Source organism: Lagenorhynchus albirostris, chromosome 6 (assembly GCF_949774975.1).
Source record: "Lagenorhynchus albirostris chromosome 6, mLagAlb1.1, whole genome shotgun sequence".
NCBI lineage: Eukaryota > Metazoa > Chordata > Mammalia > Artiodactyla > Delphinidae > Lagenorhynchus > Lagenorhynchus albirostris.
This window is the reverse complement of record NC_083100.1, coordinates 14,221,339-14,509,696: the sequence shown is the minus strand read 5'-3', so window position 1 is coordinate 14,509,696 and position 288,358 is coordinate 14,221,339. Positions and strand designations below refer to the sequence as shown.

The window sequence follows — 288,358 nt, the reverse complement described above, 5'->3', positions numbered from 1 at the left end:
AGCACATTCTTGGCCAATCTAGGAATAGGCAGGAGTCCATTTTTAAAAACACTGCGAGCCAGGAATTTGACCTTTCACTCAGCTGTTTCTTTGGCAAAGTTCCTCAACACATTTATCATCTACCCACTCACCAGCATCCTGGACCAATTTACTTTCTGACTGCAGTGTGGCTGTCTCAGAAGAATGTCTGTCACTGCAACAGCTGAATTCCACTCATTCAAGTACCCATAACTAGGTTTAGCTGACGTTTATTGAGGACTTTCTGATTGTTAGGCATTGAACCAAGATCTTACAAGCTTTACTTCATTTAATTCCCACAACAACCTTAAACAAAAAGGGGATATTTTCCCCCTCAGTTTCACTGATGAAAAAATTGAGAAGTTAGGCAAAACACAAGGTCCCACAGAGAATAAGTGGCAGAGCTGGGATTCAAACCCAGCTCCAGCTTGAATATTAAATATGTTAACTATGACATCGAATAAGGAATTCTAGTCTAAACATGGCATTGAATAAGGAATTCTGGTCTAACTTCAGCACTAAACAAAAAATCTGGAGATGTGGGTTCCAGCTCCAACTCTGCAATTCGCTATCCAATAGGAAAGTCACTTGCTGAAAATAAATTTATTTTAAACTTATTCAAAAGTTTTTCAATTATAATAAAGACATGGGGTATGGGAAAGTGTTATGGGTGAGAGAGCTAGATTGCAACTGAACTGGAGTGATCAACAAAGAACTCTCTGAGGAGGTGACATGTAGGTAGTAAGTTCCAAACATGCAACATTTCAGAAGAAAGCAAGAGCTTATCACATGTTGGAGGTGCAGTTACATGGGGCGTACTGTGATCACTGAGGTAGAGAGACTGGGACAAGACCTCGTTCCACTCCAAGGAGTTTGGACATTATATTACTGGCACCAGGGGACCACGGCAGGGTTTAGAGTAACAAAGGGAAAAGTATCTTAGCTGTGCGTTGCTCAGTCCCAAAGAAATCACTGGCACAGGACCTGAGTTAGAAAATTCCTCTCAAATTCTTCATTGGAAAGACTAAAACAATCAATGTCTCTTTCCCTGAAAAACGGCAAACATTGTGAACTATATCTGATGTTTTTCAACAGAACAAAAATGTGACCATGATTATATTCCTGGTCAAGGCTGTGAAGACAGACTTTTACAGAAATAACCACAAAAGCCACAGGAAATGAGATACATGTAACAAACCTTACAGTATCTGGTTTCAGAAAGACATAAATCAATTAAAGAGCATAAGAATCCCACGCACCCACAGCATACTCTGTGGAAACGTGGAGGAAGGGGTCCTGAGAGATGCTGGGAAAAGGAGAAGCTTCTTTAAGAGAAAATGAAGAATAGAGTGTCCTGAGCTTGAACACCTCTCCAAGTAAACTGTGCAACCCTGGTCACCTCCTTGTTACAAGGGTCCTAAAAGCCAGAACACAGGTATCAGGAGCTGTCAGGTCTATTCCTTAAGTTCAAGGCAGAACATCCTCACATTTTTAAATGTGCAGTTTATCCGACATCTGCGTTGAGCACTTAGGAGTGAGAAGACGTGGGTGAGCCATGGCAATCCATCGAGCCTTCCTAAGACAGACAAAATTCACAATCCCAGACCCGTGGCCCTCACTAGCCATCACTTAATTGGTGGTAAAACACCCTCATGTGAATTACTTAATCGTCACATAACTATCCCTCTATCCTAGGACCAACAGATCTAAATCTATCCATTTAGATTGGTCCTAATCTTTTCAACTATTGCAAAACTATTGCACAGATCATCCTTGTTCAAGTACATGCTCCGTATTTTGGATGATTCCTTAAGTAAGATCTGGAATAGGCAAATTTACGGTGGAAAGGGCCAGACAGCAAAAATGTTAGGCTTTGTGGGGCATGCAGTCTTCCTCCTCCTTTTTTTTCTCTTTCCTCTTTTAATATTTCTTTAAAACTGCACATCCCTCCTTACCTGGCTGGTCATACAAAAAGAGTCCTTGGGTTGGATTTGGCCCATGGACCAGTTTGCCAACCCCTGCATTACATTCTCAAAATTCCTGGGTTAAAAGATATGATCAGGGCTTCCCTGGTGGCGCAGTGGTTGAGAGTCCGCCTGCCGATGCAGGGGACACGGGTTCGTGCCCCGGTCCGGGAAGATCCCACATGCCGCGGAGCGGTTGGGCCCGTGAGCCATGGCCGCTGAGCCTGCGCGTCCGGAGCCTGTGCTCCGCAACGGGAGAGGCCACAACAGTGAGAGGCCCGCGTACCACAAAAAAAAAAAAAAAAAGATATGATCATTAAAATGTTATTTACATGCATTAACATTGCTTCTTCAGCAACGTATGCTGTTCACCTGCGGCATCCAACGTTGGGTGTCATGTTTAATTTTCATTCTTTTTTTGCTAAATATCACTTGAATTTTCATTAAAGAAATTTTGCCAGAAATTCTTATCATTTCAATTTTACTAAAACTTTTTTAAGAGTTTGGAAATGGAGCCCATGGCCCCAGAAAAATAAAATGCCTCCTTATACCTTTCTTTTAACTGTACCGTGGGGAGGCAGCCTAACCATATCATAGAAGGTACCGTTTCACATCAGGCCCTCAACACACTGAGGATATTATGCTCCAAGGCTAGCCTGTGGCCTTTCCAAGCTATGTAAAAATTAGCTTTTCATTTGGGAATTATCCTGAATATGTCAAAGGAAGAGACTATTTTAAACCTAGAGTTTGCCTATGATTAAAGCTCGTCTTGTGTCAAATTTGTCCTCTTGGCCTCAGGGGTGATATTAGTCTCACACTTGCTTTGTCCAGTGAAACAAGAAATTCGTCCTGGCCCCCATCACAGCTGCAGACAGGAGCCCAGGAAGGACCCCACGGGGAGAGGGGGAGAAGGAAGACCACCATGTTTGCCTTAAAGGAATCCTCTTCTTTGAATTCAATATGTAAGAACTGGTATTCAAGTGCAATTTCTGTAATCTCTAATTTCTGTAAACTCACAGGATGCTCTAGTTTTCTTCCATGAAGCTATTTTAGGCAAAACAAACCATCTCCCCAACATCAGAGTTGGGATAGCTCTTCTGCCGCTTATCAGATTGATCTCAGATGGCCTGGACTGGCAGTAGCTTGAAGCAGCATCTCAGTTCCCTGACCAGAGATTGAAGCCAGGCCACAGCAGTGAGAGCACTGAATCCTAACCACTAGACCATGAGGGCCAGTGGCTAGTGACAAGGCCCTGGCTTGTCTGCTTTGTAGAAATGTATTTCAACAAAGAGATGGGAAGTAGTGAAGCAAGTAATGTGCTTCATAGGAGGAAAAAGAGTATAGTACTTGTGGATAGACACACAGGCGGGTTCAGAGAGAGAGTCACACCTCCATAGTAGTTTGTATCACTTCCGGGTTTCCTCTGGCCAATTATCTTGCTTTGCCTGGCTCTGAGTCCGCATTTGGTTTATCTCAAGGTCCTCCTCGTGTGCGTGTGCATCTCTTAGCCAAGATGGATTCCAGCCCAGAGAGAGGCCTGTGGGAAGGTTGACACCACCTATTATAGGGTGGTTCCCCCTCCCTTTTTGGCCCCCCGAGGAACCTTTCTGCACAAGTATAGTCAGGAAGTTCTCCTTGACCTCAAGAATGAGAAATATGTGCTCTGTTTATCTCTTATCTGGGCAGGACTCAGCTCCTCCTTCCCCCCACCCCACCATTGTCTTTATCTTGGAGTGTCTGTCTACAGAGGACAGACTTCACTGCTCAGCCTGGGGCCTATCTACCTCCTGCCTCGAGATGATCCAGAAGAGAAACCAACACCAGCATTGACTAAGCACTTTCGAAGTCACACAGCTGGTGTGTGCCTGAATGCTGAAGTTCCAGGTCCAAAGCCCACCTTACTAATCAATTCAGAGGTTCTAGGTACTGATTTCAAGAGTTTATGAAATGCAATACGTAAAGAGATTCCCCGGTCTTAGAAGGTGAGACAGACCCACCTCTCCCCTTGCTCCCATGCAGGTCTGCCTTTCCTGATCCTCAGAAGGACCAGTCCCAGCAAGGCTGATGGACAACCTTCCCCGGGCAGAGTTAGAACCCCAAGTCTGCAAAATTGTCAGTTCTACATATTACCTTTTCTTCACCTCATCTTTTTCCCTTGGGAACATGGAGATGCATCCAGTGTCAGAAGAAATAGAGCTAAGAGTCTTTCCCCAGCCAGTTCAACTCTGGCTCTAACTAGGTAATCCCGGTAAAGAGGAGAGACCCAAACTCCTCACAGGACCCACTACACTCTGCCCCCAGAACACCTTCCCTGGCTTTCCCCTTATTGGTCTCCATAATTATTTGTTTTCAATACCATACTTCTAAGTAATAGCATCTGACTAAGGTTGTTGTCGGGGGTCCGCAAGACCAACCTCAGGCTCGATAATTCGCTAGGACTCACAAGTCTCAGAAGCTATGAGGCACAGTTACAGTTTATGGCAGTAAAATTATAGAAAATAGAATCAGCAAAGGGAAAAGGGATGTGGGGCAAAGTCCAAGAGAAACCAGGCACAAGCTTCCATGTGTCCCCTCTTGGTGGTGTTGAAACAGGAGGGAAAGGGGCAGGGCACAACTTTTAAAAGAATGACTTGGCCCAAGGACACGACATAAACTGATTAGAACAAAACAGGTCCAAGATGGCAGACGAGTCGATTTCCACTAGACCTTGAACCTCAGTATATGCTCGCTGTAACACATCAAGAAATTAAATGACACACCCACCCACTCCATGACAGTTCCAAGGCTGGCCATAAAGGTCAAAAAGTGGGCAGTGGGGCTTCCGGGAAGATGGCGGAAGAGTAAGATGCTGAGATCACCTTCCTCCCCACAGATACACCAGAAATACATCTACACGTGGAACAACTCCTACAGAACACCTACTGAATGCTGGCAGAAGACCTCAGACCTCCCAAAAGGCAGAAACCCCCCCACGTACCTGAGTAGGGCAAAAGAAAAAAGAATAAACAGAGACAGAAGAATAGGGACGGGACCTGCACAAGTGGGAGGAAGCCGTGAAGGAGGAAAAGTTTCCACACACTAGAAGCCCCTTCGCGGGCGGAGACTGCGGGTGGCAGAGGGGGGAAGCTTCGGGGCCGCAGAGGAGAGCACAGCAACAGGGGTGCGGAGGGCAAAGCGGAGAGATTCCCGCACAGAGGATCAGGGCCGACCGGCACTCACCAGCCCGAGAGGCTTGTCTGCTCACCCGCCGGGGCGGGCGGGGCTGGGAGCTGAGGCTCGGGCTTCGGTCGGAGCGCCGGGAGAGGACTGGGGTTGGCGGCGTGAACACAGCCTGCAGGGGGTTAGTGCGCCACGGCTGGCCGGGAGGGAGTCCGGGGATAAGTCTGGACCTGCCGAAGAGGCCAGAGACTTTTTCTTACCTCTTTGTTTCCTGGTGCGCGAGGAGATGGGATTAAGAGCGCTGCTTAAAGGAGCTCCAGAGACGGGCGCGAGCCGTGGCTAAAAGCGCGGACCCCAGAGACGGGCATGAGACGCTAAGGCTGCTGCTGCCGCCACCAAGAAGCCTGTGTGCGAGCACAGGTCACTAGCCACACACCCCTTCCGGGGAGCCTGTGCAGCCCGCCACTGCCAGGGTCCCGGGATCCAGGAAAAACTACCCCGGAAGAACGCACTGCACGCCTCAGGCTGGTGCAGCGTCACGCCGGCCTCTGCCGCCGCAGGTCCGCCCCGCACTCCGTGCCCCTCCCTCCCCCCGGCCTCAGTGAGCCGGAGCCCCCGAATCAGCGGCTCCTTAACCCCGTCCTGTCTGAGCGAAGAACAGACGCCCTCCGGCGACCTACACGCAGAGGCGGGGCCAAATCCAAAGCTGAGCCCCTGTGAGCTGTGAGAACAAAGAAGAGAAAGGGAAATCTCTCCCAGCAGCCTCAGAAGCAGCGGATTAAAGCTCCACAATCAACTTGATGTACCTGCATCTGTGGAATACATGAATAGACAACGAGTCATCCCAAATTAAGGAGGTGGGCTTTGAGAGCAAGATTTATGAGTTTTTCCCCTTTTCCTCTTTTTGTGAGTGTGTATGTTTCTGTGTGAGATTTTGTCCGTATAGCGTAGCTTCCACCATTTGTCCTAGGGTTCTATCCGTCCGTTTTTTTGTTGTTTGTTTTTAATTTTTTTCTCTTAATATTTTTTTATTTCATTAACTTTATTATATTATCTTTAATTTATTTTACTTTATCTTCTTTCTTTCTTTTTTTCCTTCCTTCCCTCCTTCCTTCCTTCCTTCCTCCCTCCCTCGCTCCCTCCCTCTCTCCTTTCTTTCTTACTTTCTACTTCTACTAATTGTTTCTTTCTACTTTTTCTCCCTTTTATTCTGAGCCGTGTGGATGAAAGGCTCTTGGTGCTGCAGCCAGGAGTCAGTGCTCTGCCTCTGAGGTGGGAGAGCCAACGTCAGGACACTGGTCCACAAGAGACCTCCCAGCTCCACATAATATCAAATGGCGAAAATCTCCCAGAGATCTCCATCTCAACACTAACACCCAGCTTCACTCAACGACCAGCAAGCTACAATGCTGGACATCCTATGCCAAACAACTAGCAAGACAGGAACACAACCCCACCCATTAGCAGAGAGGCTGCCTAAAATCATAATAAGTCCACAGGCACCCCAAAACACACCACCAGAAGTGGACCTGCCCACCAGAAAGACAAGATCCAGCCTCATCCACCAGAACACAGGCACTCTTACCCTCCACCAGGAAGCCTACACAACCCACTGAACGAACCTTAGCCACTGGGAACAGACACCAAAAACAACGGGAACTACGGACCTGCAGCCTGAAAAAAGGAGACCCCAAACACAGTAAGATAAGCAAAATGAGAAGACAGAAAAACACACAGCAGATGAAGGAGCAAGATAAAAACACACCAGACCTAACAAATGAAGAGGAAATAGGCAGTCTACCTGAAAAAGAATTCAGAATAATGATAGTAAAGATGATCCAAAATCTTGGAAATAGAATAGACAAAATGCAAGAAACATTTAACAAGGACCTAGAAGAACTAAAGATGAAACAAACAATGATGAACAACACAATAAATGAAATGAAAAATACTCTAGATGGGATCAATAGCAGAATAACTGAGGCAGAAGAATGGATAAGTGACCTGGAAGATAAAATAGTGGAAATAACTACTGCAGAGCAGAATAAAGAAAAAAGAATGAAAAGAACTGAGGACAGTCTCAGAGACCTCTGGGATAACATTAAATGCACCAACATTCGAATTATAGGGGTTCCAGAAGAAGAAGAGAAAAAGAAAGGGACTGAGAAAATATTTGAAGAGATTATAGTTGAAAACTTCCCTAATATGGGAAAGGAAATAGTTAATCCACTCCAGGAAGCACAGAGTCCCATACAGGATAAATCCAAGAAGAAAGACAATATTAATCAAACTGTCAAAAATTAAATACAAAGAAAACATATTAAAAGCAGCAAGGGATAAACAATAAATAACACACAAGGGATCCCCATAAGGTTAACAGCTGATCTTTCAGCAGAAACTCTGCAAGCCAGAAGGGAGTGACAGGACATATTTAAAGTGATGAAGGGGAAAAACCTGCAACCAAGATTACTCTACCCAGCAAGGATCTCATTCAGATTTGATGGAGAAATGAAAAGCTTTACAGACAAGCAAAGCTGAGAGAGTTCAGCACCACCAAACCAGCATTACAACAACTGCTAAAGGAACTTCTCTAGGCAGAAATACCAGAGAAGGAAAGGACCTACAATAATGAACCCAAAACAATTAAGAAAATGGGAATAGGAACATACATATCGATAATTACCTTAAATGTAAATGGACTAAATGCTCCCACCAAAAGACACAGATTGGCTGAATGGATACAAAAACAAGACCCATATATATGCTGTCTACAAGAGACACACTTCAGACCTAGAGACACATACAGACTGAGAGTAAGGGGATGGAAAAAGGTATTTCATGCAAATGGAAACCAAAAGAAAGCTGGAGTAGCAATTCTCATATCAGACAAAATAGACTTTAAAATAAAGACTACTAGAAGAGACAAAGAAGGACACTACATAATGATCAAGGGATCAATCCAAGAAGAAGATATAAATTGTAAATATTTATGCACCCAACATAGGAGCACCTCAATACATAAGGCAAATACTAACAGCCATAAAAGGGGAAATCGACAGTAATACATTCATAGTAGGGGATTTTAACACCCCACTTTCACCAATGGACAGATCATCCAAAACGAAAATAAATAAGGAAACACAAGCTTTAAATGATACATTAAACAAGATGGACTTAATTGATATTTATAGGACATTCCATCCAAAAACAACAGAATACACATTTTTCTCAAGTGCTCATGGAACATTCTCCAGGATAGATCATACCTTGAGTCACAAATCAAGCCTTGGTAAATTTAAGAAAATTGAAATTGTATCAAGTATCTTTTCCGGCCACAACGCTATGAGACTAGATATCAATTACAGGAAAAGATCTGTAAAAAATACAAACACATGGAGGCTAAACAATACACTACTTAATAACGAAGTGATCACTGAAGAAATCAAAGAGGAAATCTAAAAATACCTAGAAACAAATGACAATGGAGACACGACAACCCAAAACCTATGGGATGCAGCAAAAGCAGTTCTAAGAGGGAAGTTTATAGCAATACAATCCTACCTTAAGAAACAGGAAACACCTCGAATAAACAACCTAACCTTGCACCTAAAGCAATTAGAGAAAGAAGAACAAAAAAACCCCAAAGTTAGCAGAAGGAAAGAAGTCATAAAACTCAGATCAGAAATAAATGAAATAGAAATGAAGGAAACGATAGCAAAGATCAATAAAACTAAAAGCTGTTTCTTTGAGAAGATAAACAAAATTGATAAACCATTAGCCAGACTCATCAAGAAAAAAAGGGAGAAGACTCAAATCAATAGAATTAGAAATGAAAAAGGAGAAATAACAACTGACACTGCAGAAATACAAAAGATCATGAGAGATTACTACAAGCAACTCTATGCCATTAAAATGGACAACCTGGAAGAAATGGACAAATTCTTAGAAATGCACAACATGCCAAGACTAAATCAGGAAGAAATAGAAAATATGAATAGACCAATCACAAGCACTGAAATTGAAACTCTGATTAAAAATCTTCCAACAAGCAAAAGCCCAGGACCAGATGACGTCACAGGTGAATTCTATCAAACATTTAGAGAAGAGCTAACACCTATCATTCTCAAACTCTTCCAAAATATAGCACAGGGAGGAACATTCCCAAACTCATTCTATGAGGCCACCATCACCCTGATACCAAAACCAAACAAGGGTGTCACAAAGAAAGAAAACTACAGGCCAATATCACTGATGAACATAGATGCAAAAATCCTCAACAAAATACTAGCAAACAGAATCCAACAGCACATTAAACAGATCATACACCATGATCAAGTGGGGTTTATTCCAGGAATGCAAGGTTTCTTCAATATATGCAAATCAATCAATGTGATACACCATATTAACAAATTGAAGGAGAAAAACCATATGATCATCTCAATAGATGCAGAGAAAGCTTTCAACAAAATTCAAATCCATTTATGATAAAAACCCTGCAGAATGTAGGCATAGAGGGAACTTTCCTCAACATAATAAAGGCCATATATGACAAACCCACAGCCAACATCGTCCTCAATGGTAAAAAACTGAAAGCATTTCCACTAAGATCAGGAACAAGACAAGGTTGCCCACTCTCACCACTCTTATTCAACATAGTTTTGGAAGTTTTAGCCACAGCAATCAGAGAAGAAAAGGAAATAAAAGGAATCCAAATCGGAAAAGAAGAAGTAAAGCTGTCACTCTTTGCAGATGACATGATACTATACATAGAGAATCCTAAAGATGCTACCAGAAAACTACTAGAGCTTATCAATGAATTTGGTAAAGTAGCAGGATACAAAATTAATGCACAGAAATCTCTGGCATTCCTATAGACTAAGGATGAAAAATCTGAAAGTGAAATCAAGAAAACATTCCCATTTACCATTGCAACAAAAAGATTAAAATATCTAGGAATATAAACCTACCTAAGGAGACAGAAGACCTATATGCAGAAAATTATAAGACACTGATGAAAGAAATTAAAGATGATACAAACAGACGGAGAGATATACCATGTTCTTGGATTGGAAGAATGAACATTGTGAAAATGACTCTACTACCCAAAGCAATCTACAGATTCAATGCAATCCCTATCAAACTACCACTGGCATTTTTCACAGAACTAGAACAAAAAATTTCACAATTTGTATGGAAACACAAAAGACCCCGAATAGCCAAAGCAATCTTGAGAACGAAAAATGGAGCTGGAGGAATCAGGCTCCCAGACTTCAGACTATACTCCAAAGCTACAGTAATCAAGACAGTATGGTACTGGTGCAAAAACAGAAATATAGATCAATGGAACAGGATAGAAAGCCCAGAGGTAAACCCATGCACATATGGTCACCTTATCTTTGATAAAGGAGGCAGGAATGTACAGTGGAGAAAAGACAGCCTCTTCAATAATTGGTGCTGGGAAAACTGGACAGGTATATGTATAAGTATGAGATTACATCACTCCCTAACACCATACACAAAAATAAGCTCAAAATGGATTAAAGACCTATATGTAAGGCCAGAAACTATCAAACTCTTAGAGGAAAATATAGGCAGAACCCTCTATGACATACATCACAGCAAGATCCTTTTTGACCCACCTCCAAGAGAAATGGAAATAAAAGCAAAAATAAACAAATGGGACCTAATGAAACTTAAAACCTTTTGCACAGCAAAGGAAACCATAAACAAGACCAAAAGACAAGCCTCAGAATGGGAGAAAATATTTGCAAATGAAGCAGCTGACAAAGGATTTATCTCCAAAGTTTATAAGCAGCTCATGCAGCTCAATAACAAAAAAAATAAACAACCCAATCCAAAAATGGGCAGAAGACCTAAATAGACATTTCTCCAAAGAAGATATACAGACTGCCAACAAACACATGAAAGAATGCTCAACTTCATTAATCATTAGAGAAATGCAAATCAAAACTACAGTGAGATATCATCTCACACCATTCAGAATGGCCATCATCAAAAAGTCTAGAAACAATAAATGCTGCAGAGGGTGTGGAGAAAAGGGAACCCTCTTGCACTCTTGGTGGGAATGTAAATTGATACACCCACTGTGGAGAACAGTATGGAGGTTCCTTAAAAAATTACCAATAGAATTACCATATGACCCTGCAATCCCACTATTGGGCATATACCCTGAGAAAACCATAATTCAAAAAGAGTCATGTACCAAAATGTTCATTGCAGCTCTATTTACAATAGCCCGGAGATGGAAACAACCTAAGTGTCCATCATCCGATGAATGGATAAAGAAGATGTGGCACATATATACAATGGAATATTACTCAGCCATAAAAAGAAACGAAATTGATCTATTTGTAATGAGGTGGATAGACCTAGAGTCTGTCATACAGAGTGAAGTAAGTCAGAAAGAGAAAGACAAATACCATATGCTAACACATATATATGGAATTTAAGAAAAAAAAATGTCATGAAGAACCTAGGGGTTAGACAGGAATAAAGACACAGACCTACTAGAGAATGGACTTGAGGATATGGGGAGGGGGAAGGGTATGCTGTGACAAAGTGAGAGAGAGGCATGGACATATATACACTACCAAACGTAAGGTAGATAGCTAGTGGGAAGCAGCCCCATAGCACAGGGGGATCAGCTCAGTGCTTTGTGACCACCTAGAGGGGTGGGATAGGGAGGGTGGGAGGGAGGGAGACGCAAGAGAGAAGAGACATGGGAACATATGTATGTGTATAACTGATTCACTTTGTTATAAAGCAGAAACTAACACACCATTTTAAAGCAATTATACTCCAATAAAGATGTAAAAAAAAAAAAAAGTGGGCAGTGGCCCAATTCCTGGAAATCCCCACCCCTTCCCCAAAATAGCTGGAATACTCCTCCCACTCATTAGCCTATGAAATGACCCACCCCTATATAAGCTGACTACCCCATACCCTGGTGCCTTTCTCACCTTCTGAGATGGCCCACACTCTGTCTGCGGAGTGTGTTTCTCTCTAAATAAATCCACTTCTTACCTATCACTTTGTCTCTCACTGAATTCTTTTTCTTCAATATGTAGTGTAATACTTTATTGAGGTATAATTGATATATAACATTATATTAGTTTTGCGTACAACATATTGATTCAATATTTGTATGTATTGAACAATGATTATCACGATAACTCTAGTTAATATCTCTCTCACTGAATTCTTTCTGTGATGAAATATCAAGAACTTGAGCTTCATTAAGTCCTGTTACCAGGTGTGTGATCTCAGTTAGAGAACCATTGGTTCAAGACCCAATCTGAGTTGCACGGTTTCAGTGTCACATGGGAATATGCTTAATTCTCCCAGCAGCCACATGCACAAAACATGCTAAGTGCTGCCAACTGGGGATGCTCACCGGGCCTTGGTATCCAGGAGTTCTACCGCGGATCAGTCCTGAAGGTGGGTAGAGCCCATGTGACTGATCTCAGGTACTCAGACTTCAGCCCCAACCCAGAGTTAAAAAAAAAAAATAGGTGTTTACCATCAATCACATTGTCAGGATAAACTGTCACACTGCAGTAGCATGGCCCATCCCTCAGGCAAAAAAACACTCTTATCAGGCAGAACATTCCAAGGGCTCAGAGGTTATCTCCCTAGAGCCAGCCAGCTGGAGGCAGGTTTTTATTTAGAATGTGCCGGGTCTGAGCAACCCAGACCTGCTGAATTAACCCTTTCCTGTACTAGTTGTGATCTGAGAAAAAGATGGATCCCCTCAAATGCTTTTTTGGAATAAAAAAGGACAATGGGACCAATCCAATCCTCATGGATTCAGTGGAAACCCCATGACCAAGGTTTTAACCTTAACTTCCACCTGAAGTTCAAAAGTATTTATTTATGTAACAAACATTAAGTAGATATCTTGATAGCAATGTGAAGCTCACAGCTTCTGCCCTGAAGACACTCGCAATCTTGAGGGAGAGGCACCCTGTTGTCAACCTATTATCATGTATCTCTGAGCCACAATGTTCTCTGCTCCTGTAGCATCTGATATCATCTATTAATGCTGGGGAAGAGGTAATGGGGGAAGTTTCACAGGAGCTGACACCTGAACTGAGGCCCAGGTGGTGGCCAAGAATTGCCAGGTCAACAGTGAGCAGGGTACCCTCAAGGCAGGAAAGGAAAAGGTAGGATTTTCAAACCAAGGGTACAGCACTTGTATTAGAGACAGAGAGCTCAGTGTATTGGGGGTTTTGGACTATCATATAAAAGAGGACTTTTCTAAGTTCTCTCTCTAAGGTCAACTTTGTAAGGCTAGTTTTTACTGGGTAGTTTATGGCAGTTTGCCAACATTTTTTACATCATAGCACTCATAAAAAATAATCCAACTTGGCTCTCAGGCCTCCTTGACAATTTTTGCTCATTCTAAATTCTTATGCTACTATTTTTCATCTATTAACAGGAGCATGAGATGAGAGAATCAATACATGGAGAACCTTTACATTTACCAACACAAAATAACTTATTCTCTTTTATGCTGCCTGTCCTTCCTTACCTGCTCATCTGTTCTAAATTTTTAAAAGAAACTACCTTTCTTGTCCCTTATAAGTAATATCTTAGCTAGGTCTAGTGTGAATTGTAATTTATTGGTGGTTCCCATTCCCATGGCAAATACCACCTTCTGCTATAGTAAGCTTCTTTGAAAGGTGTTTTTCCATTTCTGTTTACCAATGTGCCTTCATACCTTTGTTTTCACATCACTTGCATTTGTACAGATCTCACATGGTATCTAAAAAGCAATTCAACTCATTTTTGGAGCAGAGGGCAAAGGAAGGCTGAAGAGACAGAGAGGAATTAGCACATCACTACTTTCTACTCCATGAGTTACAAAAACAATAATCAGAAAGGGAAGCTGCATTCTAACAAAAAGCCAACCCCTGTAATAATCACGTAGAAGAGTCATACAGTGTCCATGTGACACAGTTAAAAACACAAAAGAGTGTACACCTTTGGGTAGAAGCGAACCATATATGTATATTTTTAGGAGGCTGTTCTTCTTTGTACAACCACATCAACAAAACCCTCGGGTTCTCTCACCTTGCTGGTAAGAGCTGGTTTGCCACCCAGATGAATGGCTTCAACATAAAAGCTCAGTGTCACTCACATAAAAGATACTGAATTAAGGCTGACCTGGAAATGTGATAGCTTAACTTCTGGTCCCAACTCACTTGCGTTCTTTTCTTGTTTCTTCTTTCTCAAGAAAATAAATATATCTTTATGGTACCACCACTAAGTGCTCAGTTTTAAACTTGGTCGCTTTACTATCACAGGAACAACTGCAGCCAATTAGGTGCCATATTGAATTTAGTTTTTTGTCATCCAGTTTCATTTGGCAAACATTTATTGATATTTTACTGAGTGTCAGGCACTGATACGATTTCTGGGGACCCAGCTGCAGATAGAAGTGCAGCAGTGTCACCTGAAGTTTTGGGAGCCTGTCGTGCTTAAGAAATAAAGATTTTTATGCTATTTCTTATTTATTTGTTTGTCTGTTTGTTTATTTAGGCTGCGCTGGGTCTTAGTTGAGGCACGTGGGATCTTCGTTGTGGCATGTGGGCTCTTAGTTGCAGCAAGCACATGGGATCTAGTTCCCTGTTGGACCACCAGGGAAGTCCCTAATTTCTGAACTCAAGACAAGAGATAGTATATCTTGATCAAAAATAAACTATACTGGTGATCCTCTAGAAATGAGCAGACTGCTTGCTGGTCTAATGAATTTCTTTCTTTCTTTTTTTTTTAATGAATTTCTTAAAGTACTTCAAAAACATTCCAATCCGGGAGTGTTAAGGAAAATATACCTTTTTGATTTTTTTTTTTTTTTTAGCCACACCATGCGGGTTGTGGGATCTTAGTTCCCCGACCAGGGTTTGAACCCAGGCCCACGGCAGTGAAAGCCCCGAGTCCTAACCACTGGACCACCAGGGAATCGCCAAAAAGCATACCTTTTTTTTTGGGGGGGGGTTCAGATTCTGGTTTGATATCTATAGGTTTCCTCCATTATCCGAAAGCAGGGTGTCCTATGAAACATTTCGTAAGCCAAAATGGTATGAAAGCAGATAAAGCACAGAGGCTTATAGACACAGTTCAAAGCTATGGCGGCTTGAGGCTGAGATGCTGACTGTAGCTCCTGCGGAAGGAGCTTGGTAGCGCCAGTCTTCTGTTCAGGGTGCCCGCTGCCTTTATAATGGCTCCCCGCAAAACACAAACTGAACCCTATTTCATTTTCTGCTTTTTTGTAAAATCAAAAATCCTCTTCAGATTTCTTTTGGTTATAGAAAACAGGTACTAATACAGGTCTTTTGTAAAAGCCAAGGGGCGTAAAGAGAACTTCCGAAAAGTAAGGAATAACTATAAGAGAAATTGTGTCAGTGAATATAAGACTTTAACAGGCCCTTTAGGAGATTCAGAAAAGCAATCTTTCTCTGTCTCTCACTCACACACATATACACATAAACACATACACACACACACACACACCTGGCTCTCAAGGATTGTTCATGTCAGCAAGAGATAGGGCATGTATATAAATATTTATAATACTAAAAATAATAAGTACCCTGGGAGGTACTAATGTAAAACAAAGGGGTTTTAGAGGGGGAAGGAAGGCTGGAATAAGAGAGGAGTCATGAAAGTGACACTTGAGCTGGGTATTAAAGAATCTGGACATAGGGAGGGGGTAAATAACATTTCAGGTAAAAGGAAAAAGTAGAACAAGCAAAAGCCAAGAAGAGTAATACATCGACCTGTGAAAGGATGGGATATGTGACTTAGAATTCAGATGATGGAAGGTCTCAAAAGCCAGACTAAGAAGCTGCATCAGCAACCACAAAAGCAAGGTAAACATTTAGTACAGGGTGACAAGTGTGCAAATCTGTGAGGTGGGCAGGTATAGTGGTGGAGACTGCAGAAGTCAGCAGTGCACACCCTCCAGCTTCAGTTGATTATTACATGCAGATGTGCAGGCCCTAAGTGGCCAATTCTTACAATTTTTCAAGAGAAGGGGGAAAAAAATCTAAGTTTTATATAAAATCACAAAATTGATTCCATTTTTCATACAGTGAGGGCCAAACAAAATTTGTATGCAGGCTCAGGGTAGCTTGTGGTACCCAATTTGTACCTCTACAAAACGGACTTCTTGTGTGGATAATAACATTATCTTTCTACTTCTCAGCAGCCTCAATTCTTTTTTTTTTTAATAAATTTATTTAGTTTTTTTTTTTAATTTTAATTTTTGGCTGTGTTGGGTCTTCGTTGCTGTGAATGGGCTTTCTCTAGTTGCAGCGAGTGGGGTCTACTCTTCATTGCAGTGCACAAGCTTCTCATTGCGGTGGCTTCTCTTGCTGTGGAGCACGAGCTTTAGGCATGCGGGCTTCGGTAGTTGTGGCATGTGGGCTCAGTAGTTGTGGCTCGTGGGCCCTAGAGCACAGGCTCATTAATTGTGGCGCACGAGCTTAGTTGCTCTGCAGCATGTGGGATCTTCCCAGACCAGGACTTGAACCCGTGTCCCCTGCATTGGCAGGTGGATTCTTAACTGCTGTGCCACCAGGGAAGTCCCTCAGCAGCCTCAATTCTCTCAATCAGATTTATTATCTGATTACCTCTTCTACATAATTAGTGTGTATTAACTCTAAAGGGTGCTATGGTTTTCCATTCTCTGAAGAAAATCTTGATTAAACATATCCTGATCCCACTGATGTTAGCCCATGATTGTTTCACGTGTCAGGGTAGGTTCACTGCTGTAACCAACAAATCCAGGAGCTCAGGGTCTTAACGTCATAGAAGTTTTCTGCTGTCACACATGTTTACTTCTGTCCAGTGTGACTATTCCTGCTTGGTTGGCTTTCCTGACAGCCGTTTTTAGGTTCCTTCCATCTCATGGCTCTCTGCCTTCTCTGGATCCTAGAGTATTTTCCTTTGGCTATAAACCGGGAAAGACAGAATGGAGGGTCACACGTGGGAGTGTTTTAAGAGTCAGACCTGCAGTTGGGCATATGTTACTTGGACCCACATGCCACTGGTTATGATTCCATTATGGATAAACCGAACTTCAAGAAGGGTGGGAAGTTAAGTCTAGCTGTAAACCCAGGAGGAAACAGGAAAGGGCCTGGTAAGCAAACATCTGGTCTCTATCATATTTTCCAAGCAGTGCTCTGGTTTCATCCAGCACTGGCTCCTTGACTCAGAACTACATGTGAAGGTCTTACTTCATAGTTAGGTATAAACAAGGTTGAAATGACAAGCTTTAGCTGAATGCAAGAAATGTCACATAATTCAATGACTTTTCTAGATCATTAGTCCCTTTTATTCACATTAGCCAAAAAATGTATTGCCCTTCTGTTCTCTCCTTTCACCTAAAACACGTAAGATATTCTACCTCCAAAAATCAACAATGCAACCTTGGTGATTCACTCTTTATCTGTATTCCAAGAGCAGCTCTTCTTTCTACTCCTATAATGGCACCTTTCATCTAAAGTGCACTCAATATACTTCACTTGTATCATTTAAAAGGGTGAAAAACATGCTTGAATGTCATTAGGCTTTTATTTCATACCAGGAAACAAGCTCATCAAATACTTTCATGAGGTAACACCTTTGATCAAGGCAAGATTTAATTAAGCAAATGATCAGCACTGGGACCTGATTAAAACATAAATGTCAATGTAATGATTATTCTTTCCTCTTCTGTATAATGCGTGGTTCAGGCTAGCTCACTTCCATGATCCCATCTGATTCTGACATTCCATCCATTCCAAAGAGCAAGTTCATGAACCTTGTCAGTGGTACATTCAGGACAAGCGTGAAGGCTCCCAATCCCTAGTCCATTTTGATGCTCTAAACATCATCATGACACTTAGTCTTATGCCTCAGAACATCCCTACCAGAGAGAAAACCCACTTGCTTGCTCTGAGACTGATGGATGAAAATCATATATAGAAGTTTAAAAAATGATAAGCAATTATTTCTCATCGATTCAAAAGTTCACAAGAGTTGAACTTATATTTGAATAGCATTTGGATGGCTGCCTCAGAAAAATTCCTAAATTCAGTAATTATGCTCATACGATTTTGAATACAGAAAGCACAGAGAACTGATAGGACGTAAATAAAATATACACACATGTAACACTTCCAGATGAGTTAGTCTGATTTTTACTTTATGATTTATCATTCTTGAGCTTCTTTGTGTGTAGGTAAAAAATTTAAATTTTCTTCCAACTTAATTTGCTCTCTGCTCTTACATTTTTAACGAAGTGTTCAACTAATAGCGGAAGTATGTACACATCATTTTCTTTACAACTATTACTATCATAAGATTAGACATTTTAAGTAGAACATAATTTATTTTGTCCATTTTTCTTATTATGTGCCTTCGTTTATTCACTCATCCATCCATCGTTTCAGTTTTAGCTTTTAATATAATTAGCCAAATTCTGACCCAATAAAAGAGCATTAAAATTTGGCTTCAAGAAATAAAAAGGCTTATTTCTAAAAACAGGAAAATATAATCAATCCTTTAAATACAGATTCTCCAAAATTATTTAATCCTACATAAATGAAAGTAATGTTTATAATTTAAGACATTTTTAGACATTTATTAAAGGGAAATTAATATTTTAATACTTCCAACACTGACTGCCTTCATTTTCAAAATTATATTTTTATAATTTTAAAATTTATTTTTGTACCATTCTTAAAAACAAATTATTTTTTAAACAATTTTCGACCATAAACCCCTTACAAGTCCATTAGTTTTTTTTCTTCACATTTATATAGTCTCAAATTTTAGATATTTTTCCACTGTAGAGGAAAAATTTTATTAAAACTGGAGCCTTCACAAATTCAACAGATTTCGCTCCCTCCAAAAAACAGTATAAAAGAGAGTTTGAAATCACTATTAAAGCAGTATGAGGATTATCTCACATTTGGAACCAAGTGTTCTCAGAATTTTTCCTCTTCTTCAGTTTAAATGTCTTATTTACTTCAAAATATTATCAAGTAAACTATGCTGGCGTCTTTCTACTAAACAACCACTTTACACAAGATTAACATTTTAAACATGCACAAGTGTAAAATAAGAAGCAAAGTTCTCTTATAAATTATAGCAATATCAGGTGTAGCTCAGTTATAAGATCATGCTAACAACAGCAAAAGCCCACATTAACTCACACAATTGCATAAATGCTCTCTTTACCACCCTCCATGGAAACACTCACTATTTTCCGAAGGAATGAGTAAAAATTACCACTTTGGAATAATACTATTAGTTAAACAAAGGACATGTCAACCACATGAAAACAACTCTATCTAATCTAGAAGACGGTTAAGTCTACCCTTGTTAGGAACTATGCTGTTAAGCCCTGAAGGGAAATGCTTAGAACATTCAATAAGGATTAAAAAAAAAAAAATTTAATGACCCTCCCTTCACAAATTATTGAAAGAGTCATTGGCTTGCTTACTCACATTCCAGAGCATCTACTGAACTTAATTTAAAATTGCAGGGACCATGTGAAAAAAATATATTAACACTTACCAATAAAGTTTATTGATTAAAACTTAGAAAAGTAAAGTTAAAGACAGTTCTGAGTGATATTTCATGGGTATTATAATACAAATCCTAAAGAAGAATTACTAGCTGTAGAAGAACATCTGTTGTATGTTTGATGAAAATGCTTTATACTATTTCAGAAGACTTGATACGGGAAAAAGTTTGAATTAACAATTCACTTGGGCTTCGCTGGTAGTGCAGTGGTTAAGAATCCTCCCGCCAATGCAGGAGACACAGGTTCGAGCCCTGGTCCGGGAAGATCCCACATGCCGTGGAGCAACTAAGCCCGTGTGCCACAATTAATGAGCCTGCACTCTACAGCCCGCAAACCACAATTATTGAGCCTGCATGCCACAGCTACTTAAGCCCACACGCCTAGAGCCTGTGCTCAGAAACAAGAGAAGCCACCGCAGTGAGAAGCCCACGCACCGCAACAAAGAGTAGCCCCCACTCTCCACAACTAGAGAAAGCCTGAGCGCAGCAACGAAGATCCAATGCAGCCAAAAATAAATAAAATAAATAAATTTTTTAAAAATTCACTTGAGTTATCATAAGAAATGTCAACTTTACATTTGTTAATGAACGAAAAGGAGTTAGTAGATTTAAAGGGTGGTTGAGTCATTAACTACATGTAAAGAGATCAGATTATCAAAATGTGGGTGAATGGTGAGAAAAAAGCCAATAGGAGCAAAACAATAAATTCTCTTCTCTCATTTGCTGTCACCTGCTTATGAAGTTCCACCTTGATAGGTAATTGTCTAGAAAATGAACAGGTTATATTAGAAGGACTTCACCAAGAATTATGGGTAGCAATTTCAAGCATAAAATCTGATTTAAAAAAATATATATATATATTCATAAAAACATGCTCAAGTTCCTCAATAAAAAACTAAAAAAATGAAGAGGTTATATTAGAAGGACGTCAACAAGAATTATGGATAGCAATTTCAAGCATAAAATCTGATTTAAAAAAATTATATTCATAAAAACACGCTGAAGTTCCTCAATAAAAAACTTAAAAAAATTTTATTTGCAAGTTTTTATACAAGTTTAATATTTATTATCTTTCCCTTGGTGGTTTTATTACAATTATATGATATAAAGAAAACATAATGACAATTATATGATATAAAGAAAACATAATGATTATTTTCACCAAAGTCCATGTAAGATGTCCCCCAAATCCCTCAAATTTACCCCAGAGTGCCATATCATTATGTTCACACCATATGTGCGCTGCTGACATAAAGTCTGAGGAGCCCCCGCTATAACTAGACAGTGTCTAATATGGAATTCCCCAGAATATGTGTAGTACATTTGAATGAGATTCAATCAATACCTTCATCCAAAAATGGTGGAGAGCTTCAAAAGAACCAGAAAAACTTACATCAATTTACATAAAGTTTATCTTTATACAATGTTTTTTAAAATAAAGCGTTCTGCCATATTAAAAAAAAAAGGCTAAAGCACAAAATCAAAGATCTAAAGTAAACAAAGTGATAAAAATGACAAACTTCAACCTGATGCCCTAATTGTAAATACATGATTAATCTGAGGAAATATTAGATATTAAAAGCCCCATAATTACTTCATATACTAACCTGAAGTTTTTCTTTTTAATAATGGTTATATTTGGGAGTTGGTCAATTTTTCCTCATGTTCTTCCACTCTTGTCTTGCCATCTTTCCCTAAATATGTCTGGCACAATGAATCAAAGAGGACATTTTCCCCTCATGTTGGATTCCCCAACAGCAAGCACACTCTTCTCTTAGGAAGAATACTAGAAGGTCCCTAACCACTGCAACATGATGACATTTGACCTCAAAACTAACATTGAAAATGCACAGGTAAGACATCAAAAGCAGGGCACCAGACAGAACAGTACAAGCTATTTCCCTAGAATGTCTGATCACTTCTACCACCTGGTTATATAGAACTTTCCAGGAAGCATGAATGCGACATAGTCACAATAGTGACAGTCAGCAGCAAATATTTTCTTTGGGAGATGAGGAAAGAAAAAGGAGGCAAGGCACCTACTATATAGGTTGCAATAATATTAAATGCTCCAAGTAAGCCTAATAGACAATGTCTTCAAATATATTAGATATACATGAAAACATACTGGAAACAAAAATCTCTCAAGCAACTAAGGGTGCTTGTAACATAGAAGATTATTAAAATAGTAGTATTAATAAGTATTATTGCTACTGTTATTCATCTTTATTATACTATTTTTATAGTAAGGGAAGTTATAGACACTTTTTCAGATGTCTCAAAACCTTAATAAATACATAGAGTTTGTACAAAACACAACCTTATTGGAATGCCCCTTATATTCAATTAAAAGGTAAAATTAAAACCTCAGCCTAGATAGCAGCTTCCAAGGCATCAAAAACACTTAAGGCCTATACTATCTTTGGTTGTTGTCCTTAATTCCAGCCCTGAAAAATTAATGAATTCAGGACATTAAAATCAGATACACTGTATCTGGACTGAAATTACAGTATTAAGTGTATTTAAAATGTCTAACATCATGTATGAACTCTGAACTATTAACATAATTTTGAATCATTATACAATTTAAAAAGCTAAACATTTAGAAAAAGTATTATTGATATAAGATATACTTTACATTCAAAATCATGGATTATGACAATATAGTTTACACCCTGTCAGTAGAGGACCAAATGCAACAAAACACATTGCAATAAATTTATTTAAATTAGCTCAAAAATATGACATGGAGTTAAAACACTGCAAACAAACATTCAGCCTATTGAGCAATGAAGCAGTTGTTTTAACATCCAAGTAGTCATATACAGTATAATACAGACATGAATAATGATAAATATATTATGTTAAACAATAATTTTTGCTAATTAACAGAAAAATCCCTTTTAAGTTATTTTTGGCATGGTGCCAGAGGCTCTGTCAAATAACTGGATGCAAGGCACTGCTTATTTACAGGTTCGCAACATGTAGCACTTGGAGTCTTCAAGTAGATGCATGGTTAAAACGTAGGCTTGTTCATGTATTCTTCCATTGTCTGAAAGAGAATCATATATAAGAGCAATTTTCCCTTAAACCACATCCTTTAGCAGACTGTGAAAATTCTTCATTCTCTTACTCATTTATTTTGCCATTAGAAGAAAGAAGTTTTTGTTTTTGTTTTTGTTTTTGTTTTGGCTGCACCACACAGCTCGTGGGATCTTAGTTCTCTGACCAGGGATTGAACCCAGGCCCACAGCAGTAAAAGTCCAGAGTCCTAACCACTGGACCACCAGGGAATTCCCGAAAAGAAGTTTTTGAAGTGTACATGGTCATAAATCTTTGCATTCTAATCAAGAAAGGTGGTTCAAAGTTCGAGTATAATTTGTATACACATCCATATGGCTGGAATTAAATAACTTTCAACAGAGAAATGGCTAAACTTGACCATAAAAGGAATGTCTGATAAGAGAAATGCTAAAGCAACAGCTGCGAAGCTATCGCTGTTGACTTCAGAAAAATGTGCCTGCTAAAATAACCATGAGGACTACCTCCAGACACAGGTATTAGAGAAATCTGTATAACGTATGTATCGTTACATACATACTTAACATATGTATCATTACAGATACAGAACATCTTATTGCCAAGACATAAGGGATAAACAGACCATAATTCTTAAGAATTTCTTTCATGTAGTTTGAAAAGGCTTTCCTCCAAAGTACATAAATTATGTTTCTTCATCCGCCTCATAACTTACCAAGTTTGCTAACATGCCACAAGGCCCTAATTTTTTCCCAGTACTTTAAAAAAATGTTTAAATGGATTCACAACCACAGGCAGAGTTCAAAGTTACAGTCATGATGCAAGCCCTTTATTATGCATGATGGATGGACTTCCTCTTCTACCCTCTCCTGTTATAAACATATGTTTGTGTAACAAGGCCCCTGGGTTGAATCAATCAGGGAGCTCAAGGGGCCAGCCTTTGGTAACACCCCTACCTCTTACATGGAAGGCACAGCGCAACCAGCAATGCTTAACCTGTTCTGAAGCTTGAACCCCAGGAGATGTGATTCACGTGCACCTGCCAGGGAAGACATCGACCAGCGTTGCCCAAAGAGACCGAGATCATGGCTAAGCAAGACTGCTCAGAAGATACTAGGGTTAGAAATCAGGTTTTCTGACTGTGTTCACCAGCTCTACTTCAAACTCCAGTCTTCCTCTGCTGAAAATACTTGTGGTCCATTATCCACACTTTCTTATAAAGCTCTTACACCTCCTGGATGAGCACTGGCCAAGAGAAGCCCACACCTTAAGACCTCTGCCCTGTCTCTCCTCTTACAGATACTGCCCATGTCTGTCAACTTGGCAGGGGTATCACATTGGCCAAGGGCCCACGACTATTTCTTGGTACCTAGACTTTAGCCCATTTAAAAGACTATACAAAATTACAAATATAAAATTGGGTATGAATTTACTTAGAATGAGAAAAAAATGAGAGTAGATTACAAATTTTTTTTTTAAATTACAAATATCGGGGCTTCCCTGGTGGTGCAGTGGTTGAGAGTCCACCTGCCGATGCAAGGGACACGGGTTCGTGCCCCGGTCCGGGAAGATCCCACGTGCTGCGGAGCGGCTGGGCCCGTGAGCCATGGCCGCTGGGCCTGCGCATCCGGAGCCTGTGCTCCGCAACAGGAGAGGCCACAACAGTGAGAGGCCCACGTACCGCAAAAAAAAAAATTACAAATATCACAAAATCCAGACCAATAGCAGAATGGTTTCATTCACTAAGTGCCTGACACACTTCTATAATATCTTACATATTGATTAGATGGCCACAAATTCTTTGCAGCTGAGCTATCTTACCTTTGCAAATTTGACCATATGAGCCTGCAGCCTTAGAAGGGATCTGGGCCAGGAAAGGTCCTGGAGTTGTCACTTCACTGGCTTCACAGTTCATTGGTCTCTAGCTATTGGCACTGCCTCACACCACCGGATAAGTCAATCTGCCTGAGACTGCGCTGGCTGCCCTTTCTGAGCTGTGCTGTTACGTAGAGTTACATGAGCCAATGACATATGAGGTTGGTACTTTCTTGGGCTTGCCCCTTTAAAGGCTGGAACAGACATTTAAGGCTGGCATAAACTTAAAGATCTCTGCCCTAGCCTTTCACAAGAGGACTAGGGTATCTTGGGACCCCAGTTATCTATCCAGCACAGCAGTGTTTCTTGTGCATTCAACACTATGCATGCTACGAGTTTTTATTGCATTATGGTTTAACCTGGTTAAACCACAATGCAATAGCTGTTTAACATGGTTTGTGCTTTTAAGGGTGACAGTATTGGGGTGCACCTAGCCGGTTCTCAGGAATCCGCACATACACATATGAGGTAACCTATTGCTTGATCTAATGAGGTACCATTTGACCCTCCCTTCTTAACTTGCTTTCTTATTCTGTGGTCGGAACATCTTCTGTTTGTCGCCCCCACTGGTGATCCCAAGAATTGCAACCTCTGTGTTTAAGGATCACTACCTTATTTCAGAGTTTCTTTTTCCTTCTAATCATTTTTGCACCATTGTCCACAGGTACCTTCAAAATAAGGTACCTCTTAAAGTCATCCCCAGCCAATTAAACTGTTCCTTTCTTTCCATATTATCAGCATCTAGCCCCAGTACACTCAGAATAAGCTCTGAGCATTTAGGGCTTTAAGACTACGTATCTTCTTACTAAAAATGTAGAGACAGTTTTTTTATTCTAAAAAACTTTTATTGGGTAGAGGTCAGGGAAGAGTTCAGGGCCTACTCTGAGATTTTCAGTTGTGCTAAAAGTAAAAGCAATATTACAAAGGCCTCCCTTAAACGTAAGCAACTAAGTTTGTATTCAATACAAATACATGCTCAGGTCCAAAGGACAGGGAAAAAAGAAAGCAATAATTTTTTCTCTTTATGCAATTATATTACTTGTGCCTATTCATACGCTCAACTGCTCTGACCAGATACACAAAGCAAACCATATAAACAAAGTCAATTTTTCAACCAGCTCCCCAGATGTTCATTGACTTAGCTGAAGTACCAGATCCCTAGAGAACACTGGTAACACTGTTTCTATTTGGCAGGTGTTGTGAATTCAGTGAAAGATTAGAGGGCAGTCATGATACTGCCTGCTCACTATGGGGACACGGCAGCTAAATGGAGGGTCCCCCGAGACCCACCTATCAAGACCTTCCACTCAATCACCAGGGACACCAGGGAATGACCAATTAATGTTTAATTGTGAAAGGCCTCTCTCTTGAAATAGCAGGCAATACCTGCTTCCCAGATTTAAATGGAACTAGAAGCACCAGATAACCCGCAAGCCCTTTAAAATTCTACTTCCTGCAGAGGGGAAATTCAAAATAACCCAGGTGTATCTTGGCCCTAATTCAAGGAGCTTTAATTACTGAAGTGCCCAAGACCCTGTTCAATGTCTGTTTCTCCTATAACGTGATTCCACAGTAAGGACCCTGAGGATAGAATTATAAATAACCCGCTGGCATATTTTAAGAAAGGTAATGTAGAATTTCCAAACCACTGATTTCTCAAGTACCTTGTAAAATTCCCTTCCTGTGTCATTTGGAGACAGCCAAGTGAACACCAGAAAGTTTAAATGCGTTTTTTTGAGGTGATAACGCATCTAGAAATAAATGCATCAGCTTCCTAACAGGCAAGCACAGAGGCTCAGGGGTACCCTGTATCCTTCTCAGTATCCATTCACCTGAGGACTGGTTCCCTAGATGGGCAGGAGCTAGTAATCAGCTCAAAGATGTGCCAAAACTGTTGCTCGGAAGTCATGTCTAATGTTTTAGTCACTGAAGCAGGCTCTTATTTCCAAACAGCAGCAAGAATGGCTTTAATGCCAATTTTTAAAAGACACTTGATAATGCTCTGGAATCTTCTGACCAGCTATCATGAAAATAGAAAGATAGATTCAATGATGCTGTGAGAAGAAGAACCTAGAGGTGGCAGAGCTGGGGTAGAAACCAGGTCGGCAAAGGCATGCTTGAGCAGGGGCTGGTCAGATCATCTCATTTGGGAGGGCAAAGTTCAGTGGGGTGAAGCACCTTTTCTCACAGTGCCCACGGGAGGACTGAAGGGGTTAATGTAGGTACGTTCCGATATTAGGGACAATGCAAATCTGGACTGTATCTACAAGAAAAGCCCCAGTGTATTTTATATACGTATCACAGAGTCAGGAACATGACCAAATGGCTGCTGCAGGGCCCATTTATCCCTTGACAAGCAAGCCACAGAATTCCCAATTTATTTATGCAAATAAGAGCACACATACAGCCTCCCAGGAAGGTAGGAAATTTTAATTAATATGATGATCGCCATCTTCAATAATAAAGCTCTAGTATCCCTGGCAAGTAAAATAATGATGCATTGCTATTCTCCTTTCCCAGGGCAGCACAGATATTTTAATGAAAGGCTTTTTATACCTCCCATAAAATTATTCTTGAAAAGAATAGCACCAAGTATGTAATCCCTTTTCGATAGTGTGGTATCCTCACTGAAAAGCTCAGACATGAAGAGCAAAGACTCTGGAGCCCAATTACCTGGGTTCAAATCTCTATTCCATGCTTACTAGCTGTGTGACGTTGAGCAGTCATTAAACCTCTCTGTGTCTTAGTTTACTCATCTTTAAAATGAGGGTAACAATATACCTACCTCTTAGAGTTGCTGTGATAATTAAATAAGTTAATACACGTAACTTACTTAGAAACTGCACCCTGGGACTTCCCCGGTGGTCCAGTGGTAAAGAATCCTTCCAATGCAGGGGACTCGGGTTCGATCCCTGGTCGAGGAACTAAGATCCCACACGCCATGCGGCAACTAAGCCTGTGCGCCACAACTACCGAGGCTGCGCGTCTCAACTAGAGCCCGCGTGCTGCAAACTACAGAGCCCATGCGCTCTGGAGCGCACATGCCACAACGAAAGATCCCGCATGCTGCAACTAAGATCCAATGCAGCCGAAAATTTTAAAAATAAAATAAAAATTAAAAAATAAAGAATTTACCTTAAAAATAAAAACTGTACCCAGCACAGAGTAAACACCCAGTAAGTGTCAGTCAGTCTATCACCACTACCACCATCGCCATCACAGCACCACCATCATCTTTTCCCAGGGCATGAGAAACTGTGTACTGACCTCCTGTAACATATCAGAATCCTCAATGGCTTTAACAGCAGATTTCTTGGATGTTTCCTGAATTTCTCCACCGATTATAAACTCATCCAGGATAAAATAAGCCTTTTCAAAATTAAAGATAATATCTAGCTCGCAGACCTGGTAAGACAAAAATGAATATTTTGATAAACTTGCAGTAGTATCAGGGGAAACATGGGCCAGTGATTCAAGCTTTTCAACAGTGACACCCATGTGGCACACCAAAGATAAAAATATCAGATGGTATTTTAAAGCCAGAAAAGTAGAACTATGGAAATCCAGGCCCTGAATAAAAGTAAAACCACATTCTATTAAAGCTGAGCATGTCCTTAGATAATACTGTTTAATGTCACAACGGGAAATTTGAGACTCAGTCCAGGAGTGAAGCTGCCCAGCTCACCTCTCCATCCGCACAGATAAAAGCTGAGCCGCCACTGCGTTTCAGACACGAGGGCAGTGCTTCGTTGCTCCGGCCCTCTGGTCTGTAAATTTGGCTCCTAGCTTTAGAACTCTCAGAAGCTCATTCTTCAGAGGCAAATTAGCTCAATTGTGTTATTTTTTCTCAAAATTATGTCCCAGGCCGGTGCTTCTCAAACTACAGAGTATATCCCAATCACCCAGAAAGCTCATTGAAACACACACTACTGGGCCCTACCCTGGAGTTTCCGATTCAGTAGGTCTGGGTAAAGCCCGACAGTTTGAACTTCTCATGGGTTCCCAGGTGATGCTAATGATGTTGGTGTGGGGACCACACGTCGAGAACGCTACCACTGTCACAGACCAAAGCAGAGTCTGATGGATTTGGTTAAATGTAGCAAGTAGCAAGACCACTCCCCATAATGCAAATAAGGCTCAATTCCAATGTTTCAACCAGACAGCCACTCAGGCACCATCCCGGCTGTTTCCCTTCTCACATATTCCTCAACTCTCGCTTTCCATACCTTACGGAAGGTCTGCTCACTGAAAGTTTTCAGTCCTCTCCCACCTTGATGGCTCAGCGGCATCTGATACACTTCACCCAACCCTTGCTTGAAAATCTGCTCTTGCTTACGCCCTGATGTTGGCAATACCACTCAGTGCCCGTTTTCCTCCTCCATCTCTGATGGTCCTTCTCAGGTTCCTTGGATGATTTATCTCCCCCCCCAGAAACTTGCATTCATTTAAGAAGTATTTACAAAATGCTTGGGACACATCAATCGGCAAAACAAACATCTCTGCAGCAGGTTGCTTACATTCTAGGGACCCACCTTCTTCCTAAAGACTGGTGCTTCCCAAGAGAGCCTCTTCTCTTTGCAACACATACATTCTCCTAGATGATCTCATTGACGCTCTACAGCTGGGTCTTCCATGCAGGTGGCTTAACAAAGTGAGATCTTTATCTAGGGCTGATCTCTCTCTGCAGCGCTAATCCAATATTTTCATCCACTGACCAGAAATTTCTGCCTGGATATTCCTCAGTCTACATCCCCGTATTCCAAACTGAATCAAGCATATTCTTATCCCTTTAGTCCCTGTTTTGCTTAGTAGCTGCAAGCTCTATCTCGTGGCTCAATCTAATTCATTCTACAGTTCAGCTTAAGTTCCCCTCCCTCTCATTCCTCTCTCCCCCTTGATCTCATGCCTCTCAAATTTGATCACCAATTTCTATGGATTCCATCTTGTAAATAAACCCCTAACCTCTTGTCCATTTTCGCCGCTACTCAGGTCTGCAACGTCTCTCGCTTGGGGTGCTGCAGTGACTTTCTAGGTGGTGTCTACCCACGTGAGGCCAATGACCACTAGCACTTTGCTAAAATGCTGATCTGGGTCCTTTCCTGGGTGAGGTCTTCTGTTCAGGACAGTTTTGATTCCTCAGCATGGCATATAGGAATCTTTACAGCCCAGCTCTCTGGCTTCCTGTGCTGGTACCCACACCATGCTAAAGCTACACATTCCACAAACTCACCCCGTTCTTTCATGCCTTTACCCTTCGCACATTCCAGAAATTCCTGGAATGTTCCAAATGTCTTTTCCTTTATTCTGCTGGCAAAATCAGACTCATTTTTCAAGGCCAAATTCAAAAGGTATGAGCACAATGATTCCCCCAAATGCTCTTTTCTCACATAGAGATTCTGCATCTCTTCCTTCGTGTTCTCTGACATCTTGTGTAAGTGATAGCTTACTTATCGATCACTTCCCCTTGTAGTGTGAGCTCAGGTACAGAAATTGTCTTAGTCATCCATATACCTCTGGAACCTGGCACATAGCAGATGCAATAAATGTTCTCAGGATAAATGAATGAGTCGGCCACCATACAGGCCTTATTTTTATGATGCTGGGGACGAATGGCTTCCCAGATCGACAATCCTATGACTTTACATACAATGGATGTCAATATTTTAACAAATTGCTCCATATATTTAGGATTTAGGTCAATAGACTTGCAGACTCTCCAAGGGAAATGGTTTATATTGACAGATCCAACGGAATCTAGAAGCATAAGAACAAATAAGTACAAAACCACTGTGATAAATGGCCACCTAAGAAGAACTAATCTAATGAATCTGCAAAGGGCATGGTCTCTTCATTCATTAGAAAACAGCATCAAATCAACAAGTGTGTGTGTGTTGTGTGTGTGTGTATACACACACACACAGCTAATTTCCCCCTCCCTACAGGGTCTGTCTCTTTCTCTCTCTCTCTCTCTACACATACACATACACACACATATATGTGTAAAACCAGTTGAAAATAAGAGTCTATTCACTGGGACATGATACTATAATCCAGGACTTCCCCAGAACTTTAGGGTTCCCTCTGGAGAACAACCATCAGAAAAAGGATGGCATCATAAAAGGAAATATTCTCAGCTTATAAACCCTTTTATTTCTAGAACACTCACTCCAGAAATTTGAATGAGACTAGAAGTGAGCTTCCCCGGCAAAAAGGTAGAGATCAGAGTACAGGTTAAAAGTACAACAATGGATTGGGAATAATATTTGCAACGTATATAACAGAAAGGAAAGCATAGTATCCGTGATATAGAAAGGCTTCTCACGAATCCCTGAGACAAACACCACAACATAAAAAATCAAAGAAAGGCTGTCAAGAAGCAATTAATAGACAAGGCAAGAAATGGAAAAGGCCAATGCACACCTAATAATATATACAGCCTCACTAGTAATCAGAAAAATGCAAATTGAATTAATGACCATCTGACTATTAAGAAGAGATAATATCCATTCCTGGTTAAGCGTATGGATAAATAGGTACTCGCACTCACTGTTGGTGGAATTTGTAAATTTTACAAGCATTTTGAAGGCTCAAACTGTAGTGTCCATCAGTTTTAAATGTACAAATCCTTTGAGCCAATAATTCCGCAAGGAATTTATTCCTATGCTATACCCAAACCAGGGCATAATAATATATATTAATAACAAGGATGATGGCAGCATCATTTATAATAAAAATTGGAAACAACTCAAAAATCCAGCCATAATGGAATTGCTTAAATAAAGTATGGTCTACCCCTATTGTGTATCGTATTATATACCATGGGAATTCTATGCATAAAGTTGGAAAGAATGAAGTAGATTTCCATGGATAGACATGGAAATAGCTCTAAGATAGACTGGTAAGGGGAACAAAAGAAAGTTGCAGAATAATATGTATAATACAATACCATTTTTTTATTTAAAAAACTGTATATGTCTAGAAGGATATGTAAAAATATGTATTATTTTGCAATTTTAAACAATATAGATAAACAGAAAGAAAGCACAGTAGATTAGACATTCATGCACATTAAAGAAGGTACAAGAAGTAAGCAGTTACCAGAGATCAGAAGAGGTGGGAAGTCAGGATTTATAGTAGCAAGAGCTGGGGAACCCCAGAGTTCAAGGCAGGTGTAGACCAGGAATCCAGGACAGACAGGAACCTCATGAGAAGAAACGAGCAACCAGAATCCTGCAAAGTGAACTTCACAGATACTAATGCAAGTTCTCTGGGAACTTCTCATACCCCACTCTCCACTCTCCTAGCAGCAAGCCATCCCCAAGGCTGTAGGGCTCGCCAATGGCCACGGGGCAATTAATTTACTGCACCTAGTTTCAAGGGGTAGGGATAAGGGATAAGGTTAGGTAATATGCAAAGCCAGATACACACACACACACACACACACACACACACACACACACACCCCTTGATTATACAGTTACTATCTCCAGATCATAAGGGAAATGGCTACACAAGTTCTACTGGCCGAACAGAGAATGTTACAAACAAGCAAGTCATTCATATACAGCAACTTCAAAATACTATTCTATTTGCTATTGAGTCTAACTCCGAGGGGTTATTGTAACTGAGAGTAAGAAGAGAAAACACCTCAGAACCTGAGACATAATGTAGATTTCTTCAGCTACTGTCTAATTACTCAAATACTACTTCTATTTCTACCTTCAGGGCGCTGCCCCAGTATATCAGAAATGTACCCTTGATGCTCAGATGACTGCACTCCATCTAATTACGCAAAAGCACATGGTTTCTGTGTTAATAAACACATGAGCCTCTTTCCTTATTTTTTCTCATTTTCTCATGTCTCTCTATTCTGGAAGAAAGCTTATAAAAGGAAAAAAACAGTGGTAATTTAATGTTACCTTTGATCTCCTAGCCTTGTGTTTACTACAATTTTACTATAATTTGGCTTGAGGGACTTCTGTTATAGCATAATACATGGTGTAGTGAGATTATTTCTGGCATTTAAATAACTAAATCTTTTTGGATAGAATTTAAGAAGGACCTTCCCTTACTGAATTCTGTTCTAAAGTAAGTACAAAAAGTTCAAGTTATGTACAGCAAGTGCATAAAAGGATGTATAAAATAATAATGCAAAGTACAGTTACATAGCGATTGACAGTTTATAAGTATTGTTAATTATACTGTCTTTGATCCTCATAATAGCCCCCATGACATTAGCAGAGTAAATATTTCTATTCAACTTTTTGAATATCATTTTTCTTATCTGTGAAATAGAGATCTATGATGAGTCCAATCATGGGTTTGTTGAGAAAGCCAGCTGACACCAGGATCCAGCAGGACATAGAGCACCCCTCCCCTGACAACAAGAAAACTCCCTGAATCAAGACAGAAGCTCTCAGGCTTCCCTGGTGGTGCAGTGGCTGACAGTCTGCCTGCCAATGCAGGGGACACGGGTTCGTGCCCCGGTCCAGGAGCCCACATGCCGCAGAGCGGCTGGGCCCCGTGAGCCATGGCCGCTGAGCCTGCGCGTCTGGAGCCTGTGCTCCGCAATGGGATAGGCCACAGCAGTGAGAGGCCCGCATACTGCAAAAAAAAAAACAAAAAAAAAGACAGAACCTCTCCAGCACAGCAACCTCTGCACCATCCGGGTGCATCAGTAAAACCTCACATAACAGCCTGTAATGGGAAAATATGGCAGGTGTCGAAGTCCTCAAACTGACCCTTATCTACTCTGAGACTCTGAGGCATTGCCTCTTAGCCTCTATAAACTGGGCTCCATGCTACTTACTGAAGACCGAAAGATTAACTAGTTAATCCTTGTAAATCTCCTGGGAATTGAAAAGTGCTAAAAATAAATAAATTAGTAGCCAGAGATTTTGATTTATCTGTCATAGGAAGGTAATATTTTCTAGTCTTATGAGAAACTCAGTACAGAGTTTTTTCCTGGGATAACATAAGGGCAAAATTCAAGGAAACCTTCAGGATTAACACAAGAGGAAAAGAAAACCAAAGAGAAATATATCATTCCTGAGACAATGAGAATTGTCATAAGAATGTCATAAGAATCAGTATTGTTGGGCTTACTCATCACAGTTAATTAATAAGAATTGAACATGTACTGGGCACAGAGGCTTGAACTGCTCTTAGCTGCTCTTAGCTTAATGAAAGATTCACTGAACTTTTTTAGTGAATTAAATTTTGGTCCATGACAAAGACAGAGCTACTAAAGGTATGCCAAAACAGGATGAAAAATTAATAATATTAGAGAAATAGGAATGCATCCTGATTCTGCTGACACTTTAACTGGGCTTAGAATTAGGGAAGTTGATTCAGATTCTCTTGAGAAAGCAATGTGTTCTGAAATATCTGATATTTGGTCAGATAAGATTGAGATAAAATTCAATCCCAATTCACATGATCACAGTTGGATAAATCTAAGAAAACACAACAGGTCAAACCAGAGTGCGGAAATGAGGGGGGAAAGGCAGGCTATGGGAATCTCTGGGCCTCAGGAGAACTCTTTCAGGGCTTTGCTAAAGGCTAAGTCTGCGGTTTATTTCAAAAGAAAGTACTGCAATGTCAGAATTCCTCTGAAAAAATGAAAGTATAAAATTAATCTCAGGTTTGAAAACTTGCCACTATATATTTGCAAATCTCTCTTTAAAAAAATGAAAATAAACTTGGTGAACCAGGAGAGAGCAAAAGAAAAATGGTCTTTTTTTTTTTTTGGCGGTACGCGAGCCTCTCACTGCTGTGGCCTCTCCCGTTGCGGAGCACAGGCTCCAGACGCGCAGGCTCAGCGGCCATGGCTCACGGGCCCAGTCGCTCCGCGGCATGTGGGATCCTCCCGGACCGGGGCACAAACCCGCGTCCCCTGCATCCGCAGGCGGACTCTCAACCACTGCGCCACCAGGGAAGCCCTGTCTTATTATTTCTATACGCTGACCAACAAACTGAAATCCCTGAAGCAATATTTAGGTCTTACAACATAACTTACAAAGACAAAAAAAAAAGAAGAATCAAAGAGAGGGAGGGAAAATTATTTCAGAAACCTTTCAGGTACTCATCCTTGTGAAAACTGTTGCAACAAACCTGACAAAACCTTAACCAATACTTCAACTGCTGTTCATTCCATTATATAGAATACAGTACAGAAAACTCTTCGGAAAGCAAATTCTCTTAACAGCATTTAATAAAAAACTTCAGAGGGCTTCCCTGGTGGTTCAGTGATTGAGAGTCCACCTGCCGATGCAGGGGACACGGGTTCATGCCCTGGTCCAGGAAGATCCCACATGCCGCGAAGTGGCTGGGCCCGTGAGCCATGGCCGCTGAGCCTGCGCGTCCGGAGCCTGTGCTCCGCAATGGGAGAAGCCACAACAGTGAGAGCCCCGCGTACCGCAAAAAAAAAAAAAAATCATCAGTGAGCCAGGAAATAGGGAAGAGAGTATTACTGAGAAGAAAACATTTTCCTTATCCACTGAATCATTTCTTGAGACGGTGAACTAGATAAAATATTTCTGGAACATTCTCTAAAATCTGGCCCAGAGCTGGTTCCAAGGGCTGAAAAAACGAACGAATAAGTCCCAGGTCATGATCTCGAGATACTCGCAATTTGGTGGTCAGGCAAATCCTGTACAAATTGAGGATAATACAAGGCTGCTCCATGTTGCTGGAGCACTGGATATGTCAGGGATAAAAAGACAGAGAAGTGAGAAGGCTGGAGCAGTGGTCTGGGACCAATGTTTACAATGAGTAAATGCCAAGCTAAGAAATTTGAATTGTATTCATTAAAGATGGAGGAGAGTGACCGAATGTCACCAGAGATCTGTGCATTGGAAGGACAATGCTAACAAACAGGCCAGGAAAGGCAAGCAGAGATGAGCCCAGAGGCAGAAAGGGGGAGAGATGAGGTTTAAAGGAAAAGCAAAACTGTAATCCCAAGTAAAACTATACTAGTGAGAGTGAAAGGAGATGAATTTTCGTCCAATTTGAATAGACAGAGGCAGACTTAAGTAAAGGGTGGAGAAATATGTAAGGAACACTGTCCTTCTGCGTTGAGAGATCCTAGGACGTCATAATTTCAAGCGCAAGACTGAACAGGTTTTCAGGAGCTAATTTTCAGCTCGTGTCACGTTAAGACTGAGGTGAGCGTGAGAAGCCCAGTGAACAGCATCATCAGCAAAGTGAAGAAGAGTCATCTGGTGATGGATTTCCAGGAGACAGAGTCTAGTAGACACACAGGAGAGAAGAAAGAAGGAGCAGGAGGGCATTTAGGGGGCAGGGGGAGGGAGGGAGCTGGGGAAGAGACCAAGTTGGGGCCTTCAAAAACACAGGATGGGGCTTCCCTGGTGGGCCAGTGGTTGGGAGTCTGTCTGCCGAGGCAGGGCACACGGGTTCGTGCCCCAGTCCGGGAAGATCCCACGTGCCGTGGAGCGGCTGGGCCCGTGAGCCATGGCCGCTGAGCCTGCGCGTCCGGAGCCTGTGCTCCACAGCGGGAGAGGCCGCAGTAGTAAGAGGCCCGCGTACCGCAAAACAAAAAACAAAAAAACAAACAGGATGAGAATTAGCAGAACTCAGTGTCAGGGCAAAATAAAGAGGAGAGGATTTAAAGAAAGCATTGCACTGAGCAAGGGTCCAGTGCTGCAGAGAGGTTAGGCAGGTGAAGATTAAAGCAGCATCACTGGTGTTGACCATTATGATTTCCTTGGAGGAGTAAAGGTGAAGCCAAGCCGTAAGCTGCCGCAGAGTGAATGTGTTCTGGGGACCAGGGCACCTTGTAGAGTGTATTGCTTGGCAGTAAATGCATGGAGATTGAATAGCAATGTGAAGGAAAAGGATTTTGGTTTTGTTTGTCTGGTGTTGTTTTTTTTTCTTATGTATAAATAATATTAAAGAACCCTTGGAGCTTAGTAAAAGAAACCAGAGAGAGGATAAAAAGGCACAACAGAAAAGAGAAGACAGTCAGTGGGGAGTAAAGGACAAAATATCAAGGAATCTTTCACAATTAAATTCTAGTGTCTAGTGTGGCTGTGGTCTGGACATACACACACCACCTGCCTCTGGAAAGCTCTGGATCTTCCATTTACTAAGAATTACAGGAAAGGGGGAAAGCGTTGCATTCTGATTCTCGGCGCAAATGCAGTTCATATTTTAGACTTGAGAGAGAAAAGGAATGTGAAAACAGACAGAACTGAAGTCGGAGCTGGGGTGGAGACTGACTCATTCTACAGACCAGGACACCACTTACATTTCCAAAGTATTTGTCCAGCAACTCCACATAACGATGCACAGTCTCTAGTGTCAAGAGCTCATTGTCCTGATTTTCTACTGCACAGCAAAAATATAAACTAGCATACCTTGAAAAGAAAAGAAGATAACATAAAATATAATGACACATTACACAACCTGAAGATGGTTTTTTCCATGAATATGCAGTTACCGCTTCCTCTCCAGGGATTCTTCCTGTCCACATCCAAGAGGGAAATCATTATTCATCATATCCAATAGCCTCCCAAAATGTAAAATAGAATATGTAAAAAAGATGGTGGGGATTGGGTTATTTCTGTTAATTATGTGAAAGGTCCTCAAAACTTTACCTTAAGGAGCTGTGATCAGGGGACACAGAGTCCTTTGACCCATGGGAATCAGGGTGCCTGTTCATGCCCCTCCCTGGATGGTGAATTGTCCTTTCTAAACTCCAGAGCCCTGACCAAGGGGCCCAGGGGCCCACGTGCCCACCCTCTTACTTCATACTGTAGTGTGTCTCTTCATACTGTACTGTACTATAGTGTGTCTTACTTCATACTGTACTGTAGTGTGCCTCCCATCCTCAGCTTATCAAGTCCTCCCCCCGTCATGTGTGTTTCTTCTGCCTAATACCCTCCTCACCCCATACATGTGGCTCACTCCTCCTTCTCCTGTAGCTCGGAGCTTGGATGTCCTTTCCTCCAGGAAATCTCTGTCCTCTCTGACTGCACTGGAGGCCCCTGCTATGCATTCCTGTGCCTCCCTCACAGAGCATCCAGAGCTCTTCATTCCGTATTTCATGGCCTGTCTCCCCCCCACTAAATCAATGGCTTCCCAAAGGCAGGTACTGAGTCTGCGTTGTTTACCCAGTAGTCATAGATAGCTGTTGAGAGAACTGCTGAAGCCTATTCTTCAGGTAATGGTTTAAATCACAATTGAGCCCCAAGTTGTAGAAACCAGGCAGAGAGTAGGGACAAGCCTTTTGTCGGCAAGGATTTCCTGGGACTCTGTCTTTCTATCCCTGGGATGCTTATTACTATAAGGGCCTTTGCTGACGTCTCCCACGATGCTAGTACGAAAAGTTTTGACCTTGGGCCCAGCAAGAGAAGCTTGGTCCAGGCACTTCCTGGTAATTTACTCCATTGAATACAGCCTTTGATGTTACCTCTGTCTTTCCCCTTCCAGTTTTATAAACACACCTTGTGAGAGCCTTTCTAATGTGTGTTTTCCCTCTGAAAGTTGCAGTATGATGTTGGATGCAGGGCCAGATCGGCTGTGTTCTGGTCCTGGTTTAGGCATCAGTTATCTGGGTCTTTATGAGCAAAATGACTTTACCTCTCAGGGCCTTAGTTTCCTCACCTAGAAATTGAGGTCCCTTTCTAGTATGGTCTTGCCATGGCAAGTAGGTACAGTAAAGAGAGGATATACAGTCTTTAAAGTCAGAAAAATCTGGATTTGAATCCTGGCTCTGCTGATTACCACTCAATTACTGTGACTGGGGACTAATTACTTAAACTCTCTGCAGCTTCAGTTTCCTCATCTGCAAACGTGAATAATAAAGAGCTGCCCATCTCTCTACCATGTTAACCTTTTTTCTATAGCATTTGTTACTAACTGAAACTGTTTTGTTTGCTTAACAGATGAATAAGTTCCAAGAGAGCAGGAATGTTCTGTGTCTTGTTGCTACCGTACGCACAGTCATTAGAACAGTGCTGGAAATATAATAGATGCTCATAATTTCCTGAATGCATGTGTACATTATCAACACATAAATTAAGTATCTAGAATCCGTCCTGGCATACGGAAAGCCTTTCAATAAATGAGAGTTCTCTTCTATTTAGTCTACTGGTACAAACGTTTGGCCTCCAGCCTTCAAAGATTTCAGTAAATGATAGAATTGGTGTTGCAATCTAAAATGCTCGGGACTCAACAAACCAAAGAGTAATAAGAAATTCAGTTCTCATGAAGTTACTCACACCTTTTATAAACAAGTTTTAGCTCCTTCCAGTCAACAAAACTGCTTGTCCTCTGACCACGAGAGAGAATAATCTGAACAATTTCCCGGGTAATCTTTTTCCTTTCCTTGTCAGGGAGAGTAGTGTACCATTTCTGCAGCCGTAATTTCCCTTGTCGACTGAAGAGCAATATGAAATGAATCTAGAACAAATAAAGGGAGAGAAAAAAAAACAGAATTTGGTCAGCCAAATCATTCTACCATAGATATTAAAATACAGCAGCAGGGTTTACAAAGGATTATTCTGAACCGAGGAAAAAAATAATTACCAGCATGAAAACTATCCCCTCTGACAATTACATTTAACCCCAAAAGAACAAAGAAATGCACACACCACAAACATAGCTTATTTATACTATAGAAGAGAGGTAAGTTTTCTTTTACGAGTCACAAAATCATAGTGAGAAAAAATATATCAAGGCAGAATAGAACTCTTTTGAGAAAATATTAAATTCTTCCTTCACAAGCCAAAAAAAAGTTAAAAACAGTAGAAGGGTTTACTTTAAAAATTATACTCTTGCTTCATATCACAAGTATAGAAACCAAATGATAATATAGACATAAAGAAGAGAAGTAAGGGAAGGAAATAAGGATGAAGCAAGGGGGGAAAGTGAGAAAACTAGAAGGGGACCATATTCTAATTTTTAAATAAAAATTATATATATATTTCAGGTGTACAACATGATGACTTGGTATACACATACATGGTGAAGTGATTACTATAGTCAAGCTAATTAACATATTATCTCCTCACACAGTTCTCAGTTTTTGTGTATGATGACAGCACCTGCAAATTTCCTGCATTCAATATAGTATCATAAACTATAGTCAGCATGCTGTACACCAGATCTCTAGATTTAGTCATCTTACATAACTGCAACTTTGTTCCCACTGACCAACATCTCCCCATTTCTCCCACCTCCCCATCCCTTGTAACCACTGTTCTACTCTCTGCTTCTGTGAGTTTGATGCTTTTAGATTCCACATATAAGTAAGATCATGTAGTATCTGTCTTTCTGTGCCTGTCTTATTTCATTTAGCATGATGTCTTCTAGGTTCATCCACATTGTTACAAATTACAGGATTTCCTTCTTTCTAAGGCTGAATAATATTCCATTGTATGTGTACGTACGTATGTATACACATACACACAGCATACTTTCTTTATCCATTCATCTGTTGATTACATGTCTTAGCTATTGTGGACACTCAGGTTGATTACATGTCTTAGCTATTGTGAATAACACTGCAATGAACATGGGAGCGCAGATATCTCTTTGAGAAACTGATTTCATTTCCTTTGGAAATATACCCAGAAGTAAGATTTCCCTTGGAAATGCACCCAAAAGTACTATCATATGGTATTGCTATTTTTTTTTTTTTTTTTTTTTTTGCGGTACGCGGGCCTCTCACTGTTGTGGCCTCTCCCATTGCGGAGCACAGCCTCCGGACGCTCAGGCTCAGCGGCCATGGCTCACGGGCCCAGATGCTCTGCGGCATGTGGGATCTTCCCGGACCGGGGCACGAACCCGTGTCCCCTGCATCGGCAGGCGGACTCTCAACCACTGCGCCACCAGGGAAGCCCGGTTTTGCTATTTTTTAATTGTGTGAGGGACCTCCATACTATTTTCCATAATGGCTGTCCCAATTTACATTCCCACAAACAGTGTGCAAGGGTTCCCTTTTCTTCACACCTTCACCAACACTTATCTCCTATCTTTTTGATAATAGCCATTCTAGCAGGTATAAGATGATGTTTCATTGTGGTTTTGATTGGCATTTCCCTGATGATTAGTGATATTGAGCATATTTTCATATACCTGTTGGTCATTGGTATGTCTTCTTTGGAGATATGTCTATCCAGGTCTTTTGCCCATTTTTTTTTAAATTGGATAATTTGTTTTCTTGCTATTGACTTGTTTGAATTCCTTACACATTTTGGGTATTAACCCCTTAACAGATGTATGGTTTGCAAAAATTTTCTTCTATTCCATAAGTTGTCTCTTTACTTTGTTGTCTCCTTTGCTGTGCAGAGGCTTTTTAGTTTGATGCAATCCCATTTGTCTATTTTTGCTTTTGTTGCTTGTGCTTCTAGAGTCGTATCCAAAATATCATTGCCCAGATCAACGTCAATGTCAATATCAATGTCAAGAAGTGTTTTCCGTAGGTTTTCTTCTAATAGTTTTACAGTTTCAGGCCTTACATTTACGTCTTTAATCATTCTAAGTTGATTTTTGTATGTGAAGTGAGATAATGGCCCAATTTCATTCTTCTGTGTGTGGATGTTAGTTTTCCCAACATCATGTATTAAAGAGACTGTCCTTGTCCCACTGGGCATTCTTGGCACCTTTCTCAAAGTTCAAACTAAGTCTCAAATGTAAGCTCTTTACTCCACCTTGTGGGATACTTGGCTGAGAGTTTTAGAGTCAACCATCTCAGGATACAGTTTGGCATCACAATAAATGTTTACAATTTAAATAATGTGTTGACCACATTAGGAAGAAACCTGATTTTATTTTCAATTAAGCATCAAAGTGTGTATTTGAAATGCACATTCCTATTTCAATGAATTCTGAAAGCTTTACATGAAGAGAAGACGCTGTAGAAATTTACTGTGGAGCCTGGGAGGTACGGAAGATTTGTTTTTCAGAAATTGTCAGATGGTCTGATCTTTATTTTATGAGATTAAGTTTTCTCAATCCACAGTATAAGAAGATCAAGTTTAGAATCATAATTTATTCTGTTGCGTGTTTGTTTTGTTTTAAAAAAAATAAAATTCATTATTGAGGTTAATTGTATCATGGAGGGAACAATATATACTAGGAGCCAAAATAATTACAATTTTAAAACTTTCTACAAATAAAATATTCAACTCTTTTTATTAAAGAGAGTTGGCTCTGAATGTCACAGCACAAATCATACAAACTCATCCAAAGACCAACAGAAACCAGGCTCTTTCCTCAGAGCATCCCCTACCCCAACCTATAGAATTTGAGGTCTTCTTAATAAACTACATTCTTTCTTAGAAAGGAAATATCTGTTAATAAGGACTTGAAAACCAAGACATGGCAAGTGAAAAGAAAGCAAGTTAAAAAGCCCTGCTCAACTAGCAGCTTTAAGAAAAATCACCCTCAGTCCAGAATTGTAAGCATCTGCTTAGTACAGAGCATTTTCTTAAATACACATTTCACTATCAGCACAGGTATAGATAATTCAATAATGAAACACAGCTACCGCTTTCTAAGAATCATATTGAGAAAGGTATTTTTTGCTTCCAAGAAGAGATCATCATAAAAGTGACATTCTATGGACTTGAGGATATGGGGAGGGGGAAGGGTGAGCTGTGACAGGGCGAAAGAGAGGCACGGACATATATACACTAACAAACGTAAGGTAGATAGCTAGTGGGAAGCAGCCGCATAGCACAGGGAGATCAGCTCGGTGCTTTGTGACCACCTGGAGGGGTGGGATGGGGAGGGTGGGAGGGAGGGAGACGGAAGAGGGAAGAGATAGGGGAACATATGTATATGTGTAACTGATTCACTTTGTTATAAAGCAGAAACTAACACACCATTGTAAAGCAATTATACCCCAGTAAAGATGTTTAAAAAAAAAGTGACATTCTAAAAGTACACAATTGAATGGGAATATAATAATAATAATAAAACCTCAGGATCTTGAGAACAAGGTTCAGCTTTGGATTATCACCAGTGGCTAAGACTATTCGATCCCATTTCTAGTGACTGGTCAGACCTTTGCTAGAGAAATGAAATCCACAGATTTTCTTGGTGTTTACTTTGCATTTCCTGTCAGAAAATTTTCTTCTTCACATCTAACCTAAATCTTTTCTGTTACAATTTAAACCGATTTTCCCTGATTTTATCCACAGAGCAGATTAAAAGACAATATATCACTACCCTCGAAATAATAAGAAACTCTTCAAATACTTGAAGACAGACTTTAAAGTGTACCTGGAGTCCTTTCCTTCCAGAAGAAATTACCCTGGTTTCATGCCTTCTTCTTATTGGTTCTATTATCAGATTTCAAAACCATCATTGTTACAATTCCTCCAGGATTACTTCATAGATAAATGTCACTTTTAATTTATGGAGCTCAGATCAAGGAGCTCCAGTGAGTGGCTGGAACTATTGCTGAGTTTAATTATGGATTACTTTCTATTCCTTCTACTGCAACTTTCCCTCAAGATCAAGTGTCTGCCTTCTTAAACGGCTCAACAAGGTAGAAAATAAACAAATAACCCTTTTTCATTCTAACAATGAATTCAAAGAGAAAGGATGATCAGGAACATAATACACACATCCATGAAGCGATTTAAAATATAAAAATGTGTTTCAAATTCAAAAGAAGTAACAAATAGGTTCAAGTTTATCCAATAATTGCATTGCATAAGACAGTGTTGACAGATTTTATCCTCTCAAGTTCTGCTCTGAGGGAGAAGAAGTGTAGCTCACTCCTGTGTGTCTGGTGTCTGTTGCCTCTCCAGAGTTAACAGTGTAGCATGAGAAAACTGGCGGAATGAATTGTAGTGATTCACAGGAGTTCATCACCTCGAGCAATTAATTGTATCCAATTTATCAGTTTAGTCATTCAAGGCATATTTGGATAATATGTTTCAAGAGGTTAATCAAATACCATTTTTGATTAGCATTAGCTTGAGAGTATGAGAAACAGGCAATTGGGAGGGTTTGGATTTTTTTCCCAATATTTACAAAGAGCCAACTTCAACTCAAGTTGATGTCATAAACAAACTTCAACTGACTTCAGAACACCCAGGCATTTTGTTTCAATAACAGTGCTGGCAAGAAAGGAATAATGGAGAGGCTGATTGGTAATCCTCTTATGGGAAATGCCAACTCCAGAAACAACCATAACATCCAACGAAGTGTGATGGGCAAGCCTGAATTCTTACATTTGGCCCAAATGCTCTGGCCTTAGGTAGGCATCTGATTTCACCGAGCTCTCCCCTCCCTCATTCAAGGTTAACCTGAGACAATAGCAGAGGAAACAATCACATTGGCAGCTGAATTAATTGTATTTTAGAGACCTTAGAGCACAGATCATTTGTTCACGCAACGCCTATTTACTGAGTGCCTACTCTGTGCACTATGAACCTACAATGTAAAACTTGGTTCTTTACCTTGAAGCGCTTTTAATCGTGATAAAGAATACAAAAAAAAAAAAACCCAAAGTAAACATATTGAATTAAAACAGGGCTTTATCTCCTCTACCTCCCAAAATGCCACTAAAATGACAATAGTAGAATTTTCTTAAATGCATTAACCCTCAAAGACTAGGAGAATGACAGGGGTTGTGATAGCAGCCAAGAGATTTCAACAAATCTTTGGAAGATGGAAGGAGACAGAAGAGTGATAACTAACTTAGCAAAATAAGGAAAATCGTAGCTTAAGAGGCAGATTACAAAGACAAACCAGCCACGCTCCCAGAGAAAGCCTGAGGGCGGCACTTGTGGGTACCATGGCTCCACAAAGTTCTAAAAACAGGGACACTGGCTAAAGGTCTACCTACAGAGTGGCTGGCATGGACCACCTGTGGCATTTCCAGGGGATTACAGCTAAGTGAGAACACTGACGCGTGTGTACACACATAGCACACATGCACATACACACACTCCTCGGTGAGTTCCCAGCTGCTTTATTCAAGGGCACAGAAATGTAGTGGAGGTCATGCAGTTGAAGCATCTCTTCGCTCGGCTTCCTCTGGCCCCCAGTCAGTAATGGACAGCAAGCAGCTGTCAATGATGATCCAAACAAGGCACGGTTTACTCAACCTGAGAAGCTCAAATTTGTGCAATGCCATATGTCTTCTCTACTTAAGGCTCTCAGAGACCTTACCGTAAGAAGAAATATTTAGAGACACCTGCAACCCTCCTGGATCTTAAACGTAATTCAGAGCCTGCAAAGCTATCTATGTATCTTCACTAAGAAAGAAACATGTTCCTGCACCTCTACCACCAAATTTGTTGTATAAAAAAACCCATCTCCTAATCAGGAAATGGAATGATTCCTCTCTGGAGACACTGAATGGCAGAGAAAAGACCTCTAGGTACTAACAGTGGAGCTTTCCAGCCACCTGACTATGCCCTCAGAACTGCCTATTAGCATCTTAGCACCCACTTTTAAATCTGAGCAGAGGCCAAGGATTACCAGACATTTGAGAATAGTCTCGAATGTCAAAGAAAGAGACTGAAAAAAACAAATAGAAAAAAAGTAAGCAGTGGATACAGTAAGAAAGCATGCAGCAGGACAAACTGTTACACACACACACACACACACACACACACGAACATGAATATGCTCAGAGTTCAAAGAAGATGGAGTTCCTATATCAATAAAACAAAAACAGCATTCTACTGGGGGAAAAAGAGAGAAAACTCTTGCAAATTACAAAGTATGGTAACCAAAATAAAGTCAGAGGATTCTCCAAGAGATCGGAACAAACAGAAAAACAGATGGAAAATTAGAGGAAAAAATAAAACTATTAAGGGGTCAACCCAGAGGGTGCAAAATCCAGAGAGTTACAACAGAGATAACGGAGAGGAAGAACTAAGGGTTTGCATGCCACAACTAAGGAGCCCACCTGCCGCAACTAAGACCCAGCACAACCAAATAAATAAAGAAATAAAAATTTTAAAAAACAAAGCAAAACAAAAGAGCATTGGACTCCTCACCTGCATTTGTTAGAAGACTACACGCCTACACCCAACCAAATTATCAATCGAGTGAAAGAGGGGAAGTGACCTTTGAATTTTCATACCTGCAAAGACTAAAAATAAAGAGAGAAAGATAAAGAAATTTGCACTCAGTATATCTTTCTTAGGAAGCCGCTGTAAGACGTCTCTGAGCAAAGAGTAGAAAAGAGTTAGATATGGTTACCTAGGGCACAGGGAACCCAAAGCAAAATGATGCTGAAAGGAAAGGCCAGAGTCAGTATAAAAAATAAATTTATTTAAAAAAAAAACATATTCTGAGATATTTTCCCTTCTCCCTCCTAATATTAAACTCTGAAATTTAGAGGAAAAAATCCTTAAATACGTTAACTATTCTAAACTATCAGTTTTGAGCTCTCATTTGATTTTATCTGAGGCAGTTTTAGTTTTCAACCTGTAGCAGTTCATGAATAAGAGTGCCATTTGTTTACTAGCTTCCAGGTGGAATAATACATTTTATGTCCTGATTTTACTTCAAGCACATAACATTTGACCAGAATTTTACTGTTCCTAATATAATTTTTAAAAAGAGAGGATGGATTAAAAAGTTTTTGCAGATTCTGTACCTATCCTTCATGTACTAACAATTCACTATACATCCCCCTTAGCTATCACCTGTGCAGCAAAGACGTTCACCTCTGAAACTTCTTTTCATACCATGGGTTTCTCAATTCTCTTATCATTTTGCATGTTTCTTCCTGGATCATGTCTAACTCCACTTTTTGCTCATAACAGGGACTTAGTAAATATTGGTGGAAGTGTTGAATTTTGAGAAACGGCAACTAGCCCTGCATTAATATTCTGAGTAGAGAACTGGGTTTTCTATAAGGGTTAGAGAACACTGTGGTTTGGGGTTTTATTGGGATCATATGCTTGTAACTGGGATTACTTTTCTCCAGATGCAATAAACTCAACTCTCCCTTGTTGTATTTGCCAGACCTTCTGGCAGCTTATCCTGTCCGGCTTAACAGTTCTCTGGCCAGAAGAGCTTAATAGCATTTAAAAACCAAGAGCTCCAGCTGCCCTATTCTCTCTGCTAGATCAGTTGTAAAAAAATGTTACCCACAACTGGTCTGGGCACTCATTCCTTCGGGGTCCCACAGTTTATACTTGCACGTAGGAATGATCCCTTTAACAATTAGCCTGATTTCCTTCCTCTAAGCCTGCTCAGAAAGCGACAAGACCAACCCTCCAAGGCTGCTGCCTCTCGTGCATCTCCCGTTGGTCGGAACCCCAATCAGAGGGGTTTCCAGAATGTAGAGAGAAGGGATATCCGCTGCTTCTTCACCAGCCTCACGTATTCACCTTCGCATTGGGCTCCAGTTCCCTCTTCCACAGCCAAGTTTCCTTCTCTCTAAAAAGGTCATTTGCTTAAGCTTCTAGTGATCTACCTTTATTATAGATGTTACCAGCATGCCCCAGGTGGAAATAAGAAGATGATGTCAGACCACAAAGTTTCCCAGAAGTCATTTACTCGTGTTCTTTGGACAAAGGTTCATTGACAACTGGCTAGACCTCTAACTTAGTGACCCTTTGAAACAAACTAGTTGCGTGCTGGAAATTTTTTTTTTTTTTGGCCATACCACACGGCTTACAGGATCTTAGTTCCCCAACCAGGGATTGAAACCAGGCCCCTGGCAGTGAAAGCACTGAATCCTAACCACTGGATCACCAGGGAGTTCCCTGGAAATTTAAATTTTAGTTTTTCCAAACTTGTTATATGCCACCCAGTCTAAATGGTGTACCTCCACCACTGTTTCAGATTTGATCCAGGACAAGCTGTGCATTTACCAGTAGGTCAACCCAAATTGGATTCAGGACATGAAGGGCATTTATCACTAGGCCAGGCCTTGGCCAGGGCTGGGGGGCAGTAGAGCAGGTTGGTTGTTATGTGGGAAGACTCTGGTGATAGGCAGCTTTTGAGAGTTTGCATTTGAATCCTGGTTCTGTCATTTGTGAGCTAAGTGGACTTGGAAAAGTTACCTGACCTCTCTGGTCCTCAGTCTCATCGTCTATAAAATAGGGATGACAACAGTCATGACATCAGTAATGTAGAGGATACGATGATATCACACGTCTACCTTTTAGTGCGGAGCCTAGCACAGAGTGAGCTCTCAATAAATACTTGCTATGGCTAATGAATCATCCAGGAGTCAGCCCAGCCCATTTACAATCCCATTTATCTTCACCAAGGCAAGCAAAAAATTCCCTGCTTCCACCTTCGGAATCACTCCATGTCTACCCCATCACTCTTCCACTAATTGGTCCCCACATTCTGATGGAAAGTGTCTGTGACAGCCATTTCATAGGTACCCAGAAAGGCATTCTGCTGTTTCTTTGGATAATAAACCATCCAGTTTCTAGCTGATTTGCTACCTTGCCTTCTCAGTCACTCTGTCTCATCAACCACCTTCTCAATGCTTAAATAAGGAGTTCAGTCCAGGGATAGCCTAAACGTGCAGGTAGCCCTTTAGGGTTCCTTTCTTTCTTTGGACGGCTGACCAGTGGTATTCTGATCATGTATTTGTTAATTCTCTCCAAGTTCCCTGTAAGGTGTTTACTTGGGGGTTCCTCATCTTTTCACTTGTATGTCTGTGTATGGCTCTAGTTTCTTTTTCTATATTGAGTAACAACAGGTGTTCAGGTTTTTCACCTTCCCTCCTGACTCTTTGTTTAAACTGCATCACACTTCTGTGGTGGGTCACGCTCACACTTTCCCCACCAGTTTCTCTTTCACGGGCTAACAGGGCTCAGTGGGAATTCCAGGGCAGGTGTGGCACTGAATCAGCTGTCAACTCCCCTCTCTGGGCCTCATCTCCTCCTCTAAGAAACAGGAGAGCAGGGTCACGTATTCAAATACCTTTCACAGGCTGGCAGCGGCAGGCAACATTTTCAATGAGGGTGAGGGTTCCGTATGCAAAGGGGGTGGAAGACACAAAGTCAAACTGTAAATCACAAGTTCCAACTGAAGGGACAGCCTCAACTCAGCCATAGGAAGGTACTGCCAAGAAAAACATTCAGCCAGTATTGCCAGGCCTTCAGATTTTTTTTTTTTTCCCCAGAAGAAGCCTGAAACCTGGATGATTATGTGAAATACTGGGATTGTTTTAATATTCGCAATCAATAGGAATAATGATAACAAAACCTTGTGCAAGCCAAACAAGGCGCATTGTGAGTGGCTGTGGTCTGTGAGCTGCATTCGGGCTGCAGGCCTCATTTGAAACTGCTGAATTAAATGACAGCTGAAGCACCTTATTTCACGAATGCCTTACTACAGCTTTATTGCGCTCAACAGATTTCCCCATTTTTTTGTGGTTTCTGAATCTACCTGTTTGAGGAAGTGGCCCTCAGACCCCAGAAACTTGCTTCCACCTCTCAGCCTAATATTACTGTTGAAACTATTCTCAGATCAGGGTCTCCTGTTAACTCTTATTCATCAAAATTTTTAACTTTTTTTTTTCCTCAAGATTTCCAGCTCAGGGTTCTGCTTGCACAGTACAGGAAGAGAAAATGTATAGAGAGAAGTAAAAGCTACACACTCTCAGGATCTCATTTTGGGCTTATTATGTCAACTTTCTTCCTGAGATAAAATGTTGAAAAGCTGCCACATCGGCCAGCGTGTTTCCAATCCTTTCCCAGTCCTTGCACACCATCTGGTGGCAGAACTATCTATTTATAACAAGTGAAATGCTCAGTGAAGAAGGAAAAGTAGGTGAATTGGGTGAAGAAGAAAGAGTTAGGAAGAGGCCAGTAAGAGGGGCAGCAAGAGAAAAAAAAAAAAGGAAATGAGATGGAAAAAAAAGTCATGAGTAAGTCACAAATTAAAAAGTCAACTGCTGAGAATTAGCTCGAGGCCATTTATGTAAAGCTTTAAAGATGTTTCTAAAATTGTCTGTTATCAATCTGCTTGTATTGCACAGTAATGTTTATTGGAAGAAAGGAAGGAAGGTAAGAAAGAAGGATGGAGAGATGATAGCTATACAAAAAGGACAGAATAAGCAGCCTGTTAGGGGTTCAATTGCATCACCCAAAGATTCATATGTTGACATGTGTCCTAACTCCAGCACCTCAGAATGTGACCTTGGTCACTGCAGATGTAATAAGTTAAGATGAGCTCATACTACAGTAGGGTGGGCCCCTAATTCAATATGACGCATGTCATTATAAAAAACGGAAATTTGGACAAGACATGCACACAGAAAGAACACCACGTGAAGATAAAAGCAGATCGAAGTGATGCAGCAGAAGTCAAGGAACACCAAAGACTGGCAGCAAAGCACCAGAAGCTAGAAGAGAAGCATGGAACAGACTGTCTCTCAGAATCCTCAGAAGGAATCAGCCCTGCTGAAACCTTGATTTTGGACTTCCAGCCTCCACAACTGTGAAACTATACATTTCTATTGTTTAAGCCGCTCAGTGTGTGGTACTTTGTTACAACAGCCCTGATATACAGCTTGTCTCTGGCTTTTCATTTTGTCTTTTTTTTTTTTTAAATCTCAAAATCACCACCATTGTTTTCTGTCATTACAATTCAATATCATAAAACTAAATCATCGGGACATCCCTGGTGGCGCAGTGGTTAAGAATCCACCTGCCAATGCCGGGTACACAGGTTCGAGCCCTGGCCTGGGAAGACCCCACATGCTGCGGAGTAACTAAGCCCGTGCGCCACAACTACTGAGCCTGCGCTCTAGAGCCCGCGAGCCACAACTACTGAAGCCCGCACGCCTAGAGCCCGTGCTCCGCAACAAGAGAAGCGACCGCAATGAGAAGTCCGCGCACCGCAACGAAGAGTAGCCCCCGCTTGCCGCAACTAGAGAAAGCCTGCATGCAGCAACAACACCCAACGCAGCCAAAAATAAATAAATAAATTTATTAAAAAAAAAAAGATCATCTCAATAGATGCAGAAAAAGCTTTTTAAAAGAATCATCTACATTCCAGAGATAAAGTCAGCAGATTCCATTCAGCTTAGCAAATATTTATTCAGTGTCTACCCTAGTGAGGTATTTGAAATGAAATAACCACTCATTCCTGGACTCACAAAAGGCTAATAACATTAGAAAGGACAGCAGAGCTGATTTGGTGTAAACCTCATCTTGAGACAGAGAGCTGGTGACTTGACCCTCGGTTGGGTACTTAGCAAGTGGCAGAGTTAAGACGATCTCCCCGCTCCCAGCCCCAGGCTCTTTGCACTTGGCACCTTAAACCAGTTTTTTCCGGCAAAGCTAATTAACTACTACTTTTTTTCCCATTTATGCAAATAATTACAATAGGCAAGTCTTATGCTAATCCCAGAGACCTAGTTACAACGACTGGCATGTGTTGAACACGTGCCAACACCATGCTAAGCACATTACATACAGTACCTCATTTAACCCTCATTAAAACTGTAAGATGTAGATACTATTATTGCCCTCATTTGATTGGTAAGGAAACTGGGTCCCAGGAAAGTTAAGTACCTTGCTCTGAGTTAACCAGCAAGAAGAAGGTTCCAGAGGTGGGCTTTGGTTCTGGAGCCCACTTTTTAAATTGCTCTGCAACATCACCTCGTGGGGAGACGGCACAGATACAGACCGGCACCAATGAGGCTGGATTCACCCACTTCTAAAGTCAGTATGATATTGACCATCTTTATAACTAGAAGGTAGTCCTTGAAGCTCTCCCTGCCTTATCCAACACCAAGAGCTTCTGTAACAATTTTAAAAATGAGCAGGAAGGGCCAAAAGGTCTGTACTTATAGAAATCAAAATAAGAGAAATAAATATTCAACTGAAGATAATAATGACATTAGCACTGAATCACTCTGAGTCACTACTATTAAACATACCGCAGCAGTGACATCAAGATGGGTAGAGGAAGTATTAAGCGAACTTTATTGGACTGGAAACTTTTTTGCTAGCAGAGAAAGATCATCTAAAGCCATCTATGCAGTTTAGCTAGATCCAACATGGGCCTGTATCGCTTCTCATAGAAATGGGACCAATGAGGAACTTGAACTTGGGAAAAATTTGCATGGATAGCTCTACTCAGGGTCTGTAACATTATTGAGAGGGAAGGCCATTACTTCCTTTGAGGTGATAACTAAAACAGGGCCTGTATTGGTAGGGAAGTCCCTGTACCTAACAGAAATGGGGTAGGAGGTAGGGAGGATGATGGCAAGAAAAGAGAGGAAGAAGGTACAGCTGCTGCCTGCTAGGCTTGCTTTCTTATTGCAAATTCACAGAATTTTACCTTTCTTCCTCTCTTTCCTTCTTTCACGTATTCATTCAGCAAGTATTTACTGAATATCTACTATATGCCAAGTACTGTGTCAAGAGATGAGGATACCACCAAGAGCAGAACAGAAAAGTTCATACCCTCATGGGGCACACATTCTAACAGAGGGAGATGGACAACTAAACAGTGTGAATTCTATCCGAGCCCGATGCGTTAAAGCACAAGTAGCACAAAGAACTATGGGAAAATAAAATAACCTTGTCTAACGGTCAGGGAACCCTTGGGGAAGTGATCTTCAAGATAGGATCTGAAAGATGAAGAGGATCAGGCAAATGGAAACAGGGAAAGGAAAGGGTAGAGCTAAGTAAGAATGACCAGGCAGAGGGAACAGTGGACAGGAAAGCCACAGGAAGGAAAGGCAATGGCATCTTCTGCAAACTGAGGACAGCACATGTGGCTGGTTGACTGGAGAGGAAGAGTGGGGAGAAATGGCACAGGAGAGATGGCAGAGGCAAACAGAAGGAGGGTCTTGTAAGCCAGGGTAAGGCACTTGGACTTTAGTCTAAGGGAAAGGGGAATAAAGAAGCCCACGAATGGAGTAAGACATGCAATAGATGACAACAGTGGCCTCCATCACTGTAGCAGTGAGGATGGAGAGAAGTTAAAGGAGTCGAAGCTATTTAAGTAGTAGAACCAGTGGGACTTGGTTAGCTGTGGGTGTGAGAGGGAGAGAAGGGTCAAGGATAATTCCCAAGAGTGGTAGCAAATTTTCTGAGCCAGGGAACCCAGGAAGAGTAGGAGATAAACCACCAAACAGGAGGGGGCAGTCATGGCGGTGGCAACAGGCTTGGAGACTCAACCAGGCCATGCTTCAAGATCCTCTGGAATGTAGAGACTGTTCTCCAGCAGAGGCTTAGAACAGAGCTAAGTGAGAAGAACCTTTTAAAATCACTGGCTCTAATCCCATGCTTTTAAATAAAGAAACTGAGGCACAGAGATGGGAAATGATTCACCAAGACCACAAAGGAAGTGAGTAAAATCAGATGTAGTATCCAGCCCATGTCCACCACCCTACAGTGCTTCTCCTGAAGTAAGAGTCAAACTTTTTACCGCTTCCCATCACCTCCCTAGAGCCAATCTGTACAACCTGGAGAGAAAGACAGCATTAGTTATATCCTGTGTTGCTTATCTATTTCTTTTTAAATTTTGGATTCACTAAAGAAGAACATTTCAAAATGTCTCAGGAAGAAAGAAATAATACTATGTCGATTGGGAGTGTCTCAGTACTTCACAATAATGAACCACTTTCCAATAATAAACCATGTAATCAGCAATGCTTCTATGCAGGGTCCCAATCAATGTTATTTTAACATGTAAAAAAAATTCATAGTGATTTTTGCTAGATTGTTATAGCCATTTCAAAGGTTTTCAAAATAAGGACAAATAAAAGTATTTTCTTATAAAACACAATGTAAAAATTACTTACGGTCTTTTGCCTTTTTGATTCCCAGTAATGAATCCCATTTTTAAAAAATAATTTCCAAAATCATAAATTACATTCTTAAGCAATAATGTGAACTATGTTAAAGAACAGTAGCTCTTACACAATTTGAACCAAAAAACCACACAAATCCCAAATGCAGCAAAGACAAACTGTTTTCCTCTATTGAACCTCAGTGTCAAGTAAATTAAGAGTTTCATCAATGGTTTCAAAAAGGAGCATTTTAAGTGTTTAGTCCTCTCCACCACCCACAGTTCTCAAAAGAAATATCTTTCTGCAACATAGATAATCCAGAAATATTTTGGAACAATTAAGCATTTTTTATAGATGAAACTGCAATAAATAAGCACCTACATCCTTGGCTATATAAACCAGTATATGCTAGAACCAAAGTAAGATGGTTTCCCAGTTATGGCAATCTACTTAATTGTGTTAAAGTCTGAACATTTCCATCAATCAAAATTTCTGTATTGGTTGACGGTTCAGACCAACCTTTTTCTATGACTACTTGAACCCTGTTTAGGGTAACTTGAAACTGCAAAGATGTTATCAAATGCAAATAAACACATCAGCAGTCAAGTTTTTTCTTCGTGTAAATCATTGGTACTCACTGAAGACAAACCAGCCCAACTCCAAGATCTATCCTCAAACAATGCACTTATCAGTCTTCCTCTTTTAGAAAGCTAAAGCTTTATTCAAAGTTGAATGCAACCAGTTAATTTTTAAAATTTATATCCAAAGTGATCAAGAGGCACCAAAATGGCATGCAAAAATGAGAGACTGTTAATAAGGTTTATAATGCCCCCATTTCATGGTGCAAGTTTAGTGTCACTAAATGTTACTGCTCGGCATTCCATACGTAAGTGCTTTCATTTCATGCAGTAATTAATTGGTTTTACCCTAATAGCATGGCACCTAGCACGAGGGTACAAGTGACAGGTCAGACTCAAAGAAAATTGTTCTTAAGAAGTCCCAGGATGGCAGGTCACTGATTATCTGGTTTGAAAATTAGGTATCCAAAAAATACTTAATAATGAGTACAATTTTCCTGACCTTTGAAAGGTGGAATGGATAGCACAAATGTGGAGTGTAAGGATGTCTATTCAAACTTAAGTAGAATGTTGATTTTGACCCAACCTACCCTGCATCTCCCCTTTTCCATAGGCTGAATAATGGCCCTTTAACAAAAAAAACAATGTGTGATGAGAGTCAGGTAAAGCTAGACGTGGAGAACCTCCCAATGGACGCCTAGGTTCATGCCCCTAAATTTAGGTCCCACCCATGACTCTAGCATGACACAGCAGCCAGTGGCTGAGCACACATCCCAAACCCAAATTAGTGGCTGCAAATCTACACTGCCAACACAGAGGTGGAACCACTAATTATCTCCACAATGTACTCTCAAGTAAGCATGCGTGCTTTGCCAATGCCATAATCACCTTTCTTCCAGTTTTCCAGGTCCCTGATTCCAAACTAGGGGAGGTTGGAAAAGACAAGACTCTTCTGGATCAAATGAAAGGAAGGGGAGTTTCTAAAGTAAGGATATTAATGGTAAAATTTACAAATTGCGTTTGTATGTACATCCATCTTGAATACTGAATCTTAGGTAAAGTCTTAATTTTGCAGCAGTGTTGTAGGGAATGGGCACTTTGTTTCTAGTTAGTTGAAAACCACCTTCAACTAACAGCTAAAATTACACAGGCATTAAGCTCATATGTGTACAAGTCAAGTAAAATGAACCTGTGAGAAAACATTCCTGGAGAAACAAGTGAAGTAAGAATCTGCCTCTGAATGGCCGGCAAAGAAAAAGCCAATGTTGAACAGAAGCCTTTAAAGCCGTCAGTGGGCATAGGAAGTAGGAAATAGTGACCATTACAGCTTTAACATATGTTGATGTACAATTTTCCAAAATACTTCTGAAGACTGTGCCTTTATATTTACAATATATGGTGCTACACTTCTGGTGTCAAGACAAAATTATTTAGTCTCAGAGTTCATTCCGCTCGGATACTTTAGATGTGTATTTAATACCATTCCAAATTACTTTAACAAATATATGCTTAATACCTCGTTGTCATTCAGAGCCACATCTAACTTCCTATACTTCTAAAAAAAAGTATTTTGGTTTCTCACAGGTTGCTCCTCGACCTATTTTGCTTTGAAGTCTCAGAGAGGGTTTTCTTTTCCCCTTTTGCTTTACTTGTTTCACCCAAGTAATACACATAATTGAGTTACAATTTTTTTCAGAACTTTTGCAAACGATGGCGAATCGGAGGTTAAATTTGAATATTTTCTGTGCCTTCACTAGTTTGAGTATACCAGAAACCTCCATTTCTAACACTGATCAAGTACAGAATCAAATGTTACAGGAGAGTTGGTGGTACTAAGTAAAGGTTTTAACAAATGAGAGACAGAGAAAGAATGTCAAACTTTTAACTTCTAGAAAAACAAAAATAAAGACAAACTTGAGTACAGACACTAGAAACACTGCATAGCTCTCTAGCAGGTATGCTTGCCAAGTTAAAAAGAAACCAGACAGGTTCCAACTGAGTGGATGCTTTCACTTTTCAAAGTGCCAAACCCAAATAATCCCTCCTCGTAATCACGCCAGTAAATGCAAAATGCACGTCTTGTGAAATTCATGGTCATATTTCAGTTTTTGGTATAAGGGAAGAATTATTTTTATATCATTTTAGCTGTATATATTTTCATATCATTTAGCTGATTGTTTTTATATAATTTTATGTCCTTTAGCTGTATTTTATATCATTTTAGCTGCATATCATTTTATATCATTTTAGATTCCCCTTTTTTCTTTTCTTATTTTTGGAAGTAAACTTTATACTTTCACTATTCAGAATATATGTAAATACTTATATATAGATATATAATATATATATGCTCAGATATTGTTCATGTTTACTTTTTATAGTATTTGAAGAAAAAAGTAATAGTATAAACAACATTGCAGTGGTTCTCCCAAGGCATCATTTCAGGTGGTTTTTATTTTCTTCTTCACATTTCTGGTGTTTTCTCCAAGTTTTCTATAATAATTATGTATTAGTCACAATTTTTAAAAAATTTAAGTTACAATTCCTAGGGAAATATAGAATATAGTAGCTAATCCAACACAGGAAGGGAAGAACTGGGCTTTCCGGAATGCTGGATAGCTAGAGGCAGTGGTATTACTCAGGGACACCGGAGCAAGGACTCTGCCACACACCCCAGCCCAGGCCCCAACACACTCCAGCCAAGAAAATATGGCTTTGTGGATGTTTGGCTTACGTCAAGAAAGAGACTAATACTTGTAAGAATTTCCTTAATCAGAAATGAAAAAATCAGTAACATAAATTCTTCCCAATGGCAAGATAAGGCCTGAGAACACAAGAAGGTGACATAGGTAGCAAGGGCTTCAAGGATTTGGAGAAGCCCATCTTGTCACCCTGTCATCACCAGCAGCTGCTAACCAACATCATCCCTGAGGGCCCCGGGAAGCCAGGCTGAGGAGTACTGCTTCTTGTCCTCCCTGTGTAGCCCCATCCCTTTGGATGAGTTTTAAATTCTAGGTTAATTAATGGGGATTTACTGCTACATGGAAGGGGGATTTTTTTTTTTTTTTTTTTTTTTGGTGATTCCATAGGCTGCTGGAAGCATTACAGAAGGAAGGACTCTTTCCAATCACTTTTCATTTGAAAGTTGTATGATGTATAAGTTCTCATTTTAAATGACATCTTTTCATTAATGCAGACCTAAATAGGCCCCTACATTTTGATTCTTTGATGGCAAATCAACTAGAATGCACTAGAATCATGAACTAGAAAACAATGCAGCTAAATTTCCTTGGAAATATTCAACATTTTCTTTTCAATAAATGTTGACAGGCTGCTGAAGTTTTAGGAGAGCTCATTAGGAAGAGCATAACAATTACTCCCACCATTGCTCCCTTACCATCTGTTCTTAATTCCGCGGCCAGATCGACTGTAGGTCAGAGCAGGTCATTCCCCTGCTCAAACCCTTCTCTCCAAGCAAGCGCCAAGTCCTTACCATGACCTGCACGAGGCCTTACTCCACATGCCCCTCTCTACCCCTGAGGTCACATCTACTCCTGCCCTCTGCGCAATGCTCCCTTCCCCCAAATATCTGCTTGCCTCACTCCCTCACCTCCATCAAGTCTATTAAAAAATCTGCTTCTCAGTAAGGCCTACCCTGAACACTCTGTATAAAATGCGCCACTCTCACTACGCCACCTCAACACTCCTACTACTGAAAGCCGCTCCATTACTTTTCACAGTATTTTTTTTGTTTGTTTTTGCAGTACGCGGGCCTCTCACTGCTGTGGCCTCTCCCGTAGCGGAGCACAGGCTCCAGACGCGCAGGCTCAGCGGCCATGGCTCACGGGCCCAGCCGCTCCGCGGCATGTGGGATCTTCCCGGCCCAGGGCACGAACCCATGTCCCCTGCATCGGCAGGCGGACTCCCAACCACTGCGCCACCAGGGAAGCCCCACAGTATTTTTGACCTACTGTTTTACTTATTATGTTGCTGCTACTCCACACCCTACAATGTAAGCTCCAGAGCCAATGATTTTGCCTTTTGTTCATTGTTGTTTCCCACTCTTCCAGAACAGTGACCAGCACATAGTAGGTCCTCAAGAAATACCTTCTGAATGAATGGATGAAGTTCTATGGCAGATCAACTCTTGTGTGAAGATGATAAAGCAACAATTTAATAGTAGTTCCATAATACAAAAAAGAAAATATGTGTAAAATGTAATTACTTAATTAACTTACAATAGAACTGTGAGAATTCAGAAGATTAATGTTTAGAATATTGATGGGTTTCAAATTATGTCTAAATCCATTGCTGCCTCACATTTTAATGTCAGATTTCACCTGTGGGAGAGGAGATAAATTAATTTTTTCTGGAAATTGTTGATGTACTATCAGCATACAAGTATATTTGGTGTCAATCTCTGATGGATAATTCTAGGACAACATACTAAAAGCAACAAGAAAACACTATGAATTTTCCTTCCTGTAAATGTCATTGTAAAAAACAAAAGATGCAATGATCCATCATAGCAAAGTCAAAAAAAGTCTCCCTTAGCCCATTTATTGGTAAGACTAACAATCAAAGTAACTGCCATGGGGACTGAACATTTACTTGAACTCAAAACGAAGAAATGAGCATTTAACTTTTCCAACTGGCTACCAAATATCTGTTTTTCCAATACATTCAACATTATCCCCTCCCAGAAAATGAGACAGAGACAATAAACAATCAGAAAACAAATAATGGCCAAAAGAAAAGTCTTGACAACACAAAACTAGACTAGGCTGCGCATCTGGGATGCACCTAGATTATGAGAATTCCCACTGTACCAAAGCAGAAGACAAGCCTCTACCTAAGGACACTTGAAACTGTAGGTAAGTATGAACTGAAATTTAAGAGTTTCCTTAAAGACATTATTAGAGGTAGCCATTTTATTTTTGTTTTTCTGGAAAAACTTAAGTTTTAATTTCCAAGCCACCGAATTCAGAATGGGGATCCAAGCCTTTGTCATCATCCATCCCCTTCTCTTCTCCTTATGATTTTTCTAGGTGTCCTTCAAGTCACAGAACAGCAGCAATGTCCACCAGCTGCAGAACGCTAGAATGAGTGAATAACTAATTCCATCAGCGCTAGCATCAAGGGCTTCATAACAGTTTTCCCAATAATGCTTCTATCAGTAATACTGAGAACAATGTAATAGAACACCTTCTAAAATCAAGAGGCCTTTACATCTTTGACCATGGCCCTTCTCAAGTCAGGGCTATTGACTGAGTCCACTAGGCTTCCTATAGTTCACTCAAAATCAATGTTGGAGTTTTTTTGGTTTAGAAATTAGAAAAGAGCTATATGGATCAAAAGCAGAGAGCAAAATTTGTGTGAGCGATTTTTCTATGACTTTCAAAGTCTGTCGTTTAGAATTGATACCTAGAGATGGAGTACAGCATCTCCATGCGGTATATTCATGGGCCTTCATCTCCTACCTGAGCCCAAGAGCAAGAGAACAAATAGATTAAAATCTTGGGGAGAAGAATAAATAGTACAACAAATAACAGTAATTTATTACCATTATACATTATTTGGAATATCATTTGCTACCAGTCAGTTTCCATTTCTTAAGTTGGGGCAACTGAGGGACAGAGACGTTAAGTAACTTGTCCAAGGTCACACAGCTATAGTTGATAGAATTAAGTAACTTGTCCAAGGTCACACAGCTATAGTTGATAGAATTGGGCTTGGAAGCCAGGAAGGTTGGCAGCAGATCCCCAACTCTGAATAACTTTTACCAACTATAGCCCTGTTTGGAGGACACAGCCTGGCTAAGCCCACTCTGACACAGCCCCTGCATGCCTCTTGTAAGCCATTTTCCAAAATATGGACACTATGAGTGCTAATGTGTGGGACAGCAAAGACAGACAAATCAGCCTGGGAATCGGAGGTAACCCCACTGAATGAAATTTAGAATCATGCATTACTCAGACCGTCACAGAAAAAACCCAATGGGTCTGAAAGAGGCATTCTTTATGTGGCTATAATCTTGTATCCCACTACCAGTTCAAGATCCTGGCATACACAGTGAATCAATAAAGTTTTATAAATCCTTAAAGTATTTTGCAAAAGGCAAAACGGAAGTGCACAGAATTTTATGAACACTGCATATATTATCTTGTTAGGCATAAGGTTTGAAAAGGTGCCATAATACTTATAGCCTTGTTTGGCCACTTCTTTGTTTTGTCACATGTTTAGACTATGGAAGTGGCCTGGGCTTTGTGCCCTCTCTGCCTCCCAGCCTCTAACCCCCTGTGGCTCTCATTGCCAGGAAGACTGCGCTGACCAAGTCAGAGAAAAATCACAGGGAAGAGACCGCGGTGGACACAGCTGGCATTATTGAGTATCCCACCCTCTGTTCTTTGTTTCGTCCGTTAACAATGGTAAGCAGCTGTTTTCTGCCTTTCATTTTCTGTTCTGCTCTGTTTAATTCACAGCCTAGGAGCAGAGACCATGCCCATCAGTACTGAGCTTAACAAAGAGGCAGAAACGACAAAGGGCTGGCCTTTCTGCTTCTCAGACATCACCTAATTCTGAAACTGAATACGCTTGGAAGCTAACATTTAAACCATCCCTGGCCGCCCTCTAGGCCACAATAATCAGGGGCATGTGGCCAAGACAGGTTTTCCAATGACCCTACCAAATAGCACAAATAAAATTCTCACTGATCATGTAAACAGCCACCATTTGCGAATATGTAGTCTCACGTTTCAAATATAGTTGTACTTCAATCAAAACGAGGCTTGTACATTAAACAAAAAAATACTAAGACTGTATAGGAGATTTCAGGCTGATAGTAATAACAAAGACCCAATCTTTATTTTAAATGAATGTGATTTCGTTTTTGATTTGGACTTTTGGACTTTTAATTCATTCTACCAATAGGATAGATAAAGTTAGGAAAACAATACCATTGATTCTGAAAGTAAATATCAACGTTCTATAAACCACATTGGAAAACCTTTGAGAATCTTTTGCTATAAAACTAGGACATTCATTGGTTCTCCTTGGTTGGTAAATTTCAGTTGTGGCCTCCAGTGTAGGACACATTTTCTTTGAGAGGAAGAGTCTGAAGGAACTCATTCTGGAAGAAACCATCCAGGGTTGATTTTGGATGTAATTCAAGGAAAACAGAGACTGGGTTAAATTCTAGACAGACCCAAGTAATGATTCTTCAGGGTCTGACTCGACTCTCAGATAACAATCACTTTCCCTCCTAAGTTTATGAACTAACTTCAAATTCCTAAGGACTGTGGTAGAAACAAGCCTAAAATGAATATTGCATAGATTTGTGAAACCAACCTAACGTGAACCTTGTAAGAAAAACTAAGGCAACGGGTCCTAGTTGACTAAAATCGAAAATTTTTTACATTCCACAGCAAATAGTCCAAGCGCATAAACCATTCTTATTTATACATTATTCTGCATTCCATAGAACACAATACTACTAGAGTGAACTTTGTCATCAGCTAGGTTAATTGGTTAAATTAGGAATCTAAGTAATATATTCAATGATAAATCTCCAGGACAGATAGTAGATGATTATTTTTTCCATCCTCATGCATTTGAAAAAACTACTTCAACTGGTCACTTGTCAAAAGCAAATCAACAGATCAGATGGCCCTTTTTGCACAAAGCCAGGGTTCCAGGCATGAACACGCAGCATTGCTAAAAGAAGCAGGAAATGTAAGTAGTCACAAGCCGTCACCATCAAGACAACCACCAGCGAGGAACAGATAGTGAGTGTCCATTTGAGGGCATGGATAGATGCACCATAATACCTACATTAATGACTGAGCTGTAAGGCTAGTAAATGGCAGAGAGGGATTCCAACACAGATCTGACTGTAAAGCCTGAGGTCTTCCCATTATCCACACATCAGTCCTTCCCACAATCAAAGGCAGTCTTCAGGGCTTCCCTGGTGGCGCAGTGGTTGAGAGTCCGCCTGCCGATGCAGGGGACACGGGTTCGTGCCCTGGTCCGGGAGGATCCCACGTGCCACGGAGCGGCTGGGCCCGTGAGCCATGACCGCTGGGCCTGCGCATCCGGAGCCTGTGCTCCACAACGGGAGAGGCCACAACAGTGAGAGGCCCGCGTACCACAAAAAAAAAAAAAAAAAAAAAAAAACTACGCTGTTCATATGTGCACAGTGTAGACGGGACTGCTTTCCACTACATGAGTCTTTTGAGTCTGTGTTGCATAACACTAGGCTCAACAATACTGCAGACTGTTGACAAATGACTGCATGCAATCCCCAGAACTTGGCAATTAAAATAAAATAGTCCATAGGCAGCGTGATTAGCCCTCTGCAGAAGACATGTTCCAATCAACACAACCACGGTGTGGTCAGAGGACGACATGGCTGGAATGACAACCAGAGGTGGTTCCAGGATCTGCTCCACAGGAGCCTGTCTGAAGAAAGGACAGCAGTGGTCTGCTTAGAGTCCTTGAAAAAGAAGACAGTTTGGAAGAATTTGTGAACACATCTCCAGGGGCAAAGGTGCCCTCATCTGGCCTCTGTGATTATCTGCGGTTGACTTCTTTACCTCAAGTGAAGACAGATGCAACAGCTAGGAGTTATATGACACTAGAGACATTGTCACCGGCCCACCAACTCTCACTACTCGGGTCCTAAGCCCCCCAAAACTCTTCTGGTCATCATCTAACTGCTCAGGGGGCCTTTCCTCCAGGAAGATGCAAATCTGCTGACCAACTAAAATGAACGCAGTGTTCCACACGACAATTATATTAATCAGTAGAAATGGCCCGCTGCATGGCAGGCACAATGTTGGTATGTTTATATGCATTATATTGTTTAAGCCACATATCGAGGCAATGTACCAACATTAAAGACAATAATAATAAATTAAGTTTCTGACACTTAAAAGACATTCCCGGAATCATCAAGCTAGAGATGGCAGGGCTAAGTGTTGAATTCAGGTAGCGTTCTATAGCTTTACAAGAAATGTCCAAGGTCTAAGGATAATCTGGAAGAGAAAGGTAGACTTGTTGGTAGACTTCCTAAAAGTATATTTTGGATTTATAAGCATTGCTCTAAGGACAAAGTGCAGAAATTTTAGCAGATTTCCAAAAGGATTCTTATCCCAGAAAACTTTAAGAATCACCAGCTGCTTTGAAGAGGACATTATTTAAGAGATATGGGAACATATGTATATGTATAACTGATTCACTTTGTTATAAAGCAGAAGCTAACACACCATTGTAAAGCAATTATACTCCAATAAAGATGTAAAAAAAAAAAGATAAAGGATATTAAAAAAAATAGTCACAGATTTAAGCTTCAGTCATGGAGAAATAGTTTAAATATATTTTAATTGCCAACAAAGTAATTTCAGGGCAGTTACATGATAGTGAGTCTGGCCTTCTGCTCAAATCTCATTATATAACCCCTTTCTGGGCTCTCTATTCTTATAGCATGATGAGACTAAGGCTGGGCAGTAAATAAACGCGCACCGGCTAGAGTGCACGCGTTCTCTACCTGGCAGTCTCCGGCTCCCTACACAGCTCAGGGAACACCAGACAACACCCAGCACTGGCCTGGCCCATCTTGGGTTCATGGCAATCAGCCATGTGCAGGCTGAAGATGGTTGACATCTTCAAGTCTGAAAACTTGTTTCTTTTTTCATTAGACCTGACAAATAGTATGATTTTTTTAAGGGGAGGATGTGACAGATATTTTGGGGTCACTTTTGTGGGAAATAATCATTCTTTACGTCATCCAGCAGAGAAAAAACAGGCAATGAAAGAAAAGCACTCTATTTTTCTCAGTTCTTTCCCTTGCCTAACATTTTAAATGCTTATTTAAAATTCAGAAATCTAACCTAATTTTAGCAATGTATAACTATAATATAAACTGTAAAGTCATCAGCACCCATAAATAAATATGGCAGTTGGCAGTAAAACTGATGTTTAATTATAAATCTTTCAAGGATATTACCAAAAAAATACCACTCCAAAATGCTTTGGTCTATTCTATCTCAATAAAACTGGGAAGAAAAAAGAAGCTTTGGAAAGAAAAGTTCTATTCTGGTTGTGATTATTTCACAGTTAATTAAAAAAGGATTTGTGCCTTATTTTTTTTTGGGTCACTTTTTCAAGGTCCAAAATTTTTAGCTTCCATGTCTAAGACTGTAGTACAGAATATAATTCTAAATTGGAAGTATATTATGGAAGCATTCATGTTGTAAATATTTGCTAAAAATATAATGATTATTGCAGTTAGTTATCTTAAATATTCTGTTCTTGAGCTCTTACTGATAAAACACAATTGTCCTCACTGGTTATAAAAAGGAGCTCAGAAAAATGAGATTTAAAAGCTGACTTTGTTTAAAAGTCTTGACATAATTCTTTTTAGAAAGATTTAGTGGGGTCTTTAAAATATCAATGTTTTGATCCCAAAACTGACTTACGTGCAGCAGAGATGGCGCTAACGCAAATTTTATTGGCATAATGTTTGCTAAGCAGCTGCTCCAAAAATTACATCCTATCATGATTTAAAAGGCTTTTTTTTTTTTTTCTTTTTCAGTACGCGGGCCTCTCACTGTTGTGGCCTCTCCCGTTGCGGAGCACAGGCTCCGGACGCACAGGCTCAGCGGCCATGGCTCACGGGCCAAGCCGCTCCGCGGCATGTGGGATCTTCCCGGACCGGGGCACGAACCCGCGTCCCCTGCATCGGCAGGTGGACTCTCAACCACTGCGCCACCAGGGAAGCCATAAAAGGCATTTTTGATATTGATTTTACTAATAAATATGGATCAACATCAGTTAATCAGACAAGCCCATTATTACAAAGCAAGTCACTTTAAAAAGGTTTTTTCTCAGACCAAAAGTTATTTGTCTTACAATTGACACAGGATAAGTCTTTTACCAAATGCTTTACACAGGAGCAAGAGTGGAAGTTTTCACATTGGTCCATTATGTTTTAAAATATTTTATTCTTCAATAAGTTTAATGGTTTGAATTTTAACAAGCAATGACATATAGCTGCTCAATAAATAAATATATTGGGCCTGAATTTCCTTAAAAAAATGACTATGGGTGTTAACTGGACTTATTGCAGTGATCATTTCACAATATATACATATACTGAATCGTTATATTAGTTACACCTGAAACTAATATAATGTTATATGTCAGTTATATCTCAAAAAAACCTTTTTTTATAGCAATTTGGCATTGCCCCAACACCCAAGCTCATGATCAGGAGGTTCGTCTCAATAAAGAGGAAATAAAAAAGAAAAAATTATGAAAGATAGATTCAAGTGTTTCTGAGATATGGGTGTGGTTGTTCAACTTACCTATTATAAAAGAAAATGAACATAAAACTTTAAAGTTCACTTTAAAATCTTTCTGAACAGAAAACAAAAAAGCCAGACCTTCCCAAACTGTCCTCCCAACAAATGACAGGGAGAAAATCTCCTCTGTCATTCAACAGCCTCCACCAATGACTCCACTTTTTCTCGGGAACTAGGTTTCTGCGTGTGTATGTTTCCCAAACTGATTCCCAGATGCAGCCACGCCAATCTGCTTGCAGGCCCTGAAACTCGCCTTGTTAGAGCGCATCTCACACCCCATTCCTCATCCCTCTCCCATGCCCAAAATATACTCCTCACCCAACCAAGTCTATAACATCCTTTCAGAATCTCTCATAAAATGTACACGTCCCCATGTACCCTATCCCATCCCAGCTACAGCTCTATTTTCGACATTCTTGAAAGAAACGTGCAAGTTGTACTGTTTCTGTTTTCCCTCCCTGTGGGATAAGAAGCATACTCATTTCTGTCTCCTTTATATCTCTTAATAATCTCCAATTCCGGGTACAGACCACACAGTGGGTATTCAGTAAATGTGTACCTACAGCAAAATAATAATGCTGTTCTTCTTTTACACCTGACTTGATTGAAGCCAAAAGTGCACTTAAACCTCTGCCTAAACACACACACAAATAGATGTGTGAGCAATGCAATGATTCGATGTAAAGTTCCATGAGCTCTGTTGGTATGGCCTTCCTGGTACGTGACAACCCCACCTGCAAGCTGCACTTACGAGGAGCCCAGCTCCTGATCAACAGCAACACAAGGACATATGGCTCAACAGTTCAGCGTCAGGCTTGCCCTGCTTCTGGATCTGACACGTGCAGAAAATAAGGTACATTGGGTTTGGAGAGGCATACGACTTTCTTGTAGCTGATTACAAACTGTGAGAGCCAGAAAGGATTTTTAAGGTTCTCTCTCACCTCAAGTGACAGCTGAGGACTGGCCCCGGGAAGTTAGGTAACATGGTAAATAAAGGTCATGGTTACTGGCATAGCTGGGTACAGGACCCGGATCCCCTTATCTTCCAGTCTAGCCATCCTTCCAAGCATCATGCTCCTCTTTCTAGTGATGTCTGTCTTCGGCTGCTATTAAAATAAGCTTTCCTTTTCAAAACATTCATTAGAGTGATGGAGGAAGGTAACAGCAATTGTTTCTTAGAGCTACACAAGGAAACTAGCCCACTCAGAGACAAACACACGCACACATCCCTAAACACACCTGCAACTTCAGTAACATTGTTTCTTGGCTGCTAAGAAGGCAACCCATCTCCAAAACTATGCAGCTGAGTGAAGTGAGGCTCCTCCGGACTCTGGACAAGCCTCAAGCTACTTTTGACCCATTTCCCCAAATGCTTAAGTAAGATATTCATTTTTTTTAACTCTAAAATAAAAAGTTTGTCCTTTTTCGTTATCTGTAAAGTCAGTGAGAAATGTCATTCCTGATAATACTGGATAAAGAATTTCTTAGTGGGGTTGACTGGAGGGCAGAGTTAGAGATGGGGGAATCAATAAGAAACCAGTTTGGACTTCCCTGATGGCGCAGTGCTTAAGAATCCACCTTCCAATACAGGGGACACGGGTTTGATCCCCCGTCTGTGCGCCACGCTACTGAGCCCACATGCCACAATGACTGAAGCCCATGCGCCTAGAGCCCGTGCTCTGCAACAAGAGAAGCCACCGCAATGAGAAGCCCACGCACTGCAACAAAGAGTAGCCCCCCCACCCGCTCGCCACAACTAGAGAAAGCCCGTGTGCAGCAGTGAAGACCCAACACAGCCAAAAATATAAATAAATAAATAAATAAATATAAATGGAATAAAACTAATTAAGAAAAAAGGTACATCTTTAAAAACAAAAAAGAAAGAAACCAGTTTGTCATGGTAGACCTTCAGCAGGCCCTCCTTCAGGACTTACATTTTCTTAATACCACCTTTCCGTGTTGTCTACTTATTAACCCCTTCCCACTCACATACATACCAGACACACACACCCTTTTCTGAAAAGCTGGAGGCAGGGTCACCTGCTCTTCTGGGGCTCAGCCCCACGATTGTCTCTTCCATGAGCCCCTCCCATGTCCTCCTGCATGGAATTCCTGCAGCAATTATGTAATCTGAACGACATACTTCACAGCTTAATTATGTACTCCCATACTCATCTAGGTTTGCTATGCATGTGAGAAATTTCTTCCCAACAACACAAGTTTCTTGTAATCAAGAAACAGATCTCATACTTGTGGGGTTTTCTTTTCTAATAACCTCCTTGGTTAAGAACACAAGGATTAACAAATGAAGAAGAAAAAAAAACCCTGAAAAGTGATTCATGTACTATTTCTCCATTTATCATTTCATCTGGACAAGGTAATCAACGTAGGGTATATCAACAATAGCTGTTGGTGGTTTAATTTTGTCTTATAGTCAAGATGTCCCTAATTAGGTTTTCTCCTGGAGTCTTTTGAGAGGCAGACTGGCCTTTGGTTCTGTTTCAAATCATTCGAGGAGGAAAAGGTCCTAGAAATAGGGAGCAGAAATTCCAAGCAATTTTCAATTCGCCTTTGAAGTCGAATGAAACCTTAATAACTTGGGACCCCATTCATATTTCATAGTGATGCTTATTTGATCTTTCTTAATGTGAATTTTTTTGTGGCCAGGAACAACTTGCTATGATTACTATGCTAAACTCAGCGCCCTGCATCGTAACGATCACTTAAACGTTTATTAAGAACCTTCCTTTTTCTTCCTATTGCAGCCTATACTCCACACTCATTAAAAATCTGTCCCTAGGGCCTTTATACCTTGACAACCATGCCAATGGTTGTGCACAAAATTTAAGAGGTGGGAGATGGCCCATCCATCACACTCTTTGAAAATTCAGGTTCAATCTGACAGACAGACCTGCCTTGTTATATAGTCAAGCCTCCTCTTTTCCCCGTAATTTTTTACAAAGATTGTCAACGTAGATTAGATTTTCTGAATTCTTAAAGTATCCAAATCGTGAGGCCAAACAGACTTAGAAAGGTAGGACTCATACACAGGACACTTTGAATTGAGAACCTGACTTCTCACAAAGAAACTGGAGGCAAGCAGTTGTTTCAGAAATAAAAGGAAAACGTTCTATACACACTCTGACTTTAGAATCACATTTTCTTAAATGTGATATTACAATAACCCTTATCTTCTCCCACCTCCCCAATATCTGCAGTCTGTGATATTTTGTTTCTTTGTTTCATCCGTTCAAATAAATTTCTCATTAAAAAAAGAAAAAAATTTAAGAACTATTTTTAAGTTTTTCATTAGCTTTTTCCTATCTCCCTTAAAAATGTCCTGGCTAACATTTATGGAATGTATGCCAGGTGCCAGCCCCCGAGCTAAGGGTTGAACTGGATTGGCTCATTCAATCTTCAGGGAAATTTAGGAAGTGGGCCTGGTTACGAGAGCAAAGAGCAGAGCCTCCCAGATCACAGAGCCTGCACCCAGGAGCCCAGGGCCCTCTGCCTCACCACCACGTCACACCTGTATCCCACATCTGCCTTTAGAAATGAGCACAGGCAGGCTTCCTGAAACGCTGTAGGCATGTCACCTCCACAGGCAACGTGTATCTCAACATTACCCAACAGAGATGTCTCCTCCAACAGCACTTCTGCCTCCCGAGGAAGTTTTGACACTTAAAAGAAACAGTCATCTTTTTCAGGCCTCTTGTAGCCTCACCTGCATAATGAAAAGTTGCTGCCCTGATTGCTTTTTTTCAGGGAAGCCAAGAGAAGCTGGAGGTGGGCAGCAGACACTGAAACTGGGGGCTGAACTATTCAGTCACAATCTGAATCTGGTACCGGGCTTGACTGGTCCTCCCTGACTCTTTCAGGGACAGGACTTCTCAATCTTGCTAGAATGTTCTGCTGTCTACTGAATACAGTGAGGCCAATTCTAGTTCATCTGACAAGCACCTCTGTGCTTTCATGGGTCCCTCCTGTGAAGTGACTAGCAATATTATTTTACATTTTTACCAAAAGTTTTCAGAGTTGCTGAAGTGAGAAAGATGGATCACATTTTTTTCCCCCTCAGCTAGTCTCGATTCTCATTCAAAAGGTACAGGGCTTTCCTGGTGGCACAGTGGTTGAGAGCCCGCCTGCCAATGCAGGGGACACAGGTTCGAGCCCTGGTCCGGGAAGATCCCACATGCCGCGGAGCGGCTGGGCCCGTGCGCCACAACTACTGAGCCTGCGCTCTGGAGCCTGCAAGCCGCAACTACTGAGCCCACGTGCTACAACTACTAAAGCCCGCACGCCTAGATCCCGTGCTCCGCAACGAGAAGCCACCGCAATGAGAAGCCCGCGCACAGTAACGAAGAGTAGCCCCCACTCACCGCAACTAGAGAAAGCCCGTGCACAGCAATGAAGACCCAGTGCAGCCAAAATAAATAAAATAAATAAATTTATTTTTTAAAAAAAGCAAGGTACAAACAGGAGTCCTGGAAGCCTGACCAAGAGCCCAAGTTAAAGAGAATAGAAGAGAGAAAGTGTCTGTGTGTACATGTATGTGCACATGTATGTATGTGTACATGCATGTGTCTGTGGACGTATTGTAAGGAAACTTCTGTTTCCATCCCAATTCCAGACACATCCAGGCTTAAGAAGTTACAAAACATAGGGAAAAACAAAGCAGAGTTTTGCTGGAGAAGTAATATAAATGGGAACATTTTTTAAGTCATTTTTCATATAATTTAAAAGGTGCTATGTTCAAATACAAAAAAAACCTGAGATGTCTAATAGAACACACAATAAAAAGTGACTCTTTTTACAACACCAGATGCGTAGAGCCCTTCCCAGAAACAATCACTGTCTCTAGCATACCCTTCTACAAGTTTTCTGTTTATTTGCAGGTTTACCTGTGTCATCATTTTACACAAATTTGTCTAAGCTGACAAATTATACCACACCTGACAATCAGGGCAGACCCAGGAAGAGCTGGGGAAGCCATGGCATCCCGTGCCCAGGGCTCCATTGGGATGTGGACAGAGGCAATGAGAGCAGCGGAAGCACTGACCTAAGGATCTAACCTACAGCAAATGCGGGGAGCGGATACGGCTGAGAACTCCCCATCCAGTCAGAACTGGTTCAGGAAATGACCAAGTACAGTCCAAGCCAGCCGGACGAACGGCCCACGACCTCAGGACAAGAAGGGAAGGGATGGCAGGGCCTGACGTAGCTACCAGGATCGGCACTGCTCGGGTCCCCATGCCACCTGCCTGGGAATCATCTTGGGTCCCCATGCCACCTGCCTGGGAATCAACTTCCATGAAGTAAGAATGAGATGATGACTAACCACTACTTTATAGTATAATCCTCTTCTGTATGCTTGATACAAAATACATATTAAGAAAGTTTAGAGAACTTCCCGCCAAGAACGTGGGCTCCAGGAGAGCCGGAGAGCTTCTGGCTTCTTCAGTACAACCTCTGGGGCCTAGATCCAGGGCTGGCTTTTGTGGACACCAGAGCCCTGGGTTCACAGAGGGAGCACCCCTGATTTAATGCTCTGCTGCCATTGGCTTGAAATTCCCAATAAATTCTGAACGAGGGATCCTACATTTTCATTTTGCACTGGGCACCACAAATGATACAGCCAGTCCTGCCTGGAACACTGCTTGTCATAGGGCAGGTGTCCAATTTATTTGTCAAATGTACACATGAGTGAATTAATGGAAGTTGCCTGAAAACATGGGTCTACAGAACAAACTCAGCCTCCAGGCCAATTCTGGCCCTCCACCTGTTTTGGTAAATAAAGTTTTATTAAAACACAGTCACAGCCATTTGCATCTTGTCCACGGCTGCTTTCACTCTACAGCAGAGGGGTTGAGTAATAGTGACAGAGACTGTAAGGCCCAGAAAGCCTAAAATATTTACAGTCCGGCCCTTCACAGAAAAATGTTTCGGACACCTGCCTTAGAACACTGTCTCAAATTTCTCTTCCCAAATAATTAGAACTGCAGAAAAGGCAGGTAGACTTGTGAGACCTGGAGGGCCAGCCTTAAGCAACTAGCCATAAACGAACTATATCTTAGGTGTTTATCTTTAAAGTTTCTGGGAGGTTTGCCTCTTGGACCCAAATACATTGATGTTTTAATTCAAAAAAAAATTTTTTTTTTTTAGTCTATAATGAGCTGGATGAGTCGTTTTTACCCCTGAAGGTCCCCCCTCGACAAGGGCGAGTATACAAAGGGCAGAAGCACCACAGTTTGTACTGTGGCCTTAGTTCCTCCTCTTAATAGACCCAGTGTAGAAGGAAGGCTCCTGTAGCATTTAAGTGGCCACTGAACCTTGCCACACACCCATCGTTTCTTACCGGCCCAGAAGCCCTGCTACAGAAGGTCCAACAAGGACATTAAAACTGGAATCCTGCACGCCTATGTTCTTGACTGAGTGTAATATAGGTCTACGCCCCATCGCACTGCGGGACTAACAAGTGGTTATATTATTTTTCCCCAGGCAGTTTTCAGAAACTATTTAGAGAGCTATTTCAGAACCCAGCTCTACCTGTTGGGAAGTGTTCAGACTTGGGACTTCGTGGGAGATTTTTTGAAGGCCAGCTTCCTCATAATGGTCAGTGGCATTTCATTTCTAAATGAAACAGTGTGCAGTACCCCCTTTCCACTGTAAAAATTCTTAATTTATCCCATGTTAGCAGCCATGCAAGAAGTACATTTTCTCTTGCTAGTCAGAGTGCTGGAGAGACAGTTTAGTACACCCCTGAGAGGATTTCAGGGGTGTTTGCCTCTGATCTCTGCATACATTCTTTTACATCACAGGATCTGGAAAGGGAGCTTCTCCTGGGTAAAGAGCTAGAAAACAATGAATTCCATCAGAGAAAAACAAGATACGTGAGAAAGGGAGGCTGTAAGAGAGGCAAGGGGACTTTCCCTGGTGGCGTAGTGGATAAGACTCCACGCTCCCGGTGCAGAGGGCCCAGGTTCAATCCCTGGCCAGGGAACTAGATCCCACATGCATGCCACAACTAAGAGTTCGCATACCACAACCAAGGAACCCACGTGCTGCAACTAAGGAGCCCGTGAGCTGCAACTAAGGAGCCCGTGAGCTGCAACTAAGGGCCCACGTGCCGCAACTAAGACCCGGTGCAAACAAATAAATAAATAAATAAATAAATAATTTAAATAAAATGGTGTAGCTGCTGTGGAAAACATTAAAAAAAAAGAGAGAGAGAGAGGCAAGGACAGGCCCCAGGAAAGAAGGAACACCAGTGAAATCTCAGCTCACTCGGAGAATCTCTGTACAGTAACAAGAAAATAAAATTGAAAGAATGATTCATAGAGATGTCAAGGAATGCTAATCTTTGGGGACTCATACAGGAACTTTCTTTATTTGTGTTAGGGGAAGGGGTGACTTTATCCATTATGTCTTCATCCGTAATAAAATAATTCATGGGACCCAAAAGGACAGACATTGGAAACAGTGGGGCAAATACACAATCTGCTGACCATTTCCTGCCAGCTGTTGTCAATAAAATACCACACAAAAATTGTAAGCTGCTGACAGTATTTGTCACAGAAACCAGTAATGGGAACTCAGAAGTAACAACCCTGGGGAGGGGTAAACACAAGTCTCACTGGTGCTGTTGGGAGGCCTGTGGGAAAGGTCTGTTGTGGGTGAACCCTCTTGGGAGAACTGAACACTGCACAGGGTCTCTTCCCAACCCCTCAACCCCACAGTAAGTGCTGGCCAGCAGGCCAGACCACGTCTCCATGGAGGACGGCGCTCGCTACTGCTGCCATAATAGGCTTCCTCACTCAAGCTGGAATTTAAACCACCAAAATAACAATACACACGAATCACAATTTACTTAAGCGTCAGACAATAAAACTGATATACTGGGTGCTGGAGAGGGGTTCCCAGCAGGATCTCCAGGTTCAGAGTTAGATATCTCCACCCTCACCCTCTCGGCTTCTCACTGTTCCTATTTCTCTGTAATACAGTGAGATTATGATGGACATGGGAAACTTGGAATTACCCTATTTAGGAAAAGGAAGCATTCATGCTGTTTCTAACATCAATTCAGATAAAGAAATAACTTCACAGTTCAGCTTGGGAAGGTGAATTTACTGTATGGTATTGTAAATTTAAATAGAGAAACATTTCAGATACTTGTTGATTCACTTAAAAATTATAATCAACCTATTACACATTATCAGAAACAACTCTTTGATGAAAGTAACAATATTTTCCAAAGCAAAAAAAAAAAAATATTAGTGAGAAGAGTGGCACTGTTTTACTTTTTGGCAAATTCCCTTAATGTCTGGCTCAATAGAAGACAGCTGGACTCTACTACCACTTTTGCATTCACTCTGTTGCACTCTCGCAGGTCACGTTAGCCTTGAGAAAACTTCATGTACAGTCATGTAGGAATGAACGTGTAAAGGGCAAATAATATCTCTACGCTATTATTAAAATCGTTTTGGCCTTGTGGACCTCTAAAAAGTCTTGGGGGGCTTCCCTGGTGGCGCAGTGGTTGAGAGTCTGCCTGCCGATGCAGGGGACACGGGTTCGTGCCCCAGTCCGGGAGGATCCCACATGCCGCGGAGCGGCTGGGCCCGTGAGCCATGGCCGCTGAGCCTGCGCGTCCGGAGCCTGTGCTCCACAACGGGAGAGGCCACAGCAGTGAGAGGCCCGCATACCAAAAAAAAAAAAAAAAGTCTTGGGGACTCCTAAGTGTACCCAGCCCACACTTTGAGAACCACTGCCTTATGAGTTGGGAACAGTTATTATCTCCATTTTACAAATGAGCAAACTGGCATAGAGAGGTCAAGTCATGGTCCAAGGACACATTGTTGGGACAGGTCAGAGCAGATAAAATACAAAGGGCATGATACCCTCATTTGGTTGTTTGTTGCAAGAACTGACTGAGATCATGAAGGTAAAGCGTTGAGCATCCTCCTATCACAGGCACTCAATAACATCAATATTTCCCATTGGGCTAGATCTAGGAGAAAAGCCAGGGAAACTGCACATTTCTGATCAGCTCATCACTTGACACCAGGAAGAAAACATAAAATTCCACTGCAGGTGTTGTCCAGAGCATGGACCCTACACAAGCTCTCGGGTTGGAAGATTTTTGCTACTCAGAAACTCCAGGGCCTTACTCTACCTTCCATTAGGCAAAAAATGTGGCGGGCTGCACACATGTCACCTTCTCCCTTGGGAAACTTGAGCAAGCCAGGAGAGCTGCTCCATTATTTACAGCCTCCTTTTTTCATCACGCTATATTTACAAGGAACCCTCAACACACAACAATGGCGCCTCCAGTCTGTGCAGCCTAACCTCTCCTTGGAAAGCGTCTGTGGTCTTCCCATCCAGGGGCTCGGCACTCCACTTCTCTCCTTGTCCATCAACTTTCGTAACCCACATGGCCCTCCTCCTCCTGCCTGTGGAGGGTACTCAAGCCCAGAGTGCAGGTCACTTCTGTTCCTCCTCCGATTGGGAAGTGAGCTCAGCTGGGAAAGTGAAACTCGTGCAGTTCAGGCCACCGCACTTTCAAAACACTACCCTAAGCAGAAGGCAAGAACAAGAGGTGCCTGAAGCTATTGCTTCCATCCAAGTGCAGGCAACCAGGATCTCACACCTGGAGCACTGCAAACTGGTCTCCCTGTCTCCACTTCCACACCTCCTCACACACGTATCCCAGGCTGCTCTCCACCAACGGCCAAAGCGATCTTTTAAAAGTATAGAAGGGATAAAGTCAGTTCTCACGCTTAAACCGCTCCCAAGGCTCCCCCACTCAGTGGAAATAAAATCCAAACTCCTTAACTTGGTTTATTAGGACCTGCCTCGTCTGGCCCCTGCCTACCTTTCTCGCTACAAGCAAGGGTTCCTTCTCTCTGGCCTTTGCTCTCTCTGCTCCCACTACCTGCAGAGCTCCCCTAGGACTTCCAACAGCTCAGAGGTCACCTCCTCAAGGAGGCCTTCACTGCCTGCCCGCTCTGCAGCTGCCGCCTCTCCATCCCTCCATCCGGTTGTACTTGAGACTTTAGAGCACTTACTCTCGGAAGTTATCTTCATTTTACTGGTATATTACTCATCTCCCTCCTTCCACATCGTCCTCCTAGAAGGTAAGCCGCCAATAGCAAGGACTCCACCTGGTCCCCGCGACATCTCCAACCGCCTGGCACCGCGCCTGGCACAGACTAAGCGCTCAGCAAACGGTGTAATGAATGAAGCGGCAGTGCCCGAGAGTCCCAAGCTGGCGTCCCTAGCGCCCCGGGCGCATCCGCACCGTCCGGGCGCCGGGACTACAGGCGCGGGCGGGCCGGGGGGCTGGGGGACCGGCGGGGCGGGACGGGGCTGCTCGCCCACCCGGCCGCGCGCCCGGCTCGGCGCAGCAGGTGCCTCCCGGGAGCGCGCACACACACGTCCGCCCTGGTCCGCGCCGCCGCCCCGCTCTCCAGCACTAACCATGGTGGCCGGGCCGCCGCCGCCGTCCCCGCGGGCGAGAGACGAGCGCGGTGGACTCGAGGGCGAGAGGCGAGCGAAGGAGCCGGTGTGGCTGACAGGTGAGGTGCCCGCCTCAGACCATGGCTGCTTCCCACAATGCCCTGGAAGCGAAAGTTTGCAGACTCCTCCCCGCGCCTCTGCCCTCCCTCCCCTCCGGCTCCTACCAGCTCCCTCCCTGCCCCCTCCTCCCGCTCCTCCCCCTCCTCCTCCTACCTCCTCCTCCCGCCCCGCCCCACCCCGCCCCGCCGCAGCTGGCCCCGCCCCGCGCCACGTGGGCTGCACTAGGTGCGAATACACCTGGGCGCGCGCCTCCCCCTCCAGCCTCTGAGGCCCAGGCGCCGGGAACCAGAGCCCGCGGGATCCGCACTGAGCAGCCCCGCGCGGTGAGCGCCGAGGGGGCTGCTTTCCTGACTCTGCGAGCGAGTGTGTCATTCATTCATCCCACAAACGTTGATCAGACCTGGCTAAGAGATCTCCCGAGACACTTGCGGGAAGTGTCACTGGTTGTCTTGTCCTAAACCGTGTAAGGCGGGGAGCGTTTGGCAAATCTGGAACTCTGCTGGCCAGAAGCGATTTCTTGCCTCGGATTTCTTTCTTTTCATATATATATATACATATACACACATATTCATGCATTTTTTATATATATATATATATATATCTGCAATCCAAGGGCATAGGTCATTTTAAACTGGCCCGGTTTTAAGAGGTCTCTCCTAAGACTGGCGTGGAGCCTCTAATCTCTCTCCTTCTCCCCTTGGTTTTTCTTAAGTCTGGAGTTTCCACCTGGGCCGTTAGGAGTCTCCAAACCCCCAAGTTGTAAGCAGAGTTATGAGTGTATTTTTATGTTCGTTTGGGAGAGTCGTTTTTATCAAATACCTAAAGAGATCTGTGACCCTAAAAAGGTTAAAAACCTTTGCCTGAGTGGTTTCTGGAAGCCAAAATTGGTGAAAATCCTCAGATCTGCCTTCTGCGGTGTGGTCCAGCCCAGGTGACCTGGAAATAAGGGACGCTCCATCCATCTGTGCGTTGATGCCACGTTAATCAGTGCTTTCTCTGTGCAGAGTCCTACAGAAGGAGGGTGGGAGATCCAGCTGGGAACAAACAAGCGCTTTCTTCTGAAGCTTATAATCTCTTGTGGCTCAACAAATAATAAACAAATAAATAGATCATTAGAAAGTAATGAGTGCTAAGTAGATGAGAAGATTTCCAAGAAGATGAGTACAGGTTTCTGGGACAGGCACAAGGGAAGCTACATTTATTTAGCTGGGGTGTCAGGGAGAGCCTCCCTCTGAGAAGGTGACATGAGATGTGGAGGTGAGATACCAGTGCACTGAAGGAAAAAAAAAAAAAAAAAAGAGTTGTCCTTCTCAAAAGACCCCAAAGAGAGCCTCTGTGTCTGGAGTTAAGTGAGAGGAGGTCAGAGGGTGGGCAAGAGGGAATGGGTCTTCCCTACCTTAAGGCAACCCATGCACTAAAAGCCACCAAGACAACCCCAGTCTCCAACCTGGAAATTCTCAACTAGAAGAGGATTATTTAAGCAATAATTAAACCCCAGACAATGGGATGATCTGCCATTTACTGTAAATTTAGGAGAGCTGCTTTCTAAACTAATTCTACCCTCAGGGTACATTTTCTTCCTTTCTTGGGCATTTTGGCTTGGGTCTAAACTTTGTGCCTCCTCCTTTCTATCTGACTTCAGGGCAGGGCCCAGCCCTGTCCCACCCACCTTGCCCATTCTGTGAAGCTTCTGCTTGAAGGATTTTGTTGCTAGTGGAAAGAGATGGGAATGCTAAAGGTGAGACTTTAAGCTATAGAAATCTCAATGCTCTTGTCATGACAGTTAAGTAAAAGATAAAAGCAGAAGAAAGTTCCCTTACTGTATGGCCCAGGGTAGGAAAAGCTTGGTTCAAGAATAGGACCATCCTTTGCCTTCCCTCACGACCTTGCTGCGATGGGCAGAGGACACCCTCCTGAGCTTCTGCCCCCTAATGTTCTTCCCTCCAAATTCCCACATCACAGCCAAAATCACCCTCAGGGCAGGACACTTCACATAGGTGGTCTTATCTGGCCTTCAAGCAACCTGTAAAAGAGGGGGTGCTGTGCCCACTGTACAGATGAGAGCCTGAGTCTCAGAGGCGGTGAGACCAAGGCAACCATAGACCAGGCTAATGAGGCTGAGCTGAGCCTACAATCAAGGCACCGAGGTGACACAGGAGGAAAGGAGGCAGGGCACAACCTTTGAAAGAATGACATAGCCCGAGGACATGACATAAACTGATTGGAACCAAATGGGTCCAAGATGGGAGACAAGTCGACTTCCACTAGACCTTGAGCCTAAGTATATGCTCACTGTAACACATCAGCAAGCTAAATGACATGCCCACAGGCTCCATGACAGTTCCAAGACCGACCCTAAGGATCAAAGAGTGGGCGGTGGCCCAATTCCTGGAAATCCCCGCCCCTTCCTGAAATAGCTGGAATACTCCTCGCACTCATTAGCCTATGAAATTACCCACCCCTATAAAAACTGACAACCCCATACCCTGGTGCCTTTCTTACCTTCTGAAATGGCCCACACCCTGTCTGTGCAGTGTGTTTCTCTCTAAATAAATCCACTTCTTACCTGTCACTTTGTCTTTCACTGAATTCTTTCTGTGAGAACCCGAGCTTCATTAAGTCCTGAGACCAGGCGTGTGATCTCAGTTGGAAGACTGTGGGTTTTGGCTGGGTTCCAGTCCCAGCCACGTGGGTCTAGTCCCAGTCTGAGTTTTGGCTGGGTTTGAGTCCCGGCACATGGGTTCAAGTGCCAATCTGAGGTGCACGGTTTCAGCTGGCAACCACGAAGGGATAGTGATTACGTAAGAAAATGTTGAGAGTTTGGTCTTGGTTCTAAAGAGGCCCATGGGACGCCACGAGCCAGGCACACTGGGGAGGACGCTCTGTCGATTGTCTGCTCGTCTTTGACTGGTAGGTCAACCCCATATACTTATGCACATCCAACAGCAGATCCACGACACAACTGTCAATTCCTATACTCTTCTCCTTGACTCTGAGGTTTTTCTCCTACATTCTTGCATTCTTGTTCATTCCTGCTCTATTTCTTTCTTCTATTAACCCCAGAAGACCTGTGAGACCACCACGGTGTACTTTTTATTACTTTTACTCCCCTCCCTCTGACCCTTACAAGTGCTGACCCTTCATTCCCAACTTATAGCTAGACCAACTCCCACTCATCGTCAACACCACTGGGGACATCTTCTGTGCCATTTCTTTGCAACTTTTGGGGCCCTAACCTGGTTGGGAGACTACCTTGGAAAGGATAGCATCTAAAATCGTAAGTGCAAATCTTGACCAAATTGTGCAGTGGATTTTGACTTAAGAGTGGAATTTGGATAGCTCATGAGTTAGGCTCAGGCTTGTCTGAAATGGGCCAGGCTGCACCAATCTCAACCAATACCCCCTGGACCATATACTCCGGGACTGGGAAAGATTTGGACAACAGTAATTAAAAGGAAAAACTTAGTAGGTTATGTAATCAGGTTTGGCCACAATATGAGTCAGGAAATTTATAATGAAGTACCCTATGTTCAGATTTTCATGGCCTTGTATCTAGGCAAAGAAACCCAAAAGAAATCTAAGGCGTGTGTAGCTCAGAGGGGTAACTCTAGGAAGGACACAGGACTTTTTAACTGACCTACCCTACAGGGCCATGGATCCCGAACGAACGTGGATCCCTCCTCCCCTGAGGTACAGGCCCTTTTGGTTATGCATTTCATAGCCCAGTCTGCCCCAGACATCGGGTGCAAAATTCAGAAAGCACCTGCTGGTCCTCAGACTCCAATGAATGGTTTGTTCCAATTGGTTTATTTGGTTTTCAGTAATAGGCATGTGCCAAAAAGGCTGAACACACCCAGAGAAATATGCAAAAGGCCCAAGTGATGGCAGTAGCTTTGTCTGCTCAGAGACCACCAAAGGGGAAGCTGGCTTTTCTGGGCCAATCTGGCCCTGACAGACCCCAAGGCCCACGGGTACCCGTACAAGGCCAGTGTTACCCTGTGTGGACAAAAGGCACTGGAGGGAGGATTGGGATTGATGTGCCCTTTGCAAACAGCCAAGGCACTGGAAGAGAGAATGCCCGAGACGCCAGAGAGTGACGGGGGGGGGCCCCCCTCCTCTATTGATGGTTTTGCAATCAAAAGACTAAAGGGGCCCAAGGCCGAAAGTGGCTCTGCCTAGAGGTACCATCTACATAATTAATGTCAAGCCTCAGGTGGTCATTGATGTGGTGGGCCACTTGATAAATTTTTTTTTTTTTTTTTTTTTGGGAGGGTACACGGGCCTCTCACTGTTGTGGCCTCTCCCGTTGCGGAGCACGTGCAGGCTCAGTGGCCATGGCTCACAGGCCCAGCCGCTCCGCAGCATGTGGGATCTTCCTGGACCGGGGCACGAACCTGTGTCCCCTGAATCGGCAGGCGGACTCTCAACCACTGCGCCACCAGGGAAGCCCGATGAAAATTTTTTATAGACACTGGTGCAACCTTCTCGGTCTTAACCCAAAGGACTGGAAACCTTAGCAATCATAAGGAATACGTAATGGGGTTGTCAGGGAAGAGACAGGGACACACTTTCCTGGAACCCCTTTTGTGCAAGATCAATGTCCAACTGTTTTTACATTCCTTTCTGTTCATGCCTGACTGTCCCATCCCTTTAATGGCAAGAGATTTATGCACTAAGTTAGGGGCCACTCTGTTTCTCGAGGGGCAAGGGAACCACCCTCATCACCAAATGGTTCTAACAAAAAGCAAAAAGGAACAGATAAAATCTGAAGCTAATACAGAAGCCTTAGTAGACCCTGGAATGTGGAATATCGAGGTTCCGGGCTTGGCCAAAGATATCCAGCCAGTGATTATTAAGTAAAAGGTGTTATATAGTGTCTGAATATAAGGTACAAATTTCTTAAACCTAGGGAAGATCCTCAAAAATGTTTGTAAGTAGATTACCAAAACAGGAGGCCACTGGTCTGACTAAGTGACCATAGCTGATACTCAGAGCCTGATGGGAATTTTGGAAGAGGCCTTCTCCCCTAAGCTAAATGAGGAAAAGTAAAACTTAGGTGAAGGGGTATGTCAGTCCTTCAGTATCATTGAGGTAACCACCCAATTCTTTGAAGAAGAACACAAAACTGTCCCTGTTTGACAAATTGTAGTCTTTACAGGACCAGAGGTGTGGCTCCAAAAATAATCCAAAACCCACCAATCCTTTGACCACTCCCAAAACCTTCCCTATTTATTTTAAGAGGCTTGTAAGTATTAAACAAAGGGGAAACAAAGTCATCCTAGGAGGAATTTGCCTGTACCTTTGAGATGAAAATGTCCTATCTGGTCTTCTCCGAAAGTCTTATCTCTGCCATCTTTTTAAATGCAAATTTTAAAAAAGAGGGTAAAGTAATTTAGAGCTTGACTTGTCAAGGATAAATAGAAGTCTTAAGTGTCTTTTCTGTAAACACTAGTAAATAGGGTTTAGCCATCTAGGTAGGTGACCTTGATTTTCCATCTGCTAGAAGCCCAGTTTGAATCCAACCCCTTGTTACTGATGGTTTTATGCTGTACCTGACTCAGGGCTGAAATTCTGGAGCGGGAACTACGAGGTCTCCGGGTTGGTGTGTTCATATGTATCTATGTGTGTGTTGTAGGTGTATGATATTGCCAAAAATGAATTCGTAAAAGAGCTCTACTTAATTGGCTTAAAAAAAATAAGCAATTATATAAATACTCAGAAATAGAAAATAATCTGGCCAGAATGAATTTCAGGTTCATGTCATCTGGAAAATATTCAGTACTAAACTGATATCTGGTATTGAAGGTGGCTTAAGCCTGTTGGTTTGATTAATACCGGCAAGTTAGAGTCATCAGTGTTCAGTATAATATTTGTGTTGTACCTAGGTTTATTAGAGGTCAAATACGACCTTATTCTGTTACAAATTTGTCAACAAGAAAAGTATCTCAATGTGAAAAAACTTCTAAGAAAAGTAAGATATGCGTTTTTAGTAAACGAAGGTGTGAAGAATGAAAAATACTGAAAAGAGTTATGCATGATCAGGATTTTCTAAGACTGGATTGAATTTAGTTGAGTAAATGGATTTTGTTAGGAATGGGCTGGAACAAGACTGGATTTGGCTTCTCCCTCCAAAGTATTCTTGAAATTCTGCTTTTTTTTTTTTTTTGCCGTACGCGGGCCTCTCACTGTTGTGGCCTCTCCCGTTGCGGAGCACAGGCTCCGGACGCGCAGGCTCAGCGGCCATGGCTTACGGGCCCAGCCGCTCCGCGGCATGTGGGATCCTTCCGGACCAGGGCACGAATCCGTGTTCCCTGCATCGGCAGGCGGACTCTCAACCACTGCGCCACCAGGGAAGCCCGAAATTCTGCTTTTGACAACACAGATTGTGTGAGTCTCTTTGCCTTTAAGTGACTTGAATTTGCTTTTGAGATCTTTTGTAACTTTGGTTAAGGAATAAGTATTGTCTCACAGTGACCTATGATCCTATTTGACCAAGTGTTTTAAAATTTTTGACAAACTTCCCAAGTATCAAATTTTAATTGTTTCTTTTGATTTCCAGCTAACTTTGGGGTACTTTCTCTTAAAGAGAAATATTTAACTAGGATTATTTGGTATGTTACGTTAAATGCAATCAGTCAGAATTCTGGTTATTGTAACCAAGTTTCCTTATTGATTACACTATAATCAGGTGTTTAACCATGACTTTTAAGTCTTTTGTCATTTATAGGTATTCTTGTAGTCTGATGCTGTTACAAAAAGTGCCTCATCATCAAGGAGATTCATAGAAAAGCTATGGAAGCAGTTACAACAGTTCCACACCAAGATGATGGCTATGCGAGGATTACAGCCCATACTGATTTAAAACAAGGAGCTGCCCTGCCCCTGGGGCCCCTAGATCAGGCATCCAGAGATTTTTACTCCCTGACAGGCAGGGTCCACACCCCCACTCAGCCCTGAAGCAGTTACATAAGCGGGACCACGCCCTTCTGCTTCTCATAAGAATATGGGAGTAAAATCTCTGAGGGGGGAATGAAACAGGAGGGAAGGAGGCAGGGCACAACCTTTGAAAGAATGACAGCCCGAGGACATGACATAAACTGATTAGAACCAAATGGATCCAAGATGGCGGACAAGTCGACTTCCACTAGACCTTGAGCCTAAGTATACGCTCACTGTAACACATCAGCAAGCTAAATGACATGCCCACAGGCTCCATGACAGTTCCAAGACCGACCATAAGGATCAAAGAGTGGGCAGTGGCCCAATTCCTGGAAATCCCCGCCCCTTCCTGAAATAGCTGGAATACTCCTCGCACTCATTAGCCTATGAAATGACCCACCCCTATAAAAACTGACAACCCCATACCCTGGTGCCTTTCTCACCTTCTGAAATGGCCCACGCTCTGTCTGTGGAGTGTGTTTCTCTCTCAATAAATCTGCTTCTTACCTATCACTTTGTCTCTCACTGAATTCTTTCTGCAATGAGACATCAAGAACCCGAGCTTCATTAAGTCCTGAAACCAGGCGTGTGATCTCAGTTGGAAGACCGTGGGTTTTGGCTGTGTTCAAGTCCCAATCTCAGGCGCACGGTTTCAAAGGCTCAAGTTGATTCCTGCTGAAGCCTCACACCTGGCAGAGCCACTCAGGACACTCAGTGGGGGATAAGCCGTGTTTATTCAGAATACTCATGGATCTTAGTGGAATTACTTGCATTTTTGAATCTTGACTTCCCTATAGCATCTTTGCTCCCTTTTGAACTCCACAGCAGGTCCACCAATAATGAGGCCAACCCCGGGGAGGACCCAGAGGCCCTGTATATCACGATGCTCCACCGGGAAGACGGTCCAATCCTGAAGGTGCCTTTGATTCCAAATCTACTGCCATAAGCAGAAGCCAGGGAGCACAGTGAGGGATGTGGTTCAGATCAGGGGGATCTCTGAGCAGATTGGTGTGATTCTGTGCACAGAGCCCTGGTATGAGGTCAACTCGATTTATGAGTTTCACTTCTCAGATCACTCTATAACTACATAGTAACAGAAAGTACAGAGGATTCAGTAAAAGCCACCGTGGAGTCCATAGAGGGGAAGTGGGGTGGGTGAGGTTACAAATCAGGGACATGGGAATAAAGCAAAATGACGACAGTCCATAAACCAGAATATCTAGAAACTGATATTCTAGAAATTGAGGAAAGTAAAGCTACAAGTTTAATAAAATAAAAGAAGCAAAGGCGAAGCCAACTTCAAAGCCAGCCTGTGCAATTCCTCCATGGCAGCACACGTTTGATTGAAGCCCGGCCCTGCTGTTCTTCAGTGCCTTCCTATTAGTGTCTTAAGCAATCAACATCTCCAGTAATCCCCTCTGCAGTGTTCAGGAATTCACCTCGTCATGAGGAAACTTGTGGTTTGAGGACTTATGTTTTTAGAAAACTTCTTTTCTTTTCAAAACTGGACATTTTTATTCCAAATAAAAGAACCCTATCCAATATGTTTCTAAAGAATATTTTTAGAAAATTTTCAGTTACAAAATATTATAGGTTCACTGTAGAGTTGGAAAATACAGAAAAGTGTTGTTTAAAGCCCCACTCTTAATCTTACCCTGAAGAAATAACCACTGTTACATTTGGTATATTTCCTTTCAGATTTTCATTCTACAGCACAGAGGAGAGGAGGAAGATTTAGTTTTTAAAACAAAAACTGGAATCCTACCATATGTACTGTTTTATATCCTACTGATTGTTTTTTTGGGGGGGGCTTTTTTTTTTGGTAACTGAACAAATATTAATTGAGCATCTGCTTTGTGCCAAGAACTGTGTTGGCTACTGGGCATAGAACAATGAGAAAAAAAAAAAAAAGCATGGTTCCTCTCAAGATGAGTATGCAGTGCTATAGGGAAGATAATTTTTTCTGTAACTAACATACATAAATGTGTAATTATCACAAAGGAGAAAGTGCTATGCAAACATGTAGTAAAAAATTCCTAGCAAACATCTGTTGTCTGCCTCTCCAGGATCCAGTCTCCCTGCCTCCTGAAATCCCAGTTTAGGTTTGGGGACCCAACACACACATAACGCTTAGCCTTAGGAGTAGCACATGGCCTGACAGTGTCCTGGTGGATCAAAGCATTGCTTTCCCATGGTGACGATGATTGGTTCTAAAATAGGCATATGCTTGGAGTCAAGTAACCTAAGCCAACAAGACTAAATTCTGGGACACTTATTGGAATCTCCTTGGAGAGATTCCACTCTTCCTCTTAGGTTTGAAGGTGAAGAGGGAAGCTGGAGCTACTGCAGCCATCTTAGCATGAAAGATGAGCTTCTCTTTGGAACCAGCACCAAAGAAATGTGGCCAAGAGACGAGAAGATAATCAGGTCCTGGTGACACTCTTTGAGTCCTGGATCAAGCCAGAAACTAACTCTGGATTTTGCAGTGACCTGAACTAATTTGGTTGTCACAGTTTGGGTGATTAAGATGATTTGAGGCATAAATGAGTCAGGTAAGGTTTCCCTGAGAAAGGGAGGTATAAGGTGAGATCTGAGGAATGAGTAGGAGTTAAGCGGGCCTGAAGCGGGAGGGAGGTGAGGAGACCAGTTGAAGGCAAGAAACAGCATGCTCGTGCTCAGGAGCCTGGAGCAGATGAAGCTGCAGAACATGGGTCCCAAAACACTTGAGCGCAGGGACGGGGCAAATCACGCGGGGCCCTGGAGGTTGGATTAAGCATTCAGAATATGAAATCAAGAAGTGGGACACCATTTAAGGCTTACAAGTAAAGAAGTGTCAAATTTGTGTTTTAAAGGTGTTTATTAACAATTTGCTGTGGTGCGGAGAATAGAACTGGTGGCAGACAGGAGAGGATACAGGGCGTCTAAGTGGTCTTTGCAATATTTCAAGTGAAAGATGATACAGTGACTTTGACCAGGATTCTTGTAATGGATTTTTAAAAAATATGTTTATTTATTTATTTGGCTGCATTGGGTTTTAGTTGCGGGATCTTTGTTGCGGCATGCGGAATCTTTCGTTGCAGCGCTCGGACTCCTCTCTAGTTGTGGTGCACAGGCTTAGTTGCCCCGTGGCATGTGGGATCTTAGTTCCCCTGACCAGTATTGAACCTGTGTCCCCTGCATTGGAAGGCAAATTCTTAACCACTGGTTCACCAGGGAAGTCCCTGGATTTTTTTACTTAATGCTATTTTGTGAGAATCTCTCAGTATCAATTTCTAGTTAAAAACAACAACAACAACAACACAGGGACTTCCCTGGTGGCGCAGTGGTTAAGAATCAGCCTGCCAAGGCAGGGGACACGGGTTCGAGCCCTGGTCTGGGAAGATCCCACGAGCCACGGAGCAACTAAGCCCATACACCACAACTACTGAGCCTGCGCTCTAGAGATGTGGGAATCAATACGAAACCAGTTTGGGCTTCCCTAGTGGCGCAGTAGTTGAGAGTCCACCTGCCAATTCAGGGGACGCGGGTTCGTGCCCCGGTCTGGGAAGATCCCACATGCTGTGGAGCGGCTGGGCCCGTGAGCCATGGCCGCTGAGCCTGCACGTCCGGAGCCTGTGCTGCAGCGGGAGAGGCCACAATAGTGAGAGGCCTGCGTACCACAAAAATAAATAAATAAATAAGAAACCAGTTTGGACTTTCCTGGTGGCGCAGTGCTTAAGGATCCACCTGCCAATACAGGGGACACGGGTTCGATCCCTGGTCCGTGCGCCACAACTACTGAGCCCGTGTGCCACAACTACTGAAGCCCACGTGCCTAGAGCCCGTGCTCCTCAACAAGAGAAGCCACTGCTCGCCACAACTAGAGAAAGACCGTGCACAGCAGCGAAGACCCAACGCAGCCAAAAAACAACAACAACAACACAATACTTAAAGGACATATAAATAGCCTATTCTTGGGCTATGCACATTCTACTTCCTTATAACTGATGTATAATGAAATTCCAGGAATCTAAGTCCTTATGACTAAATACTAAGATTGTTTCCACTTGTTATTTTATGAATATTATTCAATACAATGGAAATCTTGTACATAAAATTTTTCTCCAAACTTCTGGTTACATCAGGATAAATTCATAAAATTCAAATTACTAGTTGAAAGAATAAACCTTTTTGAAAAATCTCTATATATATATATCCAGTTTACACTGGTCTATATTCCCACCAGTAATAAACAACCCACGTAACTCTTGAATTAAGAATAAATTTCGGTATAAACAAAGTTCCAGCTGAATTCAGTTGGAGAAAACTCACAACTCTGCTGGCCTGTCTCAGTTTAAATTCCTGCCCACACATTTAAATAGCCTTTAGGGCCAACTGGCAGTCTCACCACATCCCCCAGCCAACTTGCTCCCCTCTGCTGAAGGACTGTTGAAGACCTTCTCTTCGCTCCTCATACTTCAGCACCTCCTCCCCTTTCCTCCCTCTCAGCTTTTTATTCCACTGAGAAAATAGAGGCAATCAAAAGACACACTGCTATATTTAAAATAGATAACCAACAAGGACTTGCTGTATAACACAGGGAACTCTCCTCAATATAATAACCTAAATGGGAAAAGAATTTGAAAAAGAAGAGATATATGTATATCTATAACTGAATCAGTTTGCTGTACACCTGAAATTAACACAAAATTGTTAATCAACTATATTCCCATATAAAATAAAAATTTAAAAAACAAAAAAGATCACTTCCCCAGCCTTAAAACACCAGTGTTCCAGCCTTCCCGAATTCGCTTATGTCTCCCCCTTGCTCGTCCCTCCATTACTACCACGGATGGCCTGTCTGGACCTGTCCACTTGGACACGAAGTACCCCCTACCCCTCACAGAGGCAAGGAGCCTGTTCTGGAACTGCCACACGTTTTTTCATCATCACTTCCTCCCATTCTACAAGCCCATCCCCATGCAACATTTAAACAATGCGGTAATATCCTCCATCCTTTAAAAACAAGACAAAATTTCCTTTGGCCTCGTGTTCCCTTCTAGCTGCCACCCTATAGCTCTTCTCTGCTTTATAATAATGTTAGGGGAACCACTGACTGAAACCGCGCACCCGGGCCAGGCACCATGGTAACCATTTGCATGAGTTATCTTGCGGCAGGAGGTCCTGGTAAGGAACGCAGAAGTAACAAGCCACCACCAACCAGAAGAATTCAGAAAAGGTCAAAAGGAGAGAGGAGATCCCATCCAAATGTCCTACCAACTTCCCAGAATCCTTCTCGCAGGAATCCATCTTGGCTGAGTGATGCGTACGCCACCAGGAAGGACCCAGAGTCAAAGCGATTGGTCAGAGACAACCCGGAAACTAACCCCATCACCATAAAACCCGAGACTGCGAGCCGCATGGCAGAGCAGTTCTCCTGGGTTCCCTCACCCTCCTGCTCTCCGCCCTGGCGCCCCTTCCCAGTAAAGTCTCTTGCTTTGTCAGCACGTGTGTCTCCTCGGACAATTCGTTTCAGAGTGTTAAACAAGAGCCCACTCTCGGGCCCTGGAGGGAGTCCCCCTTCCTACAACAATAAAGACTCAGTTAGCTGTTACTCCCTGTCTTTGCATCCTCTGATCCCACATTCTTTTGAACCCACTCCCATTAGGCTTCTGCCTCCACCACACTGCTTTTATCTAGATCGCCAATGAGCTCACGTTGCCCAACCCCGTGGGTAGCACTCAATCTTCATCTCAGTCCACCCATCAGCCAGGTCTGACCAAACTGCAGGCAACCTCCTCCGGGAAACACTGTCTCCTTGGCCTCCAGGACACCACTCTCTCGGCTCTCCTTCTGCTTCACTGGCCCCGTCCTTTTGCCTTTGCTAACCCCCCCTCATCTTCCAATCCTCTAAGCATTGGCCTACCCAGACTCAGTGTTTGGACCTCTGTCATCTTCACTCTCACTCCCTAGTTTAGCTGAGATGTGGCATGAGTTAAGATAGTGTTTCAAAGCCACTACTGTGTATTTGGACCAATTTTTTTTTTTTTTTTTTTGCGGTACGCGGGCCTCTCACTGCTGTGGCCTCTCCCTCCGCGGAGCACAGGCTCCGGACGCGCAGGCTCAGCGGCCATGGCTCACGGGCCCAGCTGCTCCGCGGCATGTGGGATCCTCCCAGATCGGGGCACGAACCCGCGTCCCCTGCATAAGCAGGCGGACTCTCAACCACTGCGCCACCAGGAAGCCCTAAATGTACTTTTTGAGATTTGAGGAGAAACTAGTAACCTGGCCAAGAAATTCAGTGTGTGTATGTGACTTAATTCACTGACATGCATGTATGCACATGCACACATGTGCGCGCGCACACACACACACACACACACACATCCCCAATAAAGGCAAAATTTCCACAAGAATTCAGTTCCTTTGTGTTATGGCTTTCATTGATTATTGAAACCAATCACCAGGGAAGGCAATCCACAAACTCTCAAGCTGTTTCCATTTCTATATAAGCTTGTTTCCAACATGATTTTCATGCAGTAGGAATTCATGGAAAGAGGGGTGCAAGCCCTAGAGCCAGAGTTGGGGGGGGCTGGGAAACATCCTTGAGGAAGGTGGGAAAGCCAGATGCTGCAGGTTTACTGTTGAAACCAAGCGGGGCCCTGTGGGGTTCCCAGGCACAGAGGCACTTTTGTTCCCTCTTCCTTGTAGGCAAGACTCCAGCCTCCAAGACCTTCCCTGAGTTCCAGAGTTGAACATTTGCTAATCAAGGGAGAAGCAGCTGAGAAACCACCTGAGGCAAGACTAAAGGGAACAGAGAAGCTCATCAAGATTAGGAGACCAACCACCTGAGATGAGATAAAGGGAGTGCAAGCCTGCTCATGCCCTAATCTTGCCGGAGACCCCACCTTTGAACCATTGTTATAAAAGCCCTCATCAAATCCTCCCGGGTTGCTACGCAGTTTTTCGAGGCAGAAGTCCAGTGTGTCCCCCTTTGCCCAGCAAAGTAATAAAGCTATCCTTTTCTACTTCACCCAAAACTCTGTCTCTGAGATTTGATTCAGCCCCGGTGTTACCAAAAGAGAGGCCAAGCTTTTGGTAACACTGTCACCCCTACAAGTTCTCAGTGGCGGATACTTTGAGTGGGCTCCTCCCTCTTAGGGGAAAGTCCTAGACTGCCAGGCCCCACTGGTGCCTCCACAAGTTAAGTATGCCCATTATCTCTAGAGACCGCAAATTGGCTTTAAAAACATAGCTACATGCATATCACCAAGAATGGGCTGGTCTAACGTCTCTTCTTGACATACTGAAGGATTTGTGCAGACATTGCAAATCCCTGAGAAGGTGAAATTATTAAAGCATGAGACAAATATCCCTGCAGTTACCTGCATTTCTGCCTTAGAGGTTTAATGGTATCTAACCAGATGTATGTACTAATTAATACTATTCAAATGTTAATTTATCACACTGTAAATGCCAGATTGTCTTTAGAAAAGAAAAAAGGTACAAAGTGTGCCTTTGTGTGTGTGGAGGGTGGGGGGGGGAGTGATTATGCAAAACACTTCCTGATTGAATTCTTAACAGTAATCTTTGGAATCTGCAAATAAATGAGACTTACTGATGTCATCAAACAAGATTTGTCAGGAAATGTACAAGGTCATTCTTTTTTCCTAATCATAATGGTAATCTGGTTAAAGGCTAACTAAAATAAAAATAAATGGAAGGGGAGGAGTAGTCCCTGGGTTTCTCATTTTGTTAATCTGGTCAAATACAAGATACTTCCACAAAGCAGGCGATTGTTATCACTGCCACACCAAAGGAGAAAAGAAAATGGAATGCAGATACACCTTGATATTGGCTGGCAGCTACAATTACCATTAACAATGCAGAATATGTCAGAATAATGGATGCCATGGAAACTGGAGAGCCTTAGAAACAGTTTATTGTGTGAGAGCTGGCCTTTGATTTGATCCTCAGTCATGTTCAGAGACTTGCCTTCCCCATTCTGGGTCTTGGTTTCAAAGGACTGGCATCAGTCCCGCGTGCTGCGCTTTTGTCTGACTTCTGCCACCATTTTCTCACTACTTATATCCACCCCACTTTGAATTCTGAATGCCCAAACAATCACCATGGTCCGGGAAGTTCTTGTGGCCACTCACAGTACCCAGTGGGGACGCTGATGAGTTACCCAAGACATAGATGTGATGTTTGGGGCCAGATTTATAGCTGGGTAGGAGGGGGCTTCCGTTTGTTCTGAAGCTTCATGCCACTTCGGTTTCATACATTGGCAGTCTCCTGTGAAATATACTGAGCTCCATGGTTGATATTCAAATTTCACATCAACCAGAGAATCCTTTGCCTTGGTGTTCCTGAGAAGCAACAACTTTTGGTTTTGTAGCATTTAGTCGAACTCCCCATGTAATCCTATGGTCATGTGTAGGCTAAGCACGTGTACAGAGTCACTAGATAAATGTATATGTTGGGCAAGAAACTGAACGTCAAAGCCAGTGATTTCAAAATCCAGGGCAGGGAGTGGGGAGGGCAATGGAAAACAACCAGAATCACCTAGTCCTCAAGTGAGTTGGGACAGGGAAAGAGTGGAGAGCTAACATCGCCCCAAGGTAATGTGTTGGGATTGTCTTATGGGAGGAGAGGAGCTTCTGCAATCAGATGCCCTGAGTGCAAGTCTGGTCTCTCTTCTTACCCGCCATATGAATTTGGGCACCATGTTTAACCTCACTGTGCCTCAATTTCCTTATCTCATTCTTATGCTTCCTAAAGATGTTAGCAGTATTAAAAAGTCCACACTCAATAATTATAGCTGTTACTACCACTAGTAGTAAATTTGATAAGTATTAACTTTATTTGAAAGCTGCCTCACTGGGCTTCCCTGGTGGCGCAGTGGTTGAGAGTCCGCCTGCCGATGCAGGGGACACGGGTTCGTGCCCTGGTCCAGGAAGATCCCACGTGCCGCGGAGCGGCTGGGCCCGTGAGCCATGGCCGCTGAGCCTGCGCGTCCGGAGCCTGTGCTCCGCAACGGGAGGGGCCACAACAGTGAGAGGCCCACGTTCCTCAAAAAAAAAAAAAAAAAAAAAAAGCTGCCTCACTGACCAAAACACCTTTTCCAAAGCATGATGTGCCTTCTTAAAAGCATGTTTCAAAGCACTGGAGAGAGCTAAGGGGGACGGCATGGTAGCTCCGTGGGTCCAGCAGCCAGCTCGTCCCCAGCAGTGCAAACCACACTTGACTTTCACATGAAACTCAGGTAATAAGCAGAATAATGATCTGCACACACAAGCAAGTCTTGGGCGATCACATGGTCTCAAGGATCTTTAGGGTAAGTGATGTGAATGCCTAGGGGAGATGGCCACCTAAGAAAATGTCAGCTCACTGCCTCCTACATTCAGGAATTTATGAGAGAGTATTTTTCCTCCTTCTGTTGCAAGAGATCAGGTTATCTGCCTTCTAATTTCCATCCTTATAATATTATGCCATCATAAATACCTGATTACATGTTGGCTTTTTTCTTTTTCTTTTTTTAAAATAATAATAATGAACATTTATTAACTGCTTACTGTGATTCCAGTAGAGAGTTTTAAATGTATTACCTTATTTAATACAATTTTCTATTGATATAGGTTGTATGTACTATTTGCATTTTTTTTAATTGAAGTATAGTTGATTTACAATGTTGTGTTAGTTTCTGGTGTACAGAAAAGTGATTCAGTTGTATATATATCTACATAGATATATTCTTTTTCATATTCTTTTCCATTATGGTTTGTTACAGGATAGTGAGTATAGTTCCCTGTGCTCTACAGTAGGACCTTTTTGTTTATCTATTTTATATAGAGTAGTGTGTATCTGTTAATTCCAAACTCCTAATTTATCTCTCCCCCCCTTTCCCCTTTGGTAACTGTAAGTTTGTTTTCTATGTCTGTGAGTCTATTTCTGTTCTATAAATAAGTTCATTTGCATCATATTTTACATTCCACATATAAGTGATATCGTGTGATACTTGTCTTTGTCTGACTTACTTCACTTAGTATGATAATCTCTAGGTCCATCCCTGTTGCTGCAAATGGCATTATTTCATTCTTTTTTATGGCTGAGTAGTATTCCATTGTATATGTGTACCACATCTTCTTTATCCATTCATCTGTCAGTGGACATTTAGGTTGCTTCCATGTCTTGGCTATTGTAAGGAGTGCTTACAATAGGGGTGCATACATCTTTTCGATTTAGAGTTTTCTCCAGATATACGCCCAGCTGTGGGATTGTAGGATCATATGGCAACTCTCTTTTTAGTTTTTTAAGGAACCTCCATTCTCTTTTCCATAGTGGCTGCACCAATTTACATTCCCACCAACAATATAGGAGGGTTCCTTTTTCTCCACACCTTCTCCAACATTTATTATTTGTAGACTTTTTTTAAAAATAAATTTATTTATTTATTTGTTTTTGGCTGCGGTGGGTCTCCATTGCTGCGCATGGGCTTTCCCTAGTTGCAGCGAGCAGGGGCTACTCTTCATTGCAGTGCACAGGCTTCTCACTGCAGTGGCTTCTCTTGTTATGGAGCACAGGCTCTGGGCAAGTGGGCTCAGTAGTTGTGGCACATGGGCTTAGTTGCTCCACGGCATGTGGGATCTTCCCAGACCAGGGATCGAACCCGTGTCCCCTGCATTGGCAGGCAGATTCTTAACCACTGTGCCACCAGGGAAGTCCCTATTTGTAGACTTTTTAATGATCACCATTCTGACTGGTATGAGGTGATACCTCATTGTAGTTTCGATTTGCATTTCTCTAATAATTAGCAAAGTTGAGCATCTTTTCATGTGCCTATTGGCCAACTGTATATCTTCTTTGGAGAAGTGTCTATTTAGGTCTTTTGCCTATTTTTTGATTGGGAGGTTTTGCTGTTGTTATTATTGAGTTTTATGAGCTGTTTGTATATTTGTAAATTAAGCCTTTGTCAGTTGCTTGGCTTTTTTCTAGTATGGGTCAGTATTCTAAAAACAGTGTTAGGAGGTAACAGATACTGGCTGTTAATTTTATCTTTATTTCAAATATTCTGCCCTTTTGATATAGCATTTTAAGACTTCGGTGAAGCAAATAATTAGCAGGAATTCATTCAACCGTGAGGTTTTCTATGCAGGCTCAGCCTCCTCTTTATCTATTTTCTTAAACCACAGACTTTTCCTCTCTGGCTACTCCTTTCCTCTCTTGTCACACTTTTTCCCCTCTTGTTTCCTCCCTAGTCACACATTTTGGAAAGTACTGAGATTGTTCCAGATATTCTGTGTAAGTTATTATCTCTCTTTTGTAGATAAGAAAACTGAGGCTCAGAATGGTGAAAAACTTAAGATCACCTCACTAGTAAAGCGCAGAGCTGGGGTTCAAATTGGGCAACCTTGGCTCCAAAGTCTAGTATCTTTCCACTAAGTAATCTTTCAGCCCCCAGCCTGTGTTTTATCCAGACCTTGAGCTTTCCTTTATTCTTGTCCTCTTTATTCCCAACTCCAAAACTTCCAGCATTTTCGAGCACGATCCTGAAGAAGGTTTCCTGTTCTGCACACACCGTTCACATCTCCTTCTCAAGCCTGATGTATGGGAGTCCCCACCCTGGACACAGGTCAGGGTCCCACGGATGGGAAGGGCGAACTCAAACACCCATGAGAAAATTCCCGCCATGGGAAGCCATGAGAACTCTGGCCCCGCTCACTAGAGCCAGTGGACCCCAAACGTTGGTGTGCACAGACATACTGAGGAGGGAACGTGCTAAAGATATATATGCCAGCCCCTCCTGAGAAATGCAGACTCAGGAGATCTGTTCCAGGGCACAGAGTGAGGTAGTTATGGGCTCACATTCTACTACAAGGTTTTGATTTTAGTCCTGGCCTCACCACTTACTAGCTCTGCCACCTTGGACTGACTGCCTAGCTTCTCTGTGCCTCAGTTTCCTCATCTGTAAATGGAGATAACACCAGCATACAATTCAGTTTTGTTGTGAGAATGAAGCACAATAATAATACCTGAAAAGGGTCTAGCGTGGTACCCGGTACATAGTAAGTGCTTAATAAAAGTTAACTGTTCTTGTTGATACTAAATTTTTGTGAATTTTTTCTTAGGCCAAAACAAAGATCTCACTCGGACTGTGCGCCCCCAAGGCTAGTAGAGGAGCTGGAGTTCTGAGCTTGCCCTCCCTGCCCCTGACACCCACAAGCATTCTTCATCCCCACAGGCAGTTCTTTTTCAGTTCAGTTCTGTCTGGAACGCTCCGTCATAAGACATTCTCCCGGAGAGCTGCCTGGGTGGAGAAGCCGGAAGTCAAGGCAGAGACTACCCCGCACTTTCCAGCATAAATGATTAGAGGACTCACAACTTGTGAAGACCCCATAGCCACTTTCCTTATTCACAAGCACTGCTCCATTCACCACCATTTCTTTCTTTCCCTTGGCTATGGGGGTATTTGCTTACCTGAGCTCCCCTAAACAGCACAGGAAATCATTTTTCTTGGAATGTGGTGATTGGGAGTGATCCACATTTTTCACTGCTCCCAATTAGTAATCATTGAGCATTTGCCTAGATAGTTCTCTTGCATTAAACCTACACTCCCAGGCAAAAGGAGAGTGTGAATATTAGCTCAGAGTTTGACTTCTGGTAAAATGAAGTTCCCAGAGCAATCAATAACTTTTTCTGTTCCTGCTGGATTTAAAGACTAGATTCTAACAGTCTTATGAGAGTTAGGTGTTAGTACAGCTTTCAAGGAAGACCAGAAGAGTGAGCTAATTTCAAGCCAAGACATGGCAGTAGAGACCCCCTGTGTTCATTTTGAGTAATAGCTGCTACATGAACCTGTTTTTCTCCTGACTTAAGAAAATTAGAGGAGGGAGGGATAAATCAGGAACTTGGGATGAACACACACACACTGCTATATATAAGGTAGATGAACGACGGGGACCTACTGTATAGCACAGGGAATTATACCCAATATTCCGTGTTAAACTATATGAGAAAAGAATCTAAAAAAGAATGAATATATGTATATGTATAACTGAATCACTTTGCTGTACACCTGAAACTAACACAACATAAATGAAATTAATTTTTTTAAAAAAATTGAATGGATTCCAATTGCATGCCTTACAGACAGTAAGAATGTAATCAATGTTTACTAAATTGAAATGAATTGATTTGAATACTTGGATAATAAAAAAAAAATCACAAAAAAAACCCAAAGAGATTTCTCCCTAAATTGTATTAATAAAAATAAGTGGCATTTCACATAAAAAAAGAGAAAATTAGAGGAGTTAAGTGGAAAAATATCCTTTATGTACCAGGGCCATTCTTAGGAACTTTATTTTTTCTATAATTCGTTGCCACCTTTCCAAATAAACAAGTCAGCTCAGATTCAATGGCACTAAGAAGTAGGGCCAGTAATAAATTGTCTTTCAGCCATACTGAGCCTTAAGCGTTACCATCTGTGAAAATAGTAAGTTTGGTCCATGTACTGTGCAGCGGCCGTTTCAACTCTAAACTCCCGTACGTATATATTGTATGTGATGGGGATTGGAGTCTTGCCTTTGGATTCTAGTCTTGCCTTTGCCTTGGGATGGTCAAGTCCCTGAGCCTCACCAGGTCTCAGGGTCACGGAGGAACTGGGGGATTGCATCAGTGCTCTCCTAGGCACTTCTCAGCTACTTTAAACTTGTAACCTTCAAAAGTTCCACGCAACTTCCAAGGCTTAAAAGAGTCACCATTGCAACTTGTCCAAATCTATGGCATTCCCCAAGCTTGACTCTCAGACTGGGCGGCTCCCATTACACTGTGGTCTCTGTCCCCAAACGAGAGGACATGATTACAAAAGGCCAGTCAGGAACCAGAGAAGAAAGACGCAGACGTGAAACCCTGGGATGCAACTTGGGCTTTTCAAACACACCCTCATCAAGCAGGGCTGGGAACTGGGTCTGGGATCTGCCCGACACTGTCTTCACCTTGATGATAGTACCCAGCCTCCACCTGCCAGGCAGGAGGGCCCTCTAAGTGCCTAGCAGGCCTCTGAGATGCATTAGTATTCTTTGAATTTCTAATCTTCTGGCCCACTCTGGTGCATCAAAGAAGTTCAAATTGGGCTTCCCTGGTGGCGCAGTGGTTGAGAGTCCACCTGCCGATGCAGGGGACGCGGGTTCGTGCCCTGGTCCGGGAGGATCCCACATGCCACGGAGCGGCTGGGCCCGTGAGCCATGGCCGCTGAGCCTGTGCATCCGGAGCCTGTGCTCTGCAGTGGGAGAGGCCACAGCGGTGAGGGGCCCGCCTACCACAAAAAAAAAAAAAAAAAAAAAAAAAAAGTTCAAATTTATATCTATAGAATGGAATACTACTCAGCAATAAAATAAGTAAACGAAAGGTTCACTCACTCAGCAGCATAGGTGAATCTCCAAGTCATTATGCTGAGTAAAAGAAGGCATACAGAAAACAGTACACATGGTACAATTCCATTCATATAAAATTCTAGAAAATGAAAACTAATGTATAGTGATGACAGAAAGCAGATCAGCGTTTGGAGACGGAGATGCAAGGGGGATGGATAACAGAGGGGCATGAGGAAGATTTGAGGGTGAGGGCAAGATCCATTACCTTGCCTGTGGTGATACTTTCATGGGTGTGTACACATGTCAAAACTCACCAAACTGTACACTTCAAAGATGGGCAATTTATTGTATGCCAGTCGTACATCAATTAAGTTGTAAAAAAAAATGCATTTATTATATAATTTAAAAGCTACTGAAAAATATAATAAAAAAACAAAAAAAGTTCAGGTTTACTGAGCATTGAATATGTGGCAGGCAGTGTGCAAAACACGTTGTATATATTAGCTAATTTAATCTTTGCTACTAGACTCTCTGCAGGTAATTACTCTCCCCCACCTTATAGATAAGGAAATCTTAAGCCAGAGGTTAAATAACTGGTCTGAGACCACACAGCTCCTAAGGGAACTTCCAGTCCAGGCATTCGACTCCACAGCCCATGGTCATGGCCACCCCCCTAACCAAACCCTAACAGCTTTGCAGAGTGGGTGCTCAATGAATACATGTTGAATAAATCAATTTTTTAATTTATAACTCTAAATTCTCTATATTTATTTATTTAAATATTTATTTATTTGGTTGCACTGGGGGCAGGCGGGCTCATTAGTTGAATGAATCAATGTTGAATGACTGTTTGAATGAATCAAAATGGAACTCACTTCAAGATTCAAGATCCCACTGAGGAGTGTTCCTGGACTCCAGATTCTCCTAGTCCCTTCCCTTCCTTTCTGGCCCCTAAGGGACTCTTGGCCAGCAGGTCTATTCCGGGCCCATGGAGAATGTTTCCCCTCCATGAGTACAGAGCACTCTTTGTTACCCTTGGAGAGGCGGCCTCACTCATATCTCTCAATCCTGCTCAATCAGATGTTATGGGTTTTTTTCTTTGATTGGTAATAAGCACCCCTGGGGCTGGGTCAGGGAACAGTTGTGTGCACTGCCCAGTATTGGCATTTTGTTAAAGCACGCTGTGTTCTTTTTAGGCCATGAACCAGGAACTCAGGATGCAATCAGACCACACACCTCAACTGTCCAACCCAAAGTAGGTTTTGCCTCAAAGGGCATATCCCACGCACCACTCTCCTCTTCTCCATCGACTTCCCCAAAATATATTCAATCTCCACTTCAACACCATCATTTCTAATGAAAGGGAGGGAGAGGAAAGAAACTAACATCTATTATGGATACTAAGCTAGCTACTTTAAACACCTTGTGCTTTACATACGCCATATTATTGTACTCATTCTACAGGTAATGAAAGCAATGAGTGGCCAGGATGTTTGCGTAACTTGTCAGTGTTAACATATCCAATGAGCAACAGCGCTGGAACTCAACCTCAGATAAATCTGGGAGCAAAGTCCATGCACTTTCTACCCCATGCTGTCTTGAAATTCTTTATTAGCACTTCCTGTAGGCTTCCTCTAGGAAGTCAGAATCAACGCTTGGGCAGAAAAACCAGAATTTGAGGAGCATTTCTTCATCTGTAAAATAGGAGTAAAAATAGTTCCTACCACAGAGGGTTTTAAAAAGGATTAAATCAAATAACTCAGATGAAGAATTTAGCACCACATTTGAAAAAGAATAAGCACCACCACTCCACCTCCACCTCCTCTGGACCGCAGGGAACCCACACTGGGCCTCACACAGGAGAAGCAGTAATGTCAGGCCATTTGGAAGATGAAGCAGCAGCATGGTCGTAAAAAATAAAAGGGGGGCAGGGGAGGGGGGGAGTAGAGATGTAACTTTACATCCAGACAGGCTTGGCCTCGAATGAACACAATTTAAAATCAAATGCTGGCAGCAAATATGTTTTGAATAGAGAAATTAGTTAAGCTCTAATTCAGATTTTTAAATGAACTGCCGAAAATCCAACAGAGAAAATGTACAAATGCAAAGAGAAAGCAATGAATAACAAGAACACAGCGTACTGAAGATGTTATGTGCCGTAGGAATTGGGCCTGACCCCGGTGCTAAAATGTAAGCATTGGATTCAAGAACAAAATGCAATACAATATATATTCTGTGCCTTTTTTTTCCAGCATGGAAGAGGCTATTCTTTGAAGGTGGACATTTTCAATTTTATTTATTTATTTATTTTTTGCGGTACGCGGGCCTTTCACTGTTGTGGCCTCTTCTGTTGCGAAGCAACAGGCTCCAGACGCGCAGGCTCAGCGGCCATGGCTCATGGGCCCAGACGCTCTGCGGCATGTAGGATCTTCTTGGACCGGGGCACGAACCCGTGTCCCCTGAATCGGCAGGCAGATTCTCAACCACTGTGCCACCAGGGAAGCCCTCAATTTTATTTTTATAAAAATATGGTAAATGGAAAGAAACAGGCTTATTACATTTTTTTTAAGATTACAGTTAGGGACTTCCCTGGCGGTGCAGTGGTTAAGAATCCACTTGCCAATGCAGGGGACACGGGTTCTATCCCCGGACCGGGTGCCACAACTACTGAGCCCCTGCACCACAACTACTGAGCCTGTTCCCTAGAACCCGTGAGCCACAACTGCTGAAGCCTGCACGCCTAGAGCCCGTGCTCCACAACAACAGAAGCCATCACAATGAGAAGCCCGCGCACCGCAATGAAGAGTAGCCCCAGCTCGCCGCAACTAGAGAAAGCCCACGTGCAGCAATGAAGACCCAACGGAGCCAAAAATAAATAAATAAATAAATTTATAAGATTGCAGTTAGAGGGAACCAGTGTGGGAAAAGCTGTAAATTAAAGCTAAAGAGGTGAGACTACATGGACCTATGCATGTTTTAAAAATCTTTAGTATGCAGTAGCTTCTGCATAACTTCCTACTCACAGTTTTCCCTCTTTTCCCCAGGGAAACACTTTAATAAAGTTGTATATCTAGATCTGTATCTATATGTCTATCACCTAGGGATTCTTCACCAACCAATATAACTATTCCTTCACTAACCATCTTCACGTCCTACTCAATGCTCCCCTCTCAACACAACTAAGGAGTCATCTCCAATTAATTGAAGCTTCCCAGGAAGATGGACTTTTCCTTCTTATTAAACTCTGTGTATCGCCCAAAAGACCCTGGAATTTTAATTAAGGTCCAGATAGATTATAAATAGTCCCTGGACACCAAAATTTCAGCTAACCCTTTCTGTTTTATTCCATCATCGTGTAATATAAAATCCAGCACTCAGAGATTCATGTGTTTTATTTATTGCTATATCCCTAGTGTTTTGCTTCAACCGGTGCCAGAAACCAAATATGTGAAGAGGATATTTGAATGAATGAATAAATAAATAAATACATGAATCAATATTTACCCTCTTTGAAACATTGGTTCTTCGATGCTCTACTTTTTAATTTGACTTTGTTGAAATCACCAGTCGGCTGTAAGTAATAACCCAATATTCTTTCATTTCACCAGATATATCTAGAAGAATATATTGGACATATTTTTTGTCATTGAATTAACTCTGAGCCCTGTGATGTCAGAAAAAAAAAGGCAGCTAGGTTTCAAGACTTAAAGCACACACACTTCCTTTTATGTTCCTTTGAATATTTGCTTTCTAGACACTAAGCACAAACACTGAGGCCAATTCTGTAATGGTATTTTATTTTCCGAGCTGTAAATGCTCCTCTGGATCCTGCTGTGACTTGGTTTTGAGACTTAGGCAATAGGTGGAAATAAATCCAGCACTCTGCATTTAATTAGAAGCTTTCACTGCATTCATTAGAACGCAGATAAATAGTTTAAATAGGGAGATTAAAGAACAATCGAAGGGCTTCCCTGGTGGCCCAGTGGTTGAGAGTCTGCTTGCCGATGCAGGGGACACGGGTTCGTACCCCGGTCCGGGAAGATCCCACGTGCCGCAGAGCGGCTGGGCCCGTGAGCCATGGCCGCTGAGCCTAAGAGGCCCGCGTACCGCAAAAAAAAAAAAAAAAAAAAAGCAATTGAAATGATTATAGGAGTACAGAAACAACTTTGCTACTAGGGAGAATTTTCCTAAATGTGCAATTGCATTTTCAACACCATTCGGTACTTAATTGTGTACTATCCTTAATTAATACATTTTAACACATAAGCCATTAGATTGAAAAGCAAAAACTACCCTTGTCTACTGCCTGCTGGAAATCTGAAATCTGAAAACTATTTGGAGGTTTCTCCCTATCCTTTACCCAATAAGTTTTGAAAGGTTCAAATTCACATAAGTATAACCTGCTTAATATTTGTAAACAAGGCTTAAAGTTTTTCTAAAGAATTTGTAAAGAATAAAATAGATAAACAACAACAAGGACCTACTATATGGCACACGGAGCCATATTCAGTATCTTGTAATAACTTATAATGGAAAAGAATCTGAAAAAGAATACGTAAATATATATGTATATATACATATATATATATATACATATAGATAGATAAAACCAAATGACTTTGCTGTACACCAGAAACTAACACAACATTGTAAATCAACTATACTTTAATAAAAAGTTGTCTGTTTTGAAAAATAAACTTCATATAATATTCAAAAATAAATAAATAAAAAGAATTTCTAAGGAGCCATGTGAAAGAAATATATATCACATTCCCAGACACCAGCTACAATTTTAACTCTGTTGTATAATTAGGACTTTGACATTTTTTACCTTAATTAAATATGAAGGTTTGAGATAATACTATATTAAAATGTACATTTCTTAATTTTCATTTTACTACTTTTACAAGTTGTGGTTGAAATGAAAAAAAAATCTTCAAGTAATTCATTATAACTCTATCACTGATGTCCAGGTTTTATGAAGACTAACAGGTTTTTTTTGGTGTGAGGAGAGGGAAACATAAAATTGTTTAAAAACCCTCAGCACTCAACCAATAAAAGAATTCATTCAAGAAGCAGGAGATATATATATATATATATATATATATATATATATATATATAAAGGTTCCGAAGAACCTAGGGGCAGGACAGGAATAAAGACGCAGATGTAGAGAATGGACTTGAGGACACGGGGAGAGGGAAGGGTAAGCTGGGACGAAGTGAGAGAGTGACATGGACATATATACACTACCAAATATAAAATAGAGAGCTAGTGGGAAGCAGCCGCATAGCACAGGGAGATCAGCTCGGTGCTTTGTGACCACGTGGGGGTGGGGTGGGGGGGTGGGATAGGGAGGGTGGGAGGGAGATGCAAGAGGGAGAGGATATGGGGATATATGTATATGTATAGCTGATTCACTTTGTTATACAGCAGAAACTAACACAACATTGTAAAGCAATTTTACTCCAATAAAGATGTTAAAAAAAGAAAGAAGCAGGATATAATTTCAAAAGACAAAAACAAATCAATAACCTTCATATACACAATTACCAGTTAGAGGATACAATCGCTGAGAAACCTGCATTTACCCTATCAACAAAAATGAAAGGAAAAAAAAAAAACACTTGGAAATAAATTTAACACAAAATGTGCAAAACTTAGAGGAGACCAAAATTTTCCTGAAAGACACAAAGTAGATTTGAACACAAGGAACACATTCTCTTTTGCACAAGATGACTCAACATCATAAAGATGTCAGTTCTCCCTAACTTAATTCATAAATAACTTATCCCAATAAAAGTACCAAGGCATTGTTTACAGAGCTAGACAAGTAGAAATAAAGTTTATATGGAAAAATAAACATTCAAGAGCAATCAGGAAACATTTTAAAGGAGCTACAAAATAGACTAGCTCTGCTAGACACTAACACATACTACGAAGCCTTCAGAGCTAAAGCAGTATAGCACTTTGTGACAGGAGCAAATAGACCAGTGGAATGGCTTAAAAAGTCGAGAGAGAGACCCAAGTCTATTCGGAACTTTATGACAAAGCTTATCTCGAATCACTGACACAAAGATGGATTTTTTAATAAATGGTACTGGTACACTGATTTACCATTTGGAAAAAAACAAAGTCAGGTCCATATGTCACGCCACATGAGAGGAAACTCCACAGGAACAAGGAATCTAACTGTAAAAACAAAAGAAAGGGAGAAAGAGATAGAAAGAGAGAGAGAAAGAGGGAGGAGGGATGGAGGGAGGAAGGAAGGGGAAGAGAGAGAGCAAGAGATAAAGGAAGAATGAAAAAGAAAGGAAATCACACAGGACTAAAGAAAACATATAAATTCCTCTTTAACCTGTGTATATGGAAGAGTTTTTCTAACAAGAGACAAAATCAATAAAAGATTGATAACTTTGGCTACATAAAATTTTTTTTAAATTTTATGGCAGGAAAAAAACACCATAAGTCAAAAGACACATGAAAAACTGTGGAGGGACTTCCCTGGGGGTCCAGTGACTGAGTTAGGACTCCATACTTCCACTGCAGGGGCCACAGGTTCGATCCCTAATTGGGGAACTAAGATCCAGCAGGCCACGTACAGGGCCAAAAAAGACAAAAAAAGAAAAACTGGGGAAACATTTCTTGCAACATAGCCACAGATAAAGGGCTACTTCCCTAACATAGAAAGAACTTCTCAGAATTGAGAACAAAATGATCAAAATACCTGACTGAAAAATCTCTCTCTCTCTCTGTCTCTCTCTCTGTCTCTGTCTCTGTGTCTCTCTCTCTCTCTGTGTCTCTCTCTGTCTCTCTCTCTCTCTCTCTCTCATACACACACACACACACACACACACACGCACAAGTTGTTTTTGTTTGCTTTTTGTTTTTTATTGAGGTATAATTGACATCACATAATGTTTTAAATGACCATTAAACATATGTAAAGATGTTCAACTTGAGAAATGCAAATTAAAACTGGAGATTCCTCAACTTTTTGGTTAAGGATCGATCATTAAACAGTATGACAACAAACTCTGTTGGCAGGCTGTGGGGAACAGGCTCTCTCATCCATTGTTGTGGGAATGCAAACTGGTTCAACCCTTATGCAGGGTAACTTGGCAACACCTAACAAAACTATATATGTGTTTACCTTTTGATCCAGCAATTCCACTTCTAAGAACTCACATGAAGATACACCTCCAACAATACAAAAATACTGTGCACAAAAAAAATCTCTGTGACATTACTGGTAATTGCAACATATTGGAAACCACATGTAATCCGTGCATAGGAGGCATCTAGATAAACTATGGTACAGCTATACTCTGCAGCAGCACAAATGAATGAGAAGAACTTCCGTGAACTGATGTGGGTGGTTCCCAGGATATATTGTTAAATGAAGAAAGCAAAGTGCAAGGGTATGTATAGTACTCTACTTTCATACAACAAAAAAGAGCAAACAAAACACACGTGCATCTGCCTATCGTGCAGAAGGAGCCTAAACCAGGCACTGTGCGATTATTTGCCCAGAGACAGTGGGTGGGATGGGAGTGGAGAAGATAGGAAGGGGCTAGGGGAATGTTGCTTCTCTACGTATAGCTCTGGGCACAGTTCTAACATTTGGATCCAGGTTAATGTTTCATATCTGTATTAGTCAGGGTTTCCTAGAGAAACAGAACCAATAGGATGTGTATATATAGATGGCCCCCAACCTATGATGGTTCGACTTATGATTTTTCAACCTTACCATGCTGTGAAAGTGATACGCATTCAGTAGAAACCATACTTCAAATTTTGAATTTCACTCTTTTCCAGGGCTAGCGATACTCAGTTCCATATTCTCTTGTGATGCTGGACAGTGGCAGTGAGATGCAACTCCCAGTCAGGCGATCATGAGAGTGAACAACTCATACATTTAGAACCATTCTGAATCCAACAACCATTCTGTTCTTTTTTTATAATTCTTTTTTTTTTTTTTTTTCTCAGTACGCAGGCCTCTCACTGTTGTGGCCTCTCCCGTTGCAGAGCACAGGCTCTGAATGCGCAGGCTCAGCGGCCATGGCTCACGGGCCTAGTCGCTCCACGGCATGTGGGATCTTCCCGGACCGGGGCACGAACCCGTGTCCCCTGCATCGGCAGGCGGACTCTCAACCACCGCGCCACCAGGGAAGCCCCCCATTCTGTTCTTCATTGTCAGTACAGTATTCAATAAATTACAGGAGATATTCAACACTTTATTATAAAATAGGCTTTGTGTTAGATAATTTTGCCCAACTGTAGGCTAAGGTAAGTGATCTGAGCACGTTTAAGGTAGGCTAGGCTAAGCTACGATGTTTGGTAGGTTAGGTGTATCAAACGCGTTTTTGACTTAAGATTTTTTTTTTTTTTGCGGTATGCGGGCCTCTCACTGTTGTGGCCTCTTCCGTTGCGGAGCACAGGCTCCGGACGCGCAGGCTCAGCGGCCATGGCTCACGGGCCCAGCCGCTCCGTGGCATGTGGGATCTTCCAGGACTGGGGCACGAACCCGCATCCCCTGTATCGGCAGGCAGACTCTCAACCACTGCGCCACCAGGGAAGCCCGACTTAAGATATTCTTAAGATGGGTTGATTGGGTTGTAACACCATTAAGAGTTGAGGGAGGTCTATAGAGAGAGAGACATTTATTTTAATAAATTGGCACATGCAGTTATGCAGGCTGACAAGTCCCAAACCTCCAGGGTACAGTTTTTGGACTCTATCCCCTCTGGTTAAAGATAAAGAACTGTTAAATACTGGACCAGAATTTAGGAAACAAATTCTTCCTCTTCTCTCTCCTCCCCCCAAGTCCTCCTCCTTTCCCTTCTTCTTTGGAGATATAGATTAGGAATTCTAAAACTATTTCCTGTATGTTCTAGGATTCAACAAGTAAGTAAATATATTATGGGTCATGGGAGACAGGTTTCTCACTGTTGTAGAAGGGAGTCGTAAATGCAGAAAGAGTGGGTGGTAGAATGAACCCTGTAGTGTTGGCTTGAAGTTGGAATTATCATTAAGAATGCATGATAGGGAATCCCCTGGTGGACCAGTGATTAGGACTCCATCCTTCTACTGCAGGGAGCATAGGTTCGATCCCTGATTGGGGACCTCAGATCCCGCATGCTGCGTGGCACGGCCAAAAAAAAAAAGCAAAGAAAAAGAATGCACGATAGAGGTATAGAATAGATATAGGTGTGTGTAGGTATATATGTATATGTATGTGTGTGTGTGTGTGTGTGTGTGTGTGTGTGTGTGTGGAGACATATATCTATTTCCTAAACTCTCTCCTTTGAAAAGGCCTAAAATCGGTGATACCCCAGAAGCAGTGAGCCCACCTAAAACCCAGATCTTGCTTCTATATACCATGAGATAAAACAAACTTTGAAGACATGACAGGCACCAGGGCTGACACAGGGAAAGTGTAAGAAAAGCCTGGCACGTCTTGTGCCACAAAGTAAGCAAAGAATGACAGTGACATGTTAGGAGGACACAAGAGCCAGCTTGAAAGGACTCCCACGGGAAAAATTAAACGAATTCAAGCAATAAAATAATAATAGTAAAGGATTATAACCTATTGGATAAAATAAGAATCCACTAGTCTACATGGATTGATTGATTTATAAACAAACAAGCAAACAGATGACGGGAAAGGTAAAGCTTTTTTTAAAAATTTAATTAATTTATTTTTTATACAGCAGGTTCTTATTAGTTATCTATTTTATACATATTACTGTATACATGTCAATCCCAATCTCCCAATTCATCCCACCACCACCACCACCACCCCTGCCACTTTCCCCCCTTGGTGTCCACACGTTTGTTCTCTACATCTGTGTCTCTATTTCTGCCTTGCAAACCGGTTCATCTGTACCGTTTTTCTAGATTCCACATATATGCGTTAATATATGATATTTGGTTTTTTTCTTTCTGACTTACTTCACTCTATATGACAGTCTCTAGGTCCATCCACATCTCTACAAATGACCCAATTTCATTCCTTTTTATGGCTGAGTAATACTCTATTGTACAGATGTACCACATCATCTTCTTTATCCATTCATCTGTTGATGGGCATTTAGGTTGCTTCCATGACCTGGTTATCGTAAACAGTGCTGCAATGAACATAGGGGTGCATGTGTCTTTTTGAATTATGGTTTTCTCTGGGTAGATGCCCAGTAGTGGGATTGCTGGGTCAAGGCAAAGCTTTTCTTAGTAGAAAGCAACTAATAAATGTAGAATAAATGCTGGAATTAAAAAAATCATCAAGCAGTCTTGGTGAGTACCAAGAAAATCATCAAGCAAGAATCACCAATGGATGCTAAACTAGTGGGTGAAAATTTGAAGAGTAATAGGGTGTTCATAGAGTCTCAAAGTATTCATTACATGTGTTACTGAACCAGGTTGGTTTGCCCAAAGTGCCCCAAGCCAAACACTGAGATGCGAGGGTTGTAGCAGAGAAGGGGTTTCTTCACAAGGCAGCCAAGTGAGGAGATGGGAGAACAATTCGCAAATCGGCCTCGCTGAAGGCGAGGGGCTTGGGACATTTATGGGTAGAGTATAGGGTGGTGGGAGGTGCAGGGGAAGGTGATTTGAGGCAGGAAATAGGTGAGGTAATTGCTGCTCTGCACAGACGTATCTGAGTTACGTGCTCTTCATGGGACGCATGTTCAGAAAATGGTGGCATTAGCTTGATCTGAGGGTGGAGATTTTGACCCTCTGACGTCAAGAGATCAGACTGGACAGCTGCACAGGCCCAGTTTGAGGGTCGGTGGTCCCAACCAGTCTTAGCCAGCTCCAACTGTTACGATAGCAACCCATAGGTCAGAGGTATTATCTATGGCGGTGGGGGGAGTTAGAAGGTCTTGTGATATATTACCAAGACTGTGTGAAGCTTGGAGGGTATACAACTTGCAAAAATAATTAAAGCGAGCTTAGTCAGTGAAGGCAGTTTACAGGATATTATTTATTAAGTGAATTATAGTTTAAGGGATCTAACCGATGACTGCCTTCAGTTTCACATATAGTAAAATATTAAAATTTGGAGAATTTGGGAGGGTCCATGGGAATTCTTGCAACTTTTTGTAAGTCTGAAGTTGTGTCAAAATAAAAAGTTAAGAAAAAAGCAGTTGACAGCATTCTCAATTATTGATAATTGAGGACCAAGATAAATTCAACAGTCTTATGCACGTCCTAGATGATTGGAATTTTTAAAAATAATGTTTAAATGCTCACAAATACACCAAGACCATTTGCCTTCTAAAAAAAATTTTATTGAACTATAGTTGATTTGCAATGTTGTGTTAGTTTCAGGACTACAGGAAAGTGAATCTTTTTTAGACTCTTTTCCATTATAGGTTATTACAAGATATTGAACTTGGAACTAGGAGCTACTGTATGGTTCCCTGTGCTATACAGTAGGTCATTGTTGGCCATTGGTTTTGAAGGACTTATTTCTGTAATATATTTTCTATTTTTTAAAAAGATGATTATTGTAAAGACAAAAGGCCATTGAAATCTTTTTTACCTGGGGTGAAAGTCACTGTGAAACCACTGAAAACTAGAATTACGTTGCTCTTTTCTCTAGTAATCAATTAGCAATACTGTGTCAAAGTAAAGAAAGCTGGGTGTTTTGGGGGGCGGGGGGCAGTGGTCAGTGGGAAGGAAGGAAGGAAGCTTTCATATCTTGAGAGAGGTGGTGGTTATGCTTTAGCTTTTAATTCATGAAATTAAAATGGAAGCTTTAAACATTTTAGATTAAAATTACATTTTGAGTAAAATGATGTCATAATAGTTTTAAGTCTTGGAGGTAAACTGGAAACCTAATTAAAATCAACATATATATCACTCATAATTATGACTATTAAACACTGTGAATTAATTTCAAAATCAAAATAGAAATTAAAAATGGAAAAATGCATCAAACATACTCTGTAGACATAATAATTCAAAATCTTCTTTTCAAAATTTAATTCTAATGAAAATTGATCCTGTTTTAACTGGGTCTCTTGTAGAGTCTGATAGAAACTTTGACCTTGACTAATTTGGGGGAATATAACAAAGAAACAGAAGGAATTTGAGTATGACAACGTTTATATTTTATGAGAACTTGCAAGAGTGTTGGTATTAATCTAAAATTTGCCTCCTGAGTAATATAAATCCTGTCTGTTTATAGACAGAGAGGTGTTTATTTTATTTGTTTTTTTTTTGTTTTGCGGTATGCAGGCCTCTCACTGTTGTGGCCTCTCCCGTTGCAGAGCACAGGCTCCGGACAAGCAGGCTCAGCGGCCATGGCTCACGGGCCCAGCCGCTCCGCGGCATGTGGGATCCTCCCGGACCGGGGCACGAACCCGTGTCCCCTGCATCGGCAGGCGGACTCTCAACCACTGCGCCACCAGGGAAGCCCGGTGTTTATTTTAATTTACTAAGGCTTAATAAGCTGAATTTTGAATCTGCATAACATATTCTGAGCACACGTCCTATGTGCCAGGAACCATTCTAAACACTTTTACATGGATTAATTGATTTGGCCATAACAACCTCCCAATGATGTAGGCACCATCACAACCTTCTCTTTAGAGATAAGGAAACTAAGGCACAGAGAGGCTAAGTAACTCACCCAAGATCACACAGCCAGTAAGTGATAGCTGGGATTCAAGCCCAGGCATGAAGTCATCATGGGATGCACTCCTAACCATTATTCCACACTGCCTCCCCTTCCCAAACAAAGTTAGATGCTTGTAAAAGAAAGGGCTATCACCATTAACAATAAAAACTAAATTTTTTGAATTTATCAACGGTATTTATCATCAGTCCCGAAGAGGTTATTCTGTATACTCTTTGAAATAAACTATGTGAATTTTCTACTACTGGGACTTGAAATATGAAACGCTGTGATCCACTTAACCTTTGCGCATGGTGCCCTAGAGTTCACTGAGATTCACCAATGTTTCCCGACATGTATAAATAAAGTGTTTAAATTAAAACTTGGGGAACTTATGAAGAGAAGACACTAGGCAACTTTTTAGATAAATGAAAGGCCAGCGAAGGGAGAATAACCATTTTTCACCAAAAGCAAAAAAACAAAAAAACTTCCATTTCAGCAAGAATGCTGAAGAATGCTGGGCTGGGCTGTTAAGAATGTCCTCACATTCTTTGTAAATCACACAGACAGGTGGTTTTGTAGAGTCCATATGGGAGCGTGTATGGATTAGAGAGTCCTTGGGCATTTGTTTCAATCTAGATTAAAACTAGAAATGAGAAGCAATAGTTCTTAGAAATGGAAGACTCCAGGGACAAAACTCTTTGTTCAATATCTCCTGACTCGACTCCAAATCTCTATTTTGGTTGAATGCTCCCTTCACTAACTCATTCTCATGACAGAGATTTCCTGAGCACCTGCCATGTGCCAGACACAGTCCCAGGTGCTGTGACCAGGGCTGCGTTATGACTTCTGTGGGCCCCAGGCCACTCTTGCCATCATGGCCCCCCGTCCCCATAAAAATATCTTAAATAGTATATTTTATGACTACGTTGGTATAAAGACAAATATAATCCAGGCTAGACTCGTTATTATATATTCATTCTTCTTATCTTCATTTTCTCTTCTGATTTGAGAAGGAATTAAAATAAAACTGCTTTTGTGAGCCTGTAGGCATGATGCTTCCTAAACCTACTGGACAAGCAGGCTGTTTGTGACAAAGAGTTTATATTTTCATTGAGCTTATAGTCTAAGGAGGGAGAGAAATATTAGTCACATTATTCACATTAGTGAATGAACGAAGAGGACAGCTTCACATGATGATAATTCCTAAGAAGATGAGGGTAATGTGACTCAGGTCAGGACTAGGGCGCAGCATGTGAGGCTCCCGGGGCATAACATTTAAGGAGTCAAAGCCACACAAGTTATTAATCCTGGGCTTGTAGGACCCTGAGGGTGAGGGTGATTATGCACCATTCAATGGAACCAGAAAGCGAATGAAGGTGAACAAGCTTCCATTTAATTTCACTTGTAAATAAAAGTAAGAAACCAAGATTTAAAAGCCCTGAGGCAGTCTGGAGCGGTTGTTGTTCTGCACGCGCCCTGCATACCAGATCGCGTGCCACCGTCTATCAATGATAAAGGTATCAGTGGACACTTCACCCTTTTAAAATGGTATATATAAAATAATTAACTACAATGGAAAAGAAAACAAATAAAATGGTATAACTGCAATGACTATTCCACGCTGGGATAATAAGATGTCTGCAGATCCCCTTCTCAAATGGACAAGCTAGGCATCTAACAAAAAGTATCCTGGACTAGTTCCCCACACCCACACCTCCTGAGGAGCTGACTAGTCCAGCAGGCATGGCATTTATGCAGCAGTAATTCCCCTGCAAGCATTGCCACCGTTCATCAATTCCCTCCTATTAAATATCTCCAAGGAATTACCCGGCGGTCCAGTGGTTAGGACTCTGTGCTTCCACTGCAGGGCGCACGGGTTCCATCCCTGTTCCGGGAACCAAGATCCCACATGCCGCCTGGCACGGCCCCAAAATACCCAAACCAAACAAAAAACCATCTCCAAATAACAGAAGTCTAGAAAGATGTAAAAATGTAGTTTATCAGGCATTCCTAATTCACAGATCGTCTGGCACCACAGTGAATCTAGATGTCAAAAATAAAATGGTGCCAAAGTCAGCATAGCAAAGACACAGAAACTACAGGTAGCTCATATACCTTCTCTTAGAAACCTTACATACTTAGATACCTATGATTAGGAATTATGTGTTTATTATGAGAAAACTATAGGTAGGACCCAGAGCAACCTGGCTTCAACAGTCTTTGGCAGCAACGTGCTCAAGCGATATGAGACAATAAACAGTAAGGACAGAAGCCATTCAAGTTGAATAAATGGGTAAATCGAGTGGATTTGTAGATATAAAGATACTGGAGGATCTACTGATTCAGGAGAGGGGAGATTTAGGAGGCAGTGACACTTTTTAATCAGTAATTAATTTTGCCTTACGCACCTGGACAGTTGAGTAACATATTATGAGAAACAAATAGTGAAAATGCCAGCTGCTGAGGTCCAGTGAGGAAGAGGGTCCCCGAGGCTGCAGCAGAATCTACAGGCTGTAGAGTCAAAATGGAATTGAATCCCGGCCCTTCCGCGTAGTAGGCTGGGCAAGGTCACTGAACTGTAGTCTCTGAACCTTTCAGAACTTTAGTTTCCTTCTCTGTAAAATGGTTATTCGTTCTCATTCATGGATGTTGCGTGAAATAAAGAAAAAACGCACACGGAATATTGGCTTGGCATCTGGTCAGTTCTGAATATGCTGGGTTCTTTTTGTGGTACAAGTTCGGATCAGGGTTCCCCAGCATCTATTTTTCAGCTCGACAACTGATCGTAATTCTGAGCTATATGGCAGCCCCACCCTTCCCAATGCTCAGGGGAAAACTTGGAGCGTTTTCTGAATGAGCCGCCATCATTTCTCTCCTGGATTACTTCCCAGCCTCTTCAGCGACCTGCCTGCCTGCATCACTACAGGGTATGGGCAAAGGAGCAGCCAGTGACCCTCCTAATATGCGAGTCAGCTCATGTCACTCCTGTACTCAAAGCCTTCAGGTGGTTCCTACCTCACTCCGGAAAAGAGAGCATCCTTGCAGTGGCCTCCGTGATCCAGCCCCCACTGAGCTCTCACTTTCTCTGCTAAAACTCTCCCCTTCACTCATTCCACTGCAGCCACTCTGGTCTCCTTGCTCTTCCCCTGACACATCAAGCTCACCCCTGGCTTGGAACCTCTGATCCAGCTATCTTCCCTGGGAAGTCCTTCCTTGATTTCCTCTTAGCTATCTTCCTCACCTCCTTCAAATCCTTTGAACACGTATCACCCTGATCACTCTATTTGGCAAAGTACCCCTACCCACCACCTGCATGCTCCGTTTGTGGCAACCTGTTTGCCTTTTCTCCATAGCACTATTACCTTCTAGTATACTGTGTAACTTCTAGTATACTGTGTAACTTATTAGGCTTACTGTGTATTGTCTGTCTCCCTCTGTAGGAATGTAAACTCCACAAGGGCAGGATCTTTGTTTTGTTCATTTTCTTTTTTTCTCAAGGATCTAGAATAGTACCTATACATGGTAGAAACTCAGTATTTTTTCAATGAATGGTGTTGTGTTGATAAAAACACAATATATATGATGTAATACACATCACATATAGTAACGTTTCGGTGCTTAGAAAACTGGGAATTCCATAATTCAGAACTTTCCATGCCCTAATCATGGTACATAACTTGCATTTACATAATGGGCAAAAAACATTGAGAAAATTAGAGCACCCTTAAATATGACCAATATAAAATCTGAATATGCTTAGTACAGACGGGGTTAATTCAAAACCAAATTCATGTGGCAGCCTGGATGGGAGGGGAGTTTGCAGGAGAATGGATACATGCTGTGTACCTGAAATTATCACATTGTTTTTTGTTTGTTGGTTTTAATTTATTTTATTTATTTTTGGCTGCGTTGGGTCTTTGTTGCTGCACGTGGGCTTTCTCTAGTTGCAGTTAGCAGGGGCTTCTCTTCGTTGCGGTGCGCAGGCTTCTCATTGCGGTGGCTTCTCTTGTTGTGGAGCACTGGCTCTAGGTGCACGGGCTTCAGTAGTTGCGGCATGCAGGCTCAGTAGCTGTGGTGCACGGGCTTAGTTTCTCCATGGCGTGTGGGATCTTCCCAGACCAGGGCTCGAACCCGTGTCCCCTGCATTGGCAGGCGGACTCTTAACCACTGAACCAGCAGGGAAGCCCTATCACAACATTGTTAATTGGCTAGACTCCAACATTAAATAAAAAGTTAAAAAAAAAAAGTTTAATGTGGCCAAAAGGGAAATCTCAAAGGAAAATTTGGAGTGGAGGTAGGGCGATGGGCTTGGTGGGTAGGAATGCGGAGGAAATCTGAAGAAAGATAATGAGGATTATGACCCATTAGCTATAGGTCCCTAGAGTACTCTTACGAAGAAGAATCCCAATTGTTTCTGAAGAAGCTCGTTGGTACTGTGTTGCCTTGGGTCCACTTCTCTTGCTTGGGTTGGCGGGTGCGTAGGGACGGTGCTCCGTCCTATGGCTCCCAGATGAGGAATTAATGGCTTGTTGTTTGGGTTACTACTGCTGTGTAACAAATCACTCCACAACTTAACAGCTTAAAACAAGCATTTTATTTTGTTCAGTTTGGTGGGTCACGAACTGGGGAAGGGCTCACCTCAGCAGCCCTCACTGGCTCCTCTCCTGCGTGGCAGTTGTCAGCTGGATCTGCAGACATCTGAGAGCTCAGATAGGCTGCCTCCAAGATGCCGCACCCGCATGGCTCGCAGATAATGCTGGCTGTCAGACGGAGCTCAGCTCTGCCACCGACCACAACACCTGGCGGTCTCAGGTGGCTGCTTTCCCGCAGAGAACCAGGTGGAAGCCGTGTGGCATTTCCTTATCTAGCCTCAGACACTGCACGGTGTCACTTCTGCCATAATCTAGTGGTGAGTCACTAAGGTTGGCCCAGATTCAAGGGGAGGGGACCTAAATCCCACCGCTCAATAGGAGGAGGGTCTAAGCGTTTGCAGAAATACTTTTAAACCATCATACCCATCAAACATGAAGCTGCAGGGCTTCCCCGCTGGCGCAGTGGTTGGGAGTCCGCCTGCCGATGCAGGGGACGCGGGTTCGTGCCCCGGTCCGGGAAGATCCCACATGCCGCGGAACGGCTGGGCCCGTGAGCCCATGGCCGCTGAGCCTGCGCGTCCGGAGCCTGTGCTCCGCAACGGGAGAGGCCGCAACAGTGAGAGGCCGGCGTACCGCAAAACAAAACAAAACAAAACAAAACATGAAGCTGCAGAGTGTTGTCTTCTGATTAGGTCTTAATGATGATCAGACTCCCAGAACTAGTGCTTGATGTTTTAGAAACATCTCATGTCCCCCGTGTACTTACCTTCTATAACTTCTCTACACCTTTCTCTAACTGCTCCTTCCAGCCTCTGGAAACTGTAAGAGTAGCTTGGAAGGTGAGATAGGATGGGTAGGAATGATGGTGGTGGAGGAACAGGAATTTCACACTACGGACTCACTCCCTAAGAAAATTCACCTAAGTTCCTTGGCACTTATGCACACAGCACGCAAACTGTACACATACAGGCGTCATCATTTAAGTGTCTGTGACGTGCCTGATCCTCTGCTCCATGCTGTGTTTGCACAAATTCTCTGTCCCATAGAAGTTAGAGAGAGGAAAACAAGAACTGCATGGTTAGACAGGAACAAGCAACGAGAACACCGAAGTCAGGGAGATAATGACGGGACAGGTTAGAACTTGGGCTTCTACTGTGAGTGGAGTCGTCAGGGTTTTGTGTACAGGAATGACATGATCCGAGCCGTGTTTTTTGTTTTTTTGCAGTACGCGGGCCTCTCACTGTTGTGGCCTCTCCCGTCGTGGAGCACAGGCTCCAGACACGCAGGCCCAGCGGCCACGGCCCACGGGCCCAGCCTCTCTGCAGCACGTGGGATCCTCCCGGACCGGGGCATGAACCCGTGGTCCCCTGCATCGGCAGGCGGACTCTCAGCAACTGCGCCACCAGGGAAGCCCCCGAGCCGTGTTTTAACAGGTGTGTTGAGAAAAGGCTGTTAGGGTCAGGAGGTGGGAGACTGGTTAGGAGGCCACTGGAACAATGCAGATGACAGGGAACTGGATCACGGTAATAGCAGCTGAATGGTGAAGAGTGGCCGTACTGGGATACGTTTTGAAGGTAGAGCCAATAGGCTTGTACTGAGGTTTGTGCCTGCAAGCTTGCCTGTATTTTCAGCACACATTTGCAACTTGGGATTCATCTGATAGATTACAGCTGACATGACTCCTGCAGCAAAAGACGTTTGATGCCATGTCAATAAAATACAAGAAATAGGAAAGTACAATAATAATGCAGAAATAAAGTCCCAAGTCACTTGAGCAAAGAATTATTTTTACACAAGTAAATCCAGAAATAAAACAAATTTCTGTTTGACCGTATGCTTTCTCCTCTCCCTTCCTCTTTTTGACACTACACTGGGTTAATTCAACCAGATGTTCCTACTTAATTTTAGAAGTTGCTCTTCAGTTAGTTCCTCTAACTACAGGTAACAGCTCAAGGAAGAGCACATAAACCCTTCAACGTATTCAGCCTAATGTGGCATTTTCAAAGGATGAAAAGAAACAAATGTATGACGGGCAATGAGGATACAGATAGAAAGGCTGGCCCCTGCCTTTCAGAGGCTCTCAGGCAAGAACCAGGGCACATGTTAGCAGGCCATCACAATGTATGTATCAAGTCTCCCGTCATGAGTTAAAGCATGTGGTGGGTCCGGAAGAAGAGTTTAACTAAGCCTGCAATTGTTCGAAGATAATTTTCCTTCCTGTGACTTCAGGTATCTTGAATTCAACAAATTGTGCAATCATGCAAATTTTGATATCACAGCATTAACTGGAACAATCTACAGCTATTGAAATATCTGGTTACCATTAACTTGTCAAAAGAATATCATATTTATTTAATAAGGGAATGATACTTTGAATTCTGAAATAGTAAAGTCATGTAACCGTTTTGTGACTTTATTAGTTGGGTTTGATTTTGGTGGAGTCTATGGGCTATTGGCTATTCTTAAATGTTGCGGGAATAGATGAAAATCCCCGTTACGAGAGCAGGTTTAAATAAAAGTCCCTTACCAGTGTCCCAGGCTTAACAGCCATACTTTAGAAGAGTGATTCCCAAGTTCTTTCAAATTTATTAGCTTGATCTGGGGACACTGCTACATTCTTTGCTGTGCATTAATGTTAATCTATTTCAGATAAAAATACAATTTACTTTCTGGAAGGAATTCTTTTTAACAGTTTCAAAATGATGTATAAATAGTAGAGGATCATAAATATCATAAAACACAGATTAAGAATCACTGCTCTTTGGAGTACATGGGAAATGATTGGTTTGTAAGACACTTGGTGTTATAAATGTCACCACAGAAGCCACCTATCAGTGACACCACTGATTCATGAGTCCAGGGTGAAGGTGAGGGGGTGACAAATAGAATTCTAATGCCCCCTTGACCTTAAACTCTAGGGTGTGGGAAAACATACCACACATCCCTTGCTAATGGTGTAACGAAATTTCTATTATTTTATCTTTCTCCAGGATCTAAAATTTCTTCAAATATGAAAGACCCAGATGGGGTACTAGAAAAGGAAGCATGAGTTTTGAGGTCAGACGGACCAGAGCTTGAATCTTCAGTTTTCCACGTGGGTTTGACCTGGGAAGCTATCTCACAGACTCCATTTCTGTACCACAGATGACAAGACTAAAGTCAAGAAGGTGGTCTCATAGTGTGTTACTCAACTTTTGTGGGAAACTATATGTATCAATATGTAATAAACTCCCTAAGGGATGGTTTGTGTGTGCAGTGAAAAGATTTAGAAAGAGATCTAACTATAGTCAAGGAAACTTAGGGACTAAAGAGTGATGGATGGGAAAGGAAGCTATAACTCAAGTACCAGCATTAGCCTCCCGAGAATGTTTTTATAAGTGAGGCAGGTGAAAGCTAAAAAGGGAAGGCAGGAAACAACTTGCTGGTCTGTTTCCACTTTCCGAGTGAAAAGCGACCAGCTGACTCTCCAGCACCCTCGGCAACAAGCACATCAGGCTGTCGTAACAGCACTGAGGTCATCCAGCCAACCTTTTATCCCCCGCATCCTTGTCCACTGCACAGTCTGCCAGAGGTGACCTGGGTTCTATCTAGACTGTCTTACAGAAACCCGTAAGTCAACAAGCTGGAATTCCATAGATTAAGACACTAAGCTACGCCTGTTTATTGTCTATTCAAAGGAACAAATTCAAGTGTTGAAGTAAGTCACGTGGACTTACGTAACCTCACAGAGTTGGAGACTGGCAGTCCCAGTACACGTTCAGACAGCACAGAGCTAGTGTCCACTGCAACTTTGCAGCAACTAATGATGCTAACAGCGTGCACAATTTTTTGACATGGGCTAACTATCCGTACTACGTCAGGTGGGGAAAAAAGGTAGTCATCCATTAACACTATAAGTGTGTGTTCTATATGTACATGTGCATTTAAAAAAAAACCCTGGAAAGATACACAGCATAAGTTTAACAGTGGTTTCTCTGGGTGGTTGGACTAAGGGGTTTTTAAAAAATCTTTTAAATATTTTTTGGTATTATCTTTTTATTTCCCTTTTCTTTTTATTATAATAAACATATTATTATTATTATTTTTTCTTTGGCCATGCTACGCACCTTTTGGGATCTTAGTTCCCCAACTAGGAATCGGACCTGGGCCCCTGGCAGTGACAGCACCGAGTCTTAACCACTGGACCGCTAGGGAATTCCCAATAAACATATTATCTTGATGATGCGAGAAAATAAAGCTTTAGTGCTTAAAAAATAAATAAATAAACTGCCATTCTGATCTATAAACCAACCCCTTATCAGTTAAGCTGAGGACTCAGTTGTCCTGGGTCTGAACCACCCTGTGTTTCTTCATAAGACTGAGCTGTTGGCAAGGGGACCTAGCGCAGGGATCATGGTGTTTCCACGTGGCTCAGGGCACTCAGGGGGCCTGTATATCCTGAGTGATCCGACTCCAGGGCTTCACAAACTTCAAAACAGATCATACCTACTTCCTTTATATAAAACTCTCATTACACGCTAGCACATTAAGGCAGGCGGTATGAAGAAGGCACGTGCTTTCAAGTCAGACAGACAGTATCTCCTTGGTTTTCTCATTTGTAAGACGGGGAAAACAATGCCTTGCAGAAGTGTTGCCGGGACTGAATAATGCAAAGTCCGCAGAACACCCAGCACACAGACAGTGCTAAACCACGGTAGCTACTACTGCTGCCCTACGTCCAGATCAAACATAACAAAAGCCAAATTAAGCAACAGAGTAACAAGCAAGGAACACTTTATTGTACGCACATTCTCAAAAAAACCACAAAAACAGAACCCGCAAATAGAAGCAAAGAACAAAGTTTTCTAGCTGTCTGGGACACGCAGGGCACCCTATCTTATAGAAACATAGCTAGTACGAGACAAAATGTACTAATCAACATTGCCCTTTGCTTCCCCAGTCAAAAAAGCCTCTAGAGAAAAACACTTTAAATTGTATTCTAATATAAATTTGTTGCACAATTAAACTTCAGCTTACTCAAAGAGTCACTGTATAGTAAATAGCAGAAAATAGAGTAGGCATTCAATAATCTGCTCACGATTAACAATTAAGCAATAGACACTTGAATAAATATAGCATGTATTACTTGTTAAACGTCACATTTATAATGAGGAGATGGTTTATCATTAATAGTAACGGGTTTCTTACATTTAAGGAGATACCAGGTCCAGTAACGGAAGTAGGACGCAATGTAATGAAAACTGATTTTAGGGCTGCCCTGGTGGCGCAGTGGTTGAGAGTCCGCCTGCCGATGCAGGGGACACGGGTTCGTGCCCCGGTCCGGGAAGATCCCACATGCCGCGGAGCGGCTAGGCCCGTGAGCCATGGCCGCTGAGCCTGCGTATCCGGAGCCTGTGCTCCGCAACGGGAGAGGCCACACAGTGCGAGGCCCGCGTACCGCAAAAAAAAAAAAAAAGAAAACTGATTTTAGAAAATATCTCCTTGGGTCTGAGCCACTATGGTATTTATTCCATACTTAGGCCTGTTTCAACAGTTTAAAAAGGTAGGTATTAACAAACTGAATGCTTCAGGGGGAGAACAAAGTGACACCATCTTCTAGAGCAATATGTTTTGTTTATATCCTCTAGGCAGCAGGATAGAACTAGGGCATAGTAAACAGAGACTTACAATGTAATGAATAATCTGTTTCCATCTCATGCTATAAGGGCATATTCCTATCACCTGCCCTAATAAAGAGTAATTTTAGAACATGTTTAGAATGAAGAATTGGCAAGTCCTGATCACAAACATACTAGATCTAAACAGAAGGATATTCTCTAACGTTCTGTACTTTGTGATCCCTAATTGCAACTCAGCGTGAGTGTTCAGGAATGGAAAAGCCGGTAAACCCTTACTCAAAGAACTATGTTAAGTGACCCGTTTAAAGAGTAACGCAGTCAAAATAAGGCAATAACTAGAAGTCTAGCTGTACTCTATGTGCCCAGTCGCTAAAATTGTGAAAATAATTGTCACCCACCTTTATAAAAAATATTACCCCATTTGCTACCTAGTGTGTGATAGAGACAAGGCAAGCCTGCCACGTGCGTTTCAAAAAAAAAAAAACTGGTAATAAGCTCTGGTGCAGAAAAAATACATTGAAACATTCTCCTTTCCCTTTCTGGATACCCTGCTCCAATTCTTCCTCACACAGACCTTTCCTCCTTGACTTAGGTTAACCCCTTAGGAAGCGCTGTATCAGCCTTATATTCTCTATGAAACACTGAGTTTCTCATTAACGATTTTTTAAAATAAAAAAAGTCTCAAAGCTAAGGCATATTCTCAGCAGCTGCGAAACTCTGCTCAGTCTACCACAGGCATCATAAAATCACATTTTACAGAGGTTAAAGGAAAGCAAAACCGCAGTTCGGCACCCTTCAACATGGCAAGGGATCGATCATATTCTATTTTCCTTGCAGGACTTCATAAAATCCCCAGGATGGCACCTTTGAATGAGCTGAACCATTGACTAAACCAAGCTAACATTCAACACTGCCATTCAAGTTACCATCACTCAAACTTTCTTCTGGATTATGTTAGTAACAGACATTAGGCAAAGGGCCTAGGAAAAAGTTTTAAAGAAAACATCCTTTTCAGGTGATATAACACAAAGATTACAAGGAGCAACAAAGTCGACTTCTACTGCAGATCATTCTAGAACATGATGTGCCTGACCCCCTCTCCTTATTTGTGCCACTTGGCCATTAAGACATCTTAGTTTAACTGCCTGTCTTAAACTATTATTAAAAAAAAACTCATACAGAGTGAAGTAAGTCAGAAAGAGAAACACAAATACCATATGCTAACACATATATATGGAGGAATCTAAAAAAAAAAAAATGGTTCTGATGAACCTAGGGGCAGGACAGGAATAAAGACGCAGACGTAGAGAATGGACTTGAGGACACGGGGAGGGGGAAGGGTAAGCTGGGACAAAGTGAGAGTCGCACTGACATATATACACTATCAAATGTAAAACAGATAGCTAGTGGGAAGCAGCCTCATAGCACAGGGAGATCAGCTCGGTGCTTTGTGACCACCTAGAGGGGTGGGATAAGGAGGGTGGGAGGGAGGCTCAAGAGGGAGGGGACACATGTATATGTACAGCTGATTCACTTTATTATACAGCAGAAACTAACACACCATTGTAAAGCAATTATACTCCAATAAAGATGTTAAAAAAACCATTTTAATTAACAGCTGTTATTTTAAAATATTTAGTCCCTTAGTTATATCATACACAATGATGTTGTCTTGATATGATCCCCCAAAAGCGATGCAGTAGTTTTTTTCAATATCCATTAGTAAGACTAACAAAAATACTTTTGCTATCTATTTTAAAATCTGTCCTTAAAAAAAGTTGACTTCTCTCCACTCACTTCCATAGCCCTAAAGTAACAGATACATGTTTTGCTGTTAAAAACAAATAGATATTTGAATATTAAAAGACAGGCTCCCCATTCCCTACCTCTGCCCCATCCTGGTACTAAGTCGCCAAAAACTTTTAAAATGCCGTTTGAGACAACAGATTTTGCTAATTGTTATGAAAGTAATTTACAAGTTAGGGATTACTGTGCAGGACCTGGTTAAGAGTTACTGCTCTGGATTACCGATTTCCTTCTATGAAATAAGTTATAACTAAAAGTCAACCTAGTTTAAAAAGCTTTGGAGTCCTTTTCTGAGGTGTCTGTTAAATTGCCACAGTATCACAGGGGCTCATCTTGGAACTGCAAATAGATTGTGTCTTTTAGGAGGACTGGGCTGTTCCATGGAATGGGCTGATCACATCCCACCACAGTCATGCTGGTAGCTGGGTTTTCCATTAGTCATCACTGACTGCAATCAGAAAAAGTCAGGCGGCTTGTGTGAGTCCCGTGTTAACAGCACCATAGAAACGTCTCGTCCTCAGAGCACATTTGGGGGAAAGGGAAGAGTGCGGACTGCCTTGGTTAGTATAGAAACTGTACAGCTCACTTAGTGACAATCTGAGAGTTCGCCCACGGCATGCTGGCTGGGACGAGAAACAACTGAAGTGGGCCACACACTAAGAGCAGACGTGGCACTACCTGGAGAGGACAGATATTGTTAAGAGGTTTCTCAGTGACGAGGCGTAGAGAATATTCACAGACTGCCAGCAGATGAGGAGAATCTCTGGGCTCCTAAGTCCCACTGCAGCCCCCAAGGGAGAGAACAAGCCCTCCTCCCCTGACCCCTGCTCTGCCTGCAGAGAAGCATGGGAGCCCCTGCGGGCCCAGCAGGTCTGGGGGGAAGTGTGTTTGTAGTTGGAACTGCCTGAAGAAAGTTCTAGGCTTTAACTCTTCCGTTCAGTATTTTTCCTCCGAAACTCTCGCGTGCTAAATTACTGCCTCAGCACACGTCAGCTCACCACGCCCGAGGACGTCTCGCTGGAGTAACTCCATTCCTTGGGGACCCGCTACATCCCACGGGTAGTTCCACAAAGGCCCCAAAACACACCTTTACATTTTATTTTTCTTTTTAAAAACGTTGATTTGGTTTTTAGTGGCTGCTGTCCATCCACGTGACAGTGACTGTGGAGCTACAGGGAAGCATCCTGTTTGGTGAAGGCTGCTGCTGGGAAGGTGCAGACCCCGCCCGGCTCCTGGATCAATGTGGAGAAAACCCAGTCGCCAGGCTGCAGCCCACCACGGGCGTCATGTCCCAAATCTGCAAGAGAAGGGGGAGGCCTGGAGACGCGGCACCGGTCACGTGGCCCCCCAGGAGGCGCTGTTGGCGCTGAGAACAGACAGCTGTTACACTCTCAAAGGGGCCAACATAACTCATGCTCTTCTTTCCCTACAAAACCTTCTCGAGATTTACACAGCGACGAAACAATGTGGTCAGCTAAAATGTGAAAAAAGCTTATAAGCAGTATCTCTCTCGACACCTGCAAATTACATCATAATGATGTTTTACTATAAATTTACTTTTATTTTTAATAAAAAGCCCACTGGGGAAAAGCCCTTTTTTTTTAAATTATGAAATAAACTATGTCATAGTTTTACAACTCAAGAGTGGTACTAAGGATAAAACACTTACTTTCAGTTTCTGCGTTAGCCACCCAGGGATTTAATTAAAAAAGCGTGTGGTTATTTCTTATACGTGGGAAGCCTTCTGCCCAGGATGAAGGGATCAACAGCCAGGGAAGGAGTGATCAGAGAAAGGGGTCAGCTAAGGCCAGGCAGTGGGAGGGAGGACCCTGGGGCTGGCTCAGTGCAGACAGTGACAGAGGTGTGCCAGGCCCTCACTGGCTCACCTGGAGAGACCGACGTGGCCGAGGGAGACACCACCAAGGGCGTGGAAACTCACAAACATGCAGTTCGTTTCCAGGTTTCCACGTGGCTACAGGTTGTTCATCAAAAGGCAAGGCGAGCTTGCCAATCAGAAGTGCCTTACGCACATGCATAGCATGACGGTGGAGCAATCTACACTGAGGTGCTAATTGGCAGGTTACCTTCACCACGCGATCGGTCCCACAGGTCACCATCAGGCCCCTAGCAACATCCATGGACATGTGGGAGATGTTATGCTTTCCTTCGTGAAAGGTTGCTAGAGAAGTCCGACTAACAGAGAGAAAAGAGACCGTTTAAACTCACCCCACTGTTTCTAGAGCCAAGGGATGAATTTTCTTAGCAACAGAGAGGAAATACGATAACAGCGTCAAAATTCGCTCCTAAAAAAGTGGCTGCAGTTTTGAAAACTATAATTAAAGGATGATGGAAAGCATGATAAGTTGCAAGACTGTTCTATAAAAGATTTTCTAAAACTCCCAAAATAACAATTTTTTTTTCTTCCTTTTTTTTTTTTAGCGGAGAGGCTGGTACCTTCCTAGACATAAGGACAAGACTACACTGCATGAGATCCCAGGCTGCAGGCTCCCCCGGAACCCTGGTGTGAGAAGCAGCGCTCCTGTGCACGCTGGCCCTCACTCTGCTCCAAAGCCCGCAGCAGCCCAGGCCCCACCTCCAGCTCCCTGACCGACACCAGTGGTGCCGCACTAGCTTTCCTACTTGGGCTTCCCCCAAGGTGTGTCCGTCTGCTACTTTCAAAGATGATTCACCGGATTCCCCGGTGGCACAGTGGTTAAGAATCCGCCTGCCGATGCAGGGGACACGGGTTCGAGCCCTGGTCCGGGAAGATTCCACATGCCACGGAGCAACTAAGCCCGTGCGTCACAACTACTGAGCTGCGTGCTGCAACTACTGAAGCCCGCGCACCTAGAGCCTGTGCTCCGCAACAAGAGAAGCCATCGCAATGAGAAGCCTGCCCACCGCAACAAACAGTAGCCCCCGCTAGCCACAACTAGCGAAAGCCCGCGCGCAGCAACGAAGACCCAATGCGGCCAAAAATTAATAAAAATAAAAGAAAGGAGCAAAATAAAATGCTGGTTCTGTCCAAATGGATCTGCCTGAGTCAGGAGAGAATGGAGGACAGACAGATATGTCTTACACACAAATAGTTATTTAAGAACAGATTGCTAGGTCAGATTGTTGTGGAAGAGAGAACAGGGGTCTCCGGAGTTTTCCCACAAATAAAATTTCCATGCGTGTGTGCGCACAGGTGGAAGCCAGGGTGCTTCTGTAGGGTACCAGTTCAGCCACCCATCAGTGTGCACACGGCCTTGACCCTCACAGCATCCCGAGTGGTGCGGGGGCTCCCGGCCAGACTGGTCTTAGCAGCATCATTTCTCACAGTGTTTGGGAGAAACTTGTCTTAAGTCATAAAGCTAGGGCAGAATCCTGTCTTTAGAAACTGTTTATGAAAGGGATAAACGAGTGGGCAGGAATACAGGTGATCCTGAACAACACGCTTTCAACGGCGTGGGTCCGCTTATACCCAGAGTTTTTTCAATGGTAAATACCACAGCACTACGTGATCCGCAGAACCGTGGACAGGACGGGCCAACTCTTTTTATACCCAAGTTACCCACTACGCGGAGGGCTGCACCTCTGACCCTCGCGTTGTTCAAGGGTCAACCATGTATCTGTATCATTTCTCGGGCTCTCCCACTGCAGATGGACACACAAAAAGATAAAGATAAGCGAACACTCACTCCTCGTCCTTGATGGAGTCATAGCAGGAATCGCAGACGCGGACCTGGAACTCAAAGCCCATGACAGGGTAGCTGGAGCGCTTGGTGCTGCACTTCCCACAGACAGCCTGCCCACACTTCCTGCAGTGATGCTTCGGGGACCAGGAGGAGGAAAAGGAGGAGTTTACCTTTTGCTTTAATGCCCGTGGCCTCACTTCAGAGTAGGGGATATGGGATTGGGACAATGTGCCTCGAATTATAATCACCCCCAATTCAATGTATCAATAAACACGCCAAAGGCAGACAATATCAACAGCCGTTGAGGATTTCCAAATATCTTTGCTTTGTTATTGGTTAAATACTAGTTTTTATTCATTCATATTATCTGCCTAGATGACCATAAACAACATTGCCAAGACCAAGTTCAAGTTCATTCAGGAACCCAAATGGCTAGAGACTTCAGGAGGGAAAAATTTATTCCTATTACAGAGAAAAGTTTTACATGTAATTTGCCCTCATTAAGAAACAGATAACCATAATCATGTTGTACTATTTCTTTTAATCTTTCAAATTGTGGTTCTAGAAATAAGCACCAAGAACATTCCAAAATAGCCCAGTTATTATTACTAATTTTAACATATATATATTTTTAAACCACTAAAAGCCTTGCGATCCACACCTTTCCTCTCTCTACCACTAGTTGTTAACTCATAAGATTAAAATTAATTCTTCATGTTTCCTTTGAAGTAGAGACTACTTCACACATCAGTTACCACCAGACATGCGTCGCGAAAACTAGGCCAAGGCTGCAATGTGGGTGCTACTCCCGAGCATTAGAATGTTATGAATGCTAAAACAATTCCTGCACTGCCTGCCAGTCTCATACCTGACCTTGCTGTAGAATAGCTTCATAAGCAAAGTCAAAGAAAGTTTATTAACACACACAAACTTTCCGTCAATCCCTTAGAGAGGTGCAACCAGTAATAAAAGGAATAAAATTGGCATTCTTTTTTACTTCACCTGCACAAATTCATATTCAATCTGAATGAGCGGCTACCTTCAAGGCTACTGTAGAACTATGTTTTTTGTAGAACTTTAGTGTTACGTGACTACCCAGTGGCAAGCGCTTCCTTGAAATCTGTAGGCTATTTGGGACATGTATCGTCGACAAATTAAAAAAGATAAAAAACAGTACATACTTGAAACATGCTTAATAGAAATGCTCCAGGTACACTTACGTGGAACAATTTATGAATAATCTAAAATTCCTGGTGTCAGAGTGTTCCAGTGAGGGCTAATCTGTTACTTGTTGTCTGTTTGTGCAAGCATTAGGCTTAGACGCCCTAGTTCATTCTGATTTTGTGCTGGGCTAGTACAAACACTGACTTTAACAAGTAATAGTCCTAAACTCAAAACTCTTTCATCTGTTGACGAATGGGCTCCCAGGGTTTTCTGTGTGTCCCGGCTTTTCCAGTGCAGGACAAGCAGTGGCATAGTCTGCTGACAGTCTCACTATTACCCGGGAAAAGCCCTGCTCATGGTCAGTCACACAATGTTGGTGACACCACAAGGGTAGGTATCAACAGCATTTACAGGGAAAAGTGCGATTCCAAACAAAATGACAGATTAATCATATAAATAACAAAACACATAATTAACCCAGTGATGACTCGATGTTGGCTACTCACCTGTCTCAACCCCAGTGTCTTCGTGTCCCACATCTGCTTTATATTCCAGAAAAAGGGCTGCTCACATTTCTGACAAGAATCACTTTCTAACCACTGAGGAGCCTGGGGGAGGAGAAAGTGAAACCCAACATGTGAGCATCTGCCTGTTTACCCTGAGTTGTCAGAAATTAATACAACAGTTCCAGACCTTGGTGGGGTTATCCTTTTTTCAAACTCTTCAATATATTATAGCTGTTGCCATATTCAGTATTATGTTTGTGTTTTGAATCATCTTTATCATTTTTGTCATGTTTTCAGGATTGTTCATTTTTAATCTGTCGATAGGAGGGAGTAGTTCATTTTGCATTATGAACTCTTAAGAGTTGTCTTCATACACTTCTGTTTTATGCCCAAAGTTTTTAAAGTTGTTTGATAACTATATCCACTTGAGCAAAAACCTTTCTTGCAGAACCTGACGAACTACCACTTGGGAAGGCTTGTGGGGTCACAAGGTGACCAACAGGAGGCCTTCAGGGCGCGGCATCGTGTCAGACAGATGAGCTGCCCCGCCCCCATTCCCAGCTCCCGGGAGTGGTGCCCGCACAGCCAGCCTGCGGACCCCCATTCGAGCAGTGATCTCTCTGCACTGCAATTCTTTTTTTTTTTTTTTGCGGTACGCGGCCCTCTCACTGTTGTGGCCTCTCCCGTCGTGGAGCACAGGCTCCGGACGCGCAGGCTCAGCGCCCACGGCTCGCGGGCCCAGCCGCTCTGCGGCATGTGGGATCTTCCCAGACTGGGGCACGAACCCGTGTCCCCTGCATCGGCAGGCGGACTCTCAACCACTGCGCCACCAGGGAAGCCCTGCACTGCAATCTTTATGCACATTTCCTTCCCCCAGCCCCTTCGACTAACCTGTGAATTATTCACTGGTCTTTTCATCTTTAAATACCTTCAGCCTGTCACAGGGTAGGCGCTCAATGAATTTTTGTTGAAACAGGGCAATCAGGCCTCAAAGTTACTTCACTGAGAACTTAGAAAATATTTCTCTAAACAAAACATTACAAGTTGTATTCGATTACAAGATGAACCTGCTAAAAGCCTGTTTAACCTCATCATGTATCGTCATACACGTGCAGTAAAAACAGAAAATACTACTTCCATAAAATTAAACCAAAGGTCATGAAGTAAGAAATAATCTGTTCTTGATCTTGAAAGTTAACTCTCAAGAAAAATGTATCTGATAAGAGGAGAGGATGGGAGAACCACAGTAACTGACCTACACTGATCCTTATAAAATATTCAGTGAATATGGTCAGCTTCACAGAGATTCGAAAGGGGACTTTTGGTGGTTTAAAGAATGAGTTTCCCAACTTCTTTTTTTGTTTCCTATTTCATCAAAACTTTTGGCTTTCCTATTCCTTATTTTAGATATGGCACTAGAAATATTTCTATATAGGACAGCCATTACGAAGGTCTTTCTTTCTGGGGTTGGGGGGTAAGGCACTCACAGACAGAATGAAGTGGGCTGAGACAGAGGAAAGGTTTCTTGAAACAACTGCGCTAATGTTGGAAATGGGAAGGGAGGACAGAAAGGGTGATAAAGAGATGCACACCTCTGTGAGGAAGAATACTACTTGATGTAGAATTACTTGTTTCTGTGACCAGGGAAGAGAGAAGGTGGTTTGAAAACACTGCCTGTGAACAATGTTCCTGAAGGAGAAACGGTGATTACAATGACACGACGGGCCCTGCTGCCAACAACGTGGGGACATTAAATCGCAGGGGGAAGGAAAGCAGGGGCCACTGTCTAGTCTTATGTTTGTGACACACACCAGTGTTAACTCCTGCAATACCACCCACGTGAGGAACAGTCACGTGGGACAAGATGAACGCGAAAACGTATTCACGGCAGTGATATTCAAGTATGAGTATACACCGCATAAGGCTGTGAGGATTAAATGAGGCAACGTTGGTGAAGTGTTTTGCATAATGCCTGGTATATACAAAGGGTCTTATAAGTCCAGCAGTGTGTGCCCAGGGTTTTATATGCCTTATTTTGCTTAATTTTCAACACAACCCTAGGAGATACAGAGCAACATTCTCCCCATTTTACAGGCAAAGAAACTGTGGCTCAGAGATTGAAGCGACTGTCCATGGTTGGTTAGTGGGTAGAGCTCCCAGTAGACCCAAGAGTCCAGCCCACGGCCCTGCACTCGTCCACTGCGCTCCACACAGCCTCTGGACATGGTCCTCTTCACTTCAACATGTCAGGGTCTCCAAACATGTTTCTGGAGTAGGACAACCAATGGGGACTGAGTTCCTGCCCTCAGGAAGCATGCTTCTGCCTAAGGGTTAGGAAAGAATATTACTCTGCTGAGCTGGAGGGCAGAGGGGCATGAGGGAAGAAAAAATATGCTTAAAATAATTTGAGATAACAAATGAAAAAATGAACTCAGAAAAACAGACTTTTGGAAACATATTTTGATATAAGAAATACACATAACTTTGTTTCTTTTAATAGAATTGTGTTATGGTGTAAGCTATCATGAACCATCCTATTAAATGCTTATTCTCTAAGGAGACAAAGTTTTCTTTTATGCTGAGAAGAGCTGAAGAGAACATTATTCAAGTTTTCTGTTTCACTCTCTTTTCTCCATCTTGTTCCATCTGCCTAATCTGGACAAAGAGGATGTAACAAGAATAACCCCAATGCACTGCTGCTGCTAATGGGTGCGCTCATCTACTCTGCACTGATGTATAAAATAGTACCCATTCTGTGATCGACTAGCTCCAAATAAAGTTCTCATTTCAAGAGGATTCATTCTAATTCTTGTTACTTGCTCATTTATGTCTCACGTCTACTTCCAGAAAGGAGTCCCTTTGATTACAATCTGGCAGGGAGGTAGATCTGCTTCCAACCAGCCAGTGTGGTGGCCGACAGCCACTGTAGGCTGGGGACACTCCACAGTCGGTGTTTCCAGGTGACTCAGAAAGAAATTCCAGCGAACACTGTGGGGCTAGAGAATCTGGGATTAATCCTCTAGGCCTGTGCCTAATGAAGTCCTACAAATTGTCCAAAACCCTAACTCAAGATCAGAATCTAACAGATCGGAGGTTGCTTAGTTTTGCACTAATATTTACTCAGCTGGTAGAAACAAAACAAAACAACAAAAAAAACCCTAAAAAATCTAATAAAAATGCTGCATCTTTTTGACATAATTTTCTTTCCCACCAATACTGCCAACCATTGAGACAGAAAAGCTCATAGAGCAAAACGTATTACCAGCTGTGTGCTCGTGATTTGGGGTACTCTTCCATAAGTGACTACAAGGAAAAGAGTGACCCCCACAGGAATGATAAGACTGTCTTTTCTTTCCCTAGAGGCACAAATAAACTCCACACTCACATAACCTTGAAGGTAAGAACTCTGCTTCTACTTTCTACATCTGAAAGAACTTACCAAGGATGAGAAGAGTGGATTGAAATCCAAGCGGTTAAACCCTTACAAGAGCCACTAGTAGCATCAGGCCCCAGTGGTCTCCTCCCTCACGATCCAGGGAACACAGAATAAGACTGAAAAACAACAGGCCGAGTCTAGGAAATAGAACAGTATACTAGCTGCCACTGTTGCATGTAACTAGCAGATGATAAATATAAAACGCAGCTCAAATAAATCTTTGCAAAGAAAGTATTACACATTCTGTAATATCGAGCCAATGTTACATGTGTTTAATAACAAGTTACTCTAAGCCTTACCAAAAGATCTTTAGGAAATTCTAAAAGGGAAATTAACCAGCAGACATGCAGTCAAGATTTCCTCTATGACTTGTCTTACAAGGTCACTAAAAAAGTAGCAGTCGGTACTTCTCCAGATGATGGACCGCATTTTATCATTTATACGGTAGTCTGTTTCCTTCACTAGATTACAAGCTTCTTGCAGGTATGAATCTATGTGTATAAAGCATGGTAATCAAAAAGTCTGGAAGTGAGTAATACTGCTATTTCTTTTATTTTTTTTTATAAATTTATTTTTATTTATTTATTATTTTTGGCTGTGTTGGGTCTTCGTTGTTGTGTGCAGGCTTTCTCTAGTTGCGGCGAGCGGGGTCTCCTCTTCGTTGTGGTGCGCGGGCTTCTCATTGCGGTGGCTTCTCTTGTTGTGGAGCACGGGTTCCAGAGCACGCGGGCTTCAGTAGATGCGGCGCGTGGGCTCAGTAGTTGTGGCACATGGGCTTAGTTGCTCCACGGCATGTGGGATCTTCCCAGAGCAGGGCTCAAACCCGTGTCCCCTGCATTGGCAGGCAGATTCTTAACCACTGTGCCACCAGGGAAGCCCGCTATTTCTTTTAAATAGACTGAACCCCTTTGATTACGTCCCTAGGGTATACTAAAGATGCGAGTTTATTCAGTGAGAATCAGACTCACAAGTAATTAGAGGCAACACAAAGCAGACGCATGCAGGGGTGGGTGGGAATGCTGCATTCATGCCTGGCGTCCACCACAGAGGTGTGCAGCATACTGACCTACACGCTGCGTAAAGGACGGCACCTGGAACACATCATGTGACATCATGCAATACAGTATGTACTGCAATGCAGTATCATTTATGATGCATATGCACCTAAGTTTCCAGACTTTAGGACCACCCTTTAGATGCTCAATAAATGTTTCTGAAGTTAAACCATAAGTCTTTAACACCCCTCACACTAAAATCTTCTCTGGAATCAACTCCGCTATCTACGTCACAGGTTTTAAACGCCACTTGGAAAAGACAGATAAATACCTGTGCTGGCAGAGATGAGAATGGAAATCCTGCCTGGAAATCATCTGACAACATCTATAAAAAGCATTCAGAATGCACATATCCTTGACCCAAAGGGTCTATTTTCAGAAATTTGTCTGAAATAAATAATTGAACAATCACACAATGACAAGGTCAAAAATGTTCACTGCAGCATTCTTTAAAATAGAAAAAAAGACAGAGAGATTGCTTAGATAGAGTGTCTGTCTAAAGAATTGGAAGAGACCTTAGAAGTCATCTCATTCAACCATTTCACTTTATGGAAGAAGGAACGGAGACCCAGGGAAATTAAGGCACTTAGAACTCAGGTCTCCTGAAAAGAACACTATGTTGACATGGACTCAGTGGAACAGAAGTCAGTGGAAAATAAAAGCAGAGAACAGAGATATATTTTCCCAGAGGAGCTATGCCCCTGGTGCGCATCTCGGGGACCCCAGGGCAGGTGTGCAACCTCGGAGCGCTTCCCCACAGTCACTCCCCTGCGCATGCCAGACCATCTCCCGGGTCCTCTCCTTGCCCTTCTCTGTGAAAATCAGCCTAAATGCCCTGGCTGTGTATATCGCTTGTCCCTGTGGAAACTCTCCAATGAGTAGTGAATGCAGTGCAAAGTGACATGCAGGACCCTGTCAGCTGATAACCAGTAAGAGCTGGGACTGCCTGCACCTTGGCTGGTGTCTCCGGTCACCGGGTAGAAAACCAAGAGGCAGGCTGTGGGAGCTCTCCTGGTCAGCCCTGCCTCGCCCTCTCTTACCTCCTCTCTGCTAACATCCATGTTCCACACTGCAATTCCGCCGTCTGAGGAACAGGAGACCAGCTGCCTCGTGAGCTGAAGGTAACACAGCGACTGCACCCTGTCACTGCGAACAGCACACACAACAGTTACGTGTCTCAATGTGGAAAACACAGACATCATCTTCATGCAGGCTCAAATCTCTCCCCTCGTTGGAATCAGCAACTGACATTTTATCATTGATGATCTGGATCCCAGTATAAACTTTAATTGGCATTCTATAACTTATTATACAGAATAATAGTTTCTATGAAATAAACACTACTAATCAGTCATTAAGAACTGCAGGTCAGAGTCCCCCACCAGCGGCCGGCAGGCGCCCTATTTGTGGGGAGACGCTAACTCCACGTTTTCCCACACTGCCATCTTGTTTATAGCAATACAATCTCACCTCAAGAAACAAGAAAAATCTCAAATAAACAATCTAACCCTACACTTAAAGCAACTAGACAAAGAAGAACAAAGAAAACTCGAAGTCAGTAGAAGGAAAGAAATCATAAAGATCAGAGCAGAAATAAATGAAATAGAAAGGAAGAAAGCAATGGCAAAGATCAATAAAACTAAAAGCTGGTTCTTTGAGAAAATAAGCAAAACTGATAAACCCTTAGCCAGACTCATCAAGAAAAAAAGAGAGAGGACGAAAGCAATAAAATTAGAAATGAAAAAGGAGAAATCACAACTGACACTGCAGAAATGCAAAAGGATTATAAGAGACTACTATAAACAACTATATGCCTATAAAATGACAACCACGAAGAAACGGACAAATTCTTGGAAAGGTACAATTTTCCAAGACTGAACCAGGAAGAATTAGGAAATTTAAACAGACCTATCACAAGTAATGAAATTGAAACTGTAATTAAAAATCTTCCAACAAACAGAACTCCAGGACCAGATAGCTTCACAGGCGAATTCTATCAAACATTTAGAGAAGAGCTAATACCGATCCTTCTCAAACTCTTCCAAAAAATTGCAGAGGGAGAAACACTCCCAAATTCATTCTACGAAGCCACCATCACCCTGATACCAAAACCAGAAAAAGATATCACACACAAAAAAATTATAGACCAATGTCACTGATGAACACAGGTGCAAAAATCCTCAACAAAATACTAGCAAACAGAATCCAACAGCACGTTAAAAGGATCATACGCCATGATCAAGTGGGATTTATCCCAGGGATGCAAGGATTCTTCAATATACAGAAATCAATCAATATGATACACCATATGAACAAATTGAAGAAGAAAAACCGTATGATCATCTCAATAGATGCAGAAAAAGCTTCTGACAAAATTCAACACCCATTTATGATAAAAACTCTCCAGAAAATGGGCAGAGAGGGAACCTACCTCAACATAATAAAGGCCATATATGATAAACCCACAGCAAGCATCATTCTCAATGGTGAAAAACTGAAAGCATTTCCACGAAGATCAGGAACAAGACAAGGTTGCCCACTCCCACCACTCTTACTCAACATAGTTTTGGAAGTCCTAGCCACAGCAATCAGAGAAGAAAAAGACATAAAATAAATACAAATTGGAAAAGAAGAAGTAAAACTGTCACTGCTTGCAGATGACATGATACTATACATAGAAAACCCTAAAGATGCCACCAGAAAACTACTAGAACTAATCAGTGAATTTGGTAAGGTTGCAGGATACAAAATTAATGCACAGAAATCTCTTGCATTCCTATACACCAACAAGGAAAAATCAGAAAGAGAAATTAAGGAAACATTCCGATTTACCACTGCAACAAAACAAATAAAATACCCAGGAATAAACCTGCCTAAGGAGGCGAAAGACTTGTACTCAGAAAACTATAAAACACTGAGGAAAGAAATCAAAGATGACATAAACAGATGGAGAAATATACCATGTCCTTGGATTGGAAGAATCAACATTGTGAAAATGACTATACTACCCAAAGCAATCTACGGATTCAATGCAATTCCCTATCAAACTACCAACGGCACGGTAGTTACTACCAATGGACTAAGGAAGAAGAAAACCCTGGCCTCTATTTTTGCTACAGAACACCAGACACTCAGGCCTCACGGAAAAGCAGTTAGAAGCAGACTGAGAGAGCCCTATCAAACAGGGCTCACTGTCTGCTAAAAGACGGGGTTTGGAGAAAGTAGTCTCAGAATACTAACGCCTCCCCCGACCTGCCCCAGCTCAGATTCTTTCCCCACCCTCACAAACAGTCACGCACTGGTGGCCCTGGAGCAAGAGTGTGCGGCCTTTCCTTCCTCCGATGTCCCACATGATGATGCTGTTGTCAGAGGCTCCTGAGAAGAGTAACCGTTGAATAGGGTCCCACCAGAGGCAGGCGACACTACCTAGGCGTGAGAGAGGGAGGCTAAATGTAATTCTACATCAGGACATACACATCTGAGGCAGAAGACCAAACGAGGACCAGCTGAATCTTTAAGTAAAAATGTATTTTCATTGCACAAAAGGGCGTTCAACACTTTATCACGAGGCACAGAGAAGGCACAGCACATCCGCTGTCCCAAGCTACAAGATTAGGATTTTCAGTTGTATATCAAACTGCTTTGAACACAAATGTGTTTAAAGAAGATTTTCCCCGTCTATACCAAAAAATTATAGAATAGCTGTATATGAGGGTTAGTTCAGAAAAAGCTTTTGAAGAAAAAAAAATAGCTACCAATATCTAATGAGAAAAGGCAGTGAAGTTTTCTGTGGTTACCGTATATAAGATTAAAATCTAGATTATTCTAGGGCTCTGGGACCTTGCAGGTGTCTTATCACAGGATGCCTATGTTTAAGAAAACTGAATTAAGTATCTCAGAGAAAAAAAAAAGAGATGCATGTGTACCATACAATTATGCCAGAGAACTTAGGTAAAAAAATCCAAACCCTACATTTCACACTCTATATTGGCTAAACTTATTAAATTTGATATCCTTGGGAAAATCTTTCTTTCTACAGATTTCTCTTTCAACAGATCTCTTCATTGTTCCATTGACTGCTGCTTGCCTAGAAAAAAACTATTAATAAACTTAATAAAATTGAACCAGTCACACAAGCTAATAATATTTTTGGTGGGTATACAGAAAACTGATAAAGCCACATTCAAAACCAACCAACAGAGACTAGTTTCTCACAGAAGCTTAACGAAAGTGAAAAAAGAAGTATTGTGCAAAACTGGCTTCAGGGATCAACTTTGCAGAAATCCTGACCCTGTTTGATCCTATGCCCCATGCACTTCAGCTAGAGGCCTAATAGCAGACAAGCAAGGTCCTTCTACATGAACACTGCTAAGTAGTTATCAGAACACGCTCTGCCCTTAGCAACCCAGAGAATACTTAACAGCATGGGGATCATGAGACCATTAGTCATAAACAGAAAGTGGTTTCTGCCTGTGCTTTCCTGCCTAAATCTATTCAAACTTACTGTCCTTCTCTCTCCCTTTTCCCCTTCAAGGTCCCTGATCTGATAGACACGGTTTTCCATAAATAGCTTAGCTATGGAGGACATTTAACTTGTTACACTTAAAAACACTATTTTCATAAATAAGTCCATCATTAATTCCTTCAACAAACCCCCAATTCTTCGATGTGAACCAGATGGCCTCGGAGCTTCTAATTTGTGACTCAATATAGCCGATTGAGTTTTAAAGCCTTTCCACAAAGCCCGGCCAACTCACCACCCTACAGAAATAATAAAATTCCACCCAGTCATTCTTTTCCCGCCGTCCCTCCCCCGGGGATGTTTCCCAAGTAGAGACAGAACCAGCTCATACATTTCTTCTAATTGTACTCACCTACTACATCTTGCTTGGTGTCCTAGAAAGTGACAAATTTGAAACAGTAATAACAACATTCTTCCAAAGGTCTCACCATTTATAAGACATTTGAAAAGGTCTTCAAAAATAATTTAATTTCAAAGGTAAACAAAATAGAAAGTATTATCCACACAAGGAATCTAGAAGGGATTTGGACAACACGAAACTCTCCCCAACACCCTGCCTTCACTTAGTTTTCACTCTTTGAGACCTTTTGAGATTTAATCCCCCTATCTGGTCGATCGGATTGAAATCTGACAGATCATAAGGAGGTGATCATTCGTGAAACCACAGAGCTGAGAACTAAATCTGGATGCCCGAATTAGGTGAAAAACGGCGGTGATTATACAGCCTACCTTCATGTCCTTTAAGGGTGGTAATAACTGAACAGGAGCTCTGTTCAAGCTTCAGCAGGCTGATCTGTCCAGAACAGTCGCCGACAAAAGCATACTGAGTATCAAAGTCGTATCTGTGGAGACGCAGTCAAGGACGTATGACACAATCCACCTCAAAGTTATAAAGAAGAAAATGTGCATTCTAAAGAGAATACGCGACACACCTAAAACTACGAGAAAAGAAGTACCCAGCTGAAAATCACACAACGTGTAAATATTGAAGAAAAAGAACGTTTTAAGCTAGAATTATCAGGAAAATTAATATTCATTCATTCAACAAGAATTCACTGAGTAGCTGTTACTATTCCAACCAGTATCCTGGGAATTGGCAACAAAAAAGTTAAGAGCTGATGGGGAAGACAGACATAAAAACAAGTGACTATAAGCAAAGTATAACTAAGTGTTAAAAAGTAAAATGCTCAATAATGAAAACAGCCAAAAAGAACTGGAAGAAAACTGCTTTTCATGAAATATCTCTGGAAATGGTGTAAAACTGACAGCAAATATGGACATGAACCCATCCTTCTGGGGGGCCTAGATGATTTAGCGTTAAGTGAAGAGGATGGTTTAAATTGCTGTGAAGTTTTAATTTTAATCATCCAAACGGCAGTCATTTGGGGTAGTAGTAAACTTTAAATTTAAACATATATTAACTATTGGCAACAACTCATTACTTTCTTGGTCGCTTTATGGCCATAGACATTTGTGGCAAATCAGTAGTTTACCCACAATAAGATAACTACTATTTTAATTCCAAAACATAGATCAAAAGGAGGACCACAGGCTGGGCCATGATTATGTGATTCGGTGCCATTTTCTATCAATCCAAACGAAAGCCAAACACATAACAGAAAAACTTATTTAGCACTTGATACATCTGAGTAGTCTTCCCTTGCTTGATTCTAAAGCATGTGGTACTATTTTAAATATCTCATGCTGTGCATTCATTTGTAGCACACATTTTTTTATAAAGGCTTTCAATGGAAGAAAAAAGTTTTACTACACCAGACGCCCAACTCTCAAAGAGAAACTACTGCGGGGCATTTGTCTGTTGCTGACAGCCTTGACCTTGCCATCACTAAGATACACAGATACCACAGGCAGCCTTAGGCAAGAGGGAGCGCTACGTGAAACAAATCCCACAGAGCAGTAGAAAAATTTGAGAGCGGCAATTCTGTAACATTTGGGGCATCCTGAGGCAACTTTGCGAGTATTATAAGGATTATGAACCCTCTCCAAACACACTGTAGCCCATTTATGAACTCCAGGGTCACAGACCCTTCTTATGTTCTCCTGTGGGGTCTGCAAAGAAACCATCACCAGAAGAGTCGTTCCTTTCTTTCTTTCTTTCTACAACAGAAAGTCTTTTCTTTCACTTTGAAAAGCAAAGGAGTGAAGGGAGGGGTCTGCGCTAATGAGGTTTAGGTTTTCCGAGATTTTGTATTAAAACACCTAGAGCACATCCCAGCAGAGAAGAGCAATTCATTTAGCTATTATCTTTAATAAACCGACTTTATAGCAAAAAAGCAGAGATAGAAATTCTTAGATTTTATGTGAAATATGTAGGAATCGTACAGTCTTTGGATCTCAATCAGCAATTTCCAAGCAGATTCAGAACTAGCTGCTGAGACCGGGAGGCGCTGCAGGGAAGGATACTGCAGACACGAAGTCCAGGAGGTGGAGAAGTGCCTCCCCAGCATGTTCCCGCTGCGGGTGCACATCCAGCTGACGCACTTGTCGTGACCCGTGCTGATCACCCACTCTGTGGCCAGGCTGAAGATAATCGCGGTCACCCGGTTCTGATGAGCTGCGGGGGCAGAAAGGGAAAGTCTGCGCCCTTCAGGAAGAAACGTGACCTTTGGAGTCCAGTCTCTATGGGTGTGAACTGAGGCTCCCCTTCTCCACTTGGTTGGCCTGCAGACTCACAGGCTCAGCAGTCCTATCCCGGAGATGCCCGCACTCCAAACAGGCTGCGGAGCATCTGCCCGCCCCAACCCAAGATCTATCGCAGGCTCTCCGTGGCCCTGCCCTCTGCCTCCCTACGGGGAAGACCATCAAAAGCTACAAATCATTACAGAGTAAGGCTCAAGAGGGATTCAAATAATATATTAGAGAACTGATTAAAAAACACACATACAACTCTCAATGAATTCCATAGGGAAAACAGCAGTCTTATCTCAACAGAATAGGTTTGTTTGTTTTTTATTGTCTATACCTTTAGTGTTTTGACTCTTTAGAATAAACAGTGGCATTGTAAAAAAGGGCAACGGAGATTTTCTGAAATTAACTTTGTATTATTTTTAAGATGAAGCATTTGTAAAGTTCTGCATCCCAAAGCAATAGCTGAGCATGAGGAAGGTGTTCTATTATCTAACTTCTAGAATATTTGTATTTCCAGGTCAATTGCAAGCCACACCAGGGCAGTGACCTGTCTACTTTATCTGGAACAGGATCTTGCATGCAGCTGGTGTTTAATAAATGCCCAGTTTGACGAATGAAGTCAGAGGCTAGACAGAGACACTTCTGACCTTGCTCTCAGCTGTGTAGGCTGCTTCAGAAAAACGGAGGGGCTCTCATAAATTAATCAGAAAAATCAGAAAATACTACAACTCCCAGGAAATATGGGCAAAATCATGAACAGATATTCATAAAACATGACAAATGGCCAACATTAAATAAAGCCTAAATAATTTTAAAACTGAGAACAATTTTTGACTATCAAACTGGCAATAAACATTTATAAAGATCAATATAGACTTAATGAACAGGCACTCTCAATCACCACTCATTAAAAATTTACACTATTGCTGGAAAGAGTTTTGCAAAATAAATCCAGAGTATTAAAAAAAGTTTTAAAGTTTGACCCAGTTATTCTACTTTTAGTAATCTGTCTTAAATAGAAGTAATGAGTTACAGAATTAGAGTAAGAGTAACCATCAAGGACACACACACACACACACACACATATGTGTATATACATATATATGAAATAGACACACTCACAGATATGTATACACACATATACACACCATCATATATGTTAGTATGTGTTATCAAAAAATGGAAGCAGTATACATTTTCAAAAACAGAGGAATGGTTAAATTAAATCTGCACCCAATGGAATACTATACAACATTTCAAATGTTAATGAGCAGGAAAAGGACGGTAAATAACTCTGATGAGCTAATAGCCTCCCACATAACTGGGGTAACAACACTTTTAAAAAGTTAATGTGAAAACCTAATTTTGATCATAAGACATGGTATTCTAGTTGTGTGTGTGTGTGTATTATAATTACCTGGGTAGGTCTTGATAAAGTTCATTTTATTAAAATCTTCAGAAACGTGAAATTCCTAAAAGTAAACACATGCAATAAGAAAACAGTTATGGTTTTAAAAACAACAGGACCTTAACTTTCAAAAGGAAGTAAAATCCAAAAATGGCCACCACCAGCCTTGGGACTCAAGATTAGCTACGTAAGAACAGTAGGGAATTGCTTCTTGGTCCTGTCCTCGGGTTACCATTTCTTTTGGAACCAGACAAGTAAAGAAAGTGCTGCTGACCAGCACAGCATTTTTGTCCAATTCTTCCTCTACAAATGAGTGCTCTGTATTTCCTCTCCCTCTAATTGCAAAGGAGGTATCTTGTTAATTTTGCTCTCTTGGCTTCACTAGAATTTCCTCAAGATGACACATACAAAGTAAAACTACAAAGACCCATTACTAACAGAATTCTCAGCACTAATGAAAATAAGGCATTGGGTATCTGAGGCAATAGAAGAGGAAAATTACGTATACTTAATATATAAACACACACTAAAAAGGAAATTTAGACACTGTGGGTGGTTTTTTTTTTAATACTCCTGTATCTTCCAAAATTTATATAGACTATGTAATACCTTATAACTAGGAAAAAATTAAAAGTACATATTTCTTAATGAGAAAATGAGCCTCAGCATAAAACTGAGAAGATAAAACTCTAAAGAAAAAGCACTAATTAAAAATTCTATTGATCAGCGCTAAATTGGTAAGTCCTTAAGGGTCTCGATAACATGGACATTATGAATTGCTGATTGGTCAGGAAGAAAAAAAAAAAAACCCCACAAAGGAATACTGATTCCTTGTCCTCCATCTTGGTTTTTCACAAAGTACAAAAAGGTATCAGCATTTTATACGTACTAATTTCTACTTGGGGGAAATCAATAGATTCATACTAACTAATAATAAATTGAATTTACATTGCTCCTTTCCACTGAGGAGCTATAAGGGTTTTTATATGCCATCCTATAACTGCAGAGAGTACCCTTGAACCACGAGCCACAAGAATGGTCCCTAGAGAAATAAATGCATGACCACTACCGCCACTGGAGAAGGCATTTGAGGCTTGCACTCGTGGCTTCTCATTATATGTGTGCACACATCGCCACGATATTCCTATAAAATCTTCAGAGGGAGAAAAACAAGACCACTGGCATTTATCACTACACAACGTATACACAGCAGCCCCAAGCAGGTGGGTGCTGACCCCCAAGACCGCAGCTCCCCAGCCCTCCCCGGCTGCCCACTGTTGCGTGAACTGCTTAAGCGGAGAGCCTGTCCTTTCTCTTGGCTTTCTTTCTTGGCCCTTAAACACACTCAAGGCTTCTTCTCCTTTACTTTAAAAAGCAAAACAAGTAAACAAAAAAACAACAAAATTGTCTTAACGATACCCAAACTTTCTTCATCCCCTACTCAGCCAAAACCTTCTCTACAGATGAGCCCACACTCACCGCGTTCAGGGTCTCTAGCTGCTCACCCCGGTCACTCGTGAATCCACCGCACCGCAGGGCACCACCCCCGCTGCATGGGAAGGGTTCTCCCTGCAACCACCAGCTGCTGTCTAGCTGCCATCCCCAAGGTCGTGTCCCTGCTCTGATCTTAGGCCCTCTTCCCACATGGCCCATTCCGTCTCTGTCTCCCCTGTGGGTTCCCACCCCCCTGACATTCTCTTAAACGTTGATATTCCCCAGGGAACATGACCTTGGCCCTCTGCTCTTCTCGTCGTACCCGCTATCCCTAATTGATGCCAGCCACAGGCGTGGTCTCCACTGAGACCTAAATTGGGAGGACTCCCAACCCCAGCCCAGGCCAACCCCTTGGGCACATGAATCCAACTGTCAAAACTGAACCTGACACCTTTCCCCTCAATATCAGCATGTCTTCTGTCTCAGGGAGCAGCTAACCGTTCACCATCATCTTGGCTAGAAACCGGATGCCATCTTATCAGCACTGCTCTCTATTAAACACCTACATCTAATCAAACATCTTCCACATATCGGCACACTAAGCAAACAGACAGACACCTGACCGTTCCATCCTCCCCGACTTGATGCTCCTCAATGGCTCCCCATCATGCAGTGATTCCCTAATGCACTCGATCCGAAGGGTCACCGAAAGGACTTGCTAAAATACAGATTCCCAGGCCCCTCCCTAGTGCTTCTGAAGCTGTGGGTCTGGCATGGAGCCAGGCAACGCGAATTTCAGGAGGTCCCCTAAATGATAAATATGACTGACTGTGCAAGCCTGGGAAACTCGGCTTACACGATGTAGTCCAGGCTCCTTAATGCACACGCAGGATCACCATTTCCCCTTCCTTCCTGGCTGCCTTCCTCATCAACCCCGCTCCTAAATCAGTCATTCAGGACTCAGGCCTGGGGCCTGTCTTTTCTCATTCTCTCCCCAGGAGATCACAGCTATTCTTTTTTTTTTTTTTGCGGTACGCGGGCCTCTCACCGCCGTGGCCTCTCCCGTTGCGGAGCACAGGCTCCGGACGCGCAGGCTCAGCGGCCATGGCTCACGGGCCCAGCCGCTCCGCGGCATGTGGGATCCTCCCGGACCGGGGTACGAACCCGCGTCCTCTGCATCGGCAGGCGAACTCTCAACCACTGCGCCACCAGGGAAGCCCGATCACAGCTATTCTTATGGCTTGAAAGATGCCCTATGTGCAGATGACTCCCCAGCCCGGGCTCCCACTGGGCTCCAGGCCTGCAAATCCAATGCCAATTCCGCATCGCCATTGGTTGTCTCACTGGTATCTCAACTGTACAGCTGGTTCCTCACTGTCTTCTTTCCCTCTAAATGCCCCCTCTCCCCACATACCCCTAAGCCTTTCTCTTCTCAATAAATGATACCTCTGTCTAGCAGTTACTCAAGCCAGAAACCTGGCCGTCACCTGAGTTGCTGCCCTTCCTCCCCTCCCCACACCCAACCTGCCACAGATGTATGTCCGTCATCTGCTTCTGTCCATCATCACTGCCACTGCCCTCTCACCCAGAAAGCGACAACACCTGACGTTCCCGCCTCCACTCTTGTGGCCCCTCGATCCACTCTCCACTCAGCAGCCAGAGTGATCTTTTAAAAATGTAAATTAAATCACGCCATTCTTCTGCTGAAAACCCTGTAAGCGCTTCCCACAGATTTACAAAACTTAAAACTTCACCCAGACCCACAAGGCCCTGCGTGACCTGGCCTCAGCCCACTTGTCCCATCGCCCCTCGTCCTGCCCCGTCGCTCAGCACCATCCAGCCAAGACGACCCCCTTCACGTCCTCAGACACAGAGATCTTCCTGCCTCGAGTCTTTACTTGGACCTTCACTTCCGGAAAACTTACTCTGGCTCTACCTGGCTGTCTCCTACCTGCCCTTCAGGCCTCAGCTGAATGTCACACCCGTGGATTCTGTTTGCTACGAGCGGGGCCACACATCTCTCTGGATTCCCTCTTTCACTGCGCCCGTTCACTTCTTCACAGCACCTACCACAACCTGTAATTTCGTGTTTACTTGTATATTACCTGTCCCTCCCATGAGACCGTAAGGCTCCTGAGAGCAGGGACCATGTCTACCTTCTTCTTAACTAGCACTCTGCATGACACCTAGTGCTGAATGCAAGGCTCTCTGTGACCCGCTCCAGCCATCTCTTCAGTCTTATGTGCTTCACGCTGCCAAGCTGCTTCATTCTTGTTCCCTGCGCACACCCTGACTTTGAAAACCCCTCTGTCTTTGCTCATGCTGTCCTCTGCGTCTGGAAGTCCTCCTCCCTCTTTCCTGGTTAACTCCTAGCCATCCTCTATGACTCAGCACAGTAACAGGCTGGCCAGGTGCAGGCACCGGTCTGTGCTCTCACTGCTCTGTGTGCAGTTCTATAAAGCAGTGGTACTCAAAGCGCAGTCTGCGGACCACTGGTCCTGATGAAAGAAGCAGAGAAATAGGGAATGTGTGTTCAGAAGCCTTTACAGCAATTTAATATTATTATGACATCCAAGCAGACAAACCAGCAAATTTTCTCAATCAACAATGTAATACCCAAAATATCAATCCAGCAAACTAAACTCAAAGCAAACCGAAGGAAAAATAATAGAGTTGAAATACATTATCAGAGAATCGAAAAAAACAATAGAGAATCAATTAAATCAAAACTGGTTCTTTGAAAAAAATCAACAAAATTAACACACATTTCGCCAGAGTGGGAAAGAAAAAGAGAGAGACGACTCAAACTACTAAATTCAGTAATGAAAGGGGGAGCGTTACTATAAACCTTACAGAAAGAAAAAGGGCTGTAAAGGCTGCTATGAACAATTACATGCCAACAAATTAGATAAGCTAGATAAAATGGACAAACTCTTAAAAAGACATAAACAACAAACACTGGCTGAAGAAGAAATAGAAAACCCATAACAAGTAAACAGATTAAATTAGCACTCAAAAAACTTCCCAGGACGAAAAGCCCAGGATCAGGCGGTTTCACTGGTGAAACTCTTCCAAGCTGAAGGTCCAAGTATTTTACAACTCAACAATTTAAGAAAAAAAAAAAACGCAAAGGACTTGAATAGATATTTCTCCAAAGAAGATATACAAACGACTAACAAGCACATGAGAAGATGCTCAGGATCACTAGCTATCAGGGCAATGCAAATCAAAACCGTAATGAGATACCGCTTCACACCGACTAGGATGTCCATAATAAAACAAAAACAAACCCAGAAAATAACAAGTGTTGGTAAATATGTAAAAAACTTAGAACCTTTATATATTGCTGTTGGGAACGTAAAATGGTATAGCAACTTTGGCAGTTCTGTAAAAAGTTAAGTACAGAGTTACCATATGACCCAGCAATTCCATTCCTAGGTGTATATACCCAATAAAATTGAAAACTTAGGTTCACACACAAACTGTTATGCGACTATTCATAGTAATATTATTCATAATAGCCAAAAGGTAGAAACAACCCAACTATCCATCAACTAGTGAATGGATAAACAAAGTGTGGTATATCTATGTAACAGAATATTATTCTACCACAAAAAGGAACGAAGTATTAATTCAAGTTACAACATAGATGAACCTTGAAAATATTACGCTAAGTGAAAGAAGCCAGACATAAAAGGATATACACCTTATATGATTCTATTTACATAAAATGTTTAGAATAAGCAAATCTCTGAATTCAGAAAGTAGATTAGTTACTGCCAGGAGCTGAAGGAAAGGGGACTGTAGTGTGACTGCTAATGGGTGCGGGATTTCTTTTTTTCGGGGGTTGGAGGAGCTGATAAAAATGTTGTGGAATTAGAGTATTAACAGTTGCATGATCTTGTAACTATACTATAAGACCAATGAATTGCACACTTTAAACTGGTGACTTTTATGGTATATGAATTACATCTCCATTAAATATATGCATACACACACAGTTTTACCCACAACTAATCTATAATAAACTGAAAATTTAACTATCTGGTCCTTCACCAAAGACAGTTTGAGATGTAGAGACTCAAAGAGTTATATGAGCTGTTGGCTGAATGACTAGTCCCTAGTCTTATTTTCCTTCCTTCTCACCTTATACACACACACACACACACACACACACACACGCGTGCGTGCGCTCTCTCCCACACTTTCTTTGCCCCAGCCTCCTCCTTCATGGGTTCAGGGATCAGGGCTGCTACAGGACTCACGTCCCCTGTACGAAGGTTGTACTTTGTGGGCTAGACTGAGCACCAAACCATCAATCATGACAGCATTCAGAGCTCCATGGAACTCCAGATGGTCCCTGACTTACGATGGTTCAACTTATGATTTTTCAATTTTATGATGGTGCTAAAGCAACGCGCCTTCAGTAGAAACCACGCTTCGATTAATGTTGATCTTTTCCCAGGTGACTGATATGCCATACGATCCTCTCTCGTGATGCTGGGGAGGGGCAGCCGCAGCCCCGCTCAGCCATGTGATCATGAAGGTTAACAACCAACACACTTACCATCATTCCAGACTCACACAATCATTCTGTTCTTCACTCTCAGTATGGTATTCAATAATTACATGAGATATTCAATACTTTATTATAAAATAGGCTTTGTGTTAGGTGATTTTGCCCAACTGTAGGCTAATGTAAGTGTTCTGAGCACGTTTAAGGTAGGCTAGGCTAAGCTGTGATATTCAGTAGATTAAGTGTATTAAATACATTTTCTTTTTTTATTAATTAATTAATTTTTTTTTTTTAAGTTTTGGCTGCGTTGGGTCTTCGTCGCTGCGTGCGGGCTTTCTCTAGTTGTGGCGAGCAGGGGCTACTCTTCGTTGCGGTGCACGGGCTTCTCATTACTGTGGGTTCTCTTGTTGCGAAGCACGAGCTCTAGGTGCGCAGGCTTCAGTAGTTGTTGCTCGCGGGCTCAGTAGTTGTGGCTTGCAGGTTCTAGAGTACAGGCTCAGTAGTTGTGGCACACAGGCTTAGCTCCTCTGCGGCACGTGGGATCTTCCCGGACCAGGGATCGAACCCGTGTCCCCTGAATTGGCAGGAGGATTCCTAACCACGGCTCCACAAGGGAAGTCCCAAATGTATTTTCAACTTATGATATTTTCAACTTACAATGGATTTATCAGGGTTTATCAGTAAGTTGAGGAAGATCTGTAGTTTACAATTAAGCACTAACTAAAATCAATCCATTTTTAGGCCTAACATCTGTACTGAATGAAACATTTTCTAATGCCAAACAAGCAGGCGTTCATTGTTAGCTTTACGTACACTGTCCAACAGGAGTGAACACAGGAGGTCAGTATAATGAATACATCCTGGAGGCTACCTACCATCACGGCTCCGTTATCCTGGCCCACAAATATCCGTCTGCTGTCATGATGGTAAGCCATGGCCGAGCAAGGAGCTGCCAGAAAGACAAAAACCACGTTACGCGCAAAGCTAAGCATGGTGAGTCATTGTTCCAGGGACATTATTAAAAAGAGCCATAAAACTTAGGTTCAAAGGAAGAGGGCAGAAACGCTTTATAAAAAGAAATATTACTAAAATTCTGTTGTCTTAGTGTAAAGTTTTAACAATCTTCCAAGTTACTTTTATAACTTTGGGTGAAGCGAGCTCCATGAAGTTTCATCTGCTTGAAACTCCCACCTGTTTCTGGAATGGTCTGGGGTCCAGTGCTTAGAGTAGGTGATCTGCTACCCAAATTCCGCAGGTCATCCTGCCCCTCCCGCTTCCCCATCACAGGTAAAACAGCACCTGGCATCTGTGGAAAGAAGGGTTCCCGGCACCACAATTCCCTTTCCGTGGCATGTGAGCAAGCTGGGAAAGCCACTTTGGGATTACTTGGTTTTTTTTCCCAATGATGAAAAAAATGTTCCGTTTTGCGATGACTCATACAACCCCAGTTTGTGGGAACGCGTTGTGAGGGGTAGACATGTCTCTGCCCACAGCATGTCATGTGACTAGGACAGCCCCGACTCTTCCCAGGTATGCACCCCTCTTCCAGCTTCTACATAGTCTTCTGCCAGAAAGCATGGGCCAGAGAATGAGTTTCACAAAGGAGAAACTCTAAATCGTCTCCTCTGCTAAAAATCAGAATTAAAGTGATTTAGAATATGGAACATTTGGAAAAAGAAATGTTTGGGTTCACTTCAGGCTTAAGAATTTTAATTGACTGTGGAAAGAAATGCATGCTAGGAAATAAACAAACAAACTTGAGTTTATTTTGAAATAAAACTTCTTAAAAAAAGTAAAAGAGAAAAATCTTATAAATGAAGTTACCATTTGCAAACAGTTTAAAGTTCTCTAACTACAATGGCTGATATTCTCCACCAAAGGAAGAAAATAAACTACAAAACTGAGTCGTACTCAAAGGCAGAAACACAGCTGTGTGATCAGACCATTTCAGGTGCATTCAAAAAACTATCTCGTTGAAATGTAGAGACCAAAACTGTCTACACACAAAACAATTAGAACTGACTACAAGTTTGTACACCCTTATCCACCATATTGATGTTTCAAACTACAAAGAACGATAATGTTTAAGAATTATAACCACAAAGATATATGTATCTTCATAAAAAGTGCTTTTTAATAACCACGCATAAAATTATCTTTGAGAAATCAAATCTCTTTGATGATTTTAAAGATTCACTGTCATCATTTTTGCTTGCTTTTCAGTTGGTACTAAATCTTAATGCTTTAGTTTTAAGCTTCTTTTCAATTCTTTTTATGCCCAATCCTATAACTAACTGTACATAAACATGTTAAAATCTTTTGCGTAAAAATTACAATGTGCTGAGTAATTTTATAAGACTAGAGAATTCTCACATATTTTTTAAAAAAAGCCTCACTAGTTTGCTGTGTATCTAAAAATGTCCTGGCTTTTTTCCTAGAAGGGAAGCTTCTACTGAGATAAACTACACATATATATATTTTTTAATGTGAATGTTCACATAGTTTTCTTTTGTTTGTTTGTTTGTTTGTTTTTGCGGTACACGGGCCTCTCACTGTTGTGGCCTCTCCCGCTGCGGAGCACAGGCTCCGGACGCGCAGGCTCAGCGGCCATGGCTCACGGGCCCAGCCGCTCCGCGGCATGTGGGATCCTCCCAGACCGGGGCACGAACCCGTGTCCCCTGCATGGGCAGGCGGACTCTCAACCACTGTGCCACCGGGGAAGCCCCACATAGTTTTATAAATAAGCAAAACACAAATCATCTTTCAAATCAGTGACCTTTTAAAAAGGCACCATTGCAGTCTAAAATCATATGCTTAAAACTTTAGTTTTGTAAACAAAGGGTTTTCTGGAATATCGTCAGGCTCTTTCATTTATGTATTCCTTATGGCTGCTTTCACATTACAACGGCAGAGTTGAGAAGTTGCCACAGAGATTGTTTGGCCCATAAAGCCTAATATTTATGTCTGGCCCTTTGCAGAAAAAGTTTGTGGACCCACCCCATATTGCGGTGAGCAGCACAGTTTTGGAGTCAGGTGGGCATGAACTGGAATTCCAACCTCTGGCCTCAGTTTCCTTGTCTACGAAATGGTGAAAATATCATCTACCTTATATAGCTGTTGTGATGATTTCATAACATAGTACCAAAAGACAAAAATGCATGAGGCACATAGTAGATACAGAAACTAAGAGTTACATTTTTCTTCAGCTAAGGCAGACTCTGAAAGTTATTTTTGTTATGTCAGGTAATGTTCTGAATCCTAATTGGTCCACGTACAGCAACATTCTAAGGTTTGCTTACTGATCACCTCTGTTAGGTCACAGGAAACAAATTGGTGGATGACCACTAAAATGTCCTCAACTGGGTAATGTGCAGACAGTTTTTAAAACCAACATGGCCCTTTTCTCCTCAGACTTCACATTTAATTTTAAAATAAAACAGACAAGCAGTTATTTCTCAAAATTCATTCATTCTGTTTTCTTCTGGCAATGTTCTTGCAATTTCATCAGTAGACATTGTTCCAGATGGAGGCGATAAAGAGGCATCTGGAAGCAACAGGCTGCATACGTGTAGATACAAACATGAAGGTGTCAGTCACCCACAGCAGAGCTGTGTTTTTACTAGTCTTTCCAGCCACAGCGCCGGAAGCTACTTCGGGAGGGTACAGTTAGGCCAAGGTAGCAAAGGATGGCAACAGAGAAAGCAAAGCCATGTGCCCAAGACCCAAAAGCCAAGGAAGAGTGTGCACTACTACTGCTAGGTTCTGGTGCCCTGGGGGAGAAATCAATTACAAAGTGAACTAAATATCTGGGGGAAATACAAGCCAAGGAGTCACTGAACTGAACACTGGACAAAAATCTACCTCAGTCTCTCTCTGTTCTTAAGAGCATGAACTCCAAGGTTGAGGTCTCAGGAGATTGAGCTGTGGCCAGATTATGAAGTGCGGGTAATGGAGAGGAGGGAGGGATAACAGCAAGAGCATTAGCAGGACTGTCCACAAAGACGGCAAAACATCCCCCAGCACAGGTAGCAGGTCCCCAGGCTGTTGCTATTCCCAGCTATCAGATCTCTCACTGGGTCACTGGAAGTAAGGAGTTAACTGTCTAAGTTAACTGCCTTTTATTTTTCAGTTGGGTAAAGGATAGGCTCAGAGGCCCAGAGTATCCCACCTACCTCTGCCCTGCTCCCTCAAAATCCCAAATTAAATTTATCAAATGGGCTCCATAAGCACCTTCACAAGACATCAGCCGCTTCCTATTTCACACTGAGTAACCAAGGTGACAAATCCACAGACACACACGGACACAGGACGGGAGGTACTACTGCCTGGCATAGTAAATCATGATTAGGGTTTCAGGTAGTCTTAACACACTGCACATGGTAAAGTTTTCTGGTTCCTTTTATAATAGTTAGCTTTATACCAGTATTCCAAAGAGTTCACTTCATTTTCACTGAATGGTTATCAAGATAGAGAAGATAACCAGCCTGCTCAAGCTGTCGGTAGAAGGCAGAACAAATGAAAATCCTGATAAACTACTAATTATTTGTGGAAATGCTTATAGGATCTAAACCCTGCACGTACCCTGCGATAAATGTGCAAATGAGAAAGTGCTAGCCAAGAAAGGAGGTGCTTGGAAGGATGACTCAAGCTGATATAAGGAATTTGCTGAATAACTGGCAGCTCTGTGTTTGTAAGAAACTCCACGGCCCCTGGAATAACTCTTAAGGGAACTATGAACAGTGTCCACAACGTCTGGAACTAGCAAACACTCTTCTTTGGAGAACTTCGTAACAGTCGTCACTAGCAAACCGGCAAGCCTGCTCCAGAGCCTTTTGTCTCTTCCTAGGGGATCCTCTGATTATTGAAACCTTAACTGAGGAAAAGCCCTCATTAAGGACCAAAACCACCAGGAAATAAGCAGCTATGGATGCCTTCCGTGTGGCCACTGGGGTGGGGGTGGGGGGGCAGGACACAACCCCAGCTTGGACCTGGGCAGTATCCAGGCACTTTTTTCAAGAAAGGATGGAGAAGTGGGAAAGAAGGATGCAAAGCTGCTTAGATCTGCAGGAAGGGCTGGATTTAAATGTAATTTTATATCACTACATCTCAGGGCTGTTCTAAAATCTCAATGCAAAAGCTTTATCGTCAGGGTTTATTTTTAGAACATATTTGACTACTGAGAAAAATCTCCATTTAGAATGCGTTGTGCCTTGGACCAAATCTCTCAACAGTACCCAGAGTTTATGAAAAAGTTGGACAAAAGGCCAGTTAAGAAGGCAGAGTGTTCAGAGCCCTGTTTTAGTGTCAATAACAGCTATTACTAAGAAGAAAGTTACTACTAATATAAGTTGGCAAAAGGAAGACAAAGGAAAATGGAGGAGGTGGGAGGCTTTCCTCTTCCTTTTATTTTTTCCACTTCTGTTCAAGTCCACTTCACTTAAGCCGGTAGACCCAGCTTCATTCGCAAGAGAAAGGGAGTCTCCCTGTGGTTTAACACAGCCTACCAGAGGTATTAGGCAACTAAGAAGCTCATTTTGAAATCTAGCGGCATTTTTTTTAATCAGGAATTTTGAAATTTAAATCCTCAAAGACAGCTACTCACAGGCCATTGTGTGGTAAATGCTGGGCCAGTACTGACCGCTGTCTCTTTTCAGCCATACGCGGATAGTTCTGTGGAGAAAAGCAAAGAAAAAAACGAGTAGTCTTTAGTAATTTTACCTTCTTTTCTGCTCCAGGCAAACTTTTTATTTTATTTTCAGTATTGTTTCCCATTGACCTTATAACATTAATCAACTGGAAAAATTAGACAAATACACACACAGAGCATCATGGTATACTTTATACTAGAACATATGTGTATATACACACGCACATATTATATAGCTACCTACAGTATGTCCATACATGGCGAGTTATGCAGTAACTAGGAGTCAGGATTCTAAATAACTTTAATAATATGGAAAATGTTCATTATATATATAATGATATACAAAGAAAGCTGAGAACTATTAACTACTTTTCTTGGCAACGAACTGCAAACTGGGTCGCTTGGCTGTCTCAGCCAAATGAGCGTCGTAGACGTAAGTGGAAAGAAAACGTTCCTGGAGAACTGGGAGAGACGTGCGTACAAAGCAGAGCCCCCACCACTGCTCGTTCACAGATAATTCCCAGTCGTCTCAGCCCCGGGAGGAAATCCTTCCACACCCGTCTCTGAGCCTCTCCTTTCACCAGAACGCACACAGAGAGATGAGGAAATCCTGGACACAGGCAGGAAAATGACACACGACCAAAACAGCCAAAGTTTAATCCTTCGGCTTATCACCTCAGAAGAACACTATGGAATATTTCTCCAGCACTCATGGAACCTCCAGGAAGCTCCGGGCCCCTTCCTCTTCAGAGTGGGACACTCACTGCTTTTTCCGGCATAGCTGTGCTCTGCCTTCGCCATGACTCCTGTCTCAGTGTCCCTTATTGTCAGCTCTGTCACACTCTTGTATTTCTAACGGCAACACAGATTCTGGCCCACAGCCAGCACTGAATTAATGGTTGCAACCTTGAACTAAAATACAGTAAGGCTAAATGTGGACACTGTGTTTCCATTCTGCTTGAAGTTCAAGACAAGTAAGACAGGTCCATGAGGATAAAAATCAGAATAGTGGTTATTTCTGGGGGTGAGGACAGAATGCAGTGAAGGGATGTGAAGGAACCTTCTAGGGCCATGGTAAGGCTCTGGGGAGTAGGTGACGTGGGTGTATGCATCTTTCAGAACCTGCCCAGCTGTACTTAAGATCTTACAGATTACTGTAAATGATTAGAGCTAAATAAAAGAAAATAAAGACTAGATGTTGACTTTCACTCATCCAAATAAATAAGACGACCTGGCAGCACAGCGGGAATCATGCTATTTTAAAGGTGAACTGGCCATACAGGCCTTTGTGTAGGAACAGCCATTTGTAAAACACGACCCGTCTTCCAGCCACTGCTAACTGGTCATGACGGAACCCTCGGCCAAGTTGAATCCCTCAGAATTTTTCTCTACATCCCACCTCTGATCACAACTGGCCAGACCAGAAATGGGATCAGTCAGTTCCTTCCCCGGCAACTCAGAAACCAGGAGAGACAGAAATAGATCAGTATGTCTCCAGTAGTTGAAATGACTGCTTCTCGTCACACATTGTGCAAGTTGGACTGGAGAATTTTGTACGTTAATAAAAGGGAAAGAATGAAGCCGACCGAAGAGGAGAAGTAGTAGCGAGCTGGAGACAGTCCAGGTGGAGAGTCCCCCATGCCAGCTGCTCCTGAGGCCGCTATTTCCCTAGACTTGGGTTCCGTGAGGCAGATGCCCCAGCATCCTCACCATAAACACCCTCAGCGGCTTAAGCGAATCTGAGTAACCTTTGCTATTTGCAAGCAAACAGGTACTCATACACTGTGTCTGCGTGGGACACCATGAAGACTCTCAGACACTGTCTCTTCGTTCAAGCACCATTAAACAAGATCCTACGTGACGAAGTTCACAAGGCAAGGCACTCAGGCAGACTCCTTCAGGAGTACCTATATTGTGATAGGAAGTCCTAGAAAGTTCAAGTTCACAACCAAAATTAAAAGGGAAAGAGAGAGAAAGATCAGACTAAAGCATCTGTGAACAGACCTATACTTTTTACTGTTTGTAGTTCGACATCTTAAATCAAAATTTGACACTCTCTGAGGTAACGTTTTAAACCACTGTTATTATTTGTGGGTTCTTGGTTACTGTTCATGATTATTTAGTTTTCTTCTTCCACAAACCTCAGAGGTTAAGACTTTTTCATGGAACAGATCTTTCTAGTTTGAAACCATTTAAATGAAGCGATGAAAAATATTTAATGGGGATTTCCCTGGTGGCGCACTGGTTAAGACTCTGCCTGCTAATGCAGGTGACACAGGTTCAAGCCCTGGCCCGGGAAGATCCCACATGCTGCGGAGCAACTAAGCCTGTGCGCCACAACTACTGAGCCCATGCGCCGCAACTACTGAAGCCTGTACGCCTAGAGCCCATGCTCCTCAACGAGAAGCCACCGCAACGAGAAGCCGCAACGAAGAGTAGCCTCCGCTCGCAGCAACTAGAGAAAGCCTGCACGCAGCAACTAAGACCCAACAACGAAGACCCAGTGCAGCCATAAATAAATATATTAAAAGAAAATACTGCTTATTTCTTTAGGTGTGATAACGGTGTTGCAGGTTTTTGCTTGTTTTTTAAAGAAGTAAGCAGTAATGCCTACCTGGGACACTGGCCCTTGTCTCTGTTCTCAGCATGCTCACCACCGTCCAGCCCTCATCACTCATGCCTCAGTGCAGCCTCCTTTCAGGTTATGTGGTGGGCTCATCCCCCTGGTCCACCTCGGGCATGTCGACAACTGGCTACATCTCCCAAGGAACCATGCATCCCCCTGCCCCTGTGTTCAGAGCCCACCAATTGTTGTCTCAAATCAGGGGTTCAACTGACGTAATTATGATTCCCAGACCCAGATCCTACATCCCAGCAAGCTTTCAACCTCAGATGCCCCAAATATGCTGAGCTCAGGTTATGTCCTAATCCCTCCTCCCTCACCACTCCACCAAGGACTTTTCTCTCTAGGCAGTAGTTCATCTGGGCAGTACCCGCAGGATGGGTACCATTTCAGCATGACCTCCCTCACCTAAATTAATCAATAGAAGCTTATAATGATGATCCTTAGGCCTGAACTACTAACACAATATTACATTCTGTTGACTATATTTTATGTTACTTAGTACAGAATGTTTATGGATACGTTTCATTACTTATGTTCAACATAGGGGATGAAACAGGAGTTATAAGAAGTCAAAGGCCAACTCACCTCTAAGCATTAAATCTGTTAAAGGATTCTACTCCACTTGCAAAGACAGGACAGCAAAGGCCAAGGTACTTGAAGATGAGAGCACCGTACAGCGCCTTCATTCACTCAAAGGGATTAAACCTATCTGTCTGGTTTTTCAAGGGTCTAAAGACCAGAATGCTGATGTAGCCTAAAAGCCCCCAGATCACCCCCGAAAGTTGTGGGTCATGAATGCACTGGTAGCTCAATGGAGGCCTCAGAGGCACATGCTTTTCCCTGTGTCCTCTGGAAAGAAGAGTGATTTCAGACAGCACAGAAGTCACTGTGAGTGGGAAACCTTAAAGGTTGTCTCTTCCAGCCAATCATCTAACCTGGAAAAGTCAAATTTTAACTTCATGCAGCTTAGTCCAAGGTCAAAACGGGACCTACCTAGACCCCAGCATCTTTGAAACAGTATTATTTCCTTTGGAGGACAAACATCAGTTACTACCATTTGGTCTGCACCCAGCTGACACACTAGGAAATTGGCAAGACAAATGATCTCTTGGGGTGTTTCATTTGGAAATTATTTATCAATCCAGGCTGAGAGAAGACCATCATCCTTGCTTGGGAATCAGGCAACTGACCTTGAGAGTTGGCTCTACCTCTGTACTCACACTTTCTATCTGGAATTCCCTTCCTTCTCTTTTCGAGCCAAACTCTTTCCCTTCCTTGGGGGACGCATTAAAATCTCCCACTTCTGAGATAAAAATCAAAATGATATTAAATTTAACTCCTAATACTCCAGTACTCTCAAGAAACTATGATATTAAACAAAGGTGTATAATTTCTACTAGGTAATATAGAAATTTGTTTTGTATTGTAGTCAGACATGCCTCATTGGTTTAAAAAAATGGTTAAAAAACAGGCTTAAGTTGGGCTGTTTATTTAAAAAAATCAACAAATTCCACAAACTAAAAAAATTTACTATTCAGAAAACTGTAAACAAAATCTACTAGTCACAATTAAACAGTTTAGTAACATTTTACAGAAGCAAACTATTAAAAACCCTAGGATGGGCTTCCCTGGTGGCGCAGTGGTAGAGAGTCCGCCTGCCGATGCAGGGGACGCGGGTTCGTGCCCCGGTCCGGGAAGATCCCACATGCCGCGGAGCGGCTGGGCCCGTGAGCCATGGCCACTGAGCCTGCGCGTCTGGAGTCTGTACTCCGCAACGGGAGAGGCCACAGTGGTGAGAGGCCCGCGTACTGCAAAAAAACCAAAAAAACAACAAAAAAAACCCTCTAGGATGATACTAATGAACGATATAATCACCAAAGTGTCAGGATCAGATGGCTTTATTTTTCCAAAAAGCACAGTATTTTCTGCCTAGATGAATGTCTAAGTCCCTCTCTGACTGAAGTAAAACAGCTTAACTTTTCCTTCACTATTCTGACAACCTACACCCGCTCACCTAAACTCATTTTATGTTTTGCCTGCTGCTTATTCTACCCATTTTTCTAGTAGAGGGATCTTGTTTGATGTTCCAAGACTGCGTCAATCTGGAAAAAAAATCTTTTCTTTACACCAGAACCTTAGAAACATGTTCATCTTTGCCAAGATCTATTTTTAAGTTCTTTTGAAAACAACAGTCTGATATTTTTCCAAAAGGTACTTAGAAAGGAAATGTGTCATTTCTTTCAGAGCCTACACTACTGTAAGTGCTTTTCAATCTTCCCCAAGCTCCTGCTGTCCCTGTGGAGGGCTGCACCATTAGTCTCCTTTGCCCTCCTCGTTTGAGAAGCATGAACTCATGTAGGGCTGCAGCGATTTCCATGGAGACATGAGAGGAAGTCTCTCTGTAAGACTATAGCCCCACTGTATGCACATCAAACCATCATCTTATTGGTCTCGTTGTTCAGCGCGGTGGATCATCATCTATTTATTCTCTAAATAAATGAAATGCCAAAGTTGGATTGTATTTCTTTATTTTAAATATTTCAGACTGAAATGTTTAAAATGTATTGCCGGGCAGGGCCAAGCAAAGGAACAGCTGAAAACAATAACAACATGCTGTTTCTAGGGCTCTCATGATTTTCTGTCAGCAGTGCGCACTAGAGCTAATTCTTTGGCAAGAATTTTGCTCCATATAGTGAGAGACACGTTTCCTGCCTAATCATAATGATAACAATAATAACAATGATGATGATGATAACGACAACAATAAACTGATTTAGGAATTCCAGGCTCGGCAATTGACCCTGAAGAAATTTTTTAATAGATGAAAAAAAGAACTACATATTTTAAAAAGTTCATATGAGCATTATTCAAAGGAGTAAAGTTAGGGGAAAATGTTAAATAATGAAATGGATTAATGACACATGAATTTAATTGCCTATATAGTCAGTAAAATTAGTTATGAAGACCATAGAACCATGAAAAAATGTTTATAATATATTAAGGTTTTTTTTTTTTTTTTTTTTTTTTGCGGTACGCGGGCCTCTCACTGTTGTGGCCTCTCCCGTTGCGGAGCACAGGCTCCGGACGCGCAGGCTCAGCGGCCATGGCTCACAGGCCCAGCCGCTCCGCGGCATGCGGGATCTTCCCGGACCGGGGCACGAACCCATGTCCCCTGCATCGGCAGGCTGAGTCAGGCTGGGCAGGGAGGACAAGGCGGCTGATGAAGGGCAGAAAGGAGGAGAGAAGGGAACACGCCCCCGGGGCAGACAAGGACTCTGGTTCCTGGGGGGCGGCGGGGGGGGGGGGGTGGTTCCCAGAGAAAAGATGTAGAGCAGCTGAGAAGCAGGAAAACAGCAGGGCCACCAACAATTAAACACCTCCTCATAAGCCTTGAGGCACACAAGGACTTGTCTTGTCTGATTTTCAAGTGTACCTATCTCAAATTCTAAATGTAAAAACCGTCCACTCCCTGGGAGTGCGCCCGTTAAATCATTAACCACTGAGAGCAAGGGAGGCTGAGTAGTAAAGCAGGGGTCAGACTGAAGCTCCGGCGCGGCTGCGGGCACTAGAATCAGAGGCAGTTTCAAATAGGGCTCGGCCACTTTCCTTTTTTCAGTGCGGCAGAGTCTAAGAGGCCCTGTGCCCCCATGGAGTCTGTCAGGGGATCCGCTGCGCCCACGGAAGTCAGTGCAGAGGAGTGACGAGGGCCTGGACACGAGGGCTAGAGGTGCTGGGTGGACGGGGGCTAGAGGTGCTGGGTGGACGGGGCCTCGAGAGCATCAATTACGCCCCGGGAGCAGTGAGCAGAGAGGCAGAATGGGCAGAGCTGGGCAAAGAAGTCCAGTGCAGAAAGGCAGGAAAGAGCAGACACCAAAAGGCACAGGGCTCGATGGCCTGAAAGATACAGGGCAATAAACCGTGCCTCTTCACAAACGTGTCCCTGCTTAACTTCTCAAAGTTCCCAGAGAAGCGCTCCAGTGGCACAGACGCTACCTCCTGCCTTCTACATATGCACTGCGAATCTAGAAAAGTCTGTTGAGAACATGATGCCACACCCTCAAGGCAAAGATGACAGCCAAGACCTCCATTTTATACTTAGGGAGGCAGAGGTCAGGAGGGAGAAAGTCCTAAAATCAAACAAACCAACAGCAGCCTGGATCAGATTTTCCAACTCTGTCTACTTATTCTGCCAGAAGGTGATGAAAATCCACATTTCAAAACAATACCAAAGTAAATCAAAGCAAAGAAGCTTTATATGGTAATTAATTAATATAGAGAACAATTTTTTAAAGGGCATTCAGAAAACTCCACATTTTAACCTCCAAAGCAGCAACTCCTAAACAATAAGGAAACATGAAGCATTAAATTCCTTTTTTTCTCCAAATAAATGCAGAATGTGGAAAAGTCCAGGTCTAACTTCAAAATTCTCACTTAGCTCAAAAAAATCCTGACTTCTGTGCTCAATACGTACAGTGATTCTAACAAAATCTCTCACTACCTCAAGATCAACTACAGTATACGATTCAATATGTTAAGTGCTTGAGGTAGCAAGTTGCAAAAATGGGCCCAATTCTTTACCCCTCCCTGCATCCATGCCCTTTACAATGTGACTCTGTAGCTCTTCCCATCAGGAGGTGGAAGCTACCTCTCTGATCTTGAAAATGGGCTGCCTTGTGACTTGCTTTGGCCAGAAGAACGTGGTTGTAGCAATGCAGCGCCAGCTCTAAGTAAAGAGGCCCTCTCTTGGAAGCCTACCATGGTTACATGAACAAGAGGGCCTAGCCTGCTGGAGGATGAGAGATCGCACAGAAGAGAGCCCCACTGTGCCAGGTGAAGCCGTCCTCCACAGGGCTGCGGCTAAGATGAGCAGGGCCAACACGTGTATAAGTGAGCCTAGCTGTGACTAGATGGACTGTCTAGGTGACCCATAGGCTCATGATCAATGATAACACTTGTTGTTTTAAGCCACTGAATTTTCGGTTGGTTTGCGACATAGCAATAGCTAACTGATACAATGCCATCTGTCCCAAGCAGTATATCTTGAAGAATAGTTAGGAATCTGACCTTAAAACTGGAAATAAAAACAGCATTTGGCGTTGACCAAGTGTCAAGAATTTCAAAGTACTTAGTGAACACGTAAGTCCACTTTAACTTTTAACTGAGCTCTAGGATCCTCACTTTGCTCAGATGCTAATTTGATTCCCAAGAAACTGAAGACATTACTGTAAAAGCATAAATGAAGTCATTACTCTTAATTAAATATTATTCAATATTTTCATCCTATCAAGGATAGTAGTTCTGTATGTTCTTTTACCTTACTACAGCAGATACATAAAAAGCAGACTAAAAACCAAAAGTTTGACTAAGAAAGAAGTACTTATTCCAGGGAGATTAATCTGTGATCTGCTCAAAGACATTCCTGATGAGGAGCAGAGAGGCCCCTTTTATTTCTTCTAGTCCCTTTGTTTGACTCTTTCAAAGAGCTGATTGAAAGCAAGTTAAAAATATACTTCAGGAAATCACCAAGTCTATAAAGCCTCATCTGCTTAAGCTACAACATACTAGAGCAAAGACAGATTCAAAGCATGATTTTTCTTCTAAAACTCACTGGCTCTCAAAACAGGAGGCATCTCGTGTTAAGTCATGATTAATACCATTTTCAAACCTGTCACTCCATGAGAGCATACATTTGGTTCAATACATATTATTTTCTGGCATGCTTACCTTGAAAATCATGCCCACACTTTGATAAACAGATGCAAATAGCACACAAGTGTTTCTGTAAAATCACGAGGCCAAGTTCCACCTCGCCCGACACATCAGCATTTCTAAAACCGGCCCTTTTTTTTTTTATTGGTATCACTTTCTTTTTTTTAGCATCTTTATTGGAGTATAATTGCTTTACAATGTTGTGTTAGTTTCTGCTGTATAACAAAGTGAATCAGCTATACATATATCCCCATATCTCCTCCCTCTTGCCTCTCCCTCCCACCCTCCCTATCCCACCCCTCTAGGTGGTCACAAAGCACCGAGCTGATTTCCCTGTGCTATGTGGCTGCTTCCCACTAGCTATCTGTTTTACATTTGATAGTGCATATATGTCCATGCCACTCTCTCACTTCGTCCCAGTTTACCCTTCCCCCTCCCCGTGCCCTCAAGTCCATTCTCTATGTCAGTGTCTTTACTCCTGTCCTGCCCCTAGGTTCTTCAGAACCATTTTTTTTTTAGATTCCATACATATGTGTTAGCATAAAGTATTTGTTTTTCTCTTTCAGACTTACTTCACTCTGTATGACAGACTCTAGGTCCATCCACCTCACTACAAATAACTCAATCTCGTTTCTTTTTATGGCTGAGTAATATTACATTGTATATATGTGCCACATCTTCTTTATTCATTCATCTGTCGATGGACACTTAGGTTGCTTCCATGTCCTGGCTATTGTAAATAGAGCTGCAATGAACATTGTGGTACATGACTCTTTTTGAATTATGGTTTTCTCAGGGTATATGCCCAGTAGTGCGATTGCTGTGTCATATGGTAGTTCTATTTTTAGTTTTTCAAGGAACTGCCATACTGTTCTCCATAGTGGCTGTATCAATGTATATTCCCACCAACAGTGCAAGAGGGTTCCCTCTTCTCCACACCCTCTCCAGCATTTATTGTTTGTAGATTTTTTGATGATTAAAACCAGCTCTTTTAAAAAAGTTCTCAGGGGACTTCCCTGGTGGTCCAGTGGGTAAGACTCCACACTCCCAGTGCAGGGGGCCCAGGTTCGATCCCTGTTCAGGGAACTAAGTCCCACATGCATGCCACAACTAAAGATCCCATGTGCTGCAACTAAGACCTGGCACAACCTAAATAAATAAATATTTTTTTAAACTTAAAAAGAAAGTTCTCAAAAAACCACCCTAATCATCCCAAAATAGCTAAATTAAAGCAATTTAACCATCTTTAAATTGTAAACTGATACACAGGGGTTATTCAACAAAATGATTTAAAAGAATACAGAGTATAGCATATGCTACAAATTAATTAAGCCCCAGGCCTGATTTCTTTTAAACTCTGAACAAATAGTAAGTTTGGGAAAATCTGATTTTCCAGTCACTCTTAGGATCACTGATGCTATTTTATATCTTGGTAAATCACCAAACATTTGTGTTACCTACTACAAAGGATATTTTTTCCTAGTCTGACAGTACCTCCAGGGTTACCTACAAAAATGTGTAATTCTGGTAGCCTGGCTGGTTTCTATAACATTAAAATGTTAGCCTAAGAGGGAGAGGAAAGGATATGGTACAATCTTTTATCAAATAAACAGCAGTTTCCTTCCAGCCAAGTCTCCTGAACTCTGCCCTCTTCATTACTGCGGCAGAAAGCAGCCTTTCTCCTTTGATAACAAAGGGGGGAAACACTAGATTTTTATTGAATTGATTATCTAAACTGAAAGGCAGGGAAACTAGCCTCGTTCTACAGAGGAGAATCAGACTGGTTTAAAAAAATTAAAATTTCCACCCCCTTCTACAGTCCAGGGAAGGAATCCGGGGCAGCTTCAAGGGTCCATGACAATGGAGACTCTCAGACTGCAGCCCGTGTCACAGGCAGACTTTTATCCTGGAGGGAAGGCCACTTGACTTGTGTGGTGCTTGCGCCAGCCCCTAAATGAATAGCGCTGCTCCAGAAGCCCGATGGCTGGGTTTCTACCTGCAGATGTTTTCTTTTTTACTTGAGGAACCACTCTTGCTGTTATCTTTTCCTGCTGTTAGGCTTTTGTTAGCATCAAAATTATTTTTTGCGACCTCTGCGCCACCCAGGAGGGTAAAAGCTATCACAACCTTTGAGGAGCCGGGGCAGGAGGATAGGATGGAGTCAGTCAATGTAGGGTCCACGCAACACTGATTCTTGAATTAAAAATAAAAAGTTTCAAACTCTGTTCACAGCCTAGAAGTCTTGAAATGCAAGGTTAAACTAACCTAAAAGAAGCACCGTTGGGGGCCGTAAGGGAGAAGCCTGGTTTTCAATTCTGGTCCATGCTTCTTCATTCCTACCAGGTTTATTTGTTTATTGATTCACTCAGACTAACATTTGAGAGACCGCTGACCACATGCTTTCCTTCTGGGAGTCTGGAATTGCAGCACATGTGAGGCAGAGGCTGCCTTCATGACCAACCCCCAGTGAAAGCCTTGGGTATTGAGTCTCCAGCCACCTTGCTGGTAGAAGGTATTTCACACATGTGATGTAACTCTCTGCTGGAGGAAGAGAGCACCTCCTGAGTTGCCTCCACAGGGCCAGGACTCTTGGAAGCTCATGCCTGCTTTCCTCTAGACTTCACCCCACGCCTTTCCCTTCATGGATTTTGTTGTGGGTTGCCCCACCGTAATAATAAATCAGGACTGTAAACATGACCGTATAATGACAGTCCTAGTGAGTCAAGGAAATTGGCGGTGGCCTTGGCGCCCCCTAACACAGCAGGGCAAAGATTTTTATAAGGGAAAACTTATGACTGATGTGACTTGTAAGTGACCAAATATGGAAATGATGAAAAGGCATAACTCGAAGACAGTTATAAGAACTTAGGTGTGTAAGTGACCCCCAAAATGGTATTATTCTATTCAGACAGGAGAAATTTCATTTTATTTACACACACACACATACATACCCAGACACAGTAAGCAGAGACATCTTTAGCTTCTGATGAGATTAAAGCAATTAAATGCAAAATAAATGGGAACGAAAACAGTAACAGCCAACACACAAAAAGCGCTTTTATCTGTGCCAGGCACAGTTCAAAGTGCTTTGCATATGAATTCATCTAATTCCCACAAAACCCTATGAGGTAGGTGCCTTTATTATCTCCATTTTGCAGATGAGAAAACTATGATACAGAGAGAATAAGTAACCTGCCCAGGGTCACACGGCTGGGATTCAAACTCTGGCATTCTGGATCCAGAATCTGTTCTAAACTACGCTATAAAAAGAAAATGATCTACCACCTAAAACGATAGCTCGTCTTTAGATGAGCTACTCTAACGACAGAGGAATAAACGCTCTCCCACCCAGCCTTCCCCTTTCTCACTTCTTCACTTTATTTTATAACACAAACGAAAGAGTCTACTTTTAGGCACTGCATGACAACAAAAATACAGTGGTTAACATTCTGGTTTTCTGTATAAACTAAAAACTTCCAGCTACGCCAGGTTTCCTCCTAAGCATAACACTTAAAAATCAAGTTGTTTATTTAAGATTGTTTCCATGTGAACAGCTACTAAATACACAATTTTTCCTTTAAACCGTCTTAATATACTTAGAAATGTCTAAAAGGAAACAAAAAATTAAATAGCTGGTGTAACAAAAAAAAAAAGGAAGAGGCCACCAAAAATACTTTAAAAGTTGATTTTCTATAATTTCTATTATTTACCAGCCTAACAGCAACATCCTAAAATATCTTAAAACATATGAGTTATCTCTGTTTGACTTGGGCCAGACAAAATTGAGTTTCTTGCAGAAATCAACCTTGGCCTACAGGCCCCTGAAGCAATAGTATTAGCACGCTTTTCTCCAAACTCTATTTTCCAAACAATGAAGACAGCAGGCCCACAGCCTTAACTTATTGATAAGGCTTTTAATAAAGTTTTTATCTTTAAAAAATGCTATCTATCCTTTTCAACCAACTGACTGTCTAATTTTTTGGTGCAGTTCACAGCAAAGAAGTTCAAAAAGCAAACGCGTCTAGGGAATCAATTCCTGCTGCCTCACCACATTTCAGTTCTGTCCTGAAAGCAGAGTCTCATTTTCTGTTTCCCTTACCAGGAAAATGACTGCTGCGGTTCAAATTCTGAAACGTAATACTGAGGTTATTACTTTTATTTTCACAGTCTCCTGACCAGAAAGACAGTCATACTCCAGTGACTCAAGAATATTTTTTTTCACTTTACAAATGTATCATTCTACTTTGCATGCTCAAATATTCTAGTTCCAAAGTGCAAGCAACTGAAAACTAAAATTTAAAAATACTAATTAAGGTTTCATGAAGAATGAAGTTTAAGCAAAAGAGCGTAGGGTACTTATTACTTCAACAAAATAGAAATGAATGCATGTGAGAGTAGTGCCATTCTCTGTTAACCCTTCATGGCACAGTAACCCCTGAAGGTTTCTGATTAGACCCCTAAGCTCACTGCCCAAACCATTCCCAGTGACACCAGGTCCGATGGAATTAAGCTGAATACCCCACAATGGTTTATTACTCCTTGGGGGGGGGATTCTCTGTATGTAGCTCTATCATATATATAGTTTGGTTTTGCTGGGAAATAGGTGGGTATATCTAAATGACTCCAGGCAAATACATCCCAGAAGCTGACAAATAGAGGACAAAATATAAAGAGTATTCTCTCCCCGTGGGTTTCCACAGGCAAGAATCATGACAAGTAAACTCTCGACAAACTCTCAGGCCCCGCCCCAGACTTACTGAACCAGAATCTCTGTGTTTTAACAAGATTTATCTCCATGCGACTCTGACGCACACTCAAGTTTGAGAACCACTGTCTAGAGAGACCAGATGAACAAGTACATTAAGCCTGGACCAGGGTTTCTCAACCTGGGCTTTACTGACATTTGGGGCTGCATAATCCTTTTCATGAGGGTCTGTCCTGTGCGTTAAAGGATGTTGAGCGCCCTCTACTCACTAGATGCCAGGAGTACCCTCCCCGAGTTATGACAACCAAAATGTCTCCAGATATTGCCAAATGTCCCCAGGGGGAGCGGGGAGGGGGTGGAAGGCAGAATCCTAGCATTTTACACTTGCTGTCAGAGTAGACAATCACTGACACTGCCTGGACTCAGGTTTTCCAAATGTGTAGAACTAGGGCCATGGCAGAAAGAACTAGGGCCTCAGAGTCAGACCTGGGTTCAAATCGCAGTCCTATCATTTACTAGCTACATGACCTTGGGTACTTACTCAATGTTCTTTGTGCCCCAGTTTTCTACACGATCAAATGCCCGTTACAATAAGATGCTTACACCAAATGTTCCATAAAACTCCCAGCGGGGCCTGGGGCAGCGCCTGCAATTAAATGCATTGCTATTTCTGCAGTGAAACAAATGAATATTCACACCACATGGGACAAATAAAGATTACAAATAGTCTCAACTATATAGGTCAAGCTTTAGCGCCAATGAGTTTTCAGGCCTAACTCACACAAAAAAACAAACAAAAGCACATTTGACTTTTTAAACACTTTGAATTTTGGAACTGCTGATAAGACTAGGTGACCGAACTCACCTCACAGGGAGATGTGAGGATTGGATGCAGTCACGTACATTGGTCCACTTCTGTACTGAGAGAGGAAAGGGACTTTTAAAAGGTTAACTATTGTTATTTCTCAAGTACAAATTCTGATCATGTCATTTGCTTGCTTTGAACTCTTTGATGGTCCCCCACTGCTTGCAAACTAAAGTCCAAATTCTCCTGTCCTTTCCCTCTGCCTGGACGAGGGTCACACAGACCACTCCTCTCTCCAGTGATTTCTCCTCGGGGAGGCTTTCCTTGAAACCCAGCCCTCACCCAAGGATACTCCTTCCTCTGTGTCTCCCCAGCACCCAGGAAGCTGAGAGCACATGGCCATCTCTTCACCACACCATCCAGCCCTTTAGAAAAAACAATTTCAGCATCAGTTTTTTCTACCCACCGGTCTAGCATGGGCCCAGCACACAGTAAGTGTCCAATAAATGCTTGTTTGATGAATTAGGGTGGTCAGTGTTCTATTTCCTCAACCGGCTGGTTCTATCAGGTCAGAGGCCATAAAATCAATGATTCCAAAGTTATATAAGGGCAGGTGCTATGACTTTTGATCCTTGTTCTATCTCTAGGGCCTGGCACTCAGTAAGTACAGTATTGCTAAATATAGAAATGAGTGAATAAGTAAATGATAGAAGAATATGACACATATTTATGACAATGTAAAAACAAACCACCACATCCAACAACAACAAAAAACCCCATAGCCATGTGCTTTCGTAAATCTCATGAAGTATAGCACCTCCTGAAAACAGTGTCCTACCTTCCAGGACGGTCCATGGGCCTGAAACACAAATTAGAAACCTGAGGCCCCTATCCTCACCTGGTCCAGTCATCTGCCAGGACCCTGCTGTGCCCCAGTGACAAAATGAGCTGATCTAAGGCTCCCCCAGAACACTTCAGTCCCAGAGCAGCTAAGTAATCACTTTCCATAAAACATTAATCAGCACTGCTCCTGGCCAATAATCTCAAATATTCAGCGACTGACCCAACACACGAATCATGAATAAAATATTTTACCGAATAAAGACAGATAACTTGTATAAAGCGTTGCCTGCATCTATGTTCATATCATGCAAATATCATTATTCTGTCCTTTGCCTGTTTTTACATTCCCCTCTTCTCCCTGTGGCTCACGCATCCCTCTCTCCCCCATTCCCATCCTGGTGACGCACCCATACCCAGGTCCCACCAAGGTCAGCTACATGTAAATTGCCAGGTCACAATAAACTCACTCAAAAGCAAAATGCAAAGGTCAAAGAGGCCCTGAGGGCTTCAGGTTTCCTCTTTCCTTTTGGGACAGGCCCCCAAACATACTTACTTCAAATGTAGATTACAAAAGGCCTCCAGCTTTAAGAGAACAGCAGTACCTTCCTTCTTCCAGAAAGCCTTTCCACTTTTGCAATATCACCATTTAAGACCACTCCTTGCAGCAAGGAAACGCAGTTTCTCTCAATAACATCAGTCGTTTCCTCCAAATTCCCACAGTAAAGCCACTAACCTTTTAAACTTTTAGGGTTTAAAAGAATGCCAAAGTTTTAAAACAAATAAACCTCTCTCCAATCCAATCACACAGCCCTGGGAAGACCAGAGAGCTGGACTGGGGAATCCTGGGGTGCATTTGTGGCATCACCAGTATTTCTGTGCCTCTCCATGGGCCTCAGTTTCCTCTTGGATAGAATGAGAAAATCGCATCAGATCAGTGTTTCCCAAAATACGGTGGGCAAGACGTCTTGTTACAAGATACATTTGACTTTAGGTGACACAGATGAACATGTTTTAGCTTTTAGTTTAATTTCTTATGGCAAGTGATAACCGGTTTCCATTAATAGTGGAAATATCAAGTTATCTTAAAAATAAAAGTATCTTTCACTATTCTTATTAAGTTTTTTCTTAAGAGAGTCACTTTTAGAAAAAAAAGAAACTATTTTGTAAATAACAATTCAGGTGGTCCGAGCTGCTGTGATAAAATAACTGATCTAGGGACCTGGTGTGCGCGACACAGAGGTGTAAACTCCAGCGTAAAGCAGAAGGAAGACCGTTGAAGCCCCGGAAGGTTTGTTGCAAGAAGTAAATCACTGGCACGGGTCCCGCTGTAACCGGCCGCCAGTCCCGGCTCCCAGAGAAAGCGGCTCGGAACTGACCGAGGAGGGGACGCATCCAGCTCTGGGAGAAATCCCACAAAGGAGAGTGCGAAGTGGGGCGGGAGTCCCAGACTGGAGGGACGTGGCGGAGATGCGGGTCTCGGGCTGGCAGAGCGCAGTGGACGCGGGAGGGACAGGTGTCCCGGACTGAAGGTACGAACCAGGTACGGCATACCGGGCGGGAGGGGCGCCGTGGGGGTCGAGACTAGGGAACCCAAAAGCGGGAACCCTGGATGGGGGTGGGGCCCAGAGGCCAGAAAGGTTGGCGGGGGCGACAGGCCGCGGGACCCGGGGGCCGTGGACGTCCCCACGAGAAAAGCGACGAGGCCGCCGACCCCACGGTCCCTACACCCGGTCGCCGGCGGGAGTCCGGGCCGCCCCCGTCGCGCCTCGGCCCCGCGCTCGACCCGCCGGCCCTACCTGTCCTCGCTGGCTGTGATCACGCCGTCCTCCTTGGGGATGAGCAGCGCGGCCGTGACGGCGTCCTGGTGCCCCTCGATCTTGCTCAGCAGCACCGGGCGGCTGCTCTGCGGCCTGGAGTGGATCTCGGCCGCCATGTTCGCACAGCGGCGGCGGCGGCGGCGGTGGCGGTCTTCGCGGCGGGCGGCCCATCAGCTGATGGCCGGGCGGGGACCTGCAGGTTTCGCTTTGGCTCCTCGGCGTTGAGGGTGCCGCACCGCCGTAAGCTCCCGAGTGCTGCCGCCAACGATCGTATTGGCTGGGGAAGACGCGCAAGTGAAATTACTTGGCGGAGAGAGAGGCCCTTAGGGATTTGCCAGAGACGTGGTGAAACTCACAAAGGTTGAAAAGTAAAGTCATTCACCCAGGAGTGGATTGAGCAGTTGGCGGCGAAGAGGAACTGTCCCCCAAACCAGAGCCTTGGGAAAATAATAATACTACATTGTATCCATTCTAAGAAGCCTTTGTTTGGACCACAGCTCCATTTCAGACATGATAAAGTGTGAAAAAAATGAGTGCAATTTAGAATCTTTGAAAGGCACTCATTGAGGGGTGACTATATACCAAGCACTATCCCAAAATCTTTACACGGGCTATCTCAATACTGATAACAACCATAAGAGGTGGAGAGGTAAGTGCTCTTTTAATCTTATTTTGGAGATGAGAAAACTGAACCATGGAGAAGTTAAATCACTTGCTTAAGGTCACAAAGCTATGAGAAAGAGAAAAGCAGCCCTAGACCTCTAGGAGTTGGCCTGGTACTGTCAGCCAGACTTGGGTGTTGCTAAGAGCTGGCTGGGTGCTCACAGCTGGTTCCTGTGGAACATAAACGTCACTGAACCGAACTTGGGTCCATTAGGCCGCAGCGCAGCAAAGCCAACCTACTGACACCAGGTGGTGAAGGAAAGTACAGCGTTTATTTGCAGGGCACCAAGCAAGGAGAACAGGCAGCGTGCTCAAAAGACCCAACTCCCTGATGGCTTTCAGGGAAGGGTTTTTAAAGGCAACATTTGGGGTGCGGGTTGCAGTTTGTGGACTTTCTTCTGGTTGGTTAGTGGTGAGGTTACGAGTTATGTTTCAGAATCTTAAACATCAACCTCTGGTTCCAACTGGTCTGAAGTCTATGTGCTTTTGGTCAGCCTGTAGTCACCATTCTCCACCTGGATAGGGGGAGGGGTGTCTTAGTTTCTGCAGAATAGCTCAGAGATATGCATCAGACTGCTACCTCTCTTCCTTGAGGAGGAACAAGGACTCTGTTTTATGGCTAAACTATTGTTTAAGCTATCATTACTTTCCTTGCTTGACTGCTATTCCTTTGTTTCTATGTTCCTTCACTCCCCTAATCAGTAACTGAGTGTGCTCTTTGGAACTCAGGGAACACCTAGTGACTAAAGCCTTTTTCTACCAACAAGAAACTGGGGACATGGAAGGGCTTTTTTGTCCTGCTTGGTTTCAATCCCCCCCTTTTCTTTAATACTCCTCAATGAGAAACTTTCAATACAGAGACACTTCATTTAACATTATTGTGCTCCAACTAGATTATTAGATCATTTATTAGATTATTTCTCTCAAGTAATGGGATATTGCAAAAATACAGTTCCCTGTGCTTTCGTCCATTCCATTTATTTGATTGATATTCCATGAATTTTCAATACTTCACATTGCAGTGTAATAAAAAGACCAATCACAATCCCCTCTCACCTTTTCTTAGAGAACTTGCTTCATCCAGAAATTCATCAGCTTGTTTTGTGATATGTACCAAATCCCTCTTTTCTTCTCTCCCTCCCTATAGGGAACCTTTTTACAAGCTGGAATGAACAGTTCAGATTCTTCCTCTTGAAAAGTTAAGCTAAGAGACCTAAACTGTTGTATGACCTGTCAAAGAAAAATAACAGCTAGACAGTAGTTAATAACAGATTTTATTTAGGAACTATTGTAATGAGGGAAAAGGGACCCCAGCGTACAACTGGGATCAATTCCCAATATAGCATGGACAAGTGGGGATTTGAAGCCAAGGAGCAGGGTGGGTGGTCAGTGGGTGGAAAAGTACTAAGAGGAAACATCAGGGGTAAAGGAGGAGCCTGGCTAAACCAAGTTGACAGAACTCTTGCAGAAGGCAGGCCAGCGTGATCAGACATGACTGGAGGATAGAGAGGCTTATAAATTTGATTGGTTATCAAGGGTGATGAGATAATGAAGATGGGGGAGCCTCTCTAGACTGACTTAACAGGATTCTTGCTGAAACTGGGTGATGCAGGCCTGTCAAGGGGGGGACACTGGAACCTAAGATCAAAGCCTTGTTGAGGAGAGGGCTTACAGCAGCCTGACTGAACTTTGGTCAAGGGAGAATCTTTGCCAGATCCTAACATCAGAGATTCTTGAGTTAAGTAGTAACATGTTTGGGTCTGTGTTTCAGGGAGATGAATGTAGGTGACATGTGTAGGTGAGATGTGCAAGGGAAGAGAGGAACGTAAAAGACTGATTACAATGAAGGCTGATTACAATAACCTGGGAGAGAGGTAGCCTAAGCCATCAGGTAGCTGCTTTCAGTCTAAACTGAAAAAAGACTTGGCAACTAGACAAAAGAGGGTGTTTGTGGAAAAAGGAACAACTGAAGACATAGGAGCCCAATCTGGGTGAGGAGGGATTTTAACGCCATTAACAAGTAGAGACACCACAGAAAGAGGTGCCCCTTTCAACATCTAGATGTTCTGCACCCAACTCAAAATTTGGTAATTCAGACAAGATTTCCCTTGTGATTTAATATTAAATTTAAAATATATAATTACAGTTTGATAAGAAAGCAATATGATGATATTGCTAAAAAGTGAAAGATTAAAAAAAGACATAAGTCCACTGTTCCCATCTTGGTGTAGTTTTTTCCATGCTTTCCCCTTTTTTTTTTTTTTGCTGTAAAAAAGTTTGTACTTAGTTTTTAAATAAAAATGTTTATTTTGGATAAATCAATATGTTTTAGTATAGGGGTCCTAAAACGAAGGCTTCTGGAGACATGCCAGGTAAATATTTTCTCATAAATAGTGGCTAAGACAGGTTGGTAAGAAGTGTTTTCTTTTTTTGAGAATTTAAGTGTTTTCTTTAAACGTGAAACAACTTTTTTGTTTTACTTTAATTAGAACGGAAGGAACGAGAGCAACTGACAGGATGAAGAAACTTTTCCAGAAATTCCTGCACCCAAATACCCAGCAGGCCCTGCTCCCCCAAAATAAATTCCCAGGCGAGCAAAACACACCAACGTTTGCGCATGCGCACTAAAGCAGCCCAGTCGCCCCACCCGCCGCGCGCTGGCTCCGCCCCGACCTCGCTCTCCTACCCCGGTTCCGGGCGAACTGTGTTACCGCGACGCTGGGCCGACCTTCTTCCTTCCGCCATCCATCGCTTTTTTCTGCGCGATGGCGTCCGGGCTGGTGAGGCTGCTGTTGTGGAGGCCTCGATGCCTCCTGGCACCGGCCGTACCTGTTCTCGCCCCGCCGATTCGGGGAGTGAAGAAGGCATTCCGCGCCGCCTTCCGCTTCCAGAAGGAGTTAGAGCGGTGGCGCCTGCTTCGGTGCCCGCCGCCGCCCGTGCGCCGGTAGGAGCCGCCTCAGGACGGGGTAGGGGTGGCGGTTGGGGACCTTGGCCTCCCCTCCCCGCAGCTTCGGCCCGGCGGCGGGAAGGATTGCTCATTGCTAGTGCGCTTCTGGCTTGACCCTAGTTGTGCTATAGGGACACCCGCGGGACGTGGACGCGTGGCCGAGGCAAAGGGAATGATGGACTTCTGCTAAGGGGTTGGGCGCGTGGCTGCCCCCGACGCTTTCGGAACTCCCATTTAGAATCCGAAAGTTGTGGAAAAGTTGTGAGAAATGACGCTGGCTGGAGGGTAATCTTTATCTGGGCTTGGGTGTTGTAGCCCCTGCTTTGTGATGATGCCTGCGAATTCTTTGGGTACGGACAAGAGGGAAGAAAGCACTCTACAGTATTGCGATTTAGGGCAAGAAAAAATTACACAATCACAAGCCCACTGTCCAGAGAAAAAGGAAAACGGTTTGGCTTTAGGTTTCTGCCGAAATTAACCTTGTTCCAGTAGTAGAAAATCTGGTAGGAATAGACGCAGGTCTTTATAGCTTCAAAAAATACCCTACTATGCATGAGGTTTTGCACCTTTTTCTCTTTAATAACGTGTCTTTGACATGTAGTTGTGGCTATACAGGTTGATGCACCGCACTCTTTTATGACTCCATTTATGGTTCTTTGATTTCCATACTGTTGCTATTACAACCGATGAAACAGTGTACACCTGTTAGTTACATCGACGTAACAGCTTTGAAGTTATTACTGTTTTGGAAATTTAGTATGAAAATTTGATAGGTACTTTAATGTTGCCCTCCAAAAAAAAAGGTTGATCCGGTTTATACACCTACTAGGAGGTGTATACGTGTTCATAGTCCTGCATACTCTCCACACAGAATATTAAGTTCTTTCTAAAAAGAAAAATAAAATAATGTTTCTTCTTAATTCACATTTGATTATTGTGAGGTTAGTCACTTTAGGCTTTTATAGGTGGAAGAAACTTTATGGATTGTATAGATTATATACATCGTATGACTTACAGCCCATATCTTTATACTTTGCTGCACTTTTTTACTTAAAAGAGTTTTATTTTCGATTTATTGTCTTTATTTTTAAAAAGACCTATTAATAATTCTTGAGAATGATTATGAACTTTTAACCTATTTGTAATATTGATACTAGATTATTTAATTGCTAATTTAAATGGTTGTTTTCAAAACTTAAAATAATAAAATACAAGATAAATATAATATACTTACTGTTTATGGGTTGATCCTATGAAATTATAATTTGTATTTCATATCTAAGTATGAAGCGTAGTCCCATTTAGAGCAGAAGTAAAGAACCTAAAAGTTAGGATAATGGCTTAGTCTCTGATGTTGAAGAACCACTTTGATGTGGCATTTGACTCAAAGGGAAAATTAATCTGGCAAAGAACCACAAGTAATCACGTGACATAAGTTTTAATTTTCAGAAAATCAGAGTCTGGAATTTGAATGAAACTCAGTATTTTTAAATCTCCTTTATATAATTAATAAAATTGCATCACAATGAAAAATGTTTGCATCATAGTAACATCTTGTTGTTCTCTTTACCATCTATCTTCTGTTTTACATTTTCAGTTCAGAGAAGCCCAACTGGGATTACCATGCTGAAATGCAAGCATTTGGCCATCGGTTACAGGAAACCTTTTCCTTAGATCTTCTCAAAACTGCATTTGTTAATAGCTGCTATATTAAAAGTGAGGAGGCCAAACGCCAAAAACTTGGAATAGAGAAAGAAGCTGTTCTTCTGAACCTTAAAGATAATCAAGAACTATCTGAACAAGGGACATCTTTTTCACAAACTTGCCTCACACAATTTTTTGAGGATGCATTCTCAGACTTACCCACTGAAGGCGTTAAAAGTCTAGTTGACTTTCTCACCAGTGAGGAAGTTGTGTGTCATGTAGCTAGAAACTTGGCAGTGGAGCAGTTAACGTTGAGTGCAGAATTCCCAGTCCCCCCAGCTGTGTTAAGGCAGACTTTCTTTGCAGTGATTGGAGTCCTGTTACAGAGCAGCGGACCTGAGAGGACTGCACTTTTCATCAGGGTAGGTGATTGTTAATTGCACACTCTGGGACATGCTTGAGGTAGACAGAAAGAAAAGTTTCTTTTTATACTTAATGTCCTTGCTCTGTGACCTTGGCAGGTTACGTGTGAGTTTTTCTCCCTGCCCAAACTGAGAAAGACCTAAAGCTTTTTTATGGTAGTGTCTTAATTATTCCAGTTGTCTCTTACTGAGGACAGCATCAGAGGTGAATACTAAATTCTGGGTTGTGAGTTCGTAAGCACTGCAAGCCATGTCTTTAGCTTTACATCCTCAGGTACAAGGGTAGTGCCTACATGGTAGATGCTCAGTAGATGTTTAGTGAATGAATGAGTCCAAAGAACGCTATTGGAGGGGCTAGTATGGTTAGGGAGCTCCATGCTTAAGTACTAGCTGCTGTTCTGTTCTTCTAAAGTGATAAAATCTTGGATTTCTGAGTCCCTATGATGTATACCTAACTCCTTGTTAGCCAGTAGCTTGGCTAATTAAAATAATTAATAATTGGTATGACTTAACTCCACTGCCCTTTTAGAATTGTTAACTGGGAGAAGTTTCATCCTTTGCTTTTGGATGAAAACATGAGTTTTTGGTCTTTCTTACATAATGCATAGTCCAGGCAGTCACTTCAATTCACAAAAACAGTCTTGATTCAGACCTTTGAACCTCACGTGTTTTAAACCAGCATCCCTTACTGTTGGAATCTATTTATTTAGTTTTGACACTGATCATTTTGATCAAGAAGGATACCTGTGTTGACCAACACTCAGACTTCATTCATAGATGAGACCTGTCTTCCTCCTTCCCCAACCAGAGCTTATAATAGGTAGACTACCTGTTTGCCTTTGGGAAGCAGGTATGTTAAGTGACCCCTCTGGAGTGGGAGCTGAGGGAAAGAAGGAAAGCAGAAGATATTTACTTGATGTCTGTAAACTGGTTTAGTGCTTTCTGAGCCTGATCAGTGTTTAAAACAGACTCTAGTGAGCATTTTGTTCCCTGCTGGAACCTCATAACCAGGTTCCTTTACATGGGTGTTGGCTGTCAGCTTCTAGTTTCCTGGGTGGGATTCCTCCCAAAATGACATCCCTTCTGTGTTCCATGTCAGGCCTTAAGGAGTTGTGTCCCTCTGAGATCAGGTGCAGACTTCCACCCCACCTCTGCAGGCAGCTTCTGCCCGCCTGTTGAGCAGGCATGTGTGTTGGCTGCCCGTTGACTGAACATCACTTGCCTCAGATTCAGAAGCCAGTGGACCCTTTGAAGCCCTCTAGGCTTAAGGTGAAAAGGGGAGCCTCTCCTGCCCCTTCCTCCCCCTGCAATTAAATAGCTTTTCCTAAAGAAATTCTGACAAAATCTTCCCTTGATTTCCATTCTCTCCCTATCACTATAGCTTATGTAGAGGCTAGAACTGCCTAGTTTTCAGTCACCTTTTTGAAATTTTCACAGGGTAGTCATGAGACCATTTTGGAAATACTTGTTTACCATATTTTAGTGCCTCTGTTGACAGTTCCAATTGTAGATCCTAGTAGAGTCAGATAATTCAGATAGCCATGTCTAAGTCAAGAGCTTTGGTATCTCCCATAGTAGAACTGACTGCATTGGTGATACAGTGGTGAGTGTAGCTGCCTTCCATAGTAGAACTGACAGGTTTGAGTTGTCTTATTTCATTCATGTGTCCACCTAATATTTATTGTCTGCTGTGTGCCGGGCACTGTGCTGAGCACTGAAGCCCGAGCTTAGTAGCATTCGATCCTTGCCTTCAGGGTCCTACTCACAGCTCATTAGAGGTAGAGTGGAATGTGGGCGGTGCTCCCACTTATTGTAAGGAGGAGAGGGAGCTCAGGAGGCAACAGCTAACTCTAGCAGGGCTGGGGAAGCTTTACGGAACTGACACCTGCCCCAAGAAGGTCATTCCAGGAAGAAACCTTGAGGATGAGCTTCTGCTCTAGGACCTGCAAGTAATTTTGTGTGGTCAGATCATTTTGTATCTGGGGAAATGGGAGATGGGTCTGGACCTTTTAGAGCCAGTGTGGGGAAGATCTTTTGAAACTGTGCATCAGTATTACCATCACTGAGAACGTGCTAGAAATGCAGACTCTCAGGCAACACCGCGGACTGCTAATGCGTATCCCTGGGAGTGTGGCCTAGGAATCTGCTTTAACTAGGTCTCCAGCTGATCCTTAAGCACCCCAGAATTTGAACAGCACTATTTTTAGCCATGCTGAGGAGTCTGTATTTGATGGTCTAGTAAAGGCTGATGTGGAGACAGATGGAGAAGCTCTAGGTAGGAGATCTTCATGATCAAATGTGCATTTACTTGTTTATTTTGATTTACAGTATTAATTTCAGGTGTGCAATATGGTGATTCAATATTTTTATAGATTATACTCCACTTAAAGTTATTATAAAATATTGACTATATTCCCTGTGCCATACAGTATATCCTTGCGGTTTATTTATTTTATACATAGTAGTTCTTACCTCTTAATCCTGTTAAATTTTTAAATTTTTATAAAAAATGTACTTTGAATTATGGTCCTTATTTTCTTTATACTAATTTAAATGTATCAGTTGTACTTTTATATGCAGGACTTCTTAATTACTCAAATGACTGGAAAAGAACTCTTTGAGATTTGGAAGATAATAAACCCCATGGGGCTACTGGTAGAAGAACTGAAGAAAAGGAATATTTCAGCTCCCGAATCTAGACTTACTCGGCAGTCTGGAAGCACCACAGCTTTGCCTGTGTATTTTGTTGGCTTATACTGGTTAGTAAAATTTTAATCTTAACTTCATAATATTGATCAGAAGCCTTAAAAACTGACTTTTCACAATTTCTTATTATAACCTCTAATTGCATTAAAAGATTTTTTAAAAATCTCATTCCCATGGTTATCTAGTCACTACTTCCTTTCCTGTATAGTAGCTTTTGTTAACCAACTATTCACTGTAGAATTTCATGGAGTATCTGCTAATATAAATATTTCTGTAAAAAAATTTTGACTCATAAGTATTACAGATTTAACCGCAGTCCACACTTGTAACAGCTTCAATTGAGCCTAGAACTGGGAAAGAAAAGAAACTAAACGTTGTCCACCAAAAATGTATAATTCACCCATGCTGAGAACATTTTTGGTTTCTTAGTAACAGTTGACCTGCCTCAAATTGATTTCAGGTGGATTGAAGTGTTAAATGTAAACTGAATATCTAAGGTAACTAAAATTTAGGTAAATATTTTTCTGATCTTTATGTGATGTAGGACTTTATAGGTATGAAAGCAATGGAAGACATCACAAAGGAGAAAACTGATAATGTTTTAAGAAGTTTCTTCTTTAGTTTTAATTGAAGTGCAAAGCAAAATGAGATACTCTTGCTTATCAGATTGGCGAGCTTTAAACACATCCTTTATCAGCAGTTCATACACTGATGGTAGAAAGAAAAAAAAGCGCAGTATTTGTTACTTCTGGTGAATATTGTTGCCAAAATTAGATCAGGCAAAACTGATTTGTGCGCTTTGTTTTACGATGCACCATGTAATTTTAGTTTACTGTTGGGTTTTTTTTCCTAGTGATAAAAAGTTGATCGCAGAAGGACCTGGGGAGACAGTAATAGTTGCAGAAGAAGAAGCTGCTCGAGTGGCACTTAGGAAGCTCTACGGGTTCACCGAGAATCGCCGGCCCTGGGACTATTCCAAGCCCAAAGAACATGTGAGAGCAGAGAAGACCATCACTGCCAGCTAGCCAGCCAGCCAGCCAGAGATGTGGCAGCCTGAAATTTGTAAGCAAAACAGCGAGACAAATGTCAAAAGACATCCAAAGCTGGACATTTTTTAAATTGTAAAGAAATATATCTTATTCCTCATACTGAGTTCCTAAAATTAAACAAGTATTGATATTTATCAGGTCACTTTTCTTTTCTTTTTAATCACTTTTGTTTTGTCAAAAGTCTTTTTTGTTATTTTTCTGATAAATTTTAACTAAAGTTCTTGATTTTATTATTGTAAATATTTAACTTGTACAGTTAGGTGTATTTTATTCCCTTCTAGCTTTGAAGTATCATAATTTGAATATATGTTTTATGTGAAGTTTGCTGTAATGCCAATAAAAAAGTTACTCTTTAAGTGTTTCATTGTAGCTTAATTTGCTATACCCAGGTTAGTGAACCAGGTTGCCTCCCTAGTATGACTTTAGCTAAAAAGTAATGTTACAACTCTTAACCTTTAGAAATGTAAGGGGCTGATTATAATAATTAGGCATTTACATGAACTCTAGATTCTGTCTAGGTTTAAAATTCTGTATACTAATTAATTTCATAGTTATTCAATAGCTATAAAACGAATGGCAGGGAACATACGTTTTATGCTTTTAAAATAAAACAGAAATCAAAAGCAGCTTAAAATGTTGAAGCTAATGGAAAAATAGGGTATGTATTTATCAATTAGTATTCCATAATCATCATCATACCTACCATGTACCAAGCACTCTTCTAAGTATTTTATTATAACACGTTTAATTCAGTAGAGGACAAATCTTAAGAGTGTGTCCTTCTGGTTCTTTAATCCTTTGTGTTCAATTCAGTAATCCTGCAAATTCCCTTTGATTTATTTCTTTTCAACTTTTTGGCAACAGTAATAATTTTTAGTTTCAGTCTGCCAGTAGTCACTCCCAGAGGTTAACAAGAAAAGTGGGAGTTGAGAATAGAAAAGTGGTAAAATGTTTAAACTGACAGCACTTTTGCCATGAAATCTTTTTTATAAGGGAAGATGAAGGATCTTTGAAACTCCTTTCCTGAGACTGGTTAGGAAAGTGGACTTAATGTTATATGTAAGAAGGCTCACAGCTATGACAGCTAACACAGAGACTGCATTTGGAGGGACGTTTGAGAATGACCTAGTTGGCAGAATTAGTAGGCTAAATGCAAACTATTTCACCTTTCTTTTGAGAGTAACTGCAACTCCTAATAATTCAACACAGGGATAGAGGACCAAATCCAGTAGTAAAATGCTACTCTTATGCGTATCATCCATGACAAGTAAACCTGACTTGATAAGCATCTCATTGACACCATAGGAGGAAAGAGATTATAGAAAGTTTCTGGGACGCAAAAGATGGTACATGTCCTCCAACCACTTAGTCATCCAGCATGTGCAAAATGTCAGATTCCAGCTAGAGCAGTGTTCTAATTTTATTTTAGTTGAATATTTTTTTGAAAAGTCTGGAGAACTCAGTAGCAAACTCAGTAAAATCCTTTTTCTCCCCCCATAAATTTGTGCTGATATTTCTCCTGTTGAGGGTAGTTTGTAGGACCTTAATCTACAAGGTTGGAGGGGAACTATCCTCAGGTTTTCAAGCTTCTAAACTTGAATGCTTTTAGATTAACATGTGGAGCAAATCTAGCTCTAGTTGATGAAAACTGCTTCGCAAGAGATCCAAATGCCTTGAAAAAGAATGATTTCAACACAATTCTAAAGTCTTAGAACCTAAATTAAGTTACACCTCTTAAAAGCACCCATTAAAACATGATGGACTAGAACACAGAAAACAAATAATATGCTTTTGAAACACTTCTGTGTGAAATAGCTTGAAACTTGGAACCAACCTGGACAATTACTTAATTTGCTGTATGAGAATAAATACTGCATAAGTTTGATGTGTGGGCAAGAGGAACACGTGGGTCTGAGGGTGTTGCCAAAGGGGGTTTGTACCCAAGAGCGTTCAGTGACCATTCGGAGAACTCCTGTTTGACTAAAGTCTAATCCATGTTGAGAAGACAGTCGTTATGACCATAGGAAGTTGGTGGGATATAAAAGCACTGATGCTTAACCTTGGCAGCAGAGACAGACATTTAAAGTCATTTGCTTTGAAATTCTGACACTCTTTCCCACCCTCTAGTTTCCTAAGCCCAAAATACAATTGCTCCAAAAAGATTCCTTAGCCAAAAATGTTAAGATTGATATCTACAGACTCAATTATACAAGGCTTATTCTTTTTAGTTCATATTATGTTTTTATTATATACATATGTAAAATAGGGCATATTATTCTCAAAAGTGTTTTATATGGCCATGAGAAAGTATTACTAGAAACTAGTAAACTATTATCCCAAGTAAGAATGGAACAAATGCAGCTTTTTGTGTTCAGCATGTGTTAGATTTTGGCCACAAGGTGGTGCTCTAACCCTACTTTCAGTGAAGTAATACATAAAGCGCTATTATGGGGAACACCATTTTCTCCCTATACAGGAAAGATTGATTACATTTCATTACAGTGAAACATGACTTTTCTAGGCCCCTTACGGCTATAATATTTTATGACTATTTCTGCAGAAGCTAGTTTACCTCTCCCCTCAGGACGTAAAGTTAAGAGTTTCATGTATGAACAATTCATTTCTGATGCCAAGGTATGGATGTTTGAGCTCTTTTATCTTTACTGGAAAGGGAGAATTGCAGGGCTGCCATGGATAAAACTTTGAAAAGACTTTTCCCCCTCTTTTTATGATGGCAGAAAATGCACTGCAGAGGCAAGGGAATCTCACTGTCCATCTTGACACTTCATAAAGCCAGATGTGGACATTCTTCTCATGGGGGGGTGGTCCAGCTCACAACTTTCCCCAGCTGAGGGTGGCCCCATGCTGCCCACATCTGCATCCTTAAGCCCGCTTTTTCTCTTCCCCTCAGCAGACCCCTGAGTCTTCTCTCAGTTGGTAAAGCCCTCCACCATTGTTGCTAGGCCCTAGAGCTATGGTTCGCAACTTTGGTTGACTATCAGAGCACTTGAAAGCCACAGTTCTCTCTGTAGGATACCAAGACTGATGGCTAGATTGAATCGCATCTTGCAAACAGAGAACAATTTTTCCAGGAGAAAATTCATGCAGTCAGAAATCATAATCACAAGCACACACGCTCCTGAAAAAAAGCTGTCTGTGCTTTCCACTCAACGCTCATTTGCTCCTGTTCAATGATCCGGCTGCCTGTTAGTGCTCACCGATACCAGAAGACTAAGGGTTTTAAGAAAATTTTCTGAGAGAAAAATGATTGAGAAAATTAAATACATTAGCTTATTCCCCCTTCAACTGAGGAAGAACCCCATTAATTTGATGATTCACAGAACACCGTTTTACCATATCTGTTGTACATTAAAATTGCACAGTGAACTGGTGAGTTTGTTTTAATGAGTTTTGCAGGACAGATGAGTAATCAGGTCATTGTCAGCTAGAGAAGGACATTTCTAGTCAGAGGAAGGGTTTACTTGACTTTCTGATAACACTTCCTCTACATAAATTATTGATATCAGCGCCTCCACAGCAAGAAAACATGTCAGCAAGGGCCAGGAGATACTTACCAGCAGACGTTACAGTTAACAAGACACATACAGTCAAAAATTAGCTGACCATCCACAGATAAACTTGGCAATGGTGACCATTAGTTAGGCCCCAGACAACCTGCCACTAGGACTCAGGTTTTGGTCCTGGGATTGTTTTTTGTCTAGAAAGGACAAGCACAAAAGTCTGCCACCCTTCCCTTTACCTTTGGTAGCTGGGATTTTAAACTGCAGACGGTAGAGGTATAACGTTAAGGGATTAAACAACTCATTTCCATTTTACTACCTCGTATACAACAATTTAATCTGCAAACAACATACCTGATATCGTGTAGAGCAGTGGTTTCTCATTTAGCAAATTTCTCCTTTAAATCACAACATCTGCATCCTTTTTTCTTCAAGGTTTGGAAGAGGGTCAAAGGGGCAGTTTGGGGAATCTTGAAAGAAACAGGGCTTTGGAGCCAGTGGTGTTGTCCACTCTGGCCGCCCGAAGTGGACTCTTGGTAGGACACAGTGTGTTTCAGCATTCTCGGGAGGTCAAGGACATAGAGGTCGTCCAGCAGCTCACCCAAACCTCACCTCTACCGGGCAGTCACCGCCGACCACATTTACTCTGCCGGCTCTGAGCAAATCCCTGCCCTTCCTCCTTCAGTTTCTTAAGTCCCTTAATGTGGAGCACATGTGTCCTTCAGTTTTTTATTTTCAGGAAAACAAAGAGCTGCGGGTACAAAAGCCACTCCCTTGTGTCTTTCTGTAAAGTTCTCTTATGATTGGCATTTTTTTCAGGTCACCCGTCATCATTTCCTTTTTAGAACAAAGACTCGAAGGCCAACAAGACATAGCGCTTTCAACTTATTTGGGTCAGTGCCTACTCTTTGTTTTCATTGTGTCTCAGGCAGAATTGAAAGTCCCAGCACTTCCCTGGTGGTCCAGTGGGTAAGACTCTGCACTCCCGATGCAGGGGGCCCAGTGTTTGATCCCTGGTCGGGAAACTAGATCCCGCATGCATGCCGCAACTAAAAGTTCGCATGCTGCAACTTAAGAAGCCTGTGTGCCACAACTAAGACCTGGTGCAGCCCAAATAAGTAAGTAAATAAAAATTAAATTTAAAAAAAAGAATTGAAAGTCCCCATCTCATTAAGTGTCAGAGGAGTGAGTTTACTGGCCGTTGTCTTCAGCTTTTCCAGAAGTCTACCATTTTGTTACTTTAGGGAAATTGCAGCCTGTCTCCTGTCCGAACTCAGTATGACATCTAATCCACGTGTAGATCGTTTGCTCAAATATCTACATAGCAAATAAAGATTCTGACACCCAATTCCAGTGTGTGTGGGTTTTCCCTACACCAGCTGGGTGTCCTACAATTCAACTCAATTCCGACACTATCTACCCGGAGAGAGTATCATCAGATTCCATAGGTTAAGGGCTCAGGCCGGTAGGACTGCCTCCCACCTCGGATGCCAATTGCAAGCCCAGGTGATTACCTGGGCTTCTGACCCACTGGCTATAAATCAGAGGTTTCCATGACCCCCTCCTTGGGTTCGATGAATTGGCTAGAGCGGCTCACACAATGCAGAGGAACATCTTATTTACTAGATTACTGGTTTCTTACAAAAGGATGTAACTCAGGAACAGCCAAATGGAAAAGACAAATAGGGCAAGGTCTGGGGGAAGGGCAAGGGCAAGGGCAGTGAGCATGCCGCTTTCCCTGTATCTCCATGTGTTCAGTTCACCAACCCAGAAGCTCTGCAAATCGTCATTTTGGATTTTCTCAGAGGCTTCTTTTCATAAATACGACTGATTAGACCTTTGGCCATTGGTGTGAACCCCTAGCCCCTCCCCCTGTCCCAGGAGGTCAGGGGGGTGGGACTAAAAGTTCCAACCCCCTCCAATCACGCGGTTGGGTCTCCTGGCGACCAACCCCCATCCTTAGGAGCAGGAAAAGTTACCGTATTAACATAACAAAAGACCGCTTTTTTGTGTTCCTCACTTAAGAACTTCCAAAGGTTTTGGGAGTTCTGTGCCAGAAATGAGGATGAAGACCAAAATATATTTCTTACTATAGATCGCAGCAGCACAGCAAACATGATCTTCTACCCCAGGTATGTCATTTTTGTGGCAGTCTCCATATTTTAAATGTATTCGTTTCCCTCAAGTAAAGGAGTTTTCATAAACTTTATCATTTTGAAGACAAGGCCGACAGACCCACTAAGTATATCAAAAGATAAAAGTTGAATTTTAGAAAAATAATAATTTGAGAGGAAATTTTTCCCCAAGTCCAGAGATTATAAACAGGGTCTAAGAGTCAGCCAGGGTCAGAATCTGGGTGTTGACTGGTAAGTGTAAAAAGTTAATAAACAGAAACTGCTATAGAGTCTGGAGACCAGAAGGGAGAGCTCTCACGCCCTGTGTCCAACAGGGAAAAGACAGACTCCTCTTCTTTCCCTGCAAGGACTCAGCCAATGGGAAGCCATGAACCCTTTGTTTATCACAGCCGCTCAACTTTCTTTTCTCCTCTATAAAAGCATTTCCTTCTCTTGCCATGGGGGGTGGATTGTACAAGGCTCCCCAAAGTTGCAGACCCCGAATTGTAATTCTCTGCTGATCCCAAATAAACCCATCTTTGCTGGAGAAACACCTGGCATTCTACGTGTTTTAGGTCAACATGAGGAGAGGCTAAAGATGAGTAGGTTGGGAGGATCAAATGAAAAATAGGGTGTGTATATATATATATATATATATATATATATATATATATATATATATAGTCTGAGAACCTTCATATTATGAATTTTCCATGAGATGTTTCCAAGTTTTGTATATCATAAATTTGAAATGCTATAATCTATTGAAGAGGCATTCAGAAATGGGACCAGATACCTCAAAATTTAATGTGGCCAGTAAAATTTGACTAATTATTTTACGGGGGAGCAGACTACCTGTATCATGTAGTAGGGCCACTATATTGAAAGGCAAACTCTTCCGGTCCTTTCTGGAATGAGCAGTGCTGGAGTCAAGAGCCCAGGGATCTAGTCTTGACCCTGCAGCCACTTTTATATCCTCTCTCCTGGACTAATGACCGCTTGATCCCACTTCCACATCTTATAAATACACTTGCAATAGATACTTTGCTGGGCTAGGATTCTCTCCTTCCCTTCCAAAATCAAGTCACTTAAGGAAGGACATATTTGTCTTTGTATCGCCTGGTACTTGGTACCCCAATAGGTATATAAACGAATGAATGAATGTATAATTCTCAAATTACCGCTAACACTACGCCTTTTTTAAACTATTCAAAATAATATAACTGAATGGGATCAGAAAACTGGAAAAACCAGTAAAACTACTTTAGAGGCATTAATAACTATACTAGCATGTTTGCTAGAATGCAAGTGGCCTCAGGTAACCCTTCAAAATAATTTTTTGGCATTTACTCTTAAATCAGGAAAATAATTGCCCCCTTTCTCCATTCTCTCTTGGTTAACCAAGGTATCCACACTTAAATAGTTGCAAACAGCAAAACTCAGTCCACTTGATGAATACAACTTACAAATGGCAAACTGGTGGAGAGTTGAACGTGAGGTTTAAGTGTATAAAGAGAGACGAACAGAGCTCGAAGGTTAAAAAAAAAAAGTTCAAAGTTTTGATAAGAAATATTTTTAAAAGCATTCTGATTTAGATAAGACTACCCAAATCTTTAGGAAATTAGTAAAAAAAACAAACAAAAAAAACAGACAAATAAAAAATGGTAACATTAGAATTGTGATGAGTTCTCCAAAAACACAAAAGACCAAAAGCTTGTCATTTCAAAAAACAAAAGCTCTGGCCTATCATCAAAAATGAAACAGTCAGGGCTTCCCTGGTGGTGCGGTGGTTGAGGGTCCGCCTGCCGATCCAGGGTACACGGGTTCGTGCCCCTGTCCGGGAGGATCCCACGTGCCGCAGAGCGGCTGGGCCCGTGAGCCGTGGCCGCTGGGCCTGCGCCTCCGGAGCCTGTGCTCCGCAACGGGAGAGGCCACAACAGTGAAAGGCCCGCGTACCGCAAAAAAAAAAAAAAAAAAAAAAAAAGAAACAGTCACTGTTCACTAGGTAACTTCTTTCTACTCTTGCTACAAAATCCCTACCTCTGCTGAGACGCCTCGGCCCTCACCTGAGGAACCGCAGCTGACATCAGAGGTGGATTTACTGTGACAGTGGCTCTCCGGAGTGATCTGTAAACTGGCGAGTGCGGGGGCAGGGAACAGTGTCTGATTGCTAGGTTTAGAGGGAAGGGAAGGGAAGGCCAGGGGTTTCTTGCTGTTTGCCTAAGTGCAAAGGTTTACTAGAAGAGGCTGAGGTACTTTTAAAAGGCTATTTCTTCTGTTGTATTTTCAAATAGCAGAGAAATGGCTTTTTTTTTTCTTCTACTACTCATAACACTTTATTTTTACTTTGTACAAAATACAAAAATGCAAATCCAAAGAGTACAGAACAGTAGTGACAGGCACACTGCACAACAGCAAACCTTGTCTAGCAAGACATTAGTTTTTTAAATTTTATTTTAGTGAATACATGCATTATATAAAACAACAACAACAACAAAAACACACAAAGAGCCTAGAGATTTCGCTATTTCTATCCCCAAAGTAATTCTTACTATCAAGACTTTGGATGAGACAAAAAAAAAAATTTAAAAGGCCAATAATATTTTTTCATATAAAAGTAAGAGCTACCATAAAATGTCCTTTTTTCCCTCCCATCACACTGATTAATTTTTTTTCTGAAAAGCCACACATATAAACAAAACAAAACAAAGATCCTGAACTGGACAGTAAATACTCAAGAGGGTTGTTGACCTAGGTAACCACTCAGTAGTTTAAAGAATCTTTTAGACATTTTGAAGCCTTCTGTTCATTTCTCAGTACAGTGTTCCAGCCGTCTTGCCCTTTTTTCCCTTAACGCCTCCCAGAACAGAAACACTGCATCATTGAGTCTCTGTTCCTAAGAACTAGTTTTTAAAAAGAAAGTAATGTACAAAAATATTTAACAGAACTATGAAAGATGTAGGAAAGGAGTCTTTTCTTCATAGCAAAGTAGTCTTTGCTTTGCATGGTTCCTTTTGTATAACTCTTCAGGGTTTGTTTATCTGTCCCATGAATAAAACAGCACCTAGAGAATTAAAAGGAAACAACACAGAACTCTATAAAAAACGATCCTTCAAATAAGATGGAAGGTATATTTAAGGGGAGGTTTCTGGGCTGTGTTTAACCCACTGCTCGTAAGCAGTGCTGTCCAATAGAACTTTCTGCAGTGATGGGAATGTGTGTATCTTCATCGTCCAATATGGTAGCCAGTGGTCACATGTGCCTACTGAGCCCTTGGAATGTGGCTAGTGTGATTAAGACACTGAATTTTTAATTACATTTCATTTTAATTAATTAAAGTTAAAGAGCTAAGTATCCACATATGGCTAGAGGCTCCCATATTGGACTGTTTGGCTCGGGAGCACACGAATTATAACAATGAAGATGCAATGAGATAAAAGGATAAGGAATTAGCTTACGTTATTGATTAAAAGCAGAGTAAAAGTTAGACTGTGTTAGTTTCTACTCTGTACCAACATGACGACAACGTCTCCACAAAGACAGTCTTAAGTATTCTTCCTAACTGTATTAAGAGGTAGGACTTATTGTTACTCTAATTTTAAAGATGAAGCTAAAGGACAGAGCCAACTTTGAACCCATGACTCATGGAGCTAAGATAGACTGAATGAACAAATCTCAGGTCATAACCGCAGGGTGGCCTTATAAAGGTTGAAGACAGGTAGCTTCCTGCAAAATTTACCTACTGCATTTATAAAAAAAATCAGTAGACGTCTCGAGGGCTGCAGAGCTCTCGAGATGTTAACAAAACAAAACAAAACCTAAAATCCTGTGTTTGAAAAATGCCATCACACTCTGTAAAAACAGCCTGATTTTCCTCTCTCTGCGAGGGGCGTGGGTACATTACTGAAAGCGTTGGCACTTGTTGACACATGGGACAAGGATTAAAAGCAGCGCTGCTGGAGTTAACTAACAGCTAGCGAAAAACGAGGAGGAGAATCACTTACCTGTAGGATTATGTCGGATGAAAAATAGAAAAGGTCTGTCTACTATGAACCAGGGAGGCGATGACCTTGCAATCAGAATCGCAGCTGTGGGAGGAAAAGGAAAATACATTGTACGCCCAGCATGAGGCCAGCAAGGCAGCTCGTAATTCAAGGCAGGACATGATTCCTGTCCCGCAGGCTAGCCATGTAATAACAGGTCCAGTGGTCACCACTGATTGCACACCTGCCGTTGGCCAGGCCCTTTCCATCCTTCCACATTTAGTCCACACAAGCCCCATCTCCTTTAATAAACGTACTTACTCCTTGTAGGGTTTTTATTAGGATTAAATGAAACATATTACAGCTCTTAGAACAGTGTTTGTCACTTAATAAACACCCAATGCATATTCACCATTATTATTAGCTGTTTTTCATTCATACCATCTTCCTAGCTGATGCCTGGTCCCTGGACCTTTTAGCTTATCCAAATCCTGTATCAAGGACCCATTCACTTCTCATCCATTTTGTCTGTGCCTTCTTTGAGCACATCATCTAGACTGTCCTCTCACTGGCAGTGTAGACTGCTCATCTGGGACCTACTACCTTATACTGCTGTTCAACTCGAGTATCTGGTGTAGACATGGGACTTAGAAAGCAAACTTATTTCGGCTTATGGTCTTACACATGTTTACTCTGCTGTTTACCAATGGTAGCTTTGATGTATAAGCCAGTGATAAGGCCTTGCAGGAGGGTAGTTATGGACTGAATAGTACCCCCTCAAAACCTGTATACTGAATCCCTAACCCCAAATGTGACTGTATTTGGAGACAGGGCCTTTAAGGAACTCTTTAAGCTTAAATGAGGCCATGAAGGTAGGGACCTAATCCAATAGGACTGGTGTCCCTATGAGAAGAGAGGGAGACGCCAGGGATGTGAGCACACAGAGAGAAGGCCATGTGAGGACACAGTGAGAAGGTGGCCGTCTGCAAGCCACGGAGAGAGGCCTCAGGAGAAAGGAACCCTGCCAACACCTTGATCTTGGACTTCTATTCTCCAGAACTGTGAGAAATAAATTTCTGTTGCTTAGGCCTTCTAGTCTGTGGTACCTTGCTATGGCAGCCCTAGCAGACTAATACAGCAGGACTGGCTTCAAGCGCATGTGACCTGGGCAGTCACAAAAGCCCCATGCTCACAATGGCCCTGCACTTGGTTTAGTGCTCTGCTATTGCTGTGTTGAAATTCTTAATAAGTTTTGAACAAAGAGCTCCATATTTTCATTTTGCATAGGGTCCTGCATCTTAAGTAGTCAGTTCCGATAGTTATACCAATTGGCAAAATTGCTCAACAACTTTGGCAAAATTTAGATATCACTTTCTAGGTCTTTGTTTTAAACCCTATTTTAAAGGAATAAAAAATAAATGTTTATTCTAGCAATAAAATGTCTATTTTGAGTATAAATGATGCCTTTTAATGACCAGAAATATTTGACCTAGTTACAGGTATAGCTAAAACCTTCACTTTATGAATTCACAGAGTTTGGCCAGATCTATTCATCCAATCTCATGTGGATAATTCGGGGGTACAAAAACCAACCTAACATTGTTCTATTTTCTCTAGCTTAATTATATAAGCTATTGAGGAGAAAGCAAATGTGGATGTTCTAATTATCGAGGAAGGCTGCAGAGCAATCTTGTATAGCAACAATAGCTGCTTGTTAATTCTTCACTTCGTCCTTCGTCCAGACCCAACTGGCTATTTTCCTATTAGTAGTTGCTATTATTTTATGTTTTAATGTGACGATGGGTCTTTTCTGTCGATAAGAACCCACAATATGTTTCATCCTTCTGAGAGCGGGATCAGTAAACTACCATCCTTAGGCCAAGTCTGAGGGGCCCTGCTTTTATGAAGAAAGATTTATTGGAACACAGCCATGCCATTTGCCTGTATAGTCTATGCTGCCTTCACACTGCAGGGGTAGAGTTGAGAAGTTGTGAGCGACCCTGTATAGCTCACAAAGCAGAAACTATATACTATCTAGCTCTTTATAGAAGAAGTTTGCCGACTCCTGTCCTAGAGGAATTTCTACTGAAGTGCTTTCCTTAATGTAACAGACTCTGAGCTTCGTGGATGCAGACCCTCCTAAAGTCACCACTGTCTCCCGAGGGTCAATCCACAGTGCTTGGCTAGAAATAGGGCTCAGGACACATTCGTTAAGTTGATGAGTGGACCAGGGTACACTTGCTCCCTTCACCAGGACCAGTCCTGCCCAGGGCTTACTTACTTGCTGACCCAGGGCTTACTTACTTGTTGCTGCTGAAGCTTTGGTTCCATCTTCACTGACTTCAATTTTCGCTTTTTGCAAGATGTGAGAAACATGAAGGTTTTCGGACCCTGTTTCCAGAAAATAAAACAAAAACAGCACTTATTTGATATGCAGGCCATCGGGTTAGTGGCGGAAGTAGCCTCAACGCCATGGCAAGCTCCAATTCTTAAAAGGTGTCAGAAGAAGTGACTTCTTACAGTCCTAGTGACTGAAGGCTGCATGTAGGGTGAGGGTCACCCATGGTTAATTTCAGTCTCTGCTAAGTGAACTGTGACATCACTTCAGAGGAGGGAGTCCCGGATCCCAAATGTGTTAGTGACTCTATCAATTCAACTCTGATCACTAAGAATTTTATTAAAAAAAGAAAAGAGCAGGGCTTTAAAAAGGTAGCCTAGTTTTCCAGAAGAAGCAAGCCAACAGTATTATTTTTCAATTACAGAATGTCAGATCCAGAAAAAAAAGGCACTTACAGATGGGGAAAGCGAGGACCAGAGTGTTAAGAAATCTGCCCCCAATCACATGGCTAATTAGTGGCGTGGTAAGTGCTGTCTTTTCATAACAAAAGTCACTCATCTTACAGGCATATTAGTGAAGAGGAGGAGCAGAGGGCTTCCCTGGTGGCGCAGTGGTTGAGGGTCTGCCTGCCGATGCAGGGGACACGGGTTCATGCCCCGGTCTGGGAAGATCCCACATGCCGCGGCGGCTGGGCCCGTGAGCCACTGAAATGCTTCTTTAAATGTGTGGGATCGTGTGGGCTTCACATGAAATGTACATGTGAAATGTAGGGATGGATGACATGCTGATTTAAGTGATGAAGGTTCAACAGCATCATTGGGTGATATATCAGATTAAGCCTTGGAGAGTTTTATGGCAGCACATTCCTAATTTTGACCTTTTCTTTCTAAACAAATCAGAGACTCAATTAGTAACATATTCCACAAGTTTAAGAGCAAGTTTTAAATTGAACATACTTGTTATTTTTGCAAAATTTGCCTTTGATGGATCAAACATATCGGTGATGCCAAGGACCTTCAGCGGCTCCTTCAAATCTGTTTGTGCTACAGCTGTGAACCTAGCACAAAAGCAGAAAATAGGGGGAAAATCAATATACTATACATGATATAAAATGATATAGTCAGTGCCAGTGGAAAAAAGGTGTACAAACAGATCCTTTTTAAAGTACACTCTGAACACCTATAACTTTAATTTTAATCCCAAGATTTAAGTACCAGGTAAGTAGAGAACAACTCATCTCTCAAACACATACCTGGCAAAATAGCACAGTATCAGCAAGTAGGGGTGTCCTTACCCTCATGGGCAACAGGCTCCCCATTCCAGTCCTAGGAAGATCTACAGAAGCACTTTCTCTTATGCTGATGAGGAGATGCAGGGTTGCAATAGGGAAGAAACTTTGTATGCTATTGCAAGTTAATCATTAAAGGGATGTTGCCTATAAGCTTAAATTACACATAAATGGCCCATCTCTGGGAACCCTGCCTCCCAGGTAATAAGCATTAAGCTAAAATACTTCTGTTTAGCTCACAGTAACTATCTTGACCAGGCCCACCTGTGAATGACTGCAGGAAGGAAGAAATGAACACATCCCCTCTGGAGGCTGATGGGAACCAGGAAATGTTTGACTTTACTCCCTCCCCTTTTAGTATAAAAGAAGCCTGAATTCTAACTCAGGCAAGATGGTTCTTTGGGACATTAGTCCACCATCTTCTCAGTCTGCTGGCTTTCTGAATAAAGTTGCTATTCCTTGATATTTCTTGATTTACTGGTCTGTCATGTGGCGAGAAATACAAGCTTGGATTCGGTAACAGGGTGTTGCTGAGTGTCTGGTATTCTGGAATATCTACTGTTCTTCCCCATACCCAACAACAGAGCCATGATCTTGGCTGCTGTAAGAGCCACCATACTTACTGGGATTGGGGATGGTCAAAAGAGAGGAAATACATTGCTGCTAGTTCGTGTTGGGATTCTGGAAGCATTTTACCATTAAAACAGGGGCAAACATTAGGAGTGGTATTCATTTGGGTGTGATATGGATTTCTTGGACATTTGTGGACTATCTGGCGTTATAGCTATAGATATGTAAATGTCAGTTATTAAATCTAGCATCAGAGGACGTTTTACCAGATTTTATCACATCCTGTGGAAAAGCGGCAAGGCTAAGTGAGCAGATTCTCATCACAGATGGGCTATTATGGTAATTTATATGGTAATTTACCATTATAACTATAATTTATTTACATCACCAGCTTCTTCATTTATGGCAAGCACTGCCTATGTGAAGGCTTATTTTACAACAAAAAGAAATACTCGGGCTTCCCTGGTGGCGCAGTGGTTGAGAATCTGCCTGCTAATGCAGGGGACACGGGTTCGAGCCCTGGTCTGGGAAGATCCCACATGCCGCGGAGCAACTAAGCCCGTGAGCCACAACTACTGAGCCTGCACGTCTGGAGCCTGTGCTCCGCAACAAGAGAGGCCGCGATAGTGAGAGGCCCACGCACCGCGATGAAGAGTGGCCCCTGCTTGCCACAACTAGAGAAAGCCCTCGCACAGAAATGAAGACCCAACACAGCCAAAAATAAATAAATAGATTAATTAATTAAAAAAAAAAGAAATATTCTTGGGAGAATTACTAATACTAATAAGAATTACTAATACTTATTATGAATGTACTCTTCTGATTACTTAACTCAGTGGCTAGAGAATTAAAAGCTATTAGAACTGGAAAGTATTGCCACCACCACTGAGGCCTGGGTGGTTTAAAGCCCTGGGTACTGACCACACAGTAATGTTGAAAAGTTTATAAAAAGGGGACATTCACTGCCTGCTTCACAGATCTGGGCAAAGTATTCTCTGACCTGTTAGAAATTTAGGAATCAGACAGAATTTGGGATTCCTTTCCCCTTGGTTTCAAGTCCTAACAGTTCAGGTTTCATTTATATTATACTTTTAGGGTATAATAGAAAAACTGCCCTAGATACTAATGTAAGAACTCTGCCTGGGTGGCTTCAAAATATTTCCTTATTACCTATCTTTTGGACCTTGGCCTTTAGCAACTTGCAGCTAAAACTTAAGTACCTAAGATGAAACTCCTTATCAAAACACACGGAGCACTACTAAACTTCACTGTATTTTCAGCATACTATCAGATGATGATATGCATCTGCTTTTCAGTCTTTTGAACAGTGACCTATATTAAAAGCCCTTGTAGTGGCACAAGAGCTGTAGTCTTGTGGAGGCTTAGAGACCAGGCTGCCTTCTTTCCTTCCCCATCATCACTATCCTGCCATATAAGAGGCACAGGGATTGAAAACCAACTTTTACAAAAGCACAGCCTTGTAGTCCCACCATGCAATTTCTGCAAAATGAGGCAGGTTTCATGATATGTCTCTTTCAGCCTTCAGTTGTCCAGTAACTGACACAATCACTCCCAGGGATCGAGTAGTCCTGTTGTTTTCTCTTTTAGGGAAAGGGGCTACTTACTTGGGCAGGATGACCTGCACCCTCTTGGGCACCATGGTGCTCATCCAGCTGTCTATGGTCTTGGTGCTGATGTGCGGGATGATGGCCGAGAGTGGGGTGGAGCTCTCTGTCGGCAGCGCGATCAGCATGCTGATGCTTTCCCCGTGGTAGGGCAGCTCGATAAAGTTGTACCATAAGTCACTGGGGGTGCTTGTAGACCCTAAAGAAATCAGAGGCAGGTTCAGTGCATCCTTGGTGACTTCCAGAAGGGGCATGAATGGTTGCTGATCACCAGGGTAGCTTCAGAGGGAAGAGAGCAATTCGGGTTGAGAACTTCCCTATTCTAAAAATAGCTTGCTTAAAAAATCCTCCACAAAATACTAGCAAACAGAATCCAACAACACATTAAAAGGATCATACACCATGATCAAGTGGGATTTATCCCAGGGATGCAAGGATTCTTCAATATACACAAATCAAATAATGTGATAAACCATATTAACAAATTGAAAAATAAAAACCATATGATCATCTCAATAGATGCAGAAAAAGCTTTTGAAAAAATTCAACACCCATTTATGATACAAACTCTCCAGAAAGTGGGCACAGAATGAACCTACCTCAACATAATAGAGGCCATATACGACAAACTCACAGCAAGCATTGTTCTCAATGGTGAAAAACTGAAAGCATTTCCTCTAAGATCAGGAATAAGACAAGGATGTCCACTCTCACCACTATTATTTGACATAGTTTTGGAAGTCCTAGCCAAGGCAATCAGAGAAGAAAATGAAATAAAAGGAATACAAATTGGAAAAGAAGAAGTAAAAGTGTCACTGTTTGCAGATGGTATGATACTATACATAGAGAATCCTAAAGATGCCACCAGAAAACTACTAGAGCTAATCAATGAATCTGGTAAAGTTGCAGGATACAAAATTAATGCACAGAAATCTCTTGCATTCCTATAGAGTAACAGTGAAAGATCAGAAAGAGAAATTAAGGAAACACTCCCATTTAGCATTGCAACAAAAAGAATAAAATACCTAGGAATAAACCTACCTAGGGAGACAAAAGACCTGTATGCAGAACACTATAAGACACTGATGAAAGAAATTAAAGATGATACAAACAGATGGAGAGATACACCATGTTCTTGGATTGGAAGAATCAATACTGTGAAAATGCTACCCAAAGCAATCTACAGATTCAATGCAATCTCTATCAAATTACCAATGGCATTTTTTACAGAACTAGAACAAAAAATCTTAAAATTTGTATGGAGACACAAAAGACCCCAAGTAGCCAACACAATCTTGAGGGAAAAAAACGGAGCTGGAGGAATCAGACTCCCTGACTGCAGACTATACTAAAAAGCTACAGTAATCAAGACAATATGGTACTGGCACAAAAACAGAAATATAGATCAATGGACCAGGATAGAAAGCCCAGAGATAAACCCACACACCTATGGTCAACTAGTCTATGACAAAGGAGGCAAGGATATACAATGGAGAAAAGACAGCGTCTTCAATAAGTGGTGGTGGGAAAAATGGACAGCTACATGTAAAAGAATGAAATTAGAACACTCCCTAACACCATATACAAAAACAAACTCAAAATGGATTAAAGACCTAATGTAAGACTGGACACTATAAAACTCTTAGAGGAAAACACAGGAAGAACACTCTTTGACATAAATCACACTAAGATCTTTTTTGATCCACCTCCTAGAGTAATGGAAACAAAAACAAAAATAAACAAATGGGACCTAATGAAACTTCAAAGCTTTTGCACAGCAAAGGAAACTACAAACAAGACGAAAAAGACAACCCTCAGAATGGGAGAAAATATCTGCAAACGAATCAATGGACAAAGGATTAATCTCCAAAATATATAAACAGCTCATGCAGCTCAATATCAAAAAAACAAACAACTGGATCCAAAAATGGGCAGAAGACCTAAATAGACATTTCTCCAAAGAAGACATACAGATGGCCAAGAAGCACATGAAAATCTGCTCAACATCACTAATTATTAGAGAAATGCAAATCAAAACTACAATGAGGTATCACGTCACACCAGTTAGAATGGGCATCATCAGAAAATCTACAAACAACAAATGCTGGAGAGGGTGTGGCTAAAAAGGAACCTTTTTGCACTGTTGGTGGGAATGTAAATTGATACAGCCACTTTGGAGAACAGCATGGAGGTTCCTTAAAAAAATAAAAATAGAATTACCATAGGACCCAGCAATCCCACTACTGAGCATATACCCAGAGAAAACCATAATTCAAAAAGACACATGCACCCCAATGTTCATTGCAGCACTATTTACAATAGCCAGGTCATGGAAGCAACCTAAATGCCCATTAACAGACGAATGGATAAAGAAGATGTGGTACATATATACAATGGAATATTACTCAGCCATAAAGAGGAACGAAACTGGGTCATTTGTAGAGACGTGGATGAATCTAGAGACTGTCATACAGAGTGAAGTAAGTCAGAAAGAGAAAAACAAATATCGTATATTAACGCATATATGTGGAACCTAGAAAAATGGTACAGATGAACTGGTTTGCAGGGCAGAAATAGAGACACAGATGTAGAGAACAAAGGTATGGACACCAAGGGGGGAAAGCAGTGGGGGGTGGGGGTGGGGGTGTGAGGAATTGGGCGATTGGGATTGACATGTATACACTGATGTGTATAAAATGGATGACTAATAAGAACCTGCTGTATAAAAAAAAGTAAAATTCAAAAATTCAAAGAAAATAAATAAAAATAGCTTGCTTACAAAGTCAAAGATAAGGGCAATTATTTCTTCCTTCCCTGGTAAAGAATTCTTTAGTCTAGACATGTCTTAACAGAATACCTTTGACTATCACTAAAGTCATACTAATTCTGTTGAGTAGAATTTAACTAGATCACAAGGCACTTAGCATACAGTGTTTTGCAAGTTGGCCCGTATCATGTGGATGAAGGAATGAATCTGAGCTGCCTAAGAATGATTCTTTTGGTGGTGTCTCTGAATGCATGTGAAAAGGAGGGAGGAAGGGTGGGGGTAAACAGCTTCCACTGTTTAGGGTCCACTCTGTGCCGGGCCCACACCAACCACCCCAACGCAATTAGCCTCTACAGCACCCCACGAGGTAGGCATACGCAGTCCTATTTTACAGCTGGGGAGGCTACAATTAGAGAAATTAAGTAACTTACCAAGGGACACATGGCTAAAAGGTGGACCAGGACTCAGTACGTCTAATGGCAAAGATGATCCTCCTTCACTGCCTGACTTCCTACTCACTCTTCATTCATTCCAGTAACTACCATTAGGGCTTTTTGATACATTATGGTACTTGTGCTTACTGATGAAAACACAAGAAGGATTTAAACCAGCATTTCTCTGAATGTCGTCTAGAGAACACACATCCCTGCAAGATGTCCGGTAGACAAAACAGATTCCACATCCCAGGAAGCTGAGGAAGCCCCAGACACTCGATTCTTCCTGCAGATTCAAAATATACACCAATGCTAGAAAGGCTCTGAGATATCCCGAAGAAAACTGTTTAACTCTAGTTATTCTCAGGTTTCCAAAACTAATTTGATCTTAGAACCCTTTTATCCCCACGTAAAATGTTCAAAACATTTAGCAACTGAGCAGCACAGCTGAGCACTGCCCATCCGAGTGGACGCAAGTGCAGACATGAGAGGCGCTGGAGAGAAGCCCAGGGCATGAGCATGGGGCCCAGAGGGGCCATGAACTCCCGGGAGAAAAAGCCTTCCACAGAGCATGCCTTAGGAGCCCACAGAACCTTTACATTAGACACGTGATGGGAGAGTTGTAAGAATTAACCAGGTGAATGGAAAACCAGCATTTCTAGATGACGGTGGATGTCTGAAATGTTTTCTGAAACACTTCCAACTTTTGAAGAAGACCTCGGTGATCTTGCTGAGGTTACTTAACCTCTGTGTGCCTCCTGGTTTGGAGCATGGAGAGACCAGGGATATTGCAGTGTGTAGCTCACAGGATTGTTGTGATGATGAGATTAGAAGACATATGCCTATAAGGTACTCAGCAGGGCCTGGCTCACGGTGGGTGCCCAGTGAACACTGGCTCCCTCTCCCGCCTCCCCTGAATGACCCAGAAGGACAACATATTTAAGAACGAGAGAAAATAGAAAGTGAGTTTCTCTCATGATTGTCACTTGTCTTTTCTTTGGGGATGACTTTGCTAATCACTGCAACTGAGACAAGGAACTTCAGTAAGCCAGTTGTCCATAGACAGGGGTTGGGACGGAGGCACCGATGGAGAGAGAGAGAGAGAGAGACAGCGTACTGTGTCTTCGTCATGCAACAAACACTTTTAGCTGTAAAATATGATAAAAATGGTGAAGCTCTTAGAATACATGACACCACAGGATGACATGACAGCTTCTCCTTGAGGAAGAAATATGCGGGCAATTCATAGGGGTGCTCGGTGTCTCAGGTCCCCATGTGCCGCCCTCGCCTGCAGGGCTGCTCAGGTACCCAGGGTGACTGGCCCCAGCTCCGGACACACGTGGACTCTCCTTCTTGCCCGGGTCCCGTCTTGGGGCTGCCTGAGAGTCCAAGATGGGAGTCTTCACCGTTACTATTACCCTGCATGATAAAATGGTCTCAGCAGGAACTGAAAAATTGATTGGAAAGTGAGAAAAAAACCCACTTCCTAATAAACCCTTTAATCTTCAAAGAAAACATTAGGTTCCTACACTGGTAGAGCTCATTTTTAGAAACTGCGAAAAAGGGACTTCCTTGGTGGCGCAATGGTTAAGAATCCACCTGCCAGGCTTCCCTGGTGGCGCAGCGGTTGAGAATCTGCCTGCTAATGCAGGGGACACGGGTTCGAGCCTTGGTCTGGGAGGATCCCACATGCCGCGGAGCAACCAGGCCCGTGAGCCACAGCGACTGAGCCTGCGCGTCTGGAGCCTGTGCTCCGCAACAAGAGAGGCCGCGATAGTGAGAGGCCCGTGCACCGCGATGAAGAGTGGCCCCCGCTTGCCATAACTAGAGAAAGCCCTCGCACAGAAACCAAGACCCAACACAGCAAAAATAAATTAATTAAGAATCCACCTGCAAATGCAGGGGACACAGGTTCGAGCCCTGGTCTGGGAAGATCCCACATGCCACGGAGGAGCTAAGCCTGTGCACCACAACCACTGAACCTGCGCTCTAGAGCCCGCGCTCCACAACAAGAGAAGCCACCACAATGAGAAGCCCGCGCACCACAACGAAGACCCAATGCAGCCAAAATAAATTAATTAATTAAAAAAAAAACCTGCGAAATGTGGGAAGTTGTTAATAAATGACTGCTCCGGGGCATGACAGCATGAAAGTCCCTTTAATTACCTTCTACTACAAGCAGTTTTGTGGATGTCTGAGTCTTAAGGAACTGTTCAGGCTATACTTAAGTAGAAATTGAAATATACATTTGAAAAAAAGAACCACAACAAGTAGACCCACTGTATATAGTAGTCTGTATTCAGGCTTCAGTGGAAAGGGAGTTTGGGGAGAGTTGATGGGGAAGGAGGAGTGATTTAAGCAACTGGGTGAGTGTTGGTGCCATTTGCTGGGTGAAGGAACACTGCGGGGAGAACTAGATGGCAAGGGCAAGAGTGTATTTATCTGTGGAACCAGAACTTAATAGACAACTAATTAGAGACATAATATGGATGTGTAGGTATGAGTTGGAAACTCAGAGAAGAGCGGAAGCTAGAAACATACTGTATATTCACAGACACACATGTATATACACATACGTATGTATGTTTGGAATTCTTTGTGGTCTTTTTCAAAGCAGAAAAGTCTCTTAAATCTAAATCCATAACCATAAAAACAGAAAATTTGTAATAACTTTGACTCAGCAATTCCTACCCAAGGACATTACCTTTAGAAGTTCTGACGCAAATATCTAAAGATTTATGTACAAGAATGCTCACTGTAGTGTTGTTATAGGAAAAAAAGTAAATGGCAATCCCTAAGGTATTATGATACGTTTATAACATTATGGAGTGTTATGCAGCTGATAAAGGATCGAGTAGTTCCACGAGGATTGACAATAAAAGGTTTTCCAAGATAGACTAATGAATAAACATTACAGAATAGAAATTATGGTGTAATCCTGTGTATGCAAAAAAGTTGGACAAATTTTACATATGCATAGAAAAAGCCTCAAATGATATGCATAGAAAAAGCCTCAAAACGCCTAGCACTTAATAGGGCTTTTTATGCTGGGAAATGGGAATATAGAGTAACATTTACTTTCTGCCTTATATACTGTTGTATTTGAGGACTTTGCAATGAATATGAAATACATTTCTACTAATCTTTAAGGCTTTTTTTTTTTTAATGGAAAATGTCTCTGCCCTCAAAGTGCTTACACTTTATGGGGCTTAAGTCAGAAGAGTTTTCCCCTCCTATTTTCTACCCTCTCCCTAACGTTTTTAAGGAAATCCTCTCAGAGACCTTGATGATATCTTGGAGGAAAAGTCAGGAAGGCTGAAAAACAGTAAATGGAAGGACAATGTTTCAGCAAAGTGACCAAAGGTGGCGAGGCTTGGCTGGGGCCTCACGCGGCGCTGGGCAGGTGGTACCAGAGGCTGAGTGAGTGAGTGCAGGCAGCCTGGCCTGGCTCAGCTACCAGGGCCACCTGCCTCCCATCCCTGGCTGGTCGAGTGGGCCAGACTGCGATGAGACAGGATGAAAATGGGTGACCGGCTGTGTGGTCTATGGTCATGAAAACAAATGACTGGGGGCCACCACAGACAGCTGAGCTTTCTCCACAAGACAAACCTGCCTCGTCTTTCCATGAAAAACTGCTCTGCCGGCCAAAGAGGGAAACCTGGGAGCAGATGACACCACTGGACTCTGTCTCCTGGCCCACGAAGGAGCTAGGTTCCAATCCCAAGTTACTCAGTAAAAACCCATGACACCATAGAAAGTGGGGGCAGGAAGGATGGTCCCAGACCACTTACAGCGTTTACTTGGCAGGGAATGAGAGCAAGGGGACTTTCATGTTCTGTTCTGAATTCAGTAGAGATCAATCAAGGTCTGACAGCTAACAGACAGGACACCAAACTGGGTCAATTCAGCAGAGTTTAATGAAGGGACCACTTATAAGGCAAGGATAGGGTACAGAGGAGCCAATAAGGATGGTACCCTGGGCTACAAACAGTGGGGCACCATTACCAGCCTTAGCCTTGGAGGGCCAAGGGTAGGGGCTGGTGGCCCAGAGAGAATGAGCCCTTGGGCAGGTCCTGATGGCAGGAGACCTTGGGTGGAGGGATGCTGCGGCCCTGGCGATGCAAGGAGAGGGCTGGGAAGCCAGTGTCCAAGCCCGCTCTCCTCCCTTACCCATCACCTGCTGGTTCACACCACTAGCCAACCAACAGGAAGCCAGGGGAAAAGGGAGCCCACTGATGCAGTCTCCTGGGGGCTCAGAAGAGGGTGGAGAAGGGAGGGCATGAATCAGGGAAGGTGGGGGAAGAGATCTCCCACACTGTGGAGCTGTGGAGTTTGAATCTTGGACCATAAGAATGTATTTGTGTCTTACTTTCCATAAGGCACACCACAAATTCTTAGACAAATCAGTTCTTAATAGAAAAGCCACCTGGATATGTAACTCCCTCTCTGGGAACATCCTATATACTCAAGAAAAACATCTTCCATTCCTACAAATACAAACATTTTAATCTTTCATGGGAATGCCTATAGAAGCCTTGCTGATTTATTCTTTACTGACTTATTCATTATTTTTCAGCAACAGAAACATACAGTAAATGAGGCCTTCTCGCGTTTTGTTTTATTAGAATGTGTACAAAGATTGACCTAAAAAAAAATAACTGTGCTTCGGATAGGAGCTGGTGGCCATGATAGCATTCCATGATGTCTTCCTGGGCAACGTAACCTGAGAATGAGTTCTGGACAAAAAGAGCCTTTCATTGGTCTCAGTTGTTTAGCATGCTACCTTTCTACAGGACTTTTTTTTTTTTTTTAAATATTTATTTATTTATTCGGCTGTGCTGGGTCTTAGTTGCAACATGCGGGATCTAGTTCCCTGACCAGGGATCAAACCAGGGCCCCCTGCATTGGGAGTGCAGAGTCTTAACCACCGGACTGTCAGAGAAGTCCCTCTGCAGGGCTTTTAAATACATATTATCTTGAAAAAATTTATTGAGTGAACGACAAAATTCTACCTGGAAGTTTGATGAAAGACATGGGGGAAGGAAAGTGACTTTATTGTGTCTCTAGCATGAGTCATTTCTTAATTTAAAGAATTAGGCAGCTGGAGAAACGTTGAGCAATGCTTGATCTAACATATACTGTATATGCAAAGGGAATACTTGGGACCCACATGTCCACATATAGATTGGAGACATAAAGGCTAACTTATAGAGGAAAAAGAAGTTTAACTTAAACTGGACCACTGATACTTCAACGAAAGTAGGTTTAAAAAACAGTCACCAGCCTTAGTTACCTATGTGTGGTAATGACTACAGAGATGGGTCATTTTCTTTCTCCCCCAACTGTAAAACTGACACATGTTCCTTAAAAAAAATTTCAAACTCAAAGAAAAATAATCATTTGAAATACTACCACTTAACATTTTATTGAACATCCTCCAAGACATGTCTGCATGAATATATAGAAAGTATTTTACATAAATGAGATGAAACAGCATCTGCCGTTCTGTAACTTGTTTTCTGAAATCAACCACATATTATATAACTTTCTGCTTATATAAATCTAATTATCATGTGTGTTCCACTACATGTACATATATGGCTTCTATTTATTTGCTAGTGAATGATTATCTTCATATTATAAATTCCTTGGCGTGAGACTGCTGAGGCGGGGCTTCTAGAAAGTCCTCCAGACCACGGTTCCCCACCACCAACCGCACCCAAGGGTGCCCACGTGGCCCCCACACCAGAGCCACGACTGGGCTTTGTCAATCTTCGTAATTTTTGCTAATCTGATCAGTGAAAAAGAAATCTAATTTTTACTTTTATTTTTGATTTGGTAATGTAAGATTGCTCATGATGACTTGATAACGCATGCAATATGTTTCATGTCCATTTATACTTCTCATTTTGTGAATTGTCCTGTCATCTTTAAATTTCAACCTAAAAGCGTTACATGTGTTATACATTAATACATAACCTTTGTAAGTAATGCAGAGACTTACCATGAGCTTTTAAAAAATCTGCCGTCTCCTCCCTGCCCTTTATAAAAAATAAAAAGGCAGGTTTGCTCTTGAGCTAAGTGACAGCACCCGAGGGCCTTTCTGCGCCTGGCACATTCTAGGACAGAGCCTCACTGAGTGTGAACTTACCACACCGGAACACGGAGAGCTGGGCCAGCATCGGCACTTGGTAGGATTTCCCATCAGCTGCCACAAACGTGCGCTTCTTTGTGTTCTCAGGCTGAAACCGTGATTTCCATAAACCCTTAAAATACACTGCATTGACCAGGACCAGTCTGGTGAGGACACCGTCGAGAAGATCCGGGGACAGCAGATTGTCGATCATACCTGTGCAGTCAGAGAACAGACACAGAGGACACTCAGGACGGGCAGTCCGTTTGGGGGCAAAGGCAGCTGCAGGATCGGGAGGAATGAAAAATCTGAGAAATTTTAAGATTCAAAGATTTGTAAAATTTAAAAATTCAAAGATTTTTAAAATTTTAAATTTCAAAGATTTATAAAAGAACTTTTACAATATCCTGTTGTCCCTTCTAATTTTTTTCCTCACTAAAAACTAAAAGCTGAAAACAAGCTAAAAATCAGAGAACCAGAAAAGACTTCAGAGACCCTCTATTTAGGGTTACCTAACTTTTCATCCAGAAATTCTTTTATAGGGGCTTCCCTGATGGCGCAGTGGTTGAGAGTCCGCCTGCCGATGCAGGGGACACGGGTTTGTGCCCCGGTCCGGGAAGATCCCACATGCTGCAGAGCGGCTGGGCCCATGAGCCATGGCCACTGAGCCTGCACATCCGGAGCCTGTGCTCCGCAACGGGAGAGGCCACAGCAGTGAGAGGCCCGCGTACAGCAAAAAAAAAAAAAAAAAATTCTTTTATAACTAATTCCCCATAAACCTCATATTTTAAGAACATTTTGCTCATCTGCATAAGCTATACTTAATTCATAATTAATTTCTGTTTTTGATAATAACTGACACGTATGACTGCCAGTGAGGGCTTTTGGTCGACACAAGATAAACAGTTGTCATGTTGCTTTGTTGTAACCACTGGGTTGATTTAATCCCAGTTAAAAATAAAGGAACATTTCAGCCTGTGTAATGTTATCAAAGGCAAATGCTTAATTTCTCTTAAGATTTTAGGAATGTTGAGCATTAGTTTGGAATCCCTGATTATTATATAGCTACTTAAAGAAGAGTTGAGACTAAAATTGGTATCTATATTTATGGGTCAGGGGTCCATTTAGGCTCATATTATAGAGATAAAAAGAAATGAGGTCCTTCCTAGAATAATTATTTGTTAAGGAAGATGCTCTTCACAAGATATCAGGATGGTCCAGCTTGTTTGTGCAGGAATGAAGCACACACAACAGTTGCAATTTCAGGCTGTTCTTGTGAAGTCACAAAGGTCCTTCTAAAGTGCCACCTGTGCTTGAAGCTTTGAATTTTCATTTAGGTTCCTTTTGCTTGGTTTTCGAAGATTCAACTGTGTGTGTGTGGGGGGGGGTTAAGAGAGATCACTAACACTAAAGCTATTAAAAATTAGTTCAGTGTAGCTTTTAGTCCAACTTTTAAAAAATGTTCATAATGTAAATGCAAGTTACAATACATTAAATGGTGAGAATAAAACCAACAGCTTCTGAAGAAGCAAGAATATCTGATTCAGCAGAGAGAGCTTTAAGTTCTTTGAAATGAAACTCAAGAAGATTTGGAGGTACAATAAACAGATGTTTACATCAGTCATGGGAAAGAAGCACACTTGGAGGATTCCCTGACCCACAGGGCGCCCGGCAAGTCAGTGTCGTCATTGCTCATTACTTACACAAGGGGGCACCAACGCCACCTTACATCAGGATCTGGAAGGAAAATACATGTGATATAAATAGCCATCGCTCAAAGCAAAGCGGCATCTGTGAACAGACTCTGTCCTGTGGGAAGGAAGTGAGAACTCTGTGCTCCAGTGATAGCAAGCTCTTGAGAGTTGGTTTCCCAATAGCGAAGGCTGTGTTTTGCCTTTGCTGGGACCATTACCCAGTCCAATTCCTCCTTGCCTTTGAGACAGAGCTCAGTGGTCCCCTCTTCTTATATCTCTTCTCTGTCACTCCTCCCTATCTCCTGGAGTTTCCATAAAGCCCAATGCTCAGCACCACTGTTACACTGCGGTATTTTATTCTAGCCAAATGTAGCATCTGTCTCCCTCAACTAAACTGTGAGCTGCACAAGAGCAAGAACGCTGTCATTCATTTTTTAAAAATCACACCTAAGATTCTATGTGCACTATTCTGTTGTTGCACACCAAGAGTCTGAAGGAATCTCTTCTGCCCTTTTTTCCTAAGGTAAATAAAGCCTCTTATTGCCACTGGTAGAACTAAGATATAATAAGGGGCACAAAGAAATGAAAAGAAAGGATAAAAGAGAAGTGTAAGAAATGCATGGTGTAGAGGCAAGGAGGCACATGGGGGACCTGCCATCAATAACTACCATAAACATGCATCCATCACCCATCACCCATCCATCCATCCACCCATCCATCCATCCAGGTATCCAGTCTTTGATGTCTACCTGAGAAAACAAAACAAAATAAAAATAAAGCCCGCCCTTCCGAAAGCTATAGATTAGAGGGAAGTGGAGGCTGATATAAGTGACTTAGAAATGCAATTGTAATAAATATCTTCAAGTGAAAGTACTTAAGGATGTGAGGGCAAATAAGAGGGGGATCTGATCTGGTGGATGAGGTCAGGGATGGATGGATTCCTTGAGGAAGTATTACTTGAGCCAATGGCTATAAAAATAGCTCACATTCGTTGAACCTTTGCAGAGTGCCAACCACCTTGTGAAATGACTTACGCTTATTATTTATAGTCCCATAACAAACTTAATGTTATTATAACAATTCTAGTAGGTACTGCTACTATAGCTCCATTTTACAGAGGAGAATGCTGAGGCACAGGGAGGTTAAGTAACCTGCCTAATGGTACACAGCCAGCAGGTGGCAGAACTGAGGTTCAAACTGGGCACTCATGCTTGTAACTATTATTCCATTCATGAGATAGTGTGAAATGAATAGGCAAAGGGCAACGGGGAAGGAAAGCATTCCAGGTAGCAGGATGCACCGGGATGGGGGAGGGGGGCGGGGGGCGGGTTCTGTGGAGAGAGGATGGCGAGTATGAGAGTTGGGAGGAAGCCCGCATGGTTGGGGCTGAGGCCACAGAGAGGTGGCAGGGCAGCCCCAGCCAGGCCATCACCACATCCCTAGCACACTGGAAAGGCTCCCCCACTCTCTGCGGGGCAGGATATGTCATCACGCAGCAGTCTTCCACACGTGGACAGTTTGATCACCAGGATCCTTCTGACACCTCACATATACACAAGCGCCTCTGAGCGGGCAGTTTGGAAATTTGTGGGAGTGTTTCTGGTTGCAAAGACAGTGGCCAAAGATGCTACACATCCTGCAGTGTTCAAAACAGCCCAAACGATGAACTATCCTGCTTTCAAACGCCCCGCTGCACAGTCACGTTCTTGAGAAACCTGCTCCTGTCATCTGAGCCCAGAACCTTATTCTTTTTCCGGTGTAAACACAAAGTATCTTTTCTTTTGCATACTTTTAATGTATGCTGAATTTGTCAGGAATGTGACTACCACGCAAACCAAATAAAGTCTGTACTTGTTTTGCTCGGAAATTTACCAAGAGTTTTGCAGCGTTTTAGAGAAAACTGCCTCAACGATGGTAACACAGCCCGTGGTTTTTGTGTCACCAGTGCAGTGTGCCTGTCTCGGTCTGCTTTTGTGGCTGTCAATTCACAGTCAATGTGAATGTCAATTCTTATTCTAAGAATCTGACTGTTACGTATTCAGGGGTGGCTGTACCCAAGGGTTTACCTACTGAACTACATCTATAAATAACTTTTGTTTTTCCTAGTATTACAGTTTGGCATTATATTAATTTTTTTTTAAATTTGTGTACATGTGCATAGGTTATATGAGCTACGAGTTTCATTTCAAGACAGTAAACAGAGTGAAAATCTTTGTTTAACAGAGGGAGTTAGGTCTGCAGGGTTGAAAATCACTTTTCTAGCCTCATCGCTTTCCCTTCCCCGGTTGCTGTGAGAAATGCATTGAGTCAGTGTGTGTTCAAGTGGTTTGAAACGGTCGGGCGGCATCCTGAGGGACTTACTACTCCCAGGACACAGCAAAGAAGAAGGCTGGGTGGGCGCTGACACGTCACATCATACAGCTACCAGCATCTGAGGGCCATCAGCTTCCTACCTCTGTTCTTAGCCCCACAGGCTCAGAAAAACACACCAACCCCCTCCCATTTGCTGGTCTCCTGCATTTCTGTTGTGAAAGGCCTGGACCCACTGACTGCTCCACCCTTTCTCTCTCAGAGCCCCACGGCTCAGTCCGCCTGATCATTTCGTGGTTTCAGGAAGGGATCCCAGGTTGCACCGTGCAGGATCCTGTTGAAAAGGGATGTCACAGGTTTACCAAAACCACACGCTGGCTCTCCTCCACCCTCCAGAGCATTCCCCATCTGGCTCTTCTCTAGCCCCTCACATGGTTTGCAAATATTCACATCTACAAGTCTGGAGGGAGACCGGGGGAGGACTTACTTTAGTGCAGAATGCTAGGTCCCTGCCTCAGTAGATTGGGGTCCAGAGATCTGCATTCCTTTTTTTTCTTTTCTGCTTGGGATCTTAGTTCCCTGACCAGGGATTGAACGTGGGCCCTCAGCAGTGAAAGTGCCTAGACATAACCACTGGACCACCAAGGAATTCCCCAGAGATTTGCATTCTAAACACACCCCCCCAGGAGCCACGCTTTGAGAGACATGACCCGAAAGGCCAGAGTTCCCCCAAGTTTTGTCTTTGGGCTTACTCTCCTTATTGAGTCTCTTTCGCTTCCACTCTTGTGACTTTAACTCTCCCCTTCGGTGAAAAACGGTTCCCAAATCTCTATTTCTAGCCTTAACTTTCCTCCGATGTTCTGGACCTACCTCTCCCTCTGAATGTTTCCGCCTGAACCTGACGTTTACAACGTAACAGGCTAAAAACACTGATGTTAGACATTTCTTCAGTTTCGTGGAGGGAGAGATGCACGTACACAAGTAATCACATCGTGTGGATGTGCTCTAACGAAGGGTGCAGTCGTGGATAAGCATATGCCCATCATAACCGGGGGAGCCACCTACTTCCTGGGACGACAGAAGCAAGAGGTGAGGAAGGGGAGGGGGAGAGGGAAGGGGGAGGGGCATCACAAGGGCAGGGGGTTAAGAGGAACAAACGATTAGGTATAAAACAAGCTACAAGAATGTATTGTACAACACAGGGAATAGAGCCAGCATTCTATAATAACTATAAATGGAGTATAACCTTTAAAAATTGTGAATCACTGCACTGTACACCTGTACCTTATATAATATTGTACATCAATTATACTTCAATGTAAAAAGAAAGAGGCAAGGAAGGCGTGGGGAGAGCTCAATCCCGAATCTCAAAGGCTGAGAAGCACATTCTGGGCAAAGGGAATGCGGATACAGAAGTAGGAAGGAATGAGCACCAAAACCTTCGAAACAGACAAGGGCCTGTGGGCAGGGGCTCTGGAGATGAGATGCTGCGAAGAAAGAAGAGAGTCTGCAGAGCGGTATTCCGCCCTGCTGCCCGAGAGCCACGGGGAGACAAGTCCCCAGGGGCACAGGTGATGGCGGCAGGAAAAGGGGAGGAAGGCGGACTGAGCCGTGGGGCTCTGAGAGAGAAAGGGCGGAGCAGTCGGTGGGTCCAGGCCTTTCACAACAGAAGGGCCACCGGACACGCCGGCCCCAATGAGGGTCTCAGAGCCCAACTCACGCTTTCATTCACAAAGTGGAAAACCACGCCCGCTCATTCCCGGGAACCGTGGCCACTCACCCCTGGTCTCGTTCCTAACCCACACGTTGATGGAGTCGCAGGCGGAGGCGGGGTCTTCGAAGTTCGCGTTCCGGACTTCACACTGAAACACGTCTTTGTTCCTCGTGACGAAAGGCACTTCCATCTTAAAGCCATTCTTCACAAACACGGCATTGGCCACCGTCACAATATCTTTATTCTTCTTGGAGACGATGGCTTTGTTGATCTTCTTTAATACTTTACCCACTCCTGAAGGAGAAAGGAGAAAATGCAGCAATATTTCCGCAAGAATGTAGGAAGGTTATTTTTTTTTAATATCTTCTATATTATGGCAAATAAGAAGAGTAGAAACAAAACTAGTACGAGTAGCAAGAGACTAAGTCATCTGCTTTCTCAGTGGCCTTCTGTTAAGAAAAGGGAGGGCGTAGAATGAAGTATAACTATTAATAGCCCCTAAAGATCAATTGCGCTTCTGGCCTCAAAGCAGGCATCTTCCAGGCCTTCTCCACAGCTTCCCCAAGTAGACCTGGCTCCCCTGGAAGACTTTCCTGGCACCAGGTCAATAGGGAGACTGGAAAGCTCTTCAGTTATGTAGCCGTGGGGGAATAAACCAAAGGACTCTTCCTAATGCCGTCTCTCTTTCTTAACAATCTTAAGCGCTATTTCCTATGCCGTCTCTCTTTCTTAACAATCTTAAGCGCTATTTCCTTTCTTGCCAAAGATTTAACAACACGATTTTTCTCTATTTTGGGGAAAAAAAGGTATAAAGTTGAGCATCAGAAAGACTATAAAAAATGGCCATGTGCCACCAGCCAAGAACAAGGTGATTTTTACTTGATGCGAAGCTCACAAAGTAAGGGAATTCGTTTTATGGCAACGTAAGCTTTATTTTACACAGGCCATTCATACACGCTCCATTTAGTTTCAGAGCATGGAGAAGAGGGAAATAAGTTGTAAAGGATGAAATGTGTTCCTACTGAGAGCTCGAATTACAGACCTGTCTTACTCGCTTGGGGTCCTTTCAAAATGACACTGTCCTAAAACAACCGGCAGAGTCACCTTGACGGTCCCCTGGAGAGCTGACCTGTCCTTCTTAAATGATGGCAGGTAAGAGCCCCACGGTTTGGCCCTTTGTGAGGCCTCTGGAGACTGCGCCCCTCACGGGTTCTGTGGGGGCAGGCCCAGCAGAAGTGGGCAGGCACGTTGTACAACGAAGGGACCAGCAGACTTCACAGCCCCATCCCGGCACTTGTCCCTTTCAGCTCCTCCACGCTCCCCAGTCTCCTGCCCAGAAAAGATCAGGGCAGATCCTCCCCCTGTGCCCCAGACTGTCCTGCCTCTGCCCTCAACCAGAGTGCCGCTGTCTTGAGTTCTCAGAGGCTGAGCCCAAACCAGGGCCTGAAAAACCACCCGGGCTCCCCCGATGAGTCTGTCATGTGAACTGAAGTCATTTCACAACTCGACTGCTAGTGATTTGGGAGGAAGAAGAGATGGGGGTTGGGGGGAGTGGCCAACAGACCAATATTGTCAAAACTTTAGAAACACTAGTGAAAATGAATGTGGTTCAGCGGGAAGACAAACAACGACAATCCAGTTGCTCTTTGGGACTGGTGCTGGCCGACAGGGCCCGGATGGCGCTGGGAGAGGCCAGGAGCCCCGTGGGTGATTCACTATGAAGTTATAAATCACCAAGAGTTCTGTGGGCTTCCAAGCAAGGGCATAACGGTGTGTTCCAAATATTTAGTCCCCCAGTGCTTCCAACAGGTAAGCAAACTGCAAACTCATGCAAAAGTTTAATGTCCTGTAAACAGAGCGGGGCGGGTGGGCATCTCGTGTTTGCAGCCCCCGGGGGCTACTCTGAGAAGGATCGAACTGGGGCGCAGAGGGGAGCCCTGAAGTACGCACACCCCCATCTCTCCTCCTCTCCCAGCAAAGGCGTCAATGTGGTCAAGATTCCTAGAACTTTATGGCCAGTGGGACTGGAGGAACGTGGGTGGGAGAACGTCCTTGCTTCCCCAATAGAGCAACTAAAACCTGGACGTCAGATGTGACTTGTCAAGGTCACGGCACAGGCTGGTGCCAAGGAAGGGCTCCAAGGCTGGCGCTGGCCCATGCCCAGCACTGTGGAGGGGGCAGTGGAAGGGGACTCGGGTGAGAAACCAAGCTAAAGCTGAGTGACAGAACTAGGAGATGTCAGCTCTTAAGCTTAAACAGGTAATTAAAATGGGGCTTTCTTTCAAGAAAACAAAACCATCCTATTGGACCTTACTTTTTTTTTTTTTAATTTAATTTATTTATTTATTATTTTTGGCTGTGTCGGGGCTTCCTTGCTGTGCGCGGGCTTTCTCTAGTTGTGGCGAGCGGGGGCTTCTCTTGTTGCGGAGCGCGGGCGCCAGGCACGTGGGCTTCAGTAGTTGTGGCTCATGGGCTCTAGAGCACAGGCTCAGTACTTGTGGCACATGGGCTCAGTAGTTGTGGCTCACGGGCTTAGTTGCTCCACGGCATGTGAGATCTTCCCAGACCAGGGCTCGAACCCGTGTCCCCTGCATTGGCAGGAGGATTCTTAACCACTGAGCCACCAGGGAAGCCCTGGGCCTTACTTTTAAACAAACTTCCTTTATAGCTTTTTATTTTGAAATAATGATAGAATCATGGGAAGTTGCAAAACAATATACAAGGTGGTCCCGTGTATTTCCACTTTTCACCCAGTTTCCTGCATGATGGTAGTACAGATCCACAACGAGAAAACTGCCACTGGTACAGTCCCCAGAGCTCATTCACTAGTTTTACATACGTATGTGTGTGCGTGTGCGTGCGTGTGTGTGTGGCTCTATGCAATTTTACCCCCCATGGAGATTCATGTGTCTGCCACCTCAACTGAGACGCAGAAGGCTGCCCTGGGCTGCCCTCCATGGTCACACCCACCCACCTCCCCAGATTACGGATTTAAAAGGACGTTCACAGCCATGATGCATTCTGAGCCCTGTGCAACATAGAGGGGGGGCAGACGGGAAGTTTTCTTGTTAGAGATGAGAAAACAGGGGCATTCAAGGGGTCAAGTGACTGCCCAAAGCCCCACAGCTACCGAACGGAGACCAGAACCCAGCTCTCCTAACTCCTAGCATCGCCACTGTGCCTTAGAGGAGACTGGCCCTCAAGCCCAGAGGGCACCAGCAAGACCCCTCCCAGCTGCTCTGCTCCTCTGTGTGGTAAGCAAAGACCAAGCCAGGGGCCCTCCAGACTGGGACTCCTGCAAGTCCCGCCAGCCAGGCCCAGGCGCACGCACCATTCACGCCGTATCTCATCACTGTGGTGAGCTGCTTCTTGGTCCTGCCGTCGGCTCCCAGCTGAAGCATCCCCAGGACGGACGCAATCCCGTGGGGGGAAATGACGATGTTGTCATGAGGCCGGGACTTGACAATCTGATTGAACACCTGGATTCCTGTGTCCGAGCCTAGCTCCTCCAGAGACAGGGGGTTGAACTGGGAGCACACAGAGGGCAATGTCACGGTGGCCACGAGGAAAAAGGGAAAATGCCAATTCATGGTTCCTTCTGGCAAGGACAACCTGAAAAATGAAATCAAGAAAATATTTACATTCTACATTTAATGAATACTCAGCTAGATATGATTTACTATACTCAGTGTAACCGAATATCTTTAATGTATTCAAGACACAACAGTGTAGATTAGATTGTTTTCCTTTATATATATTTTGTTAGGGGGATGTGGAGCGAGAGGAAGGAAACTTCCACTTGCTGGTCCCAACTCTGTGCCGGACACAATTCTAATCATTCCATCCTTGTTACCGCCCTTCACCCAATCACACCAATATTTACTGAGAGCCTACTGTGTGCCAGGCACTTGTCTAAGTGCTGAGCATAGAAATGTAAGTAAGATGGCCAAGACCCCTGCCCTCCTGGAGTTTATATTCTAGAGGGGAGACAGAAAATAAACAAGGAGGCAATAAAGTCATTTCAGAGAGGGATCAGGCCACAGCAATAAGACACGGTGATGTGAGTGAATGAAGTGGGGCAGCATGGGACAGGACAGGCAGGGAGGCCACCTCTGCAGAGGGACACGCGTGCTGAGAGCTGAGTGACGAGAAAGGGGGGAAGGATGTGCCAGGCAGAAGGACGGCAGGGCGAAGCCCCTGAGGTGGGAACAAAGGTGGATTGTTGGAGCGATGTAAGGGACATGAAGGGGAGAGGTTGGGGAGGAGGTGAAGAAGAAAAAGGGGCCAGATCCTGAAGGGCCTGTCACACCAGGTATGGCTCTTGCATTTCATTCTAGGGGTCACGAGAAACCACTGGAGGGAGCTCCCCGCCGGCGCAGTGGTTAATACTCCACGCTCCCAATGCAGGGGGCCAGGGTTCGATCCCTGGTCAGGGAACTAGATCCCAGATGCATGCCCCAACTAAGAGTTCACATGCCACAACTCAGGAGGCTGCGTGCCGCAACTAAGGAGCTGGTGAGCAGCAACTAAGGAGCCCGCGAATGAAAACTAAGGAGTCCACGTGCCGCAACTGAGGAGATGGTGAGCTGCAACTAAGACCCAGTGCGATCAAATAAATTAAGAAAAAAAAGAAAGAAGGCACTGGAGAGTTTGAAATAAGGGAGTGAATCCCTTGGGTTGCTGTGATTATCTTATAACTACACACTTTCTTTTTCTTACCATATATATAACTTTCTTAATTAATGAATTGTTAATGAAAATAAATTTAAGTGACACCCTTAAATCTACAAGACGGCAGAACAATTGGCAAATTCATCAATTGTGAAGATGGCGTTGTTTACACTGATATTCTCAATTAGTGATTTTTTTGAAATATGCTTTCTTCCTTGATTACCACTTACTGAGCTTTCTTTGGCTGTGAGAAGCAAGAGGTAGGAAATTTACATGTGTTTATGGAAAAGCAAATACTTTCATTAAATAAGAACTCAGAAGCAGCAGCTGGTAAAACAAAAGCAGAATTTGAGATGTGGCTAATTTGGTTCCTCCCTTATAGACCCAAGCTTCTGATCAGCACAAGTTTCCCCAGCAAACAATTTGTCCTCCTGTTATGTGCATTTACATGGGGGAAGTTGGGGGTGTCTGCAGAGAACAAGAAAGAGGGGAGCCTTTTAGAGAGGAGACCTGGAGCGAGGGGAAATAACGTCCATGTGCTCCAGGGAAAGAAAGGGCACCAGGACAGCATCGGGCAAAACGGGCACGTGTGTTCCCTTGTCTTCCTCTCTATGTACTTGTCCTTCTTCCCACCCAAGTAGATGTTCAGTAAATATGTGTGGGATCAAACCTGATGGCTGATACACTTTCTATTTTTGTTCATTCTTTTTCACTGCATCAAAATAATGTTTACTGAGCGTGACTAATTTAGTCCTGAGCCTCCCTCACTCTTAGCTCCAAATACTTCTCAAGCAGAGTGAAATTCACTGGGGTGGGAAGAGGCCTGTCAGCAGAGGCAGAGTTCCCCGCCAGCGCCCTACCAAACACTCAGGGCCCCAAGGTGAACCATTAAGGCCATCGTTCAAGGTGATGGTGCAATTTTCTTATATGTTGGGGAAAAAGCACATTATAAAAAATTTAGAACATTCAGAACTTATCCAGCGCTTAATTGTAAAATGATTGTATAAACGCAGCCTGTCTAAATTCAAAACATGTAAGTGACCTACATACACTCCCACTTGGGGCTTTCCTATGGCCAGAGTGGCCTGTTTTGACTTTGGCCCCTTGGACTGTCTCTAATACCACGACAATCCCCTGAGTTACTTTCAGCCTGTTGGATAATGGAGCGCTTCCAAATCCTGAATGGAAGTTCTACTCATTTGGTCTAAAAATTAGACATTGTGTCCGCTCCCCTGCTTCTTTCTTTCTGGAACTAAACTTCGTCTTTAACATTTAATATACTACCAAGGCATCATAAGTATAAAACAATTTGTACCTTCTTTGTTACAAATGGCCAAATTCGGTGACTGGCACCAACTTCATCACTCTGAACTGTTGACTCTTGCATTACGATGGCTTCTGGCATCTGTCTTCAGTATGCCATTAGCTATTCTCCCCAAGCTTCCCAAAGAAATACTCCTGGATCAGCAAGTGTTTGAATAAATATTTGAATCTGCATACTCATAATGGACATCATATTGGTTTTGCCTCTGATAGCTTAAAGTTGATTCACCCACATACTATAGACTTATGTAGAAGATTGTAAAACGGGTAGAAAACAACAGTAACGAGAGAAAGCTAAGTTCCAAGGTCTTGGAAATCAGCAAAGACGGTCTCCCAAATAAATACCCATCTTATTTAGCAGAATTTTTCTTGGTTGTGAATTTTTTGCTAAAAGAACAGTTTCATTATAAAGTGGGGGAAGGCTGCCAGGGGTGTTTGTCTTAGCTCCTTGGATTTAGGAGTTTTTGTGAGATGTCTGTGTGTAGTTTCATAACAGTGCATTGGGACAGTGTCAGGGGCTGTGCAGAACTCGGAATCAGAGCAGTTTTTCTTTCTTTAAATTTTTTTGAATTTTATTTATTTAGTTAGTTATACAGCAGGTTCTTATTAGTTGTCTATTTTATACATATTAGTGTATACATGTCAATCCCAATCTCCCAGTTCATCCCACCACCCCCCCCGTGGCTTTCCCCCCTTGGTGTCCATATGTTTGTTCTCTACATCTGTGTCTCAACTTCTGCCCTGCAAAACGGTTAGTCTGTACCATTTTTCTAGACTCCACATATATGTGTTAATATACGATATTTCTTTTTCTCTTTCTGAATTACGTCACTCTGTATAACAGTCTCTAGGTCCATCCACATCTCTGCAAATGACCTAATTTTGTTCTTTTTATGACTGAGTAATATTCCATTGTATATATGTACCATATCTTCTTTATTCATTCATCTGTCGATGGGCATTTAGGTTGTTTCCATGACCTGGCTATTGTAAATAGTGCTGCAATGAACATCGGGGTGCATGTGTCTTTTTGAATTATGGCTTTCTCTGGGTATATGCCCAGTAGTGGGATTGCTGGGTCATATGGTAATTCTATTTTTATCTTATTTATTTACTTTTTAAAATTATTTGTTTATTTATTTATTTTTGGCTCCATTGGGTCTTTGTCGCTGCACACGGGCTTTCTCTAGTTGTGGTGATTGGGGGCTACTCCTCGTTGTGGCGCACGGGCTTCTCATTGCAGTGGCTTCTCTTGTTGCAGAGCAAGGGCTCTAGGCACACGGGCTTCAGTAGTTGTGGCACATGGGCTCAGTAGTTGTGGCTCGTGGGCTCTAGAGCGCAGGCTCAGTAGTTGTGGTTACGTGTCCCCTGCATTGGCAGGCGGATTCTTAACCACTGCACCACCAGGGAAGTCTGGTAATTCTATTTTTAGTTTTTTAAGGAACCTCCATACTGTTCTCCATAGTGGCTGTATCAATTGACATTCCCACCAACAGTGCAAGAGGGTTCCCTTTTCTCCACAACCTCTCCAGGATTTATTGTTTGTAGATTTTCTGATGATGCCCATTCTAATCGGTGTGAGGTGATACCTCGTAGTTTTGATTTGCATTTCTCTAATAATTAGTGATGTTGAACAGCTTTTCATGTGCCTCTTGGCCATCTGTATGTCTTCTTTGGAGAAATATCTATTTAGGTCTTCTGCCCATTTTTTGATTGGGTTGTTTGTTTTTTTTTTTAACACTGAGCTGCATGAGCTGTTTATATATTTTGGAGATTAATCCTTTGTCCTTGATTTGTTTGCAAATATTTTCTGAGGGTTGTCTTTTCATCTTGTTTATAGTTTCCTTTGTTTGTCATATATAACCTTTATTATGTTAAGGTAGGTTCCCTCTATGCCCACTTTCTGGAGAGTTTTTATCATAAATGGGTGTTGAATGTTGTCCAAAGCTTTTTCTGCATCTATTGAGATGATCATATGGTTTTTATTCTTCAGTTTGTTAATATGGTGTATCACATTGATTGATTTGCATATATTGAAGAATCCTCGCATCCCTGGGATAAACCCCACTTGATCATGGTGCATGATCCTTTTAATGTGTTGTTGGATTCTGTTTGCTAGTATTTTGTTGAGGAATTTTGCAACTATATTCATCAGTGATAATGGTCTATAATTTTCTTTTTTGGCAGTGTCTTTTTCTGGTTTTGGTATCAGGGTGATGGTGGCCTCGTAGAATGAGTTTGGGAGTGTTCCTTCCTCTGCAATTTTTGGAAGAGTTTGAGAAGGATGGGTGTTAGCTTTTCTCTAAATGTTTGACAGTATTCACCTGTGAAGCCATCTGGTCCTGGACTTTTGTTTGTGGGAAGATTTTTAATCACAGTTTCAATTTCATTACTTGTGATTGGTCTGTTCATGTTTTCTGTTTCTTCCTGGTTCAGTCTTGGAAGGTTATACCATTCTAAGAATTTGTCCATTTCTTTCAGGTTGCCCATTTTATTGGCATAGAGTTGCTTGCTGTAGTCTCTTAGGATGCTTTGTATTTCTGCAGTGTCCGTTGTAACTTCTCCCTTTTCATTTCTCATTTTATTGATTTTAGTCCTCTCCCTCTTTTTTGTGATGAGTCTGGTTTTAAAGGTTTATCAATTTTGTTTACCTTCTCAAAGAACGAGCTTTTAGTTATATTGATTTTTATTGTTTTCTTTGTTTCTATTTCATTTATTTCTGCTCTGATATTTATGATTTATTTCCTTCTACTAACTTTGGGTTTTGTTTGTTCTTCTTTCTCTAGTTCCTTTAGGTGTAAGGTTAGATTGTTTATTTGAGATTTTTCTTGTTTCTTGAGGTAGGATTGTATTGCTATAAAGTTGCCTCTTAGAACTGCTTTTGCTGCATCCTATAGGTTTTGGATTGTCATATTTTCGTTGTCATTCGTCTCCAGGTAGTTTTTGATTTCCTGTTTGATTTCTTCAGTGATCTTTTGGTTATTTAGTAATGTATTGTTTAGTCTCCATGTATTTGTGTTTTATACATTTTTTTCCCTGTAACTTATTTCTAATCTCATAGTGTTGTGGTCTGAAAAGATGCTTGATATGATTTCAATTTTCTTAAATTTACCAAGGCTTGATTTGTGACCCAAGATGTGGTCTATCCTGGAGAATGTTCCATGTGCACTTGAGAAGAAAGTGTAATCTGTTGTTTTCAGATGGAATGTCCTATAAATATCAATTGAATCTATCTGGTCTATTGTGTCATTTAAAGCTTGTGTTTCCTTATTAATTTTCTGTCTGAATGATCTGTCCATTGGTGTAAGTGAGGTGTTACAGTCCCCCAGTATTACTGTCTTACTGTTGATTTCCTCTTTTATAGCTGTTAGCATTTGCCTTATGTATTGAGGTGCTCCTATGTTGGGTGCATATATACATATACATTTATAATTGTTATTTCTTCTTCTTGGATTGTTCCCTTGATCATTATGTAGTGTCCTTCCTTCTGTTGTAACCTTCTTTATTTTAAAGTCTATTTTATTGATATGAGTATTGCTACTCCAGCTTTCTTTTGATTTCTGTTTGCATGGAATATCTTTTTCCATCCCCTCACTTTCAGTCTGTATTTGTCCCTTGGTCTGAAGTGGGTCTCCTGTAGACAGCATATATATGGGTCTTGTTTTTGTATCCATTCGGTGAGCCTGAGTCTTTTGGTTGGAGCATTTAATCCATTCACATTTAAGGCAATTATTGATATGTATGTTCCTACTACCATTTTCTTAATTGTTTGGGGCTTGTTTCTGTAGGTCCTTTTCTTCTCTTGTGTTTCCCACTTAGAGAAGTTCCTTTAGCATTTGTTGTAGAGCTGGTTTGGTGGTACTGAATTCTGTTAGATTCTGCTTGTCTATAAAGCTTTTGATTTCTATGTCAAATCTGAATGACATCCTTGCTGGGTAATCTCAGTTGTAGTTTCTTCCCTTTCATCACTCTAAGTATATCATGCCACTCCCTTCTGGCTTGTAGAGTTTCTGCTGCGAAATCAGCTGTTAACCTTACAGGAGTTCCCTTGTATGTTATATGTCATTTTTCCTTTACTGCTTTCAATATTTTTTCTTTGTCTTTAATTTTTGTCAATTTGATTACTACATGTCTCAGCATATTTCTCCTTGGGTTTATCCTGCCTGGGACTCTGCACTTCCTGGACTTTGGTGGCTACTTCCTTTCTGATGTTAAGGAAGTTTTCGACTATAATCTCTTCAAATATTTTCTCGGGTCCTTTCTCTCTCTTCTTCTGGGACCCCTATAATGCAAATGGTGGTGTGTTTAATGTTGTCCCAGACATCTCTTAGGTTGTCTTCTTTTCTTTTCATTCTTTTTTCTTTATTCTGTTCCATGGCAGTGAATTCCACCATTCTGTCTTCCAGGTCACTTATCTGTTCTTCTGCCTCAGTTACTCTGCTATTGATTCCTTCTCATGTATTTTTCATTTCAGTTATTGTATGGTTCACCTCTGTTTCTTTGTTCTTTTATTATTCTAGGTATTTGTTCTTTAATTCTTCTAGGTCTTTGTTAAACATTTCTTGCATCTTCTCGATCTTTGCCTCCATTCTTTTTCTGAGGTCCTGGATCATCTTCACTATCATTATTCTAAATTCTTTTTCTGGAAGGTTGCCTATCTCCACTTCATTTAGTTGTTTTTCTGGGGTTTTATCTTGTTCCTTTATCTGGTACATAGTCCTCTGCCTTTTTATTTTGTCTATCTTTCTGTAAATGTTGTTTTCATTCCACAGCCTGCAGGACTGTATTTCTTCTTGTTTCTGCTGTCTGCCCTCTGGTGGATGAGGCTATCTTGTGCAAGCTTCCTGATGGGAGGGAATGGCGTTGGGCAGAGATGGGTATTGCTCTGGTGGGCATAGCTCAGTAAAATTTTAATCTGCTTCTCTGCTGATAGGTGGAGCTGAGTTCCCTCCCTGTTGGTTGTTTGGCCTGAGGCAACCCGACACTGGAGGCTACAGGCTCTTTGGTGGGGCTAATGGTGGACTCTGGGAGGGCTCATGCCAAGGAGTACTTCCCAGAACTTCTGCTGCCCATGTCTTTGTCCCTGCGGTGAGCCACAGCTGCCCCCCACCTCTGCAGGAGACCCTCCAACACTGGTAGGTAGGTCTCATTCAGTCTTCTATGGGGTCACTGCTCCTTCCCCTGGGTCCTGATGTGCACACTACTTTTTGTGTGCCCTCCAGGAGTGTCGTCTCTGTTTCCCCCAGTCCTATCAAAGTCCTGCAATCAAATCCCGCTAGCCTTCAAGTCTGATTCTCTGGGAATTCCTCCTCCCGTGGCCGGACCCCCAGGTGGGGCTCACAACCTTCACTCCAGTGCGTGAACTTCTGTGGTATAATTGTTCTGCAGTTTGTGAGTCACCCACCCAGCAGTTATGGGATTTGATTTTATTGTGCTTGCGCCCCTCCTACTGTCTCATTGCAGCTTCTCCTTTGTCTTCGGATGTGGGGAATCTTTTTTGCTGAGTTCCAGTGTCTTCCTGTCAATGATTGTTCAGCAGTTAGTTGTGATTCTGGTGCTCTCGCAAGAGGGAGTGAGTGCACGTCCTTACACTCCACCGTCTTGAACCAATCTCCAAATGAATCATCAGAGCTATTTTTGATTTATGTTCTGGGCATAACTTCTTCTTGGTCTCAGTTTCCTAGGCTAAATGCTCAGTGGTCTAAACTCACCTGGCTTGCGTACATGTCCAAGACTAAGCTTTCACTTCTCTCCAAAGTTCAGTAGCCAGGAAAGTGGGTATTAATCCATACATTATTATAGGCTGATAACATTCCTAATATTAACACATATTCATGTCCAAATAGATAGTCTTTTACAGGATATAACTGTTGGAGTTATCAGGCTTTGAAATGCTTATTCTCTAGAACGAAGAGATTCTCATTATGGGAAGAACAGGATAACATCCTGTTTTATTTTTTAAGAGAAATTACACTTTAAACTTTCAAATAAGGGAAGGAATAAAGATGTTGCTCAAATGTATTACATAGCATTAATATGGACAATCATAATCTATATAATATTTCAATTTCTTGAATAATCTTTTCTTAACAGTGAAAAAGTCTCTACTTTAGGCCGTCCTTGGAGGGAGATCATATACCTTTAAATAAAGCCATTACCACAGGCATATCCTTCCATATGTGGGCTTCTCTTTCCCCATGGACTTCTAGTTTCTCTTACTCCAAACCTTTCCTTTCCAGTGTGGGGAATGTTTTTGAAGTATTTGGGTGCTGCTTTGAGCTTTAAGTAAGATTTAGTGTTATAAACAATGGGTTGGTAGTTTTGAAATGCCAGACTCAGAGAGCATCCCTACCACCTATATAAATGTACCACCTGCCAATGGCAAGCATTAAAGAAACACACTCTCTACAGGCCCCATGACTTCAACCATCACTTCTAGACAGATGATACTCTGATGTGCTTGCTCAGATCCTCAGCTGAGTTTCAGTGCCATGCTTTCCACTGTTTGCTGCCTATTTTCACCTGATTGTACAGAACACAATCTTGTCTTGAAACATCCTTCATGGGTGGGCTGTGGAGGGCCACTGACTCTCCTCCCAAAGGGTTGGTTTCCTGTTGCTGGGCCTTGCTCTTGCCCATGTCCATGACATTGCTTCTCTCCCTGGCTCTCCACCTAGAACACCAGGGCTTCCCCCAACTCCTTCTGTGGCCTGTGGGAAGCTTTCCCTAATTTCTCCAGATGGGGTTAGCCACCCCCTTCTCTGAATTCACATAGCATTTCCTATCTACACCTCTCATTTTGTTTTTCAAGTATGTTTTTTTTCCTCCCAACTAGACTGGAAGCTCACAGAAAGCAGGGCCAGGGCACTTTAGAATCCTGGTGCCCACAGGCTCTCATTTAGGGCCCTGCCATTGGGCAGACGCTAAATCAGAGGTCTAATCCAGCTGTGCAAGTGTTTGGTTTGGAAGACAAGGCATTGTAGAAATATTTTAAGGAACTAAAAGTTAGACAATGTCACATACAATCTAGATTTAGAGTTCTTCTCAGGAAAAAGGAAAATGAATGGGTGTTCTGGTAACACAGGCCCCTCATTCCCACGGCAGACATCCTGCATAGCAACTGCCCCAGGAGGTGGGCACCTGCTTTCCTACATGCCCCCTCTGCTCCCCACCAGTTGCCATCACTCACATTACCTCCCCAGGCTGTGAAAAGCACTTGTGGCCAGACTCCTGCACTGAACAAACGCTCATCGATTAAACAACGGGAGCCTAGTATAGTTGGTCACAAAAGATGAAGCTTATTTTCAACCTTATAAATTCTTTTTTTACAAAACAAAATGTCTGTTACATAGAACACATGAGCAAATGATAAATAATGTGATATCTGTCAGCTCAAATGATAAATAATATGATATCTGTCGAATCTATTTAGAATGACAAATAAGATGTATGAAAACAGTTTTGGGGGAAAAAACACCGGAAAGACTCTTCTGGCGCCAACTCTTAGCCAGATAATTCCCACCAGTCTTAGGAGGACCCAGGGGTGCCTAACAGAAAATACTCCATCCCTTCTTCTTCTCTAAAAAATGTTTAGGGCTTCCCTGGTGGGACAGTGGTTGAGAGTCCGCCTGCCGATGCAGGGGACGCGGGTTCATGCCCCAGTCCGGGAAGATCCCACATGCCGCGGAGTGGCTGGGCCCGTGAGCCATGGCCGCTGAGCCTGCGCGTCTGGAGCCTGTGCTCCGCAACGGGAGAGGCCACAACAGTGAGAGGCCCGCGTAACACAAAAAAAAAAAAAAAAAAAAAAGTTTAAAGTGATATATTTTGTAAAATGTACATATTAAAATTTTTTTATGTCATAAAAGATTTCAAATATATGCAAGAAAAACCCTCAATACCCAACATCCAGAAAAAATAATTATCAACTTGTGGCTTATTTTATTTCTTTCAGAATCAAAGATTATTTTGAAGCAAATTCTAGATAGCATATAATTCAAAATATTTTCAGTATATACTCGAAACCTAAGGAATACACACACACATAATATCATTATCCCATTCAAAAATTAATAACTCTTTATTATGTTAAATATCTAGTCAGTGTCCAAGTTTTCCTGATTGCCTTCTATTTTACAGTTTATTTGAATCAGGATCTAAATAAGCTCCAAACATTGTAACTGGTTGATATGTCTCTTGTCTTTTAAAAAATCTTCCCCTAGTTGCTTTATTTTTAACTGAAGAAACCAGCTTATTTGTCCTACAGAGTTTCCCAGTCTAGATTTTGCTAATTGCACTCATGTGATGCTGTTTAACAAGCTCATCTGTCTTCCTTACTTCCTGTAAACTGGTAGTTAGACCTAGAACAGCAGTCTGCAAACTCCTGGGCCAGATCTGGCCACACTTTTTGTTTTGTCTCTGGCTGCATTCAGGCTCCTACAGCGAGTTGAACAGACAGCTGCCCAGTTGGCTGCAAAGCCAGGAAACATTTACTACCTGGCCCTTCACAGGAAGTTTGCCAACTTCTGCTCTAGAGGCTGATCAGATTCAAATTTCTTTTTTGCAAGAGTATTTCACAGAGGTACTGCCCAGGGGTCTGGAATCAGGAAACAGCGGCTGTCTGTCTCTTTTTTGTGATGTTAGCAGTTACTCATGATCATTGCCTAAGTGTATTGTTTTATTATGGCTTGCCAAATGGTGCTTTTGTAATCCTTTCTTTCTCCATTTACTGGCTGGAATATTTCTATAAAAAGAAATTTCCCATAACCAACGATTTGGTTGTCTTGAGGTTCAGTTTGTATAGCAAAGGCAAGATCCATTCCCTGTATCATTCTCCAAATAGTGACTTGGTTACCCAGAATTCTTAGTGTTGACCAGAGGGGGTTTCTTTGTTTGTTTGCTTAGTATAATTACAAACTCATGTTTTTCAACATATTTTAAGGGTTTTGATCTACTAAAATGTTACTACTTTTATTGATGCTCAGAATGAGCCTCTTCAGGTTGGCTCCTGAACCTTTCATGTGACCCTGTAGTCTCAATAGCTTCCTTGTTTCTGGTTTGGCAAGATGTTCCAGGCTCATTTTGCATACCCAGTTGGAATCAGACACTTCTCTAGGGAACTCTGGTTCCTTTCAGTGGGAGACAGTATTGAGAGACCACAATCTGAGTATCATGACCAAATAAACCCTAAGTTAACTGTGGGGATACTGGGCAACAGACATGTAGAAAAATCCAAAATCCACTTAACATCCCTCTCTGGACTATAGCCGAACACTGAAACTCAAGTTATGGAAGATAGACTGCTACCCTGTGAATTGGTTTGCCTCCCAGGCCTGTATGGCACAGGGGAGGCACACTAGATAATGATAATATGGGGGAGTGAGCTGGGCATTAAAAGTTGGGCTAGGATAATCACAATGAATCACCTTCACGTGAAGGTACTGAGTCTCCTGGATCAACCCCATCCTGAGTGAGGTCCTAACAATGCAAGCTCCTGGAATGAACAACTGGCCCACAGCATGACAAGGAGAGAATCCCAGTTTATCTTGGTGGGGGGCAAGGTGTGACAACCAGTTCCCTTCCCGTCAATGAAAGCTGACATGTTCTCAGGCCCTGGGAAACTATTGATATCCTTCTGGTCTCTGTGTTCCTAGGATCCTGGTTCTTAGAAACTGAGATCCTTTATTAATCTACCTCTGGATTAACCAGTTCTTCTGGGGGGGGGCGGCTACAGGAGGAGGCTACAGGAGGAGGAGAAAAAATAGCACATCAGATGATATTAGAATCATGGCCTCTCCCAACAGCTTTCTTGACAGAGCTTCCCAAAGAAGTAAATGTGAAGGAAAGGCTGCCAAACTGAGACTTCTAGGTGGCCTTGAGCAGGACTGTGCTGCCCAGCAGTCAGGCCGAATGGTTCTCACCGACACTCTGCCAACAGGCAAAGGCCTAACTGTTAAGGGTGTTGGGCAATAGGCATTCTGGAGGCCTTCAGGAGTTGACCTATGGAAGTGAAGGCTGTATCTGCAAAGTGACTGCAGTTGCTAATGAACAAATAACTGTGATTAAGCCTCAGGTCTGGTCCTATAATGGAGAGAGAAGGACTCTAGTCCCTCTAGCCTCTGCAGACATTACTGAACTACCTCCACCAGAACCTGTCCTCATTTCCAAATATCTACCACATTCTCTTAAGCCAGAAAATAAGATGAACAAGCAAAACTAAAGGGCCTCTTGATACCCTTGGGAAGTGTACAGAGTATTATCTGAATGACTTAGCATTCCTAAGACTTAAGAGAACAAACAGGAAATGCCAACTGATCAAAGTGACAGTAGCTTGGTGGTTCTAAAATGTCTTCTTTCAGGTTACTGGAGAGAGACTTAGAGACCTCTTTGGATTTTTTTCTTACATTTTTATCAGACTTCAAAGTATATGCTTGATCTATGACACTAATTAATTTTGCCAGAAAGGAACCTAAAAATACCCAGGAAAGAAATGTTCAGCTACTGAAATATATAGCAACAATGTCTAAAAGGTTCCTTCAACAAAGAGATATAAGTACACTCTAACTAACATCCAAGTGTCTTTCATCCACATACCATTCAATCTGAAATCTTTTTTTTTTTTTTTTTTTTTTTGCTGTACGTGGGCCTCTCACTGTTGTGGCCTCTCCCGTTGCGGACCACAGGCTCCGGACGCGCAGGCTCAGCGGCCATGGCTCACGGGCCCAGCCACTGCGCGGCATGTGGGATCTTCCTGGACTGGGGCACGAACCCGTGTCCCCTGCATCGGCAGGCGGACTCTCAACCATTGCGCCACCAGGGAAGCCCTGAAACCTCTTTTGAGGTGAAAGGGGAAGGTTAGGAGGAAGAAGGCAACTGGGGCTTTGTTAGTTGTCCATCTTTTTTTTTTATGGTCTTTTTTAAATTGAGCGTTGTCCATCTTTTAAAATACAAGATTATGGGTCATTTATTCTATTTTCCTCTAAGTGTCAGGGGAAATTCATGTAAGGTTCAAATCCCAATTTTCCCATCTACTAACCAAGGCAAGTCATGCCCTTTATCAACCTCAGCTTTCTCCTTTACTGTATTAGAAATCAAATTTCAAGGGTGGTCACGGGAATTCCATATTCACAACAGAAAGGCAGACAGGAACTAGCACAGTATCTGGCTCAGAGTAGGGGCTCAGTAAGTGTCACCCTTGACTTCCTCGATGCTCAAGACCCAAAACAGTCTCTGATTTTTACTTCAACAGCTGTTTAGAAAGCCTCAAGGATCAAGCTAAGAAGACAGGTCAAACAATACTTCCACCTTGATATAGCCCTGTCTGTGTCTTTCTAATTTCTTTAGACTATTTAAAACACAGAATAAGACAATGCTGGTGTGTTCCCTTACCCCTATAAGAGAAATAAGGGGTTCTATTATGGTGGGGGTGGAGGTAGGTAGATATGTTCCAAAAAACCTTTAATTGTTCTGAGATGTGCTTTTTAGTCTGTTGACTTGGTCATTAAATCTGCTTTATATGTATGGTGCCAAGTCGTATAGACTTTCTTACTGACAAATCTTTAAGACAAAACAGTTTATATGGGTGATTTTCTAATCAATAGTCAAGACATGTCCTAAGACATCTTAGTGATATTGACTCGTAGTTCTCAATCTTTAAAACAAGGTAGCACTTTTTGAGACCTAAAAAAATGTACTACAGATGCTTCATGACTAGTTATATTTTTAGTACTGGTGAAAATACATGACGAAATGCTACCGTGAATTCATAAACACTAACAAAATGCAAATGCTTTTTATCTATACATAACAGCATCTTGATACATTTCAAAACAATCATATTTTGAGATATCATTTATTCAGTCTCTACTCAAAGCTAGACCAGGAACATGACTTTTCTGATCCCTGAGAATAACTCTGATGTTGTCTACAGGTCTTCAGTTCATAGGTGAGAAATCAATGCTCTCTAGACTGTTGCTAAAAAAGAAAATGAACAGTAAGTGCTGGAAGTGTAAATTGATAAAAATATTTCTGGAAGGCAATTTTTCATATGCATGTTCTTTAAAATGTATATACCTATTGGAAAAGTAATGCTCCTTCTATCTCTCAATTCTAAGGTAATAATAAAAAGAAAGATTTGAGTCTAAAAATGTTCACTGTGGAGTTATTTCTAGCAGCAAAATCACTGCAATCTTCTTTGCAATAGATAAATCGCAGTAACAATGATCACTGCAACCTAAATTTCCAATGAAGGGACACTGTGGGTGACCTCTCATCAGCTTTGTGCACTTCTCCTCTAGCGTCTGTGTGCTTTGTTGCTAATCATTTGCACCTGCTATTTTCAGAGGCTTGCTACTGCGAGTTGGAGCCCACGATCTTAGTGGGTTCTAAGTGGCTGGGAGTTTACATATAGCATTCTGCCATCTGGGAGGTCACCAGCCGCTGACTACTGGTCAGGAGTACAAAAGCCCAGCTTCTTTGCCTCAAGGTGGCACAGAACACCTGAAGGTGCAATAGACTCTCTAGAGCTCCCCGTGGGATTGGGCTGAGGTAGGACTTCCCCTGATATTGCCCCTTGATAGGCTGCTTCCCTTTCTAATTCCCACTTCTTCCATTCCCTTACTGTTTCACTGGGAGCACTTCCTCAATGAATCAATTACACTTTATCCTTGACTCAGGGACTACATCTGGGAGGGCACAACTTACGACACCCAACAGTAAAGGACAGTTCATGACATCCATCCAACACAGTATCGTTCAGAAGCTAGGAAATTATCCTTGAAGAAAACTTAAAGATATGGTAATATATTCCAGATAGCTCAGCTCAGATGTGTACTAAGAGGGAGCAGAGAAGGTTACAGAACACAATTAAATCACCGTGGTTGAATCACAGGATCATAAAAACTTGAATAAAAATTGGTACTTATTGGAAAATGAGAGAGTTGAGAAATATGGTGGGATCCTTTTGTCTACACTAAAATGAATGCTACACCCCATTACAACCCATGGACCATTTCGTGTTGAGCTTTTTCAGTAAGCGATGGCTTTATTTTGATGAACATGATTTGACCCATTTATGTGGCTAAATCTACATATTAGATATTTAATGGCAGGGATTACAGTTAATTTTTTTATTCCCTGCATATAGCATAGTACCTACTGTATAGTTGGAACTCCATAATGTTATTGAAATAAGCTGTAATTCTATGGAAATTAACTGTTCCCATTACTATTTTAGGTAGCAGCAGCAACTGCTATTGCTAACTCAAAAACAAATCCGATTTGTTTAAAACTTGTAAAATACATTCTTAAGTGCACAAGAATACTAGCCATCATTTACGGAATGCCTACCATATGCCAGACACTGTACCTGGAGCTTTATATATTCAATGTCTAGCTGAATCCTCAAGTTAAGAAGTAGGCATTAGTACTTTTATTTTACAGATAATGAAAACGGAGGCCCAATTAAATGACCTGCCAGATCATACAAGGTGAAGAGATGTCTGAAAACCAACACTTTTAGTCAATATATCATGCTGACTCTTGTGCGAGAGTTTAAAGGGTCAACCAAGGAAAAAGTAAAGAAACACTGCCTTCTTTCTACCTCTCTGTCCTGTGCTTAAATCACCAAATACTTGGAGTAAACAAGTGACCACAGCTCTACAGGGCACAGGAATTGAACAGAAAGCTTGTTACTCTACTGCAGTGGTTCCAACTGGAAGGGGGAGCGGCACTGCCCCCCAAGAGACATTTGGCAACATCCGGAGGTGTTTTGGGTTGTCACACCTGGGATGGAGTGCTACCGGCTTCTCACGGGTTGAGGCCAGGGATGCTGCCAGACACCCTACAGCGCAGGAGACGGTCACCACCTCAAGGAATTATCCAGCCCCAAACGTTAGTTGTGCTGAGGATAAGGAAGGCTCTTCTAGAGCACAAAAAAGCACACATTTCCACTCTTCCCCAGTGCGTCACAACTGACTTTCCTTAACTTAGAATCGAGCATTCAGTCTGAAGTCACAGACCGTTTCTTGTCAAAGCAACAACTGTGCTGACACCGTCACAGTGTTTTTTTTGCGGTACGTGGGCCTCTCACTGCTGTGGCCTCTCCCGTTGCGGAGCACAGGCTCCGGACGCGCAGGCTCAGCGGCCATGGCTCACGGGCCCAGCCGCTCTGTGGCATGTGGGATCTTCCCGGACCGGGGCACGAACCCGTGTCCCCTGCATCGGCAGGCGGACTCTCAACCACTGCGCCACCAGGGAAGCCCCCTCCCTGGAACTTTTGACCCACGAGAGAGGAAGGGATCCAGCCCATCCCTTTTGTGAATCCCAGGAGGTAAGGTTTGTGGTACCAGTAGTTAAAGCTTTGGCCCGTCAGCCCACCTTATCAAATCAGGCTCTTCAACAGCCCGCGGACGTTCTGCGGCTGGAGTGGAGGATGCCTGCGTCATGCAGAGCCTCCTGCAAGGATCGGCAGGGAAGGAGTTTACAGCAGGCCCAGCTGTTCCTCCACGGCGTGGGGAGGACCAGCCCCCGCCTCCCTCTACTGCGGCACCTCTGAGCGCCAGTGAGACCCCTCCCATAAAGCAGCAGTAGGGAGCCGAGGCTGGTATACCCAGCCATTACCCCCATCGGGCTCTCCTCCCCACCCACTGCCTGCTCCCCCATGCCCAGCAGCCCTTTTTATCCCCCCCTAAAGCAAAGCCAGCTCTATCATTCAGGGAACAAAACTGCCAGGTACAGAGAAAAACCTAAAATGCTCACACATCCCTAAGTTATTCTTAACGACTACTGTACTTACTCCCTGGGAACTTTCTGAACTAATTATATTCAGTTACATGCTTAGTTAAGCAAAACCGAGCCCAAATCTCTCTTTTCCTCCCTTTCCTCATGAAAAGGGAGCAGAGGCCAGAGAGGGAAGGAGACTCAGCAGACCAATGCTGAATTGCATCTCCAGCAGAGCCAAATTACCTGCCAAATGCCACCTGCAGGAGGTTCCCTTTCTGCCGGCAGGGATGTTCAGAGATCGTGGGAGGCCTCCCAGCCCTGTGAATGATGGAGGTGCGCTGGCAGTGTTAACAGAGGATGTGGGCTTTCATCAGGCAGGAACTCGAAGACTCCTGCATCTTTATTTCAGGCAGCGCGGGAAGAGGGAAAGGAAACTGTACTCAACTATGAAGAGAGGAATTTTGGGGCTCAGATTCACAATGAAACCCACTTGATTCTTTTGAAAGAATCAGGTGGTCTTTTCAAGGTTGCCATGTAAAGAACTGTTGGATAACAGGTACTGTTCGTCCATTCATTTATTTCACAAGTATTAATGAAGCACTAGTGTGTCAGGCACAGGGCTGGGGAGAGAACATGGACAAAGGGGCTGGTGCCTACCCTCCCAGAGCTCAGAGTCTAGGGCCATGGTTCTCCACCTGGGCAGTTTGTCCCTCAGGGAACATCCGGCAACATCTGGAGACGTTTTCGGTTGTCACAACTGGGCATAGGGGGAGGGTGCTCCTGGCATGTAGTGGATGGAGGCCAAGGATGCCACTCAACACCCTACGAGGCTCAGGACAGCCGTGCACAACAAGGACCTGTCACCTCCAAAAGGTCAATAGGGTTGAGGTTGAGAAACCTTGGTCTGGAGGGAAACAGACTTTAATGAAATCATCACAAATACTGAATGGATATTTACATTCATTTTGACACATTTGCTTGCAAGTGGTATGACAGAAAGTGGAATTTACAACAAAGGGAGCCGAGACACACCTGGGGGGATGGGGGCAGGCAGGGGTTGATGAGGTGCTCTGAGGAAGGGCCTGGTAGGCCAGCTTTGGAGGAAGAACTTTATATGACAAAGCAGGAGGGGGCTGGGGGCAAGGGAGAGTGCTCCAGACAGATGATCTCATGTGCAAAAAGGCCTTGTGTTAGAAGGTACCACGTATGGCTCTGGAAACTGAGATTTTGAAAGTTTTGCTTTACACCATCATCATCTTACAGTCTTTGTAGGACCAGGTCTACCCTGGGGCCATGACCTTGAGTGACAACTCATCAGGACACACATCAGAGTCCCAACTAGACAGAGGCTGGAAGAACAACCCTTCACACTCCAGCGTCCATCCTGCCCCACTGCCTTTTTCTCATGATCAGACACTGCACATTAGACGAGGCAGGAAACAAAACCCTGCTTTGTCTTAGACTTGATACTAAAAGTCTGACCCCCAAAAAGGTAAAACTGATAAATCAACCTCATCAAAATTAAAAATATTTGCTCTACAAAGGACTCTGCAAAGAGGATGAGAAGACAAGCTACAGATGAGGAAAAAATATTTGCAAACCACATATCTGACACAAGGCTAATACACTATCTAGAATATACAAACAATTCTCACAACATAAAGTAAAAAACACCAAACAAGTCAATCAGAAAATGGGCCAAAGACACAGACTGACATTTCATTGAAGAGAACATACGGAAGGCAAATATGCCCATGAAAAGACGTCCAACATCATTAGCCATTAGGGAGATGCAAATTAAAACCACAACTGGCTGTCAATACACACCTACTGGAATGGCTCAGATAAAAACTAGTGATAATACCAAATGCTGGAGAAGATGCAGAGAAACTGGATCACTCACACATTGCTGGTGGGAATGTAAAATGGTACAGCCACTCCAGGATACAGTTTGGCAGTCTCTTCCATGCATTTAACCATACGATCCAGCAATCTTAGACATTTATTTCAGAGAAATGGAAACTCATCTTCACACGAAAACCTGCACCAATGTTGGTAGCAGCTTTATTTGTAATAGCCCCAAACTGGAAACAATCCAGACGTCCTTCAACAAGTGACTGGTTAAATAAACCGTAGCACATCCATGCATGGAACACACTCAGCAAGAAGAACGGATGAGCTATTGACATATGTATCAACTGGGATGGGCCTCAAGGGAATTATGCTGAGAGAAAAAGGTCAGTTCCCAAAGGTAACATACTGGGGAATTCCCTGGTGTTCCAGCGGTTAGGACTTGGCGATTTCACTGCCGGGGCCCAGGTTCCATCCCTGGTCAGGGAACTAAGATCCCTGCAAGCCTTGTTGCACCGCCAAACAAAACAAAACACAACAACAACAAACCCTCCCCCCAAAAACCCAAAAGGTTACATACTGTATGATTCCATTTATAAAATATTTTTAAAATTACAAAATTATAGAGATGGAGAACATATTAGTGGCAACCAGGAATTAGGGGGCCTGAGAGGGAGGTGGATGGATGTGACTATAGAAAGCTTGCATGAGGGGGTCCTAGTGATGAAACTGTTCTGTGCCTTGACTGTGGTGGTGACACAAATCTACAGTATGATAAAATTGCATAGAAATAAGTATACACACAGACACACACACACACACGAGTACATGTCAAACTGTTGACATCTGAACGAGGTGTATTATACAATATCAATGTCCTAGTTGTGGTATTTATTGCTGTGTACTGGTTGTGCAAGATGACACTTTTGGGGGAACGAGGTGAAGGATTATATGGGATCTCCCTCTACCGTTTTTTATTACTGCCTATCAATCTACAACTACCTTCCCACTAGCCATCCATTCTACATTTGGTAGTATATATGTCAATGTTACTCTTCCACTTCATCCCAGCTTCCCCTTTTCCCCCTGTGCCCTCAAGTCTGTTCTCTACGTCTGCATCTTTATTCCTGCCCTGCCACTAGGTTCATCAGAACGTTTTTTTTTTTTTTTTTTTTTAGATTCCATATATGTGTGTTAGCATACGGTATTTGTTTTCCTCTTTCTGACTTACTTCACTCTGTATGACAGACTCTAGGTCCATCCACCTCACTACAAATAACTCAATTTCATTTCTTTTTATGGCTGAGTAATATTCCATTGTACATATGTGCCACATCTTCTTTATCCATTCATCTGTTGTGGACACTTAGGTTGCTTCCACATCCTGGCTATTGTGAATAGTACTGCAATGAACATTGTGGTACATGTCTCTTTTTGAATCATAGTTTTCTCAGGGTATATGCCCAGGCCCAGGAGTTGGATTGCTGGGTCCTATGCATAGCACAAGGAGATCAACTCGATGCTTTGTGATGACCTAGAAGGATGGGATAGGGAGGATGGGAGGGAGGGGATATGGGGATATATGTATACATATAGCTGATTCACTTTGTTGTACAGCAGAAACTAACACAACACTGTAAAGCATTTATACTCCAATAAAGATGTGAAAAAAAAATCTACAACTACCTTCAAATAAAAAGTAAAAAATAAAACCCCTTATTTAAAACTTTTAGTCAGCAAACAAATACACCTTAAGACAGATCTTTTTATTATTTACTTTCTTTTCCCAATTACTGCAGGCACATTAAAAATGTCAATATTCTAAAAAAGATACCAAAAATATTTTTTTGCATAATTGTGCCTTTTAATAACTCTTTGAGAGAGCACCAACTCTTAGGCATCTTGGCCTCTGTAAAGCTCCTGAGACAAACTACTCAAATTCAGACGAGGTCCCGCACCAATTCACTGCATGACTTTCGACAAGCACTACACTTCACTGTGCCCACTGTTCAACAGTAGTCCCTGCCTCAGGGGCTGATGTGAGGAATAAAAATGGGTGATACATCTCAGGTTCTTTTTTTTTTTTTTTTTTTTTGCGGTACACGGGCCTCTCACTGCTGTGGCCTCTCCCGTTGCGGAGCACAGGCTCCGGACGCGCAGGCGCAGCGGCCATGGCTCACGGGCCCAGCCGCTCCGCAGCATGTGGGATCTTCCCGGACCGGGGCACGAACCCGCGTCCCCTGCATCGGCAGGCGGACTCTCAACCACTGCGCCACCAGGGAAGCCCCATCTCAGGTTCTTTGGACAGCTCTCGAACACCAAGGGCTCAACCAAGCTGGCTCTGCCCTGACTGCCGTTATCACAGAGAGTCGAGGAGTCCTGGGGTCTCTCTCCTCAGCCTCTGAAGGTGGACTCGCCAGCCCATCCTAACAGTTTCCTCAGAGGCAAAATGTCCTCAAATTCCAATTTCTGAAAGTCAAAGGGAATTTTTAAGCTGCCTTTTCTATTTACTCGTGGTCTTTTTTCAACTGTGGCCCATTTCCTTCATGTTTCTGCTGCAGGTGGGCTTCAAGGGTCTACCATGTGACTTTATCAGAGTTTCACCTCTGGTCACAAGTCCTCAGGGAAGGTGACCTGAGTGGCCTTGTCCTCCCGAGGCAGCAGCTGGGCCCCATGCAGCCTCCTTGAATGGCCCTGGCGTTGGCGTCAGGAAAGGACCAATGGTTACTGAGGAACCCAGGAAACGGGCATCAGGCTCTGATGATTTCCTGGTGCTTCTTCCGAGACTGCCAGACTCATGAATAAGGAAAAGTGTTTCCTACCAGCTGAAAATGGAATAGGGCAGGATTAGACTATCACAATTTTTAAAAAGTTTTAGTGTGGCAAAGCCAGACAAGCTGTAGCTCAGAAGCCTGGATAGTGTGCAGAGTCTCATTACTGTTTAATTTGCTTAGATGGAGGGGATATCTCACAGAGAAGATGCCTGATGATTGCCCAAGGAAGCCATTTAGAAATAACTCTGAGCTACATTGGAAAGCCAATTATGATGGGAACTGGAGAGAAGAGGTAATCCAGGAGAAATATCTTAGATTTTAGCTAACAGAGCTGACTCTAAAGCCCAATGCTTCTTTTCAAAAGAAACATTGGGTAGAAAGATGGAGAAGTGCCCTTATCGGTTTTCACAGAGATTCTGTAATGGGAGGAAAGAGTATTCCTCCTCCCTAAACTTGCTGTTCCTCCAGGATCCACATCCCCGTAAGTGCGGCTCCCCAGCCACTCAAGAATCTAAGCAGAAAGTCTGGGAGTCATCCTCCAGCCTCTCCCCTACCCCACTGAACCATCAACAAGCTCTCTCTCTCCACCCCTGAGACGGTTCCTGAATGGTCTACTCTCTCTGCCTTCTTTGTGCTAAGCAAGCCACCGACATTCCTGGAAGAAAACATCAGTCTCCCACACTGAACCCACCGTCTGCACTGCCCAGTGACCTTGCTGATACGGAAGGCTGACCTTGACTTTTGGCACCAAGACCTGCATCAAACCTGCAGTGGCTTCCCTGAACTCTTACCCTCCCACAGCCTACGACCTGGCCAGCCTGCTCGGATTTGGCTTCCTTTGACAGATACACTCTCCCCCTGGCAGTTTGTAGAAGCTGCCAGGCTCTTTCCCACCTCCAGCCTCCGTAATCCTGCTCCTTCTGACTGGGGATGGGGCGGGACATTTTCTGTTCTGTTCACCAAATTTCCCCAGTGTCCAGTGCGGCACAAGGGATACCAAGGGATTCTCTATGTAACCAGGGCATCGATGAAGAAGCCAGCCCTTTGGCGAGCACCTGAATTCACCTCACGTACTAATGTCGATTGCAGAAGCCACCATCTTACAGGCAGGTTGGGATCGAAAAGTCTTTGGGGAAGATATTTCTTCTTTTCTAGAGCAAGCTTTCACAGCTTGGCACTATTGACATTTGGGACTGGATAGCTCTGTGTTGTAGCGGCTGCCCTGTGTATTGTGAGATGTTTAGCTGTATCTCTGGCCTCCCCATTACATGCCAGTAGCACCACTCACCCAGTGTGACAACCAAATGTCTGCAGGCATTGACAAACGTTCCTGGGAAAGAGAGGGATAGCCCCTGGCTAAGAACTGTTGACCCAGAGAAAAATTAAAAATTGGTGGTTAGGATTTGAATTCTGCCCACAGAATGCCTAAGTAACCCACGCTTTGACTGAATCACGGGAGCAAGAATGCATTTTAATACAGCGTTACCTAACTACCATTTACAACATCCTTTCAGCGGGAACACGTATCCCAAATCCTTGGTAATGTTTATGAACCACCACGGAGGGGCTGGTTGGTCCCTCCTGAGAGTCTCAAGCTAGCTTTCTGCCTTGGTGAGTTGGGTGACAGCTGATGTGAAACAGGGGGCAAAAGCATGGTAGGGAAGAAACAGGTAGTCGGCGAAGAATCAGGGGAAGGATGGGGCTCCTCACATATGATCGGACCTTCCATCTGTGTCTGGTACGTGAAAACAGGAGAGAGAGACAAGAGAACACCTTAGTGCTTTGGGTCCTTGCTGAGAACACCCTCTCACAGCATCCTTAGGCCAGGCGGTCTCTTTCCTTCCATGGTGTTAGCACAGCCCGGGAATGAAATGGGAAGGATCGAATCTCAACACTGCTCTCACCCGCTGTCCACTGCCCGCCCCTTGGACTAACATAAGCCTATTGAGCTTGGAGGAATGCAAAATGACTTCCTACTTTTATCTGCCACACTGCAATAATATTTTCAATTATTGGTTAAACTGCAAATGCCCCGTGAGTCACTTAAATAAATCTCACATGTATGAAATAGTTGTGTTTTCAGGGCAATTCCCAGCTGTAAAAATAGACCCACACCGAAGGTACTTTTTTCTGCAGCTAATTGAAAATACTGCACATGTAATGCATGAGTTAAAGCACCCAGGAGGAATTTCAACGTGCATCTCCTGTTTTACAGTGTACAATCAAGTGCTCTGCACACTTAGGTCAACATTGCTTGGTGAGCCTCAACCATGCCTAAGTTTTCACACTAGGAACTGAGGTTTTTAATGCTCCAAGTGACTTTTAAAGCAATGGATTTAAAAGGAATACAAACACTCCTAGACTTGACCCATTCAAACTTCTGTGGCCCAGAGAATATCTCCCAAAAGGAGAGCGAGATGAGTTTGTAAACAAATAAAATCCCAAAGGAATATTTAAGATGACCACTCTCTACTTCCATGTTTTTGTTGTTGTTGTTTTTGGTTTTTCTTTTCCCAGCAAGCAACCATCTAACCAGCAAAGTTCTGCAAAGCTTAGAAACCACCTGAAGTTATGGGAAGCACAATTCCAAACTTGGCTTTAGTTACTCAAATACCAAGGTTCTTCCTTTAGCCTGACTTGATTTTTCTCACTGAGGTCTCCGCTGGCGCCTTCCGAAGGGATCTGGTAGGGGGAGGGGAGTTGCTCTAACCTGTGTCCACTTTGAAACGATGGTGGAATAGGATTGTCTAGCCCTAGGCCTGCCTGTGTAGCATAAATCCCTGCTCTGTGTCTCAGCTTCCTCATCTGTCAAATCAGTGATTACCCCTCTCCCCCATTCTGCACCTCAGAAGGTACACACATGAAACACTGTCCTGAGAAGCGATATGACAACTCTCAGGTCCCACAGAACTCTTCCTCATAGGAACGGCCTTTATACAAAGCTCAGGTAGAAAAAGGATTTCAGGAATTAAAAATCAATGACTTACAACGTTGCGTTAGTTTTTAGTTTCAGGTGTACAGCACTGTAAATCAACTGTACTCCAATAAAATTAAAGGAAAAGAAGAATCAATACCAGATATACAAAAAAAACAAAAAACAATGACAATGAAAGTTCTCACCGTTGCCTAACCTCTGCTATAAGGCACTGCACTGAGGAATCCTTCGGGACAGGAGGCTGAGCTGTTCTTTGTCATGAAGCCACAGTTTGCAGGGGGAGAATGCCTCCCCCTTTTCTCAGGGCCAGTTATGGAGACAACGCTCACCAACAGTGGAGCCGGCGAGCCTCTGCACAGGAGACGGGAGGTTTCTAAAGCTCTTCCTGTGTGTACAGCCCTGTGAGCACAGCGTCTTACTAAATCTCACGTGAGCCGTTCGGGATACGGTTGAGAAAACAGAAATGCAGAGAGGTTGAGGCATCTGCCTCACGTCACACAGCAAGAAAGAGGCGAGGACCACGTGGATATGCCCACCTCGGCGCGACGGATGTTGCCAGAGGCTTCTTCCAGAGAGAGGGCAGAGATGCGCCCGTCACGCTGTCAACTGCCTCCCCCTTTGTCCTATCCTTCCGGGTCTTCTTTCACCCATCTCCCCCCCCCCACCCCCCGTCAGAGCTCAGGATTGGCGTTGATCCCGTCCTCCAGCTTCGCCTCGCCTTCTGCTCCCGGTTGCAGAATGGTGCTCTGAGCACACCTGACGACCCTCTCCCAAGCTGCAAGAGGCGCCCCTTCTTCCATCATTTAAGTCTTTATTTTTTACTTCTAATGTGTGCTTGAATATATGGTATCTCCCAAAAACGACAGCCCTCTTCCCCAACAAGAAGATCCTGACACCTCCTCCCCAGCCCACCCAAGTTTTGGTCCACAGGACTAGGTAAACTTTATGACTAACACGTGAAAGCACGTATATTATGTGACTCTAGAAATAGAACCTTTCTTTCCATTGCCACCTTCTGTGAAGCAATTTAGTTCAGGATTTTCCCCAGACATCTTCTACATGCCTGTCATCGCTTTTTGTGTTGTCTAACGATTTCCCCGAGCACATTATCCACTTTTCTTCCAAGTTGCCTGTGATACCGCGCTTTCCAAATCTATGTGTGACACTGCCATGGAAAAATCTATCCTAAGCCATAAGAAGCCCTTCACAGAGCATCAGCGCAGTGGCCCTCATAGGTAAAAAATATATCTGTGATTCCCCACAGCATATTACTGTGTTCCATTTTAAAATGACCCTTTGTGGTTTTGATAAAATTTCATCTGACAGAATTGCTACCTACTCAGCAAACCCATTTCCTCTTCTTCTAAAGACAGGACTGTAGCCTGTGCTACATGACTGTATGACTGAAATGCCGTCAGCGAAACGGGAGTGGAAGTGATGTATGCTGCCCTCAGGCCTGGCCCATCAAGACCTGCCATGCGCATTCTGCCATGACCTTTCTGCTTCCACCAGCTTCTTGCTGACAGGCATCATGCCCTGGGAACCCACATGTGAAATGAAGTGGAGCCACACGATGGAAGGAAGCTGGGTCACTGAATCACCAGGTCCGCACCAGGAAAGTGACACACCCATTTGGGGCTTTATGCAAATGGAGAATAACCTTCCATCATGTTTGAACCATGGTACACGTTTGCGTTTATTTGTTACGGCAACTAGCATGACCTTAACTAATACAACATTCAACATTTGGCGACTGTGAAGTCATGACCTCTGCAGTAATGACTAAGTCTGTATTCGATTTCTCTGCCTTTTTTTTTTTAACATCTTTATTGGAGTATAATTGCTTTAAAATGGTGTGTTAGTTTCTGCTTTATAACAAAGTGAATCAGCTATACATATACACACATCCCCATATCTCTTTCCTCTTGCATCTCCCTACCTCCCACCCTCCCTATTCCACCCCTCGAGGTGGTCACAAATTACAGAGGTAATCTCCCTGTGCTATGCGGCTGTTTCCCACTAGCTATCTACCTTACGTTTGGTAGTGTATATATGTCCATGCCACTCTCTCACTTTGTCCCAGCTTACCCTTCCCCCTCCCTGTGTCCTCAAGTCCATTCTCTACATCTGCATCTTTATTCCTGTCCTGCCCCTAGGTTCTTCAGAACCTTTTATTTTTAGATTCATATATATGTGTTAGCATACAGTGTTTGTTTTTCTCTTTCTGACTTAACTTCACTCTGTATGACAGACTCTAGGTCCATCCACCTCACTACAAATAACTCAATTTTGTTTCTTTTCATGGCTGAGTAATATCCCATTGTATATATGTGCCACATCTTCTTTATCCATTCATCTATTGATGGACACTTAGGTTGCTTCCACATCCTGGCTATTGTGAACTGTGCTGCAATGAACATGTGGTACATGACTATTTTTGAATTATGGTTTTCAACATTATGGTACATGCCCAGGAGTGGGAGGCTGGGTCATATGTTAGCTCTATTTTTAGTTTTTTTTTTTTTTTTTTAAAGAAGATGTTGGGGGTAGCAGTTTATTAATTAATTAATTTACTTTTGCTGTGTTGGGTCTTCGTTTCTGTGCGAGGGCTTTCTCTAGTTATGGCAAGCGGGGGCCACTCTTCATCACGGTGCACGGGCCTCTCACTATCGCGGCCTCTCTTGTTGCGGAGCACAGGCTCCAGACGCGCAGGCTCAGTAGTTGTAGCTCACAGGCCTAGTTGCTCCGCAGCATGTGGGATCCTCCCAGACCAGGGCTCGAACCCATGTCCCCTGCATTAGCAGGCAGATTCTCAACCACTGTGCCACCAGGGAAGCCCTATTTTTACTTTTTTAAGGAACCTCCATACTGTGCTCCATAGTGGCTGTATCAATTGACATTCCCACCAACAGTGCAAGAGGGTTCCCTTTTCTCCACACCCTCTCCAGCATTTATTGTTTGTAGATTTTTTCATGATGGCCATTCTGACTGGTGTGAGGTGATACCTCATTGTAGTTTTGATTGGCATTTCTCTAATGATTAGTGATGTTGAGTATCCTTTCATGTGTTTGTTGGAATCTGTATATCTTCTTTGGAGAAATGTCTATTTAGGTCTTCTGCCCATTTTTGGATTGGGTTGTTTATTTTTTTGATATTGAGCTGCACGAGCTGCTTGTAGATTTTGGAGATTAATCCTTTGTCAGTTGCTTAGTTTGAAAATATTTTCTCCATTCTGAGCATTGTATTTTTGTCTTGTTTATGGTTTCCTTTGCTGTGCAAAAGCTTTGAAGTTTCATTAGGTCCCATTTGTTTATTTTTGTTTTTATTTCCATTTCTCTAGGAGGTGGGTCAAAAAGGATCTTGCTGTGATTTACGTCATAGAGTGTGCTGCCTATGTTTTCCTCTAAGAGTTTTATAGTGTCTGGCCTTATATTTAGGTCTTTAATCCATTTTGAGTTTATTTTTGTGTATGGTGTTAGGGAGTGTTCTAATTTCATTCTTTTACATGTAGCTGTCCAGTTTTCCCAGCACCACTTATTGAAGGGGCAGTCTTTTCTCCATTGTATATTCTTGCCTCCTTCATCAAAAATAAGGTGACCATATGTGTGTGGGTTTATCTCTGGGCTTTCTATCCTGCTCCATTGATCTATACTTCGTTTTTTGTGCCAGTACCATACTGTCTTGATTACTGTAGCTTTGTAGTATGGTCTGAAGTCAGGGAGCCTGATTCCTCCAGCTCTGTTTTTCTTTCTCAAGATTGCTTTGGATATTTGGGGTCTTTTGTGTTTCCATACAAATTGTGAAATTTTTTGTTCTAGTACTGTGAAAAATGCCAGTGGTAGTTTGAAAGGGATTGCACTGAATCTGTAGATTGCTTTAGGTAATATAGTCATTTTCACAATGTTGATACCTCCAATTCAGGAACACAGTATATCTCTCCATCTGTTTGTATCATTTTTAATTTCTTTCATCCGTGTCTTACAGTTTTCTGCATACAGGTCTTTTACCTCCTTAGGTAGGTTTATTCCTAGGTATTTTATTCTTTTTGTTGCAATGGTAAATGGGTGTGTTTCCCTAATTTCAATTTCAGATTTTTCATCATTAGTGTATAGGAATGCAAGAAATTTCTGTGCATTAACTTTGTATCCTGCTACTTTACGAGATTCATTGATTAGCTCTAGCAGTTTTCTGGTAGCATCTTTAGGATTCTCTATGTATAGTATCATGTCATCTGCAAACAGTGACAGCTTTACTTCTTCTTTTCCAATTTGGATTCCTTTTATTTCTTTTTCTTCTTTGATTGCTGTGGCTAAAACTTCCAAAACTATGTTGAATAACAGTGGCGAGAGCGGGCAACCTTGTGTTGCTCCTGATCTAAGTGGAAATGGTTTCTGTTTTTCACCATTGAGGACGATGTTGGCTGTGGATTTGTCATATATGGCCTTTATTATGTTGAGGTAAGTTCCCTCTATGCCTACTTTCTGGAGGGTTTTTATCATAAATGGGTGTTGAATTTTGTCAAAAGCTTTTTCTGCATCTATTGAGATGATCATATGGTTTTTACTCTTCAATTTGTTAATGTGGTGTATTACATTGATTGATTTGCGTATATTGAAGAATCCTTGCATTCCTGGGATAAACCCCACTTGATCATGGTGTATAATCCTTTTAATGTGCTGTTGGATTCTGTTTGCTAGTATTTTGTTGAGGATTTTTGCATCTATGTTCATCAGTGATATTGGCCTGTAGTTTTCTTTCTTTGTGACATCTTTGTCTCTTTTTGGTATCAGGGTTATGGTGGCCTCGTAGAATGAGTTTGGGAGTGTTTCAGTCATGCAGTCTGCATTTCAGTCATACAGTCACTCCCATCTATAGCACAGGCTACAGTCCTCTGCTATATTTTGGAAGAGTTTGAGAAGGATAGGTGTTAGCTCTGTTCTAAATGTTTGATAGAATTCTCCTGTGAAGCCATCTGGTCCTGGGCTTTTGTTTGTTGGAAGGTTTTTAATCACAGTTTCCATTTCAGTGCTTGTGATTGGTCTGTTTATATTTCTATTTCTTCCTGGTTCAGTCTCAGAAGGTTGTGCTTTTCTAAGAATTTGTCCATTTATTCAAGGTTGTCCATTTTATTGGCATATAGTTGCTTCTAGTAATCTCTCATGATCCTTCGTATTTCTGCAGTGTAAGTTGTTACTTCTTTTTCATTTCTAATTCTACTGATTTGAGTCTTCTCTCTTTTTTTCTTGATGAGTCTGGCTAATGGTTTATCAATTTTGTTTATCTTCTCAAAAAACCAGCTTTTAGTTTTATTGATCTTTGCTATTGTTTCCTTCATTCCTTTTTCATTTATTTCTGATCTGATCTTTATGATTTCTTTCATTCTGCTAACTTTGGGGTTTTTTTGTTCTTCTTTCTCTAATTGCTTTCGGTGTAAGGTTAGGTTGTTTGAGATGTTTCTTGTTTCTTTTTTGGGGGGGGGGGTACGCAGGCCTCTCACTGTTGTGGCCTCTCCCGTTGCAGAGCACAAACCCGTGTCCCCTGCAATGGCAGGCGGACTCTCAACCACTGCGCCACCAGGGAAGCCTGTTTCTTGTTTCTTAATGTAGGATTGTGTTGCTATAAACTTCCCTCTTAGAACTGCTTTTGCTGCATTCCATAGGTTTTGGGTCATCGTGTTTTCACTGTCATTTGTTTCTAGGTATTTTTAGATTTCCTCTTTGATTTCTTCAGTGATCTCTTGGTTATTAAGTAGTGTACTGTTTAGCCTCCATGTGTTTGTATTTTTTACAGTTTTTTTCCCTGTAATTGATATCCAGTGTCATACTGTTGTGGTCAGAAAAGATACTTGATACAATTTCAATTTTCTTAAATTTACTAAGGCTTGATTTGTGACCCAAGATATGATCTATCCTGGAGAATGTTCCATGAGCACTTGAGAAGAAAGTGTATTCTGTTGTTTTTGGATGGAATGTCCTATAAATATCAATTAAGTCCATCTTGTATAATGTATCATTTAAAGCTTGTGTTTCCTTATTTATTTTCATTTTGGATGATCTGTCCATTGGTGAAAGTGGGGTGTTAAAGTCCCCTAGTATGATTGTTTTACTGTCGATTTCCCCTCTTATGGCTGTTACCATTTGCCATATGTATTGAGGTGCTCCTATGTTGGGTGCATAAATATTTATAATTGTTATATCTTCTTCTTGGATTTGATCCCTTTATCATTATATAGTGCCCTTCTTTGGTTCCTGTAATAGTCTTTGTTTTTAAGTCTATTTTGTCTGATATGAGTATTGTTACTCCAGCTTTCTTTTTTTTTTTTTTTTTTTGAGGTACGCGGGCCTCTCACTCTTGTGGCCTCTCCCGTTGTGGAGCACAGGCTCCAGATGCGCAGACTCAGCAGCCATGGCTCATGGGCCTAGCTGCTCCACAGCATGTGGGATCTTCCTGGACCAGGGCACGAACCCATGTCCCCTGCATTGGCAGGTGGACTCTCAACCACTGCGCCACCAGGGAAGCCCTCCAGCGTTCTTTTGATTTCCATTTGCATGGAATATCTTTTTCCATCCACTCATTTTCAGTCTGTATGTGTCCCTAGGTCTGCAGTGGGTCTCTTGTAGATAGCATATATACGGGTTTTGTTTTTGTATCCATTCAGCCAGTCTATGTCTTTTGGTTGCAGCATTTAATCCATTTACATTTAAGGTAATTATCGATGTGTATGTTCAAAGTACCATTTTCTTAATTGCTTTGGGTTTGTTATCATAGGTCTTTTTCTTCTCTTGTGTTTCCTGCCTAGAGAAGTTCCTTTAGCATTTGTTGTAAAACTGGTTTGGTGGTGCTGAATTCTCTTAGCTTTTGCTTGTCTGTAAAGGTTTTAATTTGTCTATCAAATCTGAATGAGATTCTTGCTGGGTAGAGTAATCTTGGTTGTAGGTTTTTCCCTTTCATCACTTCAAATATGTCTTGCCACTCCCTTCTGGCTTGCAGAGTTTCTGCTGAAAGATCAGCTGTTAACCTAATGGGGATTCTGTTGTATGTTATTTCTCCCTTGCTGCTTTTAATATTTTTTCTTTGTATTTAATTTTTGATAGTTTGATTAATATGTGCCTTGGCGTGTTTCTCCTTGGATTTATCCTGTATGGGGCTCTCTGCACTTCCTGGACTTGATTAACTATTTCCTTTCCCATATTAGGGAAGTTTTCAACTATAATATCTTCTAATATTTTCTCAGTCCCTTTTTTTTTCTCTTCTGTTTCTGGGACCCCTATAATTCTAAGGTTGGTGCGTTTAATATTGTCCCAGAGGTTTCTGAGACTGTCCTCAATTCTTTTCATTCTTTTTTCTTTATTCTGCTCTACGGTAGTTATTTCCATTATTTTATCTTCCAGGTCACTTATCTGTTCTTCTCCCTCCATTATTCTGCTATTGATTCCTTCTAGAGAATTTTTAATTTCATTTATTGTGTTGTTCATCATTGTTTCTTTGCTCTTTAGTTCTTCTAGATCCTAGTTTAACGTTTCTTGTATTTTCTCCATTCTATTTCCAAGATTTTGGATCATCTTTACTATCATTATTCTGAAATCTTTTTCAGGTAGACTGCTTATTTCTTCTTAATTTGTTAGGTCTGGTGGGTTTTTACCTTGCTCCTTCATCTGCTGTGCTTCTGTGTCTTCTCATTTTGCTTATCTTACTGTGTTTGGGCTCTCCTTTTTGCAGCCTGCAGATTCGTAGTTCCCGTTGTTTTTGGTGTCTGCCCCCAGTGGCTAAGGTTGGTTTAGTGGGTTGTGTAGGCTTCCTGGTGGAGGGTAAGAGTGCCTGTGTTCTGGTGGATGAGGCTGGATCTTGTCTTTCTGGTGGGCAGGTCCACGTCTGGTGGTGTGTTTTCGGGTGTCTGTGGCCTTATTATGATTTTAGGCAGCCTCTCTGCTAATGGGTGGGGTTGTGTTCCTGTCTTCCTAGTTGTTTGGCATAGGGTGTCCAGCACTGTAGCTTGCTGGTAGTTGAGTGGAGCTGGGTCTTGGCGTTGAGATGGAGATCTCTGGGAGATTTACACCATTTCATATTACATGGAGCTGGGAGGTCTGTGGTCGACCAATGTACTGAACTCGGCTCTTCCACCTCAGAGGCAGAGGCCTGATGTCCAGTCAGAACACCAAGACCCTGTCATCCACACGGCTCAGAATAAAAGGGAGAAAAGAAAGAAAGAAAGAAAGAAAAAATAAAATAAAATAAAGTTATTAAAGTAAAAAAAATTGTTAAAATTTTAAAAAGTAATTTAAAAAAAGGAAAGGAAGAGAGCAACCAAACCAAAAGACAAATCCACCAATAACAAGCGCTAAAAACTATACCAAAACAAAACAAAACAAACAAACAAAAATAACGGACAGACAGAACCCTAGGACAAATGGTAAAAGCAAAGCTATACAGACAAAATCACACACAGAAGCATACACATACACACTCACAAAAAGAGAAAAAGGGAAAAATATATATAGAGTTGCTCCCAAAGTCCACCTCCTCAATTTGGGATGATTTGTTGTCTATTCAGGTATTCCACAGATGCAGGTACATCAAGTTGATTGTGGAGATTTAATCCGCTGCTTCTGAGGCTGCTGGGAGAGATTTCCCTTTCTCTTCTTTGTTCTCACAGCTCCCAGGGGCTCAGCTTTGGATTTGGCCCCGCATCTGCGTGTAGGTTGCCTGAGGGCGTCTGTTCTTCGCTCAGACAGGACGGGGTTAAAGGAGCAGCTGCTTCGGGGGCTCTGGCTCACTGAGGCCGGGGGGAGGGAGGGGCACGGAGTGCGGGGCGGACCTGCGGCGGCAGAGGACGGCGTAACGCTGCACCAGCCTGAGGTGCACCGTGCGTTCTCCCGGGGAAGTTGTCCCTGGATCCTGGGACCCTGGCAGTGGCGGGCTGCACAGGCTCCCCAGTAGAGGGGTGTGGATAGTGACCTGTGCTCGCACACAGGCTTCTTGGTGGCAGCAGCAGCAGCCTTAGCGTCTCATGCCCGTGTCTGGGGTCTGTGCTGATGCTCGTGGGTCGCGTCCATCTCTGGAGCTCCTTTAAGCGGCGGTCTGAATTCCCTCTCCTCGTGCACCAAGAAACAAAGAGGCAAGAAAATGTTTCTTGCCTCTTCGGCACCTCCAGAGTTTTCCCAGACTCCTTCCCAGCTAGCCGTGGCGCACTAACCCCTTCAGGCTGTGTTCACGCCGCCAACCCCAGTCCTCTCCCTGCGCTCCGACTGAAGCCCGAGCCTCAGCTCCCAGCCCTGCCCGCCCTGGCGGGTGAGCAGACAAGCCTCTCGGGCTGGTGAGTGGCGGTCGGCACCGATCCTCCATGCGGGAATCTCTCCGCCTTGCCCTCCGCACCCATGTGGCTGCGCTCTCCTCCGCAGCTCCAAAGCTTTCCCTCTCCGCCACCCGCAGTCTCCGCCCGCGAAAGGGCTTCCTAGTGTGTGGAAACCTTTCCTCCTTCACAGCTCCCTCCCACTGGCGCAGGACCCGTCCGTATTCTTTTCTCTGTTTATTCTTTTTTCTTTTGCCCTACCCAGGTACGTAGGGAGTTTCTTGCCTTTTGGGAGGTCTGAGATCTTCTGCCAGCGTTCAGTAGGTGTTCTATAGGAGCAGTTCCACGTGTAGATGTATTTCTGATGTATTTGTGGGGAGGAAGGTGATCTCCACTTATTCTTCTGCCATCTTCTCTGCCTTTTTTTAAAAAACCCTTTTTCATCATGCAGTCGCTAAAAGCATTCACAGTAAGAATTGATACAGGGGATTTCAGGCTAATACGCCTTCCCCATGTGTTCTCATGAGTCTCGTCCATCCAGTGCTTTTGGTGAACGCTGACCAAAAACATATCAGGATCTTAGTAAAATGGAAGATTTTGTAAGGACCCTAATATAGAGCAAATCTCTCTTTCTCTGAGGGACAATTTCAGATAAATTTTTCACTTCATATTCATGTACACGGTTTTTAAACTAGGACACTCTCATTTTCACAGACAAAACTCCACCATTTTAGTGCTTTTCAGTGACTCATTAAGGCATCTCTCAGGCACCAATTCAGTGTGCGTGCCTGACTCGGAAGAGAGCGGGCCTTACTGCAGCTCTGGACACTCCGCGTCTGTAGTCTTGAGTATTTAATGAAAGTAGAAGTTCCATGCAAGTAATGTTTCACACTTTCCAAAGCTGTGCACTAAAACTGTCATATTTTTTATGAGATCTGATTTCTCCCCCATGGGAGAAGTTATCTCCACATCTTTAGTCATAGAGACCATGTGAGAGACTAACCGGCCAATTCATTATTATTGATACAAATCAGTAAATAGCAATTCTACACAATTTAGATCAAAACGGTTTTCATGGAGAGTAACATGAAAGAAAAAGAAAGGACTGCATTACCCCCGAGGGCTGTCTGGACATTTGTGCTTATTAGCTACGAGCCAACGCTTCACATTGTGCACACTTACCTCTACACACACACACACACACACACACACACACACACACACCCCTGCGCGCGAACACGAACACACGTGATTAGTAGCGACTGACATTTAAGAAACTCCCGTGTGCAAAGGGCTTTAGCATCAGCACGGCTGAGCTTCCCAGGCTCCTAGAAAGTGGGCATCACAGCCCTCATTTCACGTGGGAGGAAATCAAGAACTGGACACCGTCCATCACTTGCCTGCATTCCTGACCCTCACGGAGGCTCCGGGTCCCTCATCCATAGAACGACCTCAGGCCTCCAGCCTTTCAGGGCTGCCAAGTGGATTTAGGGAGGCAGTGCACGGCCGTGGCTTTGGGCTGGCACCAGTGGCCGCTCCGGTCACCAGGGCTACACACGGCGCTCCTAGAGTCCCTTCACACCAACAACTCAGCACACACCGACCAGTCCAGTGGGACATCCTGAGCATCTCATCCATGGCACTCATTACACAGCAGTGGATAAGTGACCCAGAACAGTAGTGAGGGGCAGGGTGATGGTCTGGTCCAGGGGAGAAATAGTTTATCACCATGGCACACAGTGATAATAAAAAGCAAACCAAGCCTGAGGTAACTTCACTATTACATTTAAATCCTCTACAGACAGTGCTTCCCCCGAACGCCCCTGCTGCCACCCCACTACAGTGTACCGCTGTTCTAGACTATCTTCAATTGCTAAAGTCTCATGGATATGCCTTTTCTACCTACATAGAGAAGATCCTCAAAGGTCAACCTATTTTGTGTCTACTTCTTGTCTCGCAGAGCACCTATCACCGAGTAAGCACTCAAAAAGTAGCTCTCACACTGCATGCCACCCAAATACAACAGATCTGCCACATCGTGCTCCTTTGAAGTCCTGTGTGGGGCAGATTCATCAAGAGTAAGCGTTGGGAAACCCTTTTTCTCTCGGGGAATAATCCTCTTTGAGAACATGGGTGTGAACAACAAAGAGAAAGGGAGACATGAACCAGCCAGTGGCCCTAAGGAATGAGTGGTAACAGTCCCCAGGTCAGTGGGGGTACTCTGGGGGCTAACCAGGGGTGAGTGACAGGTCATGGCGGTCTGTTACCAAACTGTACCTAGACTTGCGTCTGGAGAGGTGACAAGTGATAGGAACAGAGAGGTGAATCCTCACTCGGCCACAGCCCTGACCTTGCCAAGTGACCTAAGTCACAGCCCTGACCCAGTGACTGACATTTAAGAAACTCCTATGTGTAAAGGGCTTTCGCATCGGCATGGCTGACGCTCTCGGGCTCCTGGCAAGCCAGGCATCAAAGCCCTCAATTCACATGGGAGGAAATTGAGACCTGGACACAGTCCATCACTTGCCCATGTTCCTGACCCTCATGGAGCCTCCGAGTTCCTCATCTACAGAATGACCTCAGGCTTGTCAAGTGACCTAATTCATGATACCTCCTATTTCCCTGTGTGTAAGACAGGAACAATACTATCTCTCTCTGCAAGGAAGCTGCATCCTCAACACCTCCATTCTCTAGCTTTGGAAATGGAGCACACTGGGGGCGGGTAGTATTTTGCAGACACAAAACTACTAAGGATAGAATAGTCATTTAAACCCAGGTCCATCTGACTCCCCAAGTCATTCTCCATCCAGCAATGGTCTGTGGTTCCCTGCACTGCTGCTCCATCACCACTGTTTGGCCTCAGTCATTCCCTGAAAAAAATGTTTCAGAATCAAAACTCTCCTCTGCAAGACACCCAGCCCTGGAGAGAACATCCCCATGGGTGGGAATCTCAGCAGGGTACTCCACACACCTGAATCTCAGTTTTCTCACCTGTAAACTAGTACTAATTTCTACCCTACAAGGGCTATTTAGATTCAACAAGATCAGGTATAAAATGTGCCTCACAGCCCTTGACACCCTGATGATCCAATGATCTTGCGCTTCATTCTCCCCTTTCAAGCGCCTTTTGGGCTCCTCTGTGTCAGGTACTGTGAAGGGAGCCCAGAGGAGTAAGAGAGACCACAAAGTCCTGGCGGTTTCCTAGTGGGGTGGATAAGACACACACATAACTAGAACACACGGTAGAGAGTAAGAGAAAAGCACGTTTTTGCCATTGTATACATAAAAAATATATTGTTCTCAAAGAAATTTGACACCAGTAAGTGATACACATGCATGGAACAACTCTGTTTTCAGTAATTGCTGAATTAATCCACATTAGTATGATTAGCACTTTGACAGTCACGATTTACCACCTTGCTGCGCAAGAACAGGTGCACTACGGATACTTCGGCATCTCTGGCCAGTCCTCCAAGTTGCTAGAAATGAACGCAGGTTTGGCAAGAGATGATATGAGTCTATCAAGTAAATTAATTTCAAAAAGAAAATCCACACCTTTAGAAAGAAAACTCTCTTTATAATTAAGCCATCACATAGACTCTCCCTGGCATCTCCCATCCCATTGTCTGAGCAATAATTCACGTGTGGGCATACACTGAGTGCTGTATAAAGTCCTATATGGATATCTGCCAGTAAAAGCCTAAAAAAATCCTACGAATGGCAGCAGAAAATACATTTCCTATCTAACGATGTTGGCAGTGGTTAATCCAACATTCATAGAACTCTTTTGTATATTGAAGGAATAATTAAATGTCTTTTAAATACATTCAGTGTGTGGTTAAAATGGTTATTTCTAGGTATATGGACATCACTGGATACAGTAGAATGACTTTTTCTCAATCGGAAAAATGAGAACAAAAAGAGAAGACTCTGGACACTACATCTGCAGAAACCTAAATAGATTATTTTTCCTACTGCACAGACAATTTATTCATTCTTCATAACTAACAAAAAAACAAAACAAACAAACACAGCGCCCAGCCTGACAGGGCTAGCCTGCAATGTGCCTCTAGAAGGAACTTCTGGTAACACTGCTGCTTACATTTCCTCATAAGGTGGGGTAAAAGGGAGTTTACTTCTGGCATCAGCCATCCTTTGCTCCATGGCCAGTACTGGAGGAGCTGGAAGCCTGTGGAAAGGACAGATGACCAGCTGATCCCTGGGAGTGCTACCCACTGAGAGTTTTACAGAAAAGGGTCTGCAACTAGGTATGCAAACACAGAGAGCAAGCCACTCATTCTTCAGGTCAAAGGCGCAATGAAAACACCAGTCCCAGAGGAGTTAAATGTTTGCCTGGAACCCCACTGCCACCTCGTGCCCTGGAAGTCAGCTCCATTCTAGACCCTGTGCTCAGCACCTAAAGCATACTCTCCACGGCACCCTCACAACACTTAAGATGTGGTTACCTTCGTGCCCAACTCACAGATGATGAAACTGAGGCTTGGAGAAGTCTAGGCAATTGGCTATGGCCTTCTGGCCTCCAACTAGTAACCGATATAATCTAGGTTCAGGCCAAAGCCCGTCGGTCTCTACATCTTCCATACTCTTAATTACTACACTAGACTAAGGAAGAGGGGGAGGAAGAGAGCACGTACCATTTGATGTGACAAACTTTGAAATAAAGTTAAATGTAAAAAAAACTATAGGGGCTTCCCTGGTGGTGCAGTGGTTGAGAGTCCGCCTGCCGATGCAGGGGACATGAGTTCGTGCCCCGGTCTGGGAGGATCCCACATGCTGCGGAGCGGCTGGGCCCATGAGCCATGGCCGCTGAGCCTGCGCGTCCGGAGCCTGTGCTCCGCAACGGGAGAGGCCACAACAGTGAGAGGCCCGCATACCGCAAAAAATAACAAATTAAAAAATTAAAAAAACAATAAAAAGAAAAGTTAAACCTCCATGTTTTATGCTAAGTCTCCACACATTTGTGGAGTTCAATTAGACATCTTTTAAAAATCATGTCACACTTGTTCTTCAGTTGAGTTTTATCCAGCTCAGCCTAAGTTATTCCCCTGGACTCTGGGTATATGTACTCTACCTTTTCAATCCAAAGGTCAGTACTAATTTTAGCATCTGAGTCTCAGGAAAAAAACAGGTATCTAAGGAACAACTGGGCCCAGGGGCCAAAAGGCATAAAAACATTACTTCAATCATAACACAAAAATATTAGTCTGTTTCCATCTCTGTTTTGGTTGTCTTACTGAAGCAGATCATACAGCAAAGTGAGAAGCTGGTCTCTTGAAAGGAGGCCCGTTGTTTGACAGGAATTTCCTTTCGAGAGGTTATAAATATTGACGAGTCGTAAATCTCTGACAGCTCATGGTACCAGCTCACAGCGCACACATTTACAGACCTGGGTGCAGGCTCTGGCATTGACACATACAGGTTGTATGAATAACCACGGACACCTGGGCAGCTCCACATTCTTCTTCACAACTGTCCGAGTGGGAATATTAGTATCTGTCCAACAAGTAAACATGAGGCTGGAGGAGATAGCACAGTGCCTCTGTCAACTGCAAACAAATACTAATGACAGTTGAGCTAACTTGCCTGTCCAGCACACCCTCTCAGTCCTCCCTCCTCCCCTGACTGCAGGCTTGAACCTGTGACTCAGAATCTGGCCAGTCATAGCATCCCATTCCCCTGACCACAGCCATTGGTCCAGGGAAAGACACACGACCCAACCTGAGCCAATCAGAGCGCCTCCGTACGATTTTTCCCACTGGAACTGACCGGAAGCTCATCTTTCCTCTTTGATCCTAAGGCTGTAGGGAGATAAGCCTGAAGGTGCCTGCAGTCATGTCATGGTCCGGAGACAAGAGACATGGAGGGAGAGAAAAGAGGCCCAAGGCCCTGAGTCTCTAGTTCCAGTCACCTCCAAGGCCAAAGCACCTCCGCCATGGCTCGGGCACGGCAGCATAAGCCAGTAGTTCCCCCCATGCTCTCCGTGTTTCTGAGTCAGTTATTTTGATTGGGGTTTCTGCCCTTATAACCAAAAGATAAGACGGTAGTTAAAGCTCATATAATCCAATCAATGACCAAATCCTCAATAAAAATAATTTCTTCCTAAGTGGATTCCCCAGTTAAAAAAAGAAAACAACTCTTTAGTAGAGGATGCAAACACTGCCATTATCTATATAGCATTTTCTCAAAAGAAAGAAAGAAAAATCGATTTTCATTTGCAGTCACCATATACATTTTCCAGTGGGCTTCGTATTTGGGGTTAAACTCTCCCGCATACCCACACCCACTTTCAAGATTTGGTCCATAAAACCTTAGGCCCAAAACAAGTAGTTAATTTTTCTATAGCTGTATTAGTTGGCACTAAATGGAGCGGGGAAGGGAAGGGGGAGAAAGTACTGATGCTGTTTTTAGTATGTTCTTAGAAATTCCCCAGGTTACCGGACTTCTCACTGCTGCAAGGTGCGGGAAGGCATCACAAAAACGAAACAAAGTACATTCACCAAGATTTGCAGTCACTAGACGAAATCCTTTCTGCCTTTTCATGAGAGTTTTTCTGTTTTATATGAAGACCCCTCCACATTATCTTTCTCCCAAGAATTAACTGATAAAAATAGAAAGGCACAGTGGATTCCAATTCTCCAATTATCTTCTGAGACAAAGGGCAAAGTCTGAGGTCAGACTGAAGCAGGAGCATGGGGTATTCCTCATCTGATCTTGAATTAGGGTGTCCACCCCAACCTTTGAAGGAATTCAAGGGTGAAGTGGAGATGAAATGTTTGTCCAGATGCATGAATGGAATTACAAATAGAGGATTGCTTGGGCTCCGTGGCCATCCCCATGCACAAAAAGAGTCGCAGAAGGAACGCCAACTTCTCTGGGCTGGGCTTCCATCCAGACCTAGAAATCTAACAGCAGAATAAGGGGAGAATCATTTACTGTGTAAATTGACTTGTCCCATTGGGTGAAAGGTAGGATTTCTCAAAAGAGAAATAAAATTGTCCTAGTCTTTCAGTGTTCTTAGACAAACTGTGAACTTATAGAAAAGAAATAACCTAAAGATGTAGTTTATTGCATTTCACTCCATTTCATACCTAAGGGTATTTTTTTAAAACCCAATATTGATTTTTAGATCAGGCGTGCAATCTACTCACGAGGAAAGATGGTTTTGGAAAGAGAAGACGGGCACATTTATGGTTGGAAACAGTGGTTTGCAAAGAAGATCCAAGTATATGGGACCCAATCTATTTAACATTTTTATAAATGCCTCCAAGTGGGAATACAAACTAAATAAATCTTCATGTTGGGCCTCAATGCTATTTCTAAGTCCTGAAGAACCAAACTGAATATATATTTCTTAGGTTTAAAAGAGAGGGAAAATGAAAGAGAAGAATTTCATGTAGATAAACATAAAACAATGCATTTAAGAAAAAATTTCCCCTAGGCCTGATATTTATGAGAAAGCTGGATCAGAAAGGAAAATAAGCCAAGAAGTTAAATTGTTTTTTTAAATAAGGCAGCTTTGAGATCACTATTTCAACACACCCATTGTATAGGCAAGGAAATTAAGTTCTAGATAGTCAACTATGTAAATCGTTTGTGGCATAGCCCAGACCCTCTCCCAACCCAGGGCTCTTTCCACCAAACCCGGCTTAAGACAGCCAAAAAACTGCCCTGGTAAAAACTGAAAAACAAAACAAAACGAAAAACAAGGGTCAGCAAGAGGGCATGTATCACCCTCACCGAGAAGGTTAATGGAAATAACTCAGAAGGTATTCTCCTACCTTGTATAAACTGTGAAATACAAAGTACAGCCAGTGGACTTCAAGGAAGACAGAATGAAGCCAAAGAGGGTTCGGATGAGGGTAACTGAAGGGAACACAGACACAGAAGCACTTCTGTATTAGACTTCTGCTTTTTTCTAGGTAATGTTCTGTCTTTTAGAAGACATGGTTGATCAAAGATTTTTTTTTTTAATCTGAAGATATATATTAAATGCAGAAGTATCCGGCACCAGGGGTAGAGGTCTGGGAGGAGAGCTCCTCTTTAAGCCCCAAAGACAAGCTCTCTTTCATAAAGTGTGCAGCAAACTTATGAAAAATATGAATATGGTTTAGTTCAACAGCCATTAAATGCCTTTGGGTCACACACCACTGCTGGTACGAATGAAACCAGAACACGGGCACGACTTCACGGCACTAAGAATCTGGTGGGCAGAGTATGTTGCTATGACACAGTAACCGCCGTCAGAGAGGCATCCACTTGGTAGGATGTACATGTGTGTGCACACACCACACGTGTGCCACAGGGGACTGGGAGATACTGGTCTTTAGGAAAGACTTTTTGGAACAGGTGATGCTAGACATGAGTCTTGAAAAAGGGGAAGTTGGCCAGACAATGAATGCAGAAGATGGAGAAAGAGAATTCCAGGCAGAGGTCCCGTAGGAGCCAAGGCGGGGAGTAAGGGCACCGCCATGGTGTGAGGAGTCTGCAGGGAGTTCAGTTTTGCAAGAGAACGAAGTTTGCGGGAGGGTACAAGGCAGGGAGGTGGGAAAGGGTTGAAGAAAGCTTGGACTCTGTCATTACAAATGGCCGGCAGTCTGGGGAGTTGCTAGGGAGGAGAGCAGGGCACTGTGGAAAGTTCCCTGGCTGAGCGCTGAGGACTTCTGGGACAGGACTGCCCAAAGGCAGCTGAGTGACCTTGGGGACATACTGTATGACTCTGGGCACCATGTGAAATGGGCTCCGCCATGTTCCAAGGGCTGAGGTCTTCTGGGGCAGCCCGTGCCTTGGGATGTGGAATCAACCCTGCCCCGTCTCCTTCCAGAGTGGTTATGAGGCAGTGGGAAGGTGGTGAGGCCTGTGGAAACGGTTTATAAACAGCAGAGACTGCATCTCAGTAAGGGTGAGATAACACTGGAATTACATATTAGCGACCCTCCTTATAGAGGTTCAAAAGCATTTTGAGAAATGCAGGTACATCACCTTAAAAAGTCAATAGAAAGCTCACCTTTCTATCTGAGATACCTAGCTTGTGACGCAACACAGCTACTCCTTCAGAGTCGGGGTCTGTCCCCAAGGCAAGAGGGAGGCACTGAGTTTTTATCAGGAGGGACACAAGCAGATTCGGATTTGAGGGCCCTGAGGTAAGTAGCCCCAGAAGCAATGTGGATGATGGTTTGAAAGGGGTGCAAAGCTAGTGCAACAAACCAGGCAGGAAACGGTGCAGTCAGCCACTCAGCATTCCCGGGCTGTTGACGGTCCCCCAGCCTATGGTTGGAAGCCCACGGGAGCTAGGAAGCTGCTGTAAATGGGGACCACGGGTGCAAGAGGAAGCGGAAAGCAAGCAGCCTCCAGCATGGCCAGGCACTGGGAGCTCCGTGCCAGCCAAGCGCTGCCACGTGGGAACGTAGGCCTCCTGTTCCAGGCCTCCTGGTTTTTAAGAGGAGCTATAAATCCAAGTGATATCGTAACATTTCCAAATATTCACACGATTTTTGTATACTTGTGTTCAAGCCAGCAACACATCTGCCAGCTGAATTGGCACACTGGCCACCATTTTGCCACTTCTGGGCTCTAAAGCAGGGCAGGGCCATGGTGACTAGAGCAGAGGTTTATGGGATTTCACAGCACGAGAAGGACTCGGTGACTGGATGCGGGCGGCAGGCGGTTGCTGGAGAAGCCCAGCGTCCCTGGGAGGGAGGTTCCTGCTTTAGCACCTTGGTAAACAGCCGAGTCACCAGCAAAAAAAAAAAAAAAAAAAAAAAAAAAAAAAAAAAAGGATAAATTTTGGTCAAGGCTGAAACAGGTACGGAGTGGGTGATGAGAACTAAAATCAGTTTTCGACTTACTGTGGGTTTTTCTGCCTAAAGGGCATAGACTTTAGGTAACTAGCTGCAGGTACCAATCTGGGACTCACTTCGTACTGGTGAAAGTGGAAGCTGTGGGAATGTGGTATCCCAAACATTCTGCATGAAGCTGAAGAGGGGTAAGAACAGAGCCCTGGGTCACCCCAGGAGGGAGTGCAGGTGCCAGGGTGGCAGAAGGCAAACCAGGAGGAGGTGGCAACTAGGGAAGGAGAAAAGCATCCATCAGAAAAAGAGGAAAGATCCGTATCCGATGCTGCAGAGAGGTCTAGGACGCGTGCGCAGGACCACTCATGCAGGAGTTGTGGGGTCTTCTCCTACTTTGGGGAGTCTCTGGCCAGCTTGCAGAGAGTTAGGAAAAAAGGGAAGCCTGGGGAAGTGTTAACTCATTTAAGAAGCCTGGGAGACAGGTGGTGGCTGTAGGTGAGCTGGGGATGCATTGACAAGGGAGGTTATGGCATTTTAAAAACACTGTTAAAAAAGAAAAGAGTTCACTGGGAGACATGAGGCACTGCCACAGGAAAGTCTTCTCTCTAACCTTCTCTAAGCCCCTGCCCCAACTTGATTTCTCTTCTATTATTCTGCCTTATTCTTATTTTATTAGAGCATAGTTAGGTTTCTTTGTGTCTGTTTGCTGCCACAGGAAAGACTGTTTCAAGAGAACAGCGACCGGCTATATTTACCATACACCAGGGCCTAGCAAAGTGCCTGGACACAACAGATGCTTAAGAAGATTTCTTGGATGTGGGTAAATCTGGAAAAATCTGTAGGAAGGAAATGGGGTAGGACGTGGGGAGACTTCAAACTGGTGACCCCTACTTTCTCATTAGAGTGGGCCATGAAAGGCACCTACCAAACTGGAAGGAGGGAAGGGAACAGATCTCTTGTGTTCAAGAAGAGTTGCCATGGGAGTACCAGTTTGCAACCTGGAAGGAAGGAGCCTGTGGTGCAGAGACACTGAGGTGCTGATTTCAGAAGCTGAGCGTCTCTGGGTGAGGGCAAGACTTGGATGTAGAGGACCCAGTAGCTGGAGTGGGTGGGGGTCACTGGAGTCGAGATGGTTAAGGAAGCAGGAATCGGAAGCAGCCCCTACATGGACTGTGGGACTAGGGGAGGAGAGAAAGCCCACGGGCCAAAGTCTCCCATGCTGTGGGAGAGTGACTAGCTGGCAGAGAACGGCCACAGAGAAGTGTAGCTGGGACCTGGCTAGGTCACCACTCATTTCCCACTCTGCCACCTCAAACAACCTCTGACTAGTATTTAATCACTCATGTGGAACTGAAAATTACTGTCCTTTGGAGATTGAATCATTTCTGTCCTTTTCAAATTACACTACTATGTGAATTCATGGGAGGCAGAAATTTTCTGCATAGATTCTTTTTTTTTAAAGAATAAGAGATAGGCGACATCTTGATGACCTTCAGTAATTGCCCTGCACTGTACAATATTTTTGAACATGATTTTAAGAAAGCATCAAAACTTGGGGTTGAGAGAAGCCTTCGATGATTTAGGCTAACACCTTCATTTGCACAGCTGAAGAAAATTTTTTGCTGAAATACTGCAAACAGTACATAATTACTGATTTAGATATGCAGTCAGCATTGAAAGTATCTTCAATTCTTGAAGTGTGCTTTAGATATACAAATTAGCAATGCTTACATTTTTTCCCCAGTTATCTGTGTTCAACTTTCCGATATAAAATCTCCGAAGCATAAAATTATCACGTAAATTGTTCCTGAACAGTTCAGAGGAGCAAACTGCTTCCTGGCTTGAAAGAGGAAGTCAAACCTTCAAACAGCTTTTTATGTTGATGCTAAATATAAATAATATAAATATAAAAACGTTCCCTGTGAAGTAGTCAAAGCAAGACACAGCAGCATTCGAGATTTCTCAAGAGAGACACACACGAAGACTATTTTTCGCTCATTAAAACACTAAAACCTTCAATAGCATCTTCCATAATACCTGAAGGTGGAGTGCTGTCTTATGTAATAGAAGTCTTCCCTCCGCACTCAGTTTGTAGGCAAATTAAACACCTAATTCCGCCCAGAATTTCTGAGTACTTTCACCTTACCTGTAGGCACTGATCAGCATTGCAATTCCCATTTCTACAGACGATGAAAATGGCAAAGATCAGCTCCATGGGCTTACATCGGTTGCCAGAAGCCAATTTAAAGGCTCTCCCCCAAATCACCGGTTACCCCCAGCCCGCTCAGGCAGCGGTAACAAGTAGGAGTCCGTTTGTCTTTCGCGAACAGGCGGCGCACACGCAAAGTACGGGGTAGGGGACGCCCGCGAGTACCTGGGTATCCCAGGTTCAGGGTCACGGGCGCCCGCTAGGCTGGACCGGCGGCAGCAGCAGACACGCTGGCCCCAGGACTCCCGGCCGCGCGGACACCTGGCCCGCCGGCGCGGCCCCTCCGTGCCCCGCCCGGGTCCTATTCGGGCTCCCCGCGGGCCGGGCACGGGTGCGGGGCGCGCACGCAGCTTTGACCGAGGCAGCCTGGCCGGGGGAGGCTGAGAAAGTTCCTCCTCCTCGACACCGGCGCCCCCAGCCCCGCTGGCCCCGCAGCCTCCCGGCCCGGCGCAAGATCGCCGCGCGGAGCCGGCGGCGCGCCGAGCCCCGGGACCGTCCCCGGCGCGGCGGGCAGCGCCTGCTGCGCCCCTCCCGCCCCGGGCGCCCGGGATCGGCCGCGGGGAGCGCAGCCCGTACTCACCGCCCCTCGCTCGGGATCCCCAGGTGGCGGCCGCGGAGCGCGGCGCGGCCCGAGCCGGAGCCGGGTGTCGGTGGGGCGGGGGAGTCGGAGGAGGAAGAGCGGCGGCGGCGGCGGCGGCGGCGGCGGCGAGGAGGGGCAGCGGAGGAAAGAGGCGGCGACGCCTGCACACGCCTCGCAACCCGAGCAGCCCGGCAGCCCCACTGAGCCAGCGGGCCGGCCCCGGCGGCGGGGGCTTTATCGCGGCGCGCGCGGCCCCCGCCCCTTCCTGCCGCCCCCGCCCCCGCCCCGCCCCGCCCCGCCTTCCCGCCGCCTCCTTTGTGTGCCCGCGGCCGCCGCGTCCCCGCGCCCGCACTCCGGGGCGCCCCCGCTCCCGCCGCCGTCCCGCCGAGGCCGCCCCCCGCGGGTCCCCGTCCCGGGGCTGCGCCCAGAAGAGCCGGGAGACGCGCCGACCCCGAGTTGCGGCACCAGCCCGGCCTGAGCTGCACGTGGGTCGCCGGGCTCGGAGGCGGGGGGGGGGGGGCGGGGGGGGAGGTTTGGGAGGGGGAGGGACCCAAGGGCTCGCGGCGCGTCCCTGGGACGCAGGGCTGGTCGTCTGGGCTGCCCCCGTCCCCGGGAGAAACAGGGGGACGCCCCGGGACAGTGCCTACCGGTCCGGGTGATGGGGATAACGGTGCCAGGTCGCGACCGGGGAGGGACAGATCACCCCTCGAACCTCTTCGCCGGGTGCCCCAGAGCCGACTTCTCCCGGCCTCGCGAACAGAGGAGCCGCAGCTGGTCGCCTTAGGCAAAAGGCAGACCAGGGGATCCAGAAAACTGGATTCCTGGTTGCGGTGACAGCGTGAGGTACCCCGCAGAGACCTGGGAATCCGGCCCTTCCCAGCCGGTTACTACAGCCGATGGGACCTCGTGCGCCGCAGAGAAGCACAGACCCCAGAGGCCGGCGGCAAATTACCGTCCTGCTCCCAGCTGTATGACCCAGATCTCCCGCACGCGGCCCGCCTTTGCATCAGCTTAGTTTTGTAGGTACCCAACTTTAATGGCATAATTTATGTTGCCCTTAGACAGTGCAGAACCCTCACCAGCAGGCCCACGGCCCCGACTGTGAGAAAGAAATATGGTAAATCTCCTAAGACACAGCCTTGAATTAAGCTTGCATCTACTCATTAGAGCAACTTGGAATCTTGGAAGGGTATTCACAGCCTCTCATATAGGGAAACATGCTATGGGAGTTTTGGCCCTAAAATTAAAAGGAAGCACAGTCCACAAAAAGAAAACCCACTTCATTGCTTTACACTCGTGCCCAGTATTCATATTCAGTTACAGGCAGGATAAAAATCCTTTTTCCTGTTGTTGCCTCTGCCTGAAATGCTTTGTTTCTCCCCACCATCTTCCTGATGACTGCTTCCTTTTACTTCAGGTCAACAACTCAAATGTCACCTTCTCTAGAAACCCTTTCCTGGTCACTTGAGCTAAAGTCACCCGCCTTTCTCCAACCCATGACGTTCTTCATGGTCCTCAGCATGATTTGATTTTTTTTTTTTAACTTGTTTCTTGACTAGTTTTTTCCACACTTCCTCATTAGAATGTATGCTCCCAGAAAGGAAGGAAGAGAAACCAGTTGAATGTGGTTTCTAACTCACCTGGTTCCTGGTGCCTGGAGCCAACACTCCACCTATAGTCTTTGCTCAAGAAATATTTGTGGACAAGTGCCAAGTGACTGTTAACATGGTAAGGACTGCTCCAGGGACAGTGTTATCATTTGGTCTCATCTGGGAAGGCAAGCTGGAGCTGGGAAGAATGAGGTGGGGATGGGAGAAGCTATAGGTGAAAGCCCAGAGGTGGGATTGAGCTTGGTGTGTTTGAGAAGCTAGGATCAGCGTCTCTCAGCTGGAAGGGAGTCATTCAGGGGACTAGTGGAGAAACAAACTATTATAGAACCAAGAAGTGGGTGAAGCCAGGTTATGAAAGCCTGCCCGATTCCCTGCATCCACTTCTATCTTTATCACTTTTTAAAATTGAACATTTTTATTGAGATAATTGTAGGTTCACATGCAGGTGTAGGAAATAACACAGAGAGGTCCCTTGTATGCTTTGTCCCGTTTGCCCCAAGGGTAGCATTTTGCAAGACTACTGTGTAATATCACAATCAGTATATCAACATGTATACATTGATTCATGTCTCAAACACCTTGGGTAATTATTTGCCATTTCAAATTTTTAGTAAAGTTACTCTAAAATTTTGAAAGAAATGAACAAATATTATTTTTATAAATTTATTTATTTTATTTATTTATTTTTGGCTGCATTGGGTCTTTGTTGCTGCGCTCAGGCTTTCTCTAGCTATGGAGAGCGGGGGCTACTCTTCGTTGCCTTGCACGGCCTTCTCGTTGCAGTGGCTTCTCTTGTTGTGGAGCACGGGCTCTAGGGCACATGGGCTTCAGTAGTTGTAGCACGTGGGCTCAGTTGCTCTGCGACATGTGGGATCTTCCCGGACCAGGGCTCGAACCCATGTTCCCTGCATGGGCAGGTGGATTCTTAACCACTGCGCCACCAGGGAAGCCCAGAAATGAACAAAGATTATGTTAAAGGGTTTTGGTCTCTTGTTTTATTGGAACCAACTTTTTTTTAGAGGGGAAGAATGTTTTATTTTCCCAGTTAGAGCATAATGAGGGTCCAGATTCTTCATCTGTAAAAGACAGTCAGAAATCTTTGGGACTTACCTCTGACTGTTCACTTCCCTGCCCTACCCAGTACTGTTGAAGGAACATTTTGAGCAATACTGTACATGACTTCTTAGTTCTGAAATCAGACAGGATGCAGTGTTAACTAATATGCTAAACTATGCCTAACCACTAATGGGCCTTTCTCTCTCCTTGGACATTGGATGGGACTGCCACTGAGTGTCTCCCAGAGGGAAGTGATTCAAGACAAAGACCCATTCTGCCAGTGGGCTATGCTGGGAATACCAACTATGCTTGTTACAGAATGTGCACGGCGACTGCTGACCGGCCTTCCCGATGCCAGCAAGAGGGTACAGAAGCAATCTCCCAAGCTTTCCACAACATTCAAGTGACCAGGCACTTTGACCCCCATCTTAGGGGCTGCCCCAAAGAAGCTGTGTTCCTACCTCACTTGGTGCCCCTAAGCGGCAGTTCAGACACCAGAGGGTGTATGACCCTTGTTGAAATGGATTTGTCATAGGTGTGTGCTTTCAATTGGCGTTTCCCTCCTGTCTTGTTTGAGAAATCCAAATCGGTTAATGCTCCTACCTGCTTCTTTTTGTACAACTTCACATTCACAGCAGAATTTCATTTTGTCCCTCAATTGTGTGGCTTGCCTTAATCCTCTGATAGAGCTTCAAATGGTTTATTCCTTAATTTTTTTTTTTTTTAAGTGACCTGGAGTTTAGCCAGCTCCAGCCAGTCTCTGAGTTTGGCTTTGTGTCCATAAGCCGCAGTTGGGAGAAACGCAAGAAATGCCCAAACAGAATAAAACAAATGATCTATTTAGTCTCATTTCCTCTCTTGGAAGAGGTCCAGCTTTGAGTGCTTTGGAAGAAGATGAAAATCCCCCCACCCCACCCCCACTGCTCCCTCATACACCCAAACAGTATGACCTTGTATTTAAGTAAAAGCTATCCTTAGCTCCCAATGGGTGATGGTGTTTTGTCTGGAAGAGCTACTGATGTTTCTATAATAAGATAATAATAGTTGCTCCTCTCCTATCTAACCCCTATTTAAAATGCATTTCACCACAAGACGACTTGTTACACAACTTTATAGATGCAAATGCTGTTTCGTAAGGTTGTTTCAACCAGGGGAAAGGAGACTGGTTATAACAGTTCACTTAGACAATTAGTTTCTGGGACTGTTGCATTGGTATGAACTCTTTTTTTAAGCTTATAATAGGTATTTTTTGTCTTTTTATTTCCCTTTCAAGTTGGCTTTCAAATAATTCCAGTTTCCTCTTTCTGTAACTTCTGAAACAGACTCAACCAGAGCATCAGTTCACACTTTCCCACTCTCGTCGCTACTTTTCACCAAGGGCTTCAGAGAAAAGACGTCAGTAATTGCTGGGCTGAGGATTATTTTCTACTTATATTTGACCAAAGAAGATGGGAAGCCCTAGGTGCTGAGGCTCACTGTGATGCTGACCCCTTCAAACAATGACCTAGCTCTTCTTCTCTTCTTCCTTTTACCACCAAACAAGGATGCCGCCTCCCATTTTTTTTTTTTTTGGCGGTACGCGGGCCTCTCACTGTTGTGGCCTCTCCCGTTGCGGAGCACAGGCTCCGGACGTGCAGGCTCAGCGGCCATGGCTCACGGGCCCAGCCGCTCCGCGGCATGTGAGATCTTCCCGGACCAGGGCACGAACCCGGGTCCCCCGCATCGGCAGGCGGACTCTCAACCACTGCGCCACCAGGGAAGCCCGCCTCCCTTTCTTTTATACTCTCTCTGCCCTCGCTTCTTACCTGCATCACTGTCTCCTCCCTCTCTCTCTTCCTCCACCCCGCCCCCGTCTCTCTCAAAGGTTACTAATAACTTCCAATGCCAACCCCAGTGGTTTTTCATCATTCTTTATCACCCTTGATCTCTTGGCAGCATATAACTCTGGTGTTTTGCCCATTTTTGAAATTCCTTTGCCTGTTTTCTCTCTTCTCCAATTCCTTAGCCAGCCTTTGTCTTTCCCTCATCAAATCCTTCTCCTCCCGTATGTGGGTGCTATATTATTGTCTGCCCTCAGCTCTCTCCTCTCCTTCACACACTCTCTCCCAGTGGAGTGACCATTGATTGGTTTGTGGCCACCCAGCATCTCTTCCCTGTCTTTTGATTGCCAGATCTGTTTTCCTTTGGAGAATCACTTCTTCTGCTTTATGTCACCCTGTTGGGAATGGATGACAAGGTGTCTTTACTTCTTCTAGCCAAGGGATGGGCATATGACCAAGCTCACTGGATCCCCTCCCAGGACTTTGAATACTTGAAGGGAATGGGGAGAGTAGTTGGAGCTGACTCATCCTAGCTTGATAAGGTTGTTTATGAATCCTTCCCATCTGGATCCCCAGAACCACCATGGTCCCTGCCTCTTCCGAATAGAAGTCCACACTGGACTCTTTTCTCGCCAGATTTGGTTTCTGTTGCTTGTAATCAAGAATCTTTAACAGATACATCCTAGATGCCTGTAACGTTGCTTAGTTCTGGATGAGTTCCAAGCCTGTATTTACAGATGGCCTTGACCTCTGTTCAAGTTCCTACTCATATATCTCCAAATGCTTGGCAGATAACTTCTACGTAGTATCCCACTGTCAGGGACCTCCCTTGTGGTCCAGCGGGTAAGACTCCATGCTCCCAATGCAGGGGGCCCAGGTTCAATCCCTGGTCAGGGAACTAGATCCCGCATGCATGCCGCAACTAAGAGTCTGCATGCCGCAACTAAGACGTCAGCATGCAGCAACTAAAAGAACCTGTGTGCGCAACGAAGATCCCGCGCGATAAAACTAAGACCCAGCGCAGCCCGAATAAATAAATGAACGACTAAATAAATAAATAAATATTCCACCATCACCTCCTACCTAACAAGTCTAAAGCAATTTATTATCTCCCTCCTGAAGCAGTTCTTCCTCCTGAACTCCATAAGGATTTTAGAGGGATGAGTGCTGCCTCAGTCACTGAAACCAGAAGGATGGGAATGAGTTCTGATGACTCCTCTTCCCTTTATCCTATATCCAGCCATTGCCTGGTGCTATTAGTAGTTCCTTCCCTAAGTCCCTCTTATTCATCCCTTTCCTATTTTTTGTTTTTCAGATTAGTTCAGACCCTTATCACTTCATCCCTGGACCACTGCAGTATACCCTAACTATTCTTTCAGCTTCCAGATTCTATCCACCACTGCCAGCTTAATCTTTCTAAGGCACTGCTTCAGTTATGCCACTCCAACGCTTAAAATAATTTCATGTTTATCACTAAGGTCTGAATTCATTGGCTTAGACAGTCTTTTGTAGAGGTTGGGGTCACAGGTTCTGGAGTTAGATTGCCTGTGTTCAAATACCAGCCTCATCACTACATAATTTTTTTTCAATTAACTAAATCTCTGAGCCTCAGTTTCCTTATCAGTAAAATGGGGGATACTAATCGTATAACCTACACATAGAGTTATGTGACAATTAGTTAATCTGTGAAAAGGGTTTAGCTGAATGTAAATAGTAGGTGCTCAATAAAAAATTATTACAGTGAAAGCTCTCCACAGTCTAACTCTAACCTACCTTGTTAGCCTTGTCCTCTCATTTTCTCTAATATGTTCATAAAGGCTTTACCAACCAGAATTACTCATCAAAATTTCTATTGTAGTTTTCTACTATTGTGCCATTGTTTAAACCATTCTGCCCCAAATATCCCTTCTTTCACTCCACCTGTATCGATATCTAGTCTTGCATTATAAACTATCCCAATTTTAATGGCTTAAAGTGACCATTTTATTTGTTCATGATTTTATGGGTTGGCTGGGCAGGGTTCAGCTGGGATGGTTCATCTCTGATTCACCCAGTGTTGTCTGACCTGCACAGCTGCAGGATTCCAGATGGCTCCAATCACATGTGTGGACCCTGCGCAGGCATGGCTGGAACTCTGTCTTCTCTTTGCTCCAGTTTTTTCATCTTTACGGGCCTTTCCCCCCCCTTGTCATATTTCAAACTGAGAGGCTTCTCTCTGCATTGGTTTTCCAACAATACACAGACTGCCTTTTTGTTTGTTTGTTTTAAAATTTTTGTTGAAGTATAATTTACATAGCCACTGTTTTATGTATTTATTTATATTTCAACCACACTGTGCAGCAACCCCAACTAGGGATCAAACCCATGCCACCTTCATCGGGAGCACGAAGTCTTAACCACTGGACCACCAGGGAAGTCCCTACACAGACTTCTTTACAGGACAGCTCAAGACTCCGAGACGGTCAAACCAGAACTTGCAAGACCTCTTAAGGACTAGCCTTGGATTTAGTATAATGTCATTTCTGTTGGATTCAAAGTAGGTCACAGAACCATCTCAAATGAGGAAGGAGATGTAGTAGTCACCTAGGGCTGCCATAATAAGACACCACAGACTCGGTAGCTTAAACAACAGACATTTATTCTCTCACAGTTCTGAAGGCTAGAAATCTGAGATCAAGGTACCCTTAGGGTTGGTTTCTGGTGAGACCTCTCTTCCGGTCTTCTGAGTGGCTGCCTTCTCACTATGTCCTCATGCAGTCTTTCCATGCGCACATAGAGAGATCTCTGGTGTCGTTTCTTTTTATAAGGACAATAGTCCCACTGGAGAAGAGCCCCACACATTTGTCCTCATTTAACCTTAATTACCTCCTTGAAAGCCCTATCTTCAAATACAGTCACATTGGGGGTTGGGGCTTCAACATATGAATTTTGGAGGAACACAGTTTATAACAAGAGGAGTAGAAAAATCACATTGCAGAAGGGGCTGCAGGAAAGGAGGGATCATTGCACCAATTTTTGGACTTAATTCACCACTCTTCTCTGCCACTGAAATAATAATTTTCATGCTTCACAATTTTCCCCTCTCAGCCTCGCCAGTGTTGATATCTCCTCACTCAGCACTCCTGTAACTCTAAGTATGGGTTGTTTATTTCACATGACCACATCCTTCCTTGGATGTAAGCATTTGGTTTAGGCTCTAAGCTCAAGGCAGTAACCATTTTTTTTTCATATCTTTAAGTTTTCGTGTGGTGCCTTGCACGGAGGGGCCATAATAAATGTTTATTGAATGAAGAAAAATACAATTAATTTTACTGTTCCCTAAAGTGACAGCCACTCACAGATCAACTAGGTTTGGCACCTGGGCAGTTTGCACACTTCACTGCTTCTTCTGTGTCCTCAGTCCTCTACCTCTTCCGGTACCCTAGACAACTGCATGTGGAAGAACTAGAAGACGGGACACTGGGAGCCAAAATGCCTAGGTTACTGTCCCATTCTGTCACCTCTTAATTGTGTTTGTGAGCAAGTCATTTGATTTCTCCAAGGCTCAGTCTAATAGAAGAAGGATAATACCTTTTTAAGGCTGTCATGAGAAAGGAGTATGATATTTAGGTGAAAGCACTTTGTGAAATCCAAAGAGCTTCACAGATGTTATTACTTACATTAGTCTAGTGGGGCTGTCGTCAACAAAGTACCATAGCCTGGATGGCTTAAAGAATAGAAATTTAGGGCTTCCCTGGTGGCGCAGTGGTTGAGAGTCCGCCTGCCGATGCAGGGGACACGGGTTCGTGCCCCGGTCCGGGAAGATCCCACATGCCGCGGAGCGGCTGGGCCCGTGAGCCATGAGGCCTGTGCGTCCGGAGCCTGTGCTCCGCAACGGGAGAGGCCACAACGGTGAGAGGCCCGTGTACTGCCAAAAAAAAAAAAAGAATATAAAATTATTTTCTCCCAGTTCTGGAGGCTGGAAATCCAAGATCAGGGTGCCAGCATGGCCAGGTTCTGGAGAGACTCTTCCCTCCTCTGGTTCTGGATGGCCTCCTCCTCACTGTGTACTCACATGACCTCTTCTTTGTGCGTATGAATGGGAGAGAGAAAGAGAGAACTCTGATGTCTCTTCTTATAAGGAAACTAATCCTGTTGGATCAGGGCCCCACCTGAATGCACTTAACCTTAATTTCTTCCATAAAGACCCTGTTTCCAAATTTTGTCACATTGGGGGATAGGGCTACAGCAGATAAAATTTGCAGGGACAAATATTCATTCCATAACTTTACTGTTGTTAATTCTGAGGGAACATAAACCTTCAGCCATAACACTACTATTGTTACTTCTGAAGCACACAATTGATCTTCATTGGTCTATCTTGGTTCCTTGCAGATTCTGCTCTATACCAGCCCTTCCGGTGTGCCTTCTGTAGTGCTTGGCACATTATAGAAATCAATAGATAATAGCATTTATTATTGTTTTCCCAGTCCCTCTGGACAGATGTTGGGGGAGTGGAAAGTAAAGACAAGTGTTCTGAGATTTCCAGTTCTAAATAGAAGGAATGAATTTGTCTGTTTAGGTTCCCAACTTCATACCAGGTTAGAAAGCTGTCTTCAAATGCTCAGGAAGACCCCTGAATTATCAAAGGCGACTCAGATTGCAGAGTGAGAATAACCAGGCTTTGAAATCTCAAGAATGGCTTCTGAGTGAAAAAGAAAAACAAAAAAATTTTTTAATCACAGGTTGCTTAATCTTTTTTTTTTTTTTTGCCACATGGCATGGCGTGCAGGATCCAGGAATTGAACCCATGCCCTCTGTGGTGGAAGTACAGCATCCTAACCACTGGACTGCCAGGGAAGTCCCTGCTTAATCATCTTTGTGGTGGTTACAGGACAGGAGCTGATATGCTCTGCATCTTGCCTCCCCTTAGAGTGGTTCTCGCTGTTCCAGGCCCCCAACATCTCCATTGTGGGAAGGATCCTGTGTTCCACCCTCTCTCAGCTTCCCCTTATCACCTCTTCTTACACACCATTTTAGATTTAAGGAAGATAACCATGCCCCATCCTTATGAAACCTTGAGAAAAGACTGGTTATTATTAAAGAAAAAACCAAAGCCCAGACATAGAGATCCATTATCACTTTTTAAGCAATAAAGGGCCACTGGAGAACACTCTTTAGTCTCTCCAGTCTACACTTTGTGCATTTCTACCCTAAACGATCTAGGAACAAGTGACTGAATCTCGAAGGAATCTGTAAGTGTGAGCTTTGTCTAACTGTATCTATTAACACACGCTGTTGATGCCTGTGTCAGTTTAGCATTGAACATCTCTTCCAAGATTTCTAAAGTGAGGAAGGAGCCTTATAGATCAACAGCCCGGCATTTCTTAAAGTGTAGTCCAAAGATGGCCTGCAAGGTTATCTTTGAGATTCTTGTTAAAAATGCACCTGGGAATCCATCTCAAGATCTACTCGTTAGGCAGCCATTTATTTCCCACGGTTCTGGAGGCTGGAAGTCCGAGATCAGGGTGCCAGTGTGGCTGGGCAAGGGCCGTCTTCCAGACTGCAGACGTCTTGCTGTGTCTTCACATGGTGGAAGAGGGTAGGGAGCTCTGTGGGTCCTCTTTCATAAGGGTACGAGTCCCATTCATGAAGTTTCTACACTCATGACTTAATCACCTCTAATACTATCACCTTGGTCATTAGGATTTCAACATACAAATATTGTTTTAAATTTCTGTTGAAGTATAGTTGATTTACAATGTTGTGTTAGTTTCAGGTGTACAGCAAAGTGATTCAGTTATACATAAACACACACACACAGATATATGTGTGTGTGTCCTTTTCTAGATTCTTTTCCAGTATATTATAAGATATTGAGTATTGTTCCCTGTGCTATAGAGTAGGTCCTTGTTGGTTATCTATTTTATATACAGTAGTGTGTATATGTTGATCACAAACTCCTAATTTATCCCTCCCCCACCCCCACCTTTGCCCTTTGGTAACCGTAAGTTTGTTTTCTATGTCTGTGAGTCTATTTCTGTTTTGTAAATAGTTCATTTGTATCATTTTTTTTTTCAGATTGCACATATAATGTGGAATATCATGTGATATTTGTTTTTCTCTGTCTGGCTTATTTCACTTAGTATGCTAATTTCTAGGTCCATCCATGTTGCTGCAAATGACATTATTTCATGATTTTTTTAATGGCTGAGTAATATTCCATTATATATATATATGTATACATGTGCCACATCCATGGACAGTTACATAGCTTCCATGTCTTGGCTATTGTAAATAGTGCTGCTATGAACATTGGGGCAAATGTATCTTTTTGAATTATAGCTTTCTCCACATATGTGCCCAGAAATGGGATCACTGGATCATACAGTAGTTCTATTTTTAGTTTTTTAAGGAACCTCCATACTGTTCTCCATAGCGGCTGCACCAATTTACATTCCCACCAACAGTGTAGGAGGGTTTCCTTTTCTCCACACTCTCTCCAGCATTTATTATTTGTAGAGATTTTGATGTTGACCACCCTGACTGGTGTGAGGTGATACCTCATTGTAGGTTTTTTTTTTTTTTTGCGGTACACGGGCCTCTCACTGTTGTGGCCTCTCCCGTTGCGGAGCACAGGCTCCGGACGCACAGGCTCAGCGGCCATGGCTCACGGGCCCAGCTGCTCTGCGGCATGTGGGATCTTCCCGGACCGGGGCACGAACCCGCGTCCCCTGCGTCGGCAGGCGGACTCTCAACCACTGCGCCACCAGGGAAGCCCCCTCATTGTAGTTTTGATTTGCATTTCTCTAATAAGTAGCAATCAACATACGAATTTTGAGGGGCACAAACATTCAGACAACAGCAATACCCTTTAATATGAGTTTTCTGATGGTAATGACCGTCAGAAAATTTTGTAACGGAGAGAGTGAAGGCAGAGTAGCAACACCATTTGCTTCAGGAACCCAGGCAATCCAGTTCTTTGATATTGTTGCCTAATCCAAGCATAGATTTTAGAGCAATTGTTCTCAACCTGTTTCTTTAATTACACTTAAAAAAATTAATTTTGAACTTTGGAATAATTTTAGGTTTACAGAAAAGTTGCAGAGATAATGTGGAAAGTCCATCTTACATTTGTGGAGACATAGAAAATAACACGGGCACATTATCATTAACTAAACTCCGGACTTTATTTGGATTTCACGCGTCCCGCCACCTCCTCTTTCTGTCCCAGGATCCTGTGCAGGGTATCCATTGCATTTAGTTATCATGTTTCCTTAGTCTCTTCTGGTCTGTGACAGATCTCAGTTTTTCCTTACTTTTCATGACTTTGACAGTTTTGAGGAGCCCCGGTCAGGTGTTTTGTAGAATATACTTCTTCTTGTGTTTGTTTGATGTTTTCCTCATGATTAGATTGGAATTATGGGTTTGGAGGAAGAGGACCACATAGGCCAAGTGCCCTTCTCATCACATTAGATCAGGGCTGCATTCTTCAATATCATCAGTGAAGTTAACCTTGATTATGTGGACCACATAGGCCAAGTGCCCTTCTCATCACATTAGATCAGGGCTGCGTTCTTCAATATCATCAGTGAAGTTAACCTTGATTATGTGGTTATATTGCCTTTTCTCCACTGAAAAGTTACTATTTTCCCCCTTTCCATGTACTATTAGGGTGCAATTCACTAAGTCCAGCTCGCACTCAAGGAGGTCAAAGTCCACCTTCTGGAGGTGGGAATGTCTCCTTATATTAAATGGGATTCTTCTGAAGGGAAGGTTTATCTCTTCTTCCCCAGGTATTTATTTAATTCATTTATTTATTTATATCAAGATGAACTTATGTATGTTTATTTTACATTTTGGATCATAATGCAATACCACACTAGTCATTTTGTTGCTCCAGGTTTAGCTCCTGGGAGCTTTTCCTGTGTCCCTTTGATATGCCTCCATCTTTTGTCTTTTGATTACTTCTTTGCTTTCTGGAACTACAGGATGCTGTAGACTCATCTTATATTTTCTCTCCTCAGCCCTAGAATCAGTCATTTCTTGAAGGAGCCCTGATTCCTTTTATTAGGGAACAGCATTTATTGTAGAAACCAAGATCTGGTTAATGTGTATGTTTGTTGCTACTGAGGCATGGGACACTCCCAGAGCCCCTATGCTGAAGTTTTAGTGCGTAAGTTATACCCATATGTATGATCAGGCCACCCAGATAGCCGCTCTGTTGCTCAATGTACATCCCCTGCTCAACCAGCCCCTGCTTCACCTACACTCTACTCTCTACTCACCTGACTGAACTTCCCTCTTACTCATAGAGCCTAATCAGTGAATGCCAACATACTTGCCCTTGACCTCAGCTAGTGATTGTTCTAATCTTTAGATCAGAACTATCTCCACCAGGATAGTTTATCAAAGGGGCGTGCCTCTCTGTTGGTTTCCCTGGCATCAGTTCTCTCTATAACCGGTACCTTCCCTCTCCCCCTTCTCCCACTCCCCAGCAAAGACTACTGCCATGTCCTGCCCACCATTTGCTGCACGCAGGTGGAGTGTCACTCCGAGACCTTGCTTCCGATGTGTAAGATCCTCCTTATCCATGAAAGTGTCGCTGACTCTGGCTCTTTGTTCGGGCTTGAGGCTGGGCAAGTAGAGCTTGCAGGCCTGTGGGGTGCAGCCCAGCACCATAGATATGAAATAATCCACTTGGTGTCTCTTTAGACCTATGTCTCCGTTGTCCTGGACATGTACTCTGATTTACTCGTGAGAAAAGGTTTTCATGTGTTCCAGCACACATATCTTTGTAACATTTGATGCCTCCTGACTCATTCATGTGAAAATATACCCTGTACCGTACCACAGCAATACAATTAGCTCAACATAGCATTTTTATCTGACACCTATTAATATATCAAGATAAGTATTCATATAATACATTCTATATTCAGATCAGTATTTGGCAATACATCTGTAAAGTTGCCAACCAATGTGTAGCAGATATGGTTGTTTATCTGTTAATGCCATCCCTCTTTCTTGCTAGCAGAATCTGGATTTTGGTCAGACACCCATCCATCTATCTGATACCTGTTTTAGGAGTAAATCCTCATTAATCTTGACCAGTAATAATCATTTTATTCTCTTTGCCAGTGCTTGGTTTAGAAGTAGAAATGATCTGTAGAGAAGTCAGTTGGCAGAGAAGCATCTGAAAAAGGTTGTCTTGATGATAAAAGAGGTTCATACTGAAAGAGGAGATCACTTCTTCTACTTGTTTCCCAGAACTACAGCAGCCACCTTGTGACTATGGGAGGAAATAAGCTACATGCTGAGGGTGGAAGAGACAAAATATGGAAAGAACCTGGGTCTTTGATGATGTCACTGAGCTGCTGAATTAACCAACCCAGGAAGTCCCCTATCTAAGAAACCCTCATTATATAAGATAGTAAATAGCCCATATTGTCTTGGGAATTTTGAATTGTTATTTCTTTTACTTGCAGCCAAAAGCATCATAATGAATACATCTTTTAGAATACTTTAAAGCAATTAACTTTGGGGGGAATCCAAAGTCTTTTTCAGAATTTACCCATTCATTCATTCATTTTTAATAAATAAAATATTACTGAGAAATGGAAGCAAAAAAGAGAGATTGATTAAATAATCACATGCACATAGAATGACAAACTACGATAAGTAATAAGAAGGGAAAGTATAAGAAACTATGTGAGAATAACTGAAGGATACAATTTAGACTGGGAAGGAGTGGTATTAAGGTTAAGACTTTACTTAGCAAGTGGTGTGTGTGAACTGAGGTCTGAAAGCAGTTGTAGGAGGAGGAAGGTATGGGGATGGAGTACTGTGTGTGCCCTGGAGGAAACTGAAGAAGATCTATGGGATGGGGAAGAGAGACTGGGGGAGAAAGTGTCACATCTAAGACCAAAGAGGTCGGCAGGGTCCAGATGACATAGGCTAGATCTTGGAGAGCATAATGATTTCTCTCTTTCCCCTAAGAGAAAAAAAGAAAGAAAATAAAGGGCTCTAATCTGGGAATGATGTGATTATATAACCTAACCAGTCCCTTCTGCGCACCCTAGGGCTCAGTCTTGCCACAGCACCTCATTTAGATGCAAAACACTGTCAATGAAATGCAACCAAAGGTCCTTCTAGTCATTCCTTGTGCCTTTAAGGGGGATCTTTGGCAGAGCGTTAGAGGTCAGTGGGTATCTATATGCTCTCCTCCATTTTCCAGCCTGCCTTGCAGCTTGGTTGGGACCATGAGACTGGGTTTGGCAGTAATGATGGAAGTCATTTTCAGGTCTGGTTTTCAAAAACATTTTGTGTGATCTTTCAGTCCTCACTTTACCAGCAACAATGATCTTGGAGGTCATCTTTCTGGAATGGAAGATGGAAGAGGGCTGGGGACCTACCTCAGACTTTGGGTGAGTGAGAAATCACCCCCTTTTAAGGCCCTGAGGCTTCAGGGTTTGTTTCTTGCCACAGTGTAATACGACTGTGTATTAGCTTTCTAGGGCTGCTGTAACAAAGTACCACAAACCCAGGGGCAGCAGGAATTTATACTCTCAGCTCTGGAGGCTAGAAGTATGCAATCAAGGTGTCAGCTGGGCCAGGCTTCCTCTGAAGGGTCTAGGGACAAATTCTCTCTTGCCTCTTCCCAGCTTCTGGTAGCTGTTGGTAATCCTTGGTGCTCCTTGGCTTGTAGTTCGTCACTCCAAATTCTGCCTCCATCGTCACATGGCCTCTTTCCCTGTGTGTATCTGCATCTTTCTGTGTCTTCAGATGGCCTTCTTATAAGGATGCCAGTGCTTAGAGCCCACACTAATCCAGCATGACCCCATCCTAACTAATCACATCTTCCAAGACCCTATTTCCTAATGAGGTCATATTCTGAGCTTCTGGGTTGACATGCATTTTGGGGGGACATTGTTCAACCCACCACAATGACTAATACACCGTGTAATTTATAACACACAGCAGCCCTTCTTAAAACCACCATGCCTATCCTCCACAGTTCCAGAGCAGCTCTGGAACCCCTCACCTCTTCATTCCCCCTTTTTCCTCTTTCACCCTTACTCCTTCCCAGCTTTCAGCCTACAGGGCCATGGCTTTACCATGACCTCACCTTTCTCTCCTACTCTCTATGTACCATCTCTCCAAATAGTCATCCTTTTTCAGGATCACAATAATCACGGGAATTGGGCTGGCAGAAGCAGAACACCCATAGAGGGTGGAGCAAAGGGGAGGAAATAAAGCAGCAAAAGCAAAATATTTTAGTGGATGACTGGGAGTGGAAGGATAGAACCCTCTAAGTTAACAGGCTGCTCCCATCAACTCTGCCTTTTAAAACATCATTCTGGCCCTAGTTTGAGTCTGATGGTTGAGCGTGGGCAAGACCATAGGTCAGGAGGCCACTGGGAAGTTATTGCAGCAGTTTGTTTGTCTTTTTGACCATGCCACGTGGCAGGCGTGATCCCCGATCAGGGATCAAATCCATGCCCCCTGCAGTGGAAGCACAGAGTCTTAACCAATGGACCACCAGGGAAGTCCCTATTGCAGCAGTTCTGATAGCTTGGACTAGGGTGATGGAGAAGGAATGCAGGTGCAGGTGTAGTCCAGGAACAATATTGATAGGACGTAGGAAGGATAGGTGAGGGGTAGAATCTGATCAAAGCTGTGGACCCTATTTTCAGGAAAATGCACATTCAAAACATTTTATATAAATACAGTTATTCCTGTTACAGACTCCTGAAACCCACTCTCATTTCTGAGGTTAACAGTTCTGGCTCAAGGGAAAGAGTTACAGACCTTTGGAAAAACTACTTCCTTCGTCTGAGCTTCTGATAAGCAACAGCCAAGCTGACGTTATTCTTTGTGAGGTTTGCCTGGAGTGGTTCAATGTTGCCTGACATGAGTGAAGCCATCAGCTTCAATAGCCCCGTGCCTGAAGTACCAGGGCCCCACCTGCGTGGAGACCCTGTCTAAGGGGACAGCCACAGAAAGGGCTTTCGTAACTGTTTTTCCAGAAACAATACTCATTGAAGAAATGCAGTTTCAAAATGCGAAAAGCCAGTGGGTATCTAGGGGACTTCTGGGCAAGGGTAAGAGAAGGCAGGTCCCCAATAAGAGAACATCCAGTACAGATGCCGAGAAGTGGGAGGGCATGCAAGAGGGAGTGAGGTCACGTGAGGCCCCGTGACTCCCAGCCCTGCTTCTGTGGAGCCAGCTAGCTCACCATGGCCCTTATCCTGGTGACCTGTGCTGCAGGAGAGGGCATCAAACCAGGCTTCTGTTTTGCAACCTGTGCTATGATGACGTGTTCCAGCCGGGTTCCCAAGTATGTGGGGACCCCATCCATAGGCTGGTAGGGAAGGGGAGTAAGCAGACTCAGACTGGGCTAGAGCTGCAGGGACTGATACAATTGGGAGTGATCATTTGGGAGCTCCTGCCCAAGAATGTAGCCAGCCATCTTAATTACCAGAAAGACTGGGTTTAATCACGCCGGGCATCAGCAGCCAACTGGCCCCGTTTGGGGACCGAGAGTACAGTAATAAGATCTCTGAGTAGTCGTGGTAACCAGCATCAATGGTCAGTAGTATGTTGAATCTGGGGGCATGTATTTGGAATGAAACAGTGTTACTGAAAAATAGATGCTGGGTTAAGGAACAGGGTTCAGCTCACTGGAGAGAAAAGAGGACAGGAAGGGGCTGAGCAGGTTTTTAGGGTTCTGGTCAGCAGGGAATGGATCGGGACCTGGCTGGATACAGTGACTGGGCACACACGGTACCGGCTGTGAGCAGGGCTGGAGGGAGTACATAGGTTCTGGTTCTGGCTCTGGTCTCTTAGGTGACTGTTTATCTAGGCTCGGGGCCAGATACTGAGCATGGCCCTAATGGTTTGCAACTGGATATGTTGCCAGGCTCGTCTCTCATTGGCTTGTGAGCTTGGCTTGAACAACACCCATCAGGTAACAAGTCTCTGGTCTTCAACCTGGACTTGCCTGAGGCAGTCAGACATGGACCCTGGCATATGGATTTTTGCTGAGACTTAACACCAGGCCCCCAGCCATTTGACCCTCCTCCCTGCAGGATTTCCCATAGCCTGCCCAGTCCAGAAATACGCCTCTTGTGGTGCTGGCCTTTCACCTGCTTCCCCCAGAACCCTCAGGCAGCTGCGCGCCACAGTGGGCACTCCATCTCCACCTCCAACCTTGGGTATCACCCTGTGGGGACAGCCATTTCTAATCTGTGTCCTGGAGCCAGATTATCTGGTCTGAATTCTGGCTCTGATACTTCCTACAAAGTGTAATCTTGAATTTATTTCTTCACCCTCTGAGCCCTAGTTTCTTCATCTGTAGGTGAGAAAAATAACCTGAAAGCCAGGGTGGATAAGAGAATTAAATGAAACCATGCATGTAAATCACTTGACCTGAGGTCCAGCACATGTGGATACTACCTGATATTATTATTATGTTTCATGATTGGCTGATTTGGTTGGGGGCTGCCTGCTGCCCTCGCCCCGGCTCCTTCTTATTATGGCTTCTGTCCTTTCTCCACCAAACTAGGATGCTGAGATGCTAACATATCTCAGGCTGAGATGTGCTCTAGAGAAGCTCTGCCATTGCATTCGTGTGAGAGGATATTCTCATGCATATATCTAAAAGGAAGGATGGGGATCAAATTCCATCAGTTCAGTATGATTCTTCCTTTTTAAAAAATCATTTCCGGGGCTTCCCTTGTGGTGCAGTGGATAAGACTCCACGCTGCCAATGCAGGGGACCTGGGTCTGATCCCTGGTCAGGGAACTAGAGCCCATGTGCATGCTGCAACTAAGAGTTCACATGCCACAACTAAGGAGCCGGTGCAACCAAATAAATAAATATTAAAAAAGCAATAATTTCCACTCTGAATGGAGGACAGATAGGCCTCCGCCTCTTCTGAGAACCCAGTGAAGGCGGCACCTCTTCTTTCAGAAAAGCTTGTTTAGGGCTGAGTACATAGGACTGATGGGAGAATGTCGTTTGATCGTTCGTCTTGTTTCACGGCAGGGTTGGGATTGGTTTAAGAATGGTAAGCATATGAGAAGATGTTTATAGGAAGGGTAGTACCATATTATTCTCTACCATCACTAATAATAGTACAAGATTAAGTTAAATTAATTATAAGAGGAAAAAGTCAGTTTAGGTACAAAGAAGAGAGGACAGAGATAGTTCTAGGAGAATCAGTTTAGAAAATACAAAACTCGTAGTTGTTCTAGGTATCTTTGAAGTCACATTTAAGCAGCAGAATACAGCGATGTTACCGCAGGCAAGCACCCACTCTGGGTCTGCTTAGTCTATATGGTCTCATAGGGAAGGAGTAACTATCATGGCATTTTTTCCCCTCATAACGGATTTATTTCCTTCCCCTCCACTTTTTAAAAATTAAATTATTTTTAAATTTAAGTATAGTTGCTGTACAATATTATATAAGTTACAGGTGTACAATATAGTGATTCACAGGTTTTAAAGGTTATACTCCATTTATAGTTATTGCAAAATATTGGCTATCTTCCCTGTGTTGTACAATATATCCTTGTAGCTTATTTTATACCTTATAGTTTGTATCTCTTAATGCCCTACCCCAATGGTAACCCCACTTGCCTCTCCCCACTGGTAGCTACTAGTTTGTTCTTTATATCTATGAGTCTGCTTCTTTTTTCTAATCTCTTTCACTTTTCATTGTTTATGTGTGTTTTTGCTTCCCCATATTCTCTACTCCCTTTTTCACTTTGCCTTAGTGACTAAAGCAAGATCTTTTTTATGCCCAATTAAGCTGAAAGCTAATACCCTCTCTCCTTTCAAATTGCCCTTAAAATATTATATCTCCCACCTTCACCCCAGGCCTTGTCTATGGAGTGTTTTTAACAGTATTTGTAAGCCTCTACGTAGAGCTGAAGAGGACAGAGCAATGGGGAGGGATCTTTAGGTTTTATTCAGCTTCCCAAAGTGTTTTAAGCATGGACGTCTGTGTGGACGTCTGTTGTTTGATCTCTCAGCACCCATTTTTTATTCTTCAGATTATGGAAACCCTGATGTTGCTTTGGGGACCGACCTCCTTTCCTTCTACGCATACTCTGTCCCATTGGATGCAGTCCTGATGGGACTGTCAATTGACGTGGCCTAGCCCTCCCTTGGGCAAAATTGAGTAGGTGACACAAGTTAGGCCAAGTAGATACTCTTTTCCTGGAAATGAAATCATAAAGGAAATGGCACCAAAAGACGAAAACAGCCAGAGGTTGTTCATCATGACAATGGCAATTTGAACAGGTGACTCATTAAATAGTGCCTGACACCTCGTACCGGGAGCCTACTCTGTTCCCTGTCCTTTCAGGTGTCTGTGGGGTTTTTCTGTTTGTTTGTTTTAGCTTTACTTTTGATTGTGAGAGTCATCCCATATTCTTCTCAACAAGTTCCTTTTTGCTTAATTTAGTTACAGCTGATTTCTGTGTTGTAAGCAAAGAACTCCCAAAGACACTCCGATACACTGTTCTTTAATAGATTATCAAATATTACAAAACAATTCCCATATGTCTTGTTAAAAAATCATCTTTTCTTGCTTTAAGGCACTAATAAATTGTTGATTATTGGCATGGAGATAGTTGTAACATTTTGGGGAACTCACCAGATGGTGACATTACATACTATTGTCTAATCCAATTTATCTTGGAATGTGTTTGTTAAATCTTGAGGAAATGCCTTATCATCATTAGTATGTTATAGCTCTGCTTTTTAAAAAAAAAAAAACAGCTATAGAATATCTCATGGGGATAGAATTTGGATGTGATGGAAGCAGTTCTTTGGCAATATCTCAGAGGTATGTGCCCTAACTTCAAAACAATTTATGTCCAAAATGTCTGAAAGCAAACAAATATCCTTAGAAGGGGAATATTTCCTAAGTAGATGCAGCCAATATGTAGATTTTATTACAGCTCTGCCAGGAACCAATGACTTATACATTGCTGTTGCTCACACATAAACCTTTCACAGATTATGATAAATGCTTCTTTGATATGTAGGCACTACTCTCAGCAAAACCCTCAAGCAGTGGACTCTGACCAGAAGCCATGTGTGTGATAGAAAGAGACTTTTGCTTTGGATTATAAGGAAAATTGCAGATGAAATGGTTATGATCAAGTGGAGGCTAGAGAAGATTTTTACATTTGTAATAGGAAGTCCACGGATACTTTGTTTTTGACCAGAGTTATTTTGGTAGATTGGACCAAAAGAAGAAGAAAATGATAACACTGAAGCCAGTATCGCTGACTGTTAGAAACTCTCACAAATTTTGTTTCCTTCTGCCAGAAGGAAACAAAATTTATTTATGAGTATTTTCTATTTCCCTTCTGCTTCCAGCTTTGATTTCCCTCTTTCACTAATGCATCAGTTAGCTATTGCTGTGTAACAAACCACTCCAAAAGGTAGTGGCTTAAAGCAGTAAACATTAATTAGCTCATGAATTTGAGTGTTCGTTGGGTGGCTCTTCTGGTCTTGGCTGAGCTTGCTCGTGCATAGGTGATGGGTTGGTGGGCTGGCTGCTGGCTGGCTTTGCTGATATTGACTATACTGTCACATGTTTGGTGGTTGGTTGGCTGTATATTTGTCTAGGATGTTCTCAGATGGAACAACAGGGCTCTCCTCCAGTCATCTTCCAGAAGTCTAGCCTGTGCTTGTTCACATAGTCATGTCAGGGCTGAGAGAGAGAGAGAGAGAGAGAGAGAGAGAGAGAGAGAGGGAATGGACAAGGTAATTTTTGAAGTCTAAACTCGGAATCGGCACACAGTCACTTCTACCTCAACAAGAGGAGCTACAAAATCACATTGCAACAGATACAGATATAGAGAGGCATAAAACGTTGTGGCCAGGACTTCCCTGGTGGTCCAGTGGTTAATACTCCATGCTCCCAATGCAGGGCGCCCGGGTTCAATCCCTGGTCAGGGAACTAGATCCCACATGCCACAACTAAGAGTTTGCATGCTGCAACTAAAGATCCCACATGCGGCATAAAAGATCCTTCATGCCACAACTAAGACCCAGCGCAGCCAAATAAAATATTTTTTTAAAAAGTTGTGGCTATTTTTAATTTCCCACACTTAGGAATGTTGCAACTCTGCTTTTGGTAAATGAGAGGCTTCAAAACAGCTTCAGAGAAATAGGTGTAAGAGGAAATAGGATTTGGATATGTGAATTTGATCTCTTTTGATATTCTATAAGAGATGCAAGTAAAGAATGAAATTTCCATTAAGTGATTTTTTTGCCTATTGAGCCATGCATTTTTTAAATGCAACTGTGTAAGATGAAGCTCTGCGGGGTCCCAGGACTTATTTTGATTAAGCATTTAGACTTCTAAAGGAAGATCTTTAAAAAAAAAAAAGGCTCTAACAAACTAGAGGAAAAGTAAAACATTACTCCCTCCCCCCTCCCCCCCAGAGAAGACAATCAATCATATTTAGATGTTGAATATCTCCTGAGCACTCTTAGGTTCAGCAAGCCAAAATTTTGAGTGAATGTGGTGTTCTCTGAAAACTGTGTGATTTGAGTTTTTTCCAATATTCATGGGAATGTAAAGAAATAATGTATTGACTAATTCCTAGGTGTATGATGCTGCCAGTTTGTTTGAACATTTGACAGTCAGCTCCTCTGAGCCCACGCCCTTTTGTTCACCCATGTCTATAATAATGGTGTTGGTGCTTACGATCTCTAATACCTACAAAATGAATTGGAGATGCTTTGAAAGTTAGCCCAGCCTGTAATTCAAATCCTGACTAACTACATGAACTTGGGCACATTTCTTACCTGACTAAGCTCTTCTAAACTCTTAACATGAGGATAACAATCCTTTTGCATAAGTTTGTAGTAAGGATTAAAGATAATGTATAATCAGTGTTAAGCACATACATGTTTATTTTTGACTCCTCAAGAAGAGGCTACAAACCAGCCCTTACTGAGCCTGTGTCAAGATAGTACAGATTTCCCAACTTTGGTCAAATAAACTTGTCTAAAGTCCAGTGTCAGGAAGTCGCTGAACCAACAAAGACCCCTCTTCTTCTAGTTGCTTATAAGAGAGAACCAAAGGTATAGCTATGAACTTAGGAGTTAGTGTTAAGTGTTATGCCACTGGGGCCATTTACAAATAAATCATCAGGTATAGTTTTCATTTTCCATACAAATGTTCAAGATCTCAAGGCACTTACAATTTACTTGGGAAAAAAAGACAACAGAAAATTTAAAATGCAGTAAGTATATAATGAAATGATAAATTTGGAATTTGGGGGCCTTTAAGGAAAGATCAATAAAGGCTTAAGAGGATCTTGAAGGTGAGGCGAGCTTCAGGGTATAGACATGGCAAAAGGAGCATCTAAGAGAATGCCTGGAGGGGGATGTAGACCAGGAAGGAAGGTAGAGATTAGAGAGATGGGTGGATGGAGGCTGATCTGGTGGGGAAAAAGTAGATGATGGAAGGTTTTGAAAGCCAGGCAGAAGACCCTTGATGGGGCCAACGCTACATTATCACTACAATTTCTGAACAAGTGAAAGAAATCGTGAAGATTAGTGTCTGGCAGGGACCTCCAGATTCCTGAGGCAGAGCCTGGAGTCAAGTGTCAGTTGGCAGGGAGTCAGGTACATGATGATGGAACCCTGCCTAATGTAGTGGTGGTAGGGGCAGAAGAAAGTCACAGAGACTCTTCACTATTGGACTGTTGGAGAGCTTTGGAGTTTTGGGCTCTTCTGAGCCCCATTTAGTCAACTGACCACCAGTGTGATCCTGGCTCGAATATCTGCTTTGGGTAAAGATTCAGAAGGTAAAAGCTATCCTGTTGGGTACGAGAAAGAAGAACTGAGATTCTCGTTCCTTGTTGTCAACTTTGCAGAACCAAGGGTACCTGCCTATTAGATGTTTCCAAACAATGCCTCATCCTTCAAGTGCTAGACAAATAGGAATTAGAACAGTAGGCCTTAGCCAGCAGCTGGTATAACAGCTACAATTTTCATTCTACCTGAACTCTATAATAAAACAAAAGACAATTCTCTCCCTATCCCCAGGCAAGGGACAAATAGAAAAGTGGAACATGGGATGAAATAACATGGGTCATCCCCTTAATTACTAGTGTTCGTTTTTGTCTTCCCCAGATTGTCAATTACAGATAAATTGGTCCACAGGACATCTCAAGGAAACTCAAGGTCAAACAAGTCCTCTAATTCAAGTATCAGTGGGACTTGACTGTCAGATAGAGAAAGACAAATATAGTATGATCTCACTCATATGCAGTATCTAAAAAACAAAACAAAACAAAATGAAAAGAGACTCATAGATACAGAGAACAAATGGGTGGTTGCCAGAGAGGAGGGGTATGGGGTGGGCAAAATATTAAAAGGGATTAAGGGGTACAAACCTCCAGTTATAAAATAAATAAGCCACAGGGATGAAATACACAGCATAAGGAATACTGTCAAAAATGTTGTAATAACTTTGTATGGGGACAGATGGCTACTAGACTTACTGTGGTGATCATTCCATAACATATACAAATGTTGAATCACTACGTAGTACACCTGAAAGTAACATAATATTATATATCAACTATATTTTAAAAAAAAAACTTCCATGTTTCTAAGTTGGCATTCAGCATGGAACAAAGAAGGGAAAAGATTCAAGTGAAGAAGCCCAAGAATCAAGGTAAATCCCCTTCTTGCTTGAGATATTTTCATATTGAGAGGGTCTGTCATGATGGGTGAAGGGGAGGCGAGAGGGAGTATTATTCTTGAAGGAGAACAATATTAAAATTTAAAACTTAAATTCTTACCTGCAAATCATCTCTATAGAAATCAACAATTTAAAGCAAATTATAAGCTATTAAAATTTATTTATTTAACAAGTAGTTACTAAGGGCCTATCCTGCGCCAGACTCTGTCCCTGGAATGAGAAAAATGTCAGTAAATGAAACGAGTTCCCACTCATATGGGGTGGATGTGCAAGGTGGGGAAGATGGACAATAGCCTATAAAAATACTCTCCGTCAGGTTGTCATAAGTACTAAGAAGAAGGATTAGGCTGGGAATGGGGATCGAGAGGGATGGAGTTGATGGTGATGTGCCCTTTTAGACAGAGTGCGAAGAGTGGGCCTCTCTAATGGGGTGATATCTGAGGGAAGTGAGGGACTGAGCCATGTAGATGCCCTGGGAAAGCGTGGTCTGTGAAGAGGAATCACCACACAGGGTAGCCAGATAAAATACAGGATGCCCAGTTCAAGCGGAACCTCAGATAAAAAAAATATTTTTAGTATAAGTGTATCCCCAATATTGCATGGGACATACTTATATACTAAAACAAAATTCTAAAATTAAACTTGAGCTAAGCATGCTGTATCTTATTTGCTAAATCTGGGAAGCCATATTAGGGCTTGAAGAAAGAGTATGCTTGGTGTATTCAAGGAAACAGAAGACCAGAGATATGAGCAAGGGGAAGACTGATAGGAGATGAGGTCCTACAGGTGGCAGATGGCTGGGTCACAGGGGGCCTTTGGGCTACTGTAATGACTTTGGCTTTGGCCTTTGAGCGTGATAGGAAGTCAGCAGGAGGCTTTGAGCAAAAGTGTCAAGATTCATTCATTTTTCTCCAATTGTCTAATGAATTTCATTCAATACTCATTCAAACAAATTATTGAATATCTATTAGATTTCCTGGGCTAGGACAATGTTAGGATCCTGTCCCTGCTTCCCAAGGAGATAACACTTAACAAGGTGGTAAGTAACAATATAGACATTTGGGTTGGCATGGGTTGACCAGCCCAGAGTATCATAGGTGGATGGATTACTTGGGCCAGAAAAGTCTGGGAAGCATTTTGGAGGAGGTAGACTAAATGGTCCAGGAAGGATGGGTGGGAAGGATCATATTTTCTTTTCTTTATTATTATTATTTAAAATTTTATTTATTTTTGGCTGTGTTGGGTCTTCGTTCCTGCCCGCAGGCTTTTTCTAGTTGCGGTGAGCGGGGGCCACTTTGCGTTGCGGTGCACGGGCTTCTCATTGCGGGGGCTTCTCTTGTTGCACAGCATAGGCTCTAGGCGCATGGGCTCAGTAGTTGTGGCTCATGGGCTCCAGAGCACAGGTTCAGTAGTTGTGGCCCACGGGCTTAGTTTGTCCGCGGCATGTGGGATCTTCCCGGCCCAGGGCTCGAACCCGTGTCCCCTGCATTGACAGGCGGTTTTTCAACCACTGCTCCACAGGGGAAGTCCCAGATCATATTTTCCTGTTTCAAACCTGTAGATGTTGTTCTCTAGAATGTGAAAGGAGCTTTGGGGGGCATTGTAGCCTCTGCATCCAGTGTCCCCTAGGGACAGTTCTCCCCCACTACATCATGCCAAGACAGCACATTCAGAACAAAATGGATCACAGGAGGAACATCAATCCCCAGCTAACAGGTCAGAGGACCAGAACTCTGAACATAGTCAAAAACGGATCTTTGCCACGCTGACACACCACATGCACAGACCTTGTCTGGAGTGGGAATATGGACTTCAATAAATGTGCAATTTATAAAACCATCATTGCTTTTCCCTAAGGATTCCTATCTCTGTTAGCATCCAGAAAAATTCCTGGTACACCAGAAAAACTGATAAATGTTTGTGGAATAAATATCCAACTTGGGCATCAACTTGCAGAACACCTTTTGAAGTGCTTCTAATAGAGTAATCAGCTTCCTCAATTAGCTTTAATTTAATTTAGCTTTCATTTTTTTCAGACTGCCTAAGAGAGCACAGAAGAGATCTCATGCCCTGTGGCTTCTCTGAAACAGCCAGAGAACCTCAGAGAAGTGTTATGCTTGTAGCCTGGAGCCAGGGAACCAGAAGGGACCAGAGGTGAGAACCTCCTGGTTCCCAAGGCCTGGAGCGCATCTGCCAATCTGGGAAATGCAGTCAGCATAGGTCCTCCAAGTGAGAGGCTGGTTTGGGCTGGAGAACTGGTCTGCGTTCAAGCCTCTTTCTTCTTTAACGAAAAGCTAAGTTAAGACCGTGATTGCTGACACTCTCTGAAGAATGCCAAAAACATCCAGAAACAAATTTATGGAACACGCCCTGTTTTCATTTCCTGCTACGACAAATTACTATAAGCTGGGAGGCTTAAAACATCGGAACTTGATTCTTTGCAGAGTTCTGGAGGCCAGAGGTCCAAAACTAAGGTGTCGGCAGGGCTGTGACCCCTCTAGTCTTTAGGGGGAAAATCCTTCCCTGCCTCTTCCATCTTCTGGTGGCTCCAGGTGTCCCTTGGCTGTGGCAGCATCACTCCAGTCTCTGACCCCATGGTCACACTGCCTCTTCCTCCTCTGTCTCAAAACTCTCTGCCTCTCTTATAAGGACATGTATCATTGAATTTAGGGCCCACCCAGATGATCCATATCTCAAGATCCTTATCTTACTTACATCTGCAAAGACCCTTTCTCCACATAAATTCACATTCACGGGTCCCAGAGGTTACGATGTGGACACATCTTTTGGGGGGACACCATACAATCCACTATACTCTCCAAAACACAAAACAGTGAGAGGATCAAGAGAAAATAGAAGTGTACGAATAAGGTGAAAATGTGCAAGGAGATTGCTGTTAGTGTATAATATGTGCAAACACAGCCAGCAGCAAATGTTATCATTGCCCTGGCCGCATCCCCACAGCGCTGCCATTCCCAGACAACAAATTGCTCCTACCTGAAGGCATCTCTCAGTCTCTGCCTAAGAGTTTTCTCTCATTGCTGGATTGTGTTTGCCCCAGAGCAGGTGAGGCAGAACTAAAATGATCAAGGAAGTAATCCTCTGGGGAAAAGCATTCAACAGACGATGGATGGGATTTGGGGGCAAATACCCCAATTTCCTTAGCCATCTTGAGGAGAGCAAGTTCTACCCAATCTTTCAGAGGTCCCTGGCGAGACTGAGTCCTAATTGCCCACATCGTTAACTTTCTCATTAACATACCCAGGATCGACTTCCTTCCTTTCTCCATCTCACGTCCTTTTCCCCCTGTGAGTGTTTCCTGTGGATCACCTCCCCAGTAAACTACCTGCATTCAAATACTAGGCTCAGGGTCTGCTTCAGGAGGAACCCAGCAGAAGACACACTTAAGTATATTTGCTTTCATTTGAGTGCTTATTATGTGAAACACCAGGCTAAGAACTTCATCATATCTAATTTACACATCAACCATAGCCATTTGAGGGCCATATTATTATTATCACTTTACAGATGCAGAAACAGAAGCTTAGAGAATGTAAGCCTTTGCTTACAAGTTCACAGGTAGTAGTACATGGAAAGCTGGGATTGGAACTAGTTCTGTGGAACTTCGAAATCCATACTCTCCTTAAACCCAGTGTGATACCTTCTTCCTATATTCAAGCTTCTGTCTTAGGTTTCCCAGCAGACAGACTCTGAGTTGGAGACTGGTCTGTAGAAAGTTCATTGGGGAGTGTCGCCAATATCAGTTCTCATGGGGATTGACAAAAGCAGGGTTGGTCAGAGGGAGAAGTTGGATTGTAATACAGTCACAAAGACCTCATCCTGTTTCGTGGGGAGCTCAGAAACTGAGGTGGTCCTCCAGGGTCATCTTGCCTTGAGGCAAAGGGGGTGGTTCTTTATACCCTCCCAGAACTGTCCAGTCACTGGACATGAGCTGCCAGTGAGAAGAAGGCATGGTCTTGTGTGAGGTGGCTTTACCTAATAGAGGGCAATTTCTGGAGGACAACTCATCTGAAAGTATTCTGCTGTCAACACTCGCAGCAACTGGAAGAAAGGTTACCAGAATCTTGAGGTGGAGGGTCTGCGAGGTGCGCTAAAATGTGCACTGCTGTTTACCCTTGACACTGCTTGGATCCAGTTTTTTTCATACAAGACATTCTGGGACCAACTCTCCCAGGATTATAAGAAAATGGATAGTGGGATGAACTATGGGACCCATCACTGTAGCTCATCTCAAAGCTGCAAATGATCTGCCCATTCGAGATTTCTCTCTCCCTCAGCTGTTACTTCTGCTGCTTCAGGTGGTTTACTTGGTGGGATGACCAAGAACCTCAACACTGAGAAGCCTGAACATTGGTCAATCTGCCCTTCTCAGGCTATGGCTGCTACGTTTATCCATTCAGTATCAAAACTGGGCAGGGGAGTACCAAGAGAGGCTCAGGTGGTTCATCTGGGTACCAAACATAATCTTCCCTCTCCCCACTGTGTAACAGGAGCTTCACCTCCTCTGAGTAACAGAATCCATCACTCCTGCCAGGGTGGACAACTTGCTGTATTACTTTCTTGTTTCTTGGCACTAGAAGACTGAAATGACTGGGTGCAGCCCAGTAGCTTGCATTTTAATGGGACCCTTGCTTTGTCCCTTGGTGCAAATGTTTCTACCCTGGGAACTAGGACCTTTAAATCCATAGGAACTAGAGTTTTGAAGACGAAGAGCAAGTCGCCGGGCATGATGGTGGATGGGACCACTCCTACTTACCCCCCATTGGTTATGGATACTTGTGTTCTACCTTCTGTGGGCCAACACCATGTAATGGTGACCGATTTAGAGTATATGCTGAATCCTGGGAGGTGGGGTGGGGAGGGAAGGCAGCACCCTTTCAGGGTATCATCTTCAAGACAGTGCCTTAATTGCACCTTCGAAATCCATCCTATTGCTCTATCAGGCCAGCAGCTTCTGAGTGGGACCAGTAGAGCCCATGGTCATGTGACCACTGCAACATCTCTTTGCTCTAAAGTGGGTTCTGGGCTACCCTGGTGGCACAGTGGTTAAGAATCTGCCTGCCAATGCAGGGGACACGGGTTCGAGCCCTGGTCCGGGAAGATCCCACATGCGGTGGAGCAACTAAGCCCATGTGCCACAACTACTGAACCCGTGTGCCACAACTACTGAGCCCATGTGCCACAACTACTGAGCCCGTGTGCCTAGAGCCCGTGCTCCACAACAAGAGAAGCCACTGCAATGAGAAGCCTGCACACCGCAATGAAGAATAGCCCTGGCTCGCCGCAACTAGAGAAAACCCGCATGCAGCAGTGAAGACCCAATGCAGCCAAAAATTAAATAAATGAATAAATAAATTTATTAAAAATAAAATAAAATAAAATAAAGTGGGTTCTTTGGTCCAGTATGATGTTATGTAGGACCCACGTCATTGGATCAGATGCTCAGACAGCGTTGCTGGCTGAGGTCCTGTGGGAAGAAAGGGCAAACCCAGACCCCACAAAATATGTTTATATGTCTGTCAGAATCAATCTCTGTCCCTTCTATGGTGGAGGGTCCAATGTAGTTCTCATCAAGAGATGGTGTCACGTCACGGCATTTGTAACAAAGGCTTCAGTCAATCCCACAGGGAGCTTGGGAGAAGGATGGCCCCTTAGGGTTGTCTTAATTTAAGGCAAGAGGGCTGACACTTTATACTCAACCCCCCACCAACCAGTC

The 288,358-nt window shown here is 42.9% G+C and overlaps 4 protein-coding genes and 1 long non-coding RNA gene across 12 annotated transcripts; 2 read left to right on the top strand and 3 right to left on the bottom strand.

The window, feature by feature from the left end:
• Positions 1 to 20,759: 20,759 nt before the first annotated feature.
• Positions 20,760 to 75,914, bottom strand: AP1S3 (adaptor related protein complex 1 subunit sigma 3). Of its 2 annotated transcripts, none has more exons than XM_060151262.1 (5): positions 75,782 to 75,914; positions 38,896 to 39,074; positions 36,919 to 37,027; positions 27,918 to 28,055; positions 20,760 to 22,788 (listed from the first exon to the last, which is right to left on the bottom strand). In XM_060151262.1, the coding sequence occupies exons 1-5, from the start codon at positions 75,782 to 75,784 to the stop codon at positions 22,753 to 22,755; spliced, it is 465 nt and encodes a 154-aa protein (XP_060007245.1). In that variant the 5' UTR covers positions 75,785 to 75,914; the 3' UTR covers positions 20,760 to 22,752. The 2 variants fall into 2 exon arrangements, with proteins under 2 accessions (XP_060007245.1, XP_060007244.1); XM_060151261.1 differs by lacking the exon at positions 75,782 to 75,914 and adding an exon at positions 45,641 to 45,736.
• A 43,226-nt stretch (positions 75,915 to 119,140) lies between these two features.
• WDFY1 (WD repeat and FYVE domain containing 1) lies at positions 119,141 to 168,542 on the bottom strand. Of its 4 annotated transcripts, XR_009541033.1 has the most exons (13): positions 168,310 to 168,538; positions 151,781 to 151,848; positions 147,054 to 147,127; positions 140,238 to 140,292; positions 138,596 to 138,746; positions 136,901 to 137,013; positions 134,949 to 135,075; positions 132,690 to 132,795; positions 127,159 to 127,260; positions 125,492 to 125,622; positions 123,893 to 124,001; positions 122,896 to 123,105; positions 119,141 to 122,256 (listed from the first exon to the last, which is right to left on the bottom strand). XR_009541033.1 is itself a non-coding variant. In XM_060151972.1 (12 exons), the coding sequence occupies exons 1-12, from the start codon at positions 168,444 to 168,446 to the stop codon at positions 123,046 to 123,048; spliced, it is 1,182 nt and encodes a 393-aa protein (XP_060007955.1). In that variant the 5' UTR covers positions 168,447 to 168,540; the 3' UTR covers positions 119,141 to 123,045. The 4 variants fall into 4 exon arrangements, 3 of the variants coding, with proteins under 3 accessions (XP_060007955.1, XP_060007954.1, XP_060007956.1); XM_060151972.1 differs by having other exon boundaries at positions 119,141 to 123,105; positions 134,949 to 135,024; positions 168,310 to 168,540; XM_060151971.1 differs by having other exon boundaries at positions 119,141 to 123,105.
• Positions 168,543 to 171,688: 3,146 nt separating this feature from the next.
• Positions 171,689 to 178,117, top strand: MRPL44 (mitochondrial ribosomal protein L44). The gene is made up of 4 exons (XM_060151975.1): positions 171,689 to 171,937; positions 173,538 to 174,006; positions 176,587 to 176,765; positions 177,566 to 178,117. Exons 1-4 carry the CDS (start codon positions 171,759 to 171,761, stop codon positions 177,735 to 177,737), a joined length of 999 nt encoding a protein of 332 aa, XP_060007958.1. The 5' UTR covers positions 171,689 to 171,758; the 3' UTR covers positions 177,738 to 178,117.
• Positions 178,118 to 185,719: 7,602 nt separating this feature from the next.
• On the bottom strand, positions 185,720 to 259,135 carry SERPINE2 (serpin family E member 2). Of its 4 annotated transcripts, none has more exons than XM_060151967.1 (9): positions 259,059 to 259,135; positions 211,584 to 211,864; positions 208,319 to 208,546; positions 202,553 to 202,750; positions 193,201 to 193,399; positions 190,674 to 190,774; positions 189,684 to 189,770; positions 187,401 to 187,484; positions 185,720 to 186,460 (listed from the first exon to the last, which is right to left on the bottom strand). In XM_060151967.1, the coding sequence occupies exons 2-9, from the start codon at positions 211,840 to 211,842 to the stop codon at positions 186,423 to 186,425; spliced, it is 1,194 nt and encodes a 397-aa protein (XP_060007950.1). In that variant the 5' UTR covers positions 211,843 to 211,864; positions 259,059 to 259,135; the 3' UTR covers positions 185,720 to 186,422. The 4 variants fall into 4 exon arrangements, with proteins under 4 accessions (XP_060007950.1, XP_060007953.1, XP_060007951.1 ...); XM_060151970.1 differs by lacking the exon at positions 259,059 to 259,135 and adding an exon at positions 258,412 to 258,596; XM_060151968.1 differs by lacking the exon at positions 259,059 to 259,135 and adding an exon at positions 229,208 to 229,302.
• Positions 258,750 to 261,916, top strand: LOC132522046 (uncharacterized). The gene is made up of 3 exons (XR_009541032.1): positions 258,750 to 258,896; positions 259,994 to 260,139; positions 261,323 to 261,916. It is a non-coding gene; the product is annotated as an uncharacterized LOC132522046 (long non-coding RNA).
• The last annotated feature ends 26,442 nt before the right edge of the window (positions 261,917 to 288,358 follow it).

What these genes read in the sequence shown, in the direction of transcription:
- AP1S3 (XM_060151261.1), bottom strand. An exon ending in CTAAAACTTGTTTATAAAAG is followed by an intron (nt 37,028 to 38,895) that starts GTGTGAGTAACT and finishes TTTCTTTTCAAG; the next exon opens with GTATGCTAGTTTATATTTTT. An exon ending in ATTCTGATATGTTACAGGAG is followed by an intron (nt 22,789 to 27,917) that starts GTCAGTACACAG and finishes ATTCTCTTTCAG; the next exon opens with ACAATGGAAGAATACATGAA.
- WDFY1 (XM_060151971.1), bottom strand. Translation starts at nt 168,446, where the DNA reads ATGGCGGCCGAGATCCACTCCAGGCCGCAGAGCAGCCGCCCGGTGCTG. An exon ending in CTTTATCAAGACCTACCCAG is followed by an intron (nt 138,747 to 140,237) that starts GTAATTATAATA and finishes CTGCCCCCGCAG; the next exon opens with CTCATCAGAACCGGGTGACC. An exon ending in TGGATGTTAGCAGAGAGGAG is followed by an intron (nt 127,261 to 132,689) that starts GTAAGAGAGGGC and finishes CTCCTCCCCCAG; the next exon opens with GCTCCTCAGTGGTTAGAAAG.
- MRPL44 (XM_060151975.1), top strand. Translation starts at nt 171,759, where the DNA reads ATGGCGTCCGGGCTGGTGAGGCTGCTGTTGTGGAGGCCTCGATGCCTC. An exon ending in GGACTGCACTTTTCATCAGG is followed by an intron (nt 174,007 to 176,586) that starts GTAGGTGATTGT and finishes TTTTATATGCAG; the next exon opens with GACTTCTTAATTACTCAAAT. An exon ending in TATTTTGTTGGCTTATACTG is followed by an intron (nt 176,766 to 177,565) that starts GTTAGTAAAATT and finishes TTTTTTTCCTAG; the next exon opens with TGATAAAAAGTTGATCGCAG.
- SERPINE2 (XM_060151967.1), bottom strand. Translation starts at nt 211,842, where the DNA reads ATGAATTGGCATTTTCCCTTTTTCCTCGTGGCCACCGTGACATTGCCC. An exon ending in GGTTAGGAACGAGACCAGGG is followed by an intron (nt 202,751 to 208,318) that starts GTGAGTGGCCAC and finishes CTGACTGCACAG; the next exon opens with GTATGATCGACAATCTGCTG. An exon ending in GTGCAGGTCATCCTGCCCAA is followed by an intron (nt 190,775 to 193,200) that starts GTAAGTAGCCCC and finishes CTTTTGTGCTAG; the next exon opens with GTTCACAGCTGTAGCACAAA.